This window comes from Monodon monoceros, unplaced genomic scaffold, assembly GCF_005190385.1.
Source record: "Monodon monoceros isolate NGI ecotype Baffin Bay Population unplaced genomic scaffold, NGI_Narwhal_1 Super_Scaffold_18, whole genome shotgun sequence".
NCBI lineage: Eukaryota > Metazoa > Chordata > Mammalia > Artiodactyla > Monodontidae > Monodon > Monodon monoceros.
The window spans coordinates 152,837,677-153,080,794 of record NW_021703774.1 but is presented as its reverse complement, the minus strand read 5'-3'; the positions used below and the strand labels follow the sequence as shown (position 1 = coordinate 153,080,794).

The following is a 243,118-nucleotide window of genomic DNA, read 5'->3' as shown; positions in this document are numbered from 1 at the left end:
AATTTTCCCGTGAAAGCAAATAGCCAGGGCCCTATCAGCAGCTCCTAGGGAGAGATGTTAGAAGGCTCCTTTCTTTCTTGATTGCTCTTAGGAGCAGCCTGCTGGTATCCTTCCCCAGAAAGAACAGCAGTCTCTGGTTCAAAAGCATAAATGAAGTGCCTGCTATCTCTTCCGCCTCGTGCTGGGCCAATAAAATTAGAGAAATAAAATCTTAACCGATTTCACACACACCATCTTACTGATTTCATTTTGGAACCTCATTGGAGTACTGGTTTGGTCTAGCAGTACAAATGTCTCAAGCTTCAGTGCCCTCTTTGTTAAAAGAGAAAGGCCTTGATTTTGTGTGTGTGTATATAGACTAGTAATTTACAAACACGAATCACAGAAAGAATTTAACATTTTTCTAAATTCTGCTACCTCAAAACACTTTATGAACAGATTAAGATACTTTAAAACTACAATATTAAAATATCTAGAATTGGGAGATTGGGATTGACATATATACACTAATATGTATAAAATGGATAACTAATAAGAACCTGCTGAATAAAAAAATAATAAAATTCAAAAAAATATATATATGGGGCTTCCCTGGTGGCATAGTGGTTAAGAATCCGCCTGCCAATGCAGGGGACACAGGTTCGAGCCCTGGTCCAGGAAGATCCCACATGCCGCGGGGCAGCTAAGCCTCTGTGCCACAACTACTGAGCCCGCGTGCGACTACTGAAGCCTGCCCGCCTAGCGCCTGTGCTCCACAACAAGAGAAGCCATCGCAGTGAGAAGCCCGCACACCACAACAAAGAGTAGACCCCACTCACCACAACTAGAGAAAGCCTGCACGCAGCACCGAAGACCCAACGCAGCCAAAAATAAATAAAATTAATAAATTTATTTTAAATATATATACATATATGGAATCAACAAATGGACAGCATCCTTCTTACTTCAAAATCTCCAACTACTTTGAAGTGCATGAGCCATTTCCCTTAATACCTCTCCTAGTTAGTGTCATCTATGGACCTTTGGGTGGATCATTCCTCCCTCAGTTAATACTAGCTCATGGCTCATTGTCTTTCTTTCTACTTCTGTACATCATTTAACATCTGTGTGGATGACCAGCCAATACTCTGTTAATCCTTTACCTACTCACCTCCAACAATCTTTCCCTCCATCCTATGTCAGCCACCCCACCCACATCATATATAGTTATTCCTGTTTGTTATTGCCAGGAATAACATCCCTAAAAAAATCTCTATTTCAGGCATCCCAACTAACATAGTAACTTTGATTCTTTGGCTTCGTCAAAACCTCCAAACTGGGACTCACCTAGCGGTCCAGTGGTTAAGACTCCATGCTCCCACTTTAGGGGGCATGGGTTAGATCCCTGGTCGAGGAATTAAGATCCCACAGGCTGCGTGGCCAAAAGCAAAAAACAACAAACAAAACGCCAAACCATTAAATGTATGACTTTTTCACTCTCTCTCACATTTTTATATTCGTAACTTGTGTTAACCCAGTTTAGATGTTACGATTGCCACAACTCTTGTTTTTCTCTTTCCCCATATACTCACCTGGTAAAACCCCAATTCTGGTTGGACCAAAGAATTCATCTTCTTTAACAAGGGCTCAGGCTTTCACTTTAAATTTTGACCACGGACCAGAAAAGGGCATTAGACTTTCCCTGGCAATCTTACTGAATTTCTCTAGTAAGTTCACTTTCCCACTTCCAGAGATAGTGTATTTCATGCTTTCTCTGTTCAAACTCCTACACCCTCTTCTCTCACTCTACCATAAATAATGATTTCTCATAGTTCTTTGAGAAAACAAAAATCAGGAACATTCTCATCCAACTAGGAGCTACGAGCCTACTTGCATCTGCACCCATTATCTCTGACTTCCTGGTACCATGAAAGATGTGTCTCTGCCCCTACCAAAGGGCAAACCACCACCCCCATACCTTCTCAAGGATTTTTCCTTGCTGTAGCATGAGTTACTTCTACTGAATCACTTCCATCTTAAAAATAAACAAACCCTCCCTTTTACCCAGTCGTCTCATTTCTTCACTCCTCTTTGCAACAATACTAAACAATACTAACAATACTAAAACAAATTGCCCACACTAGAGGTCTCCATATCCTCACCTCTGTTTCCTCTTCAATCCAACTTCAATCCAACTCAAGGATACCAATAAGCCACATGTTGCCAAATCCAATAAACAGTTCTCTATACTGTCTCTTTTTACCTGTTAGCAGCATTCGAAATAGGTGGTACTCTGTCTTTCATGAAACACTTTTCTTACTGGCCTCTGTGACACCACACCCTTGTGATTTTCCTCTTGCCTAAGTGTCCTGTCTCCTTTGCTGACTTCTCCATCTTAGAACCCCTAAATGATGAGATATTTCAGAGCTCAGTTCTGGGCCCGCTTTAACAACTAGGTTCTCTTATCTAGTCTCTTCAACACTTCAAACACCATCTAAATGTTAATAATCTTTTTTTTTAAATATTTATTTATTTATATATGTGGCTGCACCAGGTCTTAGTTGCAGCATGTGGGGGTCTAGTTCCCCGACCAGGGATCGAACCCCTGCATTGGGAGCACGAAGTCTTAGCCACTGGACCACCAGGGAAAGCCCTAAATGTTAACAATTTTTACATTTTATTACCATGGTAGGATAGAGCTCTCCTCTGAGCTCCCAACTTATCCAACTACTTATTAGACACCTACATTTGGAGGTCTAGCTGGCATATCAGCTCATGCTCATGATTTTATCAACCTATCCTGTTCCTTCCAGTGTTCCCCAGCATGATAAATAGCATCATATAGTTAACAACAACAAGGATTTATCCTCTGCACGAAATCAAAAAATCAGTTCTACCTCCAAAGTGTATCTTTTTTTTTTTTGGCTTTGTTGGGTCTTCATTGTACTGCACGGGATTCTCATTGCAGGGGCTTCTCTTGTTGCAGACCACAGGCTCTAGGTGCATGGGCTTCCGTAGTTGCAGCACGCGGGCTCAGTAGTTGTGACACACAGGCCCTAGAGCGTGTGGGCTTCAGTAGTTGCGGTGCGTGGGCTCAGTAGTTGTGGCACACGGGCTTAGTTGCTCTGTGGCATGTGGAATCTTCCTAGACCACGGATCGAACCTGTGTCCCCTGCATTGGCAGATGGATTCTTAACCACTGCGCCACCAGGGAAGTCCCTGCTTTCCCAGTCTTATCTCTCTAGTTCTCAGACCCCATCCACAGGGAGCCCTAATCTTTTCTTAGGATTTATCAAGTTACTTTGTCTGCATGCTTTTTGTCTCAAGCTATTTGGTCTTGCTGTTTGCTCAGCCCAAAGTGCTCTTCCCCCAACTTTCTGCAGAGTTGTGGCTTCTTCATTCTTCTATTTCAGCTTGAATGTCACACAGAAAAGCCCTCCCTGCCTCTGTTACACCATCCTATATGTGATGTATATGAGAGCTCTCTTCACAATTTGTAGTATTTATCTTGTTTATTTCTTCACTTGTTTATTGTCTGTCTTCTCTGTTAGGCTGGGATTCTGTCAACTTTTTTTTTTTAATTTATGTATTTGGTTGCACTGGGTCTTCGTTGCGGCAGGAGGCCTGCTTAGTTGTGGCATGCAAACTCTTAATTGCGGCATGCATGTGGGATCTAGTTCCCTGACCAGGGATCGAATCCTGGCCCTTTACATTGGGAGCTCGGAATCTTAACCACTGCGACACCAGGGAAGTCCCTCTGTCAAGAGTTCTTTAAGGCTGTACCTTTGGTACCTAACAGACATGAGGACAGTGATGCTTAATAAATATGCTGAACGAATGAAAGAAAACGTAACAGTTTTCAGGCTCTGGTTTCATCTCTAGGGCCTTGTCCCAAGGTCCTTCACTTTTCTCCCACACTCCTTAGAGAAGTTGTGAGGATTATGTGAAGTGTTTTAGAGAAGTTGTGAGGATTATGTGAAGTGTTTAGTATACTTGCTAAGTGCTCAATAAATACTAGCTATTGTTAAGAAAAAAATCAGAGGCTCTTGAATGTTATAGCCCAAAAGACAAATTGAGTTCAGTAATGAAAGTCTGGATAGGGCTTCCCCTCGTGGCGCAGTGCTTGAGAGTCCGCCTGCCGATGCAGGGGACACGAGTTCGTGCCCCAGTCCGGGAAGATCCCACGTGCTACGGAGCGGCTGGGCCCGTGAGCCATGGCCGCTGAGCCTGCGCATCCGGAGCCTGTGCTCCGCAACGGGAGAAGCCACAACAGTGAGAGGCCCGCGTACTGCAAGAAAAAAAAAAAGTCTGGATAGTGTATTCTTCTCGAAGAGGCAAGGTTTGTAATGACTTTTATTTTTTTTTATATAAAGCTTATTGAAGTATAGTTGATTTACAATGTTGTATTAATTTCTGGTGTACAACAAAGTGACTCAGTTATATACATATATATATTATTTTTCATAGTCTTTTGTGGTTTGTCACAGAATATTGAATATAGTTCCCTGTGCTATACAGCAGGACCTTGTTGTTTATCCATCCTATATATAATACTTTGCCTCTGCTAATCCCAAACTCCCATTCCTTCCCTCCCCTACCCACCCCGCCTTGGCAACCACAAGTCTGTTCTCTATATCTGTGAGTCTGTTTTTGTTTCATAGATACATTGATTTGTACTGTATTTTATTCTTTTTTAAAAATTTTACTTATTTATTTTTGGCTGTGTTGGGTCTTCATTGCTGTGTATGGGCTTTCTCTAGTTGCAGGGAGCAGGGGCTACTCTTCGTTGTGTTGCACGGGTTTCTTGTTGCGGTGGCTTCTGTTCTTGCAGAGCACGGTCTCTAGGCACTTGGGCTCAGTAGTTGTGGCACGCAGGCTCTAGAGCGCAGGCTCAGTAGCTGTGGTGCACGGGCTTAGTTTCTCCGTGGCACGTGGGATCTTCCTGGACCAGGGCTTGAACCCACATCCCCTGCATTGGCAGGCAGATTCTTAACCACTGCACCACCAGGGAAGTCCTGGAATGTCTTAATATTAGGAAAGTGGTTAAGATATTAGAGGAAAAGTATTAAACTAATACATCCCATCAATAAATCAAATAAGAAAAAGCATTTGGATGAGAAAAAGGCATTTGATAAAATTCAACACTCACTGACTTTTGAATTTTTTTAAAATTTGGAACAGGAGGATAATTCTTATAAAAAAATCTTTATTATTTTATTGGGTGAAGAAGTGTTCAGATTATACGAGTCACCTCTGGAAGTGGAAATGTGCTTATTTCCTCCATTTCACATAATGGAATAGCTGCCACTTAGTGACCATTTACTTTGTACCAGGCACTCCATTATCTCAATCTTCAAAACAATGCTATGATCTAGATACTATAATTATTCCCATTTTACAGATGAGGAAACTGGGGTTTACAGAAGCTAAGTAACTTTCCCAGAGTTACACAGCTAATGATAGAGCTGGGATTTGAATCTAGATCTCTCTGACTAAATTTCAGGCTTTTAGCCATTCTGCTATAGCTTTTCCTCTTTCATTCTGGATATTGACTCTTAGGTTCAATTACATGCTTAGTTATTAATTTTAAAAAATTACATGAGTAGTACATTACACACATTAACTATAAAGGATTCAAGTAATGAATGTTTCTAGTGTAAAATCCAATCCTCATTCACTCGCTCACACCCTATTGTTAAAAGTTTAGTGTGTGTACCAGAAGGAAAATTCTTTAGTATGATAAGAAATATCTGCCTCAAATAATAGCGAACATTATAACAATAGCCAAAATTTTTAAAAATATTTATTTATTTATTTTGGCTGCACCGGGTCTTAGTTGTGGCATGTGGGCTTCTTAGTGGTGGCATGCAAACTCTTAGTTGCAGCATGCATGCAGGATCTAGTTCGCCGACCAGGGATTGAACCTGGACCCCTTGCATTGGAAGCGCGGAGTCTTACCCATTGGACCACCAGGGAAATCCCACAATAACCAAAATTAATTGATCATTTACTATATGCTAGATACTGTAGCAAGTACCTTATATTGAATCCTCATTACAATGCTGAGATTGATAGTATTGCTTTACCCATTTTACAGATTGAAAAACCACCACCACTGTAATCCAAGCTATCATGGTAACATGATTTCACACCTAGACCTTTGCAAAAGCTTCCTAAAAATGGTGTCACAGGGCTTCCCTGGTGGCGCAGTGGTTGAGAGTCCGCCTGCCGATGCAGGGGACACGGGTTCGTGCCCTGGTCTGGGAAGATCCCACGTGCCGCGGAGCGGCTGGACCCGTGAGCCATGGCCGCTGAGCCTGCGCGTCCGGAGCCTGTGCTCCGCAACGGGTGGGGCCACAGCAGTGAGAGGCCCGCGTACCACAAAAAAAAAAAAAAAAAAAATGGTGTCACAATTGCCCTCTTTCTTTCTATTTTCCAGGCAGCAATCAAAATTATCTTTTAAAAAAGCAAATCTGATGCTTCTTACTCTTCTCTTTAAAACTCCTTGTTGTCTTTGTATTGCCCATAGGAGAAAAATACAAACTCTTAAGTTCCTAAGGTGAACCTCCATTTCCTGGCCATCACATTTCTCTCCAGTCATCTCTCCCTCTTGCATTCTTTGTCGCAGTCACACAGGCTGCCTTTTAGTTCTTTTAACTTGCTCTCACCTGAAATAATCTTTCCCTAGCTACCTTCTTACCACTTTTTGGTTAGCTCCTATCCATCTTTTAGGACTTGACTTATACCTACCCTTCTCTGAAGGCCATCTGTGACCCCAAAGAAAGACAAAGTTGCTTCATTTGATTGGCACCCTGTACTTGTACTCTCATAACACTCATCCCACTGTATTGTACAGAGTTTCTAAATTGTACCCTCTAGTCTGTAAGCTCATGAGGGCAATGACTGAGATTCTCTTAACCACCAAATCCCTGCAACCTGGTGGTGGATACTCAATATATTTTTGAATGAATGAATGAATGAGTGAATTAACAAATCCATTAATCTCCCTTTTCTGAACCACTGAAGAATGCCCCTAGTCATAAATGACTAATTTCAGATATTAAACATAACTCCCTAGTTCAAATGTGTGGAAAATTATGCTGAATCGCATGTAGAACAATCTTCAGCCTGCAATATTCTGAATATGGGTGAACTTACAATTCAAACTATAATTTCAATAAATAGAAAGTATAATTATCCTCTGGTTTGACTTTTCATGAGGCGTAGAAGGTAGGGGATGGAGATAATACGCTTGATGAAACACATTGCTGCTCCCTAATGAATATTAATTGAATTGGCTAAATTTATGTCTTCAACTCTATCCCAGGACCTGAGTTACCATGTTGGTCAGCTTAATTTGTGTTAATTTAGCTTCACAGATCCAACTTTGCAGAGGCTATTCAGTTTCTGGATCTATCAGCACTTATCTCTGTAGCTTCACGTAAACAATAGAGGTCTCAAGTTATTTTGGAGCAGAAAAGAGGGCACCTAAGCTCCCCAAACCCACCCTCCCTGGTAATAAGGGGTTCCTAGATGGGCCCAGCTGGCAAACTCTAACGATGCAGTAAAGATCCTCACCACTAGGTGTCTCAGTGGCCATGCCCCTTCCTCCATCTCCTTGGAAAGCAGCTAGCTGCGCACACTCCGTCACTCTATTGTTATTGAGCCCCCAAGCAAATAACCTATCCGGAGGCTTGGTCTCAATACCTGGGTAAATCTTCCAGCAGATCTAATCAGAATCTAGATCACCTCTCTCAATAACAAATACTGGATTAACTGAAGTGTCTCACTCTGTTATGGCTTTCCTTTGTTAAGGGAAAACATGCTGTGTTTTGTAGAACATTTATTTATTTATTTCTCTATCTGTTTATGGGGGGAGGGTGGGGAGTCTTGGCTTCAAGTGATTATGATGTTCTACCTGATCTTGATCACCTCTCACCCCCACAGTCAACTAAGTGTCCTTCCAGGCTTTCTCCACACAGGTACTATAGTTTTGAAGGCAGTTATCACTCTGACTGAAGCTAAATTGACCACTTGGATTGATTTCTTTTTTAATTGAAGTATAGTCGATTTACAATGTTGTGTTACTTTATGGTGTACAGCAAAGTGATTCAGTTATATATATACATATATTCTTTTTCATATTCTTTTCCTGGATTGATTTTAAACATCAAAAAAAAGTTAGAATTTAAAGAATTACCAAATGGAGGAAGATAGCACAGAGACAGATCCCATATATATGAATTTTTACCATAAGGGGACATCAGAAATCAATGAGAAACGAATAGTCAACAAATGATATTAAAATAACTAGCTTACAAAAAGAAAGTTACCAAACTAATTCCAGGTAGATGCATTAAAGAGGTAAATATATTTTAAAATCAAATCCTGAAAGAAATAATGAGAAAAAAATAGAAGTGAATATCAGATCTTTGTCAGGAAGAGAAATTTCTAAGATTTAATATGATAAAAATAAATTACAAAACAAAATATCAATAAATTTTCCTGCATGAAGGTTGCAAATCACCATGTGAAAGAAAAAGACAAAAATTAAAAGTTAAACTGAAAAAATAATTGCAAAGAAAAATTATAAGTGGTTAATATCTTTATAAAGAATTTATATAATTTCATAAAATCACAATAAAAAACAGCCAAAATAAATGAATAAGCATATGGAAAATATTCATCTTCACTGATAATTACAGAAATGCAAATAATAATGAGATGCCATCTTTCATCTAAGTTAACACAAATTGGGGACTTCCCTGGTGGTCCAGTGGTTAGGACTCTGTGCTTTCACTGCCAGGGGCCTGGGTTCAATCCTAGTCAGGGAACTAAGATCCCACAAGCTGCGCAGTGCGGCCAAAATTAAATAAATAAATAAAATTTAAAAATTAAAAAAAATATGTTAACACAAATTGAAACAGCCACTACTGATATAACCCTTTTGGAAAATAATGTAGCATACTATTTAGCAAATTCATCCTCTCCTTTCTGTTCCTTCCATCTCAGTCTGCCTATCCCTCCAGTCCTTTCCCCCCTTTCATTCATTCATTTTTATTCAACAAATACCCTTTGTGTGCCTGCTAGGTGCTGGAATCTAGCCTAAATTCTAAATACAGAAAAAACTTTATGTACAAATTTGTTCATCTCAACACAACCAGTAATAGCCTCAAATTGAAAGCATCCTACATTTTCATCCACAGACACGGTAACCAAATGTCCTGTTTTGCTCAGGACACTTGGTTTATGCCTGACGTCCCAGTGTAATTATTAAACAGTGCCCCCATTTAGACAACTGCCTGGCTAATGGCAGTCAAGTATCTTGAGGAAGGGCCAACTTTTCTAATTTGTACAGAAGCACCACTAGGATTAGCCACTGCCCATCAAGTTACTGAGATTGGGTGATTTCTGGTTTTGTCTCTATTTTTCTATAATTTCTGGATTTTCTAAAATGGACTTTATATGCATATGGGCTTTACATGCATTAACTCATTTCATTTTCACAACCTTATAAGGCATACCTCGTTTTATTGTGCTTCTCTTTATTATGCTTTTTACAAATTGAAGGTTTGTGGCAACCCTGCCTTGTCAGATGATGGTTAGCGTTTTTAGAATTTTTAAATTAAGGTATGTACATTTTTTTAGACATAATGCTATTGCACACTTAATAGACTACAGACTAGTGTGAATATAACTTTTATATGCACTGGGAACCAAAAAGTCATGTGACTCGCTTTATTGCAGTATTGGGTTTATTGCAGTGGTCTGAAACCAAGCCCACAATATCTCCCAGGTATGCCTGTAATTTTTTTTCTTATTTCACTGCTTTTTTAAAGATGAGGAAATTGAAGTACTGAGAGATTACTTATTTAGAGTCACACATTTATTAAGTGGTGGAACCAAGATTTATACCTAGGCAGTCTATCTCCATACCCTTAAACACTATGGTATCCTGCCCATAGGGACAACTATATCCAATTGGGCTTGTTATTCATTTATGGGGGAATAAAGACTACCTGTATTGGGCTTCCCTGGTGGCGCAGTGGTTGAGAGTCCGCCTGCCGATGCAGGGGACACGGGTTCGTGCCCTGGTCCGGGAAGACCCCACATGCCGTGGAGCGGCTGGGCCCATGAGCCATGGCCGCTGAGCCTGTGCGTCCAGAGCCTGTGCTTTGCAACGGGAGAGGCCACAACAGTGAGAGGCCCGCGTACAGCAACAACAACAAAAAATAAAAAAAGACTACCTATATTCATAAATGTTATTTGAAAGGTGCTTACAAATAATAGCCCAAAAAGGTCACTCTTTATCTCTTAGAAACGTAATATTTTCTCTTAAGATGACTAATTAGAAACACAATATAAATGGTTGATTTTTTTTAGAAATATAAGATGCAAAAATTCATAAACAAGTAAACCGTAAGAATCCCAAGCATCAAGTTACAGGTGTCCTTTTTGACATACGATTATATTTCCATTTAAATTTCAACACACCTTAAATACACACGGTTAAAATACATTTAACCGTGTGTATTTACCGTTAATAACATTTTAAATGTTGTAAATGTGTTGGTGGAGGGACTTCCCTGGCAGTCCATTGGTTAGGACTCTGTGCTTCCACTGCAGGGGACATGGGCTCGATCCATAGTCAGGGAACTAAGATCCCGCATGCCTCTCAGCCAAAAAAAAAAAAAAAAAAGTGTTGGTGGACAAATAATATTTTTCTTACATGATTAATTTAATTTTTTAATTTTTATTTTATTTTTGGCTATGTGCTGCATGAAGGTTTTCCCTAGTTGCAGCAAGTGGGGGCTACTCCTCGTTGTGGTGTGCGGGCTTCTCACTGTGCTGTCTTCTCTTGTTTGTTTTGGAGCACAGGCTCTAGGCATTCAGGCTTCAGTAGTTGCGGCACGCAGGCTCAGTAGTTGTGGCTCACGGGCTCTAGAGGGCAGGCTCAGTAGTTGCAGCACACAGGCTTAGTTGCTCCCCAGCATGTGGGATCTTCCCGGACCAGGGCCTGAACCTAACCTGTGTCCCCTGCATTGGCAGGCGGATTCTTAACCACTGCACCCCCAGGGAAGCCCCCAAATTTTAAAGTATCTCCTTAAAAGGGACCCCGGTATACTGAAGTATCACCTTACCTGTCTGAATAATACTATGTTGGTATTAATCAATTAAATTTCTTTCATGGGCTTGAGTGTTCCTAAGTCTCCTCGACTATAGATTTACAGACCATGTTGAAGGCTGGCTGAAGATGCCTCATGCATTATGTGTTGACATTTCCTAGTTTCATCTCAGACACTGAAAACAGCATAGGTCAGCTATGGAATGAAACAGATTCCAGGTTCCCATTCCATCTCCATCTCAGGTCGTTTGTCCTTGGGCAAGTTTCTGAACCTCTCTGAGCTTCAATTTCTTCATTTGTAAAATGCTAAGGGTAATAATGCCACCTGGTGTTGGCTTAAGGATTAAGTGAAGTGGGTCATACTCCTAACATAGAGTCTGGCTTCTGGTAAGTTCTCAATTGAATTTAGTTATTATTATCAATGTGACATCCAAGTTCTGGGAACCCAACTAGGGCTCTTATGTGGTGACTCTGGTTGGACGGGGACAGTTTTGAAAATAACCTCTCTGCTTTGAGCACTTCATTGAGTAAAGGACACAATGGAAGCACAGCTTGAGGTGACATTTCCCGAGAGAACACAAGGGAACAATCTAGAAGGGTAGGGCAAAGCAGGCAAGATCATCAAGGCTGGTTGGTTTTTGGCAGGCAGTCTAGGCACGGCAGGGGTGTATCTGGGGCAAGCTGGAGTGAATTTTAATATCCTTCAGACCACAAAGGGGATAGGCTTCCTGGACTTTTGACACTATAGTGAAAGCCACTTTGGACACTGGCCCTCCCTTGCTAGTCACTAGGACTGCAGCATGAGTAGCAAAAGAGCCTTTGTCTCATCTGCCTGCCCTCAGGCCCAGAATGAGGCCTTTGCTCCAGGTTAAGTCTCACTATTCAAGGCTCTCATTATCTTCTCCTAACAGCCTAGAGGTAGTACCATGGGCAGAGGAGGGCTGGAAGAGACTGTGTGCCTCCATTTCCTTTTGCCATCTTTCAAAGTTCAACTCAGGATCAAGGCTGTAAGGATTAAATTAAATAGATGATGCATATTTAGTGCAGTGCCCACCACAAAATTTTGGCTGTTATTCCTGTGCACCCCCATGCTCCACATGACCTGGAATGCAATGGACATTGGTTAATTAAAGGTCATCTTCCCTGGACTTCCTCAGGCAGGACCTGTCACTTGCTCCTTTTTTGTTCCTAAACACTTTGTTCTTAGTCTGTCATTGTACTTAATCAGGCTAGATTGCAGTTCTATTGTCTGCTGACTTGCAGATTTCCTCCACAAGGCTGTGAGTTCTTTGAAGTCAGGGACTGCATCTTTCATCTGTGAATTCAACCTGTGAAATCATATTTTAGATGCTTAATGAATGTTTCATGACTGTTAAATAAAGCAAAGTATGTTGAGAAAAGTATGCATTGTGGAATTTTTATAGATCTGGATTTGAATCTCAACCTCGGCATTAAAGCTGTGTGTCCCTAGCAAGTTACTTCACTCAGTGTTTCCGTTTGCTCACCCAAAAACATGGGAGACCTATATAACTCCCTCCTAACATTGTTGTAAGGGTTAAATAGATTAAATAGAATAGTGTAAGAAAGAATATAGCCCCCAGATCTAGCCAATTTTAGGTGCTCAGTAAATGAGTTTCCTTCCCCCTGTAGGAACTTACACCAATAAATGAAAGAAATGAAAATGCAAATCTCCTGGACTCTGAGTCTCCTTCATTTGCAAAATTCTCTTGGAGTAAGAAGATATGAGATAAAGGTTAAGTACATGATGTCTTTGGCTAAACAATGGCTGTGTTAGCTGAAGGTGTTATTTACTGAGCTTAATTAAGTCTTCTCTGATATTCTACCATAATGGATGAAAAGACGTTCTCCTTGGGGTTAATTCAAGGAACACTACTCACAAGAGGGAAAGCCTGGGGCAGAAGCTCCACCCCGCGCTTCAGGCTGCAGCGTTTCTTCTCAGCCCTCTTCACAGACAGTAATAGACCCTGCAAAGTGCATCCTCCTCCTCCCCTGGGGCTTCTTTGTGAATCACCCCAACCAGACCAAGGCTGGAAATACGACTCAGGATTCATCTGGCCTGGTGGATGGCTGACAACAGGGGCTGAGTCTGACAGCGGGAGTTGACTTTAGATAAACACAAATCCGATTGGACAGCGGATAAAAGCTGAGGGGAAAAGAGGTAAACCAAAGGGGCAAATGGAGAGATTTTCCTAGGAATGCCGATGGAAGCCAGATCCCGGGGTTGCTCAGTAGCTCCTCCCCAAGTCCTGCATTACCCACCTGCCACCCCTCCCCCACTGCCTTTTCACTGATGCTGAATTTAGACCATGAACCACGTGCCGTGCCGGCTGCCTCTAAAGAGCCCTCCCGGGGGGTGAGAATCTGATGCTTCCGAAGCAGCCAGGTGATCCACCGCACAAACAGCCTGCTTCTTCTCTTTTCTACAGTTGGCTCCAATTATTTGGGAGGAAACGAGGCAGTCACGCAAGAGATGACACCAGGAGGCAATGGGCTAAAATTTTGAACAGCGTATTCACAAAACTGGATTAAAACTATCACCCGCCCCCAACCCCTGTGAATTATTTTGGCACTCATCCACCACTGTCCACTGCCTCCTTTCTCTTTCCCACTGTGGCCCACTCAGGGGAGAATGGCCTCTTCAACCCCATTGCCTTTCCCGGGTTAAAAAATTTTTCAGAAAATTACCTCAGCCTCACAAGTCTGAAACCATGATTTTGAAAAAGATCAAAACTCTTAATTCTGAAACATTAGCACCTTTTCTTGGGATGCTTTATCCAACTCCATAAGAAAATCGATCTATCCCTTGTTTCTCATCCTCTCAAAATTCTCAAGGAATGGTGTACCCTAGATGTCTTTTTTATATGTCATTTAAAGGAAAACAGTTCCTTTTTAATAAAAGAAAAACAACGACAAAACCAAAAATGTTTCAGGACAGAAAAAACTCACTCCTGGGAGGTAAGCATAGCTTTTAAGCAGTATATAGAATTCTAGAACCAGACTGTCTGTTTGAATACTGGGTCTGCCAGTTTTCTAGTTATATGGCTTTGTCAAGTCTCTTAACCTCTCTGGGCCTTAAGGAATGTTTCCTTACTTGTAATATGGGGATGATAATAATAGTACTTACTTTTAGAATTAGGAGAATTAAGTGAGTATTTAAAACACACAGAACAGCACAAGAGACCTGCTGTAAAGACGTATTCTATGATTTTACTAGAATGTAGATTTGAACTCCATTATATAGATGACAACTGAACTTATAGCCTAGATCTTTTTTTTTTAAATTAATTTATTTATTTTTGGCTGCGTTGGGTCTTCATTGTTGCACGCGGGCTTTCTCTAATGGTGGCAAGCCGGGCTACTCTTCATTGCAGTGTGCAGGCTTCTCATTGCAGTGGCTTCTCTTGTTGCGGAGCACGGGCTCTAGGCGCGCAGGCTTCAGTAGTTGTGGCACGCAGGCTCAGTAGTTGTGGCTCACGGGCTCCAGAGCGCAAGCTCAGTAGTTGTGGTGCACGGGCTTAGTTGCCCCGCAGCATGTGGGATTTTCCCGGACCAGGGCTTGAACCCATGTTCCCTGCATTGGCAGGCGTATTCTTAACCACTGCGCCACCAGGGAAGCCCAGCCTAAATCTTTAATAGCTCAGCCACCCTGATACATTGTGACAAACCACCATTCCCATTCATTCAAACCTTATACCATTCTCCTACTTGGCCACCTGAATGCTTGCTCTTAAAAGAATAAAGTACCTCCCATCCTTGAAAGAAGAGGAATGAACCCATCTGGTCAGAATTTCTGCTTTGATGGAACTGTAGTGGCTCAATTTCTAGGTATGAAGAGATTTCAATTCATGGAAATGAGATTGTTTGCAAAGTTGAATGGAGGGAGAGCAGCCCTCAAACCAGAGACCAAGGACTGATCTGTGAGTTAGAAGGGTGAGCAGAATCCATAATCATAGAAACAAATGATGGATTTCAATGCCTTGAAATTCAGCTTCTTGTGCTTTGAAAGGTCACTGATGTCCTTTTTGAGCCAGTCCACGCCTTTCTTTAGCCCTTATCCTTCAATATTTGTAATTTCTTCTTGGCTCTGCACCAAAGCCTTCAAGCTCCTAAGAGCTTGTTCAGGGGACAGTGGCAAAGGCACTGTTGAAAGGTTACAAGGTAGGGGGAGTTCGTTCCCGGGCAGTCCAGTGATTAGGACTCAGCACTTTCACCGCGGTGGCTAGCCGCACTGTGTGGCCAAAAGAAAAAAAGAAGAAAGTTTACAAAGTAAAAGTTGTCACCAGAAAAAAAATTCTAACTAAGTGTGGTGATGCATATTAACTAGACTTATTGTGGTGATCATTTTACAATATATACAAAAATCAAATCATTATGTACACATGAAATTAATATAATGTTATATGTCAATTACATCTTGATGAAAAAAAAATTTTTAAAGGTTACAAGGAAACTCCACTACAACGTAGAACGGTGGAGATGATACATAGGACAGAAAAGATGGAGGAAAAGGGATGAACTCTACCAAAAGCTGCTGGTTTAGACTTATTTCCTTCTCCCCCCTTTTCTTTCTACTTGCTTTTTTTTTTTAATTTTATTGAAGTATACAATGTTGTGTTAATTTCTGCTGTAAAGCAAAGTGAATTGGTTTTTTATATATATATATTTTTTTCATAGTCTTTTCTATTATGGTTTATCACCGGATACTGAATAGAGTTCCCTGTGTTATACAGTAGGTCCTTGTTGTTTATCTATTTGCTTTATTCATGCTAAGTATAAACTACATTACAAGGAGAAGAGACCTTTCTGGGGAGGAGGTAAGAGATTATAAGTATGTAGAAAAGTTAATAATGTTTTTGTTTCATGATGCTTATCTAATTTATCATTTTATTAATTGGTTTCTTGGTTTTTGTCCATTACTCCACTACATTGTAAGATCCAGGAGGGCAAGGAACAGACCTTCAGTCTTGCTTATCCTTGTATCCCTAGCAACCAACACAATGCCTGGCATATTGTTATATATTTTGACATAGAAAACAAGCTATTAAAATACTACGAGGAAATATTGGAAGACATTTATTTTTAAATTCTTGGGGTACATAAAACCTTCCTGCACAAGAGGGAAAATCGAGAAGCCATGACTGACTACACACACACGCACACAAAAATCTTTCCACCTGAAGTATAATAACCAGCAATTATTTGTCACTTTATATGTGACAGTTTCTGTTCTAAGCACTTTACATCTCTTAACTCATTTAAGCATCCTCATAATCTTATCATACAGGCACTATTATCATTTCCCTTTTACTATAAGGAAACGGAGGCACAACAAGATTAAATACTTTGCCCAAGACCAGCTAATACTGTGGAGCCCTGGACTAGAACTCACGCAGCCTAGATCCAGGGTCCATGCTCTCAACTATTATGTTACAGTTACCCTTGAAAAATACTATGGCAAAATTTTAAAATTAGGCAAAAGACTGGGAGAAAAATTTTGCAACGTATGTAGCAGACAAAGGCTTAATATTCATAACATATAAGAGTTTCTAAAACTCAAAAAGAAAAACACAGATAATCCAGTTGAAATATTGGCAAAGAATATGAATCAAAAATTCCCTGAAGAAATAAACACATATGGTCAGTAAATATTCCTCATTAGTAAGCAGTGATTTCAAAACCTATAATAATAGTGAGCTACTACTTTTTATCCTTTGATTGGCAAAACGTAAAATAGTGCTAATATCCAGTATTGTCAAGGGTATGGGGAAACAGAGTAAACTGTTAAAACTGCTTTCTTACTTTATTCACTGGGTTATTTGTTGTTACTGTCACTAATGACTGACTAATCAATGAGGGTTGACTTTCAAATTGTTCTAGATTTGACCAGTGGTAGCCTCTTCAAGCTGGCTCATGTGTACTTTTGACATGTCCCATCATTCTTTGAGCACTACTTACTTTCTGGCACAACAGAATATTTGCAGGCTCATTCTGTCCCAGTCCTGTAATCAGTCATTTATCTAAGTGTTCCTTGTTCCAAGGGTATTCGATGTTATTGTAGGGTCATCGCTTCTAGTCCTCTTGAAGGGCTAGAAAATGAATGTGCATAAAAATGCTTAATGATGGGACTTCCCTGGTGGTTCAGTGGCTAAGACTGCGCTCTCAATGCAGGGGACCTGGGTTCGATCCCTGGTCAGGGAATTAGATCCCACATGCCGCAACTAAAAGATCCCATGTACTGCAACTAAGACCTGGTGCAGCCCAAATAAATACTTAAAAAAAAAATGCTTAATGGGGCCTTCCCTGGGGCTCAGTGGTTAAAAATCCTCCTGCCAATGCAGGCGACACGGATTCAAGCCCTGGTCCAGGAAGATCCCACATGCCGCGGAGCAACCAAGCCTATGCATCACAACTACTGAGCCTGTGCTCTAGAGCCCATGAGCCACAACTACTGAAGCCCGGGTGCCTAGAGTCCGTGCTCCGCAACAAGAGAAGCCACCACAGTGAGAAGCCCGAGCACAACGAAGAGTAGCCCCCACCCACTGCAACTAGAGAAAGCCCACGCCCAGCAACGAAGACCCAACGCAGCCATAAATAAATAAATAAATAACTTAAAAAAAAAATAAATGTACCACAGTTGGCTAAACCATTCAAAAAAAAATGCTCAATGATAAATATTAAGTAAAATAAGACAGAAAATTGTGTACACGGTATGGTAGTTTTCATTCAAAACACACAGACAGATACAGCAAAATTTGGGGGGTAAGTTTTTGTTTAATTAAAGTATAGTTGATTTACAATTTTGTGTTAATTTCTGCAGTACAGCAAAGTGATTCAGTTATACATATATATACATTCTTTTTTATATTCTTTTCCATTTTGGTTCCTCAGAGGATACTGAATAGAGTTCCCTGTACTATACAGTAGGACCTTGTTGTTGTTTGGAATGATGTTTTCGCTTTTTTTTTGGCCGCGCCATGCGTGCGTGCTTGTGGGATTTTAGTTCCCCAACCAAGGATTGAACCCAGGCCCTCCGCAGTGACAGCACGGAGTCCTAACCACTGGGCCACCAAGGGATTTGGGAAGATTTTTAAAATTTCAATTTGTACTCCAAATTTTCTGAAACGCTGCATGTTATTATTTTTTTTAACTGCATTTTTTTTTTTTTTGCGGTACGCGGGCCTCTCACTGCTGTGGCCTCTCCCGTCGTAAAACTGCATTTTGATGCATGTTATTTTTTAATTACTTTTTCAATAAACTTTTTAGTTTAGAGTAGACTTAGATTACAGAGAAGTTGCAAACATAGAAGAGAGAGTTCTCTTATACGCCACACTCAATTTGCCCCATTATTAACATATTTTGTCACAATTAACGAACCAATATTGATCATTATTATGAATTAAAGTCCATACATTCTTTAAGTGAAGTGTTATTCATGCTTTACTTAAAGGATCATTTATACTTTAACTCCGTACTAAAAGGACATTAGTTTTTACCTAATGTCGTTTTCCTGTTCCAGGATCCTATCCAGGATACCACATACAGTTGTCCCTTGTTTCCAGGACTCCCGCAGATACCAAAATCCGAAAATGCTGAAGTCCTTTATATAAAATAGCATAGTATTTGTGTGTAACCTACACGCATCCTCCTGTATACTTTAAATCATCTCTAGATTACTCATAATACCTAATACAATGTAAATGTTATGTAAACAGTTGCCAGTGCACAGCAAATTCAAGTTTTGCTTTTCGGAACTTTCTGGAATTTTTCAAAAATATATTTGATCCACAGTTGGTTGAATCTGTGGATGTGGAACCCATGGATGTGGAGGGCTGACAACAGTTTTAGTCATTATGTCTCCTCAGGCTCCTCTTGGTTGTGACAGTTTCTCAGCCTTTCCTTGTTTTTGATGACCTTGATAGTTCAGGGGATAGTCAGTTGTTTTGTAAGATTTGTATGATGTTTTTCTGCCAATTGGACTGGAGTTATAGGTTTAGGGGAAGAAGACCACGGAAACAGAGTACCATTCTCATCATATCAAGCGTAATTATTTCACTTGTTGGTATGTAATTTTTTTTTTTTTTTTTGCGGTACGTGGGCGTCTCACTGTTGTGGCTTCTCCCGTTGCGGAGCACAGGCTCCGGACGCGCAGGCTCAGCGGCCACGGCTCACGGGCCTAGCCGCTCCGCGGGACGTTGGATCCTCCCGGACCGGGTCATGAACCCGTGTCCCCTGCATCGGCAGGCGGACTCTCAACCACTACGCCACCAGGGATGCCCAGTATGTTATTTTTATAATGAAAAAATAAATGCGCTTTTAAAAGTTCTGCCTAAGAACAAACATAATGCATTTTTGTATATTAGTTAAGGAGGTAAGTTTGGTTGCTATAACAAAAAGAAAATATTAAAACATGATAGAAATTAATTTCTTTCTATCAAAAAGGTATAGACAGCACAGGCCAGAGCTGATAAGGCAGTTTGCTTCACAAGGTTGATAAAAGACCCAGGTTCCTTGTATCTAATAGCTCTGTTTAACAAGTAGCTGCTGTGGCTACAATGGAAGTTTTGGTTGTTGCATGGCTAAGGTGGGTGCTGTAGAGCCTGCCATTGCATCCACATTCAGTAGAAAAGGGACAATATACTCTTTGTTTTTAAAGACACACCTGGAAGTTGCACATTTCATTCATTCTGCTCATATTCCATTGGCCAGGAACCTAGTCACATGGCCATACCTAGCTGCAATGGAAGCTGGGAACTATAGTCTCATAGCAGCTCTATGCTCAGCTAAAGCTTCTATAAAGATTAAAGAAGGGGAGGCTGGATTTTGGGGAGACCATCAGCAGTCTCTGCCAAAGTTGGAGTGCAAGCATCCTAAGGGTGAGGATGGGAGGGCTTCCCTGGTGGTGCAGTGGTTAAGAATCCACCTGCCAATACAGGGGACACAGGTTCAAGCCCTGCTCCAGGAAGATCCCACGTGCCACGGAGCAACTAAGTCCACACACCACAACTCCTGAGCCTGCGCTCTAGAGCCCATGAGCCACAACTACTGAGCCCATGTGCTGCAACTACTGAAACCCGGGCACCTAGAGCTCAGGCTCTGCAACAAGAGAAGCCACCGCAATGATAAGCCCACACAGCACAATGAAGAGTAGCCCCTGCTTGCTGCAACTAGAGAAAGCCCACGCGCAGCAACGAAGACCCAACGCAGCCAAAGATAAATAAGTAAATTTATAAAAAAAAAAAAATTAGTTGCCGGGCTTCCCTGGTGGCGCAGTGGTTAAGAATCCGCCTGCCAGTGCAGGGGACACGGGTTCGAGCCCTGGTCCGGGGAGATCCCACATGCCGCGGAGCAACTAAGCCCGTGCACCACAACTACTGAGCCTGCGCTCTAGAGCCCGCGAGCTACAACTACTGAGCCTGCGCTCTAGAGCCTGCGAGCCACAGCTACTGAGCCCACGTGCCACAACTACTGAAGCCTGTGCGCCTAGAGCCCGTGCTCTTCAACAAGAGAAGCCACCACAATGAGAACCCCGCGCACCGCAACGAAGAGTAGCTGCCACTCACTGCAGCTAGAGAGAACCTGCGTGCAGCAACGAAGACCCAACACAGCCAAAAATAAATAAATAAATTTATATTTTTTTAAAAAGATGGATATGGGAAAATCCAACACTTTAGTAGCTATTCATCATTGCCTTCATTACTTTACCACCAAAAACTGCAGTGTGAACACCAGGCATTCCTTTTTCTAATGTTATTTGGCTACCCCACTGTTAAGGAATTCATACCAGCCATTTTCACTCTACATAGTCTCCACCCTCATGCCCTTTCCACATTTCTCTGTCCCATCCCATTCTTCTTTCCTCTCCCTCTCAGGGGCAAACCCAAAGTCCCCAATTTGCTTGAAGTGGTTTATCCAGCCACAGTCATTCCCCTAGGGTTTCACCTTCTACTTTAAGAGGATTATCAAGATATTTTCTCAAAGAAAAACTTTCCCTTAGCAAAGCTGTTAAAAATTTTGCACCTTTACACTAAGAACATCCTTTTCATCAACAGATGAGGTAAAATTCCCTAGTGTCTAGCACTCCTTGAACATTTCTTCACATGACAACCAGGAGTATTAGCTGAAAACTATTGTCCTTTGCAGGCTCCCTGGCCCCATGTACCTTCAGTTTTTTCCTATACTCGTCCCCTGTCCCTCATCCTCTCCCCTCCTTCTTTTCCCTTTATGGCACTCCCAAGCAGTTCTCCTGCCTCTGCTTTCTCAAAACAATTCATGAACCGCTTTTGACTAAGTCATAAATAACAGTGGGGCATCTAGTTACTAATTTCAGGGTCATTTACATTTCAACAGGGACTAAAGGCTGAAGAGGTAAATATCTAAATGGGAGAATTTCAGGTATCTCAGCTCTCAGGAGAAACTTGATCCTTGATGGTATTCAGGTAAAAAAAATGAGGTAAAAACAAACTTTTACTGAAAAACTAGTCCATACTAGGCATTGCGTACAACACTTTCACATAAGTCAGTGTATTTAATCCTCACATTAATTATGAGTAGCAATAGTATCCCTATTTTATGGATAAATTGAGGCTCAGAGAGATGTTACAACTGGAAGCCAGATCTGTCTGAGTTTCCAAATCTGCATTGTTATCACTTAGAAGCTGTGAATATTTGCCTGAAGAAAAGAAATTAAGGATTACCACAATCCCAAGGGACCAAATCTTCCCTGGAACTACCTCCAGATAGATCTTGGAGCAGAATTGGCAACATAGGGAGTGGTTGCAAGAGATAACTAAATTCTATACCCAGCCAGACCCAGTCCCTTTCGTGGTGTTTCTCAAGAAGTGGCCCAGGGACTTCCCTGGTGGTCCAGTGGTTAAGAATCTACCTTCCAATGCAGGGGACACAGGTTCTTTCCCTGGTGGGGGAACTAAGATCCCACATGCCAGCGGGGCAACTAAGCCCCCGTGCTGCAAACTATGGAGCCCATGCACACGCCACAGCTAAGACCCGACGCAGCCAAATAAATAAATAAATGAATAAATAAAACTGCAGGCACTGTCTTAAACATTAAAAAAGAAAGAGAAGTGGCCTACATCAGAATCACCAGGGGCCATTAATCAAAATGTGCCCTCTGAATCCCTTCCCAAACTACTGATTCCAACCTCCAGGGACACAGCCCTGGAATCTGCATTTCAAATAAGACTCTCAAAAGCAAACTCAGTTTGCAAATCACTGGTTCAGTGAACAAACACTCCTCTTTCCTACGCCTGCTCATATTTTTGTAATTTTATAGTTTGTTTGCACTCTTGTCAGAGACTGAGAACCAGAAAGGCTAGGATTTGTTCTTCTAAATTATTCATTTAACAATTATTTATTGCATGCCTTCAAATGTGCCACGCATAGGAAAGCCAACACATTGCTTTTGAAATGTATTAGAAGGGAAGGAAAAACAACAGGGGGGAGGGAGATTTGAAAGCAAAGGTCAAGAAGAAATTGAGAAGTTATTTGAATGGTCAGTCACTCACACAGACTCTCAGTGTCCCCAGTGAGGTAGCTGGAATAATCTGGGACTATATAGGAGTCTCTGTTTACCCGTGTGCTCCATGTTATGGTATTGGACCTTACCTGCCTGGATTTGCTGGTCAAAGATAAGGAAACAAGAGAACCATTTCTCTTCTGCTTCCTGTGAAGAAGCCAGATCACTAGCTAATATCTAGCTTGGGAGGGATGTGTTTTTATATATGCAGTGGATCCAGGTTTTGTAGGACCTGAGCTTCTACAGTTCTGAAGGCCCTCTCCAAGAAAAAGAATACAAAATTATGAGTACAATATTAAGTATGAACGTGAATATTTCTTTAGAATAAGAAAAGAGATCAAATTACTGAAGACTAAGCTTCAGATACTCTTTTCTGAGATCTTTAGGCAATTTTCCAGAAATGCTTCTTGATTGCAAACTAATTCCTCTCCTCAACTCCCAGACTACAACTCCCAGTGACTCCCACCTCTCATGGGGTCCCCTGCAAGTGAGGGGTCCTGAAACTTAAGCTTCATTAACTTTACAATAAATCTTATTTCCTTCCTTCTTTCCTTATAGGGCAAAGTGCTAATTTTTGCTCCAGTGGCCATTGCTTGTGGGCTAGCTCCAGCAAATATGCACAAGGCCAGTTGTTAAACTGATTTAGCTGGGGGAGCAATCTTCACAGAGTAACGTCTGATGATGGTGGGGGTATAGGGAGGGAAAAATGAATTATTGGATGTCAGAGAGTTAGCCCACCCTGAGGAATCTGAAAATGGCAAAGGGGGTCTATGAGGATTCCAACATAGTTTATATATTTGCTTCAGCTAGGCTGTGCAAGCTGGGTAATAAAATTCTTTTGGCTTGAATTTACTAATTAACTTAGGCTGCAAGAGGTATCTCTACCCTGCTATGCAGAAATTCTCATTGACTGTCACCCCTTCTCTGAGTAATACACACCAGGAATGAGAATAAATAATTTCTTAGTAAATGCAATTTGTTCTATAGATAAAAACATGATATTCAAAGTAAGGGCCTTAGTGGAAAAATTTTGAGGAGTACTGGTCCAAGCACCTCATTTTACAGATGCTAAAACTGAGGTCAGAGAAAGGAAGAAATGTGTTCAAAACCATGTAGTCAGGCAGTAGCAGAGCCAGAACAGAATTGCTGGTCCAGGCTTCTCTTTCACCAAATAAACTTCCCAGCTCAAAATCTTGGCTTCTAATAGAAGGCACAGGAATGACCCCGGAGGCAAATAAGAATAACCTGTTAAATTGGATTTGGAGCTGCTGACAACCTGGTGTGGAGGTGATGGGCCAGGCTAGCCCTCTGTTTATGGGAAGGCAAATCAGCCTAGCCCTGCTAGAGAGTTATTTGGCAGCTAGCATCAAAAACCTTGAACAGGAACTTCCTGGGTGGCGCAGTGGTTAAGAATCTGCCTGACAGTAGTTAAGAATCCACCTGTCAATGCAGAGGACACGGGTTCTATCCCTGGTCTGGGAAGATCCCACATGCCGCAGAGCAACAAACCCTCGTGCGCCACTTCTGAAGCCTGCACGCCTAGAGCCCCCGCTCTGCAACAAGAGAAGCCAACGCAATGAGAAGTCCACACGCTGCAAGGAAGACTAACCCTTGCTCACCGCAACTAGAGAAAGCCTGCGTGCAGCAATGAAGACCCAACACAGCCAAAAATAAATACATTAATTAACAATTTTTTTTTTTTGCGGTATGCGGGCCTCTCACTGTTGTGGCCTCTCCCGTTGTGGAGCACAGGCTCCGGACGCGCAGGCTCCGGACGCGCAGGCTCAGCGGCCATGGCTCACGAGCCCAGCCACTCCCGGCATGTGGGATCTTCCCGGACCGGGGCACGAACCCATGTCCCCTGCATCGGCAGGCGGACTCTCAACCACTGCGCCACCAGGGAAGCCCCAATTAACTAATTTTTAAAAATTGATTACAAAGAAAAAGAATCTGCCTGCTAATGCAGGGGACGTGGGTTTGATCCCTGGTCCAGGGAGATCCCACATGCCGTGGAGCAACTAAGTCCAAGCGCCACAACTACTGAAGCCCGAGTGGCTAGAGCCCGTGCTCCGCAACAAAAGAAGCCACCACAGTGAGAAGCCCGCACACTGCAACGAAGAATAGCCCCTGCTCGCCGCAACTAGAGAAAGGCCACGCACAGCAAGGAAGACCCAATGCAGCCAAAAAATAAAAAAAAAACCAAAACCCAGAAAACAAAAAACCTTGAACATATGCATGCCCCCAACTTTGAAATTTTATTTCTTAGAATTGATGGTAAGGGCATAATCAGAAGTGAGTATAAAGATATATATATATATATTGCAGCATCATTTATAATTTAAAAAAATTAATATAAAGGTTTTAATGTACATGTAATTAAAATATCAGTATAAGCTGGCTTATGAAACCTAGTCATCTTTTGCATACCAGTCCCCGCTCACTAATTCCACTTCCCATACTCTCAACCGTGTTACCTATATTTTTTTCTGGTATCTACTTTCATGTCTCTTAATCATATGCTCATACAACTATTTTTTTTTTTCTTTTTTTTAAGGCTGCTCCATGCGTCATGTGGGATCTTAGTTCCCCAACCAGGGATCGAACCCATGCCCCCTGCATTGGGAGCATGGAGTCTTAACCACTGGATCGTCAGGGAAGTCCCTGTAACCTGAGATTTCAAGAATGTGTGCCTTAAAGTGAGCCTCTTTTCGTTCATTTGGTAGGCTCTTTCAATCTAGAGGCAATTTCTCTTAACATAAAGGTATATAAAATATCAATTGTGCATATATTCTTTCTTAACACACACATAGTTTGATTCTCTTACACTTTTCTGTATTAAATTCTAACACTTCCCAGTCTTAGAAGATGCAGGGGACTTCCCTGGTGATCCAATGGTTAAGACTCCGTGCTTCTACTTCAGGGGACGCGGTTTCAGTCCCTGGTCAGGGTAATAGGATCCCTCATGCTGCACGGCCAAAAAAAAAAAAAAAATGGAAACAATGCAGACCAGAAAGGGAGACATTTACTGAAGTTATGAATGACCACAGAAATACTGAACCCTCCTTAAAATTGTTAAATCAATACTCATTAACTTCAAGTGGAGTATGATAACAAGCCCGTGTTAAATATACACATTTCCTAATTTTTCCTTCTTCTCACCTTCTACTCATATTAATTAATTGATTGAATTTTGCATTTCTTTGGTTCTTGAATATGTATACGTCATTTCTTCCTAATTCTTAAAACTACTGAATTTGAGGGGATCCAAGGATATGTTGTCTTCCACTTAAATTTTTGAGTTTTAAATACTTTGGAACTTGAAGGAATCTTAGAATCTTGCATTCTCACATATTCCTAGAATGAGACAATTATTCATTTTGAATATTTAAAATATCTCATTTAATTTTGAATATCTCATAGATTTTGTGAGACTTGCAGCAACAGCTGAAAACATCATTCTACCAAATTTTGAGTGCCCAGGGTTCTCCAGGGAAGCCTAAAAAGAATCATGAGACCAAATCTGCATGAGGAAAGTCAGAGGACCATGGAGAGAAGACTAGATTTCCCTTGAAACAAAGAATTTTCTCCAAGTGTTCTAACAGCAGATGTTAGGCCTTCATAATCCTAGTATTATTTATTAATAACCAATACCAAGATCACGAACATTTCTCTAAATCCCCTTGTTGTGAATTTTACAATGCTTCCTATCAAATCTGTTGATTCATCTGTTCATTCAACACATACTGAGGGAAGTAAAGGCCTTCTCATTTATTGAGGGCCTACAATGTACCTGGCACTAGGCTAGGTATCCATAGACATGACCTTATTGAATTTTCCCAGGAACTTGCAAGATGGGTGTCATTATTCCCTCTTTACAAATGAGGAAACCGAAGTTAGGATGGCAGCTAATTTGCCCAAGTTCACCCAAGAAGGCGCTTTGCTGAATATGCTGTGAGGGAAACAGGCTCTTACTCTGGAAGTTCTACAATCTACAGGCAAGACAGATATACAAAAGACTATAATATAAAACAAAGGAAATAAATGAGAAGGTAAAGATACAAGAAAAATATCCAGAGAGCACACAGGAAGGGCAATTTTTCCTGACTTGGTGGGGACAGGTATTCGGGCTGGACTCTAAAGCATGAGTAGGATTTTAAATAAAATAACAAGGTAGGGGGCTTCCCTGGTGGCTCAGTGGTTAAGAATCCGCCTGCCAATGCAGGGGACACGGGTTCAAGCCCTGGTCCGGGAAGACCCCACATGCCGTGGAGCAACTAAGCCTGTGCACCACAACTACTGAGCCCGCGTGCCACAACTACTGAAGCTAGAGCCCGCACTCTGAAACAAGAGAAGCCACCGCAATGAGAAGCCCACGCACCGCAGCAAAGAGTAGCCCCCACTCGTTGTGACTAGAGAAAGCCCGCGCACAGCAACGAAGATCCAACGCAGCCTCCCCACAAAATTAATTAATTAATTAAATAAAATTAAAAAAAAAAGAAGGTAGTCCCTAGAACGTTGCTTGCGCAAAGCCAGAGAAGTGTGAAAGTGCATTTTGTGTTTGGGGAATAGCAACTGTCTGTGTGGCTGAAGCACAGAGAAGTAGATGCAGAGAAAGGAAATGAGGCCAGATCACGAATTGTCCTGAAGGCCATGTTGTGGAGTGTGGACTTCATTCTGAAGGTAATCGGGAGCCCACAGATGATTTATAGCAACAGTTCTCAAGATGTGGTCCATGAGAGTCCCTGAGACCTTTTCAGAGTATCCATGAGGTTAAAACTATTTTAATAATAATAAATATTTTGCCTTTAAAAATGGTGGTAGTGGTTAAGACCCTGTGCTTCCACTGCAGGGGACACAGGTTCGATCCCTAGTTGGGAAGTAAGATCCTGCATGCCACATGGCGCAGCCAAAAAAAAAAAAAAATGGTGGTAAAAAGCACACTAGGGCTTCCCTGGTGGCGCAGTGGTGGAGAGTCCGCCTGCCCATGCGGGGGACGCGGGTTCGTGCCCTGGTCCGGGAGGATCCCATGTGCCGCGGGGCGGCTGGGCCCATGAGCCACGGCCGCTGAGCCTGCGTGTCCAGAGCCCGTGCTCCACAACCGGAGAGGCCACAACAGTGAGAGGCCCGCATACCGCCAAAAAAAAAAAAAAAAGACAACTCTCAGAATGGGAGAAAATATTTGCAAATGAAGCAACTGACAAAGGATTAATCTCCAAAATTTACAAGCAGCTCATGCAGCTCAATAACAAAAAAAGCAAACAACCCAATCCAAAAATGGGCAGAAGACCTAAATAGACATTTCTCCAAAGAAGATATACAGCGTGCCAACAAACACATGAAAGAATGCTCAACATAATTAATCATTAGAGAAATGCAAATCAAAACTACAATGAGATATCATCTCACACCAGTCAGAATGGCCATCATCAAAAAATCTAGAAACAATAAATGCTGGAGAGGGTGTGGAGAAAAGGGAACACTCTTGCACTCCTGGTGGGAATGTGAATTGGTACAGCCACTATGGAGAACAGTATGGAGGTTCCTTAAAAAACTACAAATAGAACTACCATACGACCCAGCGATCCCACTACTGGGCATATACCCTGAGAAAACCATAATTCAAAAAGAGTCATGTACCAAAATGTTCATTGCAGCTCTATTTACAATAGCCAGGAGGTGGAAACAACCTAAGTGCCCATCATTGGATGAATGGATAAAGAAGATGTGACACATATATACAATGGAATGTTACTCAGCCATAAAAAGAAATGAAATTGAGCTATTTGTAATGAGATGGATTGTCCTAGAGTCTGTCATACAGAGTGAAGTAAGTCAGAAAGAGAAAGACAAATACCGTATGCTAACACATATATATGGAATTTAAGAAAAAAAAATGTCATGAAGAACCTAGGGGTAAGACAGGAATAAAGACACAGACCTACTAGAGAATGGACTTGAGGATATGGGGAGGGGGAAGGGTAAGCTGGGACAAAGTGAGAGAGTGGCATGGACATATACACACTACCAAACGTAAAATAGATAGCTAGTGGGAAGCAGCCGCATAGCACAGGGAGAACAGCTCGGTGCTTTGTGACCACCTAGAGGGGTGGGACAGGGAGGGTGGGAGGGAGGGAGACGCAAGAGGGAAGAGATATGGGAACATATGTATATGTATAACTGATTCACTTTGTTATAAAGCAGAAACTAACACACCATTGTAAAGCAATTATACTCCAATAAAGATGCAAAACAAACAAACGAAAACCACTTATCTCACACACACACAAAAAAGAACCAACTCTTTTATGTATTCATCAAAACAACAACAACAACAAAAAAAGTGGGTCAGCATAACACAGTGGCCCCAAACTGAATCTGTATTATTTATTTATTTATTTTTTGAATCTGTATTCTTTTTTTAATTGTTTATTTGGCTGGCCAGGTCTTAGTTGCTGCGTGCGGGATCTTCATTGCAGCATGTGGGATCTTTTAGTTGCGACGTGCGGGATCTTTTAGTTGCGACGTGCGGGATCTTTTAGTTGCGGCATGTGGGATCTAGTTCCCTCACCAGGGATCCAACCTGGGCCCCCTGCATTGGGAGCACGAAGTCTTAGCCACTGGACCACCAGGGAAGTCCCTGAATCTATATTCTCTCCTGTCACATAATCCCAGTAAAAGAAGTGTTCTTGATGAAGCAGTAAAAATGATTAATTTTAATTTTATTAAATTTCAACTCTCGAGGACATATCTTTCTAATATTCTTTGTGGCAAAATGTGATGAAGGCATAAAGCAATTGAGCTGCGTATCAAAGTATGAGGTTTATTTCAAGGAAAAGCTCTTGTGAGATTGTTTGAGTTGGGAGCAGATCTGGCTTTTTTCACGTAACACCATTTTTACTTGAAAGAGTGATTGACAAATGATGGTTATACAGACTTGCATAAATGGCAGACATGTCCTCAAAATGGAACGAAATGAGACTACTACCTCAAGGAAAACAACTGACAGTATTTGTTTCAAGTTTTCATGTGAAATTATAATTTTGGAAAACTTGTATCTACTATCATGACCTTGACAGGTTTGCAATACTTGAAGACTTTTATGATAAGATTTATGGTGACATTAATGAATGAGATTTTTGATATTTCATAATGAAATGTGTCAGCATTTGGAAATTAGCATAACATAATGAATCAATATTTTCCATATGACCAATGCATGGTGTTATAAAATTATTCTTGGGTGGAGCATCTATTCAAGGTATAAGATAGACCAATAAATTTTAATGTAACAGAATACAGAATTCATTGATATGGCTTCAGATTCCACACTGAAACTAACCTTTCATAAACTACTATGTGTATGTAATACCAAAGAAGAATACCCACATCCCCAAAGGCTTTTAAAATACTTTCCCTTTTCCAATAATATATCTGTGTGAGGCCAGACTTTCTTCATAGACTTCAACCAAAATAGCATATTGCAATAGATTGAATGCAGAAGATATGAATATCCAACTGTTTCTATTAAGCCAGACATGAACGAGGTTTGCAAAAATGTAAAGCATTTCACTTTTCTCTCTAGTTTTTTTATTTTGGAAAATATAGTTATTTTTCATAAAAGATGTCATTTATATTAACACACAGTTGGTTTATTGCTATCATTTTAAGGAAACTAAAATATATTTTAAAACGTTCTCAGTTTTAATTTCAAATATGGTAAATATACATAAACAAAAGCTCAGTAATTTTTAAGAGTGTAAAGGGGTCCTGAAACAAAGAACTTCAGAACTGGTGATTTAGGGGCTGAGTGCAACATGATTAGGACTGTTTTTAAGAGTGTAATTCTCAAGATATTATCTGGAAAGTCTGAAAAGGTTAAAAATTGAAGATAGGGAGGTCAGTGAGGAAGCTATTAAAATAGTTGTGATGAACATCCTACAATCCGAATGCAAAGTAACAAAAAGTACAGGGAAAAGGTTTCAACCCAGCAGAAACTTTAAGAATAGTCAAAACTACAGGAAGATGCCATTTTTTCATCTAACTGATTGGCAGTGCTCAAGAAGTCTGGTGATAGATTGAGTAGGTGAAGGTACAGAGAAACAGTCACTTTTATACACAGCCGGTGGATGGACAGATCTTCACAAAACATTAATATCTATCAATATTTAAAATATCCCTGTATGTTGACCCAGAAATTGATAAGAATTTATGGGGCTTCCCTGGTGGCACAGTGGTTAAGAATCCGCCTGCCAGGACCTCCCTGGTGGCGTAGTGGTTGAGAGTCCTCCTGTCGATACAGGGGACACGGGTTCCTGCCCCGGTCCGGCAAGATCCCACATGCCGTGGAGCGGCTGGGCCCGTGAGCCATGGCCGCTGAGCCTGCGCGTCCGGAGCCTGTGCTCCGCAACGGGAGAGGCCACAACAGTGAGAGGCCCGCGTACCGCAAAAAAAAAAAAAAAAAAAAAAAAAAAAAAAGAATCCGCCTGCCAATGCAGGGGACACGGGTTTGAGCCCTGGTCCGGGAAGATCCCACATGCCGCAGAGCAAATAAGCCTGTGAGCCACAACTACTGAGCCCTCGTGCCACAACTACTGAAGCCCTAGCACCTAGAGCCCACGCTCTGCAACAAGAGAAGCCACCGCAATGAGAAGCCCGCGCACCACAACTAAGAGTAGCCCCTGCTTGCAGCAACTCTTTTCTTTAAAAAAAGAATTTATACTACAAATATATGCACACTTATTCAAAATTACACACACACGCATTGCATACTTATGTATGGAAAGACTCTAAACGTCTGTAGAGAATGGTTAAATAAGTTAAGCTATCCATACAATGGCAAAGTATGAAGCCATTGAAAAGAATGAATCAGTTTTATGGGTACAAATATAGAACTATCTCCAAAATATATTGTTAGTAAAAAAAAAAAAAAGGTTGAGAGCAATGGGCATGGTGTGCTATCACGTGTGAAAAATATGTGTGTGTGTGGCAGATTTGTAGCTTCTGGAAAGATATACAAGAAACTTGTAAGAGTGGCTGCCTGTGACGTGGAGATAGATGGCTGGGAGACAATAGTGGAAGGGAGATTTACTTTTCACTATATCACCTTTTATATCTTAAAACATTTCCCATCAGATATATCTGTGTTATTATTCAAAATTTTACTTAAATAATTAAGAAAGAGAAGATAGTTTCAGTGACAGTTGGCGAGGGTCTTATCTATGATTGATGCAATGAAATGGAGAGGTGGAGACAGGACAGACATTGTAAAAGTGGAATTGATTGGTTCTGATAACTGGTTTGATTTTGAAGGTATGGGTGGTGATGGGGCTGAAAGCAAAGACAAAGAGGCATTAAAGATGATTTAGTTTTCCAGACAGAGTGACTGATGGTTGCCATAACCTTGAAAGAAACAAAAAGTAAGGAGCAGGTTTATGGGGGTGGTAGAGAGGGGATGAGAAATCATGAGTTTCAGGCTCAGATGCTTCTATCATTTATGGAGGATGCACCTATAATTTACTAAATATGTTTTTCACAAACATCGTCTCTTGAATTCAAACCAACAAATAAAATAACTGTACAAGGTAGGAATTACTCTCCCTGTTTGATAGGGACAAAATAGCCTCTTCAATGTTAAGAAACTTGTCTAAGGCTGAACATCTATTAACTGGGAGAGGTGGCCTTGAATGTAAGCTGTTCTTATATTCCAGAAATGTTTTTCTTCCCATATACCAAATGCCAAGCTTTAGACTGGCAGAAGAGGCTAAGAGAAAAGGCTGTGGACTTGAACAGACTTGGATTCAAAACCCAACTCTGCTAATTCCAACCTGTATGACCTTGAACAAGTTACTTCAACTTTCTAAACCTCACTTTCATCCTCAGTATCTAGTAATGAGATTTAAATTAGTATATGGCAGCTCAACTGTCGTATTGATTAGATATGGGAGCTATCAGTTCAGTAAATTGACAGTAAGAACTTTACATCTGGAGTTAAGGAGGGAGGAATATAGATTTACTTCACATAAAGATCGTTCAGATAACGAGTTTTTGCCACAATGGCTCTTAAAAAATTATTCCATTTTTCAGTCAATGACTCATTTTCCCCGGTGCTACAATTTTTTTCACTTAAAAAGCAGTATCCTCTCTTTTTATCATATAATATTTCAATGCTATGGTTTTAGGTAAAGATATACTCACCACTTTATTTGGCACAACAGATTTAGAGAATATCATATGAACAAATTTGAATTGTGCTCTAGATTTAGATGAACACAAATGTTTTGTTTTGTTTTGCATATGTACGCCAAGTGAGAAAAATGAAGCATCTCCTGTGATCAGTCAGATGTGTTTATGTCATTTCCATTTTTCAAAGCGCTTTTGGATTTAGCCTTTATTTTGTTCTAGAGGTAGTTTTTCTTGTTATAAATTTATTTTTAAATGCAGTTTAAGTGCAAGAAAACCATGAGCTCCTAGGGACTTCCCTGGTGGCACAGTGGTTAAGAATCTGCCTGCCAGTGCAGGGGACACGGGTTTGAGCCCTGGTCTGGGAAGATCCCACATGCCATGCACCACAACTACTGAGTCTGTGCTCTAGAGCCCACAAGCCACAACTACTGAGCCCATGTGCTGCAACTACTGAAGCCCGCGCGCCTAGAGCCCATGCTGCACAACAAGAAAAGCCGCCGCAATGAGAAGCCCACGCACGGCAACGAAGAGTAGCCCCCGCTGGCTGCAACTAGAGAAAGCCCGCGTGCAGCAAGAAAGACCCAACACAGCCAAATAAAACAAAAAACAAAAAAACCATGAGCTCCTAAAAGATTGAAAAATTGGTGAAAATGGGCAACAAAAGAGTACATCTTCTAAAGAATAACTTCCTTGTACCACTCCTCCACCAACCACCTCTCACAGTCAAGTCTTCTCTTCTTCCTTTGATAAGTTTAAAAATTAATTGAATTATATTTTATGTACAAAAGATACTAACTTGCAAATAGCTGTTTATTTGAAGATTAATATGGTATATTACATGGTACAGTTCATGTTATATTAGGCAATGGTATATATTATATTGTAATTATATGTTATATATTATAGTATGTAATGTATATCATGTAATATACCATATAATGGTATATATTTACAATTATATAATATATTACAATTGTGTACCATTATATATACAATATGGTATAACATATAACTATGATTTTTAAGTGAAAATAATTATATATGCTATAAATCATATTATAATTATAATATATATACCATTATATAATTGTATGTATATTGTATAATCTATTGCATAATAGATTATACAATATAATATATATAATTTATATGTGATATAATTAATATACGTTATTATATATTATAATATACACCATTATAGCATATATTTATTTATTTATTTATTGGCTGAGTTGGGTCCTCGTTGCTGCACGTGGGCTTTCTCTCTAGTTGCGGTGAGCAGGAGCTACTCTTCATTGCAGTGCACGGGCTTCTCATTGCAGTGACTTCTCTTGTGGAACACTGGCTCTAGGCAAGGGGGCTTCAGTAGTTGTGGCGCTCAGGCTTAGTGGTTGTGGCCCACAGGCTTAGTTGCTTTGCGGCATGTGGGATCTTCCCGGACCAGGGCTTGAACGTGTATCCCCTGCATTGGCAGGTGGATTCTTAACCACTGTGCCACCAGGGAAGTCCTACAGTATATAATATTATATAAACCTATTTTCATTGCTTAACTGATATATTTCTTTATCTTTAAAAATTGTTTGCATATCTTGGGTTCCAAATTGGCTCCCCAAATTTCCATCCCTTTGTGTACACATTCTATAAAATCCCTACCCTTAAGGATGGGTGGGACCTGTAAATATGATGGGATATAATTTTGTCATTAGGTTATTTTATATAGCAAAAGTGAAGGGATTTTGGAGATGTAATAAGGTTTCTAATCAGTTGACTTTAAGGTAATCAAAAGGGAGATTATCCTGGGTGGGCCTGACCTAATCAGCTGGGCTCTTTGAAAAGGGGCCTAGAGCTCAGAAAGAGAAGTCAGAAAGATTTGAAGCACCAGAGATGCTCATCTGTTGGCTTTAAAGAGGCAAGTTGCTATGTTATAGAGAGGTCTGTGTAGCAGGACATGGTGGTTGGCCTCTAAGAGCTGAGGGCCTCAATCCTATGACTAGAAGAAATTGAATTCAGCCAACAAGCAGCAAGCTTGGAAGAGGACCCTTAGCCTCAGATGACATCAAAGTCCTGGCTGACATATTGATTTCAGCTTGATAAGAACAGAGCAGAGGACCTAGCTTACCCATGCCCAGATTTCTGACCCATAGAAACTGAGATAATGAATGTATTATTTTAATCCACTAAGTTTCTGATAATTTGTTATGCAGTGGTAGAAAACTGGTACAGATGTGTATAAATTATCTATCGCCACAATAATTCTGTATAACAAACCATCCCCAAACTCAGCAGCTTAAAGGAACTACCATCTATTATTTGTCATGACTCTAGGGGTCACCCGGGCAGCTCTTCTGACCAGGGCTGGGCTAGGCCAATCTCAGTTGGAGTTGTTCATGAATCCATAACACCTGTCAAATTGCCTGGGGGTTGGCTAGTCTAGAGAGGCCTCAGGTGGGATGACTTGGCTTCACTCCACATGGTCTCTCATCTTTCAGCAGGCTAGCCTGTGTTTGTTCCCATGGTAGTAACAAGGTTAGAGAAGAATTAAAATTACAAAAGCAAATTTTCAGTTGTTTGTATCAAGTTTGCTATTGCCCCTGTAATGAAAGCAAGTCACATGAGAAAAGAAATGAAAATATATCCATACAAAGAGTTGTGAAAAAATGTTTAGAGTAGATTTGTTCATAAGAGCCAACAACAGGAAACAATCCAAATGTCCATCAGTAAGAGATAGAATAACAAACAACCCAATTAAAAAATGGGTGGAAGACCTAAATAGAAATTTCACCAAAGAAGACATACAGATGGCCAAGAGGCACATGAAAAGATGCTCAACATCACTAATTATTAGAGAAATGCAAATCAAAACTACAATGAGGGGCTTCCCTGGTGGCATAGTGGTTGGGAGGCCGCCTGCTGATGCAGGGGACACGGGTTTGTGCCCCGATCCGGGAAGATCCCACATGCCGCGGAGCGGCTGGGCCCATGGGCCATGGCCGCTGAGCCTGCGCTTCCGGAGCCTGTGCTCCGCAACGGAAGAGGCCACAACAGTGAGAGGCCCGCGTAACGCAAAAACAAAACAAAACAAAAAAAACTGCAATGAGTTATCACCAAACACCAGTCAGAATGGCCATCATCAAAAAAATCTAGGAACAATAAATGCTGGAGAAATAAAAGGATTGTCTCGCTTTAAGATTAAAAAAAATACTGGAGAGGGGGTAGTGAAAAGGGAACCCTCCTGCTCTGTTGGTGGGAAAGTAAATCGATACAGCTGCTATGGAGAATAGTATGGAGGTTCCTTATAAAACTAAATATAGACCTACCATATGACCCAGCAATCCCACTACTGGGCATATACCCTGAGAAAACCATAATTCAAAACGAGACATGTACCACAATGTTCATTGCAACTCTATTTCCAATAGCCAGGACATGGAAGCAACCTAAGTGTCCATCAACAGATGAATGGATAAAGAAGATGTGGCACATATATACAATGGAATATTACTCAGCCATAAAAAGAAACAAAATTGAGTTATTTGTACTGAGGTGGATAGACCTATGGACCTAGAGTCTGTCATACAGAGTGAAGTAAGTCAGAAAGAGAAACACAAATACCATATGCTAACACATATATATGGAATCTAAAAAAAAATGGTACTGATGAACCTAGCTGCAGGACAGGAATGAAGATGCAGACATAGGGAATGGAGGTTGAGTGGAAGGGGGCATAAGGGCATTCTCTGGGTTCATGGAAATGTGCTTTATCTTGATTGGGGCGCTGGTTAGGAGGGTATATTAATTTATCAAAATTCATTAAATTGTACACTTTAGATCTATGCATTTCACTGTGTCAAAATTTTACCTTAAACAAACACTGATGTAGTAATAGTAAGAACATAAGCTTTGGTGTTAAAAAGCCTTGTATTTGAATACCATTTCCAATTCCTAGCTGTGTAAAGTCACTTAATCTTGATAGACTTTATTTTTTTAATCTATAAAATAGGAAATTTGTTTACTTCGTTTTTTTTATTGTGGTCAAGTGTATATAATATAAATTTACCATTTTAACCACTTTTTTAATAACCATATCCCAGTCCCAATTTCTTCTTCTTCGTTTTTAAAATATTTATTTATTTATTTTGGCTGCTCCGGGTCTTAGTCGTGGCACACAGGATCTTTGTTGTGGCATGCATGTGGGATCTGGTTCCCTGACCAGGGATCCAACCCAGGCCCCCTGCATTGGGAGCGTGGAGTCTTACCCACTGGACCACCAGGGAAATCCCCATTTTAACCATTTTAAAGTGTACAGTTTTATAGCATTTAGTACACTTATATCACTGTGCAACCATTACCATCATCCATCTCCAGAACATTCTCATCTTCCCCAGCTGAAACTTTGTACCCATTAAACACTAAATCTGCATTCTCCTCTTCCCCCAACCCCTGTCAATCCCCTTTCTACTTTCTGTTTCTATGATTTGGGCTACGCTAGATACTTCATACAAGTGGAATTGTACAATATTTGTCCTTTTGTGAATGGTTTTTTTCATATATCATAATTCTTCAAGGTTCATCCATGTACTGTATGTCAAAATTTCTGTCCATTTTTTAAAAAATAATTCATTTATTTTATTTATTTATTTTTGGCTGTGTTGGGTCTTCGTTGCTACATGTGGGCTTTCTCTAGTTGTGGTGAGCAGGGGCTTCTCTTGTTGCAGAACATGGGCTCTAGGCACACAGGCTTCAGAAGTTGTGGTGTGCAGGCTCAGTAATTGTGGCTTGCGGGCTCTAGAGCACCGGCTCAGTAGTTGTGGTGCACAGGCTTAGTTGCTCCATGGCATGTGGGATCTTCCCGGACCAGGGCTCAAACCCATGTCCCCTGCATTGGCAGGCGGATTCTTAACCACTGTGCCACCAGGGAAGCCCTTCTGTCCTTTTAAAGGCTGAATAATATTCTATTATATGGATATACCACATTTTGTTTACCCATTCATCTGTTGATAGACACTTGGGTTGCTTCTACCTTTTGGTTACTATGAATAATGCAGCAATGGACATGGGTATACAAATATCTGTTCAAATCCCTGCTTTCATTTCTTTGGGGTATTTATCCAGAAGTAGATATGTTGGATCATTTAATAATTCTATGTTTAATTTTTTGAGGAACTGCAATACCCTTTTCCACAGTGGCTGCACCATTTACATTCCTACCAGCAATGTACATGGGTTCCGATTTCTCTACATCCTCATCAGCACATGTTATTTTCTGTTTTATTTTTTTATAATAGTCATCCTAATGTGTATGCAGCGGTATCTTATTGTGGTTTTGATTTGCATTTTCCAATCCTTTTCTTTTTAATTAATTTTTATTGGAGTATAGTTGCTTTACAAGGTTGTGTTAGTTTCTGCAGTACAGCAAAGTGAATCAGTTATACATATACATATATCCCCTCGTTTTTAGATTTCCTTCCCGTTTAGGTCACCACAGAGCACTGAGTAGAGTTCCCTGTGCTATACAGTAGGTTCTCATTAGTTATCTATTTTATACATAGTAGTGTATATATGGTTGAGCACCTTTCCTTATGCTTATTGGCCATTTGTATATCTTCTCTGGAGAAATTCAAATCCTTTACCTTTTTTTTTTTTTTTTTTTTTTTTGCCACACCACACGGCTTGCTGGATCTCAGTTCCCTGACCAGGGATTGAACCTGGGCCTCAGCAGTGAAAGCCTGGAATCCTAATCCCTAGGCCACCTGGGAACTCCCACCTTTACTAATTATTTAAAATTGTTTTGTGTTGTTGTTGTTGAACTGTAGGAGTTTTTTTTTTTTAATTTTTATTTATTTATTTTTGGCTGCGTTGGGTCTTTGTTTTTGCGCACAGGCTTTCTCTAGTTGCGGCGAGTGGGGGATACTCTTCGTTGCGGTGCGAGGGCTTCTCACTGCGGTGACTTCTCTTGCTGCATGAGCAAGAGAGCATGGGCTCTAGGCACGTGGGCTTCAATAGTTGTGGCTCCCGGGCTCTAGAGTGCAGGCTCAGTAGTTGTGGCCCTCGGGCTTAGTTGCTCCGCGGCATATGGGATCTTCCCGGGCCAGGGCTCAAACCCGTGTCCCCTGCATTGGCAGGCGGATTCTTAACCACTGTACCATCAGGGAAGCCCAGGAGTTCTTTATGTATTCTGGATATCAAATGATATGCAAATATTTTATCTCATTGTGTGGGTTGCCTTTTCACTCTGTTGATAGTATCCTTTGATGCATAAAAGTTTTGAACTTTGGGGGCTTCCCTGGTGGCGCGGTGGTTGAGAGTCCGCCTGCCGATGCAGGGGACACGGGTTCGTGCCCCGGTCCGGGAAGATCCCACATGCTGCGGAGCAGCTGGGCCCGTGGGCCGTGGCCACTGAGCCTGCGTGTCCGAAGCCTGTGCTCCGCAACGGGAGAGGCCACAACAGTGAGAGGCCTGCGTACCGCAAAAAAAAAAAAATGTTTTGAACTTTGATGAAGCCCAACTTATCTAATATTTTTTCTTTTGTTGCCTGTGCTTTTGGTGTCATGTCCAAAAAATGGTTGCCAAGTGCAATGTCATGAAGTTTTTCCCTTATGTTTTCTTCTAAGGGTTTTATAGTTTTAGCTCTTATGTTTAGGTCTGTGATCCACTTTGAGTTAATTTTTAATACAGTGTAAGGTAGGGGTTTAAACTTCTTTCTTTTGCATGTGGATATCAAGTTTTCCCAATACCATGTCTTGAAAAGACTATCCTTTTCCTGTTGAATGGTCTTGGCCCACTCTTGTCAAAATCATTTGACCATTTATAGGAGAGTTTTTTTCTGAGCTCCCTATTCTACTGCAATGGTCTATATGTGTGTCTTTATGTCAGTACCACAGTATTTTAATTACTGTAGCTTTGTAATTTTATTTATTTATTTTTAATTAATTTTTATTGGAGTATAGTTGCTCTACAACGTTGTGTTAGTTTCTACTGTTCAGCAAAATGAATCAGCTATACATATACATATATCCCCTCTTTTTTGGATTTCCTTCCCATTTAGGTCACCACTGTAGCTTTGTAATTTTAAAATCAGGAAGTATGGGACTTCCCTGGTGGCGCAGTGGTTAAGAATCCACCTGCCAATGCAGGGGACACGGGTTTGAGCCTGGTCCAGGAAGATCCCATGTGCCGCGGAGCAACTAAGCCCATGTGCCACAACTACTGAAGCCTGCGCACCTAGAGCCCATGCTCCACAACAACCAGAAGCCACTGCAATAAGAAGGCCACGCGCTGCAATGAAGATTAGCCCCGTCACCCCAGCTAGAGAAAGCCCGCGTGCAGCAATGAAGCCAAAAATAAATAAATAAATTAATTAATTAAAAACATGAAATTTATAAAAAAATAATAAAATCAGGAAGTCTGAGTCCTTCAGCTTTGTTCTTCTCTTTCAGGACTGTTTTTGCTATTCCAGTTTCCCTGAGATTTGAGACGAATTTTAGGGTGAGTTATTTTAGTTCTGCATAAAGGTCATTGGGATTTTGATAGGGATCGCATTGAATCTGTAGACCTCTTTGGATAGTAGTGACATTTTGACATTAATAAGTCTTGTAATCCATGAACGTGGGATATGATTTCATTTATTCATGTTTTCTTTAATTTCTTTTGGAAATGTTTTGTAGTTTTCATTGTACGAGTCTTTTACCTCTTTGGTTAAATTAATTTCTAGGTGTTGTATTCTTTTTAATGCTATTGTGAATGGAATTGTTTTTGTAATTTCCTTTTCAGATTATTCATTGTTAGTGTACAGAAATGTAACTGATTTTTGTGTTAACTTTGTATCCTGTTACTTTGCTGAATTAATTTATTAGGTCTAACAGTTTGTGTGTATGTATGTGTGTTTGTAATCTATAGAGTTTTCCACATTTAAGATTATGTGTCTGTAAAATCATCTATGAAAATTTTACTTACTCCTTTCCAATTTGGATGCCTTTCATTTCTTTTTCTTATCTAATTGCTCCAACTAGGATTTCCACTACTCTATTGTATATAAGTGGTAAAGGGGCATCCTTGTCTTGTTTCTGATCTTAGAGAAAAAGCTTTTAGTATTTCACCATTGAGTATGCTGTTTGTTGTGGGTTTTCATATGTGGTCTTTATTATATTGAGATACTGTCCTTCTATTCCTTGTTTGTTGAATGTTTTTTATCATAAAAGTTTGTTATATTTAGTCAAATGCTTTTTCTGCATCGCTTGAGATGATCATGTGGTTTATTTTCTTTATTCTGTTAATGTGGTGCTGATTGATTGATGTTCATTGATTGATGTTCATACATTGAACCATGTTCATACATTGAACCATCCTTGCATTCTAGGACTAAATCCTATATGGTCATGTGTATAATCCTTTTAGTATGCCATTGAATTTAGTTTGCTAGTATTTTGTTGAAGATTTTTGCTTTAGTTTTCATAAGGGATATTGGTCTATAGTTTTGTTTTCTCGTAGTCTCTTTGTCTGGCTTAGTCATTACGGTAATGCTGACCTAATAGAATGCATTAGGAAGTATTCTCTCCTCTTCAACTTTTTGGAAGAGATTGAGCAGGATTGTTGTTAATTCTGTAAATGTTTGGTGGAATTCACCAGTGGTGACATATGGTCCTGGGCTTTTCTTTGTTGCGGGTTTTCTTATTATTACTGATTCAATCTCCTAACTGGTTCAGATTTTTTTCTTCATTATTTTGTCCTGGTAGGTTATGTGTGTTTGGGAATTTATCCGTTTCATCTGGTTATCCAATTTGTTGGCATATAATTGTTCATAGTACTCCATTATGATACTTTTTATTTCTGTGGTGTCAGTAGTAATGTCCCCACTATCATTTCTCATTTTAGTTATTTGAATCGTCTCTCTTTTTTCTTAGTCAATCTAGCTAACGTTTTGTCACTTTTGTTGATCTTTTCAAAGAAACAAGTCTTGGCTTCATTTATTTTTCTCTCACTATGTTTTGTGAGGATTAAATAAGATAATGTAATACCAATTTCTAAAGAAGAAATGCAAATGGTCAAAGTCATATTTTAAAGAGTTCAGCCTCCTTAACTAATTCAAAGGAATTAAGTTAACAGTAAGATACCATTATTTTATCTAATTGTCATAGTTAGAAGCAACCCAGCTAAAAATCACCCCCTTGTTTGTGAGTTTAGTTACTAAAAGGAGAGAGTTAGAAGGGCTTTAAGGAGGCTGGTAGTATTTTATTTATTGACCTGAGAGCTGGTTTGATGTTTTAAAAATTCATCAAGCAATTGGGCATTATTATTTACTAGGTACAGAATTTCAGTTTTGCAAGATGAAAAGAATTCCTGAATTGGACAGTTGTGATGGTTGCAGAACAATGCGAATGTACTTAATACCATTTGTACACTTAAAATGGTAAATTTTATATTATGTGTGTTTTATCACAATTTGTAAAACCCATTGAGTGCTCGCTTCGGCGGCACATATACTAAAATTGGAACGATACAGAGAAGATTAGCATGGCCCCTGTGCAAGGATGACATGCAAATTTGTGAAGCGTTCCATATTTTAAAAAAACAAAACAAAACAAAACAAAATCCCATTGAGTTGGACTTCCCTAGTGGTCCAGTGGGTAAAACTCCACACTCCTAATGCAGGGGGCCAGGGTTTGATCCCTGGTTGGGGAACCAGATCCTGCATGCAAGCCACAGATAAGAGTCTGCATGCTGCAATTAAGAGTCTGCATGCCGCAACTAAGAAGTCTGCGTGCCGCAACAAAGAGTCCACATGCCACGACTATAAGCCCACATGCCTCAACTAAAAGATCCCACGTGCTGCAATTCAAGATCCTGCATGCCGCAATGAAGATTCCACGTGCCACAACTAAGACCCGGTGCAACCAAATAAATAAAAAAATATATTTTTAAAATATAAGCCTTTGGGCTTCCCTGGTGGCGCAGTGGTTGAGAGTTCTCTTGCCAATGCAGGGGACACGGGTTCGTGCCCCGGTCCGGGAGGATCCCACATGCCTCGGAGCGGCTGGGCCCGTGAGCCATGCCCGCTGGGCCTGTGTGTCCGGAGCCTGTGCTCCACGACGGTAGAGGCCACAGCAGTGAGAAGCCCGCGTACCGCAAATAAATAAATAAAATAAAATATAAGCCTTTGGAACTTTCCTTTTGAAAAATAATTTTCATATTATTGAAAGCAATGTTATTATCGTTATTGTTATGGTAGAAAATAAAAATATCTCATAATTATTCAGCTAGCCTACGACAATTATTGCCACTTGCCAGGCTATGCCATTGATCTTTTCTTTCTGAAACTTCAAAATACCTAACTCATCAGCGTTAAATATGCTCACCTTTAATATATCCTTGTTAGTCTTGAATTTTACCCCCTCTGCTATGACCTGAAGAACAAGGTTTATACCAGCAGCAGTACAGTGATATTTACCTTCTTTCACTGAAAGAAGCCAGTAACTATGACAACTCTACAGAATGCATTTCCCAAAGATTAAATGTTGGATGGAGCATTGGCTTCTAAAGATGGCTTGACCCCATGATGCATGATTTCCTCTTTTTGACCCACCTCATTATCCACTTCCTGGCCTTTATTCGCTCTTTCAGCCTTGTCTCCATAGCTTGTGCCATCTTGGAGGCAGAGGTCTTTGATGTTGTGTGGTCCATTTGACCTTTCTAATATGTTTGGTGATGCTTTACTATTTTTAATATGCTTTAATGAATCCCATCTTAAAAAGAACTCTCTTGACCCACAATTCCCCATATAGTATAGTGTTGCCTTGAAGGGATTTTTTGGTTCTCACAAGTCATGTCAGGTCCCCATAGTTTGCATTTCATCAGCTTTTAGTTTCTTGAAGTATAAGTTTGGGTGGGAACAAAGTTAATGAGCTCAAGTTGAAACATACTTGTAATAACTGGAGCCTACAAAGCTTGGGTACCATTCCTCTGTGCTCCCTACCATACTGGACTCACTTCTCTCTTACCACCCAGTTTAATTGTCTAATTATATGTCTGTATCAGTCATTATCTTATTTATAAGATAATGTGCCTAATAACGTGCCTAATTTCTGGCATGTGCCAGGCTTACAAATAAGTAAATTATGTTAAATCATCATGCAGTGGATATGAGGTTCTAGAGCTCAGAGAAAGGTCTGGACTGAAGATATCAATAGAGGCAGCCAATGAATTATGTGGTGGATGAAATTCCACCAGGGAAATTTCCCATCTTCCAGGCCCTGTAAAGCTGACTCTCCTCTGAGCCTCTCTCACACACCTGGAGTACATTCATGCCTTACTGGGTCACTTTTTGTGAAGGGAAATGGGGAAAATATCTTGTTCACATGAAGACAATACAATGTGCTCTCATTGTTTAGGCGTTATACCCTTCTAAATATCTGTGATAGGAGATTCGTATAAAGGACACTTCTGAAAAAATTGAATTGAAAATGGGGACATTCTGTTAATAAAAGGTACAGTAAACTTGTCATAAGGAATCCAAATAACTTCAAATCAGTAACAATTTTTCCTCTATTTCCTGAATACTACTTTTTTGAAAAATGACAAACAAAATGTCCCTTATTTCTCCAATGTATGTCAAGATGTAAGTCAGGAATGAGTCAGCCCAGCCCCCCATACCTTCTGTTAGAGAGCTAGTATGTTTGACTTGATGACCCAGCAGCACTGCAAAATCTTGGAATGTCCTCAAACCACCAAAGCAAGATTAAATTGTAGTCTGAATAGTTTTTTATGTGAATTATACTCTCATATTCTAAATTTTTGAAAATTAATTCATGCACAACATACATATTAACTACCAGTTAAACTGAATAGTCACCCCTTTTCCTAATATTTTTGGTAGATAGATGTTAATTATATTTATATTTATGTATTCTGAACCACACTCCTCAGGCACATAAGTCCTTGAAGCTGAAAAGTTTCCATGGTCCTTTTTACTATTATTTTTTATTCTTTCAAAAAGGAACAGAAATATATTTTATTACTTGCTTAATTTTAGTTTTTCCATTGTCCTCATTTCAGAATGAGAATCTTTAAATTGTTTTTTAATTTAATTTTTTAAAAAATAATATTTGAAGGTCATTCTTTAAGTCAGAATTTTCTGCACAATGGCCTGGTATGTGAAAAGGAGATAAGCAGTATTTTCTCCATTTTAGGACAAGAAAAACAGGAGTTATCCTTTAACAAAAGAATCCTTCTCCAGGTTTTGTTTTTCTTCTTCAGCTAATTAAAAGGCTTTGTTTCAAAGAAAAGCTATAGACCAGATTTCTAAGTCTTCATTACGCAAAGGGCAGTGTCAAATTGGAGGATCAACTTTTTTTCCATTCCTTCTCTCCATTCCCACTGACACAACCACAAATACTTAAAACAGTGAGATTTAATTGCTTTATCTCAACAGCAGTCACATGAGTTTATAGAATCAAAGAAATCTAGAATTAGGAATAATTAGTACAGCATTTAACTTAGGGATGGGATATGTGATGGGCAATGTAGCTCCCCTCCACCCCGTCTCATCTGTGGCAGACATCACTAATCAATTACTGAACCTAAATGTGACCCAACAGATGTTTTCTGCATAATGCCCCCAGCTGTCATTACCAAGTAATTGGAGCTGCCAGTGAGACCCTACCTGAACTAATCTAATCACCTTACATTATAACATTGAGGCCCATAAAGGTAAAGTGACTGGCCCAAGGTCACTCAGTGGCTGACAGAGAACCCCTATTTTGTATAATGTAAGAATCTGTTCTCTTATGAGCCTTGAATCAATTGACTATGTCCCAGTTCCCAGCAAGGGCACATAAGAGTCTATACAGGGTAGATCATTTCTATCTGGGAAGACAGGTTCCTATGGCATCAAGAAACCCAAGGGAGCAGCCAGAGACAGACAGCAAGACATTACTGTTCCTCCTTATATTCCAGTGAGGGCAGGGGATAGAGAGGAGGAAAATTAAGATCTTCTACAAGCCTTATGACTATGGAATTCTTGAAACTGTCCCACCAGGTAGTAGGGAAAGAAGGAAGGTGTCCCTCTACAAGTGGCAGTCCACAAGAAGGGTGCCCAACTCCCCTCCTGTTGTACTTGTTCATGTTCCCACAACCAAGGTTTAGAAGTTGTTCAGAAACTAAATAACTAAAGTAGTCCTACTCTAGTCACTTTTTATCCCAGCATCCTGTTTTACTTTCTTCTTAACATTCTCAGAATTTATCTAATATATCTAAGCGTGTAATTTTGTTTAAGACATATTTGAATCTGACGGATGAAATTCCTTTAGGTAATAACCTCTTTGGGGAAGAAACACCAAGTATTTCCTACAACTTCTCTCTGCTTCTGCACATGTCCCTAAAATAGCGTTGTTGGTGTGTAGGAAGCGTTATATTGCTGAGGAAGCCTGAGACCTTGGAATCATTTTGTGTCCTTGTACTATTCTCTGACTTCTCTGGATGCTCAACAACCTGTTCATCGCGAGCAGTATATCTTGTAGCTTGGCCTCACTAAGCTTGCTGAGAACATGGGGGCAAACCAGTTCTTCCTGAGATCTGGCTATTACTACTTTTTGTTCCCAGCCCGATCTTCAAAGCTGCCTCCCCCTATTCTTGCCAGCCAGTTCTCTTGGCTACCTTCCCTATTCCTCCACAGGGTGTTTGGGAACTTCTGGATACATTCCATATCACACTGGAGCTAAGGGCCCCTCAGTTGCAGAGCTCCTTCCAAAACCCTGTATCTAATTTTGTATATGGAATTCTGTGGGAAGACAGAGGCATGTGTCTCTCAATCGTTGCCTCTCTTATCGCTCTCTTCCTTCTTCCCTCTACCTTTTAATTAAGAGTCAGGCTTTTCTTTTACTTCCCTATGTCACAGGTTCATGGCAGAGCTGTCCTAGACGGAAGGAGTATCTCCTCTGGAATGTGGGAGAATATGAGATTCTTATGATGTGAACTTCATAGGTTAAACAGAATTAAGGAAATTTAGCAAATTCTTTTTCTCTCCACTAAGCCTATTCTAGTCTCTCCTGATTAGGGAAATAAGTCTCAGAGCTACACTTCAGACAATAGTCTATAATGGAACATAATTTAAAGAAGAAAATTAAAATCAATCAGTTTGATATTCACAAAATATTACACCATTATATTCTACATTTTTTAAAGAGAAGTCAGAAAATTGGATTAGTATGTGAAATATCCCTTTTTAAATGTTGGCATATAATCAATATCTTAATTTAAAAATTATAAAAATATATAAAATAATATGCTCTTTTGCTGTTAGGAACCAAAAGTGTTCTAAGAGACCTAGAGGTATTAACTAATTATCCCAAAAACCTATTTTACAGATGAGGAAACTGAGACACAGAGCAAGTAACCTGACTAAACTGTACATGGTGCAAACCAAATACATGACTGTGAGAAAAATTTGTCTGCAAAACCACCAATCTGCAACCTCCTGTTTATGATATATTTGCATAAGCTAGAAAGAAAAAGGCTTTGAATTCTGACTTGGCTTCTCTGCTGAATGATATTGGACTGTCACTTAAAAAAACCATTTAACCTTGCAGTGCTCACTAAGTGGTGGTTTTCTATTCTCTCCTTCCCCCCACATGGATGATTGCTCTGAACGTTCATGGTATGCTTGTATATTATCTGGAATGCATAAATCCTGCCTACTGTTCAAGACCCAACACACTCCCAATACCTCTAGAAACAGTCTGATATAGGAGACAGCCCTAGGCTCTGTTCCAGTCCTGATATTGTTCCTAATCCTTTGTGTGATCTCAAGCAAGTCACATCTTATCTCTGCGCCTCAGTGGCTCCGTCTTTAAAATGTGGAGGAAATCAATGGCTTTAAACTGTATTCTGAGAAACAGAACATTTCTCTAACAGTGGGGACATCAAAGAAGGAGAACAATGAGTGCAAGGGGGAAGCTGGGTGAACAGGCGTATGGCTTCTCCATTTCCACTTCAAATTTAGCAACTCCATTTTAAGCCGCCAGATTTTATTAGAAGGAAATGACTAGACCTTTTATGTACCCAGATTCCCTGGAACTATCTTTTCTTGGCTTCTCTTTTTTTTTTTTTTGCGGTACGCGGGCCTCTCACTGTTGTGGCCTCTCCCGTTGTGGAGCACAGGCTCCGGACGCGCAGGCTCCGGACGCGCAGGCTCAGCGGCCATGGCTCACGAGCCCAGCCACTCCCGGCATGTGGGATCTTCCCGGACCGGAGCACGAACCCGTGTCCCCTGCATCGGCAGGCGGACTTTAAACCACTGCCCCACCAGGGAGGCCCTCTTGGCTTCTCTTTTGAATTCCTTCTTGTTCTTAACATGGAACTGAAGGGTCTGACGCGTCTTTTAAATTCTGGCTAAGATAACACTTATTTATTTATTTATTTATGGCTTTCTCTCCTCTTTCCTACCCAAAAGTGAAATTAAAGGTGAACAAGAGTAAGCAAAGACCAGCATGGAAACTTCTAGCAATCTCACAGAGTTTTCAGCAAAATGTGATGGATTAGGAAACTTCTTAGTTTCAAAACAGCTACCAAGTAACATAAAAGTTAAAGTGACACACATAAGTTATTATCTCATTATCCTCATATATCTCATTATAATTTTATGAGTTGCTCCTTTGCATTTGAATATTTCTCATCATGGGGAATGCCTTTCAGGAAGCAAATTCTTTGTATTTCTTTCTTATATGATTGCCCCGAAGCTATCATTATAACTCCATTAGGGCAATTTTTCTCCATCTGAGGGTGGGGCACCGGAATAGATGAAGAGGAATGGATCAAGCCCTCATTTTCTTCAGCCATCTTCAGCTCTGGTTTCAGGGCAAGATAGACCCAAATCTCCTTCCCAATTTTCTGCTTAGAGAATAAGATGCTCATGCTTTGAGTCAGATTCTCAAAGTTCCTTCGGTGGAGGTGAATGAGGACACACAATATTTGCAAACCATCACACAACTTCAGAGGATAATTACAGTATTCTTGAAATATCATGAACTTTCATTTTTAATCTTCTAGATTAAAATGAATTTATTTCTTGTTTCGAAGACAGCTTGGTGCATTGAAAACCCTGGAGGGTTGTTACTCAAGTCTTGATTCTAATTTCACACCAACCTCTACATGCTTTGGGGCAAATTACTTCCCCTGACCAGGCTGCAATTTTACCATTGGGAACTTCACAGTAGATGGTTCCTGAGATCCTTCTCGATTTAGATATTCAAAGGACAAATTACTACCGGGGAAATTATCTCCAGTTGTTTGTTCAGTCTTCAAAATCACCAAAGGATTTGGCTTTGACATTAGGCTATCAAAGTTGTCCCTTAATATTCTATGTCCTGTGCTTCAGATTGGGCTGTCTAAAGGCAGGCAAGCTGGATCTTCTTGAGATGACTGGCTTGTTCCCTCATTGCTTGGGATTCTTCACATTCAGAGGTCCACTGAGAACTTCAGCTCACCACCATCTTCCCCTTACAATGGTATCTCTGCAGTCAGGTGTAAGATGGTGATCTGGACCCCTCACTGACATTTCACCCAATACTCCAGACAGCCCTTTTACTAATTTCTTTCATTCCTCCTTCATCACTGCGTCATGGTCCCTTTAAGGGAGCGGCCATAGTTGAGTAGTGGGAGCAGCTGCTGGCTGCAAAAAGACTTGCAGGATTTGGCCTACCCTGGGCCACTCAACGCGCACGCTCGGGACCGGGGGCTTGGTGGGAAAGGAAGGAGGGGCTTAGGGTGCGCCTGCGCATCAAGGGCGCGCGCAAGGGGCTGGTTTGGTGATCCCTTTAAGAAACCGCAGGCGGAGGAATTTCTCTGAGAGAAAATAATCCTACTCACGGGGCCCCTTGGAGGCCATTAACCCCCCGAGTCCCGGCCCCCCCCCCTTTCCCGGGCAGGCCCTACCGCCTACGCGCGCACCCGTGGGATCTCAAGATCTCCGACCCGGCGCGCGGCATCCGCCCCCTCCCCACTGTAATCGCCAGGCTCGGCCAGGTCCGGGGAAGCTGCCGCGAGGCGGCCGTGCCTGCAGTGTGGGCGGGGGCCGGGGGCCCGAGAGGTTCCGCCGCCACAGCGCTGGGAGCCGCAGTGGTTCCGAGCGGGGCTCAACATGGCGGAGAGAGAGGTGGAGTCCAGCCCCCGAAAGAGGGTAGGTGAGGTGAGGCAGAACTCGGGCGGCGGGCGGCGGGGGGCGGGGCGGGGGCCGCGTCCCGGGGCCGGGGCCGGGAATGGGCCATGCGTAGGCTCGTGGAGGGGTCGCCGAGGCCCGGTTGGGGAAAGGTTGCGGGCAGGACTGAGGCAACCTTGGGTCTGGAGCGCGCTTAGAGTGGTCCTTCGGCAGGTGGGACAAAGATTTGCTGCTGGTTGGGAGGGGGAGGGGCGGGGGCTGTTGTTTGGGTTTTTTTATTTTTCCAACACTGAGGGTGGGTTATTTGGGTCAGGGGAGGGAAGGTGTCAGATACTTAAGTGCATCTTTGGTGAACCAGAGTCTGGAAGTTTAACAGGAGAGAGGTCAGGTGGGGGTGGTGGTGGCGGGAATGAGTGGTGGAGGGGTCTTCGGTGATACCGTCGCGAATTCATTTTCCTGCCTCCTTTCCACTCCCTCCCCCCCCCAACCGTTATCAAGACCAAGGTGGAGGTGGTGCTCTTACCTGAGAAGAAGTGGGGTCGTTGGCATGCCTTGATGTATGAGAAAGATTTTGGCAACTATGAATGTCATTTTCTAGTCTAGCCCCTTTACCAACATTTGAGAAGGTGGAAGAGTGTGACAAGTTTTGTCATATCAAGGATGTACCCAAACAACCTGCAGAGGCGAAGCCAATTCCACATAGTTGTTGAGTGCCTTTTAAAGTTTGTCTTGAAACTTTTCTTATTTAATTCTGAGTGATTTTTTTTTTCAGATGGAGAATAATACAGTACTGTCGATTGAGCAGTATTTTTAGATTTTTTCTTTTACCCCCCGCCGCCCTCCCGCTTAGCGTGTTAAGCAGTAAGTTTACTACCAGGAATCTTCCTTTTTGTGAATGGTATCAAAATGAAGTTAGTGTTAAGCTAACTGCCTAAAAAATTACTGCGTAATCTTTATTGAGAATGCCCTTTCGATTTATCATAAAGTTAGCAATCTCATATAGATAATACAACTAACATTTTGAGTGCTTACCATGTGCCTGGCACTGTGCTTTATAGGAAGAATTAAACCTCACATTTACTATGTAAAACACATTTTGCAGATGAGGAAATGTAGGCGTAGAGGGGTTAAATAGTTAAGATCAGATAGTTAAGAGGTTGAGCTGGGATTTGAATCCATGTTTGTCCCAACTACGGTGCTTGTTTTGCATGCCACATAGTTTTTAAAATCTGTGTTTCTCTCCTTAAAAGCTTAAATGGTAAATAACGAGGGAAGTGTCAAGCAGTATTTTTTCTACAATTGGTTAGGAAAATATTTTCAACTACATAGCTGAAAAAATTTACAGGGAGTGTCCATAGTATGCACCATCTAGATTCTACCATTAACATTTTACTATACTTGTTTTATCACATATTTATCCACATTTATCTCTTTATTCATCAGTTCTTATTTTAATGCATTTCACTGTAGTATTGAGCAATTAAAATTTATTGTTGATAGTCTTAGGTTTATAAAATTTTACATCTCCCTCATGCAATAATTAGATCTTCCTCATACATAGGACAAATTAAGCTGTGTGATAGTATGTCCAAATAGTTCACTTAGTATACATATTGGTTATGGAATGCACGTGTTTTGAAATTTTAAATTGTTCTTCATGCTGTGAGCCAGTTTTAAACTGGATCCTCATTATGCTTGAGTGAAGGCGTATGGCATGTGGTCCACCAATTAAAATATAAAGAATAAATTATTTTAGATGTGTAATGTTTATTCAAGGAGGTCTCTGAATCCAGTTAATACTAGTGCTGTTGTCATTCACAGTATAAAATAGAATGTTTTAGAAAACATCTGTGTGCTTTGGTAACAAATTCAACTAGATATTAAATATTTCTTTCTCTTCTAATATACTTAAAAGGTGCCACACTGCTAGCAGTCTAAACTTTTATTATTATTATTATTTTATTTTATTTTATTTTATTTTTGCGGTACGCGGGCCTTTCACTGCCGTGGCCTCTCCCGTTGCAGAGCACAGGCTCCGGACGCGCAGGCTCAGCGGCCATGGCTCACGGGCCCAGCCGCTCCACAGCATGTGGGATCTTCCCGGACCGGGGCACGAACCCGTGTCCCCTGCATCGGCAGGCGGACTCCCAACCACTGCGCCATCAGGGAAGCCCTAAACTTTTATTATTTTTTAACAGTATGTAATATACAGAGCACTCGTACAGGTTTTCCCCATTATTTTACCAGTTTCATTGTGGAGGAAGGTTACAGTCAGTGTCTTTTAGGCTCCATAATCCATTTTGGTTTTGATAGTTTGGTTAGAATGTTCAGTAGAGTTGTCTTAAATGGTACACATGGTGCATGTGCTTTTTTTCCTTCATTTTTCGTCGGTGCCTGTGCTTAAACTCCACGTGGATTCCATATGTGTACTCCAAGCAGATTAGTGGGGACTGTGTACAAAAGTACAGTATCTTATAAAATAGTTTGCCTTAAGGTAGTTAGGCCTAGATAATAAGTTTAGATTATTTAATCTGAAATTTCATTGATGACATGGTATTGTATTTATGATGCTTACTGCCTTTGACTTTTATAATCATAAGTCACAAAAAATTGTTGAGTACCTGTGCTAGTTCATGAACTATATGCTAGGCATTGTGCTGTGGTATATGGTATTTATGATAATTTAGAATTATATATTCTGACTCTTCTGCTATATTGTGAACTCCATAAGGGTAGGGCCATTATATGCTTTTTGCATCTCCAACACCTATGACCTTCACATAATAGGAACTCAAAAATGGATTTTTGGTAAGAAAAGTTTACCTGTTGCATTAGAGGCTCTATGGCTTGGGTACCAAGTTATCTGGTTTGTAATTCTGGGACCTTCAGTTATCTTTCATATCACCCTTTACACCCTAAATTCTCTTCTGTGAATCCAGATTTAAGGATCTTGTGATAGTTCTGGATGACGGTTAGATGGGAGAGTGTGTTTTAAAACCATTGAGTTAACAACCTTAAACTCTTTGTAGGTCTGCCTGGTGTCTTATGTTTGTGGGCACTTAGGACAATAGGTATTAATTAGGTAAGATTGATTTGATTGTATTCAGACTATATCTGAATGCCAGTCTCTCAGTTTGTGAACACGGGGAAGCTGAATATGTGGGTGGGTGAGCACTACATCCATCTATCATCTCTGCCTTAGAAAGAACCAAGTTCAAATGAAGGCCAGTATTTTCTTTTTTTTTTAAGACACTGAGGTTTTTTTGTTGTTGTTGTGGACCATTTTTAAAGTCTTTATTGAATTTTGTTACAATATTGTTTCTGTTTTATGTTGTTTTGGTTTTTTGGCTATGAGGTATGTGGGATCTTAGCTCCCTGACCAGGGATCAAACCCGCACCCCCTGCATTGGAAGGCGAAGTCTTAACCACTGGACTGCCAGGGAAGTCCCTGAAAGCCAGTATTATACACACACACTCACACTCTCTTACTTTAAAGTCAGGATACTTTTGAGATATTATTTATGAGTTTTTTAAAGACTGTAAAATTTTTATTTTCTGAAATAAGTTTTAAAATTCATTGCGTAGGCTTGTAAGTAGAGGGGTTATTTTATGCATGGTTATTATAATAAACTATTAGAAGCATGAGATCTAACTAAATCTGGTGGCCATATTTTTTGGTGAAATCCCTTTATCTTTTCAAAGGTTACATACAAAATAATAATAACTTTTGTAAATGTATGTGTTATTACCTGGTCTAGTAAGTTGTGTCCATTTTCATACTTAAACTTTTCTGTATGTTAAATTTGAGGTATATGTGTTTGGCATGCTTAATAGAAAGAAAGCATATGTATAAGTAGTATGCTTCCATTTTTGTAAAAACAAAGTGTTCTTTCTTCCTCACATATGTGTCTATACTTGTATATGTATGAGCTTGGAGAAACTTGTGGAGGACACATGTCAGGCTGTTACCATTGATTACCTTCAGCACGTGGGGATGAGAAAGGAAAGTGAGACTAAGGGGGAGAATTTTGCAAAACGGAAAAATACTCGGGGTATAATATTAAGTGAAAATGTAATCTACTTTGTTATTGTAAGTATGTAAAAATTGAACGTGCCTGTAGACAGGGATAGAAAATAACATGAACAAATGAAAACATTGACTTTACTACTGATGGAATTATGGAGAAGTTTTGTTTTGGATTTCTGTTATTTTAATATTTTATAATAAAATAATTGCAAAAGGTTTATCCCTCTTAATTCCTTAATGAACTTTTTATCTTTTGGCTAAATGTGTTGCTTAAAAACATGGTGGTACATATCATTAAAAATATTTGCAGATCATGTGTACATAGTGTAAGTTATCTACTTTAAGAATGCATTGGCTCTTCGTATAGAGAGCATTTCGAAGAGACCATTTTAGTGTTGACAGTGATCCTGTATTGTTTTCACAGTGCCCCTCTTGTAACTAGCAGAGGCTTCTGTAAATAATGATAATACCTGGTATTTATAAACATTTTAATTTCCAGTCATTCTAAATATTTTATATGTAGTATGTTTTTTAATCCTCATTAATTCCATAAATAGTAGTTACTGTTATTGTCCCATTTTATAAATGAGGAAACCGCAGCACAGAGAGAGCTCAAGGTCATGATATAATAGGCTAAACCAGGATCAAGTACCGTTTGAAAAACTGCACTGTTTGATAAACAGTATAGGTTAGAATTCATTATAATAACATGCAGTAATTAAAAAACATACATTAGTTATTAATATATATGATATATAGTAATATGTGTAAATAATAGTATAGGTTCAGAATTCATTATTTGGAATTTTTGGTTGTTAAAATAATACTGAATTAGGGACTTCCCTGGTGGTCCAGTGGTTAAGACGCCGCACTTCCTCTGCAGAGGGCGCAGGCTTCGATCCCTGGTTGGGGAACTAAGATCCCGCGTGCTGCGTGGTGCGGCCTCCCCCGAAAAAAAACAGGAAGAAACAAAACAAAAAACATTGAATTATATTTAAATCCAATCGATGTAAATTACTTCTCAGGAAGCATCAAATTAACTTTCTGCCTATGAAATATATGAGATAACCTTAAAACATATGCAGCTCACATGTTTATTTTTAAGAAATATATACCAAATATTTTAAAACTATGATTCATTTTAAAGATAAAGCTTATGCTTCCTTTGAAAATGGAATGATTTTATTATATACTAAAGAGAATATAAATAGATAAATGTACAATTGCAATTTCTCTGGATATTTAGAAGATATTTTTGAGTTCTGTATCAGGAGACCAACTTTTAAAGGAGACTAACTACTACTACTTTTTAAAAAAGACTGACATTTCCCTTAAATATTCTGATTATTTTACTATGAGTTAACAGTATGTAGTTATTTTAGCAAAAGAAAGAAAAAGAAAGTATTTTAACATAGTATTGGGCTCTACCATACAAAATTGCTAATATTTGACGTACAGAAATGCCTTTTCATATGGCTCAACCCAATAGTAAGAGCATGGGCTTTTCAAAGTCCGGTTATGTTCATCCTCTGGTATTTAGCAATAATATACCCACACTCACTTTCTTATGCTTAGGGAATACTTATAATGTTATTTTAATTTCATTCTTATCGTTCTGGCCTCCCAGAATCTTGAGTTAGCTGCCTTCCTGCCTTTGACCAAAGACAGTACCTGAACAAACCTTTTTTGTCCAACATATAGGCTACCCACTAATCTTTGAGGTCAAAGATCACATGTGTTCATCTTTCTTTACATTTCCCAAAATGTCTTACAAATTTATATATATACACTCACATGCATACTACACATTTATAGGCAAAATTAAAAAACTTTGTTTCATAATTCCATATCAATATAGAATATAAAATATAGATTGGTACGATAAATCCCATGTTCTTAATACCCAGTTTTGACAACTAAACAGTTATCAACATTTTGCCATTCCTGTCTCATCCAACTTCTTCCTTCATTTCTCTTTTCCTTTCTTTCTTTGATGAAATAGTTTCAAAGAAATCTCAGGTATCACATCATTTAATCTGTAAATACTTCTGTATGTATTTCTAACAGATAATTAAAAAATACAACCACAATACTATCATACCTAACAAAATTAAGAGTTTCTTAATCCAGTTCAGATTTCTCTGATTCTTTAAATGTCTTTGTACAATCGGTTTGTTTAAGTCGCTATCCAAATGAGATTTACCATTTCATTTGGTTTATATGTCTCTTAAGTTTCTGTTAACTTTAACCATCCCCCCCATCCCCTGTCCCCTATAGCCCCTGCACTTTTTCTCATGCTATTTATTTGTTTAAAAAACTAGCTTATTTGTCCAGGAGAATTTACCACATTCTGGTTTTGGCTGATCGAATTCTCGTGGTGTTTAACGTGTTCAATTACCCTTCATATTTTCCACAAAATAGTTAGATATAGAGCAGTGGTTCTCTATTTTGGCTGAAACATTAGAATTACGTGGCGAGCTCTTAAATATCCTGATTCCTAGGTCAATTAAATCAGAATTCATAGGGTGGATTCTAGGCATCAGTATTTTAAAAATTTTCCCAAGTGATTTCAGTCTGCAGCTAAGGTTGAGAACTTGAATTGGTAGAGCTTTATGAGATTTAGGTTCAGTTTCTTTGGAAAGAAAAATTCATAAATAGAGTGATTGTATAATTTATTTCCCATCAGACAATTTTAAGAATGAAAGGGTGTGCTATTTAATAATTACAGTGGGACAATAGCCATGAACTGGGACTGTCCTGTACTAATTAGGACGTATAGTCACTCTATTAGGTGATGCTGCAAATTCTTAATTGCATCATTCTAGGAGGCAACTAAACAGTTATCGATATTTTGCCATTCCTGTCTCATCTAACTTCTTCCTTTCTTTTTCTTTCTTTCTTTCCTTTCTTTTCTTGCTCCCTCCCTCCCTTCTTTCCTTCCTTTCTATGAAATAACTTCAAAGAAGTCTCAGGTATCACATCATGTAATCTATAAGTACTTCTGTATGTATTTCTAACATAAGAATTAAAGAAAAATACAACCACAATACTGTTATACCTAACAAAATTAAGAGTTCCTTAATCCAGTTCAGATTTCTCTGATTCTTTAAATGTCTTTTTACAATTGGTTTGTTTAAATCACTATCCAAATGAGATTTACCATTTCATTTGTTTTATATGTGTCACACTTAGTGATACTAAAATTGATCAGTTTAGGTTCTGTCAGCAGAATCCAACATAGTTCTTAACTTTTCACCTAATGGATTTATCAGCCATTGATGATTGTTGCCTAGATCCACTATTTCATTAGAAGAGTGATTTTCTATCATTTCTCCTATATTTATTCACTGGAATTCTTTCATAAAGAGTTCCTTTATCAATTATTTGGTTACCCTGTAAAATCATTTATACAGGAGAAGCAGAATAAATCCTTATTTTTTCCCCTTTATATACCAGTTTTCAGAAGAATAAATTGATACCTTAGCAAATCCCAAAGTTGAGGTTTGGGAGGGGATACCACTGTGAACTCATGAATTTTAATATAGTTTATATATTTAAATTTATTGTGGTTAGTATTCTTTTTTTTTTTTTTTTTTTTTTTGCGGTATGCGGGCCTCTCACTGTTGTGGTCTCTCCCGTTGCGGAGCACAGGCTCCGGATGCTCAGGCTCAGCGGCCATGGCTCACGGGCCCAGCCGCTCTGCGGCATGTGGGATCTTCCCAGACCAGGGCACGAACCCGTGTCCCCTGTATCGGCAGGTGGACTCTCAACCACTGCGCCACCAGGGAAGCCCTAGTATTCTTTTTGATGTTTAAATTTGTCATATTTTTGATCAGTGGGTGTCTGTATTAGTTTCCGAAGGCTGCCATAACAAATTACTACCAACTTGGCTTAAAATAACAGAAATTTGTTATCTCACAGTTCTGGAGGCTGACTGTCTGAAAATAAGGTGTTGGCAAGGCAGTGTTCTCTCTGAAGGCTCTAGGAAAGAATCCTTCCTTGCCTCTTCCAGCTTCTTGTGGATTGATTTGTGTTCCTTGATTTGTGGCAGTATAACTCCAGTTTCTGCCTCCATCTTCACACTGCCGCCTTCTCTCTATATCTTTCAGTGTCTTCTAAGGATACTCTTCATTGGATTTAGGGTCCATCCTAATTCAGGATGCTCTCATCTCAAGATCCTTACCTTAATTACATCTGCAAAACCCATTCTGCACACATTCTGAGGTTCTGTGTGGACATGTCTTTTAGGGGCCACAATTCAACCTACTACAGTCCTCCCTTTTGTCCCCAAACTTCATGTCCATTCTGTATGCAAAGTACATTCACCTCATCTCAACACCCCGAAAGTCTCAACTCATTACAACATGAATTTTTAAGCCCAACTCATCTAATATCATCAGCTCAAAAAGTCCCAAATCTCAGTATCTCAACCATCTAAATTAGGTATAGGTGTGACTCTGGGTATGATCCATCTGGAATAAAATTTCTCTTCATTTGTGGACCTGTGAAACCAGAAAACAAATTTTCTACTTCCAAAATACAATTGTGGGACAAGCATAACATGGACATTGCTTTTCTAAAAGGAAGAAAATGGAAGGAATAAAGGGATCACTAGTCCTAATCAAGTTCAGAACCCACAAGGTCAAGAGAATAATTCTCAAGACCTGAGAATAATTCTCTGTGACTTGATCTTCTGCCCTCTGGGTCCATGAAGGCACTGTAGACCCCTGTTTTGGGCCTGCTTCTCTAGCCTCTGCCTTTGTGTCTGTGGCTCTGTCTTTGGAGTCATTTTTCTTTTTCTTGAAGAGTAGCACTTGTTTGCAGCTGAGTAATTTTATTAGCTCTTTCCTGCCCATAGAATTCCAGAAGTCAGTTTTTTTTTTCCCCACTTTTTCTAGTCTCTGTTCCTTTAAGAACAGTCTGGCCGTGTTTTTTCTGGTTTAATAATGCTCAAAAACCTGTGAGTCTCCTCTATATATTAAGGGTATCCACACAGAAAAGATAGTTCTGCACAGATCTTTCCTGGATAACCCCATCTCTGTTCCTTACTTAAGTTGAGATGATTAATTGGATCCATGAGTCACACACAATATCTTCAGTAAGTGGTTGCCCAGCTACACCCTTCACCTCTCCCTAGAGCACACTTTTTCTTATAATGGATTTCCTAATTTTAGCATCCTTTGCAATCTGGATAGGCTCAAATCATTAAGAGTTGTTTCCTTTTTGCTTAATGGTTCCTTCTTCAGTTTACCTCTTTCCTTTCCCTTTTTCCTATAAGCAGCAAGGAGTATCCAGGCTCACCTCAACACTTTGCTTAGAAATCTCCAAGTTCATTGCATCCAAGTTCTGCCTTCTACCTAACAGTAGAACACAATTCAGCTGAGTTTTCTGCTCCTTTCTAACAAGGATCACCATCTAGTTCTCAGTAACATATTCTTCATTTCCCTCTGAGATCTCACCAGAAGCACCCTTAACATTTTTTTCCAACATCCTGTTCATAGTATATGTATTCTCTAAAGTAATAGTAGCTTTCTCTTTTTTGCTCCTCACTTCTTTCTGAACCTTCATTAGAATTGGTGAATACAGATATATCTATATTTGTACCAACCATCTCTTCAAGGCAATCTAGACTTTTTCTATCATGCTTCTCAAAATTCATCCACCTTCTACCCATTTCCCAATTCTAAAGTTACTTCCACATTTTTAGGTATTTATTACAGCAGCACGCCACCTCTATATACCAAAATCTGTATTATTTTTCTAGATTTGGCATACCAAATCACCAGAAACTTGGTGGCTTAAAACAGCAGAAATTTATTTTGCACGGTTCTGGAGGCCAGAAGTCCAAAATCAAGGTGTCAGCAGGACCATGCTGTCTCTGAAGACTCGGGAAGAATCCTTTGTCTCTTCCAACCTCTGGTGGACCCAGGTGTTCTTTGATTTTTGTGGCAGCATTACTCCAGTTTCTGCCTCCACCTTCACATGGCCTCCTCTCTCTGTTTCTTCTTTTCTGTCTAAGGATGATCTTCATTGGATTTAGGGCCCACCCTAATCCAGGGTGATTTCATCTCAAGATCTTTATATTAATTACATCTGCAAAGAAGTTTATTTCAAAAAGATCACATTCTTAGATTCTGGGTGGACATATCTTTTAGGTGCCACAATTCAGCCTACAACAGGGTCTTTAAGGTTAGTGCCTGCATCCTTTTTAAAAATTGTTATTATTTTATATTTAAACAATTACCTTAAAATTTTCTTACGTCTTAAAATATACATAACATAAAATTTATCATTTTAATCATTTAAAGTTTATAATTCAGTGGCATTAAGTACATTAACAGTGTTGTGCAACTATCACCACTATTTCATCCCAAACAGAAACTTTCTATGTACATTAAGGCATAACTCTCCATTGCCTTTCCCTCCAGACCTTGGTGTGTTTTCTGCCTATTTTAATCAAATTTGCCTATACTAGGTATTTCATATAAGTGAAATCATAAATATTTGACCTTTGGTGTCTTAGTTCACTTAGCATAATGTTTTCAAGATTTATCCATGTTGAAGCATGTATCAGAACTTCATTTTTTTAATGGTCTAATAATAGTCCATTGTATGTATGTAACACGTTTTGTTTATCCGTTCCTCTGTTGATTGACGCTTGGGTTGTTTCTACCTTTACGTTGCTGTAACCATTGCCATACAAGTATCTGAGTTCCTGCTTTCATTTGTTTTGAGTATGTACCAAGAAATGGATTTGCTGGGTCATATAGAAATTCTATGTCTATCTTTTTGAGGAATCACCAGACTGCTTTCCGCAGAGGCTGCACCGATTTCCATTCTTACTAGCAATGAATGGGGGTTCTGATTTCTCTGCATCCTCTCCAAAGCTTGTTCTTTTCTTTTGGTAATAGCTATCCTAGTGGGTGTGAAGTGGCATCTCATTGCGGGTTTTTTCCCCCTGTTTTATTGAGATGTAATTGACGTACAGGATTGTATAAGTTTAAGGTGTACAGCATAATGATCTGACTTACATACATCATGAAATGATCATTACAATAAATTTAGTGAGCATCCATTATCTCGTATAGATACAAACTTAAAGAAATAGAAAACAATTTTTTTCTTGTGATGAGAACTCTTAGGACTTACTCTGTTAACAACTTTCATGTGTAACATACAGCAGTATTATATTTATCATGTTGTATGTTACATTCATTGTGGTTTTGATTTTTTTTCAAGTATAGTTGATTTACAGTATTCAGGTGTACAGTAGAGTGATTCAGTTATACATGTATATAATCTTTTTCAGATTCTTTTCCATTATAGGTTATTACAAGATATTGAATATAGTTCCCTGTGCTCTACAGCAGGCCCTTGTTGTTTATCTATTTTATATATGGTAGTATGTATCTGTTAATCCCAAATTCCTAATTTATCCCTCATTGTGGTTTGTTTGTTTGTTTTGCCCTAGCGGCTTGGGGGTTTTAGTTTTCCGACCAGGGATTGAAGCTGGGCCCTTGGCAGTGAGAGCAGAATCTTTTTTTAAAAATAAATTTTATTTATTTATTTATTTTTGGCTCTGTTGGGTCTTGGTTGCTGCGCGCGGGTTTTCTCTAGTTGCGACGAGCGGGGGCTGTTTTTTGTTGCGGTCCACGTGCTACTCATTGTGGTGGCTTCTCTTGTTGCAGAGCATGGACTCTAGGTACGTGGGGTTTAGTAGCTGTGGCTTGTGGGCTCTAGAGTTCAGGCTCAGTAGTTGTGGCGCACGGGCTTAGTTGCTCCACAGCATGTGGGATCCTCCCAGACCAGGGATTGACCCCATATCCCCTGCATTGGCAGGCGGATTCTTAACCACTGCGCCACCAGGGAAGTCTCGAGAGCACAGAGTCTTAACCACTGGACTGCCAGGGAAGTCCCTTGTTTACACTCTTTTGATTACTGTAGCGTTGTAGGAAGTTTGAAATTGGAAAGTGTAAGTCCTCCAACTTTGTTTTTTTTTCAAGATTGTTTTGGCTACTTGGGGTCTTTTAAAATTCCGTATGAAATTTAGGATTTTTTTCTGTTTCTGTGAAAAGTGCCATTTGGATTTTGATAGCGATTGCATTGAATCTGTCAGTCTCTTGGGAAGTATTTTTCATCCCAACACTATTAAATGTCCCAATAAATGGGATGTCTTCCAATTTATTTAGGTCTTCTTTAATTTCTTTCAGCAATGTTTTATACAAGTCTCGCAGTGTGTAAGTCTTGGTTAAATTTTTTGAAGTATCAGTGAGTGTAATACACCACATTGATAGAATGAAGGAAAGAAACACATGATCATATTTGTTGATATAGGAAAAAAAAACATTTGAAAAAAAAACCAACACCTTTTATAAAAGCGCTGAAGAAACTAGGAATAGAAGGGAACTTTCTCAACATGATAAAGGCCATATATGAAAAATCGTAGCTAACATCATATTTGATGATGAAAGGCTGAAAATTTTTCCCCTCAGAATAGGAATAAGACAAGGATACCCTATTTTGGCATTTCTACTCAATGTATATGAAGTTTTAGCCTGAGCAGTTAGGCAAGAAGGAAATGAAAGACATCCAAATTGGAAAGAAAGAAGTAAAACTGTATTTACAGAGGACATGATCATGTATGTAGAAACCTCTAAAAATCTACCCCCCACCAAAATCAAACCCTGTGGGAAATTCAAAAAAGTTCAGGGTAAAAAAATCAACACAAAAAAATCAGTTGTATTTCTATACACTAGTAATGAACAATCCTGAAAGGAAATCAAGAAAATGATTTCATTTATATTAGCATCAAGAAGAATAAAATACTTAGGCGCCTGTATCCTTTTGACTTAACTCCAGTAGTCCTTGAAAGAGCCTTCCCTTTTTGGCCAAAAAGATGTTTCTAGGCTCATCCTATACATTACCATTTCAGATTTGGAATTAACTCCAAGAACTTCCTTTCAGTGGGAAATGGTAGTTATAGACTACAGTTTGAACTCAGGCAAGTCCTTTGACTTTGGAGTTTTTTTGAGATGGTATCAGCTGTATATTTCCCATTCACTGCTCAACCACATCTGCTTTTCCTTCTGTTTCACCACTGAAATTCTCTTATTTTAAAAAAAATTTTTATTGGAGTATACAGTTGCTTTACAATGTTGTGTTAGTTTCTGCTGTACAGCAGAGTGAATCAGCTATATGTATACATATATCCCCTCTTTTTTGGATTTCCTTCCCATTTAGGTCACCACAGAGCATTTAGTAGAGTTCCCTGTGCTATACAGTAGATTCTCATTAGTTATCCATTTTCTACATAGTATCAGTAGTATATATATGCCAATCCCAATCTCCCAATTCATCCCACCCCCTGGAAATTCTCTTTAAGATCACTGAAATGATCTAATAATCACCAAATCTAATTGATGCTTTTTCAGAACTTTCCTTTTTTTAAAAAAAATTTATTTATTTTTTTATCTTATTTTTGGTTGCGCTGGGTCTTCGTTGCTGCGCGTGGGCTTTCTCTAGTTGTGAGCGGGGGCTACTCTTCCTTGTGGTGTGTGGGATTCTTATCTCAGTGGCTTCTCTCCTTCTGGAGCATGGGCTCTAGGCAGGCAAGCTTCAGTAGTTGTGGTGGGTGGGCTCAGTAGTTGTGGTGCATGGGCTTAGTTGCTCCGCGGCATGTGGGATCTTCCCAGACTAGGGCTTGAACCCTTGTCTCCTGCATTGGCAGGCGGATTCTTAACCACTGAGCCACCAGGCAAGCCCCTCCTTTTTTTGATCTTTGTTAGACATCTGACCCTATTGCCCACTCGTTCCTTGAAACTTCTCCCTTATTTATAAGAAGGCATTCGCATGGTTCTTCTCTTGAATTACTTCTTTTCAGTCATTTTGACTCTTTGTTTGCCCAGTAGGACTTGTTCCCTCAGCCTGCATTTTTCTTGGGTAATCCCTTCTACAGTGATTTTAACCACTACCCATTAAATACATTATGTGATTTCTTTTCTTCTTTGCTTCCCTGTTGTCTCTAAAACTCAAAATCATTGTTTCCAAATGTGAGCTTTGACTTGTATTTTGATGTCTTACAAATATTGCTAAGTCATTATGCCTAAAATGGAAGAACTCTCTATATCCTTGACAAGTACTTACTCTCCCAAATAGTGCTTTGTTCCTTCTTAACTTGTTTTTCTTCCTGTGTTATCTCACCCAAGTTAGAAACTCTGAGTTATCTTGCTTCTTCCCTTTGTCTTATTAATCCAGTTTTTGTTTTTGATTTTGTTTATTTATTTATGGCTGTGTCGCATCTTCATTGCTGCGCTTGAGCTTTCTCTATTTGCAGTGAGCGGGGCTACTCTTGGTTGTGGTGCGCGGGCATCTCATTGTGGTGGCTTCTCTAGCTGCGGAGCACGGGCTCTAGGCGTGTGGGCTTCAGTAGTTGTGGCTTGCGGGTTTTAGAGCGCAGGCTCAGTAGCTGTGGCACTCAGGCTTAGTTGCTCCACGGCATGTGGGATCTTCCTGGACCAGGGCTCAAACCCGTCTCCCTTGCATGGGCAGGCGGATTCTTAATCACTGCACCACCGGGGAAGTCCATTAATCCAGTTTTAATTGGTAAGTCTTGTTGAGATTATCTGATATGATTTTAATTAAATTAATTAAATAATAAAAATTAAATTTATTTATTATTTTTTTTTATTTTTTTAAATTTATTTTTTAAAATTTATTTTGGTTGCTTCGGGTCTTAGTTGCAGCACGTGGGATCTTTTGTTGTGGTGTGCGGGCTTAGTTGCCCTGCGGCATGTGGGATCTTAGTTCCCCGAGCAGGGATCAAACCCGCGTTCCCTGCATTGGAAGGCGAATTCTTAACCACTGGACCACCAGAGAAGTCCCATGATTTTTTTTTTTTTTAATAAATTTATTTATTTTTTGGCTGTGTTGGGTCTTTGTTGCTGCGCAGGGGCTTTCTCTAGTTGCGGCGAGCGGGGTCTACTCTTTGTTGTGGTGCGCAGGCTTCTCACTGTGGTGGCTTCTCTTGTTGCAGAGCACGGGCTCTAGGCACACAGGCTTCAGTAGTTGTGGCACACAGCTTCAGTAGTTGTGGCGCACGGGCTTAGTTGCTCCGTGGCATGTGGGATCTTCCTGGACCAGTCATCGAACCCATGTCCCCTGCACTGGCAGGTGGATTCTAAACCACTGTGCCACCAGGGAAGTCCCAAGTCTCATTTTTTTATAAGGTGAATGATCCAGAAATACTAAGTTTTCAATCTTGGTTGAAAGTCTTGGAAGTCCCAAGTCCCATGATTTTTAAAACTTTATTTCTCCTGCCACCACCCTAGTTCTGGTACTTGTTTTACGTGCTTTGTCTTTTTACTTTCCTTGCCTTCACGACTCGTTTTCCCTTTCTGTTCTCTACTGTTCCCTCTACCCCATTCATTTTATACGTTGGAGACTGATTTATCTTCAGAAATGAAAATCTGTTCATCTGTAAGGTAACACAGTGGCTCCCTCACTACTATTCTAATCCTCCAAGATAGGTACTCTTTGGATTCTCTCCCTGTGGCAAGCGGCAGGTTGCCTCACAGCTCTTACTCTCATCCTAGTTTACTTTTCCTTCATGGGAGAGTTTCTTTTTGGTTATCTCTGCTACTGTCATGTTAGCTTTGGTAGGGGTTCTGCTTGGGCTCTGCAGCCCAAATGTGGAGACAGAATCTTTGCTTAATTCCACCCAACACAGCTGAGATCAGGCTGTGACTTTTACACAAGGCTATTAAAAGTTTAGCATAGTAGGAGGGAATTAGAAAACAAATACAACTGGCTCTTATATGGCTGATTTAGGAGAAATGGGCAACATTTATCTACTAAGCCTTCAGCTTGTCTAGTGAGCAGAGGATATCTTTTCTTTGGAACTTGGAAGCAGTTTGACATCTGGGGGAAAGAACTCATTCCCCCCTCCTTCTAAGGAGCTAACATTCTGAACTATAATTTCTTGTTTTTTGGCTGTCTAACATTAAGAATAGCAGTGCACTTCAGGAGATTCAGTCTCCTTTCTTCGGAGATGTAGTGTCATATTAGACTTTGGCTCCAGTGGAGCAAATAGATCAACATTAGTTAAGAGAGATTGGTTCATTCAACAAATATTTAAGACACATTTCACACATGGTTTTAGGTGCTAGAGAAATAATAATGAACAAAAGAAAAAGAAAGTCAAGGTTTGTGCTACTGGGGGGGCAAGATAGAAAATAAACAAGAAATTGATAAAGTAATTTCAGGTAGTGAAGAACATAAGAGAGCACAGGATACTATGATAGTTAGTGATTGGGGTGGGAAGAAACAATGTTAGATATTTCTCTGAGAAGCAGTTTGTGGTATTCAAATATGAGCTCTTAAAGAGATTCCTTTAACTCCTGTGTGCAGGATGAACTTCAGGGAGCAAGGTGGGCAACAGGGTCAGTTAGGAGGCTCTTTGCGTGTAATGCTTGTGTGAAGGTAACCATTGTTTGGGGTAGGTGGAGATGGTAAGAATTGGTTGTGATACGTTTTGGAGATGGAGTCAATAGGACTTGTTGATGGATGAATGTAGAAAAATAAAGAAGACTGCTGACCCCTAGGTTTTCACCTTGTTAAACTAGATAGTTGGTGGCACCATAAACTGAGGTGGGAAAACTGGAAAAGAATATACATAGTAATGGGGATGAAGGAGGAAACTATTATTTCTTTATATAACAACTTCATTATAAAGTGTAGGTTAGAGTTTCTCAGTCTCAATACTATTGATGTTTTGGACCATGTAATTGTTTGTTTGGAGCAGGGCGAATTGTTCTGTGCATTGTGGATGTTTAGCAGCATACCTGCTCTCTATCAACTACATGCCAGTAGCCCTCATCCCCCATTTGTGAGAACTAAAAATATCTCCAGGCACGGCGAGCTGTCTCCTGAGGGGCAAAATTGCCCCTGGTTGAGTACCAGTTCTCTAGATATTTTTACCATATATCCTAAAGACCTGTCCAAATTGTTCCAACTACTTCTCATTCCATTCTCTAACAGAAATTCTGATAATACAGCCACACTGATTGACAGGCCATTTTTCTTAACCTTCGTGCCTTTTTAAAAATCATTAATATTTCATTCAGGCATAACTACTACTTATATAATTTTGTTTCCTGAATTTTTTTAACCTAAATTTTTGTCCTAAGCACTGCTTCTGTTATTAAAAATATACTTAACATAATTTTAATGACATTGTAATATTCTTTCCTACAGATAAACCATAATATAGGAATATTCTCCAGTTCTTAGGTTGTTTAAAATTATTTCCTATTAAAAATGAGGCTAAACTAGGGAAAAATGCTGGGACAAGGGAGTGATAGACAAAGGGTTTGAGATTTCTTTCTGGGGTAATGAAAATATTCTAAAATTGATTGTGGTCGTGGTTGTATAACTCTGAAGATACTAATACTGATTGAATTGTGCACTTTAGTGTTTTTTTTTTTTTTTTTGCGGTACGCGGGCCTCTCACTGCTCTGGCCTCTCCCGTTGCGGAGCACAGGCTCCGGACGCGCAGGCTCAGCGGCCATGGCTCACGGGCCCAGCCGCTCCGCGGCATGTGGGATCTTCCCGGACCGGGGCACGAACTCGTGCCCCCTTCATCGGCAGGCGGACTCTCAAGCACTGCGCCACCAGGGAAGCTCTGAATTGTGCACTTTAAATGGGTGAATTATATGGCATGTGAATTATATCTCATTGAAGTTGTTACTGAAAAAGGCTAAAGCAAACAGTATTATGTGTAATTTTTGTCTGTAACTGTAGAAGTGAAACTACTGATTCAAGGCATGTGAAAAATATATTTAAGGTTTATTGAGGTAAAATTTATATAGAGTAAAATTTACCCTTCTTATTGTACAATCCAGTAAGTTTTCACAAATACATATATTTCAGTAACTACCAACATAGTCAAGATGTAGAACAGTTCCATCAACCCCCAAATTCCTTCATGTCCCTTTACAGCCAGCCTGTCCCCTACCTCTAGCCCCGATCTGTTTTCTTTTCTGTAATTTTGTGTTTTCAGAAAGTTGTATAAATGACATAATACAGTATGCAGCCGTATGAGTTTTGCTCCTTTCACTTAGCATAATGTATTTGAGATTCATCCATATTGTTGCATGCATCAGCAGTTGCTTTTTATTGGTGACTAACATTCTGTTTTATGGATGTAGCACAATTTGTTTATCCACTTGCCAGTTAAAAGACAATTGTATTATTTATAGTTTTTGGTATTTATGAATAAAGTCATAATATTTGCCTATAGGTTTTAAAAAAATACTATATTAAGAATGTACTTAATACAGTAAGAACATACCTTTAACAACTTGCTGTTTCAAAATTTTTAAAGCAAAGTATACAAACGGGAAAAAAAACCTCTTCATAAGTTTATTATGTTGGGTATAATTTGTTTTTTTTTTTGGCCGCTCTGCGCGCAGCATGTGGAATCTTAGTTCCCCAACCAGACACTGAACCTGTGCCCTCTACAGTGGAAGCCCGGATTCTTAACCACTGGACCGCCAGGGAAGTCCCTGGGTATAATTTCTTTATATTTGTTCAAACTTAACCCTTTCCACAGTGAATTTGGGGCAGTTCATAAAAATATATATGAAAAAAAATTAAAAGAAATAAGGACAGGGGAGGTGGGAGGAATTGGGAGGTTAGGATTGACACATATACACTAATGATACTATGTATAAAATAGACAACTAATGAGAACATACTGTATAGCACAGGAAACTCTGTGTAATACACTGTGGTGACCTACATGAGGAGGAAATCCAAAAACGAGGGGATCTGTGTATATGTATAGCTGATTTATTTTTCTTTACAGTAGAAACTAACACAACATTGTAAAGCAACTATACTCCAATAAGAATTAATTAAAAAAAAGTAGAAACAGACTTAAAAAAGGACTGCAGTAGGAAAATACAGATAATTCTAATGTTGTGATTGATCAGAGAATATGATTATGTAAGTGTGTGCCATTATTAAACGGAGCAAACATTACTGGATCCACTTAAAAAAAACAGTATTTTCTAGCAGTGATTCTAAAAGTAATTTCAGATGTGAATCTTCAGTAGGAGACACTGAGATATAAGGAACAATAACATTTCCTTTTTAACAGAAAACAACTGAATTTCTTGCTTATAGGTTTTTGTATACACATACGTTTTCATTTTAGGTAAATAATTAGGTGTGGGACTGCTAGGTCATATAATATTTCCTTACATTGCATTTTGAGAGTTATTTATGTATTTTGGATACAAATCTTTTATTAGATATGTGTTTTGCAAATATTTTTTCCTAGTCTATGGCTCAATTTCATTTTTTTTAAAGCGTTTTTCAAAGAGCAGAAATTGAGATTGATAAATATACTCACAGACACAAATTTAATTTTGTGGGAATCAGCACATAGATCACATCAAAGGACCCAGGAGAAAACATATCATGGTGTGTTTGTTTTTCCTATTTTTTTCCAAAACAAGTAAATTTTTATTGAAGTATAGTTGCTTTACAGTGTTGTGTTAGTTTCAGGTGTACAGCAAAGGGATTCAGTTATACATATATTTACCTATTTTTTTCAGATTCTTTTCCATTGTAGGTTATTACAAGATATTGAATGTAGTTCCCCTGTGCCATACAGTAAGTCCTTGTTGTTTATTTTATACAGAGCAGTGTGTATCTATTATTCCCAAATTCCTAATTTATCCCTCCTCCCTCTTGCCTTTTGGTAACTGTAAGCTTGTTTTCTATGTCTGTGAGTCTGTTTCTGTTTTGTAAATAAGTTCATTTGTATCATTTTTTTAGATTCCACCTATAAGTGATATATTTGTTTTCTTTTCCAATTTGCTTCACTTAGTATGATAAATTCCATCCCTGTTGCTGCAAATGGCATTATTTCATTCTTTTTTATGGCTGAGTAATATTCCTTTGTGTGTGTATGTGTGTGTATATATATATATATATATATATATATATATATATACATATATATATAAAATCTTCTTATGCATTCATCTGTTGATGGACATTTAGGTTGTTTCCATGTCTTCGCTATTGTATATAGTGCCACTGTGAACATTGCGGTGCATGAATCTTTTTGAGTTAGAGTTCATCTTTTCCGGATATATGCCCAGGAGTGGGATTGCTGGATCATATGGTGACACTATTTTTAGTTTTTTAAGGAATCTCCAGACTGTTCTCTATAGTGGCTACACCAGTTTATATTCCCACGAGCAGTGTAGCAGGGTTCCCTTTTCTTCACACCGTCTCTAGCAATTATCATTTGTATGCTTATTGATGATGGCTGTTCTGACTGGTGTGAGGTGATATCTTATTGTAGTTTAGATTTGCATTTTTCTTAGCAATGTGGAGCATCTTTTCATGTGCCTGTTGGCCATCTGTATGTCTTCTTTGAAGAAAAGTCTATTTAGGTTTTTTGCCCATTATTTTTTTGTTGTTGTTTTTTATTTATTTGGCTGCATTGGATCTTAGTTGCAGCATGAAGGATCTTAGTTGCAGCATGCGGGATCTTTCGTTGTGGTGCGCGGGCTTCTCTCTAGTTGTAGGGCATGGGCTTCAGAGTGTGCAGGCTCGGTAGTTGTGGCATGTAGGCTTAGTTACCCCATGGTATGTGGGATCTTAATTCCCTGAGCAGGGATTCAATCCATGTCCCCTGCATTGGAAGGTGGGTTCTTAACCACTGGACCACCTGGGAAGTCCCTGCCCATTTTTCAATTTTTTTTTTGTTTTTTGTTTTTTTGGTATTGAGCAGTCTGAGCTGTTTGTAAATTTTGGAAATTAATCCCTTGTCAGTTGCACCATTTGCAAATATTTTCTCCCATTCCATAGGTTTTCTTTTCATTTTGTTTATGGTTTCCTTTGCTCTGCAAAAGCTTTTAAGTTTAATTAGGTTCCATTTATTTATTTTTGTTTTTGTTTCCATTACTCTAGGAGATGGTTCCAAAAAAATTATTGCTGCAATTTATGTCAGAAGAGTGTTCTGCCTATTCTTTTCTCTAGGAGTTTAGTATCTGGTCTTCAATCCATTTTGAGTTTATTTTTGTGTATGGTGCCAGAGAATGTTCTAATTTCATTGTTTTACGTGTAGCTGTCCAGTTTTCCCAGTGCCACTTACTGAAGAGACAGTCTTTTTCCACTGTACTTTCTTATTTCCTTTGTCTTAGATTAATTGACCATAAGTACATAGGTATATTTCTGGGCTCTTTATCCTGTTCCATTAATCTGTGTGTCTTTTTTTAAAATCTGTTTGATTGCTATAGCTTTGTAGTATAGTCTAAAGTCAGGGAGCATGACTCTTTCAGCTCCCTTTATCCTTCTCAAGGTTGTTTTGGCTATTTGGGGTCTTTTGTGTTTCCATACGCATTTTAAAATTATTTGTTGTAGTTCTGTGAAAAATACCATTGGTAGTTTGATAGGGATTGCACTGAATCTGTAGATTGCCTTGGGTAGTATGGTCATTTTAACAATATTGATTATTTCTAATGAAGAACACAATATATCTTTTTTCTTTTTTAAAATAACAACTATTTATTTATCTATGTTGACTGCACTGGGTCTTTGTTGCCGCGTGCGGGCTTTCTGTAGTTGCGGCGAATGGGGGCTCTTCTTCGTTGTCGTGTGCGCCCTTCTCATTGCGGTGGCTTTTCTTGTTGCGGAGCATGGGCTCTAGGCGCTTGGGCTTCAGTAGTTGTGGCATGCGGGCTCAGTAGTTGTGGCTCATGGGCTCTAGAGCACAGGCTCAGTAGTTGTGGCGCATGGGCTTAGTTCCTCCGAGGCATGTGGGATCTTCCCAGACCAGGGATCAAACCCATGTGCCCTGCATTGGCAGGCGGATTCTTAACCACTGTGCCACCAGGGAAGTCCCCATTCAGTTTCTATCTATCCTAGACCTTTTGAAATAGAATTGAGGGAGAAAGTGGAAGATTGCAGAGTAGGAACCACTGGCAGTAGAATTTGGCTCTGGTCCTTACCAGTAACATGGTTTGTGTTTCCTTATGGGTAAAATGGAAATAAAGACACTCTAAGTCTTAGTAGTTTTCAGTAGGTTAGTGCACATGAAATACACTAGGTGGTGATTTCTAAAAGCAAAGGGGAAAGAGTAAGAACCAAGGGTAATGTCATGGAAGCCTTAAAAGTCATCATTGCCAGGAAGTGGGAGTGAACATTACTCTTTTCTTTTCTTACATTCCATTCTATGTGACACTTGAATTATTTTAGAAGGAAATGTTTGCTCCAGTTATTCTTTTTATTCATCCCCTTTTTTCTCCTAAAATTGAATGATGTTTTTGGAAGTTCTCAAATTCCAATATATCATAGTAACTTCTTTGCTTTTTTTATGTGATCTTCATATGAGTTTTCATGAATTTATGTCAAAGTTGAAATGCTTCTCTAAAGATAGTTATAGAAAATACGCGTGTTTACTGACCTTCAGGTTTCCTTCATGTTTGATGCCTTAATATATGTATTAGAGAAGTAAGTACTTTTTTTACTGTAATTTTTATATATGGAAAATAATTTCATTTTAATTGGAAGAGTATTTGACCATAATGAAAAGGAAAAAAGGGTCCTGTGTCTATTAACAAAAGAAGATTTGCTGTATTCATTTCGTTGCCATTTGTTGGAAGGAAAGAATACAGAAAGACCCCCAAATAATTATTTTTAGGGTTGTTGTAAGAAGTTTTATTTGGAAAAAAGCTGCTTTGTTTAGTGTGAGGAATACAACTGTGTTTAAGAGGTTTCTACTTGATTACTACTTTTTTTTCACCTTTGTTATGAAAATTTTCAAATATAAACGGATCGTTCAGCTAATGCTCATGTATTCATTATTCATCTTTTTTAAGAGTCATCAATTTTCTGCCTCGTTTCATCGATTCCTCCCACATTTCTTTGCCTATAAAATTTTAAAGCAAATCCTGGATATATTTCTTTTCACCTATGAATACGTAATGTATGTATCTCTAAGAGATGAATCTTTTTTTTTTACAAATCATAATTCTAAATAACATTATCACACTTAATAAAATCAGCAGTAATTCCTTAATATCACCTAATACTCTGTTCAATTGTTGAAATTGTTTATTTCAAAAAGTTAGGAGCTTAAATGAGATTCGTGTGTTTCTAAAACAAGGTCTTTGGGTTGCTGTGTCTCTTCAGCCTCTTTTCATCAATAAATCTCCCCCATTTAAGGAAAAGTGCCATTTATTTTTAGAAGACACTTTGATTCGTTTTGTAGCGTTTCCTACATTCTGGGTTTTGCTGGTTATATCCTGGTGTCACTGAACATGTTCCTCCATCCTTTATGTTCCCTGTAAGCTGTTAGAAGCATGATTAGATTCAGGTTCAAAATTTTTTTTTTTTTTCCATAGAGTTCTTCTTAGGTGGTGCTGTATTCTTCCTACGACACACCTACTGGAAACACGTCACTTTTAGTGATGTTTATCCTAGTTCAGGTGATGTCAGCCTAATCCATATATTAAGAAATTCCCCTTCAGTTTTGACCTAATGGTTTTTAATTTAAAAATTTTATTTTTGACTGCCTTGGGTCTTAGTTGCGGTACGCAGGGTCTTCATTGCAGAATGGGGGATCTTTTGTGGCACGCAGGCTCTTGTTGCGGTGTGCAGGCTTCTCTCTAGTTGTGGTGCACGGCTCCAGAGTGCGTGGGCTCAGTAGTTGTGGCATGAGGGCTTAGTTGCCTCACGGCATGTAGGTTCTTAGTTCCCCGAGCAGGGATCAAACCCCCGTCTCCTGCATTGGAAGGTGGATTGTTTTTGGGTCTTCGTTGCTGCGCGCGGGCTTTCTCTAGGTGAGGCAAGCAGGAGCTACTCTTTGTTGTGGTGTGCGGGTTTCTCATTACAGTGGCTTCTCTTGTTGCGGAGCATAGGCTCTAGGCATGCAGGTTTCAGTAGCTGTGGTACATGGGCTCAGTAGTTGTGGCTCACGAGCTCTAGAGCGCAGGCTCAGTAGTTATGGTGCACGGGCTTAGTTGTTCTGCAGCATGTGGGATGTTCCTGGACCAGGGATTGAACCCGTGTCCCCTGCATTGGCAGGTGGATTCTTAACCACTGCTGCACCAGGGAAGTCCCTGGAAGGCGATTCTTTATCATTGGCCCACCAGGGAAGTCCTTGACCTAATAGTTTTATTGTTCATTGATTAGTTCTTGATTCACTATTTCATTAGGGGTTATAAAATGATGGTTTCCTAATTCTTTTATTTTTCCGGTATCTGTTAGCTGTGATTATTTTATAGAGAAAAACTTGTCAATTAGCTCCCTGGTTTCCTTATTACCTTGAAATATTGTTAATACAGAAAAGACAAGATAAATACTTTATTCTTGTATTTATCATTTTTAAGAATGAATTGATGCCTCCACAGCCTCCACAAATGACTGCTGAAGGTTGTTTTTTCAGGGTGGGGGGATGAGGGAGCTATCCTGTTCAGTCATTAAAAATGGATTTTTGTATTATTTATTGCATTGTATGTCAGTCTGTTGAACGTCTTTGGTCAGTAAAAGCCTACTCAGTTAGCTCTTTAGTCGTTTAGTCATGACTTCAGTAGTCTTTGGTATTATACTTGCTTTCTGGTGCAAGATGAAGCAGCGTCATCTGTATATTCTCTGCTGTAGATCTGAAATCAACCATTACTCCCAGGAGTCCTGGTTCCTTTTGTTCAGAAATGGTATTTAGAGACTGTAACACTTGATAACACTTTTTTTTTTTTTTTTGGCTGCGCCACACAGCTTGCGAATTCTTAGTTCCCTGACCAGGGATTCTAGAGCCTGGGCTCTAGAGTATAGGCTCAGTAGTTGTGGTGCATGGGCTTAGTTGCTCCACGGCATCTGGGATCTTCCCGGACCAGGGCTCAAACCCGTGTTCCCTGCATTGGCAGGCGGATTCCTAACCACTGCACCACCGGGGAAGTCCCCTCATTGTAGTTTTCATTTGCGTTTCCCAAATAATAGAGACATTGATCATCTTTTTTATGCTTATTGGCCATTTATATATCTTCTTGGGAGAAATGTGTGTTCAAGTCCCTTGCCCCCCCCCCTTTTTAATCAAATTTTATTTTTTGGCGGTGCCACACATTATGCGGGATCTTAGTTCCCCAATCAGGGATTGAACCCATGGCTCCTGCAGTGGAAGCGCGGAGTCTTAACCACTCGACTTCCAGGGAAGTCCCCTTTGCCCCTTATTGAATTGGGGTGGTTGTTTTTTTGTTGGGTTTTAGGAGTTTTCTATATATTCTCGATGTTAATCCCTTACCAGAAGATTTGTAAATACAGTTGACCCTTGAACAACATGGGGATTGGGCATCAATCCTCCATGCAGTTGAACATCCATATGTAATTCATAGTTGTTTCTCTGTATCTGTGGTTTCTCCATATACATGTAGTACTATAGTATGTACTGTTGAAAAAATTCATGTGTAAGTGGACCCATACAGATCAAATCTGTGTTGTTCAAGGGTCAGCTGTATTTTAACCCATTCTGTGAGTTGTCTTTTTTTTTTTTCTAAGATGTTGGGAGTAGGAGTTCATTGATTTATTTTATTTATTTTTGCTGTGTTGGGTCTTTGTTTCTGTGTGAGGGCTTTCTCTAGTTGTGGCAAGCGGGGGCCAGTCTTCATCGCAGTGTGCGGGCCTCTCACCATCGCGGCCTCTCTTGTTGCAGAGCACAGGCTCCAGACGCGCAGGCTCAGTAGTTGTGGCTCACGGGCCTAGTTGCTCCGTGGCATGTGGGACCCTCCCAGACCAGGGCTCGAACCCATGTCCCCTGCATTAGCAGGCAGATTCTCAACCACTGCACCACCAGGGAAGCCCTGTGAGTTGTCTTTTTACTCTGTAGATACTGTCTTTTGATGCACAAAATTTTAAAACTCTCATGAAGTCTAATTTGTTTATTCTTCTGTTGCCCATGCATTTGGTGTCATATCCAAGAAGTCATTGTCAAACACAGTGTCATGAAGCTTTTGCCATATGTTTTCTTCTAATAATTTTATGTTTTAGGTCTTACTTTTAGGTTTTTGATCTCTTTGAGGTAACTTCTACATGTGGTGTGAGATAAGGGTCCAACTTAAGGGCCCAACTTCATTCCTTTGCATGTGGAGATCCAATTTTCCAATCATTTGTTGAAAAGATTGTCCTTTCCCCATTGAATGATATTGGCACAACCTTGTCGAAATTATTTGACCACATACGTGAGGGTTTTTTCTGAGCTCCCTGTTTGATCGGTCTGTATGTCTTTCTTTATGCCAGTACCACACTGTTTTGATTACTGTAGCTTTGTAGTACGTTTTAAAATCAGGAAGTGTGAGTCCTCCAGCCTTGTCCTTTCTTTCAGGACTGTTCTGGTTATTTGGGGTCCCTTGAGATTCCATATGAATTTTGGGATGGCTTATTCTAGTTCTGCAAAAAAAAGTCACTGGGATTTTGATAGGGATTGCATTGAATCTGATTGCTTTGCGTAGTATTGATATTTTAACAATTTTAACTTTTCTAGCCCATGAACACACCGTGTATTTCCATTTATTTGTCTTATTTACTTTCTTTCAGAAATGTTTTATTGTTTTCATTGTATAATTTTTTCACTTCCTTGGTTAAATGAATTTCTGGGTATGGTTTTCTTTCTGATGCTATTGTTAATAGAATCATTTTTGTAATTTCCTTTTCAAGTTATTCATTATTAGTGTATAGAAATGCAACTGAGTACTGATATTTGTGTATTGGCTTTGTATCTTGTGCTACTTTGCTGAATTCATTTATTAGTTCTAAAAATAATTTGTGTGTGTATAATCTGTAAGATTTCCCACATTTAACATAGCATCTGAATAATCATCTGAAAAATTTTTATTTCTTCCTTTCCAATTTGGATGCCTTTGATTTCTTTTTCTTGCTGTCTAGGACTTCCATTCCTATGTTGTAAGTAAGTGGTAAGTGTGGGTATCCTTGCCTTATTTCTGTTAGTAGAGGAAAAGCTTTCAATATTTCACCATTTGGTGTGATGTTTGCTGTGGGTTTTTATGTGTGGCTTTTATTATGTTGAGATAGTGTACTTTTTAAAAATAAATTTTTAGAAACATTTATTTGGCTGTGCCGGCTCTTAGTTGCGGCACGTGGGATCTTCGTTGCTGTGTACGGGACCTTTGTCGTGGCCTGAGGGATCTTTTAGTTGCAGCATGCGAACTCTTAGTTGTAGCATGTGGGATCTAGATCCTTGACCAGGGATTGAACCCGGGTCCCCTGCATTGGGAGCGTGGAGTCTTAGCCACTGGACCACCAGGGAAGTCCCAAGATAGTGTCCTTTTATTCTTAGTTTATTGAGTGTTTTTATCATGAAATGGTATTACATTTTTTCAAAAAAAATTTTTTTCTGCATCAATTGAGATGATTAGGTAATTTTTTTTTTCATTCTGTTGTTGTGTTATATTATGTTGGTCCATTTTCATATATTGAACCATCCTTGTAATCTAGGAATAAATTCTACTTGGTCATGGTATATAATTCTTTTAATATGCTGCTGAATTTGTTTGCTAGTATTTTGTTAAGGGTTTTTTCTTCAGTGTTCTAAGGGATGTTGGTCTTTAGTTTTCTTGTAGTATTTTTGGCTTTGGTATTAGGGTAATCTCAGCCTCACAGAAGTGTTCCTTCCGCTTCATTTGTTTGGGAAAAACTTTGAGAAGGATTGATATTAGTTTTTCTTTAATTATTTGGTGCAATTTAACAGTGAATCCATCAGGTCCAAGAGTTTTCTTTTTCAGGAGATATTTTATTACTGATTCAATCTCCTTACTAGTTATAGGTTCATTCAGATTTTCTATTTCTTCATAATTTAGTCTTGGTAGGTTGTTTTAGGAAATTATCCATTTAATCTAAGTTACCCAGTTTGTTCGCTTAAAATTGTTCATAGTACTGTGTAAGAGTCCTTTTTATTTCTGTAGAATCTACAGTAGTTATATCTCCACTTTCATGTTTGATTTTAATAATTCACATCTTCTCTCTTTTCCTCCTACTCCATGTAGCTAAAGGTTTTCAATTTTGTTGATCTTTTCATACTATCAGCTTTTGGTTTCATTTTTTTCTCTGGTGCTTTTCCAGTCTCTGTTTTAAAAACTTCTCCTCTAATCTTTATTATTTCCATCTTCCTGCTTGCTTGTTTAGTTAGTTCTTCGTTTTTAGTTCCTTAAGCTGGAAAGTTATGTTGTTGATATATCTTACTTATTTTATAAGGTAAGCGTTTATCACTATGTTTACCCCTTAGCACTGCTTTTGTTACGTCCCATAAGTTTTGATATGTTGTGTTTTGTTTTAATTTGTCTCTTAAGTATTTTCTAATTTTTCTTGATTTCTTCTTGGTCCTTTGGTTGCTTAAGAGTGTGTTGATTTTCACAAATTTGTGAATTTTCTAATTCTACTTTTGATACTGATTTTTGACTTCATCCTGTTGTGGTTGGAGAAGATAGTTTGTATATCTATATTTTTAAATATTTTGAGACTTAACTGTAGCCTAACATATGGTCTGTTGTAGAAAATATCCCACATGCACTTGAAAAGAATGTATGTGCTGTTGTTGTTGGGTAGAGGGTGTTGTATATGTCTGTTGAGTCTATTTCGTTTATTGTTTAAATTCTCTATTCCCTTATTTATCTCTTGTCTGGTTGTTATATCCATTATTGACAGTGAGATATTGAAGTCTCTGTTATTGTAGAATTGTCTGTTTCTCCCTTCAGTTCTGTCAGTTTTTGCTTCATGTATTTTAGTGGTCTATCATTAGGTGTATAAATGTTCATAATTGTTATATCTTCTTGCTGTATTAGACCTTTTTATTAATATTTAATAGTTTTCGTTGTCTCTTGCACTTTTCTGATTTAAAGTATATTTTGTCCAATGTTAGTATAGCCACCCTTTGTTCTGTTTTAATTACTGTTTTCATAGAATATCTGTTGCCATTTATCTACTTTCAACCTATTTGTTTCTTTGGATCTAAAATGAGTCTCTTGGGAGGGGGAAGGGTAAGCTGGGACAAAGTGAGAAAGTAGCGCTGACATATATACACTACCAAATGTAAAATAGCTAGTGGGAAGCAGCTGCATAGCACAGGGAGATCAACTCGGTGCTTTGTGACCACCTGGAAGGGTGGGATAGGGAGGGTGGGAGGGAGACACAGGAGGGAGGGGATATAGGGATACATGTATACATACAGCTGATTCACTTTGGTATACAGCAGAAAGTAACACAACATTGTAAAGCAATTATACTCCAATAAAGATGTTAAAAAAATAAAAGAAGGTATTCAAAAAAGAAAAAAAATAGTCTCTTGAGGACAACATATAGTTAGGTCATGTGTTTTTACCAATTCTGCCAATCTCTGTTTTTATTGGAGAATTTAATATGTTACATTGAGTAATTGACGATAAGGAGGGACTTCTGTTGTTTTGCTAATTTTTTTCTACATGCCTTGTAGCTTTTTTATTTCTTATTCTCTGAATTAGTTTTCTTTTGTGTTTAGTTGATTTTATTTTGTAGTGACATGTTTAAATTTCTTTCTCAGTGCAGTTTGTTTATATTTTAGAGCTATTTTTTTTGTGGTTACCATGGGGATTACATTTAACATGCTAAAGTTATAACACACTAATTTGAATTTATACCAGCTTAACTTCAATAATATAGAAAGACTATGTTTCTTTATAGCTTCAGCTTCACTCTTTTTGGTTACTGATGTCACAGAATAACATCTTTATACATCATGTGCCTAAAAACATAAAGTAAGAATTTTAAAAATTGCATCAGTCTCTTAAATTATGTAGAAAATTAACTTTGGAGTTATAAACCAAAATTATAATAATACTAGCTTTTATAATTGCCCATGTGTTTACCTTTATGAAGATTGTTTTTTTTCATATGGCTCTGAATTACTTTCCGTTGTCTTTTCATTTCATTCTGCCTGACTTCCTTCAGCAGTATAAACTTCCTCAGGTTTTATGTATCTGGTAATGTCTTAATTTCTCCTTGAAGGAGAGTTTTACCAAACATAATATTCTTGGTTGTCTGCTTTTTCTTTTCTTTTTTTCTTTAAAAACATTTATTTATTTGGCTGCTCCGGGTCTTAGTTGCAGCATGCGGGCTCTTTGTTGTGGCGTGTGGGATCTTTTAGTTGCAGTATGTGAACTCTTAGTTGTGACATGTGTGATCTAGTTCCCTGACCAGGGATTGAACCTGGGCCCCCTGCATTGGGAGTGTGGAGTCTTGGCCACTGGACCACGAGGGAAGTCCCTGCTTTTTCTTTTAACATTTTGAATACATTACCTTGCTGGCTTCTGGCTTCCAATGTTTCTGATGAGAAATCTGCTTATATACTTATTGAGGATACTTCATATGTGGTGAGTCACTTGTGTCTTGCTGCTTTCAAGATTTTCTCTTTGTCTTTGACTGTCCAAAGTGTCTTTATGTGGATCTCTTTGAGTTTATCTTTATGGTGTTTGTAGAGCTTCTTGGAAGTTTATGTTCATGTCTTTCATCACATTTGGAGAAGTTTTCAATTATTAATTTTTCAAATACTCTGTCTGCCCCTTTTCTCTCTCTTCTCCTTCTGGGACTCCCACAAGGTATATGTTGGTCCACTGGTTTATGTCCCACAGATACCTTGCTCTCTGTTCATTTTTTTTCTGTCATTTTTCTTTCTCTTCCTCAGACTTGATAATTTCCATCGTTTTGTCTTCAAGCTTGATTAATCTTTCTTCTGCCTGCTTAAAGCTGTATTTGAATGCCTCTAGTGAATTTTTCATTTTAGATATTGAACTTTTTGTCTCCATAATTTATTTTCAGTTTCTTTATGGGTTTTGCATCTCTTTATTGATGTTATTTTGTTTATATATCGTTTTGTTGACTTTTTCCATATCGTCCTTTAGTTTTTTGAGCATCTTTTTTGTTTTTTTGGCTGTGCTGTGCTACATATGGGATGTTAGCTCCCCGACCAGGGATCAAACCCATGCCCCTGGCATTGGGAGTGTGGAGTCTTAACCACTGGACCTCCAGAGAAGTCCCTTGAGCATCTTTAAGACAGTTGTTTTACTGTCTTTCCTTAGTAGATCCACCATCAGGTCTTTTCCAGGCACAGGTGCTGTTAGTTTACAGTTTTCCTTTGTATGGGTCATACTTTCCTGTTAATTTGTTTTTGTTTTGTTTTGTTTTAGTGGAAAACTGGACTTGTGAATCTAATAGTATAGTAACTCTGGAAATCGCATTCTCCTCTTTCCCCAGAATTATCTGATTTTTGTTTTTGGTGTTGGTTTTGTTTTCTGATGTTGTAGTCTGCCTTTGGGCTTAGGATCAGCCTGAGGTGTAAACTTAAGTTTTTCTCAGGTCTTTTCTCAGTCCGTGCCTTACCCTGGACATGCATTGTGGCTTTCTTTTTTTTTTTTTAATGTTAATTTATTTATTTGTGTTGGGTCTTTGTTGCTGTGCGTGGGTTTCTCTAGTTGCAGTGAGTGGGGGCTACTCTTCGTTGTGGTGCGTGGGCTTCTCACTGTGGTGGCTTCTCTTGTTGCGGAGCACGGGCTCTAGAGCGCAGGCTTCAGTAGTTGTGGCCCGCGGCCTCTAGAGCGCAGGCTAAGTAGTTGTGGTGCACGGGCTTAGTTGCTCTGCGGCATGTGGGATCTTCCTGGACCAGGGTTCAAATCCATGTCGCCTGTATTGGCAGGCGGATTCTTAACCACTGTGCCACCAGGGAAGCCCATGCATTGTACCTTTTTAATTTCTTTTGTATATGCAGTTGGTTTTGAACGTCATAGTCTTTTTTAAAATCAATTAACTAATTATTTATTTTTGGCTGCGTTGGGTCTTCGTTGCTGTGCGCAGGCTTTCTCTAGTTGCAGCGAGCGGGGGCCACTCTTCGTTGTGGTGCATGGGCTTCTCATTGCAGAGCATGGGCTCTAGGCTCGTGGGCTTCAGTAGCTGTGGCTCAAAGGCTCTATAGTGCAGGCTCAGTAGTTGTGGCGCATGGGCCTAGCTGCTCCGCAGCTTGTGGGATCTTCCCGGACCAGGGCTCGAACCTGTGTCTCCTGCATTGGCAGGCAGATTTTTAACCACTTTGCCACCAGGGAAGCCCCAATGTCATAGTCTTTAATGTCATAGGCTCTCAAAGGGGAAAAAGAAAAAAGAAGAGGAGGGGAAGGGCACTGGCTGTTAAGTGGAGAGAGTTGTAGCAGTGGGGTAGGTGCAACAAAAATGGCCACCTGCCTCTTTGTCTTTATATCTGTGACGAGAAGCTGCAATGTGGAATCAGACCACAGATTCTTAATATTTTAGTATACAGTCATTTTTGCCCACCTTGGCTCTCACAAGCTGCTCCCACAAGAAGGTGTGTACAGCTGCCTGTCATGTAGTTGGAGGTGGAGGATGGGTAGCTGTTAATCTGCTAAGAAAAGAAATTGATGAAAAATTTCCTTCCAAGTCCTCCCCCTGGAAGTTGCAAGCTTTCTGTAGCCTCTAGAGTTCCAAAATAATTTATCAGACAGACTCTACCTGTGTAGTTTTTGTCTAGCTGGGGAGATAGAATATTGGTGCTTTCTTAGTCTTCCATCTTCTCAATGTTTACATTAAAAAAATTGAGATATAAATGACACATTAAATTGTTTTCAGATGTACAACACAATAATTTGTTATTTATATATATTGAAAAATGACACCACAATAAGTCTAGTTAACATCAATTCATACAAGTTTTTAACATTTCATTTTTCAGGCATTTGTTGCTGGTATACAAAAATAAGATTAGATCTTTGTATTTTTATCTTTTTAACTTGGGATCTTGCTAAATTCATTAATTGTAGAAGGATTTTGGTGGTTTCTTAGGATTGACCATGGACATGATTATAATGTCTGAATAAAGATGGTTTTGGGGAATGCTGTGGAGGTCCACTGGTTAGGACTTGGTGCTTTTGCTGCCAGCCCCCACCCCCTACCAAAAAAGATGGCTTTAATTTTTCTGTACTGTTTACTTTGCCTTTTCTTTGTTTTCCTTGCAATATCATGCTGGCTAGATCTTTCAGTACAATCTGAATGGAGGTGGTGAGAATAGACATTTAGATATTCCCACACATATTATGTTAGTTGTAGGATTTTCATAGATTTCATCTCTCAGGTTTACAAGTCCCTTTTCTTTTTTTTAACATCTTTATAGGAGTATAATTGCTTTACAATGGTGTGTTAGTTTCTCCTGTATAACAAAGTGAATCAGCTATACATATACATATATGCCCATATTTCCTCCCTTTTGCATCTCCTTCCCACCCTCCCTATCCCGCCCCTCCAGGTGGACACAAAGCACCGAGATGATCTCCCTGTGCTGCTTCCCACTATCTGTTTTACATCTGGTAGTGTATATATGTATGCCACTCTCTCACTTTGTCCCAGCTTACCCTTCCCCCTCCCCATGTCCTCAAGCCCATTCTCTATGTCTGCGTCTTTATTCCTGTCCTGCCCCTAGGTTCTTCAGAACCTTTTTTTTTTCTTTTTGTAGATTCCATATATATGTGATCGTATACAGTATTTGCTTTTCTCTTTCTGACTTACTTCACTCTGTGGGACAGTCTCTAGGTCCATGCACTTCACTACAAATAACTCAATTTCGTTTCTTTTTACGGCTGAGTAATATTCCATTGTATATATGTGCCACATCTTCTTTACCCATTCGTCTGTCGATGGACATTTAGGTTGCTTCCATCCTGGCTATTGTAAATAGAGCTGCAGTGAACATTGTGGTACATGACTCTTTTTGAATTATGGTTTTCTCAGGATATATGCCCAGTAGTGGGGTTGCTGGGTCTTATGGTAGTTCTATGTTTAGTTTTATAAGGAACCTCCATACCGTTGTCCATAGTGGCTGTATCAATTTACACTCCCACCAACAGTGCAAGAGGGTTCTCTTTTCTCCATACCCTCTGCAGCATTTATTGTTTGTAGATTTTTTGATGATGGCCATTCTGACTGGTGTGAGGTGATACCTCATTATAGTTTTGATTTGCATTTCGTTAACGATTAGCTATGTTGAGCATCCTTTCATGTATTTGTTGACAATCTATATCTTCTTTGGAGAAATGTCTGTTTAGCTCTTCTGCCCATTTTTGGATTGGGTTGTTTGTTTTTCTGATATTGAGCTGCTGTGAGCTGCTTCTAAATTTTGGAGATTAATCCTTTGTCAGTTGCTTCATTTGCAAATATTTTCTCCCATTCTGAGGGTTTTATTTTCGTCTTGTTTATGGTTTCCTTTGTTGTGCAAAAGCTTTTCGGTTTCATTAGGTCCCATTTGTTTGTTTTTGTTTTTATTTCCACTTCTCTAGGAGGTGGGTCAGAAAGGATCTTGCTGTGATTTATGTCATAGAGTGTTCTGCCTATGTTTTCCTCTAAGAGTTTGATAGTGTCTGGCCTTACATTTAGGTCTTTAATCCATGTTGAGTTTATTTTTGTGTATGGTGTTAGGGAGTGTTCTAATTTCATTCTTTTACATGTTAACTGTCCAGTTTTCCCAGCACCACTTATTGAAGAGGCTATCTTTTCTCCATTGTATATTCTTGTCTTCTTTGTCAAAGATAAGGTGACCATATATGTGTGGGTTTATCTCTGGGCTTTTTATCCTGTTCCATTGATCTGTGTATCTGTTTTTGTGCCAGTACCATACTGTCTTGTAGTATAGTTTGAAGTCAGGGAGCCTGAATCCTCCAGCTCCATTTTTCTTTCTCAAGATTGCTTTGGCTGTTTGGGGTCTTTTATGTTTCTGTACAAATTGTGAAATTTTTTGTTCTAGTTCTGTGAAAAATGCCATTGGTAGTTTGACAGGGATTGTATTGAATCTGTAAATTGCTTTGGGTAGTATAGTCATTTTCACATTATTGATTCTTCCAGTCCAAGAACATGGTATGTCTCTCCATCTGTTTGTTATCATCTTTAATTTGTTTCATCAGTGTCTTATAGTTTTCTGCATACAGGTCTTCCGTCTCCTTAGGCAGGTTTATTCCTAGATATTTTATTCTTTTTGTTGCAGTAGTAAATGGGACTGTTTCCTTAATTTGTCTTTCAGATTTTTCATCATTAGTGTATAGGAGTACAAGAGATTTCTGTGCATTAATTTTGTATCCTGTTACTTTACCAAAATCATTGATTAGTTCTAGTAGTTTTCTTGTAGCATCTTTAGGATTCTCTATGTATAGTATCATGTCATCTGCAAACACTGACAGTTTTACTTCTTCTTTTCCCATTTGGATTCCTTTTATTTCTTTTTTTTCTCTGATTGCTGTGGCCAAAACTTGCAAAATTATGTTGAATAATAGTGGTGAGAGTGGGCAACCTTGTCTTGTTCCTGATCTTAGAGGAAATGGTTTCAGTTTTTCACCACTGAGAACGATGTTGGCTGTGGGTTTATCATATATGTGCTTTATTATGTTGAGGTAAGTTCCCTCTATGCCTACTTTCTGGAGGGTTCTTATCATTAATGGGTGTTGAATTTTGTCAAAAGCTTTTTCTGCATCTGTTGAGATGATCATATGGTTTTTCTTCTTCAGTGTGCTAATATGGTTTATCACATTGATTGCTTTGCGTATATTGAAAAATCCTTGCATTCCTGGGATAAACCCCACTTGTTCACGGTGTATGACCCTTTTAATGTGGTGTTGGATTCTGTTTGCTAGTATTTTGTTGAGGAGTTTTGCATTTATGTTCATCAGTGATGTTGGCCTGTAGTTTCCTTTCTTTGTGACATCTTTGTCTGGTTTTGGTGTCAGGGCAATGGTGGCCTCGTAGGATGAGTTTGGGAGTGTTCCTTCTTCTGCTATATTTTCGAAGAGTTTGAGAAGGATAGGTGTTAGATCTTCTCTAAATGTTTGATAGAATTCGCCTGTGAAGCCAACTGGTCCTGGGCTTTTGTTTGCTTGAAGATTTTTAATCACAGTCTCAATTTCAGTGCTTGTGATTGGTCTGTTCATATTTTCTATTTCTTCCTGGTTCAGTCTCAGAAGGTTGTGCTTTTCTAAGAATTTTTCCATTTCTTCCAGGTTGTTCATTTTATTGGCATAGAGTTGCTTGTAGCAATCTCTCATGATGCTTTATATTTCTGCAGTGTCAGTTGTTACTTATCCTTTTTCATGTCTAATTCTATTGATTTGAGTCTTCTCCCTTTTTTTTTCTTGATGAGTCTGGCTAATGGTTTATCAATTTTTTTTAACTTCTCAAAAAACCATCTTTTAGTTTTACTGATCTTTGCTATTATTTCCTACATTTCTTTTTCATTTATTTCTGATCTGATCTTTATGATTTATTTCCTTCTGCTAACTTCGGCGTTTTTTTGTTCTTCTTTCTCTAATTGCTTTAGGTGTAAGGTTAGGTTTATTTGAGATGTTTCTTGTTTCTTGAGGTAGGATTGTATTGCTGTAAACTTCCCTCTTAAAACTGCTTTTGCTGCATCCCATAGGTTTTGGGTCATCATGTTTTAATTGTCATTTGTTTCTAGGTTTTTTTTGATTTCCTCTTTGATTTCTTCAGTGATCTCTTGGTTATTTAGTAGTGTATTGTTTAGCCTCCACGTGTTTTTCTTTTTTCGGTACGCGGGCCTCCCGCTGCCATGGCCTCTCCCGTTGGGGAGCACAGACTCCGGACATGCAAGCTCAGCGGCCACGGCTCACGGGCCCAGCCACTCCACGGCATGTGGGATCTTCCCGGACCGGGGCACGAACCCGTGTCCCCTGCATTAGCAGGCAGACTCTCAACCACTGCGCCACCAGGGAAGCCCATGTGTTTGTATTTTTTACAGATTTTTTCCTGTAATTGATATCTAGTCTTATTGTGTTGTATTTGGAAAAGATATTTGATATGATTTCAGTTTTCTTAAATTTACCAAGGCTTGATTTGTGGCCCAAGATATGATCTGTCTTGGAGAATGTTCCATGAGCACTTGAGAAGAAAGTGTATTCTGTTGTATTTGGGTGGAGTGTCCTGTAAATATCAGTTAAGTCCATTTTGTTTAGTGTATCATTTAAAGCTTCTGTTTCCTTATTTATTTTCAGTTTGGATGATTTGTCCATTGGTGAAAGTGGGGTGTTAAAGTCCCCTACTATGATTGTGTTACTGTCTACTTCCCCTTTTATGGCTGTTAGCATTTGCCTTATGTATTGAGGTGCTCCTGTGTTGGGTGTATAAGTATTTACAATTGTTATATCTTTTTCTTCTTGGATTGATCCCTTTATCATTATTTAGTGTCCTTCTTTGTCTCTTGTAATAGTCTTTATTTTAAAGTCTGTTTTGTCTGATAAGAGAATTGCTACTCCAGCTTTCTTTTGATTTCCATTTGCATGGAATATCCTTCCCCATCCCCTCACTTTCAGTCTGTATGTGTCCCTAGGTCAGAAGTGGGCTTCTTGTAGGCAGCATACATACAGGTCTTGTTTTTGTATCCATTCAGCCAATCTGTGTCTTTTGGTTGGAGCGTTTAATCCATTTACATTTAAGGTAATTATCGATATGTATGTTCCTATTAACATTTTCTTCGTTGTTCTGGGTTTTTTGTTACAAGTCTTTCATTTCTCTTGTGTTTACTGCATAGAGAAGTTCCTTAACATTTGTTGTAAAGCTGGTTTGGTGGTGTTGAATTCTCTTAGCTTTTGCTTGTCTGTAAAGGTTTTAATTTCTCCGTCCAATCTGAATGACATCCTTGCTGGGTAGAGTAATCTTGGTTGTAGGGTTTTCCCTTTCATCACTTTAAATACGTCCTGACACTCTTGGCTTGCAGAGTTTCTGCTAAAGATCAGCTGTTAACCATATGGGGATTCCCTTGTATGTTAATTCTTGCTTTTCCTTTGCTGCTTTTAATATTTTTTCTTTGTATTTAATTTTTGATAGTTTGATTAATATGTGTCTTGGTGTGTTTCTCCTTGGATTTATCTTGTATGGAACTCTGTATGCTTCCTGGACTTGACTGTTTTCTTTCACATATTAGGGAAGTTTTCAACTATAATCTCTTCATATATTTTCTCAGTCCCTTTTTCTTTTCTCTTTTTCTTCTTGGACTCCTATAATTGGAATGTTGGTGCATGTAATGTTTTCACAGAAGTCTCTGAGATTGTCCTCAATTCTTTTCATTCGTTTTTCTTAATTCTGATCTGCGGTAGTTATTTCCACTGTTTTATTTTCCAAGTCATTTATCTGTTTTTCTACCTCAGTTATTCTGCTATTGATTCCTTCTGTAGGATTTTTAATTTCATGTATTGTGTTGTTCATCATTGTTTGTTTGCTCCTTAGTACTTGTAAGTCCTTGTTAAACATTTCTTGCATTTTTTCCATTCTACTTGGAAGATTTTGGATGCTCTTTACTATCATACTCTGAATTCTCTTTCAGGTAAACTGATTATTTCCTCATTTGTTTGGTCAGGTGGGTTTTTATCTTGCTCCTTCATCTGCTGCGTGTTTCTCTGTCTTCTCATTTTGCTTAACTTAGTGTGTTTGGGGTCTCCTTTTCGTAGGCTGCAGGTTCGTCATTCTCATTGTTTTTGGAGTCTGCTCCCCGTGGGTAAGGTTGGTTCAGTGGCATGTGTAGGCTTCCTGGTGGAGGGAACTGGTGCTTGTGTTCTGGTGGATGAGCCTGAACCTTGTCTTTCTGGTGGGCAGGACCATGTACGGTGATGTGTTTTGGGTGTCTGTGAACTTATTATTATTTTAGGCAGCCTCTTTGCTAATGGGTGGGGTTGTGTTCCTGTCTTGCTAGTTGTTTGGCATAGGGTATCCAACACTGTAGCTTGCTGGTCGTTGAGTAGAGCTGGGTTTTAGTGTTGAGATGGAGATCTCTGGGAGAGCTTTTGCCGTTTGGTATTACATGGGGCTGGAGGTCTCTGGTGGACCAATGTCCTGAACTCGGCCCTTCCATCTCAGAGGGTCAGGCCTGACACCCGGCCAGAGCACAAAGAGCCTGTTAGCTACATGGCTCAGAAGAAAAGAGAGAAAAAAAGGAAAGAAAAAAGATATAAAGTTAAAAAATAAAGTTATTAAAATAAAAAAATTATTAAAAGTAAAAAAAAAAGTAATAAAAAAGAAAGGAAGAAGAGAACAACAAAGCCAGAAAACAAATCCATCAATGATAGCAAGCGCTAAAAACTATGCCAAAAAAAAAAAAGAAAATAGAACTCTAGGGCAGATGGTAATAGTAAAGCTATACAGACAAAATCACACAAGCATACACGTACATACAAAAAGAGAAAAAGGAAAAGATACATTAAAAAAAAACAAGAGAGCAAGCAAATAAATAAACTACCAATGATAATAAGCTCTAAATATTAAACTAAACTAAACATAAAACCAGAAACAAATTAGATGTAGAAAGCAGACCCCAAGTATACAGTTGCTCCCAAAGTCCAGCACCTCAATTTTGGGATGATTTGTTGTCTGTTCAGGTATTCCACAGATGCAGGGTACATCAAGTTGATTGTGGAGATTTAATCCGCTGCTCCTGAGGCTGCTGGGAGAAATTCCCCTTTCTTCTTTGTTCGCACAGCTCCTGGGGTTCAGGTTTGTATTTCACCCTGCCTCTGCACGTAGGTTGCTCTCTGGTGTCGGTTCTTCACCCAGACAGGAGGGGGTTAGAGGAGCGGCTGATTAGGGGGCTCTGGCTCACTCAGGCCGGGGCGAGGGAGGGGTACGGAATGCAGGGCGAACCTGAGGTGGCAAGATGCCAGCGTGACGTTGCAGCCTGCGTCGTGCCGTGTGTTCTCCCGGGGAAGTTGTCCCTGGTTCACGGGACCCTGGCAGTGGCGGGCTGCACAGGCTCCCGGGAGGGGAGGTGTGGATAGTGACCTGTGCTTGCACACAGGCTTCTTGGTGGCTGCAGGAGCAGATTTAGCGTTTCATGCCCGTCTCTGGGGTCCGCGCTGATAGCCGCGGCTCGCACCTGTCTCTGGAGCTCGTTTAAGCAGTGCTCTGAATCCCTTCTCCTCGTGCACCCCAAAACAATGGTCTTATGCCTCTTAGGCAGGTCCAGACTTTTTCCTGGACTCCCTCCTGGCTAGCTTTGGCACACTAGCCCCCTTCAGGCTGTGTTCACGCAGCCATCCCCAGTCCTCTCCCTGGAATCTGACCTCCGAAGCCTGAGCCTCAGCTCCCAGCTCCTACCTGTCTTGGCGGGTGAGCAGAGAAGCCTCTCCAGCTGGTGAGTGCTGGTTGGTACCGATCCTCTGTGTGGGAATCTCTCCTCTTTGTCCACTGCACCCGTGTTGTTGCGCTCTCCTCCGTGGCTCCGAAGCTTCCCCTCCATCTCTGCCCGGGAAGGGGCTTCCTAGTCTGTGGAAACTTTTCCTCCCTCACAGCTCCCTCCCAGAGGGGCAGGTCCCATCCCTATACTTTTGTCTCCTTTTTTCTTTTGCCTTACCCAGCTACTTGGGAGTTTCTTGCCTTTTGGGAAGTCTGAAGTCTTCTGCCAGTGTTCAGTAGGTGTTCCGTAGGAGTTGTTCCACATGTAGATGTAGTTTTCATGTATTTGTGGGGAGGAAGGTGATCTCCACTTCTTATTCCTCCGCCTTTTTTTTTTTTTTTTTTTTTGCTTGGTACGAGAGCCTCTCACTGTTGTGGCCTCTCCCGTTGCAGAGCACAGGCTCCGGATGCGCAGGCTCAGTGGCCACGGCTCATGGGCCTAGCCACTCCGCGGCATGTGGGATCTTCCCGGACCGGCACGAACCTGTGTCTCCTGCATCGGCAGGCGGACTCTCAACCACTGCGCCACCAGGGAAGCCCTTCTTCTGCCATTTTGAAGGCGACTCCTAGGAAGTCCCTTCTATTATTTGTTTGCTGAGGGTGGTTTTTTTTTACATAATGGAGTTAAACTTTGTGCAATGCTTTTTCTGAACGTGTTGCAGAGATTATATAGTTTCTTCTATTTAAGTCTGTTCATTTGGTTTTTAAATGTTAAACTAACCTTGCATTCCTGTTGTAATCTCTGTATGATAATGAGGGATAATACTTTTTATATGTTGTTGATTAGGTTTGTATTATTTTGATGAGAATTTTGGTATATATGTTCATGTGGAATATTGATTAGCAGTTTTATTTTCTTGTACTGTCTTTGTCTGGTTTGGGTATCAGAGTAATGTAGGCCTTATAAATTGCGTTTGGGACTATGCCTTCCTCCTAATTTTTGAATGAGCTTGGGTGAGATTACTGTTATATCTTTCTGAAATCTTTGATTAAAAAAAAAATTATTTAGGCTGCTCTGGGTCTTAGTTGCACCATGCAGGAGCTTTAGTTGTGGCATGTGAACTCATAGCTGCGGCATGTGGGACCTAGTTCCCTGACCAGGGATTGAACCTGCATTGGGAGTGCAGAGTCTTAACCACTGGACCACCAGGGAAGTCCCCAAATGTTTGATATTTTTGTCAGTAAATTCATTTGGGCTTGGAATTTTCTTTATGAGAAGTTCACTTATTCATTTGAGCTTTAAAGCAGGTACAGGAATTTCTACTTTTTCTTGTTTTATTTTTGGTGACTTGCGTGTCTTGAGAAGTTTTTCCATTTCATCTTAAGTAATTCAGTTTATTGGCATAAAATTATTCATAAAATTCCCTTATTCTTTTAATGACTGTTTTACAGACTATGTGTAGTTGTGTCTCTTCTTTGATATTTATTGTCAATTTGTGTCTTTATTTTTTCTTTGATCAGCCTAGCTAGGTGTTTTTCAATTATATTAATATTTTGAAAGAAAGAACTTTTGATTTCACTGATTTTTTTTTTTTAGTTTTTCATTTTCTGTTTAATTGATTTTTGTTCATATCTTTATTATTTCCTTTTCACTGCCTTTGGGTTTATTTTGCTTTCTATTCCTAGCTGCTTGATTTGACACCCTTTTGAAAAATACAAAGGAATTTAAAACTAAACATCTCTAAATACTGCTTTAAATATGTTCCAAGACTTAGTTTTGTTTTCATTATCATTTAGCTCTAAATATTATATTATTTCCTCTGTGATTTTAAAACATCTGATACGTGCATTATTATAAACATATTTAGTGTATAAATGTTGGTGTTATTATTTGTTAGCTATATCTAATATGCTGGAAGTCAGTAAATGTACTGTCTTTTATTTTTATTGATGCTTTTTTTTATGGTACAGCATGTATATCTTGGTGCTTGTTCTAGGTACACTTAAAAAAGGAGTATATAGTACAGTTGCTTAGTGTTTCATAAATATCAATTAGGTCTAGTTTTTTGATGGAGTCATTAACACTTTTTGTGTCTTTTTTTTTTTTTTTTGTCTCCTTGTTCTAAAACTACTGATACCTAAAATCTACAATCACAGTTGGAGATTTTGTTTATCACTTAAGTTCTAGTTTTTGTTTCATGTATTTTTAAAAAATTATTTTTGGCTGTGTTGGGTCTTCATTACTGTGCATGGGCTTTCTTGTGGTGAGCAGGTGCTACCCTTTGTTGTTGTGCAGTGGCTTCTCTTGTTGCAGAACACGGGCTCTAGGCATGTGGGCTTCAGTAGTTGTGGCCCACAGGCACTAGAGCGCAGGCTCAGTAGTTGTGGCTCGTGGACTCTAGGGCGCAGGCTCAGTAGTTGTGGTGCACGGGCTTAGTTGCTCCACGGTGTGTGGGATCTTCTCTGACCACGGTTCGAACCCATATCCCCTGCACTGGCAAGCGGATTCTTAACCACTGCACCCCCAGGGAAGTCCCTGCTTCATGTATTTTTAAGTTGTGTTAATTAGTTGCCAACACTTTTAGAATTATACCTTGTTGATTATCTTATATTAAATGACTGTTTTTGTAATACTCTTTCTATTCAAGTCTACTTTATCTGACATTAATATAGTTAAATCAGGTTTTTTGTGCTTACTATCTGAATGGCATGTGTTTCCCTCTCTCCTTTTACTTTCAGCGTATCTGTGTCTTCATGTTTAAAATGTGTTTTTTGTAATACCATATAGTTGCGTCTTACCCATCTCTTGTGTGACACTTAATTGTTGCATTTATTCCTTTTACAGGTAGTGTAATTACTTTTATAGTTAGGTTTAAGTTTTCTATCTTGAAATCTATTTTTTATTTATTCATTTATTCTTCATTCCTCCCTTGTAGTTGTGTTGCGTCTCTTTCATTGTTCCACTTTGAGTGTTTAGGTGTTCGTCTTTGTGTCATTTTTCCTTTTAGAGGTTGCCCTTGCAACATATATCTTTTCATTTAACATCTTTAAAAATTATTTTATTTGGTAATTCCCTGGCCGTCCAATGGTTAGGACTCAGTGCTTTCACTGCTGTGCCTGGGTTCAATCCCTGGTTGGGGAACTAAGATCACACAAGCTGTGGGGCACAGCCAAAAAAAAAAAAAATATATATATATATTTTTTTTTTTTTCTTTTTTTATTGGTTATTTCAGTAAGCTTTATTCTTTGGGTGTACTTTTGGAAATTTAGCTTATTTCTTTGATGCAGATTGAAAATGTATATTTTCCATAGGTTATAAGAGTAGCTTTATCTTTTCATTATTCAGTCAATAAACATATTCATTATCTAAATTGTACCAGGTACTGTGTTAGGCTTATCTTATACAGAAAGGGTAAGTTTGTTTTGTTTTGTTTGTTTGAATTTTATTTTATTTTTATATATAGCAGATCCTTGTTAGTTACCTATTTTATAGAGATTAGTGTATATATGTCAATCCCAATCTCCCATTTCACCCTCCCCAACCCCCCCCACCCCCGCTTTCCCCCCTCGGTGTCCATATGTTTGCTCTCTACATCTGTGTCTCTATTTGTGCCTTGCAGACTGGTTCATCTGTACCATTTTTTTTTTTTTTTTGCGCTATGCGGGCCTCTTACTCTTGTGGCCTCTCCTGTTGTGGAGCACAGGCTCCGGACGTGCAGGCTTAGTGGCCATGGCTCACGGGCCCAGCCACTCTGTGGCACGTGGGATCTTCCCAGACTGGGACACGAACCCATGTCCCCTGCATCGGCAGGTGGACTCTCAACCACTGCGCCACCAGGGAAGCCCCATCTGTACCATTTTTGTAGATTCCACATATATGCGTTAATGTACGATATTTATTTTTCTTTTTCTGACTTACTTCACTCTGTATGACAGTCTCTAGGTCCATCCATGGCTCTACAAAAACCCAATTTCGTTCCTTTTAATGGCTGAGTAATATTCCATCGTATTATATGTACCACTGCTTCTTTATCCATTTGTCTGTCGATGGGCATTTAGGTTGCTTCCATTACTTGGCTATTGTAAATAGTGCTGCAGTAAACATTGGGGTGCATGTCTCATTTGAATTATGGTTTTCTCTGGGTATATGCCCAGTGGTGGGATTGTTGGGTATAGGGTAATTCTGTTTTTAGTTTTTTAAGGAACCTCCATACTGTTCTTCATAGTGGCTGTATCAATTTACATTCCCACCAGCTGTGCAAGAGGGTTCCCTTTTCTCCACACACTCTCCAGCATTTGTTGTTTGTAGATTTTCTGATGATGCCCATTCTAACTGGTGTGTGATGATACCTCACTGTAGTTTTGATTTGCATAATTAGTGATGTTTAGCAGCTTTTCATGTGCCTCTAGGCCATCTGTATGTCTTCTTTGGAGAAATGTCTATTTAGGTCTTCTGCCCATTTTTTAATTGGGTTTTTTTTTAATATTGAGCTGCATGAGCTGTTTATATATTTTGGAGATTAATCCTTTGCCTGTTGATGCATTTGCAAATATTTTCTCCCATTCTGAGGGTTGTTTTTTCATCTTGTTTATGGTTTCCTTTGCTGTGCAAAATCTTTTAAGTTTCATTAGGTCCCATTTGTTTATTTTTGTTTTTATTTCCATTACTCTAGGAGGTGGCTCAAAAAACATCTTATGTGATTCATGTCAAAGCGTTTTCTTTCTCTGTTTTCCTCTAAGAGCTTTATGATGTCTGGCCTTACATTTAGGTCCTTAATCCATATTGAGTTTATTTTTGTGTATGGTGTTAGGGAGTGGTCTAACTTCATTCTTTTACATGTAGCTGTCCAGTTTTCCCAGCACCATTTATTGAAGAGGCTGTCTTTTCTCCATTGTATATTCTTGCTTCTTTTATCAAAAATAAGGTGACCGTGTGTGTGGGTTTATCTCTGGGCTTTCTATCCTGTTCCATTGATCTATATTTCTGTTTTTTTGCCAGTACCATACTGTCTTGATTACTGTAGCTTTCTAGTATAGTCTGAAGTCCGGGAGCCTGATTCCTCTAGCTCCGTTTTTCTTTCTCAAGATTGCTTTGGCTATTCAGGGTCCTTTGTGTTTCCATACAAATTGGGAAATATTTTGTTCTAGTTCTGTGAAAAACGCCATTGGTAGTTTGATAGGGATTGCATTGAATCTGTAGATTGCTTTGAGTAGTATAGTCATTTTCACAATATTGATTCTTTCAAGAGCATGATTTATCTCACTCTCTGTGTCATCTTGATTTCTTTCATCAGTGTCTTATAGTTTTCTGAGTACAGGTCTTTCACCTCTTTAGGTAGGTTTATTTGTAGGTATTTTATTCTTTTTGTTGCAGTGGTGAATGGGATTGTTCCCTTAATTTCTCTTTCTGTTCTTTCGTTGTTAGTGTATATGAATGCAAGAGATTTCTGTGCATTAATTTTGTATCCTGCTACTTTACCACATTCATTGATTAGCTGTAGTAGTTTTCTGGTGGCATCTTTAGGATTCTCTATGTATAGTATTATGTCATCAGCAAACAGTTTTATTTCTTCTTTTCCAATTTGGATTCCTTTCATTTCTTTTTCTTCTCTGATTGTAGTGGCTAGGACTTGCAAAAATGAATAATAGTGGCAAGAGTAGACATCCTTGTCTTGTTCCTGATCTTAGAGGAGTTGCTTTCAGTTTTTCACCATTGATAATGATGTTTGCTGTGGGTTTGTCATATATGGCCTTTATTATGTTGAGGTAGTTTCTTTGGCCACTTTCTGGATAGAGTTTATCATAAATTTGTGTTGAATTTGGTCAAAAGCTTTTTCTGCATCTGTTGAGATGATCATATGGTTTTTATTCTTCAATTTGTTAATATGGTGTCTCACATTGATTGATTTGCGTATATTGAAGAATCTTCGCATCCCTGGGATAAATCCCACTTGAACATGATGTATGATCCTTTTAATGTGTTGTTGGATTATGTTTGCTAGTATTTTGTTGAGGATTTTTGCATCTATATTCATCAGTGTTGTTGTCTGTAATTTTCTGTTTTTGTACTATGTCTGGTTTTGGTATCAGGGTGATGGAAGCCTTGTAGAGTGAGTTTGGGATGTTCCTTCATCTGCAATTTTTTGGAAGAGTTTGAGAAGGATGGGTGTTAGCTCTTCTCTAAATGTTTGATGGAATTCACCTGTGAAGCCATCTGGTCCTGGACTGTTGTTTGTTGGAAGATTTTTACTCACAGTTTAAACTTCGTACTTGTGATTGGTCTGTTCATATTTTCTATTTCTTCCTGGTTCAGTCTTGGAAGGTTATACCTTTCTAAGAATTTGTCCATTTCTTCCAGGTTGTCCACTTGATTGGCATAGAGTTGCTTGTAGTAGTCTCTTATGATGGTTTTTATTTCTGCGGTGTCTGTTGTAACTTCTCCTTTTTCATTTCTAATTTTATTGATTTGAGTTCTCTCTCTCTTTCTCTTGGTGAGTCTGGCTAAAGGTTTAGCAGTTTTGTTTTTCTTCTCAAAGAACCAGGTTTTAGTTTTATTGGTCTTTGCTATTTTCTTTGTTTCTATTTCATTTACGTGTGCTCTGATCTCAATGATTTCTTTCCTTCTCCTAACTTCGGGTTTTCTATGTTTTTCTTTACCTCCTTTAGGTGTAAGGTTAGAATGTTTGAGATTTTTCTTGTTTCTTGAGCTAGGATTGTGTTGCTATAAACTTGCCTCTTAGAACTGCTTTTGCTGCATCCCATAGGTTTTGGATCATCATATTTTCGTTTTCACTTGTCTCTAGGTATTGTATGATTTTCTCTTTGATTTCTTCAGTGATCTCTTGGTTATTTAGTAACATATTGTTTAGCCTCCACGTGTTTGTGTTTCTTATGTTATTTTTCCTCTAGTTTATTTCTAATGTCATAGCATTGTGCTCGCAAAAGATGCTTGATATGATTTCAGTTTTCTAAAATTTACCAAGGCTTGATTTGTGACCCAAGATGTGATATATCCTGGAGATTGTTGTATGTGCATTTGAGAAGAAAGTGTAATCTGCTGTTATCGGTTGAAAAGTTCTCTGAATATCAGTTAAATCTATCTGGTATTGTGTCATTTAAGGCTTGTGTTTTGGGCTTCCCTGGTGGCGCCGTGGTTAAGAATCCACCTGCCAACGCAGGGGACATGTGTTTGAGCCCTCGCCTGGGAAGATCCCACCTGCTGTGGAGCAACTAAGCCCGTGAGCCACAACTACTGAGCCTGCGCTCTAGAGCCCATGCCACAACTACTGAGCCCTCGTGCCTAGAGCTCATGCTGCACAACAAGAGGAGCCACCGTAATGAGAAGCCTGCACACCACAACGAAGTGTAGCCCCCACCCACCACGAATAAAGCCCATGTGCAGCAACGAACACCCAATGCAGTCAAAAATAAATAATTTTTTTTAAAAAAAGCTTGTTTTTCTTTCTTAATTTTCTACTTGGATGAAATGTCCATTGGTGTGATTGAGGTGTTAAAGTCTCCCAGTATTGTTGTGTTGCTGTCGATTTCCTGTTTTATAGTTGTTTGCTTTTGCCTTATGTATTGAAGTGCTTCTATGTTGGGTGCATATATATTTATAATAGTTATGTCTTGTTCTTGGATTGATCCCTTGATCATTATGTAGTGTCCTTCCTTGTCTCTTGTAACATTCTTTATTTTAAAGTCTATTTTATTGGGTATGAGTTTTGTTACTCCAGCTTTCTTTCTATTTACATTTGCATGGGTTATCTTTTTCCATTCCCTCATTTTCAGTCTGTATGTGTCCCTAGGTCTAAAGTGGATCTCTTGCAGACAGCATATATATGGCTCTTGTATTTGTATCCATTCAGTGAGCCTGTGTCTTTTGGTTGTAGCACTTAATCTATTCACATTTAAGGTAATATTGATATGTATGTTTCTATTACTGTTTTCTTAATTGCTTTGGGTTTGTTTTTGTAGGTCCTTTTGTTCTGTTGTGTTTCCCACTTAGGGAAGTTCCTTTAGCATTTGTTGTAGAGCTAGTTGGTGGTGCCTAATTCTCTTAGCTTTTACTTCTCTGTAAAGCTTTTGATTTCTCCATAGAATCTGAATGAGAACCTTGTCGGGTAGAATAATCTTGGTTGTAGGTTTTTCCCTTTCATCACTTTAAATATATCATGCCACTCCCTTCTGGCCTGTAGAGTTTCTGCTGAGAAATCAGCTGTTAACCTTATGGGAGTTCACTTGTATGTTATTTGTCATTTTTCCTTTGAATAATTTGTCTTTAATTTTTTAAAAATTTATTTATTTATGGCTGCATTGGGTCTGCATTGCTGCACGTGGGCTTTTTCTAGTTGTGGTGAGCAGGGGCTACTCTTTGTTGTGGTATGTGGGCTTCTCATTGTGGTGGTTTCTCTCACTGCGGAGCTTGAGCTTCAGGTGTGCAGGCTTCAGTAGTTGTCGCATGTGGGCTCAGTGGTTGTAGCTTGCAGACTCTAGAGTGCAGGCTGAGTAGTTGTGGTGCACGGTCTTAGTCGCTCTGTGGCATGTGGGATATTCCTGGACCACGGCTCGAACCTGTGTCCCCTGCGTCGGCGGCTGGATTCTTAACCACTGCGCCACCAGGGAAGCCCTGTCGTTAATTTTGTCAGTTTGATTGCTGTGTGTCTCGGCATGTTTCTCCTTGGGTTTATCCTGCTTGGGACGCTCTGTGCTTCCTGGAATTGGGTGGCTATTTCCTTTCCCGTGTTCGGGAAGTTTTCGACTATAATCTCTTCACAATTTTTCTTGGAATTTTCGCTGTCTCTTCTTCTGGGGCTCCTACAGTGTGAACGTTGGTGTGCTTAATATTGTTCCAGAAGTTTCTTAGGTTGTCTTTCATTTGTTTTGATTCTTTTTTCTTTATTCTGTTCCATGGCAGTGAATTCCATTATTCTGTCTTCCAGGTCACTTATCCGTTCTTCTGAGTCAGTTATTCTGCTATTGATTCCTTTTAGTGTATTTTTCATTTCAGTTGTTGTATTGTGCATCTCTTTTTCTCCTTTAATTTTTCTACATCTTTGTTAAACATTTCTTGCATCTTCTTGATCTTTGCCTCCATTCTTTTTCCAAGGTCCTGGATTGTCTACTATCATTATTCTGAGTTCTCTCTCAGGAAGGTTGTGTATTTCCACTTCATTTAGCTTTTTTTCTGGGGTTTTATCTTGTTCCTTCATCTGGTTCGTAGTCCTCTGCCTTTTCAATTTGTCTATCTTTCTGTGAATGTGGTTTTCGTTCCACAGTCTACAGGATTGTAGTTCTTCTTGCTTATGCTGTCTGCCCTCTGGTGGATGAGGCTATCTAAGAGGCTTGTGCAAGCTTCCTGATGGGAGGGACTGGTGGTGTGTAGAGCTGGGTATTGCTCTGTTGGGCAGAGCTCAGTAAAAGTTTAATCCGCTTGTCTGCTGATGGGTGATTATCATTTATGTAGGTTATTCCAGCTCCTCGTCTGAAATGATTCTTATATTTGTATATATTATGAAATGATCACCACAGCAGGTCTAGTTAACACACATCACCATAGTGTTAGAAGTTTTTTTCTTTGATGAGAACTTTGAAGATCTGCTCGTTAGTAACTTTTAAATATGTAGTACAGCATTATTAACTGTAGTCATCATGCTGTACGTTATATCCTTACGACTTATTTGTTTTATTAGTGGAGGTTTGTACCTTTTGACCCCTTTCCCCGATTTTGCCTACCCCTTTCCCCCACAACCTCTGGCAACCATCAATGTGTTCTCTGTATCTATAAGCTTGTTTTTTTTTTTTTTTTTTTATTCTACGTGTGAGATCATGCAATAGTTGTCTGTCTGTCTTATTTTACTTAGTATAATGCCCTGAGGGTGTATTCATGTTGCTGCCGATGGCAAAACTTCCCCCTTTTCTATGGCTGAATAATATCCATTGTGTATCTATGCCACATTTTTTTAATCTGTTCATGTATTGATGTACACTTAGGTTGCTTCCATGTGTTGGCTATTGTAAATAATGCTGCAGTGAACATGGGGGTGCATATATCTTTTCCCGTTAGAGTTTTCATTTTCTTTGGTAAATTCTCAGAAGTGGAATTGCTCAATCATATGGTAATTCTGTTTTTAATTTCTTTGTTTTAATAAATTTATTTATTTTATGTATTTATTTTTGGCTTCATTGGGTCTTCATCGCTGCGCATGGGCTTTCTCTAGTTGCAGTGAGTGGGGACTACTCTTCGTTGCGGTGCGCGGGCTTCTCATTGCGGTGGCTTCTTGTTGAGGAGCATGGGCTCTAGGCTTGCAGGCTTCTGTGGTTTTGGCGTGCAGGCTCTAGAGTGCAGGCTCGGTAGTTGTGGCGCACGGGCTTGGTTGCTCCGTGGCATGTGGGGTCTTCCTGGACCAGGGCTCAAACCTATGTCCCCTGCGTTGGCAGGCGGATTCTTAATCACTGTGCCATGAGGGAAGACCTTTTTTTAATTTCTTGAGCAATCTGCATCCTGTTTTACATAGTACCAGCACCAGTTTACGTTGTCACCAACAGTACATAAGGGTTCCCTTTTCTCAACATCCTCACAAGAAGTTGTTATTTCTTGTCTTTTTTTAATAGCCATCTTAACAGGTTTGTGGTTTTGATTTCCCTGATGATTAATGATATTTAGCCCATTTTTCTGTACCTGTTCATCATCTGTATGTCTTAGGAAAAATATTTGTTTAGATCCTCTGCCCATTTTTTAATTGGAGTGTTTTCTTTTTTCCTATTGGGTTGTAATGAGTTTTTGGTATACTTTGGATATTAATCTCATCAGATATATGATCTGCAAGTATTTTCTCCTGTATGTTGTCCTTTCATTTGGTCGATGGTTTCCTTTGGTGTGCAGAAGGTTTTTAGTTTGATGTAAACCCACCTTTTTTTTTCTTTCTTTGCCTTTTATTTTTGCTGTTAAATCCAAAAAATCATGTGCAAATTTGATGTCAGTGAGCTTACTGTCTATGTTTTTCTCGGAACTTTATGGTTTCAATTCTTACGTTCATGTCTTTAACGATTTTGAGTTACTTTTTGTGTATGGTGTAAGATAGTGATCCAGTTTCATTCTTTTGCATGTGGCTGTACAGTTTAATGTGACTCTTTAGAGTCCTTGGGATTATTTGTTGTAAATTTTGAGAGAGGGCAATTCGTTGTGAGAGAATGGGGTGGGGGCTTTGAGATCTCAGAATACGTTGTTTTTTTGTGTGTGTGTGGGATAGGTATTTATTTATTTGGCTGCATTGGGTCTTCGTTGTTTCACGCAGGCTTTCTCTAGTTGTGGCAAGCGGGGGCTACTCTTCATCACGGTGTGCGGGCTTCTCATTGCAGTGGCTTCTCTTATTGCAGAGCACAGGCTCTAGGCTTGCAGGCTTCAGTTGTTGCAGCACATGGGCTCAGTAGTTGTGGCATGTGGTCCCTAGACTGCGCTGGCTTCAGTAGTTGCGGCACATGGGCTTAGTTGCTCCGCAGCATGTGGGATCTTCCTGGACCAGGGATTGAACCTGTGTCCCCTGCATTGGCAGGCAGATTTTTAACCACTGTGCCACCAGTGAAGTCCCACGTTACGTTCTAATTTATTCATTTTTCAAGTAATGCTATTTGTGAACTGTACTTAAGTGGCATATTCATAGTTTAAGTATATTTTGGTTACTTTTGAATCATTTTATTTTATTACAAAAGCATTTAGTCATTTTTGACAGTTTGAAAGATTTTTAAAAGATATAAAAATAAAAATCTTTTGTAATTTCACTACTCAGTATATTTATTTATGATTATGTATAAGCTTATCTTGCATGTGTATGTGTATTTTATTTTAGAAATGAACAGATGCTAAAATTTCTTTTTTTGGATTTGGTGTATAGTTGTATGAATTTTGAACACAGACATAGATTCCTGTAACCAGCACTACAAACAAGATTCCTAACAATCCTGTCACTCCAAGAAACTGTAGTGTGATATTTTTTTTATAGTCCTATTATCTGTTCCTGCTTAACCACTGGCAACCACTGTTTTGTTTTCTGTCAGTATAATTTTGTGTTTTGGAGACTTGTGAAAGGTGAACTGAAACAGAATGTTAACATTTTGAGACTGGCTTCTCAGAATCAATGTTTCATCACTTTAAGTGAAATTTAGATACCACCATGTAGGTTGTTTTATCCTTCCCTTTTATATTGTTGTTGTCATATTTCATATACATACCAAATTTCTATTGTATAATGTTATAATTTTTATATTCAGGTGTCAAATATATGTTAAAAGAACTCAAGGGTAGAAGATTGGTCTGTGTTTATAGTTATTCAGGTAGTTACTAGTTTCTGTTGCTCTTTCTTCATTCCTGATATTCTGAATTTTTTGATATCATTTCACTTGGGTCAAGAAACTTTCTTAACAATTATTTTAGAGCAGGTCCACTGATAGTCAATGCTTTTAGTTTTCCTCATCAAAGAATATCCTTATGTCACCTTTATTCCAAAAGGTATATTCATTGTATATAGATTTATGAGTTTAACAGTTCTTTTTTCCCAGCACTTTAAAAAGTTTCCTTTTTTTTTTTAGCATTCAAGATTTCTGATGAGAAATATGCAGTGATAAGTAAAATGTTGTTTTTCTCTGCCTGTGTTCGAGATGTTTTTCTTTGTTTTTAGTTTTCAGCAGTTTAATTATGAATGTCTTAATGTGACTATCTTTAAATTTATCCTGTTTGGGGTTTGCGTATCTTAAATCTGCAGATATATATGTGTTTTTCAAACTTGTGAAGTTTTCAGCCATTATTTCTTCAAGTAGTTTTTCTGCACTCTAGGTTTTCTTTCCTTCTGGGATTCTGATTACATGAATGTTGTATTTTGATATGGCTCACAGATTTCTGAGGCACCATTCTTTTTTATCCCCTCAATCTTTTTTTCTCTTTTTTTTTAAGATAAGGTGATTCTTTTGATCTATTTTCATGACTCTTTCCTCTCCATCTCTGTTTTGCTAATGAGCCCATGAATGATAGTTTGTTTTAGTTTTATTCATTATGCATTTTTTATTGTGGTAAAGTATACATAACAAAATTTACTATTTCACCCATTTTTAAGTGTTGAATTAATTGGCGTTAATAACTTTCACATTGATGTGTAAACCCTATCCATCTTCAGAACTATTCCATTATCCCAAACTGAAACTCTTTACCCATTAAATAATGACTATCCCGTTACCCCCGAGCCCCTCCCCCCAGCCCCTGGTAACCACTCAGTGAGTTCTTACTTTGGTTTTTTGATTTTTCAGTTTTAAAACTTTAATTTGTTTTTTCATTATATCTTCTGTTTCCTTGTTGAGACATTGGTCTTTCTGTTAGTTTTTCTGTCCTTAAGTTGTTTCAGAGTTTTAAATCTTTCTGTTTTCACTCAGTGTATGTGTCGCATCATAGTAGTATATTCAGATCTACCTTATTTGTGTGTGTGTGTCTATGGTGTTAAAATATACATAACATTTGCCATTTTAATCATTTTTAAGTTCAGTGGCAATAAGTATATTCAGAATATTAGGCAAATATCACCTCCATCCATCTCCAGAACTTTCTACCTCATTCTTTGTAAAGTCTGCATAGAATTCCATAGTGTAATGTGTATTAATAAATAACTTAATTGTTTCCCTGCATAGGGACTTTTTAATAAATTTTCGTAGTTGGAAATTATGTGGCAAAAATGTCTATCCTGCATGTTGTTAAAAATAAGCTTTTATCTGTTATTTTGTTCCCAGGGACAGTTCTGGAAGTTAGGGTATTTGTAAAGGGTGTGTGTGTGTGTGTGTGTGTGTGTGTGTGTTGGCTAAGATAAAGACCTTTATTGTATTATCAGTTGTTGCCATTTTGTTTTTAAAAAATTATATTAGGCCACTTCAGTGGGGTCTGTGCTGTGGCTGCAGGCAGACTGGCCTGCATAGATCTGGTCCCTCGTGTCTGCACTCCCTGGCTCTAAGCGGTCGATGGGATGGAGCATTGCAGAGCAGGAGGTGGTGCCTGTCATGGGGCTGGGGCAGCACGAGAGCCTGCCGAGAGGCTTGGGTATGGCGGGCGCCAGACCTGAGGCCTACCCTGCAGGGAACAACCTGGTGTGGGCTATGGGGACGGAGTGGGGCAGCTGCCACGCTGAGCTGTGAGACCCACGCTTCCACTGCTGCTGCCTCAGCCCCTCGTGAAGCGCCGGGCAGCTCGGGAACATGGCCCTGGAGCAGCTCTGCTTGGTCCTCAAAGTGTTGTTAATGACAGTACTTGTAGTGGAAGGGACTGCTGTGGCCAAAAGACCCAAGATGGACAAAATATTGGAATCAAGCACATTCCTGCAACCCAGTGTGGGATTTGGGTTTGAACCAGCAATGGAGGTCATTTTGCTTCACCAAATTATCCTGACTCATATCCACCAAACAAAGAATGTATCTACATTTTGGAAGCTGCTCCATGTCAAAAAACAGAGTTGACCTTTGATGAACATTATTATATAGAACCATCATTTGAAAGTCGGTTTGATCACTTGGAAGTTCAAGATGGGCCGTTTGGTTTCTCTCCACTTGTAGATCGTTACTGTGGTGTGAAAAGCCCTCCATTAATTAGATCACCAGGGACATTCATGTGGATTAAGTTAAGTTCTGATGAAGAACTTGAAGGACTGGGATTTCCAGCAAAATATTTGTCTATTCCAGATCCAGGCTTTACCTACCTAGGAAATTGCCAGTTTGAGCTGTCAGAAGCTGACGGAATAGTACGTTCTAGTGAGGTAGAACAAGAGGAAAACAACAAAACCTGGCCAAGCAGTTGATTGCATATGGACGATTAAAGCTACTCCAAAAGCTAAGTTGACATGGAAAGTGGATCAAGGGACTTAACTTCTATGGTGGCGCACTGGTTAAGAATCCGCCTACCAATGCAGGGGACATGTGTTGGAGCCCTGGTCTGGGGAGATCCCACATGCCGCAGAGCAACTAAGCCCGTGCACCACAACTACCGAGCCTGCGTTCTAGAGCCCGCAAGCCACAGCTACTGAGCCCGTGCGCTCTATGGCCCATGAGCCACAACTGCTGAGCCCGTGCGCCACAACTACTGAAGCCCGTATACCTAGAGTCCTTGCTCCACAAGAGAAGCCAGAGAAGCCACTGCAGTGAGAAGCCCACGCACTGCAACAAAGAGTAGCCCCCACTTGCTGCAACTAGAGAAAGTCCACGCACAGCAACGAAGACCCAACACAGCCAAAAATAAATAAATAAATAAGTTTATTTAAAAAAAGAGTTATATTCAAAGTGTATATATTTTTTTTATTTTTATTTTTTTGCGATACGCGGGCCTCTCACCGTTGTGGCCTCTCCCGTTGCAGAGCACAGGCTCTGGACGCGCAGGCTCAGCGGCCATGTGGGATCCTCCCAGACCGGGGCACGAACCCGTGTCCCCTGCATCGGCAGGTGGACTCTCAACCACTGTGCCACCAGGGAAGCCCGAAAGTGTATATAGTTTAATTGTGTACATAGTATAACTTATCTGGGCTTACAATTTTATTTTTTATCAGAGTGATATATGATTATTTAAAATTTTGAATATTACATAAGTGCTTATAATTGAGATTATATATATATATCAACTCTTACGTAATTTATGCATACATATAGTTATTATATATTCCTGGTTTAAAGAGGTACGTTTCAGGTGTATGTATGTCCTTTCAAAAAGGGAGCAGCTAATCTTTAAATAATTCTAAAACAGCATTTATAGAATTTCATTAGCTAAGAGTTTTACAGACAAATGATTGAGTTCATCCAGTTTCTCTAGCTAGGAAATTTTATATAGATTATCTTTTCCTCACTTTTGGAAAGAGCACATATGGACATATTTCAGAGATATTGTGTGTTCAGTTCCAGATCACTGTAATAAATCGAATATATCAATAAAGCAACTCACATGAATTTTCGGTTTCCTAGTGCGTATGAAAGTTATATTTATACTGTATTATAATCTGCTGTGTGCTATAGCAATGTATCTGAAAAAACGATATGCATACCTTAATTTTAAAATACTTTGTTGCTTAAAAATGCTAACCATTATCTGAGCATTCAGCAAATCATATTCTTTCTGGTGGAAGGGGCTCCTGCCTTGATGTTGATGGCTGCTGACTGAACAGGGTGGTGATTGCTAAAGATTGTGGCAACTGTGGCCATTTCTTTAAAATAAAACAACAATTAAGTTTGCTGCATGAATTGACCCTTCCTTTCACAAACGATTTCTCTCTAGCATGTAATGCTGTTTGATAGCATTTTACCCACAGTAAAATTTCAATATTGGAGTCATTCCTCTCAAACCCCATCACTACTTTATCAACTAAGTTTATATGATGTTCTAAGTCCTTTGTTGTTATTTCAAGTCTTCACAGCATCTTCACCAGGAGTAGATTTCTTCTCAAGAAACCACTTTTTTGCTCATCCCTAAGGAGTTATAACCAACTCCTTGTTGATTATAATTTCATCATGAGATTGCAGAAATTCAATCACATTGTCAGGGTCCAATTCTAATTCTGTTTCTGTTTCTACCACATCTGCAATTACTTCTTCCACCAAAGTCTTAAACCCTTCAAAGTCATCCATGAAGGTTGAAATCAACTTCCTCCAAACTCCTGTTAATGTTGATATTTTGACCTCTTTCCATGAATCATGAATGTTCTTAATGGCATCTGGAATGGTGAATCCTTTCCAGAAGGCTTCCAGTTGGCTTTGCCCAGATCCAGCAGAGAAAATCACTGTCTATTGCAGCTATAGCCTTATGAAATGTATTTCTTAAGTAATAAGACTTGAAAGCCACAGTGACCTCTTGATCCATGGGCTGCAGAATGAATGTTGTGTTAGCAGACACGAAACAACATTAATCTCCATTGGAGATCTTGAGTGACCAGGTGCATTGTCAGTGAGCAGTAATATTTTGAAAGGAATTTTTTTTTCTGAGCAGTGGGTCTCGACAGTGTGCTTAAAATACTCAGTAAACCATCTTTTCAACAGATGTGCTGTCATCTAGGCTTTGTTGTTGTATTTGTAGAGCACAAGCAGAGTAGATTTAGCATAACTCTTAAGGGCCCTTGGATTTTCAGAATGGTAAGTGAGCTTTGGCTTCAACTTCAAGTTACCAGCTACATTAGCCCCTATACGAGAGTCAGCCTGTCCTTTGAAACTTTGAAGCCAGGCATTGACTTCTCTAATTATGAAAGTCCTAGATAGCATCTTATTCCAGTAGAAGGCTGTTTCATCTACCTTGAAAATCTGTTTAATGTAACCACCTTCATTAATTATCTTAGATCTTCTGGATAACTTTCTGCAGCTTCTACATCAATACTTGCTGCTTCACCTTGTACTTTGATGTTATGGAGATGGCTTCTTTCCTTAAAGCCCATGAACCAACCTCTGCCAGCTTCAGTCTTTTTTCTGTGGCTTTCTCACCTCTCTCAGCCTTCATAGAACTGAAGATAGAGTTAGAGCCTTGCTCTGGATTAGGCTTTGGCTTAAGGGAGTGTTGTGGCTGCTTTGATCTTCTCTCCAGACCACTAAAACTTTCTCGGTATCAATAATAAGGCTCTTCTGCATTCCTATCATTCGTGTGTTCACTGGAGTAGCACTTTTTATTTCCTACAATTATTTCTCCTTTGCATTCACATCTTGGCCAACTGTTTGGTGCAAGAAGCCTAGCTTTTGCCCTGTCGGCGTTTGACATGTCTTCCTCACTAAGCTGAATCATTTCTAGTTTTTTATTTAAAACGAGAGGTGTGCAGCTCTTCCTTTTACTTGAACACTTAGAAGCGATTGTTGGGTTATTAACTGGTCTAATTTCAATATTGTTGTGTCTCGGAACAGGGAGGCCTGAGGAGAGGGAGAAAGAGGGGGAGATGGCTGGTTAGTGGAGCAGTCAGAACACACACACTTTATGAGTTAAATTCACTGTCTTATATAGCTGTAGTTCATGACACCCTGAAAAGATTACAATGTTAATATCAAAGGTCACTGATCACAGATCACCGTAAAAATATAATAATAATGAAAAAATTGAAATATTATGAGAATTACCAAAATGTGACACAGAGACAGAAGGTGAGAAGCTTTTGGAAGAAGGATGCTGATAGGCTTACTTGATGCAGGATTGCCAAAAATCTTCAATTTGTAAAAAACTCAATGTGTAAAGTGCAATAAAATGAAGTGTAATAAAACAAGGTATGCCTGTATGCATTTAACAAAAAGTTCATTTAAAATGACAACTCTCGTGTTTTTCTTTTTTTAAGAAATATTTATTTATTTATTTATTTTTGGCTGTGTTGGTTCTTCGTTGCTGCGCGTGGGCTTTCTCTAGTTGCAGCGAGCGGGGACTACTCTTCGTTGCAGTGCACGGGCTTCTCATTGCGGTGGCTTCTTTTGTTGTGGAGCACAGGTTCTAGGCGCGGGCTTCAGTAGTTGTGGCGCACGGCCTCAGTAGTTGTGGCTCATGAGCTCTAGAGTTCAGGCTGATTATTTGTGGCGCACGGGCTTAGTTGCTCTGTGGCATGTGGGATCTTCCCGGACCAGGGATTGAACCCGTGTCCCCTGCATTGGCAGGTGGATTCTAAACCACTGCACCACCAGGGAAGTCCCAACTCTCGTTTTTTTATAAGGTGAATGATCCAGAAATACTAAGTTTTCAATCTTGTTAGACATATTTTTATTGGTTTCTGTTTTACTGGTCTGTCAGATTATCTGGAATTTACATAACATGACACAGTAAATTAGGTGTGAGAACTAAAAACTGGGAAAATTTAGTTAAAAATTATTTTTCAACTAAAAATAATTTTTTTTAGTGACAACTTAAGTTTGATCCTTCTGGCCTCTACCTATATTATCTTGTTTAATATATTAAATGTTACACTAAAGTATAATTACATACAATCTTATTACCATACATTAATTGTGGCTTTGGAAAAAACACAGAAAACTTAGATTTTGTAAATGTCTTTCGTGATAGAAAAAGTTAGTGGGTTATCACTAAAGGAATTAATATTTTAATTTCAATTAAACTTGAACTGACTGGGCTTGCTTTTAAGTTATTCTTTAAATAGAAGTGCTTGATCATGTCTGGTTAGTTCTACGAGATACTCTCAAGAAATTTTAAATATTTAAATCATATTTTCTTTCTAATATATATGCATGACAGCCGTTATTGGGCAGTGCTGAATACACTCAACGATCCATACAGTTTGGTGCTACTGCCTAAGGGGCCAGTAGTTGTACCCAGAATTGATTTTGTACCATTAGTGCTAATGTCAACACAGTAAAAATGCATGGAATGTCTTAGTATTACTGTGAAAATAGTTTTGACTTTGGGGGACTCCTGAAAGGATTCTGGGACCCTTATGGTCTAAGAACCACATGTAGAGAACCACTGCTTCTGGGGTTTTATTTTTCAAAGGTTTCTTAGATGGCGGCAGATATTTGTAGGCTGAGTAATCTTTGTTTGCCTTTGTTTTTTCATTCCACAGATACTTTGAAGCTAGACATCAGTTAACTTTTCAATGTTTTGTCAATATATGAGTTAGGAGATTTCTTCGGATTGATTTTTACTTTTTTGGGTTGTGGCAGTTTGCACCTTGATTGATGTCAGGGATCCGAGGTTTTTATTTTTACCTTAAATAATTGAAGATAACTTTTATTTGTTGTAAGTTTTATAATTTACAAGTTTGTATTTGTTGTAGATATTAGGAAGCAGTGAAGGTATTTCCCTTGAGGGATATCACGAATTTTATTATTATTTTTTTGTTTTTTGCTTTCTTTTTTTTCTGGCCACACTGTGTGGCCTGTGGGATCTTAATAACAGTGAATATTATTTGTTTTGTTTTGTTTTGTTTTGTTTTGTTTTGTTTTGGCCATCTGACATGTGGGATCTTAGTTCCCCAACCAGGGATTGGACCCTCGCCCCCTGCATTGGAAACTTGGAGTCTTAACCACTGGACTGCCAGGGAAGTCTCATGAATTTTATAATAAATGTTCCTGAGCTTCCAAATGAGGAACCAAATTTATACATCATTTTGGAGTAGAAAATTTGATGACAAAAGTATAGCTAAATAGTTTCAAACATATTATAAAGAATCATGGGAGCACATATTTTCCTTCTTCCTTAGTTTATGTTTCAGGGTAAATGTAGGATTCTATCAACACATATTCAGATTGAAATGGAGACATTGTCCACCTATTCAAAAATGACTTTTCTTTTTCCTTTTTAAATCTGGATAGCTTAATTTTCTCCGTAGCTGTTGTGAAAAAAGTCATAAAAGAAGTTATTTTAGGACGATAGCTTTTCACAGTTGAGTCTGATTTTTATTTGAAATTTTTTTCTCAGCGATGACTGAGAATCTATACTCTGTCTATATTTGGTGATAAATATTGTCCATTTTGTTTATTAGGTTTTTGTAGCTATTTGAACAAATGTCTTTTCCATTAAAATATGCATGTTAATTAAGCAGTGAAATGATACATTCTGTGAATCTTTAGTAATATATTTCTATTGTCTGAGTTCAGTATAATTCTGAATTTGGAATTAATTCAGTTGCTTCATTTCATAGAATTATGAATTTGTAAAATCCAGCTTACTTCAGTTGTTTCTTTTGTTTTTAAAATTAATTAATTTTTGGCTGTGTTGGGTCTTCGTTGCTGCGTGTGGACTTTCTCTAGTTGCGGCGATTTGAGGCTACTCTTCATTGCGGTGCGCGGGCTTCTCATTGCAGTGGCTTCTCTTGTTGCGGAACACAGGCTCTAGGCACACAGGCTTCAGTAGTTGTGTCATGCGGGCTTAGTAGTTGTGGGTCGTGGGCTCTAGAGCACAGGCTCAGTAGTTGTGGTGCATGGGCTTAGTTGCTCCATGGCATGTGGGTTCTTCCCGGACCAGGGCTCGAACCTGTGTCCCCTGCATTGGCAGGCGGGTTCTTAACCACTGCGCCCCAGGAAAGTCCACTTAAGTTGCTTCTAATTGTAACTTTGATGACAGCACATGAGATACTAATTACAAACACTAAGTATACTTATAGTAAGTTGATAGTCAGTTTTGTTTTGTTGGAGAAATCGAGCCTATTTAAGTTTTAGTTCATGTCAAAGTAATTTTAGTGGAAATAATTATTATATTTTACTTTACATAAATTTTAGAATGAATAAAAATGTGAAAGGAGTGCGGATTTGATTCCATTTTAAGGGAAGACTTGTCAATATCTTAAGTCATTTAATTGGGAAAAAAGCACCTAAGGAAAGAGAGTGAGGTCTACTTTTTTAGTGTCTTCATCAAGTTTTCAGTCTCCGTTACACCAATTTGAGTTTTTAGTTTATGCCTAGCTTGAAGGGAATTGTGAGCATCAAGTTTGAGAGTCTGGAGAGAACTTTTAGGATATTGTAGACCAACTTCATTCATTTATATGGATTGAAGAATTTGAGCCACGGAAGAGTTAAGTTTCTAGCTTAAGGTCTGTTAGTGAATTAGAAGCAGAGTAGCATCTAGAAAGAAACTCTACTGATGCTAACAGTATTTCTTGAGACCTGTTACATATTTGACAGCAAATATTTTCCACATCTAACTACATACTTACATTTTGTTTACTCTGTACAGTCAGTCTTCACTTTGCAGGCTTCTGATATGCTCGAATTTCTGTTGGTATAGTTTAGTTAAAAAACACCGGTCACCTAACGACACAATTCAGCTGTCATTTACTGTGGGTATGTTAACTGTGAATAATTATGTAGTGTATAAACTTTGATGCTCGCTCTTCAGTTCACAAATCACTACATATATCAATAGATAGATGCCCATCATAATTGGTGACCAATCACATTACTTCTCTCAAAGTCTGTTGGAGGTTGGCCACTGTGCGTCTGTTATTCATTTTTTGTACAGATAGCAAAGTTTACAGATGTGTTACCTCTTTGTTTTCCAATGATAAATTCATGTGACATTTTACAAAACTGGACAATCAAAGGAGAGAGTTGACCAGCAAAGATGGAAGTTCATCAAAGAAATGAAAGGTGATAATACTAGATCTGAAAAATTGGATGTTATAGAATATTTGAAAATAGTGGCAGGTAGTGAAGATAGGACAAGTACTTTTCCTGTATGAAGGTTTGGTATGAACGGTATTGAAAACATGAGATGAATATAAAAAATAAGGTAAAATTGCTTCAACATCATATAGTTTAAATTGTAATAGAAACAGATGTCAATCAGTTTGGCTAGCATTCATGCCAAGCTGCATTGAAAGAAAACTAATTACAAAGAGACTGAAGAAATTTTCATTACCAGTAAAGGCTGGTTTCATTTCAGAATCAGCATGGATTAAAGCTGCTAGAGCAGATAGGGATACTGCTGTGAATTTTACTCCCAGATTCCAAAGATTAGTTGAGCAAATAATTGATCATCAACTATTTAATGTGGGATAGGTCTGTTTTGGAAGGCAGTCTCATCAGTAATTTATGTGATGGAAGACATAGGATCATGAAGTGGTCATAAGGTGGAGAATATAGATATAAAGTCTGAGGAACTTAGTAAAGGCAAATTTATGAACATAAATGAAGAAAAGTGATTGTGACAGAAAGGATGAAAATGTCTCAAAGGAAGTGACTGGCAAAAATATCACGTTAAAGGAACTCTTGGAAGTATATGACAAGATTGAAAGGGCAAAGGATAAAATGTTGCATGTCCAACCAAACTTGGAAAGATTAATGACATTTTGCCAAGGCTTGGAAGAGATACTTATTCTGTATCATAAGTTACATGAGGAAAAGAAGGAGGTAAGCACTGTCTTACTTTCTTGGTAAGGTTTTTACAAAGAAACAAAATACTGATTCTCAATGTTTCTTATGTTTTGAATTATAAAATAGTAAATATTACACAGTATTCTTCATTTCTCTATACATTTTAACTGACAGTAAAAGAGTCTTAAACAGAACAATGTAATTTTTTCCCTTTAATTATTCAGATTGCTTTGCTTGATTTCAGATTGCAAAGTCATTTTTGTGGTCCTGTACTACAGTGCAAAGTGAGCACTTCCTGTATAAAAAGTATGTTTTTCCCATAAGAAATTTGTTATATTTTCCAAGTTGATAAAATGATTATAAAGATTATCAGCATGAATAAATTTGAAGCTTTAAGTAAAGGATGTTTGAATTGGAGTAGCAGTAGGGAAAAAAGACTAGCATTACAGTTGTGGGGTTGAGGGAAGAGGATTGGACATTTAATTTGGAGTGGTCTGTTGCAAGCATAAAAACTATTTGATGCTCCTGCTTAATTTTTGTGATTCTTGCAAATTTTAAAGTAAACTGAAGATGTTTAAGTTTTTAATATAAAATGAGTTTTAAATACTTATTAACTAGTAAAAGTAACTCTTTTGTTCAGCAAACATTTATTGATCTTCTGTATGTTAGGCATTGTTGTTGTAGGTGCTAGGCTTACAGCAGTATGGAACAGACACAAATCTCTCTAGACTAGAATATACTTTAACTTTCTTCCTGCTTTGAACTGGTAAGAACAGATACTACAACACTTGATCTTAGCCGAAAGACCGAGAAGTGATTCCCTGCTTTGAAAAATGTGGAATCTCTAATTCTTTATGAGTCTTGATTTCATTTAGGTTCTGTTGAAAGAAACTAACTAGATTATTTTTACTTTTTGTATAACTTTAAAGGCTTTTGTGTAGACAGTGTTTATTGTTCCTTTTTTAGATAGTCTCCAAAATGGGGTTACAACTCCAGGTTTACATAACCCCTGTCGATGGGATATTTCATGATACAGCTTCAGAGATGTGGATGGGTACTTGATTTCTTATAGAATCCCCAACTTGGGAGTAAAGTTTTTATAGTTGCTGTCGTAGACGCATCTGTAGGTGTAGAGCTGGGAAAGAGTTGTGAATTCTAACTTGTTCAGGAGGTTGGATGTTTGTGGATTATGTGAGATTATGGCATCGTTAAAGAGTTGTAACTTTAGGCATTAGCTATTGATTTTAAGACTGGAGAAGCTTAAACACTGCACAGTGGTCTAGAGAGATGAAACTACGTGATGCATTGGGTGAGCTGTAGGTCATTAGCTAGAGCATTCGCTTTGGGGATGGGGATGTAATCGGTATATGAAGGCAGGAAAAGATGAAGCAGTAGAGGAAGTAGGGCCAGACTGTGGAGGGTCAGAAGTTTGGGCTTTTTTCTGGGGAGCCTTTTTCACAGCTCTATGTGTGTGTACTTTTAAACTCTCAGTACCTCCATTTCTTCACCTACAAAATAGAGGTGTTAACTGTACTTACTTGATGAGATTTTTGAGGAGGTTAAATTGAATTATGTAAAGTGCTTGGAGAAGACCAGGCACAGGGTAAGGTTCTTGCTAAGTACTGACCACTAATCATTATGGTTTGTGAACCATTGCATCAGGTAATCTAAAAAATTCTGTAATCAGGCAGTTGATAGAAATGATAATCACAAATGGTTAATAACTATATGGAAAGATGCTTCAAAATTTCAAAAATGAAAATGAAAGCAATTAAATGTAAATAAAACAGCAAAATGCAAATTTAAATGAGATAACATCTTTTTCCTACCAAATTGAGGATGGTGAATAAAACTTCATGCCAAATGGTGGAAAAGTTCTATAATATTATATTTGGAAAAAATATCTGATCACAGAACTCTTTTTTCTTAGGGCCCCTTGAAGGTTTTGCATAACAAATACTGAGAAATGCAAAGTTATGATATTCACTTTATATAAAAGATACTGAGAGATTATACAACACAATGTGCTATGGCCTATAGGTATCCCACGATAAAAAAGATTTATCTAGAAAGTGATACTGACACATACATAAGTTAACTGTGCCATAAGTGACTGTAAATGAAATATGAATCAGGTGCTACAGAGAAGGAGTCAAGAATTCTAAATGGGTTATCAGAAAAGGCCTTATTGAAGAGCTGTATTTTAAAGAAGCATTGGAGAGAATTCCCTGGTGGTCCAGTGGTTAGAACTCCACACTTCCACTGCTAGTGGCTCCGATTAAATCCCTGGTTGGGTAACTAAGGTCCTGCAAGCTGCGTGGCACGGCAGAAAAAAAAACAACAACAAAAAAACCCAGCAGTAGCATTGGAATTTTATGAGATAGAAGTCATTCCCAGTAGAAAGAAAACAATATGAGAGTGGTATGATGAGAACTTTGGGTAGGAGTAAGAAATAACCTTACTCCATAGAGTAATTTTCAGAGCACGAATCTTCCTTCTTGCCATCTCCTTCATTTTTTTTTTCTTGGGGTACAGTCCAGTGTCTAAACATGACTAATACTTAGGGTGACCAAACTGAGACTTTTTTTCTTTCCTTTTTTTTTTTTGGCTGCTCCCTGTGGCATGCCGGATCCTTGTTTCCCGACCAGGCATCAAAACCTGCGCCCCCTGCATTGGAAGTGGGGAGTCTTAACCACTGGACTGCCAAGGAAGTCCCAAAATGAGACACTTTTGAGAGTGAAAGGGAGCACATTAACAATAACATGGGGATGATAGGCCTAAGCTGAGATGCTTTTGGCTAACTGGAATATGTGGTCACCCTGTCTGTGAAGAATGTCCAGTGTTTGGCCCATGATTTGTCATCAGCTTTATTTTACAGTGCTGACCTGCTTTACTCCCAGAATTCTTATCCACCGAGTCTTTCTGAATTTTGAATTCTCTATTTTATCTCCTGCTAAGAACCTTTACATTTGCTGTTCTTTCCTTGAACCTTTTCTCCCATCTTTTCTCCTGTTTTAATTCTTAGTCATCCTTCAGATCTTAAATTACAGAACAGTGTCTCTTTGTCTCTCCTGACCTCCTGTATAGGTTAGCTCATCATGGAGAGTAGTGGTTTATCTAAAACCCGAAGATGTGTTGGAAATATAAATGATAGTCTTACTACTGATCAGTTGAAGAGAATGGAGGAAAAGTTTTGAGAGTTCTTGTTTGACTTCCAGGGTGTTGGGGCTACTACTAAAATGAAAAAAGGTGAAAAGAGTAGGTTTTAGAGAAGAAGATGCTGAAGCACATTTGATAGTTTTCAGTATCTGCTTAATCATTGAAAAATCCACCTTCAACTCCCTCAACTATTTTATAGCTATTGGTCTATTGTTTAGTTTTCATTGAATAAATTTATCATATAAACTCTCAAATTGTTACAGATATTAAAACCAGATTGAGAAAAGTGTTTATGGTATTAGGCATTCTAGCAATTATGTCCAGGGAATTTGTGAAGTTGTATGGAGGATCAAAGAGAAAAGTAACTTTTTTTTTTTTTTTTTTTGCGTTACGTGGGCCTCTCACTGTTGTGGCCTCTCCCGTTGCGGAGCACAGGCTCCAGACGCGCAGGCTCAGCGGCCATGGCTTACGGGCCTAGCCGCTCCGCAGCATGTGGGATCTTCCCGGACCGGGGCACAAACCCATGTCCCCTGCATCGGCAGGCAGACTCTCAACCACTGCGCCACCAGGGAAGCCCAAATTAACTTTTTTAAAATAAAAATTATTGGTTTAGGATCCAATAAGTTTCTTTTTTAAAAAAAATTATTCTTGGCTGCATTGGGTCTTAGTTGTGGCATGTGGGATCTTCATTGCGGTGCGTGGGCTTCTGTCTAGGTGTGGTGTGTGAGTTTTCTCTGTCTAGTTGTGGCACGTGGGCTCCGTAGTTTGCAGCATGCAGGCTCTCTAGTTGAGGCATGTGGGCTTAGTTGCCCCATGGCATATGGGATCTTAGTTCCCCAACCAGGGATTGAACCTCCGTCCCCTGCATTGGAAAGTGAACTCTTTACCACTGGACCACCATGGAAGTCCCAATAAATTTCTAACTGTGATTTTTAAAATTTTTTTGGCCACACCACGTGGCACGTGGGATTAGTTCCCTGACCAGAGATTGAACCCGGGCCCCCTGCAGTGGAAGCGCAGAGTCCTAACCACTGGACAGCCAGGGGATTCCCTCTAACTGTGATTTTTTAAATGTTTAATTTTTTTTCTGCAGGTGGCTGTGGGTGGTGTTTATCAATTCACAGTATATTGGGATTTTTAATTCCTCCAGGGTTAGGGAACTTCAGTGTTCTGTTTTTTAAGTAAAAATATAGTTTATCCCCAATGCTTAATTTTTGAAATACAGAGGGCTGGAACATTTGCCCAGTGCTTTCCTTTTATTTTAAGCAGTGGACACATTTTTACAAGTGAAATGTTGTAATGAACCCTAATTTTTAAAACAAGGGAAGATATCTTTTATTAGTGCAATCATATTGCTCACATCTACTGTATATTTACAGTTTGCTAAGTACCATGCTAAATGCTTTTCATTTGATCATCCTAACAATCCTGGGCAGTGTGAGTATCACTATATATATATTTTGTGGATAAGGAAATTTGAAAGTAAAAACCTTAAAGTTATTTATTTTATAAGTTTAAATACGAACAGTTATATGTTTTGAATGGGTAGAACCTATGAGACTATTTTGATAACTAAAAATGAACCAGTAATTTTTTGTCCTAAATTAATATCTGTATTCATTTATGTTTTTAATTTCAATTTTAGGTTTTGTAGTACTGAGAAAATCCTTGCCCATACAAAATATTTATTATGGGTTTTTAAAAAAATATTTGGTTGCACCAAGTCTTAATTGTGGCAAATGGGCTCCTCAGTTGTGGCTCCAGGGCTACTTAGTTGCGGCATGTGGGGTCCTTAGTTGTGGCATGTGAACTCAGTTGCGGCATGCATGTGGGATTCAGTTCCCTGCGTTGGGAGCTCGGAGTCTCATCCACTGTGCCACCAGGGAAGTCCCGAAGTCAGCTTTGCTTTTAAGTCCAATTAAATCTTTCATGAAACTTGAGTGATGAGTAGTACATTAATTTCAAAGCTAAATTACTATTTGTATCTAATTTCTTATTTATAAATATACAGGCTGGACAAGAAGCACCCAAACATATTTAGCGAAATCATTATATTGTAACAAAGCTAAGTCTTATTACTTGTACATTTGTTGACACCCCATTGGTTAGATTATAGGCCAAGCCAGTGTTCTGGAGTCCTGATGGAGTCCATAATTGAGAGTGATGTTAGTGTGACCTGCTTGGGCAATGTTAAGTGAGTACTCACCAGCAGGTTTGAATTAAAACAAATAAAAACTCAAAAAAACACACAACCCAATCAAAAAATGGGCAGAAGATCTCAATAGACATTTCTCCAAAGAAGACATATACATGGCCAACAGGCACATGAAAAGATGCTCAACGACACTAATTATTAGAGAAATGTGAATCAAAGCTACAATGAGGTATCACCTAACACCAGTCAGAATGGCCGTCCTCAAAGAGTCTACAAATAATAAATTCTGGAGAGGGTGTGGAGAAAAGGGAACCCTGCTACACTGTTGGTGGGAATGTAAATTGGTACAGCCACTATGGAGAACAGTATGGAGGTTCCTTAAAAAACCTAAAAATAGAGCTATCATATGATCCAGCAGTCCCACTCCTGGGCATGTATCTGGAAAAAACCCATAATTTGAAAAGATACATGCACCCCAATGTTCACTGCAGTACTATCTACAATAGCCAAGACATGGAAGCAACCTAAATGACCATCAACAGATGAATGGATAAAGAAGATGTACATATATACAGTGGAATATAACTCAGCCATTTTAAAAAAGAATGAAATAATGCCATTTGCAGCAACATGGATGGACCTAGAGATTATCTTACTAAGTGAAGTAAGTCAAAGATAAATATCATATGATATCACTTATATGTGGAAACAAAAAGAATGAAACAAATGAACTTATTTGCAAAACAGAAAGAGACTCACAGACTTCAAAAACAAATTTAAGGTTACCAAAGGGGAAAGGTGGGTGGGAGGCATAAATTAGGAGGTTGGGATTAACATACAAACTACTATATATAAAATAATCAACAAGGACCTATTATATAGCACAGGGAACTCTACTCAATACTCTGTAGTAACCTGTATGGGAAAAGAATTTGAAAAAGAATAGATATGTGTATATGTATAACTGAGTCACTTTGCTGTACATCTGAAACTAACACAACACTGTAAATCAACTATACTCCAATATAAAATAAAAAGGATTTTTAAAGAAGAAAAAAAAACAACAACAAAATCAAAATGAGTCAAAGACAGACTCTCCCCTAATTGATGCTCTGCCTTATCAAGAAGTTCAAATACATAAAGAGATTAGCACTAAAATGAGGTAACCTCATCACACAGGAAATTGTACTTGAGGGACTTCACTGTATTAAACATTATTTATTTAACACATTTGAATGTATATTTTAAAAATTATTCTTTAAAAAATACTGGTATATGCCCACATAACATCTCTCTGTTAATCTTGTTTCAGTAGTGCCTTTTGGTTTTTAATACCTAAACTTCATAGAAGTATTTTTCTCAATGTGGTTTTTTTTTTTTGCGGTACGCGGGCCTCTCACTGCTGTGGCCTCTCCCGTTGCAGGGCACAGGCTCCGGACGCGCAGGCTCAGCGGCCACAGCTCACGGGCCCAGCCGCTCCGCGGCATGTGGGATCCTCCCGGACCGGGGCACGAACCCGCGTCCTCTGCATCGGGAGGCAGACTCCCAACCACTGCGCCACCAGGGAAGCCCTCTCAATGTGTTTTTAAAACAGCTTAATAGAGATGTAATTCATATGTCATGCAGTTCACCCATTTAAAGTGCATAATTCAGTAGCTGTATTTTCACAGTTGTGCAGCCACATCAACGTTAGAACATTTTCATCACCAGAAAAAAGAAAGGCAGTATTGTACAAAAAGTGCATTATCTTCAAACACTTGGATCCCCTTCTTTCTTTTTTTTTCTTACATATTTTACTTTATTTTTAAAAATTTTATTGGAGTATAATTGCTTTACAATGTTGTGTTTCTACTGTACAGCAAAATGAATCAGCTGTACATATACATATATCCCCTCTTTTTTGGATTTCCTTCCCATTTAGGTCACCACAGAGGACTAAGTAGAATTCCCTGAGCTGTACAGTAGGTTCTTATTAGTTATCTATTTTATATGTAGTATCAATAGTGTATATATGTCAATCCCAATCTTCCAATTCATCCTACCACCCTCGGATCCCTTTCAGTGCAGACAAGTGCTTTCATTCTTTGGCTTGCAGTCACATCTCCCATTTCCCTTTTATTCTAGAACATAGCTCATTGAGTGGAATGGTAGGTAGAATAACCTTTACAATTTCTTTTCTTTGCTTTCCTTTTCAGTGTTCATATCATTGAATTCAGTTATGTTAACTGTGTTTAATGAATCACCTGCACTATAATTTTTTTTCTCTTTTTGTTTGCTTTTGGAAACTCTGAAATATCACCAGGATGTATCTTTTTTTTCGCTTTCTCTTTGTTATTTGGTGGACCCATTCAATCTCAAATATTCATTTATTTAGTTCAGGGAAATTTTCTTCTATTATTTCACCTGTCTATTGTTCTCTTCTTTGGATTTGCCTTTGAGATTTCTGTTACACCTAATCGTTTAATCTTCCATGTTTTCATATAAAGTATCTTCCAACTCTTTGACTTTTTGTTTTTTGGAAACTGAGAACTCTGTCGTTAGCTTGGCCAGTAAGATTTTTATTTTTGCTGCCATTCTCTTGTTTCCAAATTTTTTCTCATGTCTCCTTTTCATGGCCCATCTAAATATTTTCTGATGTTTAGTTTTTTGTATCAGTAGCCTCTCAGATATCTCAGATACCACTTAAAATATTTTTTAGAAGTTTGTTTTCTGTAAATTGTTTCCTTCTGGAGTGGTTATTCTGTTAATTCACCTTGAGCCTTCTCTTTCCCATAGTTAATTTCTTTCAGAAACCTGGGATCCTCGGTTGTCTGTTCACATTTATGAGTGTTAGCTAGCTGTCGTTTTGTGTTTCATCTGTAGTTACGTAGGTAGTTCTTTTTCCCTGAAGTTTTTCCCTTGAATGGGGAGATTTCACTCTAGCTTAGTAGGCAAGGTTTATCACAAAGCTGACTTGTTTCTGTTTTTGCCTCATTGATGAGTAGTAGGTAGAGAAGCAGGAGATTGGAATGCTCAAACTTGCCAAAGTGAGGAGACCTTTGAAGACTAGGAGTGAAACATACTAGTAGTGTCTTTATTAACTTCTGGGTGGAGTTGCCGCTGTTTTACTTTTTTCCCCCCTATGTCTGTTTTAAAGGCCTGAAATTACGTCAGACTTGGCTCTGCTTCTGTCTTGGGCCCTAACATACTCAAAAAGGAACCATTCCTGTAATATGGCTTACTTTCATTTAAAGAGAAGCAGAGGGACTTCCCTGGTGGTCCAGTGGTTAAGAATCTATCTTGCAATGCAGGGGACGCTGGTTTGATCCCTGGTCAGGAAACTAAGATCCCACATTCCACAGGGCAACTAAGCCCGTGCACCGCAATGAAGAGCCCGAGTGCCACAACGAAAGATCCCGCGTGCTGCAACTAAGACCCGACGCAGCCAAAAAATAAATAAATATTAAAGAGCAGCAGACTTCTGGCTTTAGCCTAAGAGCAAAACCTATTGATGCTGGTTGTTCTGTTTAGTTATTATTTTTTTAATTAATTACTTTTGGTTGCGTTGGGTCTTCATTGCTGCACACGGGCTTTCTTTAGTTGCCTCAAGCAGGGGCTACTCTTCGTTGGGTGCGTGGGCTTCTCATTGCAGTGGCTTCTCTTGTTGCAGAGCACGGGCTCTAGAGTGTAGGCTCAGTAGTTGTGGCGCATGGGCTCAGTAGTTGTGGCTTGCAGGCTCTAGTGCACAGGCTCAGTAGTTGTGGCACACGGGCTTAGTTGCTCCGCAGCATGTGGTATCTTCACGGACCAGGGCTTGAACCCGTGTCCCCTGCATTGGCAGGCAGATTCTTAACCAATGCACCACCAGGGAAGCCCTGTTCTGTTCAGTTTTGATTAGAAGTTTTACATAGTTCTTAATAATAAGTGTTGTTAGTAAGTTCTCAGTAAGTGTTGGCTGTGTTTTTTATTATTATTATTACAAAAGTATATGATCTTCTGTATTTTGTGATAGGAAAGTGATTTTTGAAAAATAAGTAGCCTTTTTGAATCACTTTTTTGTACACCTGAAACCTTGTAAACCAACTATACTTCAGTTTTTTTTTTTTTTTTTTTTTTTTTTTGCGGTACGCGGGCCTCTCACTGTTGTGGTCTCTCCCGTTGCGGAGCACAGGCTCTGAACACGCAGGCTCAGCGGCCATGGCTCACGGGCCCAGCCGCTCTGCGGCATGTGGGATCTTCCCGGACCAGGGCACGAACCCGTGTCCCCTGCATCGGCAGGTGGACTCTCAACCACTGCGCCACCAGGGAAGCCCTATACTTCAGTTTTTAAAAAAAACCTTAAAAAAATAAAATAAGTAGCTTTTTTATAGTGAGGGCATGTATTTATGTCTTCATTTTTGGGTTGCGGGCTTTGGCCTGAGAACCTGTTTTATTCATTCTGAATTTTACTTTACTCTGTTTGGTGGTGTTTTTGTTTATGTTGTTGTGAATTCATATACTTTGGGTTGAAGATTACAGCTCTAAGGAGAGCAAGGAGGGACACTAAAGGGTATGAATGAAGGATATGATAATAATGTTACTTTTTCTTTTTTTGCTTTTTCAGTTTGAGCAGAAAACTGGTGCAGTTTTTGATGAAATTGTAGAGAACTGTAAGTACCGTTCTAGAAAGAAACCAATCATGTCTTTAGATAGATAATAAATGTGTCTAGAGAAAACATTAATCTATAACAGTGATTAGTTAGGGCTAATTAATGTGATGGTCCAATTTGATTTAAGTTTAGATCTTATCACACTGTTAGTATTTTAATAAAGTTAATCTGAATTGTAAGAATCTTACTCTTTTCTTTAAATATTTTATTCTCATAGTTATTAATGTTGAAATATAGCCATGCTTTGTGTGTGTGTGTATCATATTGAACTTATCACTCAGTAAAGGTTTCTACTTTGTTTACAGGGTCTCTTAATTTTCTCTTCATATTTTTTCCATTGTTATATGGTTTTCTTAAAAGAAACTTTGTTTCTTAGATTATAAAAGTAATACATTCTATTTTATAATACAAAAATGAATAAAGCAGAAAATAAAAGCCGTTAACATTCTCCAAGGAGAATCAGTTTTAAACATGTAATATATATCTTTCCAGACTTTTTTCTATGAATGTAAATGTATATCTCTATGTGATGGGTGGGGATTTATGTATCCTATGAATGTTGTTCTTGCTTTTTTCATACAACTGCCTAGATATACTCTGTGTCAGTGGATATGGACCTATTGCATCCTTTCTAGTGGGTACTCAGTATTTTATTGTATGGCTGTACTATAAGTTAATCAGATTCCTCTTTTACATGTGTGTATATTATTTTCAACTTTTTACTATTATAAACAATATTAAGTATGCATTTCTATACGCATCTTTGTCTACTTGCTGAAGTGTTTTTGTAGGATAAATTCTAAGGATAGACTTTTTCTTCCAGTTTTATTGACATATAATTGACATACTGTTTTGACTTACATACATCGTGAAATGATTACCTCAATAAGTTTAGTGAATCTAACAATAGAATTGATGAATCATCAAAGGATGTTCATGCAGTTGTTTATGAAGGATAAATTTTATCATCTAGAATTCCTGAGTCAAGGAGAATGTTCATTTCTTTTGTTTTTTGTTTACTTTCACCAGAAGGATCTGTGAGTACCTTCTTTCTCTTTGGAATTAGTTTGTTTATATTTTTTGAGTGATAACAGTTTTCAGACTACATGTTGAGAAGTAACTAGCTCTCCTGATCCTCATTGGGTTTAGTTATTGAATATCCTTTCTGTTGCATGTAAGCAAGAAAAATAGACTCTTGCTCACTTATCCAGAAAAACACTTTAGAAGTATATTGGGGGATTTCACAGAATTTAGGGAGGAGGTTAAGAACAAATTTCCCCCAGGGAACTCAGTAAAATGTGATTGTGGGCCTGCTCTCTCTAGTACTGCCAGAAAACAGTTATGCCCCAATGACTTTTAGTCTTTATTTTTATCCATTTTAGATTTTAAGTTCCTAGGAAGAAGATTATGATTGGGCCAGCTTGCATCTGATGTTTATCTTTGAACCAGTCATCTGTGGTCAGGGGTAACAGGATCAGAAAGTAAAACATGGGGCTGTTAGAAGGTATCCCTCAGCCATTATGCCTCACTTTTAGCAAATAATTTTTGATTTCCTGCTTCTGGATATGCCTTTGCTCAAGCCTGTATACTAGTAATAGAAATTAATCAAATAGCTTTCTAATGATGGTTTTAATCTGATGCTTTATTTGTTAAAGATGTTGCAGTAACAACAATCTTAAAGTGGTAGCAGAAATCTTAAGGCAGTAACCAAGCTGCTATACAATGGGTCTGTACACACAACATTTGGGGTTTATGTTTCTGGTGCCTGGTGCTTTTTTTGCTTCATCCCTGCAAACATTTTTAGGCTGGAGGTTTACAAGCAGGGGATTTTATACCAAATGTTAAGTGCAAATGGTGTGGTAAAGATTACCTTTATCTCCCCCTTTCTGGTAGTTTATAATTAAGGGGCTGTTGAAGGCAGGGAAGTGACTAGCTTGGAAGAGGAGACTGGCCTCCCTCTGTGAAGAGAACTCAGGAACACAGACACCTATTCAGGAGAGATAAGGGCAGACTGCTACATAGATGGTATTCAGGAAGTGCTTGATTCCAAAGATGGTCATTTGAGGCCTACCATTTTGTCTTGATGTTGATGTCCAGAAAAAAGGAAATTCACTGTTTCTCAGGCAAGTGCATCAAAATGTTTTGTGTAATACCAGACTTACCATATGTTCATTGCCCAAGACCACCAGGATGTGTGGCTTCACATATTTGGTTTTATAGATCAAGTTCAGCCCTTCTAGGGCACAATCCTTCTGAAACTTTCAGCAGACTATAGTGTCTGCTAATTGTTGGGACGCATAAACTGATAGAATGTAACTCCATCAGTGAGGACTTTGGGAAATTTGGTTTAAACATGAAAAAGCTGAATTGATTTTCCAAATATGTAGTGTTTTCAGTGAAAGGGATTTAAAAGAAAAAAGCCTTCAATATTTTATGCAAATCAAAAGAGAGAGTAGGGCTGTCTAACTTCTAGTTCATCATTTGGAGGATTTGTGCTGTGGATTATTCAAGATAACATGGTGATAGTGGAAGTGACTGATATACGGTGCATTACCCTAATTCATGTTCCCTTAACCGTTGCCAGTTTATGTGAAGTTTGAAAGAAGTTCAGATAGAATAGAGAGGGACTTCCCTGGTGGTCCAGTGATTAAGACTTTGTGCTCCCAATGCAGGGGTCCGGGTTCCATCCCTGGTCAGGGAACTAGATCCCGCATGCCGAAACTAAGAGTTCACATGCACAGCTCAAGATCCACATGCCGCAACTAAAAAAGATCCTGCACGTGGCCACGAAGATTTCGCATGCTGCAACTAAGACCTGGTGCAGCCAAATAAATAAATAAATATATAAAAAAATAGAATAGAGAGATTAAAAAAAATTTTTATTGAAGTATAGTTGATTTACAATGTTGTGTTAATTTCTGAATTGCCCCCTAGTTCACTGGAATCACAGGTTTTGAATTATAATTGTTATTTGGTAGAAATAAAGGAATAATCGGTAAAAGAGATTTCTGTGCATTAATTTTGTATCCTGCTACTTTATGAAATTCATCGATTAGCTCTAGTAGTCTTTTGGTAGCATTTTTAAGATTCTCTATGTATAGTATCATGTCACCTGATGTGATTTTAAATGGGATTTTTTTTTTAAACTTTCTTTTTGAGATTTCATTGTTAGCGTAAAGAAATGCAACAGATATCTTTACATTAAGCTTGTATCCTTTTACCTTGCTGAATGCATTCATTAGTTCTAATAGTTTTTGTGTGGAGTCTTTAGGGTTTTCTATATAGAGTATTGTGTCATCTGTGTACAATGACAATTTTACCTCTTGCCTTCCAATTTCGATACATTTTCTTTTTCTTGTCTGATTTCTGTGGCTAGGACTTCCAATATTATGTTTGAACAGAAGCGGTGAGATTGGGCATCCTTGTGTTGTTCCAGAATTTAGCAGGAAGGCTTTCAGGTTTTCACCACTGAGTGCTGTATTGACTGTGGGTTTGTCATAAATGGCTTTTATTATGTTGAGATATGTTCCCTCTATACCCATTTTGGTGAGAGTTTTTATCATGAATGGATGTTGAATTTTATCAAATGCTTTTTCTGCATCTGTTGGTTTTTGTCTTTTGTTGATGTGATGTATCACATTGGTTGCTTTGCATATGTTGAACTATCCCTGTGACCTTGGAATAAATCCAAGTGGATCATGTTGTATAATCCTTCTTATGTGTTGTTGGATTCTGTTTGCTAATATTTTGTTGAGGATTTTTGCACCTGTTTTCATGAAAGATATTGGCCTGTAATTTTCTCTTGTATTTTCTTTGTCTGGTTTTGGTATTAGGGTGTAGGTGGCTTCATAGAATGAATGCAGGAGTCATTGACCCTCCTATTCAATCATGACCCTCCTCTTCAATCCTTTGGAAGAGTTGTAGAAGTATAGGTATGAGTTCTTCTATGTATGTTTGGTAGAATTACCCAGTGAAGCCTTATGGTCCTGGATTTTGTTTGCAGGGAGGGTTTTGTTTGTTTGTTTGTTTTTTATTACAAATTCTGTTTTACTTCTAGTGATTGGTCTGTTCAAATTATCTGTTTCTTCTTGATTCAGTTTTGGCAGGCTGTATGTTTCTAGGAACTTGTCTATTTCTTCTAGGTTGTATATTTTATTGGCATATAACTGTTCATAGTAATTCCTTAGGATTTTTTGAGTTTCTGCTGTATTGGTTGTTATGTCTCCTCTTTCATTTCTTATTTTGTTTATTTGGCTTTTCTCTCTTTTCTTCCTAGTGATCCTGGCCAGTGATTTGTCAATTTTGTTTATCCTTTCAGAAAATCAGCTCTTGGTTTTATTGATTTTTAAAAAAATCTCTATCTCCTCTCTGATTTTTATTATTTCCTTCCTTCTTCTGACATTAAGTTTTGTTTGTTCTTCTTTTTCTAATTATTGTAGGTGGTAGGTTAGGTTGCTTATTTGAGATTTTTCTTCTTTTTTGAGGAAGGCCTGTACCTCTGTGAACTTCCCTCTTAGATCTGCTTTTGTTGCATCCCATACATTTTATATGGTTTTGTTTTCATTGTCATTTATCTCAAGGTATTTTTAAATTTCCTCTTTGATTTCATTGTTGACCCATTAGTGTTATAGTAGCATGTTGTTTAGTCTCCATGTAATCGTTTTTTTTTGTTTGTTTGTTTTTTTTGCGGTACGCGGGACTCTCACCGTTGTGGCCTCTCCTGTTGTGGAGCGCAGGCTCAGCAGCCGTGGCACACGGGCCCAGCTGCTCCGCGGCATGTGGGATCTTCCCGGACTGGGGCACGAACCCATGTCCCCTGCATCGGCAGGTGGACTCTCAACCACTGTGCCACCAGGGAAGCCCTGTAATCGTTTTTTTTTCTTGTTTTTCTCTCTGTGGTTGATTTCTAGTTTCATGCCTTTGTGGTCAGAGAAGATGCTTGAAATAATTTCTGTCCTTTAAATTTGTTGAGGCTTGTTTTGGGCCACAGACTGTGGTCTATCCTTGAGAGTGTTTCACGCGCTCTCGAAAAGAACGTGTGTTCTGGTTGTTTTGGCTATAGTGTCCTATAGATATCAATTCAGTCTGACTGTTCTATTGTGTCATTTAGAGTCTGTGTTGCCTTATTAGTTTTCTGTCTGGAAAGTCTGTCCGTTGATGTGAGTGGGGTTGTAAAATCTATTATTGTGTTCCCGTCAGTTTCTCCTCTTATGTCTGTTAGTATTTTATGTGTTTGGGTGCTCCTATATTAGGTGCATTTATCTCGATGAGTGTAATATCCTCTTTTTGTATTGATCCTTTTATCATTATATAGTGTCCTTCTTTGCCTTTTTTTATACCCTTTGTTTTAAAGCCTGTTTTATCTGATACGAGTGTTGCTGTCCCCACTTTCTTGTCATTTCTATTTGTGTGAAATATCTTTTTCCATCCCCTCACTTTCAGTCCATTCATGTCTTTTGCCCTAAAGTGGCTCTCTTGTAGGCAGCATATTTTACGTTCTTGTTTTATTATCCAATCAGTCACTCTATGCTTTTGATCAGAGCTTTTAGTCCAGTGACATTTATAGTAATTATTGATAAGTATGTATTTATTGCCATTTTTCCTTGCTTTTCTTATACTTTTTAACCACATTTTCATTGTTGATCAATATATTGTTTAGTTTTGTTTATTTATGAACTCTGTATTTTTTAATCATACTGTATATGTTACCACTTTGTTTTATCATTGTATATTCTTTTTCTTAAAATTAAATAATTTTGTTTTTGGCTGCATTGGGTCTTCATTGCTGTGCGTGGTTTTTCTCTAGTTGTGGCGAGTGGGGGCTGCTCTTCGTTATGGTGCATGGGCTTCTCATTACAGTGACTTGTCTTGTTGCAGAGCATGGGCTCTAGGCATCTAGGCTTCAGTAGTTGTGGCACACGGGCTCAGTAGTTGTGGCGCACGGGCTTAGCTGCTCTGAGCCATGTGGGATCTTCCCGGACCAGGGCTCGAACCCATGTCCCCTGCATTGGCAGGCGGATTCTTAACCACTGCGCCACCAGGGAAGTCCCTATTGTATATTCTTGAGATTTGTCTGTACTGATCATTTAGCTCTCATTCATTCATCACTGATGTATAGTAATGCATTATATAAACATTATAATTTTTTTTTTTTAAAGAAGATGTTGGGGGTAGGAGTTTATTAATTATTTATTTTTGCTGTGTTGGGTCTTCGTTTCTGTATGAGGGCTTTCTCTAGTTGTGGCAAGTGGGGGCCACTGTTCATTGCGGTGCGCAGGCCTCTCATTATCGCAGCCTCTCTTGTTGCGGAGCACAGGCTCCAGACGCACAGGCTCAGTAGTTGTGGCTCACGGGCCTAGTTGCTCCGCGGCATGTGGGATCCTCCCAGACCAGGGCTCGAACCCATGTCCCCTGCATTAGCAGGCAGATTCTCAACCACTGCACCACCAGGGAAGCCCATAATTTTCATTTATTCATTTTAAATTGTGGTAAAAAAACCCACATAATGTAAAAATTTACCATCTTAATCATTTTTAAGTGTATAGTTCCATAATATTAAGTACATTCACGTTTTTATGCAACAAATCTGTAGAACTATTTTATCTTGCAAAACTGAAATTTCTATATCCATTGAACAAAATTTCCCTCCCCTCTTAAGGTTTATACATGTTGTAACATGTATTGGGGTGTCCTTCCCTTTTTTTTTTTTTTTTTTTTGCGGTACGCGGGCCTCTCACTGTTGTAGCCTCTCCTGCTGCAGAGCACAGGCTCTGGACATGCAGGCTCAGCGGCTATGGCTTACGGGCCCAGCCGCTCTGCGGCATGTGGGATCTTCCTGGATCAGGGCACGAACCCGTGTCCCCTGCATCGGCAGGCGGACTCTCACCCACTGCGCCACCAGGGAAGCCCTCCTTCCTTTTTAAGGCTGAATAATATTCCGCTGTATGGGTAGTACCACATTTTGTTTATCCATTCACCTGCTGATGGGCATTTGGATTGCTTCTGCCTCTTGGTTTTTGTGAATGATGCTGCACTGAACATGGCGAGCAAATATCTCTTCATGATTCTGTTTTCATTTGTCTTGGATATATACCCAGAAATGGGATTGCTTGTTCATATGGTAATTCTGTTTTCATTTTTTTTGAGGACTTGCCATACTGTTTTCAGGAGCGGTGGCACCGTTTTACATTCGCACTAACACAGGGATTCCAGTTTCTCCACATCTTTGTCAACACTTGTCACTTTCTGTGTTTTTGATCGTAACCATCCTAATGGGTGTGAGGTGGTATCTCATTGTAGTTTTGATTAGCATTTCTCTAATGATTAGTAATGTTGAGCATCTTTTGATATGCTTGTTGGCCATTTGTCTTCTTGGAGAAATGTCTTTTTCCAAGTCCTTTCGCCAGTTTTGAGTTGGGTTATTTGTTTTTTTTCTTATTGTTGATTTGTAAGAGTTCTTTATATATTCTGGATATTACCCCCGTCAGATGTATGATTTGCAAATACTTGCTTCCATTCCATGTGTTACCTTTCCACTCTGTTGGTGGTTTCTTTTGACATCCAGAAGTTTTAAAAATTTGATGTATGTAGTCCCATTTGTTTATTTTTGCTTTTGTTGCCTGTGTTTTTGGTGTCATATCCAAGAAATCATTGCCTAATCCAGTGTCATGAAGGTTTTCCCCTATGTTTTCTTTTAGGAGTTTTATACTTTTAGGCCTTATGTTTAAAATATATCAAAATTTCAAAATCTATTTTAGTGTATATATATTGGGTTGGCCAAAATTTCCTTGGTTTTTTTTTTTTCCGGTATGCGGGCCTCTCACTGTTGTGGCCTCTCCCGTTGCGGAGCACAGGCTCCAGATGCGCAGGCTCAATGGCCATGGCTCATGGGCCCAGCCACTCTGCAGCATGTGGGATCTTCCCGGACTGGGGCACGAACCTGTGTCCCCTGCATTAGCAGGTGGACTCTCAACCACTGCGCCACCAGGGAAGCCCGTTCCTTTGGTTTTTAAGTAAAAATAAAAGGCACATTTTTCATTTTCACCAAGAACTTTATTGAGCAACGTATTCACCCTTTTGTTCCACTTCTACCATTTTTCAGGCAACTGCATAATTCCATCTTCCCAAGACTTTTTATCTTTTTGAGCAAAGAGCCGTTTCAGGTGCCTTTTAACAGTCTTCCAGGGGATTGAAAATTTTTCCATTAAGAGAATTTTGAAAAGACTGAAATAAATGGAAATTTGAAGGTGCAGTGTCTGCTGAATACGGCAGATGAATCAGAACTTCCCGGCCAAGCTTTAACAGTTTTTGCCTGGTCATCAAAGAAACATGCAGTCTTGTAGTATCCTGATGGAAGATTATGCATTTTCTTTTGACTAATTCTGGATGCTTTTAGTCGAATGCTGCTTTCAGTTGGTCTAATTGGGAACAGTACTTGTTGGAATTAATGGTTTGGTTTTCCAGAAGGAGCTCATAATAGAGGACTCCCTTCCAGTCCCACCATATACACAACATCACCTTCTTTGGATGAAGACCGGCATTTGGTGTGGTTGGTGGCGGTTCATTTCGTTTGCCCCACAGTCTCTTCCATTCCACATTATTGTACAGTATCCATTTTTCATCACCTGTCACAATTTGTTTTAAAAACGAATGTTTTCCTTACGTTTAAGTAGAGAATCGCATGCGGAAATACAGTCAAGAAGGTTTTTTTTGCTTAATATACTTGGAACCCAAACATCAAAGCGATTAACATAACCAAGCTGGTGTAAATGATTTTCAACACTTGATTTGTATATTTTGAGTATGTTGGCTATCTCCCATGTGGTACAGCGTTGACTATTCTCACTTAATGTCTCGATTTGATCACTGTCAACTTCAACTGGTCTACTTGACTGTGGAGCATTGCCCAGCAACAAATCTTCAGCACGAAACTTTGCAAACCACTTTTGACATGTTCAGTCAGTCACAGCATCTTCTCCGTATACTGCACAAACCTTTTTTGTGTGTTTCAGTTGTATTTTTACCTTTCTTGAAATAATAAAGCATAATATGCCGAAAATGTTGCTTTCTTGCTTCCATCTTCAATATTAAAATGGCTACACAAAAGTTTACCAATTTAGATGTGTTTTTTTTTTAAGTACTCGCTGATAAGACAGCTGTCACAATACAACCTAACAAAATTGTTTTGAATGAAGTTTAAAGACAGTTAAATCCTACTAGAGCCATCCTACAGAAAATGACGAACCTTTTGGCCAATCCAATACTTCTTGATGTTTCTAGTTTTTCCATTACAAATCTTTCCTCTATGAACATCCTTGCATGTTTTCTGATTCATACAAGAAAGTACCATGTATGGAGTTCAATGTGAAATCTGTTTCTTCTGGTGAGTCTGTCAAAAACAAGTTTAGAATATATTTCTTTAGGACAGGAATTGTCAAACTTTTTCTCTAAAAGACCAGATAGTAAATAGTTTAGGCTTTATAGGTATGCTTTCTCTGTTGCAGCATTCAGCTCTGACTTTTTAGCATGAAAGCAGTCATAGACAGTATAAGAAGGGATTAGTGTGTTTGTTTCCAATTGAACTTTATTGGCACTGAATATTGAATTTAGTGTAATTTTCAGGTGTCAAGAAATATCTTTTAATTTTTTTTTTTAACCACTTAAAAAGGTGAAAACCATTCTTAGCTCATGGGTTATACAAATACAACCCAGGTGGCTTCTGGATTTAGCATGCAGACACAATTTACCTACCCTTGCTCTAGGGTGTATATGGAAAGTGATTGCTCAGGCATTGGATGTGTATATTCTCAACTTACTAGAAATGCAAAACTCATTTTTTTCAGTAGTTTCATCCATTTATAATTATACCATTGTTTAGAGTTTTGATCACTATGCATTTGGCCAACACTTGATATTATCAGACTTTTAAACTTTGTAATTATAGCAGGTATAACATGGAATTCATTTTTTAAAATTTACATTTTCCTGATTAGTAATTTAGTTGAACATTTTTTCATGTGTTTTGGCCATTTCTGATTCCTCTTTTGCAAAATCTGTTGCCCACTTGCAAAATCTGTTGACCACTTGCTATTGGGTTGTTGGTCTTTTTTTTTACATCTTTATTGGAGTATAATTGCTTTACAATGGTGTGTTAGTTTCTGCTTTATAACAAAGTGAATCAGTTATACATATGTTCCCATATCTCTTCCCTCTTGCATCTCCCTCCCTCCCACCCTCCCTATCCCACCCCTTCAGGCGGTCACAAAGCACCGAGCTGATCTCCCTGTGCTCTGCGGCTGCTTCCCACTAGCTATCTACCTTATGTTTGGTAGTGTATATATGTCCATGCCTCTCTCGCTTTGTCACAGCTTACCCTTCCCCCTCCCCATATCCTCAGGTCCATTCTCTAGTAGGTCTGTGTCTTTATTCCTGTCTTACCCCTAGCTTCTTCATGACATTTTTTTTCTTAAATTCCATATATATGTGTTAGCATATGGTATTTGTCTTTCTCTTTCTGACTTACTTCACTCTGTATGACAGACTCTAGGTCTATCCACCTCATTACAAATAGCTCAATTTTGTTTCTTTTTATGGCTGAGTAATATTCCATTGTATATATGTGCCACATCTTCTTTATCCATTCATCTGATGATGGACACTTAGGTTGTTTCCATCTCCGGGCTATTGTAAATAGAGCTGCAATGAACATTTTGGTACATGACTCTTTTTGAATTTTGGTTTTCTCAGGGTATATGCCCAGTAGTGGGATTGCTGGGTCATATGTAATTCTATTTGCAGTTTTTTAAGAAACCTCCATACTATTCTCCATAGTGGCCGTACCAATTGACATTCCCACCAGCAGTGCAAGAGGGTTCCCTTTTCTCCACACCCTCTCCAGCATTTATTGTTTCTAGATTTTTTGATGATGGCCACTCTGACTGGTGTGAGATATCTCATTGTAGTTTTTTTGTTTTGTTTTTTTTTTGTATTTTTTGCGGTACGCGGGCTTCTCACTGTTGCGCCCTCTCCCGTTGTGGAGTACAGGCTCCGGACGCACAGGCTCAGCGGCCATGGCTCACGGGCCCAGCAGCTCCGCGGCATGTGGGATCTTCCCGGACCGGGGCACGAACCCGTGTCCCCTGCATCGGCAGGTGGACTCTCAACCACTGCGCCACCAGGGAAGCCCCTCATTGTAGTTTTGATTTGCATTAATCATTAGAGAAATGCAAATAAAAACTACAATGAGGTCTTTTCTTAACTGCATTATTGTTCTCTAAATATCCTGAAGAATAAACTTGTCAGTTATAGATATTGAAAATAAATTTTCCTAACTCATGATTTATCTTTATAATACTTTGCATAAGCAGAAATTAATTTTAATTTATTTGAATGATAATAAATGTATCAGTCTTTTCCTTTATGGTTTGATTTTCTTTTTTTTTTTTTTTTTAATTTTATTTAGGTAAACCTTTTCTAGGTTGAGGTCAGAAAGATCTTACATATTATTTCCTAAAATGTTCATTGGTTTTACTTTATCATAGAATCAACTGTTTTATGGTTTGGCTTAGGGAACTAATTTTATTTCTTTCCATAATACTAACAAATTGTCTCACCACCATTTATGAAATACTATTTCCTTTACATAGTTACCTGAAAAGCTACTCTGTAGTGTATACCTATGGGCTTTTTCTCCACATTCTCCAATGGATGTTTTGTTTATTTCTGTGCCATGTTCTTTTAATTAATTTACTTTATAATAAGTCTTGATAACCTGATGGTTGACATTCTTGAAAATTTTTCTTCAGGAATGTTTCACCTGTTCTTCCTACTGTTCATTTTAGAAATATCTTGCCAAGTCACTAACAAAACAAAATCAAATAAGCGCAATATGTTGATGGGATTGTCTTTGAGTCTGTAGATCAACTGAGAGAGAATTGGCATGTTTATGATAGTGAGTCGTTCTATCTGTGAACCTCGTGTGTCTTTTCATTTATTTAAATCTTTAATGCTTTTCAATAAAATTTTATAATCTATAATGGATTATCTTGGAAGATTTTATATTATATTTTAGCATTTAAGTCTTAGTTTGATACTTATTTTTGGATTTAGGGTAAGATTGGGGTCTACTTTCTTCAGATGAGTAGCTGATTGTGCTGACATGTTAAAAATTTATCTTTTCCTCTTAATAGTTAATATTTTTATCAGTGAACTGAATGGCACTATGAGGTATATTTAGGTTCTATATATAAGGGAATCTTTTTCTATATTTCTGTTAAAGTCTATATATATTTACATGTTAATGTTTACAGTAAATATTAATATTTAATTCTATACTATGGTCATTGATTTTATTATTAGTATATATTATTATAAGAAATATTTTTTGGCTTTGAGGTATAGACATTTATCTGCTATGTGAAGCCAATGTCTTAGTTTTAATTTCTGTTATTTTAAAGCTTTTCTTTAGACTGTTCATCCACTGAATTTTAATGTGATTGTATTGAAGATCCAAAAATAGTCTGTTGGAATTCTAATTGAAAATGCATACCTTTATATGTTACTTTTTAGGGAGAATCAGTAGTTTACTATATTTTTCTATTCAGGAGCAGACTATATCATACAGATTTTGGTTTATGCCATTTACTTAAATTTTATAGTTACTTACAAGTAATATGTATTGTGCTTTTCTCGTATCATTTGAACTCTGCAAATGGAGTTTTTTTTTCATTTCTACGTTCTTATTACAAGAACAGTCTATTATTTTACTTAATTTCCTTACTAAATCTAATAGTCTTTTAAAATTTGAGTCTAGTTTTCCAGTCATAAAACTGTATCAACTAAAAATATTTTATTTCTTTATCCCAGTGACTACTCAAATTATGTATTTAATGTTTTTGCCAAACCTCATAGGATTTTATTGTAAGTGATAGTCAAGGTAGTTGTCACTTTTGACTAATTTTTGAGTCCAGTTAAGTAGTTCTCATATTTTATCATTTAGGGATAATTATTGTAGGTTACTGTCACATTTGCTAAGGCTTTATTACATTTAAAAAAATTATGATTCCCATTTTACATTGAGGAATGGGTGAAGAATATTAGTATTTAAAAATTACTGGGATCAATTTGCTAATATTTCATTAAGGATTTTTCTAACAGACTTTGTGTACGATTGGAGTTACAGCTTTATGAAATGTTTTATAGGATTCACCAATAAAACCATCTTGGCTTGGAGATTTCTTGGTGTGAGTTTGTAAATTATGAATTCAAATTTTCAAACAGATACAGGATTATTTATATTTTATATTTAATCTTGTGTCAGATTTGGTAAATTGTGTTCTTCAAGTAATTTGTTCATTTCATTTAAGTGGTCTTTGTCTTTTGAATTATAGTTTTTTTTAAAAATGGGAATGATAGTGGCAACTCATTGTGGTTTTATTTTGCATTTCCCTGCTGACTAATGATTTTGAATATCTTTTCAGTGTGTGTATTGGCCATTCTTTTTTTTTTTTATATAAATTTATTTATTTTGGGCTGTGTCGGGTCTTCGTTGCTGTGTGCGGGCTTTCTCTAGTTGCGGTGAGCAGGGACTACTCTTTGTTGCGGTGTGCGGTCTTCTCATTGTCGTGACTTCTCTTGTTGCAGAACATGGGCTCTAGGCAGGCAGGCTTCAGTAGTTGTGGCTTGTGGGCTCTAGAGCTCAGGCTCAGTAGTTGTGGTACACGGGCTTAGTTGCTACGCGGCAGGGGGGATCTTCCCGGGCTGGGGCTTGAACCTGTGTCCCCTCCATTAGCAGGCAGATTCTTAACGACTGCGCCACCAGGGAAGCCCATATTGGCCATTCTTAAAATGTTCTTTTGTAAAGTGTCTGTTCAGATCTTTGCCCCTTTTAAAAATTTGTAGGTTTTTCTTTTCTATTATTAAGTTGTAAGGGTTTTTTACATATTCTGGATACAAATCTTCTGTTTTATAGATCATTAGAAATAGATGTAGATATCTCTATCTCCATCCATCTGTATCTGTGTAACTCTTTCCATATCTCTCCATCCACCCACCCATTCATTCATCCATCCATCCTTGTATTCTGTGGCTGACCTTTTCATTATCTCAGTGGTGTCCTTTGAAAAGCACAAGTTTTAATTTTGATGAAGTTCCATTTTTTAATTATTATATTTTTGTGGGCTGTATTCATTGTATTCTGACTAGAAGACCTATTGCAAGATCAAGAATATGTTCATGTGTTTATTCCTAGAAACTTTAATAGTTTTAACCTTACCTTTTAGTTTTTATTTTATTTCTTTTTTGTTATTTTTAAGTTTATTTTCTTTCTTTCTTTCTTTTTTGGCTGTGTCAGGTCTTAGTTGCAGCACGCGGGGTCTTCATTGAGGCGTGCGAGATCTTTTGTTGCAGCGGGGGCTCTTTGTTTTGGTGCGCAGGTTTTCTCTCTCTAGTTGTGGTGCTCAGGCTCCAGGGCGCATGGGCTCTGTAGTTTGCAGTACGTGGACTCTCTCATTGAGGTGCAGGAGCTAAGTAGTTGCGGCACATGGGCTTAGTTGCCCTGTGGCGTGTGGGATCTTGGTTCCCTCACCAAGGATCAAATCCGCATCCCCTGCATTGGAAAGCGGATTCTTTACCACTGGACCACCAGGGAAGTCCCTAGCCTTAGCTTTTATGACTAGGTTTATTATCCATTTCAAGTTAGTTTTTGTGTATAGTGTTATTTAAGAGTCAAAATAAATAATTTTTGCATATGAATATCTAGTTGTATCAGCAACATTTATTGAAAAGATTGTTCTTTCTGATTGATTTATCTTGGTATTTTTGTTGAAAATCAGTTGATCTGTATATTTGAATTTATTTCGAGACTCAGTGTGTTCCAAGGATCTGTATGCCTTTCCTTAAGTCAGTACCTCACTGTCTTAATTACTTTAGTTTTATATTAAATGAGATATTCTAAGTAATTTTTTTTCAAAGTTGTTTTTGCTATTCCAGATCTTTTGCATTTTCATGGAATTTCTTAGAAGCACCTTGTCATTTTCTATAAAAAATCTTCCTGGGTTTGTGATTGGTATTGTGTTGGATCTATAAATGAGTTTGGGGAGAATGCCTATCTAAATACTAGTGTTTTCCAATTCATATATATGATGTGTCTTTCAATTTATTTAGCTCTTCTTTCCTTTAAGCAATGTTTTGTAGTTTTCAAGTACAGGTCTTATACATATTTTGTTATGCCTGTATATTTAAAACTTCTTGTGCTATTGTAAATGAAATTTTAAAAAACTAAATTTGCTGAAGTATAATTTACAGATAAAAATATACTGTATCTTGAAATCATTTTTATTTATTTATTTTTAAATTAAAAAAAATTGGGGTATATTTGTTTTACAATGTTGTATTAGTTTCTGCTGTACAGTGAAGTGGAGTTCCCTATGCTATACAGCAGGTTCTCATTATTTATCTATTTTATACATATTAGTATATGTATGTCAATCCCAGTCTTGCAATTCATTCCACCCTCCTTTCCCCGCTTCGTGTCCATACGTTTGTTCTCTCCATCTGTGTCTCTATTTCTGCCTTGCAAACAGGTTCATCTGTACCATTGCTCTAGATTCCACATATATGCGTTAATATACAATACCGTTATCTTTCTGACTTACTTCACTCTGTATGACAGTCTCCAGGTCCATTCATGTGTCTACAAATGATCCCATTTCGTTCCTTTTTACAGCTGAGATCATTATTTTAACTTTAACTTTGAAATAATTACAGACTTAAAAACAAGTTACTATAAGTCATCCAACTCTGTTCTTAAAAAAAATTGCTTTGTCTATTCAAGTCCTTTGCATTTATACATAGAATCAACATGTAAGTGTATCAATATACAGATAAGCCATTGGGAGTTCTATTGGAATTGCATTAAATCTGTAGATTAATTTGGAGGAGAATTGACATCTTAAATATATCCATGAGCATGACGTAATTCTGAATTTATTTAGTTCTTTAAATCTGTAAATAATTTCTAAATTATTAAATTTCTAAATAACCTTTGTAGTTTTCAGTCTATAGATTTTACAAGTATTTAAGAAATTTAGGGCCTAGAGAGTCTTTGGTGGGACTAATGGCAGATTCCGGGAGGGCTCATGCCAAGGAGTACTTCCCAGAACTTCTGCTGCCAGTGTCCTTGTCCCCGCAGTGGGCCACAGCCACCCCCCGCCTCTGCAGGAGACCCTCCAACACTAGCAGCTGTGTGGCTCACAGGGTCTTGGTGCTCCGGCCAGGTGTCAGGCCTGTGCGTATGAGGTGGGAGAGCTGAGTTCAGGACATTGGTCTACCAGAGACCTCCTGGCTCCATGTAATATCAAACGGCGAAAGCTCTCCCAGAGATCTCCATCTCAGTGCTAAGACCCAGCTCCACTCAGTGACCAGCAAACTAGAGTGCTAGAAACCCTATGCCAAACAACTAGCAAGACAGGAACACAACCCCACCCATTAGCAGAGAGGCTGCCTAAAATCATAATAAGGTCACAGACACCCCAAAACACACTGCCGGACGTGGCCCTGCCCACCAGAAAGACAAGATTCAGCCATCCACCACAACACAGGCACTAGTCCCCTCCACCAGGAAGCCTACACAACCCACTGAACCAACCTTAGCCACTGGGGGCAGACACCAAAAACAATGGGAACTACAGACCTGCAGCCTGTGAAAGGGGGACCCCAAACACAGTAAGTTAAGCAAAATAAGAAGACAGAGATACAGCAGATGAAGGAGCAAGGTAAAAACCCACCAGACCAAACAAATGAAGAGGAAATAGGCAGTCTACCTGAAAAAGAATTCAGGGTAATGATAGTAAAGATGATCCAAAATCTTGGAAATAGAATTGAGAAAATACAAGAAACGTTTAACAAGGACCTAGAAGAACTAAAGAGCAAACAAACAATGATGAACAACACAATAAATGAAATTAAAAATTCTCTAGAAGGAATCAATAGCAGAATAACTGAGACAGAACAATGGATACGTGACCTGGAAGATAAAATAGTGGAGATAACTACTGCAGAGCAGAATAAAGGAAAAAGAATGAAAAGAATTGAAGACAGTCTCAGAGACCTCTGGGACAACATTAAATGCACCAACATTCGAATTATAGGGGTCCCAGAAGAAGAGAAAACGAAAGAGACTGAGAAAATATTTGAAGAGATTATAGTTGAAAACTTCCCTAATACGAGAAAGGAAATAGTCAATCAAGTCCAGGAAGCGCACAGAGTCCCATACAGGATAAATCCAAGGAGAAACATGCCAAGACACACATTAATCAAACTATCCAAAATTAAATACAAAGAAAAAATATTAAAAGCAGCAAGGGAAAAACAACAAATAACATACAAGGGAATCCCCATAAGGGTAACAGCTGATCTTTCAGCAGAAACGCTGCAAGCCAGAAGGGAGTGGCAGGAATATTTAAAGTGATGAAAGGGAAAAACCTAGAACCAAGATTTCTCTACCCAGCAAGGATCTCATTCAGATTCGATGGAGAAATTAAAACCTTTACAGACAAGCAAAAGCTGAGAGAATTCAGCACCACCAAACCAGCTTTACAACAAATGCTAAAGGAACTTCTCTAGGCAGGAAACACAAGAGAAGGAAAAGACTTACAATAACAAACCCAAAACAATTAAGAAAATGATAGTAGGAACATACATATCGATAATTACCTTAAATGTAAATGGATTAAATGCTCCAACCAAAAGACAATGACTGGCTGAATGGATACAAAACCAAGACCCATATATATGCTGTCTACAAGAGGCCCACTTCAGGCCTAGGGGCACATACAGAGTGAAAGTTAGGGGATGGAAAAAGATATTCCATGCAAATGGAAATCAGAAGAAAGCTGGAGTAGCAATTCTCATATCATACAAAATAGACTTTAAAGATTATTACAAGAGACAAAGAAGGACACTGCATAATGATAAAGGGATCAATCCAAGAAGAAGAAATAACAATTGTAAATATTTATGCAGCCAACATAGGAGCACCTCAGAACATAAGGCAAATGCTAACAGCTTTGAAGGGGGAAATCGACAGTAACACAATCATAGTAGGGGACTTTAACACCCCACTTTCACCAGTGGATAGATCATACAAGCTGAAAATAAATAAGGAAACACAAGCTTTAAATGATACATTAAACAAGATTGACTTAATTGATATTTACAGGACATTCCATCCCAAAACAACAGAATACACTTTCTTCTCAAGTGCTCATGGAACATTCTCCAGGATAGATCATATCTTGGGTCACAAATGAAGCCTTGGTAAATTTAAGAAAACTGAAATCATGTCAAATATCTTTTCCAAATACAACACTAAGACTAGATATCAATTACAGGAAAAAATCTGTAAAAAATAGAAACAAACGGAGGCTAAAGAATATACTACTTAATAACCAAGAGATCACTGAAGAAATCAAAGAGGAAATCAAAAAATACCTAGGAACAAATGACAGTGAAAACACAATGACCCAAAACCTAGGGGATGCAGCAAAAGCAGTTCTAAGAGGGAAGTTTATAGCAATACAATACTACCTCAAGAAACAAGAAACATCTCAAATAAACAACCTAACCTTACACCTGAAGGAATTAGAGAAAGAAAAACAAAAAAACCCCAAAGTTAGTGGAAGGAAAGAAATTATAAAGATCAGATCAGAAATAAATGAAAAAGAAATGAAGGAAATAATAGGAAAGATCAATAAAACTAAAAGCTTGTTCTTTGAGATGATAAACAAAATTGATAAACCATTAACCAGACTCATCAAGAAAAAAAGGGAGAAGACTCAAATCAATAAAATTAGAAATGAAAAAGGAGAAGTAACAGCTGACACTACAGAAATCCAAATGATCATGAGAGATTACTACCGGCAACTATGTGCCAGTAAAATGGACAACCTGGAAGAAATGGACAAATTCTTAGAAAAGCACAACCTTCCAAGACTGAACCAGGAAGAAATAGAAAATATAAACAGACCAATCACAGGCACTGAAATTGAGACTGATTAAAAATCTTCCAACAAACAGAAGCCCAGGATGAGATGGCTTCACAGGCAAATTCTGTCAAACATTTAGAGAATAGTTAACACCTATCCTTCTCAAACTCTTCCAAAATATAGCAGAGGGAGGAACACTCCCAAACTCATTCTACGAGGCCACCATCACTCTGATACCAAAACGAGACAAAGATGTCACAAAGAAAGAAAACTACATTCCAATATCACTGATGAACGTAGATGCAAAAATCCTCAACAAAATACTAGCAAACAGAATCCAACAGCACATTAAAAGGATCATACACCATGATAAAGTGGCGTTTATCCCAGGAATGCAAGGATTCTTCAGTATACGCAAATCAATCAATATGATACAGCATATTAACAAACTGAAGGAGAAAAACCATATGATAATATCAATAGATGAAGAAAAATCTTTGGAAAAAAATTCAACACCTATTTATGGTAAAAACTCTGCAGAAAGTAGGCATAGAGGGAACTTACCTCAACATAATAAAGGCCATATATGACAAACCCACAGCCAACATCATTCTCAATGGTGAAAAATGGAAACCATTTCCGCTAAGATCAGGAAAAAGACAAGGTTGCTCACTGTCACCACTGTTATTAGATATAGTTTTGGAAGTTTTAGCCACAGCAATCAGAGAAGAAAAAGAAACAAAAGGAATCCAAATCGGAAAAGAAGAAGTAAAGCTGTCACTGTTTGCAGGTGACATGATACTATACATAGGGAATCCTAAAGATGCTACCAGAAAACTACTAGAGCTAATCAATTAATTTGGTAAACTAGCAGGATACAAAATTAATGCACAGAAATCTATGGCATTCCTATACACTAATGATGAAAAAGCTGAAAGAAAAATTAAGATAACACTCCCATTTACCATTGCAACAAAAAGAATAAAATACCTAGGAATAAACCTACCTAAGGAGACAAAAGACCTGTATGCAGAAAACTATAAGACACTGATGAAAGAAATCAAAGATGACACAAACAGAAGGAGTGACATACCATGTTCTTGTATTGGAAGAATCAACATTGTGAAAATGACGATACTAACCAGAGCAAACTACAGATTCAGTGTAATCCCTATCAAACTAACAATGGTATTTTTCACAGAACTAGAAAAAAATTTCATAATTTTTATTTCCATATGGTCCTTCCATTTCCACAAAGGACTCCGAATAGCCAAAGCAATCTTGAGAAAGAAATACAGAGGTGGAGGAATCAGGTTCCCTGACTTCAGGCTATACTACAAAGCTACAGTAATCAAGACAGTTTGGTACTGGCACAAAAACAGAAATATACATCAATGGAACAGGATAGAAAGCCCAGAGATAAACCCACGCACATGTGGTCACCTTATTTTTGATAAAGGAGGCAAAGAATATACAATGGAGAAAAGACAGCTTCTTCCATAAGTGTTGCTGGGAAAACTGGACAGCTACATGTAAAAGAATGAAATTACAACACTCCCTAACACCATACACAAAAATAAACTTAACATGGATTAAAGACCTGAATTTAAGGCCAGACACTATAAAACGCTTAGGCAGAACACTCTATAACATAAATCACAGCAAGATCCTTTTTGACCCACCTCCTAGAGAAATGGAAATAAAAACCAAAATAAACAAATGGGACCTAATGAAACTTAAAAGCTTTTCCACAGCAAAGGAAACAATAAACAAGACAAAAAGACAACCCTCAGAATGGGAGAAAATATTTGCAAATGAAGCAACTGACTAAGGATTAATCTCCAAAATTTACAAGCAGCTTATGAACCTCAATAACAAAAAACCAACCCAATCCAAAAATGGGCAGAAGACCTAAAGAGACATTTCTCCAAAGAAGATATACAAATTGCCAACAAACACATGAAAGGATGCTCAACATCACTAATGATTAGAGAAATGCAAATCAAAACTACAATGAGGGATCACCTCACACCGGTCAGAATGGCCATCAACAAAAACTCTACAAACAGTAAATGCTGGAGAGGGTGTGGAGAAAAGGGATACCTCTTGCACTGTTGGTGGGAGTGTAAATTGATACAGCCACTAAGGAAAACAGTATGGAGGTTCCTTAAAAAACTAAAAATAGACCTACCATATGACCCAGGAATCCCACTACTGGGCATATACCCTGAGAAAACCATAATTCAAAAAGAGTCAAGTACCACAATGTTCATTGCAGCTCTATTTACAATAGCCAGGACATGGAAGCAACCTAAGTGTCCATCAACAGATGATTGGATAAAGAAGTTGTGGCATATATATGCAATGGAATATTAGCCATAAAAAGAAATGAAATTGAGTTATTTGTAGTGAGGTGGATGGACCTAGAGTCTGTCATGTAGAGTGAAGTAAGTCGGAAAGAGAAAAACAAATACTGTATGCTAATACATATATATGGAATGTAAAAAAAAAAATGACATGGGGAGGGGGAGGGACAAGCTGGGACGAAGTGAGAGAGTGGCATGGACATATATACACTACCAAATGTAAAATAGATAGCTAGTGCGAAGCAGCCGCATAGCACAGGGAGATTAGCTCGGTGCTCCATGACCACCTAGAGGGGTGGCATGGGTGGGAGGGAGGGAGACGCATGAGGCAGGAGATATGGGGATATATGTATATGTATAGCTGATTCACTTTCTTCCAAAGCAGAAAGTAACACACCATTGTCAAGCAGTTATACTCCAATAAACATGTTAAACTAAATAAATAAAAATAAAGGGAAATTTAGGGCTTGCCTTGTGGCACAGTGGTTAAGAATCTGCCTGTCAATTCAGAGGCCACGGGTTTGAGCCCTGGTCCAGGAAGATCCCACATGCCGTGGAGCAACTAGGCCTGTGCGCTACAACTACTGAGCGTGCACTCTAGAGCCCACGAGCCTCTTCTGCTGAAGACCACACTCCTGGAGCCCGTGCTCTGCAACAAGAGAAACCACCTCAATGAGAAACTTGCGCACTGCAATGAAGGGTAGCCCCCGTTCTCCACAACCAGAGAAAAGCCCTCACATAGCAATGAAGACCAAATGCAGCCAAAAATAAATAAATAAAATAAATACATTTATTAAAAAAAAAAAAAAAGAAATTTGGCCTTCCTATTTTTTGTGTTTTCAATATTTTTTCTGGGTTTTGTGTGTGTGTGGATGAATTGAGGGACAGTTTTCCCCCATAGGACTAGCCAATTTTTCTTTTCCAAGTTAGTGAATAATAATCCATTCTTCCCTTACTAACTTGAAATGTAATATTCCTATTTTTTATTCTGTTATAATGATTAAAAATTTTTTTTAAGTTTCCAGTTGATCATTATCTTTGTAGATGCCTTTTCTCAGGCCGAGGACCTTCTCTATATTTACTGAACGATTTTTTTCAATGAATGAATATTTTGTCAAATGGTTCCTCTTTATCTGCTGAAATGATCATGTTTTTCTTTATTGTGTTAATGTGGTGAATTGATTTTTGAATCTTAAACCCACCTTGCATTCATGGGATAAATCCTACTTTGTCATGATCTATTATTTGTTTTATATCTTTTAAATCTCAAGTTGCTAATATTTTAAGTATGCTTATTTTTATGTACCTATGTTTATGAAGGATATTGGTATATAGTTTTCTTTCCTTGTCACGTCTTTCTCTGCCATTGATTCCAGGGTGATAGTGGCTTCATACAATTAGTTAGGAAGTGTTCCTTTCCCTTATATTTGCTGAAAGAGTTCATTCAAGATGGGTATTATTCTTCCTTAAATATTTTACTTCGTTTACGTCATCTGGGCTTGATGTTGTTCATATTTTCTGTTTCTTCTGTGTAATTTGCACCTTTCAAGACATTTTCTCATAAGACAGCACAGTCTGGTAGAACTTTCTGTGTCAATTGAAATGTTCTATATGTACACTCTTAAAGTACAGTAGCCACTGACTACCTGTGGCAGTTGAGTACTTGAAATGTGATGAGTGCAGAGCTGCAGTTTTAATTTTATTTAAATTGTCACAGGTGGCTGTTGGCTTACTGCACTGGCTATTGTAGCTCTAAGTTGTAAATTCATTTCTATAAAATTGTTAATAAATTTTAAATATACTGTCATAAAGTTGTTCATAGTTTTAAAATTTGTTTCTATAAAGTTGTTTGTAGGGAATTCCCTGGGGTCCAGTGGTTAGGACTCTGTACTTCCAGTGCAGGGGGCCCAGGTTCAATCCCTAGTTGGTGAACTAAGATCCTGGAAGCTTCACAGTGTGGCAAATATATATATATATGTATGTATGTATGTATATATATATATATAGAGAGAGACACACACGCACGTATATATGGAGATACAAAGTTGTTTATAATTTTTTCTTAATTTATTTTTACTCTCTGATGAAATCTTTAGTGCTCTTTTATTCCTGAGATTGGTAATTTATGTCATCTTCTCTTTGTCTCCTTTCCTCCCCCCTCAACTCTCTTTGTATTTTTTCATTAAAATATTTTAAGGGTAAAATACACAGAAACTAAAATTTACCATTTTATCATTTTTAAGTGTCCAGTTCAATAGTGTTAATTACACTCATATTGTTGTGCAGCCAACCTCCATAACTTTTCATCTTGCACAACTGAAATTCCTTTTTTTTTAATATTTATTTTTTTGTTTCGCTGTGCCCGGTCTTAGTTACGGCATGCGGGATCTTCGTTTCATTGTGTGGGATCCAGTTCCCTCACCAGGGGTTGAACCCGTGCCCCCTGTATTGGGAGCGTGTATTCTTAGCCACTGGATCACCAGGGAAGTCCCCAAAACTGAACTAGACAGCTCCCTGTTTCTCCTTGCAGCTGTGTCAACCACCTTTTTACTGTCTGTCTGTATGAATTTGACTACTCTGGGTACCTCATATAAGTGGAGTCATAGTGTTTGTCTTTATGGGAGTGGTTTATTTCATTTTGCATAATGTCCTTGAGGTATATCTATGTTGAAGCATGTGTCAGAATTTCTTTCCTTTTTTTTTTTTTTTGCTGTATGCGGGCCTCTCACTGCTGTGGCCTCTCCCGTTGCGGAGGACAGGCTCCAGATGCGCAGGCTCAGCGGCCATGGCTCATGGGCCCACCCGCTCCGCGGCATGTGGGATCTTCCCAGACCAGGGCACAAACCCGTGTCCCCTGCATCGGCAGGCGGACTCTCAACCACTGCACCACCAGGGAAGCCCTTCTTTCCTTTTTTAAGGCCGAGTAATATTCCATTGTATGGATATATCACATTTTATCGGTTTTTTCATCAGTGGACAGACACTTGGATTATTTCCATCTTTAAGCTATTGTGAATAATGCTGCAATGAACATGGTGTACCAATATAAATATCTCTTACAGACCCTGCTTTTAATTCTTTTCAGATCGTATGGTAATTCTATTTTCAACTTTTTTAGGAACTGCCGTACTGTTTTCCGTAACAGCTGTACCATTTTGCCTCCACGCTACTAGTGCACGAGGGTTCTTCCAGTTTGTCCACATCCTCACCAGTGTGGTTATTTTTGTCCTTTTGATGGTAATCAGCCTACTGGGTGTGAGGTGTTATCTCATTGTAATTTTCATTTATATTTCCCAAATGATTAGTGATGTTGAACATCTTTTTCATGTACTTGTTTGCCTTTTGTACTTCTCTCTGTTTATGGTCAGTTTGTCTAGGAGTTTATCATTTTTGTTCTTTTCAAAGATCTTGCTCTTGGTTTCCTTAGTTTTTCTTCACTGTTTATTTTCTATTACATAGATTTTTCTTTTATCTTTACTTTTCCTTCTACTTTGTGCTTAATTTGATCTTTTTCTTGCTTCTGAAGCCAGAGGCTTAGGTCATAGATTTTAGAATTTTTCTTGATAGAAGTGTATAAATCCGTAAGTTTCCCTCTGAGGACTTCTTTTACTGCACTTCTCAAATTTTGGTAAGTTGTGTTTTCATTGCCATTCAGTTCATATTTTCTAATTTTCCTTGTGATTTATTCTTTGACTTATGGCTTTTTTTCAAAGTATTTCTAAATATTTGGGGGTTTTCCACATGTGCTCTTGTTACTGAGTACATTTTGATCAAAGTAGATATTCTGTATGAGTTCCATTATTTGATAATTTTACCATGCAATATTTCCATCATTTATCATGTGATCAGTGTTGGTGATTGTTCCATGTGTATTGGAAAAGAATATGTGTTCTGACATTTTGGGGTTAACATTTTATAAATGTCATTTAGGTTTAATTGATTGACAGCATCTTTTCAGGTCTTCTCTATTTTTCTTGATTTTCTGACTGTTCAATTACTGGCAGAGAAACGTTGAACCATTCATATATTACTGTGGGGTTACCTGTTTTTGCTTCTAATTCTGTCAGTTTCCAGTGTTCATTCTCTTGTTGAGATTCAGGTTTCCATCAGGTGTCTTTTTCCTTCTAGCTAAAGAACTTTAACATTTCTTGTCATGCAGGTCTGTTGGTAACATATTCTTTCAGCTTTCATCTAAAAATATTTTTATTTCACCTTCCTTTTTGAAGATTATTTTCTCTTACAGAATTCTAGGTGGACAAGATTTTTTTCCTGGCACTTTTAGGTTCAACTGCTTTAGAAAGTATTTATTTCTTCAAATACCCATCTCTCCAACTCCAATTAAATATGTTAGCCTGGTTAATATTGTATCACATGTCTGACACTGTTATTTTTCAACCTTAAACTCTCTATGCTTCTTTCTATGTAATTTTTTACTGCCCTCTCTTCCTGTTTCACTGTTATTTTCTTCTACATGGTCTAATGTGCAGTTAACTCATTCAGTTGATTTTTCATTTCAGCTATATTTTTCAGTTTAGAAGTTTCTTTTTAAAAAATACGGTTTCTAATTTTATTCTCATCAAGTTCATGTTTTCCATTAAATCTTTATACTTTCTTATAACTTTTCAAGTCCTTTGTGGTAATTCTAATTCCATCATCTGTATTATTTCCGGCCCCAATTCTGTTGGCTGAATTGTCTTCTGGTTATGGCTCTCATGTCTTGCTTTTTCAAATGTGTGATAATGTTTGATTGGATGCTGGGTTACACTGTTACATTGTTGAGTGTCAGATTATATTTTATATTCTATATTCTGTTTCCTTTAGGAGTGTTGATTTTCATTTTGACATGCAGTTAGTTTGCCTTGGATCAGCTTGATCTTTTTGAGACTTTTTTTTAACATGTTTATTGGAGTGTAATTGCTTTACAATGTTGTGTTAGTTTCTGCTGTATAACAAAGTGAATCAGCTATATGTATACATACATCCCCATATACCCTGCCTCTTGTGCCTCCATCCCACCCTCCCTATCCCATCCTTCTAGGTGGTCACAAAGCAGTGAGCTGACCTCCCTCTGCTATGCAGCTGCTTCCCACTAGCTATCTATTTTACATTTGGTAGTTTATATATGTCAGTGCTACTCTCTCACTTCGTCCCAGCTTCCCCTCCCTCCCATGTCCTCAAGTCCATTCTCTACGTGTGCATCTTTATTCCTTTCCTGTCCCTATGTTCATCAGAACCTTTTTTTTTTTTTAGATTCCATATATATGTGTTAGCATACAGTATTTATTTTTCTCTTTCTAACTTCACTCTGTATGAGAGACTCTAGGACCATCCACCTCACTACAAATAACTCAATTTCTTTTCTTCTTATGGCTGAGTATTATTCCATTGTATATATGTGCCACATCTTCTTTATCCATTCATCAGTCGATGGACACCTAGGTTGCTTCCATGTCCTGGCTATTGTAAATAGAGCTGCAATGAACATTGTGGTACTTGACTCTTTTTGAATTATGGTTTTCTCAGGGTATATGCCCAGTAGTGGGATTGCTGGGTCGGATGGTAGTTCTATTTTTAGTTTTTTAAGGAACCTCCATACTGTTTTCCTTAATGGCTATATCAATTTACATTCCCACCAACAGTGCAAGAGGTATCCCTTTTCTCCACACCCTCTCCAGCATTTATTGTTTGTAGAGTTTGTTGATGGCCATTCTGACCGGTGTGAGGTGATCCCTCATTGTAGTTTTGAGTTGCATTTCTGTAATGATTAGTGATGTTGAGCATCCTTTCATGTGTTTGTTGGCAATCTGTATATCTTCTTTGGAGACATGTCTCTTTAGGTCTTCTGCTCATTTTTGGATTGAGTTGTTTGATTTTTTGATATTGTGCTGCTTGTAAATTTTGGAGATTAATCTTTTGTCATTTGCTTCATTTTCAAATATTTTCTTCCATTCTTAGGGTTGTCTTTTTGTCTTGTTTATAGTTTTCTTTGCTGTGCAAAAGCTTTTAAGTTTCGTTAGGTCCCATTTATTTCTTTTTGTTTTTATTTCCATTTCTCTAGGAGGTGGGTCAAAAAGGATCTTGCTGTGATTTATGTCATAGAGTGTTCTGCCTATATTTTCCTCTAAGCATTTTATAGTGTCTGTCCTTACATTTAGGTCTTTAATCCATGTTGAGTTTACTTTAGTGTGTGGTGTTAGGGAGTGTTCTAATTTCATTCTTTTATATGTAGCTGTCCAGTTTTCCCAGCACCACTTATTGAAGAGGCTCTCTTTTCTCCATTGTATATTCTTGCCGCCTCTGTCAAAAATAAGGTGACCACATGTGCGTGGGTTTATCTCTGGGCTTTCTATCCTGTTCCATTGATCTATATTTCTGTTTTTTTGCCAGTACCATACTGTCTTGATTACTGTAGCTTTGTAGTATAGTCTGAAGTCCAGGAGCCTGATTCCTCCAACTCTGTTCTTCTTTCTCAAGATTGCTTTGGCTATTTGGGGTCTTTTGTGTTTCCATACAAATTGTGAAATTTTTTGTTCTAGTTCTGTGAAAAATGCCTTTGGTAGCTTGATAGGGATTGCATTGAATCTGTAGATTGCTTTGGGTAGTAGAGTCATTTTCACCATGTTGATTCTTCTAATCCAAGAACATGGTATATCTCTCTCCATGTGTTTGTATCATCTTTGATTTCTTTCATCAGTGTCTTATAGTTTTCTGCATACAGGTCTTTTGTCCCCTTAGGTAGGTTTATTCCTAGGTATTTTATTCTTTTTGTTGCAGTGGTAAATGGGAGTGTTTCCTTAATTTTTCTTTCAGCTTTTTCATCATTAGTGTGTAGGAATGCCAGAGATTTCTGTGCATTAATTTTGTATCCTGCTAGTTTACCAAATTCATTTATTAGCTCTAGTAGTTTTCTGGTAGCATCTTTAGGATTTGAGACTTGTTTTTAAAACTTTTTAGGGCAGCTCTAGGATTGGCTTTACTTTAGAATTAGTTTAGCCCTACTTTTATTTCATTTTTTAAAATATTTACTTATTTATATTTTGGCTGCACCGGGTCTTAGTTGTAGCACACGGGATCTTTGTTGACGCCTGCGGGGTGTTTATTTGCAGCATGCAGGATCTTTTCGTTGCAGCATGCAGGATCTAGTTCCCTGACCAGGGATCGAGCCCGGGCCCCCTGCATTGGGAGTTTGGAGTCTTAACCACTGGACCATCAGGGAAGTCCCCCTAGCCCTACTTTTAATGTGCCACTTTTCAGAGGTCTCCATTGATGCTGCCAGTTGTTTGACCAGGTCTCTCTTTCTTTTGTAAAAATAGACTTTCATTTTTAGAACATTTTTTAAGTTCAGAGCAAAATTGATCAGAATGTACAGAGTTCCCATATGTTCCCTTACAACACACAAGCATAACCTTCCCCACTGTCTCATGTGTGGTTTACTGTTCTGGCAAAGAATTTCTAGTCCTCTTTCAGTGGGTCTTTGTCTTTTCTTTGGTAATCTGTCCTGCAAATACCAGCTCCTTTAGCTTTCTCAGTCTGTTGTCTCCCCAGTTTATTGAGACTGGTGTTCTCTACTTGAGTTTTTCCTCTCTATTACTGGAACTTGCTATATGTTCCCAGGCAGAAAGCCTAGGACAGTCACCTCGTTAGTTCGTTTTCTCAGAGATCATAGTCTTTTGTTGATTGTTGTCCATACTTTGAACACATTTTATATATTTTGTCAAGCTTTTTATTCACAACAGGAGGATTATTCTTCTATCGGTACTGTGCCACAGCTGGAAGTAGGGTTTTATGACAGTGGATTGTAGCTAGTGCCTAATTTACAATTTCTTTGTTCTAAATCATTAAAAAAATTTTTTTAATTTTATTTTTTGTTTTATTTTTGTCTGCGTTGGGTCTTCGTTTGCTGCATGCGGGCTTTTCTGTAGTTGTGGCGAGCGGGGGCTACTCTTTGTTGCGGTGCATGAGCTTCTCATGCAGTGGCTTCTCCTTTTGGAGCATGGGCTCTAGGCATGTGGGCTTCGGTAGTTGTGGCACTCAGGTTCAGTAGTTGTGGCTCGCGGTCTCTAGAGCACTGGCTTAGTAGTTGTGGTGCACGGGCTTAGTTGCTCCACGGCATGTAGGATCTTCCCGGACCAGGGCTCGAACCCGTGTCCCCTGTCTTGGCAGGCGGATTCTTAACCACTGAGCCACCAGGGAAGCCCTGTTCTAAATCATTTTGGATATAGCTCACAAATAGTTCTGGAGATAATTGCCCTAAGGACTTTCCTAGGCCTATTTAGCTTCGTATGATTTTCTGGCATGATGCAGTTATACTGTGTGAACTACACTCAGCAATTCCTGTAGGTAGGGCTCAGGAAATCTTTTCTGAAAAAGGCCAAATAGTAAACATTTAAGCTCTGTTGGGTGTAGTCAGAAAACATGGTGTCCTGTGTATTCTTCTCTTCCTCCTCTTCCTCCCTTCCCCTCCCTTCTCTTTTGTCTTCTTTCTTCTACTCTCTCAAAAATGTAGTAACTATTTTTAGCTCAGAGGCCATCCCTTGGTCAAGGGTTGTAGTTTACCAACCCCTACTATAAAATTGTTCAAGTAGGACTTTTTCTTTCTTTGTTTAAATCTCTGTTGACCATTGTCGCAGGTAATATGTGCCAGTAGAATTGGTGTATCTTGTGTTTAATGAGTTCATGAGAGTAACAGTGTGGAATTGTTAGAAGTTTACTAATGCCATTGAAGGGGGAAAAGTGCAAGTTACTATGTTTCTACAGTTTTAAAGCCCTTAAAAAATGATTATTTGAACGTTGCATTTTTTCCCGGTTAAAAGGGATAAAAATTTAGGTTCAGGACTGGAACAGATCCTTGTTTATCTGTAAATATATTAGAGAAGTTTTAGAATTTGCAGGAATGTTGTAGAACTGTGGTTTGGGACGCAGTTGGAACTGTCTCTCCATACCCCTGTGGCGTAGTGCTTCTGCAACTATTAGCATAAATTACTTTTGCTTTTGTTTTGTTAAAATTTCATTGTTTTCTACTTATAGAAGAAATATGTTTTCTGAAATGTTATAAAAACATATAAACATTTTATTCCATTAAAATGTACAACATTCTGTTGTAGTGATATGCTTCAGTTTTAATAGACCCTGGACAATTTTTAGGTACATGCCGAATATATCCATTTATAGATGTCTCTGATCTTCTTGATCATTGCTTTCAGAGCACTGTAAATGTCAATGAGTAAAGTCTGTTGTATTTATTTCAGTTGTCCTCATAGTGAAGAAGAAATAGTTAATGTGTTTTACTTTATAATGTGTGTTAAATTATATTTTAGCTTTAATAGTGTACAAGTGGACTACTGAAATTAGTAAAACGTAACTGATTTCTGTTAGAGGTGTTTCAAGCGTTCATATTTGTTAATCACCTTTTAGTAAGTTATAAAATCAAGTTCTAAGTATTCCACCAGTTTCAAACTGTTTTTTCCCCACTGTGGGAACAAATAAAAGCAAAAATTAGTGAAAGTAAGTTCTGTGAATCTCACTTATGAGTCTCATCTCTCCTCATTGAATGTATAGAATGAACAGTGGCATACCTTAATAGTATGCCACAGTAACAACACGTATTTAAATGAAAACAAGAAAAGAGAGCTGTAATCTTTAGTCATGACTCCCTGATGAAACTAATTCATCTTCATTAGTACTTAACGTGGGTTGTTTGTGAACTGTCATAAATGGTTCATCTCTGGTGTGGTAGAGCATTTAGTGGGTCATCTTTGTTGGTATAACATTCAAAGGGATGGTTGACCACTTGGGGTTTTGTGGAAGAAATTCAACCATCTAATAAGAGATTGGACTTGATGAATCTGAAGATCGCTGTTAAGCCTCTAAGCACAGTGATTTATTACCTGCAGTTTATTTATGGCTGGTTCATAAAAAACTAGAGCCTGTCACTCAAAGTGTGGTAGGGCATCAGCAGTATTAGCATCACCTGAGAGTATGTTAGAAGTCAGATCCTTGGCTGCCACCCTTGACCTACTGAACCAGAATCTTTAGAAGTGGAGCTCAGGAATCCATTTCCAAGCTCACCAAGAGGTTCTGTTATCCAGTAATTGTTGAGAAGCATTGTTCAGTTCAGTGATCCTCAAGCATTATTGTGCATCAGAAGCAAAATTATCTTAGGGGTGCTTGTTTTTGTTTTGTTTAAGACATTTAAAAAAATTGAGATAAAATTGACATATAACATTGTATTAGTTTTAGGTATACAACACAATGATTTGCTTTATATATATATTGCAAAATGATTATCATAATACATTTAGTTAACATCCATTACCACTGTTTTTTTAAAATTTTGAAACACTGTTAGAAATATATTTTACATTGAGACCTACTTGTGTGTGTGTGTGTGTGTGTGTGTGTACAGGTGTTTTGTAGCATTACTTGTTGTCACTCTGAATTATGTTCTTTGTTTTCTATTCTAGCCTATTTAAAAAAAACAAATCATGGCCCTGGCTCACTAATGGGTTGATGCTTGGAGTTTGAAAGAACACTGGATTGTTGTGTTTCACTTATTGTCCTATTTTCATGAAAAGTTTTCTGTTGGTTATTGGCCTATTAGTAGCTAAGATTCTTTTTCAGCTTAGGATCATAATTAGGAATTACCATTCTTCTTGTTACTGTAAATTGTGCCTCACTGAGAATGAGGATCTGTCATTAAGGGAAGAAGCTAGAGTGGCTATTGAGGAGCATCTAGTAGTTTCAGACAAAGACAACTTGATTCAGCTCTTGATGAATTGCATGCTTACCAAGAGTCAGTTGTTCCCAAACCTGTTTATTCGAGTAGTACTTGTCATTGTAATTAAATAATTTTTATTGTACCATTTTGACACTAATAAAATTTCCTCTGAAAAGTAAATTGTTGTTTCTGTGAATAATTTTAATGCTTTAGAAAGACTCAGTAAAAAGGTGGAGGGGCAAGTGTCTTTATTTTCTCATTCCATTTTAAAAAACATGTTTATTATTTATTTATTTAATTTATCTTTGGCTACATGGGGCCTTAGTTGCGGCACATTGCAGCACGAGGGCTTCTCTCTAGTTGTGGCATGAGGGTTTTCTCTTCTCTAGTTGTGGCATGTGGGATCCAGGGCGTGTGGGCTCTGTAGTTGTGGCGTGTGGGTTCCAGACCTGTGGGCTCTGTAGTTTGTGGCATGCAGGCTATCTCTAGTTGAGGCCCGTGAGCACAGTAGTTGTGGCGTGAGGGCTTAGTTGCCCCATGGGCACGTGGGATCTTTGTTCCCTGACCAGGGATCAAACCTATGTCCCCTGCATTGTAAGGTGGATTCTTTACCACTGGACCACCAGGGAAGTCCCTCATGCCATTTTAAAGAACCCAAAGTTGCAATCATGAAGATTGCATTATGGCTGTGATTTGTTCAAGAAAGAACTTAAATTAGCATACCCATTTCCAAAGTCTTGATTGATCATCATTGATTGGCCAAGGTGCTTTTTTATATATTCCAAATAAAAATAAATGTTTAAGGCATGTACGTTTCATTTTTAAGATTCCTGACTTTATTGGACTTTTAACTGGTGACCGCATTCCTGATCTTATAGTTTAAAGAGGCTTTTATTATTTAGGAGATTGTATTTTATTGAAAATAAATCATCTCTTAGAAACAAAATGCAGATTTAAGTTTTTATTTAAGATGAACCAAGATTACCTCATTTTTATGCTTATTGTTTGTTTTGCATTCTTTGGAGTTTGTATTTTTTTTTTCTTTTGATCCTTTGTTTCTTTATATAAGAGAGGAAAACAGTGTCAGAGAATTGTTAAAGAACCATAACTTCTGAACTTAAAATTATAATTGATATTAGTTTAGTTCTGAAAATTATCCTTTGATTAAAACAAAAATGTATGGAAGTAATAGAGTAATATATTGGCAATGAAAGTAACTAACAGCCCTTTCATAATGTTCATCTATGTGGGTTCCTTTTTGGTGGTTGTACCTTAAAATGAAATGATTCTTCTGTATAGTATATAAATATCAGTATGCCACTAAAGCAAGGACTGAGCGAAAGGAGGACAAGGAGTAAAAGTTGATTTGGCATCATGAAATTTATTTTCATTATCAGACACAAATATTGTACTTAAATTGCTTAAAATAACTTTCATTCTCCTTTTACAAAATCTAACAATTTACCTGCATTTAACCCATGTGCTCCTTTCATTCTTTCACAAAGGAAAATTATGTACTGATCACGTGCCCCGATTTTCCCTCTGAACTTACTAATTATTCCCTCTTTTTTTAAATTAATTTTTTTATTGGAGAATAGCTGATTTACAGTGTTGTGTTAGTTTCTGCTGTAGAGCAAAGTGAGTCAGTTATACATACACATATATCCACTCTTTTTTAGATTCTATAGTTATTCCATAGTTATTCCTTCTTTATTGGATCATTTCCATGAGTATACTGTAAGCTGTAATAGTCTCCATCTTTAGAAAAACAATCTCACCAAAAAAAAGAAAAAAAACAAAACAAAAATACAAAGTCAGAAAAACTTTTCACTCCAGATTTTAGTCCAGTTTCTGCTCATTTTCTTTAATTTAGAGCAAAACTCCTCTAAAGAGTTGTTTGTACTTAAGTTTCCCCAGTTCTCTCCTCTCAGTCTCTTTATGGGATCACCCCACTCCAGCTTTTGTGTACCCATTTTTTCACTGATATAGCTCTTGTCAAGGAAGAAGTTTGTTTCATCTTTCCCAATATTAATAATCAATCTTCAGTCTTCATTTTATGTGTTATCTCAACAACATTCATTATGGTTGGCCACTTCTTTCTTATTGAAATATTTTCTTCACTTTGCTTCTATAACATCACCCACCTGATTTTCCTCCTACCTCATTGGCTGTTCCATTTTAGCCTCTTTCTCTGATTCCTTCCTTTCTACAGATTTCTAAAAGTTGAAGTATCTAAAGACTCTCAGCTCTCTTCCATCAGTAATAAGTACAGTCACTAGGTGATCTTAACTAGTCCCATGAACTTCATTGATGACTCCCAAATTTATGTCATTTCTTGGCAAGAGTCTCCTCTTTAACCCTTGAATATGTCCAGTTGCCTTCTTGATATCTCCATTTGAAGGTTTAATAAGGTTCTCAAAATTAATGGGTCCAAACCAAACTATTCATTCTACCCCTCTCAGTCTGTTACTCCCTTAGTGTTTACATCTCAAGAAACGGCACCCTGTTGTGCTCTTTTTGACTTTTTATATTCAGCTTCTCATATACCAAGAAATGCCTCTACTTTGAAATTATACCCAAATCTGACTACTCTTTCTCACATCCACCATTACTATCCTGGTCTTAGCCACCAGTTTTCCCTTGGATTATTGCATTAGCCTCCTATGTGGTGTTCTTCCTTCCCTTCTTCACTCCCTGTAACATTTAACAGCCTTAAAGTACTCCTGCAGAAGCTGGGGTGTTCCTTGTAAAACGTAAATCATGGAATTACTCTTTGGGATCTTTTTTGTGGTTTGCAGATTCCTAATATATGTATCCTCTGGCTTTTTCTCTTTTGTCATTTTTAAGCACTCTTCCTCATGCCTGTTCAATTCCAGCCCTATATTCCTTGCTTTCCCTCAAACATACCAAGCCTGTTCACAGTGTCTAAAAACTAGCTAGGAATCTTCTGTGAGAAATTTGCTTTCAAGTGTTTCATTATCTACTGTGATCCCCAAATATAATTTTAGTGTTGCATTTTTTCTGTAGATGTAGGCTCTGAGAAACAGAAGCTATTTCTTTTATTTGGGCCACAAGAATGAGTACAATTCTGTTCCATTTAATTATATATATTAAAATATAACTAACATAATTTAATCTCATAAGATTTTATGCAGCCTACAGATTTATTGTGTGATAACTAGCAAAATTGCAAATTCAAATTAGATCCTTCATTAGAAATTGCCATCTCTGAAAAAGCTTGAGTGCACTCAAATAAGGATAAAAAAATTTTTTTCAATAGACAATAGATGCATGTGTTTCAAAACTCAAGATACAGAAGGATATGCTTTGAAGAGTTAGTTTTTCTGTCTTATAGCCACCTGATTCTGGTGTCACAGAAAATCAGTGGAAGGTATTTTAATGTATAAATAGTTGTACATACACATAAATTATAAAACATACAGCAGTGGTAGGATAACATATATATGTATATTCTTCCTCACTCAGATATTTTTACTAGTTGACCCTGAGAACTCCTATAAAGTTGCCTCATTCTTTTTAACAGCTATATGATATTCCATTATAGGTATGTACTGTAATTAATTGAGCCTCACTGTTGAACAGATAGGCTGTTTCCAGTCTTTGCTGCTTATACATGTTCTTTTTCATAGATCTTTTGAGAAATATCTGTAGGATAAATTCTTAGAAGTTGAATTGCTGGATCAAGAGGTATGTGTATTTAAAGTATCATAAGTATTGCCTGGTTGCTCTTTTTTACGACTGTACCATTTTATACTTCCTCTAATAGTATTCTACTACAGGGATTGGCAGACTTTTTTTCTGTTAAGGGCCACATAGTAAATATTAATATTTTAGGCTTTTCAGCTCACATACGGTCTATGCCACACTCTTCTTTGTATACTTTTCTGGCCTCAGGTCATAGTCTGGCAGCTTTGGCCAATAGCATAGCTGCCAGGCTGTAATCAAAACCTTTTGTCTTTATCAGCCTGCTGTGTGAACCTGTTATCTAATTGCATTATTAATTTGCATTTCACTTATGAGCAAAATTCAACCTTAGTGTTTCCTTTCCTGTGAAATGTTTGTTCAGATCCTTTGCTTTTACAAATGTATTTGGTTTTTGGTATCTTTATTGAACTATGAGTCTTAATCTTTGTCCATTAGGGAAATGACCTTTCGTGATATAAAGTGCAGTAAAATGTTTTGAACAACTTTGTCTTTAATCTTTTGGTTTGGGTTATGTTTTCTTTAGGAATTTTTTTATAGTCACATTTGGTCTTTTATTCAGTAAATCAGTCTTTTATTCTAGGTTTTGTCATTCTTAGAGAGATTTTTCTCCTAAAAATAATTCTTCCATGGTTTTTTTAATACTAGTGTTTTATTTTCTATGTCTAAACCTTAAATACATCTGGAAGTTATTTTGGTATGAGTTAGGGATCCAGTTTTTTCAGGTGGTTACCTTTTTTCCCAGTACCATATCCTGAATTAAAACATAGAGATTTTGGAAGTTGCTTGCAATGTTACTTTTTAGTTGACTTCTTATATACTATAGAACTTAGATTAAACTGTTGATCACACAAAGTGCATATTTCATGCATGAAACAGTTACTGAGCATATGCTGTGTGGTCAGGTAGTAAGGATAAACTGTTGTAAAGAGGAGGTTCTAACCCTGACCTTTAGCTGCTTACAGTCTGGCAAATTTATCACACTATATGTATGTGTGTGTTTTAACACCCTGCTCCTTTATTTTTATTTTATTTTTTTGCGGTACATGGGCCTCTCACTGTTGTGGCCTCTCCCATTGCGGAGCACAGGCTCCGGACGCGCAGGCTCAGCGGCCATGGCTCACAGGCCTAGCCGCTCTGCGGCATGTGGGATACTCCCGGACCGGGGTACGAACCCGTGTCCCCTGCATTGGCAGGCAGACTCTCAACCACTGCGCCACCAGGGAAGCCCTTTCTCTCTGTAATATATATACTATGTGAAAGTAAGTTGTAGAAATTTCTAAGATTTTATTAGCATCTTTGTTTGAATTAATTACTTAGTTAAGTGAAAATGGTGATTTTCTAATTTTATTATTTCCTCTGTTTTTCTGGTTCGCTGAGGAGAGGGAATCATAGCTATCTTTTTCATCTAGCATAGTACTTATCAAGGAGTGATTTCCTAATAAATGAATGAGTGAGTGCTTTAGGCTGTGGGATGTTATTGAAGGATTTCAAGTGAAGGTATAATGTAGAATGATTAATGGTGTAGAAAGATAATTCTGATGTCTTTATGGAGGAGAGCAACTTGAAGAAAGCTTTCGTTTGGACCCTGTATCAGTTAGAACTTGATTATAAGTAATCCAACTCAAATCAAATCAGCTTGAACAAAAAAAGGAATTTATCCTGGATCATGGAACCCAGGGAATGATTTGAAGATCCAGCCACACAAAGGGTTCATCTGGGCTTCAGGAACAAATAAAAGCAAGGCTGTCGGTGCCACTAATATTTTTAGTCTTTGCTTCACTCTGTGTTTTTACCAGTTCTAGTTTGTCTGCTCATGGACCAATTAAATATGGTTTCAGGGCAGGATTTGTAAGAATATGGCTGCCTCCTAGATATCATGTGGATTGAGTTAGTGCACTGTTAACAGGAAGAGATGTGGAGTGTTGGAATGGTACCAAGTGGAGGAGATGGATTTGAGAGAGATATTAATTAATACAGTTTGCAGAATTTGTCCAAGGGGAAGGAGAATTGGAGTGATTCTCTTTTTTATCTTGAGCAAATTGCTGACTTGGTGATGCTGTTAATTAAATGACGGGAAAACAAGAAAGTATGCTTGGAATGGGAACATGATGAATTTGGTTTTAGAAGTGCTAAGTTAAAGGTCCCTAGGGGACCTATAGAAGCTAATTGAATATAGATATCTGAAGTTTGGAAGAAAGGTCTAAGCTAAAACGCTTAGGAAGTCAACAGCAAAAGTCAAGGCTATAGTGGTGAATCAAATAGTCTGAGTGTATAAAATGAGACGAGAATTGGAATACTGAGCACATAAAGCAGAGGAAGAGACATATGAAATAAATTAATAGGACAATTATAAAATTAGGGAACAATACAAAAAAACCAAAGGTATTTTATCTAGGAGGGATATGCCACGTAAGGATTGAAAAAATAATTGGACTTGACCACGAGGAAATCATTGATGATCTTAATGAGAGAAGTTCCGATGCGAAGTTGGGAACCAGATTGCATTAAGTTCAAAGGATTAATGACTGGGAGATGAAGTAGAAACAAACCAATGTAAACTTTTTCCCTAGGTGTTTGTGAAAGAAAGGTGAATTAGGTCAGGAAAAAGAAAAACAGGGCTGGGTTTTTTTGGTTTGTTTTGTTTTGGAATGGAAGAGACTTTAGCATGTAGTTTTGAACAGTAGACAGTTTTTAATATATATTCTGGCTTGGATAAATTTTATTTTTATGTTTAAATATTTACCATTATAAACATTAACTGCTGTAAGTGTTTATTAGCGTTAGTGCAGAGAAATTAGGACTCTGAGGTCAGAGATCTGGGTTCTAATCTCAGCTCCCCAGAGTAGTCTCTATGATAACTATAATTATCACTTTTATATTCCCTTCTATGTGTCAGTCACTGTGTTATTAGGCCCTTTTTACATACTGTCATTAAACCTCACCACAAATTAATCTCCAAGGTGAGTATTACACTGTTTTACAGATAAAGAAGCCTGAGAATTTACTTCTCAGGATCACATAGATTTTCAGTTAATCATGCTATGATTCCAACACAGATATGTCTAATTCTGAAGTTGGTGCTCTTTTTTTCTATATTGCATTGACTTTCTTTCTAACCTGAAATAGTTTCTCAAGTTTTACGTCCCTATTTCCTTATCTGTCAGATAGGGATATTTTATCTGTCACACCTATATCAAAGTGCTAATTGAATACCACAGTATTATTATCTATATTTTGTTTGAAAAGAAAAAATATATATTTGGTTAAATGCCAGACAGACCTTATAAATATGGTCATCTTTAGCACTATCATTTGTCTAAACAGTATTTTACTTTTTAAGGTGGTGGTATCATGGATACAGAAATGTCTGAAGATATAGACCACAACTTAACTCCTACCCTTGACAGCATGTCTTATGGAATGCCGAATCAAACAGGATCTGAAAATTCATTGCTGGATGAAGATGATTATTTTTTGAACTCTGGGGATCTTGCAGGAATTCCAGTCGTTGGTAGTGACAATGAGGATGAACAGGATTTTAGTTCAAAGGACAATCTTGTTTCTTCAATTCATACTGATGATAGCTTGGAAGTAGAGAGAAGAGTCACACAGCATGAATCAGACAATGAAAATGAAATACAGATTCAAAATAAATTAAAAAAAGACTTTCCTAAACAATTTGATCAGGTTTCTGTCTTTAAATCAATACGGAAAGATTTTAGTCTAGTAAGAGAAAACAGCAAAGAGACTTTTTCTGGAAAGGAGAAAAATAGAGACCTAACTTATCTTGAACGTGAAAAACGGTTGGATAAACCCCATAAAGAGTTGGATTCAAGGTTGAAAAGCAGTTTTTTTGATAAAGCAGGTAATAATTGTTGGAATAGAGCCATAAAACACAATAAATAACGTACTGATAATAATACAGCTTTTATTACTTCTGATGCTAAGCAAAGTATGAACAGTTAAATTCATTGTAAGCTTGTCATTTTTCTTTTATCCTTGTTCTTTGCAGAGTGACTGAATTTCTCCCAGTAACTATTGGTAATGGTATAAATGGTTGAAAAATAGCTCTAAACCTCATTTCTCCCTCCCCTGGTTGCAATATTTTGATGAGAAGGCAAGATACTCGAATCACCTGTTCATTTTCTTTGGTTGAACATTGGAACCTGAAGTTGGATTTAACTTCTTTGTGCTGTAAGCACTAATTCAAACTGCTGTCCCACCAATTAGTCCAAATTAGGGAGGGTTTTTCTTTTTGATAACATTTCTATTTTATGTTTTAGAAGTTTCTTGAGACTCCTCTTGAGCCTCTTTGCCCATCGTACCCTATACTTAGCTTCAGTTCCATTCTTGAATATATACATTTTCTTATTTCTGTGCCTCTCTTTCCTCCTGCTGTTCCATTTGCCTGAATGTCGTTTTCTCTCTTTGTATATATGCCTGTAAAAGTGCTTCTTATTCAACAACACCTAACTCATAAACCTCTTCTGCCCTATGGTCATCCCTAACCTCTCTACATCAAGAATGTTTGTTTCCTTATCTATATTTCCATAGCATTTTGTTTATGCCTCATTATTTATAGTACTTACCACACGGTATTATAGCTCTATTTGTTTTGCCTTACGTGCTAGTGTAGGAGTTTATTGAGGGCCAGATTGTATCTTATTCATCTTTGAGTTCTTGGGGCCTAATGTGGTGTAGTGAAAATAGTAATATTTCAATAAATGTTCAATAGGTGCGAAAGAAAGCTTGGTAGAATATACCAATCCTTATATTTCTTTTGACAGTGCTAGGAAAACTATGATTGAAAGAACAAATCAGTATTGTTAAAAATAACAATTAATTTAAGTATCCATTATGTACAAGACTGTACAAGGGTATACTGTATTTTTCAGTATATATTATTCAGTATGTATTTTCAGTATCCCTATGAGGGATGAATTATAAGGGTACTTATCTTCAAGGAACATAGGGTCTAATAGCAGAAGGGACAAGACAAGGCAAGTAGAAGTGTCAACGACCAGTTGAATAGCATAAAACTTAATTTATAATTAAAGACAGTAGTAGAAGAGTTTGTTATAAGGCAGCATAATAAAATTTCTATCAAATAACTGAAACTGTTTTAGGTATTCTTAGGAGAGAGATGATTTTTAACTCAGTGGACAAGGGCAGGTTTTATAGAGGAGAGGTGAATTTTGAACTGAGCTGAGTCTGGAAGACTGTATAAATATTAGGATAGAGGGGAGTTGGAATGATACAAGCAGAAATGGGGAAGAACAAACATAAGTAATTTTCAGAACATAGTGGATAATGTAACCACTTTATTTAGGTTTGAACAAGGAAAGAGCATGAGGCAAGGCTAAAAGTTAGATGGGGCCAGATTGTTTGTTTCGAGTGAAACTACCTTTTGGGTATTTTTGGTACCCATTTCACTCTAATGAGCAGCTTCATTGGAAAAGAGAGGTGATTATCAAATGATAGCTTTTTAGGTCACTCTTTGTAAGATTTGTTATTCATATACATGTGTTTGTTTTGTTTTGTTTTGTTTTTCTTTCAATAGCTAATCAAGTTGAAGAAACATTACATACCCATTTACCACAAACCCCAGAAACAAACTTTAGGGTAAGTTTTCAGTGTGTATGTAGATTGCTATAACTGTGGCAAGTTTTCTTTATGTGATTTTCTAAACTGTAACTGTATGTGTTAGGTAGAGCGCTGATTTTATTTTTTTTAATTTCCTTTATTATTTTCGTAAGGACATCTTTGGAGATGTTCTCAGAAGCCTCTGCTCTTAGATTCTTTATTTGTATTTGATATTTAGACATATATCACATTTACTTGTAAGCGTAGGGACTCTAATGAATGTCCATAGAGTTCTTCATTTCCAGTGAGCTTTTCTTTGGGTGTTAAACCTGAAGAGGAATAATTTTAAAATCTGAATATTTATTAATCCTTTATATTGTGTTTTAGGATTCCAGCTATCCATTTGCCAATAAAGAATCCATTGGTTCGGAACTGGGGAATTCCTTTGCATCAAATGTTAGAATTAAAGAAGAACCTTTGGATGATGAGTATGACAAAGCAATGGCACCACAGCAGGGACTACTAGACAAAATTAAAGATGAACCTGACAATGCTCAAGTAAACATTTCACCTTTTCTTCCCCCTTCTTTTTGTTCCACACATGAATTATTCATTCAAGAAAGGAAGTTCTTGATTAAGAAGTGAAGTGTTTTGTTGATGGGGTGAGAGGAGACTCTTAATGAAGGTTGAGGCAATTGAATTATCTTATAAGAATAATACTAAGGAATCAACCAGAGTTATAGGAAACTTTGTCCAAGTAGTAGTTAAGGCTTTTAATCCACATCGTTCCTTAATACCACTGTTCTGTGAATTTTACATTTTCAGTGCAGGATTAGGGAAAGTGAGTCTTCAAGGATTTGAGATTGATACAGCAGACATGGCTGAAGGTTTATGATGGTTTATGAGTTTATGGTGTGACTGAGTTTACATAAGGTAGTAATAAGCCTTTTGCAGTTGCTGCTAATGAAGTATAGGCTATGTATGGATTTAAGTGTTTTTCAGGAGGGATTAATGGGATTAATTAATCTTTGGAAAAGTTAGCTGATTGAAGATCCAGTTCATTAGATCAGTGGGTAGAAGATAAAGGAGGTTTTGATGCTTTGATGGGTGATATAGGATTCCAGTTTTGAGATCTGTGAGTAATAAGGGTAAGGATAGAGCTCTGTTATTTCAAGGTTGCTCTGGAGGTAAAAGTCATAAAGATTCTGTAAGTGTGAATGCTGAAGTCAGTGAAGTTATCCATGCAATTAACGACATTGCAGTGGTTGGAACGGAATAAAGATGCTGTAATCATTTTGGAACGTAGGAAAAGGACCAAGGGATGAATATGCAATAGAGCAGTTGTTTGAGGGTGTTCTGTGTTTTATACAGCTGATATGAGTGCAGAGGCTGAGAAGTAAAGATAGCATGAATTAGCTGTTTTTTTGAAATGACATTTGATGTGGAGAAAGCTTACCTTTCCATATCTTTCTTTTATGTTAGGGGGGTTGAGAATGTGAGACTTCTGTGGAAGAAGTTTTTTTCACTCAGATGTCTCTTAGCAGGGTTTCTCGGCACTATTGACATTTGGGGCCAGATAATTCTTTGTTGTGAGGGGCTGTCCTGTGCATTGTAGGATGTTTAGAAGCATCCTTGACCTCTACCTACTAGATGCCAGTAGTACCATGTCTCCAGACATTGCCAAATGTCCCCTGGGGGACAAAATCCTCTGCTATTGAGAACCACTCTTTTAGAGTAAGGAAATGGAAGAATAGGTGATTTATGGATGTAGGTGATTTATGTGAGTCAGATTGATGCTTCAATTAAGTGAGAATGCCATGGTGCCCAGTGGAGGGTAGCTGTATAGGGTAGTGATGATAAAGCTGTAGAGTTGGATGGCTGTGAGTGTGGTAGCTACAAAGATGGTAGAGAAGGAATATGAAAATATCTGAATAATGAAAACATGTTAATAAAAGCAGGCAAAGTGGAGGTCGTGGATATCTGAATTAGAGATAAGGAAGTGTCCTGACACCTAGGGGAGGTTCATATGGCAGTGTATGCTTTAGAAGACTACTACCATGCCTATACAGGGCAGATCTCCTGTCTTTTAAGTGCCCCAATCTGGACATGGGAAATCCATAAGAAATCATAATGCTGGCAGGGTACCAAAGACGTCACTTTCTGCCTGTACATGACCCAGTGACACTTTCCTTGAGCTGAAAAGGCAGTTACAGCAAAGGCCAAAAGAGGGCATCAGGAAAGGTTATTTGTATTGGGTTGGCCAGAAGGTTCGTTCAGGTTTTTCTGTAATGTCTTATGGAAAAATCTGAATGAACCTTTTGGCCAACCCAATATTACTGTTTTGAAAACAATCAGATTCCAGTGACTGGAGGATACCAACAGGGTGGAACAGTCAGGACACAGAAACACCTACATTTTTATCACTATTCAAAGTGTAATAATGTGTTATAAAATGCCGTATGTGAAGTTTCGTCATGATTTTGGGGAAGAACTTCCCTAAGGGCTCACCACTTGATTGACTGGACTCTTAAAAACCAAGCAGGAATCTGTGTAAGTTCTAGGCATAAGGTCCAGAAGCATTCTTTGCCCTGACCCCACAATAAGGCAGTTCCAGCATGTGAGTGGTAAAACTAGGTGTTCTCTGAGAAGTCCTTTCTGTTATCAGCTACACCAATCCTGTGGGATCATACCTTTGATGACTCTTCTAGAAATCCCTGACCTCATGTTAAATTATGGATACCTGGTTCTTTCTTTTTTTTCCATCCCTTCCTTACCTTCTCTCTTCCCCTCCTCTCCCTTTCCCTCCTACTTCCTCTCCCCCCCTCCTATTTCCTCTCCCCTTCTCCCACCTCCTTCTTCATTGTCCTGTTCTTTTAGGTATTTCTCCTCAGTGACCATAGGAAATCTATATTCCTTGTTCAACACTGCCTAATGCTTTATTATTCTTATTCATTTCCCATAGACTGGAAAAAGGAGTTCCAACAAATTATTCTCTTAGACTCTGAAACAGTACTATTAACCTAATGCTCATAAAATACTGATAGATTTAACAGCTGTGGTCAGTCTTTACTTTTGACCATCAGTTACTTGTAATAACTTTTCTCTTGGTGTAATAAGATCATAGCTTTAGCTTCTGGCACCTTGTCAAAACCTCCCTTGGCTTTTCTCTTTGCTTAACTTGTAGCTCTGCTTTCAACTCACTTCCTTATTCTCCTTTTTACACAGTTCACTTTGGTCTTAATTTTTTTACTTTCCCATGTAAATCACTAAGATACTGAAATGTATGTTTATATATATATATTTACTTCTTCCCAGTTGTTCTTATTTCTTCAGTTATAATTTTCTGGGTTTGCCAGTTGTCATCCTCCTGCCTCTGTTACTGGCGTAGCATCATTTGTCCTCCCAGTTACATTTCTTCATTCAAATCCTATTGCATGTTACTATAATATATTCTGTATATAATACTTACAGATACTTTTATGTGTACTATATTGTTTCATCCTCCAATATAAGAAGGCCAGAGTAGATGATATTAACTCTATGTTTAGGTGAGGGAACTGAGATTCATAGAGGTTAATAAGTTAGTTACTCAAGGCCATATGGCCAGGAAGGAGCCAATCAGCGGCCTTCATCAAGGCCTTATTATTATAGTCTACCAAACTTTCTATAAATAAAAGTTGTTTAAAAAAATGACTAGAGAAGTTTTTAAAATAAAAACTTCAAAGAGCCAGAGACGTCATTTTTTCTTCTCCCCTTTTCTCTAGTTTCTGAAAGCTGGAAATTCAGTAAATATTACATTAAAATCATGATTTTTTTTCTTTTCTTTTTGCTCATAATAAAAGGAGAGCTAATCTGTAATCTCTCATTGAAGTAAATGGATTAGAATGGGAAAGCAAATTAATTAATTGTCACAATAGTGAGTCATATAGTCTTGGCAAATGGAATGCAGTAATTCAATGTTGGGGCTTGTTTTTTTAGCCATGTCAAGTTAACTTGGTTATAGAAACTGGGTTCTTCATTTCTAAAATACTGTCTTGGGATACTGATACATACTTTATGGTAAATAAAGGGAAGGTAAAGATATTGTGGTAGAGGATTTTTTGGTTTTTTGACACCTGTTTTTCTGTTTCTGAAAGCTTTTGGGTCATCAGATTTTCACTTCTCAAGTTATTAGTCATTGATTTTTTATTAAATATTTGTAAAATTAATCATTGTTGGGAGGATACTAACATAAACATGATTATGCCTTGAAGGCATTGTGGGGTGTACAAGCACAGTACTTAAGATATATTCTTACTTTACTATATTATATAAGTAATATGTACTTGAGGCTTAAGGAATGTATCAGAAGTTTGAAATAACTGTCACAGACAGTGAGAAAGAGAGCTGACTGGAGACCATGAAAGTATGCCCATGAATACTGATTTTTTTTCTGGAGTTTTCTGAGATTTAAAAAAATTTCTTACTTGTAATATGCTTTCATATACTATATAATGTAGGAATGTTATGATGAATCAATATTAGAAAATCTCTTAATATACGTAACTTCATCAACAGGTCAAATAAGACTAGATATATAGATAGATAGACAGATGCCGAAAGACATTTCATGTAATTCACTATGCATTTCTTATAATAGATACTCTCTTGATCAGGTAAGGAAATACCTACTTCTGATCAATAACAGTCATTGAATTTAAAAGTAAAATGATGGAAACCTTCTGTTAATAATAACTAAATGAACACAAATTACTGATGTCAGCATTATTATTTAACTCTTGTTGGATTTTCGACCCAATACATGTTAAAGAAATTAGAAGAAATAATGGAAAAGGGGAGACAAAATTATCATCATTTACTGGTAAGGATCTTTATTAGAAAATTAATAGAATTCTTGAAAGTTTAGTGGAGTAGCTAGTTGAATTTTAGTTATATAAAACAGAGAAATATTTCTATAAATCAGTTGTTTCCCAGTTAGACAATATTATGAAAAGATATACTGTTTCCTACAGCAGAGCAACTAAAAAGTGCTTGTATCAGATAAAACAACTTGAATGAATGCAGAGACTTTTTTTAATATAAGATATTAGTTATTCCTAAATTAAGATACAGTATGGATACAATTATGAAAATATCAGTGGTTTCTTATGTTTTGAAGAAAAATAAATAGGCATGCACACACACATTATGTTACATGTATGCTCTAAACATTAGAGATGTGGTGAACTATTAAATGATTAAACATCTCACAATTATTTTCATTAGGATAGTGTGATATCATAAGAGTAGTCAGCCTGATAGTGATGCAGAATAGATTGCCATAAAAGAGATATTTTTAGAGGAAGTTGATATGTTAATGGTGAGTGGAAGGAATTCATCAGCTATTCAAAGAAAGAAAAAGAAAAATGCTCATTATATATCAAAATAAATATCAATAAATCACAGATGGATTAAAGCAGGAGTTGGCAAATTATCTTTCAGCAGTGGGCCAAATCCAGCCTGCCCTCTTTGTTTCTGTTTTGTTTTTCTGCATACTGTTTTTATAGTTTTATTGGATCATTGCCACATTCATTCATTTACATATTATCTATGGGTACTTTTGCTCTACCAGGGCAGACTTGAGTAGTCGTGATAGCATGGCCTGAAAAGTCAAAAATATTTAGTATCTGGCCCTTTGCAGATAAAGTTTGCTGACCTCTGGATTAAAGGACTGTATGATAAACAATGAAAACTTTCTTAGTATTTTATTGTGGAAGTAGAACTTTGTAAGAAATAGAAGGAATCGCAAAGGTAAAAACTGTCAATTTTTTGGCATAAAAATGGAAACTTCAGTATGTAAAATTTATCTCATAGTACATATTGAGGAAATGTTGATAACAGATGTTATCAGAGGTTAATCTTGTTACCTTATAATGCTTTTTTTGTAAATGGATATTAAAAAAATTAGAAATTAAAACAAGAATGGGAAGAGACTTTTAAGTGGCTTTTATCACAAATTGCTAGAATAAATAAAATTAAGGTTTTAAAAAACAATCTGTCATTGTGCATCAAGAACCTTTACTATGTACTTATTTACCTAGTAATTCCACTTTAAGATTCTTTCCTTAGGAGATAATCCTAAATATGAGTGTATGAGTATTCACAGAGATGTTCATCATGGCATTATGCAAATGTGTGGGAACAAGTGAACCAACACTGGGTTGTGGTTATGTGATTTCAGTGCCATTCAGGGCTATCAAATTGGAGACTGAGGCCAAGGGAAAAATTAGTAATACTGATCCTGTCTTTACTTATTTAAAGTTTTGGTATTTTGTTTATGATGGATTATGGCATTTTAAAAAATAATTACTGAGATTTTTGGTGCCTTAATTTGTGCCTGAGGCAAGTGCCTCACCTCACCCCAGTCTCATCCTTATGTAATCTGATATGTCTATTAAATAATATATATCAGTATTTTCTTGAATTCCAGTAATGTACAGACACGTCTTATCACAAAAAAAGGCGGTATGTTGGAGTTGCCTGAGAATTCCAAGAATAAGACGTCTTTCAGGGTTTTGCAAGTTTCAGTGTGATAAACAGTGAATTAAAATACAAAGTTAAATCTACCACTTAGGGGCTTCACAATGCAATAATAGAATTGTAAAAGCTAACAACAGCACTAAAAACTTGTTGTACAACTCAGTTATATGTGGTTATTCATTACTAAAAATATACTTACATTCACTAAAAAAATTATTGAAATAAAAACCCAGACTTTTAAAATATTTTTTTTAGAATTCTCAGACTGCCTGGTCTGCCTTTACAGACCTCAGGGATTCTTGGACTCCAACCTTAGAAACACTGATATTTAGCCACTAGAATTTATTTTAGAGTAATATGTGATAATATGCAAATGTTCAGTTGATTCAAGTGACCAAAAAATCATTTTATAAGAATGCTATATTCAGTATAATTACAGCTGTGTGAAGAAACACATACGGCAGGGGAAAAGACTGGAAAGAAATATAACAAAAGAGTAACAGTGGTTGTTTTGGGGTAATGGAAATATGATTAGAATTTTTTTCTCATTTCTACTTGTCTAAATTTTGTATAGTAAGTGTGTATTACTTTTATAATAGATAAACAGCAACTTAAAATACTGTAATAATTTTAAGAATTTAAAAAATAATTTGTGAATATCTGGTAGTGCTATAGGCTAGATAGCTACTGTCATTTTTTACCTCAACTCTCAGCGTGTATAAACATGTTATACCCTTATTGTAATTATAGTTTGCTTGCTATTACTTATTAATGTTAATGTAGTAAACATTTTCCACCCCTATATAGCCATAGTAAAATGTCTTGAATATCTGGATTTCTTTAGATACATTGTATTTATTTTTTCTTTACATATTTATTTATTTTTCTTTTTAAAAGGAGTATAGTCATGGCCAACAGCAAAAAACTCAAGAAGGGGAACTGAAAATTAGTGCTGTGTTTTCAGTCAGTGGCAGTCCTCTTGGTAAGAAGCAGAACTGAATGAATGAATCATGTTTATTTATTCTGACCAGTATGAGTGAGAGGAAGTATCTACTTACATTAGTAAACTAGGCAGTTTAGAATGGCTTTAATTGTGTATTGCATAATTAGTGTTGGGTTTCAAGACTAGCTCTAGAAGAGAAAGAAAGGATGCCTACTTAAAATTCATGGTAAAAAGTAAAACTTTTTTTTTTTAATTTTTTTTTTTTTAAAGCTCCACAGTTGACTACTGGCTTTCAGCCTTCACTGGCATCATCTGGCATGAATAAAATGCTTCCTTCAGTTCCAGCCACAGCTGTTCGAGTTTCCTGTTCTGGTTGTAAAAAAATCCTCCAGAAGGGGCAAACTGCTTATCAGAGGAAAGGGTCTACTCAGCTATTCTGCTCTACACTGTGCCTCACTGGATATACAGTTCCACCTGCCCGCCCACCGCCTCCTCCCACTAAGAAAACTTGTTCAAGTTGCTCAAAGTATAGCAGAATTCTAAATTATCGTCTTTGCTTTCTTTCTTTCAAGATACTTTGTTCTTATTTATGTATTGTTTAATTTTCTACCTTTCTATGTTTTTTGAGAAATATCACATTGTTTACTACGAACATGTTGTTGCTGCTTTTAATCTTTCTGGACGCTAGGTTCTCAGCTTTCTTTTAACTTTAAGTAATGTGCCTTTTATATAATAAGAGGTGCTTTTGAAATGTACTTTACTATCCTTGTTAGTTGAGATGCTTGAGAAAACAAAAACTATGCCATTTAAGGGTATTACATGACCACAATATTTTATCTTGTAACTGTAGGCAATAGATGCTTAGATGCAACAAATATTTAATGTTTATGTAATGTTTTCTATTAGGTAGTTGGAATTCATTTAATACTTTTCATCTTAACTTTAATTGGATTCCAGTGTATGTATTTTTATTTTCTCAGTATCTCAAGTATCTCAGAGGTTGTATTTCAGTGTTTAACAACAAAAAATTATGACCTTAGATCCTAATAAAATCATCCTGATATATTTGAGGAATATGAACTAACTTAGGCTAATTTTGCAATGTGGTCATTAGACACTGTTTAAATAAGTCAGAAAAAGATGAATAATGCTCTTGTTCTGAAATATTTTGGCTTCTATTATTAAGCTACTCAAACCATGATTTATTAGTTTCGATATTTGTACTTAGAGTACCTCACATGGGTGCTGCCCTTTCTCTGTCTAGAAAGGGAAAAGATGCTCCCTCTTCTGATTCAATAGGAAAAAGTATAGAAAGAAACTTCTAAAAGAAATTTGAGTATGGTTAGAAGATGTTCTAGAAGTTATATTTGCATCCCTTTATGTTTCAAGTTTAATTTAGTAAAAATAGACTTGTTTGAATTATGAAACATGTTTAAAAAAGAGTACTTATAGATGATATCTAATTTCTATATTCCAGTATATTCATCCTTTCTAAGATCAAATCAACTAGAAAATTATAATTTTTATAAGGTTCTTTGTTCTTTTCCTATTTTGCTATGAAATAATTTCATGTAAAAGCTTGTTTTTATGTTTCTTTATTTAATTCTTACTTTAGCGATCAGCGCTTTCTAAAATTTCAGCAGTATTTCTCCTTTCATAATAATAGTCATAGATACTTAGTGCAAAGATTTAACAGTGAATTTCAAAATGACCATAGGAAACTCATGGAAGTTTTAAAATGTGTGCCTTCTTTCTGTGTTTTTTAATTCTTGTCCATACATGTTGTTCTTCTCATCTAAATTTACTATATCTCTTTGGTCTCTGGTGTTTGCCTTGCTTTATCTGGAGATGGTCATTTTTACCTGCATGTCATATCTTAGCTCTGTCTGATCTTATGTAATTTAATTATTTTAAAGATTAAATGTTCTTCTTTTGTAATGTTTGGTCTTATCCATGAATTTTAACCTGTCGTTCTTTGACTTTTAACTGTTCTACCTTTTCATTCACTTACTATGTTATCTTTTTTTTTATCCCTTGTTCTTTTCCATTCACCCCTTTCTGTTCTTCTTTCAGGTACTCCTTGCCTGCCTATCACCTCAACTTTTCTTTTTCATTTTCTGTCTTTCTTAATTTTCCCCCCTTCTCTTCTTACAGAATACCTTTTTCTCTTGTTGCTCAGTTCTCAACCATTTATCAGTCTTGTTTTTCTTTGTATTCCATTTCATTTTCTGTACTACGCTTTCATCTCCTTTTCACCACTTTTCCTTTTCTTCCCTTTTTCCTCTCTTATTTACACAGTCATTACAGCAGTTTGGGATAGTCTGGTTTATCTGATTATAAAATTATTGATTTGGATTGTGCCTGAAATATAAGGAAGTTAGATTCAAAGAAGTTAAATGATTTGCTCAGTGTCACATAGCTGGGTAGTTCTGGCACATGCATTTTCCCCTCTAGATAGTCCATGCATTGAACAGGTTTAATTTGTAAGTCAGTCCCTATAAGAAGGATTTTTACTTTAATTTGAATAGGTGGAGATAGAAAAGATTTCCTTCCTGATAACTACTGCTGTTTTTGTAGACCACTAGAAATATAGCAGCAGCACTTAGGTTGAAAGAAACTCCTTAGCTGTTTGGAGTAACAATTTTATTTTTGTTAGTCTTTTATTAACCAAATCTCTTAGCATCTTGAATTTAACCTAAACTCTGAATATGTTTTGGCTAATCATCATTTAATTTTTAGATTTCATTAGAAATAGGGACCTAACAATTTGTTTTAAAAAAATCAGTTTCAAATCCTACACTTTAAAAGAGGTAACTTGGAGGGTACTTTTGTTAATACTGTTAGAAAGATCAGTTTTCTTGATAATAATGGCAGTAAGAGAGGTAACTGTTTCAGGATTGTCTGTACCATCTGAATTTTTACTATCTGAAATGAGATTGCTCCTTCTCATTCTGATAAGATGTAATCTGTTACAATAAAATGTAATGCAGTTGGATGTTAAGCATACTGAGAGTAGTGAGAAGTAGCTACTTTTATGATTCTATTGCCTTGATCCACGCTGTTCTCCAACTTTTATCTCCTTAGCCTTCTAGAAAACATCTATTTAAGGTCCAGCTAAAATACCACCTTTTGGGTAGCTTTTCATGTCACATCTTGTCTGAAATAATTGTTTCTTCATTTCTATTTCTGTAGTACATTTTATGTATATAAATACATTTTTCAAAATTATTTTACTTTTTTATATTAAGAATGCTTCTTTTATGGTATTTTATATATCATTTGTCTATTTGTCCCAGTATACTGTGAGCTCCTTGAGGGCTTGTACCATATCTTGACATAGGGCTGGGCTAGTCCCTGGCTCAAGGTAACTGCTCATTAAATACCCTTATAAATGAAATAGATTAAAACCCAATAAAAAGTAGCTGGAAAGGCCAAAAAAAAAAAAATGCAGGTAATAGAGCACTCTCAAGCTACTAAGTATTGAAGATGAGGTGTGATGTTGTGTATTACAGCATAGTACAATATCAGGTGCTCCTTGTGATGAGTCCCATTATATTTACTATTATCTTTTTTTTGAAGCAGAGATATTTGTAATCTTTTCTAAAAAGTACTATATTAGTATAATCTGTTTAAAATGTAAGAGTGAATATAACAGTTTATTTACTAAATATTATGTGAGTGTATACTCATGGGAGAGAGACATTGTTTACAGAATTTCATCAAGGTATTTTTTTTTTTTTTTCATCAAGGTATTTTTAAAATTGGTTTTTAAAATGGTTTGTACTTAAGCGATAAATTACTGTGTAGGAAGAGTAATTTGGGAGTGGGATAAGGGGTGGAGTGGTAGGCAGTCTTAATCCTTAGGGTTTTAATCTTCATTGTCTTTTACTGCTAATGCTTACAAATTGAATTATTTAGATCTGGAAATGTTCAATTTTATATAATCATGCTAGAATATGCACTCTGTAGTTTGAAATGTATTCCTACTTTTAAAAGATAGTGGCTTTAAAATTTTTCAAGTGTAATGTTAAAGAGTATTTTTGAACATATAGGAGAGCCTAAGGAAGAAAATGAACATCTTCTATAATCCTACCTACTAGAGAGAGTGAATGATAAATGTTTGATGTATATCTTTTTAATCTTGAAACATAGTGTACTAATCCTCACAATAGTTCTATGAACTAAGCCGTGTATTAGTTTCATTTTATACAACAGAGGTTGAGGATCAAAGTGATTTACCACTTTATTCAAGAAAACCCAGGTTTTCAGATTTAAATACCAATGCCCTTTCCCTACACTTTTAATTGCCTTTGTTTTATTTGATATTTTTAGTTGACAAAAAGGAAAAAAATGAATTATACTATGGCTTATTTTATCTTTGTTGTCATTTTTAGAGACATTTTAAATCCAAAGGATGTGATCAGTGCCCAGTTTGAAAATACCACCACTAGTAAAGATTTTTGTAGTCAGTCATGTTTGTCAACATATGAACTGAAAAGAAAACCTGTTGTTACCATAAATACGAATAGCATTTCAACCAAATGCAGCATGTGTCAGAAGAATGCTGTTGTAAGTTATCTTTTTACTTTAGTGGGGGAAGGAGTCTGATACTTGTGCTTAAAGGACAGCTTTTGATGGTCTTTGCTTGTTGTTTCTAAGTTATTACTTTATAATTCCTAGATTCGACATGAAGTTAATTACCAGAATGTGGTACATAAACTTTGCAGTGATGCCTGCTTTTCTAAGTTTCGCTCTGCTAACAACCTCACCATGAACTGTTGTGAAAACTGTGGGGGTTACTGCTACAGTGGCTCTGGACAATGCCACATGCTCCAGATAGAGGGACAGGCTAAGAAGTTTTGTAGTTCCACGTGTGTCACAGCATATAAGCAGGTACATGACCATATTTAATCCTGATGTCTTTGTTCCTTTCAGAAGGATTGAATTTTGTTGATAGAAATTTATGAAAATGTCAGGAAAATATTAATTTCTTGTTATTAGCTTAATATTTTTGCATGTAAATAGTATTTTTCAAATGCATGTGTGTTAAAAAACTCTTGTTATAGAGTTTTATAAGTACCATATACAGTTGTACCTCAGTATCCATGGGGAATTGGTTCCAGGAACCCTGAGGATATCAAAATCTGAGAGTGCTCAAGTCCCTTATATAAAATGGTGTAGTAATTGTATATAACCTACACACATTCTCCTGCATACTTTAAATCATCTCTAGATTATTTATAATACCTAATACAGTGTAAATGCTGTGTAAATAGTTGCCAGTGTGCAGCAAATTCTTTTCCTTTTTGGAATTTTCTGGAATATTTTTCCTGGAATATTTTCGATCTGCATTTGGTTAAATCTGCAGATGTGGGACCCAGGGATATGGAGGGCAGACTGTATTTCTCTTAATGCATTTGAAATATCAATACATGTTTTTAGGGTATGGATTATTTTATTTAAAATATGATTAATGTTTTTGAACAAGATTTTGAAAATGCAGAAAAGCACAAAGAAGAAAAAATTAGGCATCTCTCAGAGTTACCCAGTCCCATCATTTTGGTGTATACCTTCTAATCTTTGCTTCTGCCAATCCCAAACTCTCAATCCATCCCTCTCCCATTCCCATTCCCCTTGGCAATCACCAGTCTATTCTCTATGTCCCTCATTCTGTTTCTGTTTCATAGATAGATTCATTTGTGTCAGATTTTAGATTCCACATATAAGTGGTATCATATGGTATTTGTCTTTCTCTTTTTGACTTACTTCACTTAGTGTGATAATCTCTAGCTGCATCCATGTTGCTGCAAATGGCATTATTTCGTTCTTTTTTATGGCTGAGTAGTATTCCATTGTATATATGTACCACATCTTCTTTATCCATTCATCTGTTGATGGACATTTAGGTTGTTTCCGTGTCTTGGCTATTGTTAATAGTGCTGCTGTGAACATAGGGGTGCATGTATCTTTTTGAATTACAGTTTTGTTTGGATATATGCCCAGGAGTGGGATTGCTGTATCATGTGGTAATTCTACTTTTAGTTTTCTGAGGAACCTCCATACTGTTTTCCACAGTGGTTGCACCAATTTACGTTCCTACCAACAGTGTAGGAGGGTTCCCTTTTCTCCACACCCTCTCTGGCATTTGTTATTTGTAGACTTTTTAATGATGGCCATTCTGACTGGTGTGAGGTGGTACCTCACTGTGGTTTGTTTTGATTTGCATTTCTCCAATAATTAGCAATGTTGGCAGTTTTATTTATACTAGATTTATATTTTGTTAGTAAATTTTGATCAAAAGTTCAATTTTAAAATTGGTAAACCCAAAGGAATAGTAAGAACTTTTTACATTTTCAGTTTTACAATGTCTTCCTGTTTCACTGCATTTGCTGATCATTCTTTTTCTTAGAATAGTAAATTTTTATACAGGTTACCAAAATTGGTGAATTTAATAGTGTTAATTTGGAAATTTCTCTTAAATGTTCTTAAAACTTTGCAATGATTTTGTAATTTTAAACATTCTAGTGTTTCAATTTATTTCTTGTTAATATACAAGCACATTAAAAGGGATTAGTGTTAGTTACTATTTATTTCTTCCTTAGAAACACCTTGTTTTTGTTCTCAAAGGGGGGGAAAAACCCAATATCTTCATTAGCTTTATTCTTGTACAAAGGACAGTTTTCCTGATATTGTATTCACATTCTAAAAGTTACTTTGATTCAGTCCATTGAAAGGTGGTATACATTCCATAAGAGAAGTATTTTGAAATATCTTAATTTTAAATTTATTACTTTTAATTTAGCCAATACCTATTAAAATTTTCACATATTAGTGTGTACTGTGGTTTAGAGAAAGAACGTGGATTTAGAAGTAAAGCAGATCTTGGTTTGATTCCCAGACTTTCTGTTCAAATAGAATTTAACCTTGGGGAAAGCAGTTAAACTCCCCGAGTCCATTTTCTTATCTGTAAATGGGTATATACTAGCAATGTCACTGGGATGTTTTTAGGATTATATGAAGTAAGAATCAGAAAGCACCTAGTATAGAACCTGGAACATTGAAGATGGTCATTTCTGCTACTTTTCTTTTCTTCCTTATATAAAATTTATTCAACAAACATTAGATGTGATTCCTGTTTTGAGGTGTTACATGTCCCCTGGGGGAGATGCAAGTGCGTAGAGATGTTACGATAGAAGTGTTACGGGATGTAGAGGGGCACAGTGGAAGCAAGGTCAGTTCTACTTGATAGTTTCAGAGATAACTCTTGACCTAATTCTTATAAATGAAGTTTGTGTTTGCAGTCCTGATGGAGGAGGAAAGGAGAAATAGGGTTGGAGATACAGAAGAGATTCCAGAATGTAGGAATATGCTCACTTGAATATGTATTTATTTTAATAGTAAGTATAACAGACTTATCGTTGAAGAGGACATAGAGATCTTGAAATTCTCTTAATGGGTGCTGGATATACCTTATAAGTTATCCTGAATGTATGACATGTTAATAGTATTTAGCATTATTTGCTACTAAATCACTGAGTGGAAATTTAAGATAACAGACTCTTTCGTTGCTTATATTTGGACACTTGGGATATGCAAAGTTTCCTCCCACTTTATTGCTTAGAGTGTGCTTTGTTGTTGTTATTATTTGTTTTGGCTGCACCACGCGGCATGCGGGATCTTAGTTCCCTGACCAGGGATCGAACCCACGCCCCCTGAAGTGGAAACGCGGAGTCTTAACCACTGGACCATCAGGGAAGTCCCTGTGCTTTGTTATTATTAGTGGTAGAATATTTGAGTGTGAATTTTCTAGTAAGTTTATTAATTTCCTTGGATTCACATTTCATTGCTATATATAGCACCTTTTGTGGGAAGTTCTTCCAATTCTTTGAATAGTGTAAGAGCATGAATTCCCTGTTGTGTAATTTTTTAAATAGTGGGTTTTTTTGTTTGTTTGGAGGTTTTGTACAATATATTCTTGCAGCTTATTTATTTTATACATAGTATTTTGTACTTAACCCCGTAATCTTATCTTGGGGGAAGGCTAAAATAGTGTGTTTAAAACTATAGCTATAACAACTTAATAGATCCCAAAATTAATTGCTAGGTTGTGCCCAACATATTTTTTAATGAAGTAGAGTAGAGTGGAAAAATATCAAAGTGCATCACATGTTATCATGAAATATATTGTTTTATAAAACCTTTCAGTTTTATATACATACATGTTTAATACACAAACACAAAACCTCAGAAGTATGTGTTACTGGGTCACTTTGTAAAATTTATTTCTTACTGAGGATTGTAATCATAAAAGTTTGGAAGCCACTAATTTAAAATATTTCAACAGTGTTAAGTATAAATATTTCAAAGAATTATGCTTTTACTTGTAACTTGGTAAAAATGAATGTTATTTTATTCTCTTAATAGAAATCAGCCAAAATTACACCATGTGCGCTTTGCAAATCATTGAGATCCTCAGCAGAAATGATTGAAAATACCAATAGCTTGGGAAAGACAGAGCTTTTCTGTTCTGTTAATTGCTTATCTGCTTACAGAGTTAAAATGGTTACTTCTGCAGGTAATACTGGTTTCATAAACTTTATAAATATAATAGTTGAATAACTTATGGTTATTGCTTTGTTGTTATAGCGCAGATTTTTGTCCAAATTTAGTTGATTTTTAATGCAAATTTAAAATACTTCAGATCTGTGTTGTAAAATATCACCTATTATCTTGATTGCTTATTTTATGTTTATTTAGTTGCTTGCCTATTTGTGCATTCTTTCTTACCAAAAGAATTTATGGCTTTTAAAATGTATTTTCTTTACCTACACCTGATTTATTTCAAGATTCATTTATTTTTTAGTTTCAGGGTGTAGACTGTGACAACTTTAAATAAACAGAAATATTTTTAACGTTGTTAGTTTTTGTCTATATGTGAGGTAACTAAGTTTAATTTCAGTTCCTGCAACTTGACTTGGCCCTTGAATTTTCATGTATCGTATAATACTTATTTTCTCATACATTTGTTTACATTTGTATTACTCATTAGCTTTTATTTTGATTTGCTAAGGTGTACAAGTTCAGTGTAACAGTTGCAAAACCTCAGCAATCCCTCAGTATCACCTAGCCATGTCAGATGGAAGTATTCGCAACTTCTGCAGCTACAGTTGTGTGGTAGCTTTCCAGGTATGGCTTCAGGACTCTTCCTTTTCTCCAGTTAGTTGCCTGTGATAGTAAAGTAAACTTATTGGGTGGTTGCTAAGTGCCTGGATTGCCTAAATTTCTACCTCAGTCTTTTTAAACTTGGGTTCTTTGGTCCATCCTATTTTTGGAGGCATGTTATTGAATTGCCTTCTGTGAAATTAAATGGTACTATTATTACCTAGATTATCTATTGGGAGGATATTATTTTTAAAGAGTATTATTAAATTATTTCATTTTTTAATATAAATATCACTCCCCCCATTCAGCTATAAGCTGCTCAAAGGCAGGGATGTTTGCCTTTTCACAAATGTATGTTAAGTGCCTAGAACTGTGCTTGACATAGGTAGGTATTCAGTACCTTCTTGTTTGAACAAATGAGTAGATTGATCTTTTTGTTTGTTTCTTCTTTCAGAATTTGTTCAACAAACCAGCAGGAATGAACTCTTCAGTGGTGCCCTTGTCTCAGGGCCAAGTAATTGTAAGCATCCCTACAGGTTCAACAGTGTCAGCAGGAGGCGGTAACACCTCTGCTGTTTCTCCCACCTCCATCAGTAGCTCTGCTGCAGCTGGTCTCCAGCGTCTTGCTGCCCAATCCCAACATGTTGGGTTTGCACGAAGTGTTGTAAAACTCAAGTGTCAGCACTGTAACCGTCTCTTTGCCACAAAACCAGAACTTCTTGATTATAAGGTAGAGTAAAGGAGCATGATAGAGGGTTCGAGTATAAACTGGTCTATCTGTAAACTTATTTCTGGCTTTTCATCTTTCAGAAATACACTATTTGTTTTGAAAATAAGAGGGATAAAGATTTCCACAAGATAAACCAAATGTTTAATTAGTACTTAATGATTATTTCTTTGCAGGGTAAAATGTTTCAGTTCTGTGGCAAAAATTGTTCTGATGAATATAAGAAAATAAATAATGTAATGGCAATGTGTGAATATTGTAAAATTGAGAAAATTGTAAAGGAGACTGTGCGATTCTCAGGTGCTGACAAGTCATTCTGTAGTGAAGGTAAAGATAGAAGATTATCTTACCTACTGAGCATGTTTGTTGTTTCAAAAGTAGTTGATGATTTAAGCTGTCACTGTGTAAGTTTATTTTATCTTTTGTGTATAACACCAAAACCTTTTTGTTTTGTTTATACTTGGTTCTCTCTTTTCGGATCTAATTCTTCATATTATATAGATGTTAAAATGAAGAAAAATCTCCTCAATGTGTATAGCAAAAAATGGTGGTGATGTGAAAAACATTTAATGTTAGTTATTAGGTTGATAGGGATCCTTTAGTTCTTGTATTTATTTCTAAAGGGAACTGCTTAAATTTTGGTAGCATCCTAAGATAATACTTTTATTGTTTTAAACATCCATTATGTTTCTGAATATAAATGATCTGAATATGTGAATCAGTGTCTTCCTTATTTAGATGACTATAAGGTTAGAATGTTTTGTTTTACTCTAAAACCATGCAGGATTAGCCTCCTAGGCTAGTGGCTTTCAAACCTTTTGACCACGACACAAACAAGACATACATTTTACATTGTGACCCAGTGTATGTTCACATACCCAAATAAAACAAAAGTTTCATGAAACAAAACTGACTTTTACCGTATATGATGCACTGTAATATTTGCTCTGCTGTCTTACTTCGTTTAAAAACAGAAAATGATAGTATTAATCCTCTAAATTGATCTCTTGATCTACTAATTGGTGAGAACCCAAATGTGCAAACTTTGTTGTAGGACATTTAAATTAAAGATGTAGATACTTATTATTTCTCCCTAATGTTAATTTTATCTTCTCTGATTTTTTTAGGTTGCAAATTGCTTTATAAACATGACTTGGCAAAACGCTGGGGAAATCACTGTAAAATGTGCAGTTATTGTTTACAGACATCTCCCAAATTGGTACAGAATAATTTAGGGGGGAAAGTAGAAGAGTTTTGTTGTGAAGAGTGCATGTCCAAATATACAGTTCTGTTCTATCAGGTAAATATAATTCACATTCCTGGGTTTTTCAAGTCAGGGCATATTTTTCCCTTCTTTTTTTCTTTCAAATAGTGTGAAGGGCAATTAATGATTTAAAACTTTTAAGTATTAAATGTATTCTGTTCTCCTCTAGTATTAATATAAGATTTTAAAAAGACTTTAATGTCACTGAAGTTACATTTGTTTTTAATTTCCTTATAGAAGACATATCAGTCTTAAAACATTAAAATATTTAAAATTATATTCATTTATTAACTAAAATGAATTGTGTTCTGATGTCTTTAAGGAAGATCGGTTTATATCCATTTCACTTATTTTAAAATTACTATTTATTGGCATCTCTATAATGTGACCTTTTTTAATGTTGTACAAAATAGTTGATAGGTAAGTAATTATTTCCAAATTTAGGATCGTTAACCTTCATTTTTTAAAAAACTGAATTATAGTTGAGGTATGATATTATATAAGTTAACAGGTGTACAATATAGTGATTCACATTTTTTAAAGGTTATACTTCATTTATAGTTATTATAAAATATTGACTGTATTCCCTGTGTTGTACAATATATCCTTATAACTTATTTTATACATAATTGTTTGTACCTCTTAGTCCCCTACCTCTCTCTATATTGCCCCTCCCCCCAGGATAGTTAACCTTCATTTTTGTGATCTAAATTCTAAGTAAATTTCTTCACTTGTTACCTGTGGCCTGCTTTTATTCCATCAGACCATAGACAGTTTGTTTTTTACTTCTTTACTATCTTCTGTTTCTTTTTCAGATGGCCAAATGTGATGGTTGTAAGCGACAGGGTAAGCTCAGTGAGTCCTTGAAATGGCGGGGAGAAATGAAACATTTCTGTAACCTGCTTTGTATCTTGATGTTCTGTAATCAGCAAAGTATGTGTGACCCACCTTCACAAAATAATGCAGGTAAAATTAAACTTTAGTCTTTGGTCAATGCCAGGGACTAACTACTGTTCTACAAGTTGAGAACATTAAGTAGTTGTCAATAATTTCATGAAACGTAAATTTCATTCTATTCAAATGACATTAACATTTAGATCTCTTTTTGTTTAACACCTTAGATTAATGCCCTGTAAAAACGAGTTCTTTTAGTTTTCCCTGAGCATGTTGAGTCAAATAAACTCTGTAAGAACTTTATGGGGAAGAATAGCAGTTAATGTTTTATAATTGAAGACATACATCTTGACTTCCTTAGAAAAGGATTTGAGAGCAAGAACATAGAGTCTAAATCACATAGCCTTTTAAATATACCACATGCATAGTTACGCAAGAGAAAGTACATGGAATACTTTCAAGGTTCACTAATTAAAAAACAGAAAAAAATCCAGTTAATCCTGAAGTGACACTTGGCTCCAACAGAATTTACTCTAACCTAAAAGCATTGGTTAACCTCCTTGAAATGTTGGTTCTGTGTATGTGCATATAAATTACATGAGATTTTCTTATTTTTGTTTATTTTAATCAGGAAGTGTTTCCATGGTGCCAGCTGCTTCATCAGGGCCCCCATCTCACAGAAAAGATTCAACTCCAGTTATAGCTAATGTAGTATCATTAGCAAGTGCTCCTGCTGCTCAGCCCACAGTGAATTCTAACAGTGTCTTACAAGGTATGACTTGATTTGAAAGCATTTATCTAGCCTTTTTGAGGTTGAATATAAGGCTTCTCTACTTTTTTTGGTCAGTGTTCATTTTCATGTGTTTGTCACATTCATATTAGGAATGGTGGCTCACAATGTGCTGCTATGGCATTAAACAGTGTTTTTGTAGTTTCCAGATCTCTTTTTCTCATATTAGGCTTTAGGTGTTACTCTTCCCCTGAATCAAAGTAAGATAATACATGTTTTTATTATGAAACTTTGTGTGTTTTTTCCAGATATCAGCTTTTAATACTAATGTTTAAATAATAAGATCTTACATTATATGTTTTTATTTATATCAGGTGCAGTTCCAACAGTAACAGCGAAAATCATTGGGGATGTAAGTTTTATTATTTTTATTGGTATTGCCTCTGTCTTTTCCCTTTTTATGCAGTATGAATATGTCTAAGTTGATTTGCCCTCCTTTATTTTTTGTTTGTTATATAAAACAAATTGCATGAGTTCAGGAACAGGATTTTCTGGTTATTTAGTTAGGTCTTTTATGTACTTTAATTTCTTTGAATGCTTGGTATCTCTATAATAGTAACTATATAATAGTTACTGAAGGTTTTTGTTTTTGTTATTTTTTAATTGTACAGAATTAAAGTAAATTGTACAGAATTCAGGCATAAAAGGTTTGGGGGGCATTTTGTAACGTAGTCAGACTGTAAATAAAGTACTTATAAAATATAGTTTATTTCCCACTCAGTGTAGATTATGCTGTAAATAAGCATTCTTTTTTTAAAAAAAAATTTCAATATTTTTGTGCTTTGTCTCTTAAAAAAAAAATAAATAATGAGAAAAACTTATGACTAGAACAGTGGCATTTTTAAAGTGTTTCCTGGTCTCTGGGATAATTTTCATGTCATCTTTTTTCAGGTTACTTAAATGATAAGTGATCCTATTACTTCTAGTTACCTTGAAACTGATTTTTTTTTTTTTTTGCGGTACGCGGGCCTCTCACTGTTGTGGCCTCGCCCGTTGCGGAGCACAGGCTCCGGACGCGCAGGCTCAGCGGCCATGGCTCACGGGCCCAGCCGCTCCGCGGCATGTGGGATTTTCCCGGATTGGGGCACGAACCCGTGTCCCCTGCATCGGCAGGCGGACTCCCAACCACTGCGCCACCAGGGAAGGCTGAAACTAATTCTTTTAAGACTTAACTCAGTCAAGAAACAACAGTTCTCATTTTAAGCTCAACCACCATTGTTACTATTATTTTTTTTTTTTTGCGGTTCGCGGGCCTCCCTCTGCCGCGGCCCCTCCCGCTGCGGAGCACAGGCTCCGGACGCGCAGGCTCAGCGGCCATGGCTCACGGGCCCAGCCGCTCCGCGGCATGTGGGATTTTCCCGGATTGGGGCACGAACCCGTGTCCCCTGCATCGGCAGGCGGACCCCCAACCACTGCGCCACCAGGGAAGCCCCACCATTGTTATTGATCAACAGTATGTCACAATACAAACAGCATTTTTCTTGGTAAACAGAACGGGTAATTAGATACATTCAGGGTCAATATATAGTTATCAAAATATTCCTTTATTGCTATTGATATTTCAGGAATATTATATTCCTTACATATTTAGTTGAATATTTATATTCTGTGCCTTCCAAGTAATTCCAACACAGTATTTCTTTTGAAATTATATTTTGAAATATAATGTTTATAATGTTTCTTGTAATTAATGATAAGCTTTTGGTTTCTGACTTATTTTTTTTTACTAGGCAAGTACACAAACAGATGCCCTCAAACTGCCACCTTCCCAGCCTCCAAGACTTTTGAAGAATAAAGCTTTATTGTGCAAACCCATCACACAGACCAAGGCCACTTCTTGCAAACCACATACCCAAAACAAAGAATGCCAGACAGGTGTGTTCCTTGTGCTTTCTTCATTTAATTTTTCCTAGGGGAAAGTAATGTGGGATCTGGTTACATTAATTAAGTGCCTTCTATTTTATAGGTGTTGTGTTTGGTTGCTTATATTCGCTGCCCAGTTGAGTTCTCACGATATCCCTGTGGGTTAGGTATTTTCATCAACTTAACAAGTTATGGCAAAGAGAAGGTAGTTGATAATACCATACTCTGAATGCTTCATTTAATTTCCTTATTCATGATAGTGTAGTATTATGGGTAAGCATAGACTTTGGAATTATATAAACAGGGTCTTAGTTAAGAGGAACTATTGTTTTCCAGAGCACCCTTAGGTTTGAACTTTTCCACACTCTATTTCAAATAATGTCAGCTCCTTTGGGGAGAGCTTTAGGGCTTTCTTTTCTTATGAACTGCCTCTACCCTCTTTGAGCTACTACTTTTCTGAATGATGGGCATGGTGTGAGCTTCTGATCTTCTCAACTTGCCTCTCCTAGCATGGAATCTCTGCCCTACAAGTGATCTGGGGTGAAGGTAGTTCGTACCCTAGTTTTCTTGGCCTGCTATTCCTATAGTAGGTTTTCTCTTCGTGGGTGGTAGCTGTACTCACTAGGAAATTAACCTCTTTAACCTGGAGTTTGAGGGGATAAGAAATGATGGTGGCCTGTCCCTCCTGGTGAGATACAGTAACCCTTGATGGGAGCTGAAGGAAGAGGAGCCCATTCTTTCTGGTCTCACCCATTCCAAAGTGGAGTTTCTATCATTTTTAGCTGGCTGAGGCAGGGGTGTGGAGCAGGTGGTAGATCAGAAGTCATAGATGCCTACTGTTCTTACTGTATTTAGTAGATTTTCTTGAATAAATATTTCTCCATTTGCTGTATGCCTTTAGGACAATTTCCAAAGAATTTAAATGGTTATTTTTTAGGTTTTCACCAACTTTGCTTGTTTCCCTAGAGAATTGGGTCTCTGGCATCTGAAAATCCCAGAATTTTTAAAGTGGAAAGGAATCCTAGATTCTTAGATCTGGAAGGTTATCCTCTAAGCCAGTACTTCTCAAACATTAATATGCATATGAATTATTTGGGAATGTTACTAAGTGGATTCTGATTTAGTGGTGCTGAGGTTTTGCATCTTTTAAGTTCCCGGGTAATGTCAGTGCTGCTGATCCACGGATCACGTTGAACAGCAGAGCTGTAGATGACTTAGTCCTGTATTTTTATTGTATCAATAGTGACTTTATAAAAAAATCATTTTATTAATATTTTTTTTATTTATCTTTTTTTTTTACAGTAGGTCCTCGTTATCTGTTTTAAATATAGCAATGTGTACATGTCAATCCCCAAATAGTGACAGTTTAGCATTGTGTAGCTTGGTTATCAGACATCTCTAATCGGATAACTTTTTTTTTATGTCCACTGCACCATGGTAAAATTGATCCCATATTATTTCCCACTTCTAACCCTAGTCAAATTGTCAGCTTTTCACTTCTTTTTACTAGCATTACCTTTCTCTTACATTAATGATTTTACAGTTATCTAACATGTTTTTCTGGCCTACAGAAAAGACTCTGTAGATAGTTGTTAAGTAATTGAATGATTTCTACCTCCATCCTTCCCACTTTTTCCCTACTCATGTTTAAGTTAGTTCCCAAAGTTCTGTTTCCTTTTTTTAAAAAATATCTTAGAACCTCTGCTGGGTATACTTATTTATTTTCCTGCAGGTATCATAACCACCCTAGTTCAGGCCCTCATCTTCTTAGCTCTGTATATTGTAGTTGCCTCCCACATTGTATACTTCCTATTCCATGTGAAGATGGCAGCCAAATTAATCTTTTTAAAGCCATTTTCCTCACATTACTTTGTGCTAACCAATCTGTAGTAGTTCCCCACTGTCTAATGATTTTAAATGTGTATTATAGCCTCACAAAAATGGCCCTTCTACCTATTCAGTCTCCTCTTTAACATACACTACTTATTCATGTTAAGTTTTCTATACCTTTCTTCTAAGATAACTATTCCATTCATCCATCCAAATTATATCCTTCATTCATCTTATCCTCGTATCATTGATAATTATTGTGTTGCCCACTTTTTTTAGTGCTGTTATACTCAAGCCTTGCTATTTCTCCTTTCTGTGAATTCCTAGTATCATAGATACTTCTTTTTTTTTAATTTAATTTTATTTATTTGGTTGCATCAGGTCTTAGTTGCAGCATGCTTGTGGGATCTAGTTTCCTGACCAGGTATCAAACCTGGGCCCCCTGCATTGGGAGCACACAGTCTTATCCACTGTGCCACCAGAGAAGTCCCTCATAGATACTTCTTTTGAACTGTAAATGTCCACATGCTTTAAAAAATTTTTTTAAATTAAAATTACACTTCTTTTGAATTATAAGTCTTCATATACCTAAAAAATTTTTTAAAATTAAAATGGCGTTTCTAACCCTCTTTGTTTTTTTGTGGGGTTTTTTTTTTTTTCTTCCATTAGAAGACACTCCAACTCAGCCCCAAGTTATTGTGGTGCCAGTTCCAGTACCAGTGTTCGTACCTATACCTCTTCATCTTTATACTCAGTATGCCCCAGTCCCATTTGGAATTCCAGTTCCAGTGAGTAATCATTTAGAGATTAAGGCTAATTTAGTATGCATTTTTCTCAATTAAGATTTGACAGCTCCATAAAAATACTTTTTACTTGTTGGTAAGATATACCTGACTCTGGTTGGCTGTTAATCATACTGTTGTATTACTTAAATATGGAATATATAAAGGACTGCTTCTATTTGTACCCTGCCTTGTCAGAGGAGGTTATGATTTAGCTTTTTAAAAACATTTTAAACACAAAAGACCACTAACATAGAAAAAGATCAGAAACAGTGTGTGAATGTTAGAATCCTAGATTGTAGCAAGAATGAAAAGAGGAATACTGTGATTTACAGGATTCTGACTTTTCGTTAAAGAAAAATGTATTCATTTTTTATTGGAAATATATATTTTCTCGGTACTGAATTCTTAAGAGAAACACTTGTGTGAAAATATTAAGCAAGAAATATAGTCAAAAACAAAACAAAAATTCATTACTTAATTATTCTTTTAGATGAATCAGAGACACGTTAAGTATCCAGAAAAGCACTTACTGAATTTCTATTTAAATGGCTGCAGTCTTATAAAAACAAACTAGCAAGACTATTTTAACCATTAGCAATAGAAATATCTTGAATTTGTTTATTAATAATTTTTATATTTAAATGATCTCACAAATAATAGTTTTGATGGTCGACCAAGAAACTCTTCAGTCTATCCTTGGTCTTTCAGATGCCTGTCCCTATGCTTATTCCATCCTCAATGGATAATGAAGATAAAGTCACTGAGAGTATTGAAGACATTAAGGAAAAACTTCCCTCACATCCTTTTGAAGCTGATCTCCTTGAGATGGCAGAAATGATTGCAGAAGATGAAGAGAAGGAGAAGACTCTATCTCAGGGAGGTTGGTATAATTTTAAAGTAAAAAAAGAAAAACACACCTATAAATTTTTAGGTAGCTCATGTAATTTTAAGTATTAGGCAGTCAAGGAGTTTCTAAAAGCTTTATTTGTTTTTAAATATGAAGTCTATGGGCTTGTTAAACTTGTTGATAACCCTGGAGCTCTATCCTGTTTATGAAAGAAATCGATACGGTTTCTAGTTCTTAATGATTCCAGAAAAATAACTTACAAATCCATGTTTCATGATCATGTTCTAGTTTTATCCCCTGCAGTCAAAGCCATGGTCCCCAGATAAAAATTACTGTTGTAAAATAATCAGCATGTTGGTAGAAGGTACAAAGAATTTTAGGGTGGAAAACCATTTGGTTCAAAATAACCTATAGATAAATACCATTTTATGAGTGTAGAATAATGAACAGTAATTAACATTTATGTGCTTGCCGTACTCTAGGCATTGTCCTAAATGCACTGTGTGCGTCACCTCATTTAATTTTCACAACAACCCTATGAATGAGGTACTGTTTACTTTAGATTCCTCTTTTGGAAAATAGGCTTGCCATGGTTATGAAATCAGGAAATAATGGAATCAGAAGTTGAATCCAGGTTTGTCTGACTCCAAAGAAAGGATTTTAACCAGAACTCATTAGTATAAATTCCAGAAAGGTTTCCAGCCTTATTTAGCACTGCCTTGATTTTTGGATATAAGAAGAGATAAAGGAAATGGTGTTAAAGGGAGTTGAAATGTATAGGTGAATTTTTGCAATGGCGTATTTTTTTTTTAAATTTATTTATTTTTGGCTGCATTGGGTCTTCATTGCTGCACCGTGGGCTTTCTCTAGTTGCGGTGAGCAAGAGCTACTCTTCACTGTGGTGTGCGGGCTTCTCACTGCAGTGGCTTCTCTTGTTGCAGAGCACAGGCTCTAGGTGCACAGGCTTCAGTAGTTGTGGCTCATGGGTTATAGAGCACAAGCTCAGTAGTTGTGGTGCATGGGCTTAGTTGCTTTGCAGCATGTGGGATCTTCCCAGACCAGGGCTCGAACTCGTGTCCCCTCCATTGGCAGGCGGATTCTTAACCACCGTGCCACCAGGGAAGCCCACAGTGGCCTTTTCATACATCATTGATGAACCAAGAAATTACTCTTTCCTGACAATTTTTTTTTTCTGTGATGGTTTTTATAAAGCTAGCCACTGGGTTCTGATTTTGCGTAATACATTCTAGCTGGTTTTCTGAACACTACAGCATTTGAAAAAACTACTGTCAACTTTTCTGTTGTGTTGCCAGTACGTTTTTAAATCAGATATACTCTGAGAGATGGGTACAAAGCTTTTTGTTATTATCCCAAAGTTTCTGGTCTCATTTTGCTCTTTAGTGTATAATCTCAATTCTGACCCATTTATATGTGGATTTTAAAGTCTTAGAATATTGCCCTTGAGCTTCCCTGGTGGCACAGCGGTTAAGAATCCGCCTGCCAATGCAGGGGACACGGGTTCGAGCCCTGGTCCATGAAAATCCCACATGCCGCAGAGCAACTAAACCCATGCACCACAACTACTGAGTCTGCGCTCTAGAACCTGCAAGCCACAACTATTGAAGCCTGCACTCTGCAACAAGAGAAGCCACTGCAACAAGAATCCCGTGCACCGCAACAAAGAGTAGCTCCTGCTGGCCGCAACTAGAGAAAGCCCACGCACAGCAATGAAGACCCAACGCAGCCAAAAATAAATAAGTAAGTAAGTAAGTAAATAAATAAATAAATAAAAAGAGTACTGCGCCTATGCTTGATCTTCTAATTTCTGATACTTGTTTTGCAAGTTCCAGCAATTCCTGATGAGAAACCTCATTCTAAGTTGGCTTCTCCATTCACATTAATAGTCAGCATTTATCAAATGTTTCCTCTATACAAATATTGTGACTTTGCCTTTGCCTACAGTTCAGTCAAACAGAAAAACTTTAGACTGAGCTTCAAGACAGATAGTTTTAATCATCATAGTGTAAGTGAAATCAAATGGTTTAGAAATATAAAGGGGGGAGAAATTAATTCCAACTGAAAGGATCTGGCTCATTTATCTTTGATTTCAGGGAAAAGAGACAATTTTCCTTGGTTTTTTAAAAAATCTTTTTTTTTTAATACTTTGAATCTTTAAACACTTTACTTTTTTTCTTCTTCCTTTTTTTTTTTTTCTTTTGTTTTTTCTTGGCCACATTGTGCAGCTTGTGGGATCTTAGTTCTCTGACCAGGTATTGAACCTGGACCCCAGCAGTGAAAGCTCTGGGTCCTAACCACTGGACAGGCAGAGAATTCCCTAAACTCTTTACTTTTAAAGTAGTTTATAGGGACTTCCCTGGCGGTCCAGTGGTTAAGACTCTGCGCTTCCACTGCAGAAGGCACTTGTTCGATTCCTGGTCGGGGAACCGAGATCCCACATGCTGCATGGTGTGGCCCAAAAACATAAAAAAAAAAAATTACAGTAGTTTATAATTGATAGAACTTTGTTCTGTTTAGTTCCATGTGCTGATTGCTCATGTATTTATATTCTAAGTTTGTCGGCTTTCCACTGCATGGTAAAACATATTTTATTTAGGGAAGGAAAAAGCAATTTAAAACAGATTTGTCAACCTGTGAGTAAATTAGTATTGTGTGTGTGTGTGTGTGTGTGTGTGTTGTGGTTAAAAAAAAAAAAAGAATTTCAGATAGCACAGAATCCAAAATAAAGGTCTCTCTTGCCATGACTTCTTTCATACCGCTTGCTATCTAGAAGTGTAACCACTGTTATCAGTTGTAATTTAACTGTATTTATCACTAATGCCTGACTTTTATTAATGAATCATTCTTTTCTGCATATAAAGACTATTTACTTAGAACCTCCCTAGTGCAGTCATTTCATTTGAGATGCAGTTTGTTTTTTGTATACATATAAATTGACTTATTATGTGCTTTTCTTTTTCTTTAGGATCCCAAACTTCTGAACAGGAGCTCTTTCTAGACACCAAGATATTTGAAAAAGGTTTGTAATTGTAAATGTATTTTGAATCTTAGAAATATTATCCTCTGTTAGTGATACAAACCCATAAAGTATTAGCATCCTTGGATTTAATATTTGCAATTTTAGCTGTTTGTAGGGGGCATCAGACATCTATGATTTTGTGCTAATTTGTAAAGAGACTAATAAAAGCTACCTCAGTTATTGGTTTTAAGGATTAATTGAAATAATGCTCTGAAGTGTGTACCAAGAATATAAATCTAGTTCTGTGATATTGGTGAACAAGTTACTTCATTCTTGAGTGTACCTGTGGAATTGTCCAGCAACCATACCTGACTTTTTGGTATTTAGGGTTTCAGAGAGGTTTCTGAGTATGTCAAGTGTATTATCTCATTTTGAGGGCTTGTTTGTTTTTCTGTATATTTCAGACCAAGGAAGTACTTACAGTGGTGACCTTGAATCAGAGGCAGTGTCTACTCCACATAGCTGGGAGGAAGAATTAAATCATTATGCCTTAAAGTCAAATACTGTGCAAGAGGCTGATTTAGAAGTGAAGCAGTTCTCAAAAGGGGAAACTGAACAGGATCTGGAAGCAGATTTTCCATCAGGTTTGTGCAGTGTAACCTGTCTGTTCAAAGTCCTTTATTAGAAGATTCGTACAACTCTGAATTGGCATAATGAAGCAGTTATAATGTATGATAACTACCTAGGGCACAAATGGTCCCTGCCTTTGAAGGTATTAATTCATACCGTATTGTTCTTTATAAGGGGTTAATTTGTTTTTGTTGTTGTTGTTTTTAAGTTTCCCACAGTAATCATATAGGGGGTTTTCTTGATTGTTAATAAAGTTTTGGGGGTTTTTTTGCGGTACACGGGCCTCTCACTGTTGTGGCCTCTCCTGTTGCGGAGCACAGGCTCCGGCCGCGCAGGCTCAGCGGCCATGGCTCACGGGCCCAGCCGCTCCGCGGCATGTGAGATCTTCCCGGCCCGGGGCACGAACCCGTGTCCCCTGCATTGGCAGGCAGACTCTCAACCACTGCGCCAACAGGGAAGCCCCCCACCTTTTTTTTTTTTTTTTTTTGGCGAGATAATAAAGTTTTTATACATGCTGTATCTCCTTGTTTTCTTATGTATATAAGTAAAGTCCATGTTTTATCATAAACAAAATAATGAATATAGTGATGATTACCTGATATTTCCTCCTTCACCCTAAGTGTTTATTTAAGTCTGTGAGTGATTTATCTCACATTATGCTTTTTCTTGGATATCATAGAATCCTTTGACCCACTGAATAAAGGACAGGGAATCCAGGCACGTTCCCGAACAAGAAGACGACACAGAGATGGCTTCCCCCAGCCCAGACGAAGAGTAAGCAGTAACTTAATTTTTCTAGCATTTTCTTTTCTTTGTTGTTTTCCAACCTTGTATTTTTGTCCTTTTGTTTTTGTTTTTTTGAAGTCAAAAACCATATCTTTTATTTTATATTTCCTCAGGAGGGACTTTTTATTTTGTTTATATAATCAAAGGATTTTTCTGTTAGTTTTTTATAATCGTTGTTACACACTTTCCTCTTTTTTTTTTTTTGCGGTACACGGACCTCTCACTGTTTTGGCCTCTCCCGTTGCGGAGCACAGGCTCCAGACGCGCAGGCTCAGTGGCCATGGCTCACGGGCCCAGCCGCTCTGCGGAATGTGGGATTTTCCCGGACCGGGGCACGAACCCGCGTCTCCTGCATCGGCAGGCGGACTCTCAACCACAGCGCCACCAGGGAAGCCCTGCACACTTTTTTTTTTTTTTTACTTGGGTTAGTTGTCATCTTATTGAGTTGTGTTTTTTATTATGGATATAATTCTTTTATCAAATATGACTTTTCCTCCTATTTTGTGACTTCATTTTTATTTCCTTAATAGTGAAAAACAACTTTTTCCCTATTTCCATGGTTCATTTATTTATTTTCTTCCAGTTTTATTGAGATATAATTGACATAACAGGACTAAGTTTAAGGTGTAGAGCATAATGATTTTTTTTTTTTTTTTTTTTGCTGTACACGGGCCTCTCACTGTTGTGGCCTCTCCCGTTGCGGAGCACAGGCTCCGGACGCGCAGGCTCGGTGGCCATAGCTCACGGGCCCAGCCGCTCCGCGGCATGTGGGATCCTCCCGGACAGGGGCACGAACCCGTGTCCCCTGCATCGGCAGGCGGACTCTCAACCACTGCGCCACCAGGGAAGCCCCGAGCATAATGATTTGACTTATATACATCATGAAATGAATACCACAATAAGATCGTAAACATTCATCGTCTCATATAGATAAAAAATTAAACAAAAAAAATTTTTTTTTTTACTATGAGAACTCTTAGGATTTACTCTCTTCACAACTTGTATATATAGCACAGAGCAGTGTTCTTTATATATATCATGTCACACATTATACCCCTAGTACTTACTTAAACTGGAAATTTACGCCTTTTGACTACCTTCATCCAGTCTCCCTCCCCCTACTCCCTGCTTCTGGTAGCCACAAATCTGATCTCTTTTTCTAAGAATTTGTTTGTTTGTTTTTGAAATATAATTGACCTACAATACTTTGTTAGCTCTTGGAGCACAACATACTGATTCAGCATTTCTACATATTTCAAAATGTTCACTAGGATAAGTCTAGTTACAATATGTCAACATACAAAGATATTACATAATTATAAATGTGTGATTGTATTCCCCACATTGTACATTTCATAACATAACCATGACTCATCTACTTTGTGACTGGAAGTTTGTACCTCTTAATCTCCCTCACCTATGTCTCTCATCACCCCAACCCCCTCCCCTGTGAGAACCACTTGTTTATTCTCTGTATCTATAATTCTGTTTCTGTTTAATTATGTTTGTTCATTTGATTTTTAGATTCCAGATATAAGTGAAATCATATAGTATTTGTTTATCTCTGTCTGATTTGTTTCACTTACTGTAATACCCTCTAGGTCCATCCCTGCTGTCACAAATGGCAAGATTTCATTCTTGTTTGTGGTTGAGTAAGAATTCCATTGTATGTAACTCTGTGTGTGTGTGTGTGTGTGTGTGTGTGTGTGTGTGTGTGTACCACATCTTATTCATTCATCTAGGACACTTAGGTTGTTTCCATATCTTGGCTGTTGTCAGTAATGCTGCAGTGGACTTAAGGGTGCATATATATCTTTTTGAATTAGTGTTTTTGTTTTCTTTGGGTAAAAAATACCCAGAAGTGGAATTGCTGGATCAAATGGTAGTTCTATGTTTAATTTTTGAGGAAGCGCCATACTGTTTTCCACAATGGCTGCACCAATTTACATTCTCACCAACAGTGCATGAGTGTTCCCCCTTTTACACATCGTTGCCGACACTTGATATCTCTTGTCCCTTTCGTTGTAGTCATTCTGACAGGTGTGAGGTGATATTTCATTGTGATTTTGACTCGCATTTCCCTGATGATTAGTGATGTGGAGCATCTTTCCGTGTGTCTGTTGGCAATCTGTATGTCCCTTTTGGGAAAATGGCTCTTCAGATCCTCTGCCCATTTTTTAATTCCATTTTTTTTTTGTTTGTTTGTTTGTTGGATATTGAGTTATTTATACATTTTGGATATTAACCTCTTTCCAGATATATAATTTGGAAATACCCTTTCCCATTCAGTAGGTTGCCTTTACATTTTGTTGAGGGTTTCCTTTGCTATGCAAAATCTTTTTAGTTTGATGTGGTCCCATTTGTTTATTTTTGCTTTGGTTGTCTTTACCTGAGGGAACAGACCCCAAAAATATTACTAAAACCGATGTCAAAGTTTCCTGCCTGTGTTTTCCTCTAGGACTTTCATGGTCTCAGGTCTTACATTTAAGTCTTTAATACATTTTCAGTTTAATTTTGTATATGGTATGAAAAAGTGGTCCAGTTTCATTCTTTTCCATGTAGCTGTCCACTTTTCCCAACGCCATTTACTGAAGAGTCAGTCTTTTCTTCATTGTACAATATAGTCTTGCCTCTTTTGGCATAGATTAATTGACCATAAAAGCATAGGTTTATCTGGGCTGTCTATTCTGTTCCATTGATCTGTGTGTATGTTTTTGTGCCACTACCATACTGTGTTGATTACTGTAGTTTTTAGCATAGTTTGAAATCAGGGAGTATGATACCTAGCTTTGTTCTCCTTTCTCAAGATTGTTTTGGCTCTTCTGGGTGTTTTATGTTTCCTAATGAATTTTAGAATTATTTGTTCTAGTTCTGTGAAAAATGCCATTGGTAGTTTGATTTTATTGCATTGAATCTGTAGTTTGCCTTGGGTAGTGTGGTTATTTTGACAGTATTCTTCTAATTCACAAGAATGGTATATTTTTCCATTTGTTTGTTTAATCTTCAGTTTCCTTCATCAGTGTCTTATAGTTTTCTGAGTCGAGTCTTTTACCTCCTTTGTTAGATTTATTCCTAGGTATTTTATTCTTTTTGATGCGATTATAAACAGGATTGTTTTTAAAATTTCTCTGACAGTTTGTTGTTTATAGAAATGCAACAGATTTTGTATATTTTGTATCGTGCAACTTTACTGAATTCATTGGTGAGTTCTCATAACTTTTTGGTGGTGTCTTTAGGATTTTCTATGTATAGTATGGTGTTATCTGCAAACAGTGACAGCTTTCTTCATTTCCAATTTGGATTCCTTTTATTTCTTTTTCTTCTCTGATTGCTGTGGCTGGGACTTCCAATACCATGTTGAATAAAAGTGGCAGAATGGGCATCCTTGTCTTATTCCTGATCTTAGAGGAAATTGTTTCAGTTTTTCATCATTCAATATGATGTTAGCTGTGGGTCTGTTATATATGACCTTTATTACATTGGGGTATGTTCCCGCTGTAGCCATTTTGTGGAGAATTTTTATCATAAATGAATGTTGAATTTTGTCAAAGACTTTTTTTGCTTCTGTTGAGATGATCATATGACTTTTATTCTTCAGTTTGTTAATGTGGTGTATCCCATTGGTTTGCAAATACCAAATTGTTCTTTGCATCCCTGGAATAAATCCCACTTGCTCATGGTGTGTGATCCTTGTAATGTATTGTTGAATTTGGTATGTTGATATTTTGTTGAGGATTTTTGTGTGTATGTTCATCAGTGATATTGGCCTGTAATTGTCTTCTTTTATGGTCGTCTGCTTTTGGTATCAGGGTGATACTGGCCTCATAGAATGAATTCGTAAGTGTTGCTTCCTCTGCTATTTTTTGTAATAGTTTGAGAAGGATAGGTATTAACTCTTCTCTAAATGTTTGGTCAACTTCATCTGTGAAGCTGTCTGGTCCTAGACTTTTGTTTGTTGGGAGTTTTATGATTACTGATTCAATTTCATTACTAGTAATTGGTCTGTTCATATTTTCTATGTATTTCTGGGTCAGTCTTAGGAGAGTGTACATTTCTAAAATTTTTCCATTTCTTCCAGGTGGTTCTTTTGGTGTATAATTGTTCATAGTAGTCTCTTAAGATCCTTTATATTTCTGTGTTGTTTGTTGTAACTTCTCTCTCCCATTTTTTAAAAAAAATTTATTTGTACCTTTCTTTTTTCCTTGATGAGTCCGGCTGAAGGTTTATCCACTTTGCTTATCTTTTAAAAAGATCAGCTCTTGGTTTCATTGATCTTTTCTATTGCTTTTTAGTCTCTAGTTTATTTTTGCTCTGATCTTTATGATTTCTTTCCTTTACCAACTTTCGGTTTTCTTTTTCTAGTTCCCTTAGGGTATAAGGTTAGGTTGTTTATTTGAGATTTTTCTTGTTTCCTTAAGTAGGCTTGTCACTATAAACTTACCTCTTAGAACTGCTTTTGCTGTATCCCATAGATTTTGGATTCATTTTCATTGGTCTCCAGGTATATCTTGATTTCCTCTTTAATTTCTTTGGTGACCCATTGGTTGTTTAATAACATATTGTTTAGTCTTCTGTGCTGTGTGTTTTTTACAGTTTTTTTGTGTATTTGGTTTCTAGTCTCATAGCATTGTGGTTGGAAAAGATGCTTGATATGATTTTACTTTTCTTAAATTTACTGAGACTTGTTTTGTGGCCTAGCAAGTGATCTAGAGAATGTTCCATGTGAACTTGAAAAGAATGTGTGTTCTGCTGCTTTTGGGTGAAATATTACATATATATATATATATATATATATATATATACACACACACACACAAACATATGTGTGTGTGTGTTTATTCTGTATATAGCTATTAAATCCATCTCTTGTAATGTGTCATTTATGGCCAGTGTTTCCTTACTTATTTTCCTTATTTATCTCTGTCCATTGATGTAAGCAAGGTTTTAAAGTCTCCTACTCTTGTTGTGTTACTGTCCATTTCTCCCTTTATATCTGTCAATGTTTGCTTTATGTATTTAGGTGCACCTTTCCTATCCTCTCATATTCAGTCTTTGTGTGCCTTTAGATTTGATGTGAGTCTCTTTTAGGCAGCACTGTGGGTCTTGTTTTTGTATCCATTTAGCTACCCTATGTCTTTTTATTGGAGCATTTAGTCCATTTACATGTAAAGTAATTATTGATAGGTATGTACTTATTGCCATTTTGTTAATTGCTTTGTGGTTGTTTTTGTAGCTCTTTTTTGTTCCTCATTGTTTTGCTCTCATCCCCTGTGATTTGATGACTATCTTTAGTGTTATTTTGGGGTTCCTTTCTCTTTTTTGTGTGTGTATCTATTACTGATTTTTGGTTTGTTGTTACCATGAGGTTTATGTATACCAGTCTATTTATGTTTATACATGATTATTTTAAGTGCTGATCTCTTAATTTTGAATACATTTTACCAACCCTGAATTTTTACCCTCCCCACATTTAATGTTTCTGACATCATATTTTACGTTTTTTGGTTTGTGTATTCATTACTACATATTATGGATATAGATAATTTTACTACTTTTGTCTTAATCTTTCTAGTAGATAGTACTGATCTACTATCTTTACTGTATGTTTGTCTTTACCAGTGAAATTTTTCCTTTTTTAATTTTCATTTTTCTAGTTGTTACTTTTTCTTTTCTGCTTAGAGAATTCCCCTTAACATTTTTTATAAAGCTGGTTTTGTTGTACTGAATTATTTTAGCTTTGCTTGTCTGTAAAAAACTCTTAATCTCTCTATCAAATCTGAATGAAAGGCTTGCTGGGTATAGTATTCTTCATTGTAGGTTTTTTCCCTTTCATCACTTTACATACATGGTGCCAGTCCCTTCTGGCCTGCAGAATTTCTGCTGAAAAGTCAGCTGATAGCCTTGTGGGATTTTCCTTTAACGTAACTAGTTGCTTTTCCTTTGATGCTTTTAAATTCTCTCTTTATCCTTAATGTTTGCTATTTTAATTATAATGTGTCTTTGAGCGGAAATCTTTGAATTGAGCCTGTTTGGGACTTTCTGTACTTCTTGGACTTGGATGTCTGGTTCCTTTCCCAGATTAGGGTCGTTTTCAGCTATTATGTCTTCAAATACGTCCTCTGCTCCTTCCGTGCTCTCTTCTTCCAGGACCTCTACAATGTAAATGTTAGTACACTTAAAGTTGTCTCAGAGTTCTCTTGAACTGTCCTCATTTTTTAAAATTCTTTTTCTTTTTTCTCTTCAGTTTGAGTGATTTTGACTACACTGTCTTCCAGTTTGCTGATCTGTTCCTCTGTATCAGCTAACCTACTGTTAATTCCTTTTATTTCACTTATTGTATTTTTTGGCTCTGCTTGCTTGTTCATTATATTTTCTAACTCTTTGTTAGAAACTTCTAACCTCTCACTGTGTTCATTCTTCTCCTGAGTTCTTTGAGCATCTTTACAGTCATTACCTTGCAGTCTTATTGGGTAGAATGCTTCCTTTGGAACATATTCCTCTGTTGCCTTATTTTGCCTAGTTCTTTGTTTTTATTTCTATGTATTTCATAGGTTGGTTCCGTTTACCAATCTTAGATAAGTGACCTTATGTAAGAGACATTCTACGGGGCTGAGCAGCAGACTCCCCTCTAGTCACCAGAGCTGTATGCTCTAGGGGTGCCCTGTATATGCACTGCATGGGCCCTTATGACAAGCTGACTACTGTGGGCGTTCTGGTAAGCATGGTCAGCATGACTGACTACTGTGGGCGTGCTGGGACCAGAAAGTCCAAGACTGGTTGATTGCCAGACCCTGCCTAATGCAGAGGCCTCCGACTCTGGTGTGGTTGGCTGCAGCCTGGGGAGTTCTGGTCCTGGTGGGCAGGGCCAGGTCATGGGGCAGCTGGCTGCAGAGCCCTGAGGAGTTCCCAGGCTAATGCTGTCTTGCTGGTGGGTGGGACTGGGTGGAGGGTGGGTGTTCTCGGCCTGGTTTTGACCCACTGGCTTACAGGCTGGGTCCTGACACAGGTGACTACAGGGTTGCGGTATACCCAGGGGCTAGTGTCTGCTCTCTAGTGGGCAGGGCCAGGGCTCATGGGATCCCAGGGCTGGTGCCAACCAGTGGTGGGTGAGGCTGTATCCTGGGACTAGTTCTGTTCCATTGGTGCACAGAGCTGGGTCCCAGGGTCTCTGGCTGGGGGGCCTGGTTCCTGAAGCTGGTATTGGCTTGTGGATGTATTGGTCTAGGTCCCATGGTATCCTGGGGCTAGTGTTGGTCCACTGGTGGGAAGAGCCTGCTCCTGAGGATCTCTGGCTGTGGGGCCCTGGTGATCGTAGAGTTGGTGTCAGCCTGCTGGTGGGCAAGGCCAGGGCCCAGGAGGTCTTGGGACTAGTGCCTACCCACTGGTGGGCAGAGCCTTGTTCAGGGTGGCTGGGGGCTCATGGGAGCCTAAGGCAGCAAACTTGCTGGTGTTTGGGGCTGTGTCCCCACCTGGCTAGCTTCTTGGCCTCAAGCGTCCCAGGATTGTTGGCAACTGGCTGGTGGGCAGGCTGGCTCCAGTTCTCATTTAACTTAGTGGGAGGAGTCCAAAATGGTGCTTGCTAGCAGCAGTGTTCTCATTGTAGAGTGAGCTCCCCAAAATGGCTACCGCCAGCATCTGTGTCCCCAGGGTGAGTCCCAGTTTCCTCTTGACTCTCTGGGAGGCTCTCTGAAATCAAGTGGGTCTGACCCAGTCTCCTTTCAAATTACTGCTTTTGCCCTGGGTCTCAGATCATGTGAGATTTTGTGTGTACCCTTTGAGAGTGGGAGTCTCTTGTTTCCTGCAGCCCTCTGGCTCTCCTGAAAACAAGCCCCGCTGGCCTTCAAAACCAAGTGTTCTGGAGGTTTATCTTCCCAGTGCAGGAGGTGTGGACTGGGGAGCCCTATATGGGGCTCAGACCTCTCACTTCTTGGGGAGAACATCTCCAATTGTGATTATCTTCCCATTTGTGTGTCACCTAACCTGGTGGTGTGGGTCTTGATTATACCGTGTCTCTGCCCCTTTCTACCCATCCTGTAGTTCCTTCTTTATATCTTCAGCTGTAAAAGATCTTTTCTGCTAGTCTTCAGGTCATTTTTATGGCAAGTTGCTCTGTACATAGTAATAATTTGGTGTGCCCATGGGAGGTGGGGAGCTCAGGGTCTTCCTATTCTGCCGTCTTGGTCACCCACACTAGGACAGAACTTTTTACTTTTGAGAAGTCCACTTTATCAGTTTTTATTCTTTTATAATTTGTGCTTTTTATTATCCCATCTAAAAATCTTTGCTTAACTGTGGTAATTAAGATTTTCTCTTACATTTTCTCCTAGTTTTATAGTTTTCTTTTATGTTTTCTGTGATCCATTTTGAGATAATTTTTATGTATAAGTTAAGGCATCACATTTCATTTTTTTGTGTGTATGGATATACAGTTGTTCCAGTACCACTTTTGTAAACGCTGTCTTTTCCTCTTCAGTTACATTGGCACTTTTGTTAAAGTCAACTGACCATATATGTCTTGGTCTGTTTCTGAAACTATTCTGTTCCATTGATATACATGTCTATTTTTATACCAGTACCAACTGACTTGATTAATGTAGCTTTACAGTGAGTCTTGAAATAGGAGTGTAGGTCTTCCATCTTTGTTCATCTTTTTCAAAGGTTTTATTTGAATTTCCATATACATTTTAGAATCAGCTTGTCAATTTCTACAAAAAAGCCTGCTGAAATTGTGATTGGGGCTGTTCTTAATCCATGGATCAATTTGCAGAGAATTGACATCCTAGCAACTTTGAGCCATCCAGTCCATAAAGATGGTATCTTTCACCTTTATTCAGATTATCTCCCAACAGTGTTTTGTATTTTTCATTTTACAAGTCTTATACTTTGTCAAATTTATCTAATAAGTATTTTAATATATTTTTGATCCTGTTGTGAATAGCGTTATTTTTAAATTTCCTTTTCTAGTGTTCTTCATTGACATAGAAATAGAGATGGTTTTGTATATTGATTTTATATACGGTGATTTTGCTCAACTGAAATCCTTAGGATTTTCTACCTACACAATCATATTATCTGTAAATAAAGGCAGTTTCACTTTTTCCTTTACAATCTTAGTGCATTTTCTTTCTTTTTTTGATTTACTGCATTAACAAGGATCTTTAGTACAGTGTTTAGTAAGTAATGAGTGCAGACCTTCATGCCTCTTCCCAATTTTAGGGAAGTGTTCAGCCTTACAATATTGAGTATGATGTTACCTATATGTTTCTCATAGATGATCTCTATCAATTTCAGGAAGTTCCCTTCTATTTCTAATTGCTCAGAGTGTTTTTGATTGTGTTTTGAACTTTGTCAGGTGATCTCTTGAGATGATCATCTGGTTTTTCTTTTCTGAGTCTTTTAAAGTGGTGAAATACATTAATTTTTTAAATTATAAACTAACCTTGCATTTATGGGATGAGCACTACTTTCTTTTGATGCTTTTATTCTTCTGTACGTTGCTGGATTCAGTTTGCTAATATTTGTTAAGGTTTTAAGTGTCTCAGTTTAAAAGAGCTATTGATCTGTTTTCTTGTGATGACTTTATCTGGCCTTGCTGTCAGGATAATAGTAACGTAAGTGAGTTAGTGTTCCTCCTCTTCTATTTTCTGAAATACAGTTTATATAATTACTTAATTCTTGGGTAGACTTCAACAGTGAAGCCATCTGGGTCTGGATTTTTTTTTTATGGGAAGGTTTTAAAATATGAATTGAATTTCTCTAGCTACTTAGGTTATCTGTTTCTTCTAGAGCAAGCTTTGTTAGTTTGTGTCTTTCAAGAAATTTGTTCAATTTATCTAAGCTGTCTAGTTTATTGTCATAATGACATTCACAGTTTTATTATTCTTTTTATATGTGTGGGGTCAGGTGTTGATAATTTGTGTCTTTTTTCTTTTATCCCTGATCATTGTAGCTAGAGATTTGTCATGTTTTTTTAACCTTCTAAAAGTGCCAGCTCTTCATTTTATTGATTTTTCCTTTATCTTTTCTTTTTATTGATTTTTGCTCTTCTTTTTATTATTTCCTTACTTTGGGTTTTAATGAAGTCTTTTTTCTAGTTTCTTAACACAGAGGCTAGATTATTGATTTTAGACTTCTTTCACTTCTCATAGAAGCATTTTAATACTGTAAATGCCCTTATAAGCACTGCTTTAGCACTATTACATAAAGTTTGATACGTTTTGTTTTCATTTTTACTTAAGTTCAAAATATTCTCTAATCGCATTTGTGGTTTCTTAACATGTGTTGTTTAATTTCTGAGTTTTCAGGATTTTTCTAACACTGTTTCATTACTGATTTCTAGCTGAATTCCATTGTAGTTAGAGAATTTATTGAGGCTTCTTTTAGAGCCATCTATTCGTATGTTCCATTAAATAGACCTGAGTGGTAATAACTGTTATTCATACCTCATTGGGTGGATCCAGCATCCGGAACATAGTAAATACCCAAATGTTAGTGATTATTAAAATATTACCTTCTACACTTCAATTTTCTCTTTTTTTCTTTTCTCATATGGATTGGATTAGATGACTAAGCTCTTTCTAGCTCTAAGAACTCTGAATCTTTGGGATCTAATACTAAATTGCATTTTCTGTAAATTTATGCCCATTCTGTCTTTGAGAATCCCGATTCTTAAAGCTCTGAAACTAAATTTTATATTCTGTAAATTTTTGGAATTCTTACAGGGACGGAAGAAGTCTGTAGTGTCTGTGGAGCCCAGGAGTCTTATTCAAGGAGCCTTTCAAGGGTGCTCAGTGTCTGGGATGACACTGAAATACATGTATGGGGTAAATGCCTGGAAGAACTGGGTTCAGTGGAAAAATGCCAAGGAAGAGCAGGGGGATCTGAAATGTGGTAAATACACGGCATGAATTTGTGTCTCGATTTAGGGGGTGGGAGGAATACAGATAAAGTCATAAGTCTACTCAAAAGGGATAAATAGTAGGTCAGAAATCCCATAAAACTTTGATTTTGGCTTTACTTAATTTTTTTCCCCATCTTTATTTATTCTCATTAATTTTTCTTTCTTTGTCAGGAGTTGAACATGCCTCATCTAGCCCGTGTTCTGACCCTTTAGGAAGTGCTCAAGACCATGCACTCTCTCAAGAATCTTCAGAGCCAGGCTGTAGAGGTAAAATTTCTCTCCTTGTGATCTGAATTGCTTGTAATATCATTGTTGATTTTAAATTTGTAAATGGAATATTTAAAATTATTTAAAATTTGAAGTTTATGTTTAAAAAGAGAAATTAATATCCTCTCCCAATTTTAAAGAGCTTGTTATAAAGGTAAGGTTGTATCTTCTGATCATGAGTTTCTTGTGCAAATATAAGGAATTCTGTTTCTTTTTCCAACACTATGCAAGTAACTCAAATCTGTTTTCTTGAGCCCTATATTTGTAGAATAATCAGTGTGGAACCCAGTGTAACACTTTTTGTTGTTGTTGTTAAGAAGAATACCTGGAAAAGCCTTGCTGTTACTGTAGGAATTTTTCCTATCAAGGAGCTGTATATGATTGACCATGATTGCAGGTTTCATTTTTGGTGCCAAGATCTTTGGAACCCAATAAACAGTTCAAATAGAGCAACACTGTATAATTTTAGAACCCTGATCATTAGCTTTCTTTTTTCCCTGGTTGTTCTATTCTAAACTTTGTTTTCAGTTTGTATTTTGCTTTTTTATTATCTGTGTTTTATATAAGATACTTATACAATCTTTGTGGGATGAGATGGGGCAGGAATGAATATGTCCTTGTAACTAGATTTTTTTGTCCCTTTCCAACTATACCTTCTCTCTAATACCTGGGTGATTGCATGCACTCTTGGCTTTGCCTCAGTCTACCCTCATTATTGGAGCAGTTAGTTGCTGCTGTGGTCTGTGACTGACTCATGGAGTTCCCACAGATCAAGTATAATCTCTCTGCTCCAGAGTGATATAAATATACTCCTGTTATGGGGGTTTACTAGGCCTTTCACCTTCCAGTTTGAGTTTTTAAGAAAGAAGGAAGGGTAGGGACTTCCCTGGTGGTCCAGTAGTTAAGACTCTGTTCTCCCAAAGCAGGGGGCACAGGTTCAGTCCCCTATTGGGGAACTAAGATCCTGCATGCCGCACAGCGTGGCCAAAAAATAAACAAACGAAACAGTGGATATGTAAGTCAACTGTACTTCAATTTAAAAAAATAAAAATTTAAAAAGAAAGAAAAAAGGAGGGGTAGTGAAAATGGAGAAGTAATATTGTATTAGACCACCAAGCCTAAATGCAGTAGCCACAGGGGATGCCTACTCATTTCCGCTACTCATTCATCCAAAAAAAATACTTACTGAATACACCTGTCATGTATAAGGCATGGTTGTAGGCACTCAGGTGAAAAGATCAGACATGGTCCTTGCCCTCATGAATCACCTATTTCAATTTGCAAAACCAACTCAGGGGAGCTCAAATGTATCTTTGGAAACATGCAGTGTTTTCTAAATGCAGAAAAGCAGTAACTAGAAAGAGTGTTTCAACTCATCCCACAGTGTGGACCAGTCTGTTGCAGTAAGATCTCTACAAGTCAAATTAGATAACTCTCCTGCCTAAAACTAATTCAGTTCTTAGTTGTCTTCAAACTCTTAATGTAATACATGAGGCTTACCATGATCTGCCCGCATCTGCCCTCTTTTCTTTTCTGCTGTTCACCTGAGTCCCCTGAACCTTTTCACTTTTGTGGTTGAGCACATACTATATTTTCTGGCATTTTCAAAGGCATGAAGTTATATGTTACTTAAAGTGTTCCTTATTCAAATAAATATGACTTTAAAGAAAGTTAAACAGCATTCTTTTTTGCAGATATCTCCAGAGCCTTTAATATGTTAAAAAACATTGTGAAAAAAAAAAAAAAAAAATTGTGAATTCTTTAGAGGCAGGTATAACATACTGCTGTTTTCCAAATTTATCAGATCTTAGAAACCCAGTTTTCTTGAGTTCTCACATGATTAGTATTTTGTGGAGTATACTTCGGGAAATCTTTTTATATCCTCAAATTGGAATTCTTTCTCCACTTGTTTAATTCTTCTCCACCTTTCACATCTCCCAGAATCTAACATGACCCTTCCCTGTCTATTAGATGGCCCTTATTTTTTTTCATAGAATTTTATTTAGATAAAACCCCTGTCATAGCACCCTATTACATCATATGTGCTTCACTGTCTTTATTTCTTTACCTAAAAAAGCCTTGAGATCAGGATCTGTCTTTAATCCATGTATTCACCAGTGTACACCACAATACCTGGGGCAGTGTAGTCAGTGTTTATTCAGTGAATTGAGTAATGTTATTATTTTTCTATAAGTTAGTATTTCAGATGTTTTCTACCTTTCCACAGTCCGCTCTGTCAAGCTAAAGGAAGATATTCTGTCCTGCACTTTTGCTGAGTTGAGTTTAGGCTTATGCCAGTTTATTCAAGAAGTGCGGAGACCAAATGGTGAAAAGTATGATCCAGACAGTATCTTATACTTGTGCCTTGGAATTCAGCAGGTATGAAATTCAATAATTGTTACAAAATCTATTGCATTTTTAATAATTCTGATAGAACTTGTGAATTAAGCTGAAAACTTATAGTGTATATTGTTTGTTTGGTATTGCTCGTATACTCTCTTCTTAATGAACTACTGACCCTGATTTAAAAGTCTTGGTCATATAAGCCTTTTATAAGTTAAACTGAGACTGTTAGAATAAGAGAAATTGAGGTCGGTGCATTTTATTGGTAAATGCACAAAAAAGGCATAAATAGTTCACAAAAGAAGTGACATAGGTGATTTGACATAGGTGACAGGAGACATCCTTGTCAAAAATCGTTTGACTAAATATGCATGTGTTTATTTTGGACTCTCAGTTTTTAATACATTGGTTTATGGCTATTCTTATGGTAGTACTCACTATTTTGATTACTGTAGGTTTGTAGTAAGTTTTGAAATTGGGAAGTGTGATTCCTCAAGATTCTTTTGGCTATTCGAGGTTCCTTGCAATTTCATATCAATTTTAGGATCAACTTTTCCATTTCTTCAAAAACTAAACTGTTGGGATTTTGATAGGATTGTATTGAATCTGTAGATTGCTTTGGGGAATATTGCTGTTTTAACAATTTTGTCTTTAGATTCATGAGTACAAGATGTTTTTCCTAGGTGTTCTTTAATTTCAGCAGTTTTATGTAGTTTTAAGTGTGTAAATCACATACCTCTTTTGTTAAATTTATTCTTAAGTATTCTATCTGATGCTGTCGTAAATGGAATTTTCTTAATTTTCTCTTTGGATTGTTTATTACAACTGATTTTGTGTTGCTTATACTATGCAGCTTTACTAAGTTCATTTACTAGCTCTAATAACTAGTTTTTTTGTAGACACTTTAGAATTTTCTATATATAGGTTCATGTCACTGCATATAGAGATGGTTTTACTTCTTCCTTTCCTATTTCAACACTTTTTATTTCTCTTTCTCACCTGATTACTCTGGCTAGAATTTCCTGTACAATGTTCAGTAGAAGTGGCATTTTTATCTTGTTTCTGATCTAAGGGGGAAGTGATTTTTTTTTTAAACCCATGTATTTTATAGGTACTCATATTTGAGTAAATGTACAAAACTCAATTCTGTGTATTCATAAAGGAAATGTTTTTTAAGATTGAAATAACTCCTGACTGTTACCAGTAGTTGCCTTTGTGTAGTGAGTTTGAGTATATCTTTCTTCCACCTTTTCTGTATTTTAAACTCTTTCCATAATGAGGATATAATATTTTTAAGTTGTGAAAATAACTTTATTAAAATAAAGAAGAAAATGAAGAATACTTTTCAACAACAAAACTGTAATCTGGCAATACAATCATAAATTGCCTTTGAAGAGGCCTATAAAAATGCACGTTGAAATGGTGTGTAATTTTTATTAGCCGGAATAAATTTAAGTGGAAATAAAAATTTACTGCAAGTCATACATAGATCAAAAAGCAGGAAACCAAGATAGCCATAGATAAATAAGTTTAAAATACCAGATCTTAAAAACACTAGGGGCTTCCCTGGTGGCGCAGTGGTTGAGAGTCCGCCTGCCGATGTAGGGGACACAGGTTCGTGCCCTGGTCCGGGAAGATCCCACATGCCGTGGAGCAGCTGGGCCCGTGAGCCATGGCCGCTGAGCCTGCGTGTCCGGAGCCTGTTCTCCGCAACGGGAGAGACCACAACAGTGAGAGGCCGCGTATCACGAAAAAAAAAAAAAAAAAACACTGAAAGATTTTTAGCATATAATTATGCTACTTTGTGTTATTCTCTTGTTCTATTCATTGTATTTCTCTGAAGTGCTTGACTCTGACCTGACCTGCACCGTCAAAATATTTAACAGTAATTTACTCAAGCTGTTGCGTGTTTCCCATTCTGTGATGTGATTCTTTTTTTTGGGGGGGGCTGCATTGGGTCTTTTTTTTTGTTGCTGCGCACGGGCTTTCTCTAGTTGTGGCGAGTGGGGGCTAGTCTTCATTGCGGTGCGCGGGTTTCTCATTGTAGTGGCTTCTCGTTGCAGAGCACAGGCTTTAGGCACATGGACTCAGTAGTTGTGACTCACAGGCTCAGTACTTGCGGCACACGGGTTTAGTTGCTTCGCGGCATGTGGGATCTTCCTGGACCAGGGCTTGAATCCATGTCCCCTGTATTGGCAGGTGGATTCTTAACCACTGTGCCACCAGGGAAGGCCCTGTGATATGATTCTTGATGGTTATAATTAGCATACTTTTAAGTCGTATAATTAGACTTGAACTTTTTGAAGGCTGGCTTGTGAGGCAGAGAGTTGAGAGCTGTGGTTAGAAGCCTCCAAATAAATAGTTTTAAATTTTGGATAGCCTCAGGTTATCTGACACTAGATAACTATATTATTTGCAGGAAGTCATCTTATAACTAGGCTAAAAAACAAACAAACTGCTAAGAGCGCACCTCAGACATTGAGAATTAGAAAAATGATTTGAGAAATTTGAATTAGGACCAATTTTTAGTATATCAGTTTTATTAACTAACTAAAAGGTACTTATAATTATTTTATACCATTCATGTTTTTAAAAGGAAATAGAAAACTTTACCTTACAAGCTCAGTGCTCAAGATAATGCTAATTCATGTGAAAAGCATCTTTAGCTTAAATTGTGGTGTTTTAACTGTATCCTTAAAATGGTTCACAGTATTGTAAGGATAAAAACTAAGGGTAAACTATATTCCTAAAAATATTCTTTTTAAAAACTTGTGGGTTTTTTTGTATCAACATATATGTTTCCATTTTTTTCTCTTGTAGTACCTGTTTGAAAATGGTAGAATAGATAACATTTTTACTGAGCCCTATTCCAGATTTATGATTGAACTTACCAAACTCTTGAAAATATGGGAACCTACAATACTTCCTAATGGTAGGATGATTATATTTTGATTCTTTTCATGATATACCTTCTTAAATTGCTTGTTTTGTGATTCTCTTTTTATAAATTGTTCATTTTATATTTGTCTTGATTTATAACATATTTGGACTTTTGAGGAGAAAGTCTTTGGTTTATTATCAATTATTTTAGTAAAAGTATACCTTCCATACAGTACATGAATAGATACTAACTATTGAATATAAAAAACAACTGAAGGTTACATTTACTTTTTAGAAACCATTTTTGATCTGGTAGTTTTGGTAAAGTTGTACATGGTATCAGTAGCTGGTACATATGCTACTTTTAGACTCTGTTAGCAATGGACCTTTTTCAGTAGTTTATAAAAAGTACCCTGAACTGGTTGTTAAAGAGAGTTAAGTCTTCATCCTTGAATTGTCTGTGCCATATGTCTTTGGATAAGTCCCTAATTCACTCCTGGTCTCATGCTCCTTGGCTATGAATGGAGAGGTTAAATGTGATGCCCAGAAATGTGTGCCCTTTCTGTTGGGCTACAGGGCACCTTTGACGCATTATGAGCAGTGTGGTGGCATGATGCATTTAGCATTCAAATAGGGGGCTAGAGACATAGATTTTTGCAAGTAATAAATCTGTGTTCATGGATAGTCTTCCAGGAATAGAATGCAGAAGCAGCAACAAAGGGGATTGGGGAGAGAACGTTAGGAAAGACCTGTGTTTAAGGGGTATCATGAGGAAGGTCCATTTAAAAGTATACTCATTTTATTTTTTCTGACCTCTGCTTTTCAAGAAAAATCCAGATAAGTTATCGTGAAGCAATCGCTCTTAATATAAATTTAAAATAAGAAGAGATAGGAGGGAGAGAGAGCTCTATCTGTCCTCTAAAGATATTAGACAAATAAAACTGAACCAGTTAACAGTAAACAGAATGATCTCAAACAGGAGTCTGCAAACTGCAGCTCATGGGCCAGATCAGGCCTGCTGCCTGTTTCTGTATAGTACATGAGCTAAAAATATTCTTTACATTTCTAAATAGTTGGGGAAAAAATTAAAGAAAAATATTTTGTGGCCTGTGAAAATTGAATGAAATTCAAATTTGTTTCTATAAATAAATTTTACAAATAGCCACACCTATTTGTTTATGTATTGTCTACACTTCCTTATCTTTTACAGCAACAAAGTTGTTTTCAAAGCCCTCATGGCCCACAGTGCTTAATATGTTTACCATCTGGCTCTTCACAGAAAAATTTTACCAGCCCCTGGTCTAAAGTAACAATAGATTAAAACTGTCTCAGGGGAGTGCTCACAACGTCTGCCTCAGGGGCATCATCTGCCCTTTTCTTTGCAGTGCTTGTTGTTCCGTATGAGGGAGAGGGAGAAAGAGGGCAACAGCCTTTTCCTTAGTATCTTCCTGTCTGAGGATTAGAGAAATTACTTAGTCCCATTTAGCAGGAGCTTAGTACTGTTTCTTTTTCCCCTTTCTTCTGTTCAGGTTACATGTTCTCTCGCATTGAAGAAGAGCATTTGTGGGAGTGCAAACAGCTGGGCGCTTACTCACCAATCGTCCTCTTGAACACCCTCCTTTTCTTCAATACCAAATACTTTCAACTAAAGAATGTTACTGAGCACTTGAAGCTTTCCTTTGCCCATGTGATGAGACGGACCAGGACTCTGAAGTACAGTACCAAGATGACGTATCTGAGGTTCTTCCCACCTTCACAAAAGCAGGAGACAGAACCAGGTGTGTGGTGGAGTTTTTAAGTTTTCTTTCTTTCATTCTTTTTTTTAAATTGAAGCATAGTTGATGTACAATATTATGTTAGTTTCAGGTGTGCAACATAGAGACTTGACATTTAAATACATTATGAAATGATCACCATGATAAGTCTAGTAACTGCCTGTCTCCGTACAGAGTTACTCCAATATTATTGGCCATATTCCTTATGCTGTATGTTACCTCCTGTGCCTTATCTTATAACTGGAAGTTCGTTCCTCTTAATCCCCTTCACCTGTTTTGCCCATCCCCCACCCCTCTTCCCTCTGGCAACCACCAATTTGTTCTCTGTAGCTGTGAGTCTATTTCTGTTTTGTATGTTCATTTGTTTTATTTTTTATATTCTACATATAGGTGAAATCAGATGGTATTTTTCTTTTTCTCACTGACTTATTTCACTTAGCATAACACCCTTTATGTTGTCACAAATGGCAAGATTTCATTCTTTTTTATAGCTGAGTGAATTAAACCATTCTGTTGATGGACACTTCCATATTTTGGCTATTATCAATAATGCTGCAGTGGACATAGGGGTGTATAAATATCTTTTTGAATTAGTGTTTTTGTTTTCTTCGGGTAAAAAATACCAGTAAGTGGAATTGCTGGATCATATGGTAGTTCTATGTTTAATTTTTGAGGAACCTCCATACTGTTTTTTCAAAATGGCTGCACCAGTTTACATTCCCACCAACAGTGCATGAGTGTTCCCCTTTTTACACATCGTTGCCAACACTTGATATCTCTTGTCCCTTTCATGATAGTCATTCTGACAAGTGTGAGGCGTTATCTCGTTGTGGTTTTGACTTGCATTTCCCTGATGATTAGTGATGTGGAGCACCTTTCCGTGTTTCTGTTGGCAATCTGTATGTCCCTTTGGGAATGGCTATTCAGATCCTCTGCCCATTTTTTAATTGCATTTTTTGTTTGTTTTTTGGATATTGAGTTCTCTTGAGTTCTTTATACATTTTGGATATTAACCCCTTTCCAGATATATAATTTGCAAATATCCTCTCCCATTCAGTAGGTTGCCTTTTCATTTTGTTAAGGGTTTCCTTTGCTATGCAAAATCTTCTTAGTTTGATGTGGTCCCATTTGTTTATTTTTGCTTTGGTTGTCTTTACCTGAGGAGACAGATCCAAAAAAATATTATTAAAACCGATGTCAAAGTTTCCTGCCTGTGTTTTCTTCTAGGACTTTTATGGTTTCAGTTCTTAACGTTTAAGTCTTTAATCCATTTTGAGTTTAATTTTGTATATGATGTGAAAAAAGTGGTCCAGTTTCATTCTTTTCCATGTAGCTGTCCACTTTTCCCAACGCCATTTACTGAAGAGTCTGTCCTTTCCCCATTGTATATTCTTGCTTCCTTTGTCATACGTTAATTGGCCATATAAGCATGGGTTTATGTCTGGGCAAGCTATTCTGTTCCATTGATCTGTGTGTTTGTGCCACTGTCATACTGTTTTGATTACTATGGCTTTGTGGTATGCAGTTGACCCTTAAACAATACGTAGGTTGGGCCACCAACCCTACTCACAGTCCAAAATCCACATATAATTTTACAGTCAGCCCTCCTTATCCACAGTTTCACATCTGCAGATTCAAACAGCCGTGATTGTATAGTACCATAGTATCTAATTATTGAAAAAAAATCCATGTATAAGTGGATCCACGTTGTTCAAACTTGTGTTGTTTAAGGGTCAACTGTTGTTTGAAGTCAGGGAGTGTGAACCTCCAGCTTTGTTCTTCTTACTCAAGATAGCTTTGGCTATTTGGGGTCTTTTGTGGTTCCCTATAAATTTTAGGAGTATCTGCTCTATTTTTGTGAAAAATGCCACTGGTATTTTGATAGCATTGCATTGAATCTGTAAGTTATTTTGGGATGGACATTTTAACACTATTAATTCTTTCAGTCCATGAGCATGGTGTATCTTTCCATTTATTTGTGTTGTCTTTGATTTCTTTCATCAGTGTCTTACAGTTTTTAGAGTACAGGTCTTTCACCTCTTTGGTTAAATTTATTCCTAGGTATTTTATTGTTTTTGATGCAATTGTAAATGGAATTGTTTTCTTAATTTCTCTTTCTGATAGATGGTCATGAGTGTATAGAAATGCAAAAGATTTCTGCATGTTTTGTATCCTGTAAAATGTACTTACTGAATTTATTTATTCTGATCGTTCTTTGGTAGTGTCTTTAGAATATTCTGTATACAGTATCATGTCATCTGAAGATGGTGGTGGTTTTACTTCATCCTTTCCAGTTTGGATTTTTAAAATTTCCTCTTCTTATCTGGTTGCCATGGCTAGGACTTCTAATACCATGTTAAATGAAAGTGGCAAGAGTGGGCATCCTTGTCTTATTCCCAATCTTAGAGGAAATAGTTTCAGCTTTTCACCATTGAGTATGATGTTAGCTGTGAGTTTGTCATACATGACATTTATTATGTTGTGGTATATTCCCTCTGTAGCCACTTTGTTGAGAGTTTTTATCAGAAATGGATGTTGAATTTTTTCAAAAGCTTTTTCTGCATCTATTGAGATGATCTTGTGCTTTGTATCCTTCATTTTCTTAATGTGGTATATCATGTTGATTTGTGAATATTGATCCATCCTTGCATCCCTGGGATAAATCCCACTTGCTCATGGTATACGATCCTTTTAATGTATTGTTGAATTCAGTTTGCTGATATCTTGTTGAGGATTTTTGCATTTGTGTTTATCAGCGATATTGGCCTGTAATTTTATTTCTTTGGTGTCTTTGTCTGGTTTTGGTATCATGCTGGCCTTGTAGAATGAGTTTGGAAGAGTTCCTTTCTCTTCTATGTTTTGGAATAGCTTGAGACAGATAGATATTAACTCTTCTTTAAATGTTTGGTAGAATTCATCTGTAAAGCCATCTGGTTCCAGACTTTTGTTTGTTGGGAGTTTTATGATTACTGATTCAGTTTCATTATTGGTAATTGGTCTGTTCATGTTTTCTGTTTCTTGCCTGATTTAGTCTTGAAAGATAGTATGTTTCTAGGAATTTATCCATTTCCTCTCGGTTGTCCAGTCTGTTGGCGTATAGTTGTTCATAGTAATCTCTTACGATCTGTTGTATTTCTGTGGTGTCAATTGTAACTTCTGTTTCATTTTTCATTTTATTTATTTGGGCCCTCTCTTTTTTTTTCTTGATGAATCTGGCTAAAGGTTTGTCAATTTTGTTCATCTTTTCAAAGGACAGGCTCTTTTCTATTGTTTTTTAGTCTCTGTTTCATTTATTTTCATTTTGATCTTTATCATTTCCTTCCTTCTGCTAATTTCGGGTTTTGGTTGTTCTTTTTCTAGTTCCTTTAGGTGTAAGGTTAGATTATTTGAGATTTTTCTTGTTTCCTAAGGTAGACCAATATTGCTATAAATTTCTCTCTTAGAACTGTTTTTGCTGCATCCCATAGATTTTGTCTCAAAGTATGTTTTGATTTCCTCTTTGATTTCTTCAGTGATCCATTGGTTGTTTAGTAGCATGTTATTTAGACTCCACATATTTGTTTTTGCCAGTGGTTTTCTTTTAATTGATTTCTAGCCTGGTACCCTTGTGGTTAGGAAAGGTGCTTAATATGATTTCAGTTTTCTTAAACTTATTGAGATTTGTTTTGTAGCCTAACATGTGATCTATCCTGGAGAATGTTCCATGTGTACTTGAAAAGAATGTTATACTATTTTGGGGTGGAATGTACTATTTATTAAGTCCATCTGGTCAAATGTGTCATTTAAGGCCAATGTTTCCTTATTTATTTTGTGTTTGGATGATCTGTTCATTGATGTAAGTGGAGTGTTAAAGTCCCCTACTGTTAGTGTGTTACTGTCACTTTCTCCTTTTATGTCTCTTAATATTTGCTTTATATATTTAGGTGCTCCTGTGTAGGATGCATACATATATACAAGTGTTTCTTCTTATTGTTGGACTGATCCCTTTATCATTATGCAGTGTCCTTCTTTGTCTCTTTGTTTTAAAGTCTGTTTCGTCTGATATGAGTATTGCCACCCCAGCTGTCTTTTCATTTCCATTTGCATGGAATATCTTTTTCTATCCCCCTTGCTTTCAGTCTGTGTGTTTTCTTTAGATCTGAAGTGAGTCTCTGGTAGGCAGCATATATATGGATCTTATTTTGGTATCCAGTCAGCCACCCTGTGTCTTTAGATTGCAGCATTTAGTCTATTTACATGTAAAGTAATTACTGATAGGTACATACTTATTACCATTTTGTTCATTGTTTTCTGGTTGGTTGTATTGTTCTTGTCTGTTTCTTTTTCTCTTGCTCTATTCCCTTGCGATTTAATGGCTTTTTAGTGTTATGTTTGTATTCTTATTTATTTTTCATGTGTATATCTATTTTTTTTTTTTTGCGGTACACGGGCCTCTCACTGTTGTGGCCTCTCCCGTTGCGGAGCACAGGCTCCGGACGCGTAGGCTCAGTGGCCATGGCCCATGGGCCCAGCCGCTCTGTGGCATGTGGGATCTTCCCGGACCGGGGCACGAACCCGCGTTCCCTGCATCGGCAGGCGGACTCTCAGCCACTGTGCCACCAGGGAAGCCCTCGTATGTATATCTATTATTGGGTTTTGGTTTGTGGTTATCATAAGGCTGTTACATAACAACTTATGTATATAGCAGTCTATTTTAAGTTGATGGTTGCCTAAGTTTGAGTGCATTCTAAAAGTACTACATTTTTACTCCCCCCCCTCACCTTTTATGTTTATTTGACATACTTTACTTTTTAAAAATTTTGTATATTCTTTAATAATTATAGATTATATGATCTTACTACTTTTTTAATCTTCATACTAGGTACATAGGTGGTTGATTCACTACCTTTACTATATGTTTGCCTTTACATTGAGATTTTTTTTCTTCCATAATTTTCATATTTCTAGTTATGGCCTTTTCTTATGTTTAAAGAAGTCCCTTGAATGTTTATTGTAAGGTCAGTTTAGTAATGATAAACTCTTTTAGTTTCTGCTTCTCTGGGAAACTTTATTTCTCCTTTAATTCTGAATGATAATCTTGACAGATAGAGTAGTCTTGGTTGTAAATTTTTTCCTTTCAGTATTTTGAACATCTCATGCCATTCCCTTCTGGCCTGTCAAGTTTCTGCTGAAAAGCCAGCTGATTGTCTTATGCAGGCTCCCCTATATGTAACTAGTTGTTTTTCTCTTGCTGCTTTAAATATTCTCTCTCTATCTTTAACTTTTGACATTTTAATTATAATGTGTCTTGGTGTGGGTTTCTTTGGGTTCATCTTGTTTGGGACTCTCTGTTTCCTGAAATTGGATGACTTCTCCAGGTTAGTCAAGTTTTCAGTCATTTTTTCTTCAAATAAGTTTTCTGTTTCTTTTTCTCTCCTCCTTCTGGAGTCCTCATAATGCAAATGTTAGTATGCTTGATGTTGTCCCCAGAGGTAAGCTATCCTCAGTTTTTTTTCCTTTTGCTGTTACAGTGGGGTGATTTCTACCACTCTTTCTTCCAGGTCACTGATCCATTCTTCTGCTTCATCTAATCTGCTACTGATTCCCTCTAGTGGATTTTTCATTTCAGTCATTGTATTCTTTATCTCTGATTGGTTCTTTTTTATTTTCTTTATCTCTTCATTGAAGGTCTCACAGTGGTCCTCCATTCTTCTCCTGAATTCGGTTAGTATCTTTATGACCATTATTTTGAACTCTTTATCTGGTAGATTGTCTATCTTTGTTTTGTTTAGTTCTTTTTTTTTTTTTTTTGAGTATTTTGTCTTGTTCTTTCCTTTGGAACAATTCCTTTGTCTCCTCAGTTTTCCTAGCTCTCTGTGTTTGTTTCTATATACTGGATAGATCAGCTACATCTCCCATTCTTAAAAGCATGGTTTTATGTAAAAGGTATCCTATGAGGCCCAGCAGCACAAGGCTGCATGTACCCTCCTGTTGTGGCTGGGCCATGATGGCTGTGGGTGTGCTAGTGTGCAGGGCTGGCCCCTGGCACAGCTGGCTATAATGCCCAGCTGTGACTTGCAGGTACTCTGGTGTGCGGGGCCATCTCCTAGGGTGGGAGCTGCTTTTGGAGGGGCTCCAGTACCAGCTGAGGGAGCCTGCTGGGAGTGGCAGGATGGTGGGATGCTTTGGGCTCTAGTGCTCGCTGAAGCCACCTGCTGAGTATGATAGTGTATGGAGTTGCTTTGGAGGAGTGTCAACTGGGGTGGATCTACAGGTGAACCTGGGGTGAGATGTGGAGAGTCATAAATGGTGCCTACCAGCACTGTACCAGCTAGGTGTAGAAGGTGAACAAAAAATCCTGGTGTTGCCCAGTGGCTACATAACCAGAGAAAATTACAAAAGATCCCTGACTCTCCTGCACACACCATAAAATCAGTCAATGAATCTCCTTTACGTATGACCCAGGTATTTTTCAAACCACTTCCTCTGCAACGGGACTTGGAGCAAGATAGTTTTTGCATGTGCCCTTTAGAGTGGAGTTTCATTTTCTTACAGCTCTCTGGACCTAAGTCCCACTGGTTTTCAAAGCCAGTTGTTATGGGGGTTTGTCTTTCTGGTGATGGTTCCCCCGAGGCTGGGGAGCTCAGTGGGGTTTGCACCCTTTGCTCCTCAGGAGGACCTCTACAGTTTTGATCTCCTCCCTGCTTGTGGATCCCTGTGCCAGAGGTATGGGTCCTGGCCAGATACCATCTCCACCCCTCCTACCCATCTTAGTGAGGATTTTTTTTTCATCCTTAGTTGTGGAAAATCTTTTCTGCCAGTCTTCAGGTCTTTCTCAGGGATAGTTCCTCTATGTGTAGTTGTAATTTTGGTGTGTTCATGGAAGGAGATGAGCCCAGGATCTTCCTACTCTGCCATCTTGTCCCCCTCTTGTAAGATTGCTATTTGAAGTCAATTTATTAATATTCAAATAGACACATTACAGAAGAGTAATTGCAAATTCTAGACATGGAAGAGTATAGCTTTAACATTTAAATGCTTTTCTTTATTGTCAGGGCCAGGTTAAAGGCTCAACTCAAAATTAGAGGAATCACTTCTATTGGTTTTTTTTTTTTTTCCTTGCTGTGCTGCATGGCTTGTAGGATCTTAGTTCCCAGACCAGGTATTGAACCTGTGCCCCCTGCAGTGGAAGCACAGAGTCTTAACCATTGGACCACCAGGGAAGTCCTGTTTTATTGGCTTTTAAATTAGAAATTCTGATTTAATTGGTCTATAGCCCAGATAATCTGCATTTTAAAACTTCGCAGGGAATTTAAATATAAAGCCAAGGTTGGGAATCACTGATTTAGAGGCAACTGATAGGTCAATTCCTAGTTAAAAGGAACTTGCTTAACTTTTACATCTACTGTTTCTAAAACTTTTTTTTTTTTTTTTACCAGAGTGCTCCGTCTTAGTTAACGTTGTCAAAATATGAAGGAACTTAAACCTGACCTAGAGTATACTGCCTTCATACACAGTAGAATAATATCAGCAGTGACTGTTTTATTAGAAGGTTTATGGTCTTGCATTCCAAAAACAGCCTATTAAGTAATAGTTTGTTTTTAATGTTTAAAAAATTAATGTTGTTATTATGGAACTAGAAATTACATTTATTAATTTTGAAGAAAATTGTAAGTTCTAAAATTCCCCAAATGAAGCTGTTACTTCCTTGGGAAAAGAGTGGAGTATATGTTTTCAATGTGAGAATTTTAAATTACTGAAACTAAAATCTGTAAAGAATAATTGTGATGTTCATCATTGTGTTAACTTTTTTCTCAGTTGCTCCTTTACTTTATAAAATACTAAGATTATCTTGCTTTTTCACCATGTATCCATGTCCTCTTTCCTTTATTGTGTTTATATATAGCCCACTTTATGCTCTTAATTGATATTAATTCAGGGAGGCAGAGGCAAGGAGGCAACATTTCTCTGTTTTCTGATTAGGTGCTTTACCAGATTGGTAATAAATTTAGCTTCTTTTTCTGGATGAGCAGCTAGCAAATTATTTAGGTAGTCTCTAAATGGAAAACTGGATGACTTTTGTTTAAGTCATAACTAATACAGGAGGCTGGGGAAAGTTCTGGATCAGTTGTTAAAAGTATCTATAAGAAAAAAACAAGAAAACCTTTTTCCTCAGGTTTTCAGATCCACCTAATACTCTCTTGAAAATTCAATGGAGAAAGTGGGAAAGAAACAGCCTACCTTCCATGTCTTCACTGTTGTGGCCTCTCCCGTTGTGGAGCACAGGCTCTGGACGCACAGGCTCAGTGGCCACGGCTCATGGGCCCAGCCGCTCTGCGGCATGTGGGATCTTCCCGGACCAGGGCACAAACCCGTGTTCCCTGCATCAGTAGGCGGACTCTCAACCACTGTGCCACCAGGGAAGCTCCCCCCCACCCCCACTTTTTTTTTTTTTAAGATTTTTTTTTTGATGTGGACCTTTTTTTTTTTTTGATGTGGACCATTTTTAAAGTCTTTATTGAATTTGATACAATATTGCTTCTGTTTTATGTTTTGGTGGGGTTTTTGGCCACAAGGCACGTGGGATCTTAGCTCCTCAACCAGGGATCGAACGCGCACCACCTGCATTGGAACGCGCGGAGTCTTAACTACTGGACCGCCAGGGAAGTCTCACCCCGGCTTCTTTCTGATAATCCTTGGCCTCTGCAAAATTCTGTTGGTGAAAAAGGGTTTGCTCTTTCCTTATCAAATGGTCAACTTACTGAGAATTTCTTTTCCCAGCAAAGATTTCATTTCTCATAATACTATGCAAATGAAAGAAACTTAAACAAATGCCCAGTGGACACGGGTGCCCCACAGGAGAAATATTTTCAGAGAAAGAGATCAACTTCTGTCTTGATCTCTACTATAGAAGAACATATGGAACCCTTTTTTCTCTTTATTTTGCTGTGGCTTAACAACCCTATGCCTAATAAAATCTCTTAAATTCAGGCTCAGAATTGAGACGTACTCTCAAGCATCAATGCTTTTTGTCATGCTGCCTCCACTTTGGTGAGAAGGGAAACATAAATTTTACAGGACAGGGACTTTGTTTGATTAACCCAGCACTAATCTGGTGCCTCCATAGGTCTTCAATAAATGTTGAACGAGTGAGTAAGTGAAAGGAAGGGAGAGGGAGTGACTAGAAGCAAAGCTCATTGGGTGTCTTAAGACTCGAAGAAAGACTTTTCTAATACTTTGATTATAATTTCCTGTCTCAAGATAAACTAACTGTTGGCAAGAGGAAACGAAGCGAAGATGATGAGGTTCCAATGGGTGTGGAGATGGCAGAAAATACTGACAACCCACTAAGATGCCCAGTCCGACTTTATGAGTTTTACCTGTCCAAATGGTAAGTGATTTTCCTCTGAACTAGATAAAACACACTGCAAAAAATAGTTAAAATACTATAGATTTCAGAAATGTAGCTGGTCTGTAACTCTAAACAAGGATTTACTTACAATTTTATGTTTTCCCCATTCTCATATCTGCCTGGATTTTGAACCAAGAAACAAATTGCTTCACCTTTGTAAATTTTTTTCCCAAAAATCTCTTGAAAAGCAAGAATCACTGCCATTGTTTGATCTTTACAAGTGTTACTCAACTTTATGTGATATCTAAACTGCTGTGAATTTATTACTTATATAGAAAAGAAGGGGAAAAGTTGTAGTACTAACTCTATAAATAGGAAAGCAATTTATTTTTAAAGAATTGAAATTTTTTGAGTGGTGTTTTTTTTACAGAAACTTTATGACTTTAAAGAGTTGTAAGATCCACACTAAAGCATTTTTTTCTCAAAGAAATATAATCACTGGGTTTGTTCTTTGATAATGTGTATTGAGTGCTCTTGGGATTCATTCCAGGATATTGGGCACTGAGGATATGTGGTTCTCAGCCATAGTGTCACATGTGAATTGAATTTTTTGTTACTCCTGGTAATGTTTTAAGTACTAAAGTCTGAAAGATTGACACTTTGTCATCTGTTAACATTATACTCACTTTCAATCCAGTGTGATTCTTGAGTCTGGGAGAAAAAATACAGAGTCACAGGTTGCTCCTGGAGCATAAATGCCTATAAACTTATTTATATCTGTGGGTGCATTGTTTATTAGTCACAGTATGGAAAAGTTGAGAGCCGTTATATTTAAAGAGTAGTTACATATTTCCTATACTCTCTGATCCCAATTTTCTTTCTTTTTCTTTTTTTTTTCCTGTGGATAGTTCTGAAAGTGTGAAGCAGAGGAATGATGTGTTTTACCTTCAACCTGAGCGCTCCTGTGTTCCAAATAGCCCCATGTGGTACTCCACGTTTCCAATAGACCCTGGGACCCTGGACACCATGTTAACACGTATTCTCATGGTGAGGGAGGTACATGAAGAACTTGCCAAAGCCAAATCAGAAGACTCTGATGTTGAATTATCAGATTAAAGTGGAAGTGGGGTTCCTATTTTCATACACGTTGGTATGCACCAAACTGTGAATGCATCCAGCTTTGGAAAACGATCTATAAGTCCAAGTCCTCTTGACTTGATTATAAGATAATGGAAAACAGACGACTCGTGAACCACAGTGTGGATGTACAAATGAAAATTGAAGGAAAGAATATGAACTGAGAAATGTTGTTCTTTGGCAGTGATATAGTTCTTAGACATCTTCAGAATGACTAACCAATTTCTCTGAGTGGTGCATAATCTTATTTTGTTTGGGAATAACAAATTGTGGAATATTTTTAAGGAAAACTGTTGTATAAAACTCTACCATAGTAACCTTAGACCTTAGAGAGGTAGCTTTGGAGTGAAACCTTGGCTGCAGTAGGCTACTTGGGCAAGCCCTATGTAAAAGTCAGGGGAGAAATCAGTACGGAGCTAAGAGTGGCATCAGATGAGGACTGTGGGACCCAGACTTGAAGACCCAATAAAAATATTCAACTTTTTTTAAAAGGTAGAGAGTGAAGTGGTCTTGATTTTGATTTTCACTGCCAAGCCAATTCTGTGAAGGATAGAAGCCTCTGGTGCTTTTGCCATGGGGTCCCTCAAATCAGAGGAAAAGGCCTCACTGCTGTTCATGCAGTAATGTGTCCCTTTCACTTTCTGGGTCTAGCCTTCTCAGCTGTGGGTCTGGATGTGGGTAAATTAAGTTCAAGGGGCTGAAACTCTGCAAAATGATTATGCACACAGAAAATCTGTGGAGCCCATTAGACCCCAAGTGTCTTGAAATGTTTGCAGAAAACCCACTAAAATGCCCACTTCTCTGGGTGTCAGCCTTTATTGCTGCTGTCTCACAGCATGAGCTGTGGTACACAGAAATGGGGGTTCTCCTTTTGTTTCCATTTTATCCCCAAATGGCAGCTTTTATCCCACTGTTTTATCTTCCTGTTTCCCAGATAGTTCCTATCATTTTGTCTTTTGCACCAGTTTCTGGAGGCCCTTGTCATTTCACAAAGAGTCTCTCTCCTTACTGTGGCAAGCCTGTGGGTGATTCCACAAAGACACAGTGTTACTTAGCTATCAGAATTATGGTAGAAGAGGTCCTAGTATATTCCTATATAAAGCATTTGGAAGATGAGCTTGTTGCCCAAAGAAACTTGAAAATAGGATTTTGGGGTTAGGATACAAAGACACTGACTGTCTTTCATATCCACGAGCAGGTCTTCTTATGGCATTATTCCAGACTCTAGCTGTTTTAGTAGTTCTATGAGGATTGCAAGTCCTGGGTGTGTTTGGCATATGGATCCTTCTTCTTCATCTCCATTCTGTTTCTTCCCCACAAAATTTTGAATCAAAGCATTTATGATATTGGCCAATCACGGAATTTCGTTAGCTGAGGTTAATTTGACCCTTTAATAGAAATGAGAGAAGTCTAAAAAGCCTCCTAGAAACTTTAACCTTGAAAGACTTTACAGTATGTCCCATTTTTCAGATGGGGGTGACAGGTTGTTTTTTTTGGTTTTTTTCAATAAATAAACTCTTTAACTACAATAAAAATTTAAAAGTAGGCCTTTTGACATTGTGTACTTACGGTTCTGTCCCTCTGCCTGTAACAAATTTTGTTTTTGTTACCAAGAACTATGTGAAAGAAGTAAATCTGCCCCAGTCTGTATGATTAATTCCATCTGTGTTTGTCATTTCTGACTGGAAAACTTCTTACTTCCAGACCTTGTTTGATATGGAGGAAAAACAGTTGGATTGTCTGATAAGTCTGCCAATAAACTATCCAGAAACATCAGGTGTAATAGTCCCCACTATACAAATTTTATGGTTTATATAAACACTAATATTTCCCCTTCTGTAGAAAAACAAATATATGGCATAGTAGATAAACTATTGTAAAACACTAGAGAGAAAAAAAAATCTGTATCTTTTAATTGAGAACAGCCAATATCCAGGTAAATGGCTGTACCAGGATGTCAATTGCATGTTAGTCCACACAGTTGTCCAGATCCTGAATTAATTCGTAAAAGAAAATATTAATTATTGGTCATTCCTCATAAGCATAGCCATTGATATGTATGTCTGGTTATTTGCTTTTTAAAATTTTATTAAAATTATGTTAAATTACATTTTTCCCCCCCAGGGGAGAAAAAATATCAAATAAGAGAAAACATTAAATTATCCATTCTGTTCTTTTTTGTTTTTTAAACACTTGGGTTTTCACCTTGCAGAAACCACAGAAATATTCCCTTAGAATAAAACAGTATATTTGTATTTGATGGGTGAATTATTCCTTTTTGTTATGTCTTGAAAGAATTTTAAATATTTTTTCCTGTTTGACCCTATTGGTATGACCCAACAGATGGCATATTACAAAGAAAGAGAGCATTTTTCAGAAAATTGTTTGATTTTTACTCAGTCCAGAAAACATACTGTTTCACTGCAAAATCTTTTCAAAATTTTTTTTCCCATCAAAGACTTGTTCTGATTTTTAATCTATTAACTATATTCAAAGCCCTGAAAGCTAGAAGTATCAAGTATCATGTATATATTTCATTTCAGGCAGACTTTTTTTTTTTTGAGATTCACAAAGCTTGCCTCGTTCAACTTGAATCATTTTGAAATCATGAAATTAGAATAAAGAATATATCCACTCTTAAGTATAAATACATATTTAATTTGGGAATGTGAGACTAAGTGGCATTTTCCTTAGAGTCTAGAGCTATATTGGTATTGTGCAAATATACCTTCAAATTCCACAGATTGTTTCTATCTACCTGCCCTGTGGCATTCCTAATTTTGTATAGTAGGACTTTCCCAAAAAGTTTTAAGTAAAATGAAATTCTGTAAATGAATCCCAGTTTTTCTAGTAAATTCACATTTTAATTTTCCATGCAAATAGAAAAGTTCCCTATGGTTCTGAGTTGAAATTTTAGGAAAGAATTAAGCAATAATACCCCCAACTCCTCTTGTCTGTCATCCTCATAATTTATTATCATCATTGAAAAACTAATAATTGAGAGGCATTGTTACAGAGTGGGAAGATCGGAAGCTTCAGAGCCTAGTCTTTCTACTTACTGTTTGTATTATCTTTAGGTAAGTTACCTAACCTCTCTGTGATTCAGTTTTCTCATGAAGTGAGAATAATAATAACTATTTATAACTTGTCCCTGGCACATGGTAGGTTTTCAAATGTCAACTATTTTTTACTTATATGAAAATTCTAGGCATATAGTAAAATTTTAAATAAGTGCTAATTCCCGCATTGCAGCCTGAATTTTCACTAGGTTCAGTGCTTCAGATTGTGCAAAGCATAATACCCAACATCATCAGTTCTATATATTTGAATCAAATACTTAGAAAAACTAAATACTATATACACTAAATCATAAGTTCTTCACTCATGTGCTTATATGCATATGAACTGTAATCAACATTACAAAAATCCATTGATACACTTCACTGCATTGAAGAAGGTAAGAAGTAATACATGGTATATCAATGGATACAAGAAGAGCATGTGATACAGTTTTTTGGTTTTTTTGCGGTACACGGGCCTCTCACTGTTGTGGCCTCTCCCGTTGTGGAGCACAGGCTCCGGATGCACAGGCTCAGTGGCCATGGCTCACGGGCCCAGCCGCTCCGCAGCATGTGGGATCTTCCCGGACCGGGGCACGAACCCGTGTCCCCTGCATCGTCAGGTGGACCCTCAACCACTGCGCCACCAGGGAAGCCCTTTTTTTTTAATTGGAGAAACTCTTAATCTGTGAAATTTCTTTTACTTGGTAATGGTTATATACCACCACATAGGAAGAAGACAGCTGTACAATATACATCTTCATTCTTCTTCCTCATTACAGAACCCCTGTCCCCCGCACATTCTGAACCCCTGTAGCTTCCTGGTAAGAGACTGTATTTTCCAGGCTATCTTGCAACTAGGTGTAAACAAGTGGCTAGGTTTTGACCAGTGGGATGGAAGCAGAAATAAATAACAACCAGGCCACATCCTTAAAAGGAAAGAGCCCACCCTCCTCTTCTAATTTCCTCTTTCCCATGCACCAGAATGTAAACATAGCCAGTGGTCATGGCAAACCAGTTTTGTCTATGTGGGAAAGGGCAACGTACCTTAAGCACATTAATCTCATGGAGCAGCCACTTATCTCCTGAACTGCCTGCTACCTCAGACCTTCACATAAAAAAGAAAGAAACCTTCCATCTTACTGAAGCCATTGTTATTTGGCCTCTACTAAAGTAGCCAAACCAGTATCCTAACTAATAGACCTGCTATGCCCAGTATCATGCTACTACTTAATATAGAACTGGAAGTTCTGATCCAGACTATAAGGAAAGAAAAAGAAACAGCTTATCAATGTTGGCAAGTGAGAAGTAAAACTCATATTTAAGTCATTATTTTCAGATGTTCAGGAACATCTATAAAAAACCAAGAGAGAGAATTCCCTGGCAGTCCAGTGATTAGGACTCCATGCTTTCACTGCTGTGGGCCCGGGTTCGATCCCTGGTCAGAGAACTTAAGATCCCACAAGCCATGCCACGAGGCCAAAAATAAAAATTAAGCCAAAAGAAACAACATACCATTAAAAATAAGTTTAAGGCTGTTTACTATAAAATAATTTTATAAAAACTTCAGGCATTTTCCCACAAGAGCAATAGCCAATTAGATAATGTAATTAAAAGGAAAAGATACTATTCACAGTAGCTATGCAAGCTATAAAGTATTTAGTGATTAATCATATCTGTCAATAAAGGATGACAAACAGATGACAAGCTCAGAGAAGATGCTTGTGTAAAACTACCAAAGGATCTATGCCTCGAATATACAAAAACTGAATTGTAAAGAAAACAAAGAATGATAGTTCATAGATGAGGAGCCCAAAAGGGTAACAAATATATGATCATGGGATTTTATAAAAGAGCTGTCACTTTACATCCTTAAGACTGGCCAAAATTAGAAAAATTGATAATGCCAAGTGGTGGTGGTGATGTAGGGACATAAAAACCCTTACATATTGCAAGAATAAGTGTAGAACTGTGTACATCCATTCTGTAGAGCGATTTTAAACATCGAGTTAAAGAAGGCTGATAGTTTTTACTAAGAAATTTCCCCTTTCCTCTCATTAAATAAATGATTGTTATTAAGTGGTCTTTTCTGTGTGTGTGTCCATGTAATTTTTATCCTTATTCATTTGCCAGAATACCTTGATGGATTTTTCTAATATTGAACCATCCCTGCATTCCTTGACGAAATACTAATTAATTGTGATTTTTAAATATATATATATATATACACACTATTGGATTAGATATATAATTTTTATCAAGTTAAGGATATTACCTTCCTAGTTTGCCATCAGTTTTTCTTTAAGTTATGTGTTAAACTTACCAAATGCTTTTTTTTTTTGGATTTCTCTATATAGTCATCTTACTAATCTGTCTTTGTTAATGTTGTGAAGTACATTGAATGGTTCTTGCATCCCTTGGATACACCTTTGTTAATATATATATATATATATATATATATATATATATATATATATACTGTTAGATTTGGCTTGCTAATATCTTAGTTTTTGTTGTGTTTTTACATCTATAATCAAAAGTGAAAATTTTTCTTCCCTTGAATTCTCATCTGATTTTGGAATCATTGTTAGAAAAAGAAGTAGGCAAATTTTATTCTTTTTCCATTTTGTGGAACAATTTATATAAAACTTATATTCTGAAAGTGTAGTCAAACTATAAAACTTTTAATTCAGTTTAAATTCAAAATTCCTCTAAGGGCATGTCTTTGCCATTTTGGTTTATGTAATGCTCATTGGTCTATTCAAGTTCTTGTTGTCAATTTGGATTTTTTATATTTCTCTATAATTTTCTCAGTTTCATCTGTATGTTCAGGTTTATTAGCATATGGTTCATAATTCCTTATTCCATTCTATATTTTTTGCTCTTCTGTTTTGTTTGCATTTTCTTTTTCCTGATCAGTCTTTTTTCTTTTTCTTTCTTTTTTTGTTCCTTCTTTTTAAATTTTTATTGGAGTGTAGTTGATTTACAATGTTCTGTTAGTTTCTGCTATAGAGCAAAGTGAATCAGTTAAACATATACATATATCCACTCTTTTAGATTCTTTCCCATATAGTTCATCACAGAGTATTGAGTAGAGTTCCCTGTACTATACGGTAGGTCCTTATTATCTATTTTATATATAATAGTGTGTATATGTCAATCCCAATCTCCCAATTTATCCATCTCCCCTTCCCCCCCCCCCCCGCCCCGGTAACTATGATTGTTTTCTACATGTGTGGCTCTCTTTCTGTTTTGTAAATAAGTTCATTTGTACCATTTTTTAAGATTTCGTAGATAAGCGATATCATATGGTATTTGTCTGATTTATTTCACTCAGTATAACAATCTCCAGGTCCATCCATGTTGCTGCAGATGGCATTATTTCATTCTTTTTTATGGCTGAGTAACATTCCATCGTATATATGTATCACATCTTCTTTATCCATTCATCTGTCGGTGGACATCTAGGTTACTTTCATGTCCTGGCTATTGTAAATAGTGCTGCAATGAACATTAGGGTGCATGTATCTTTTAGAACTATAGTTTTCTCTAGGTATATGCCCAGGAGTGGGATTGCTGGATCATATGTTAGCTCTATTTTTAGTTTTTTAAGGAACCTCCATACTTTTCTCCATAGTGGCTGTACCAGTTTACATTCCCACCAATAGTGTAAAAGGGTTCCCTTTTCTTCACACCCTCTCCAGCATTTATCGTTTGTAGATTATTTTATGATGCCCATTCTGACCAGTGTGAGGTGATACCTCACTGTAGTTTTGATTTGCATTTCTCTAATAATTAGTGATGTTGAGCATCTTTTCATTTGCTTTTTAACCATCTGTATGTCTTCTTTGGAGAAATGTCTGTTTAGATCTTTTGCCCATTTTTTGATTGGGTTGTTTGTCTCTTTGTTATTGAGCTGCATGAGCTCTTTGTATACTTTGGAGATTAATCTCTTGTCAGTAGCTTTATGGCAAATGTTTTCTCCCATTCTGTGGGTTGTCTTTTTGTCTTGTTTATGGTTTCCTTTCCTGTGCAAAAGCTTTTACGTTTCATTAGGCCCCATTTGTTTATTTTTGTTTTTATTTTCATTAGTCTAGGAGGTGGATCAAAAAAGATCTTGCTTTGATTTATGTCAGAGAGTGTTCTGCCTATGTTTTCCTCTAAGAGTTTTTTTTTTTTTTTTTGCAGTACGTGGGCCTCTCACTGTTGTGGCCTCTCCCGTTGCGGAGCACAGGCTCCAGATGCGCAGGCTCAGCGGCCATGGCTCACGGGCCCAGCCGCTCCGCGGCATGTGGGATCCTCCCAGACTGGGGCACGAACCCACGTCCCCTGCATCAGCAGGCGGACTCTCAACCACTGCGCCACCAGGGAAGCCCCCTCTAAGAGTTTTATAGTGTCTGGGCTTACATTTAGGTCTTTGACCTATTTTGTGTTTATTTCAGTGTATGGTGTTAGTGAGAATTCTAATTTCATTCTTTTACATGTAGTTGTCCAGTTTTCCCAGCACCACTTACTAAACAGGCTGTTTTTTCTCCATTATATATCCTTGCATCCTTTGTCATGGATTAGTTGACCATAGGTATATGGGTTTATCTCTGGACTTTCTATCCTGTTCCACTGATCTGTATTTCTGATTTTGTGCCAGTATCATACTATTTTGATTACTGTAGCTTTGTAGTATAGTCTGAAGTCAGGGAGCCTGATTCCTCCAGCTCTGTTTCTCAGAATTGCTTTGGCTATTCGGGGTCTTCTATGTTTCCATAAAAATTGTAAAAGTTTTTGTTCTAATTCTATGAAAAATGCTATTGGTAATTTGATAGCGATTGCATTGAATCTGTAGATTGCTTTGTGTATTATAGTCATTTTGATAATATTGATTCTTCCAATCCAAGAACATGGTATATCGCTCCATCTGTTTGTGTCATTTTGATTTCTTTCATCAGTGTTTTATAGTTTTCTGAGTATAGGTGTTTTGCCTCCTGAGGTAGGTTTATTCCTAGGTATTTTAATCTTTTTATTGTGATGGTAAATAGGATTGTTTCCTTAATTTCTCTTTCTGATCTTTTGTCGTTAGTATATAGGAATGCAAGAGATTTCTGTGCATTAATTTTGTATCCTGCAACTTTACCAAATTCATTGATGAGCTCCAGTAGTTTTTGGGTGGCATCTTTAGGATTTTCATGTACAGTATCATGTCATCTGCAAACACTGACAGTTTTACTTCTTCTTTTTCAATTTGGATTCCTTTTATTTCTTTATCTTCTCTGATTGCCATGGCTAGGACTTCCTAAACTGTTGAATAAGAATGCTGAGAGGGGACATCCTTGTCTTGTTCCTGATCTTAGAGGAAATGCTTTCAGTTTTTCACCATGGATAATGGTTTGTCATATATGGCCTTTACTATGTTGAGGAGGGTTCCCTGTATGCCCACTTTCTGGAGAATTTTTTCATAAATCAGTGTTGAATTTTGTCAAAAGCTTTTTCTGCATCTATTGAGATGATCATATGGTTTTTATTTTTTAATTTGTTAACATGGTGTATCAAATTGATTGATTTGCGTATATTGAAAAGTCCTTGCATTCCTGGGATAAATCCCACTTGATCAGGGTGTATGATCTTTTGATGTGTTGTTGGATTTGTCTTGCCTGTATTTTGTTGAGTATTTTTGCGTTTATGTTCATCAGTTATATTGGCCTGTAACTTTCTTTTTTGTGGTATCTGTCTGGTTTTGGTATCCGGGTGATGGTGACCTCATAGAATGAGCTTGGGAGTGTTTCTTCCTCTCCAGTTTTTTGAAGAGTTTGAGAAGGATGGGTGTTAACTCTTCTCTAAATGATAGAATTCGCCTGTGAAGCCATCTGTTCCTGGACTTTGGTTTGTTGGAAGTTGTTTTTTTTTTTTTGCGGTACGCAGGCCTCTTATTGTTGTGGCCTCTCCCGTTGCGGAGCACAGGCTCCGGATGCGCAGGCTCAGTGGCCATGGCTCACAGGCCTAGCTGCTCTGCGGCATGTGGGATCTTCCCGGACCGGGGCACGAACCCGTGTCTCCTGCATTGGCAGGCAGACTCTCAACCACTGCGCCACCAGGGAAGCCCTGTTGGAAGTTTTTTAAATTACAGTTTCAATTTCAGTACTCGTTATGGGTCTGTTCATATTTTCTATTTTTTCCTGGTTCAGTCTTGGAAGATTGTACCTTTCTAAGAATTTGTCCATTTCTTCTAGGTTTTCCATTATATTGGTATATAGTTGCTTATAGTAGTCTCTTATCATCCTTTATATTTCTGTGGTGTCAGTTATAAATTCTCCTTTTTCAGTTCTGATTTTATTGATTTGAGCCCTCTCCTTTTTTTCTTGATGAGTCTGGCTAAAAGTTTATCAATTTTGTTTATCTTTTTAAAGAACTAGCTTTTAGTTTCATTGATCTTTTCTATTGTTATCTTCATCTCTAGTTCATTTATTTCTGCTCTGATCTTTATGATTTCTTTCCTTCTACTAACTTTGAGCGTTTTTTTTTTTCTTCTTCTTTCTCTAGTTGCTTTAGGTGTAAGGTTAGGTTGCTTATTTGAGACTTTTCTTGTTTTTTGAAGATTGTATTGCTATAAACTTCCCTCTTAGAACTGCTTTTGCTGCATCCCATAGGTTTTTTTTGTTTTGTTTTGTTTTTAATATTTATTTGGCTGTGCTGGATCTTAGTTGCAGCACTCAGGGTCTTCGTCTCTGTTTGCAGGATGTTTGTTGCTGCACGCAGGATCTTTTTTTCTTTTTTTTTTTTTTAAGTTGTGGCATGTGGGATGTTTCAGTTGTGGCATGTGAGATCTTTAGTTGCAGCATTCAGGATCTAGTTCCCTGAGCAGGGATTGAAAGCAGGCCCCCTAAGTTGGGAGCGCAGAGTGTTAAGCCATTGGACCCCCCGGGGAAGTCCCCCCACAGGTTTTTTATCGTGTTTTCATTGTCATTTATCTCTTGGTATTTTTTTTATTTTCTCTTTGATTTCTTCGATGATCCATTGGTTGTTTAATAACATATTGTTTAGTCTCCATGTGTTTGTGTTTTTTACAGTTCTTTTTTCCCCTGTAATTTATTTCTAATCTCATAGCATTGTGGTTGGAAAAGATGCTTGATATGATTTCAATTTTCTTAAATTTACCAAGGCTTGATTTGTGGCCCCAATATGTGATGTATCCTGGAGAATGTTCCAATGTGCATTTGAGAAGAAAGTGTATTCTGCTGCTTTCAGATGGAATGTCCTGTAAATATTAATTAAGTCCATCAAGTCTAATGTGTCATTTAAAGCCTGTGTTTCCTTATTGATTTTCTGTCCAGATGATCTGTCCATTGGTATAAGCGGGGTGTTAAAGTCCCCCACTATTATTGTGTCACTGTCAGTCTCCCGTCTTATGGCTGTTAGCGTTTGGCTTATATATTGAGGTGCTCCTATGTTGGGTGCATATATATTTACAATTGTTATATCTTCTTGGTTGATCCCTTGATCATTATGTAGTGTCCTTCCTTGTCTCTTGTAACAGTCTTTTTTTAAAAAAATTTATTTATTTATTTATTTAATCTTTGGCTGCGTTGGGTGTTCGTTGCTGCGCATGGGCTTTCTCTGGTTGCGGCAAGTGGGGGCTACTCTTTGTTGTGGTGCGCAGGCTTCTCATTGTGGTGGCTTCTCTTTGTGGAGCATGGGCTCTAGGTTCACGGGCTTCAGTAGTTGTGGCACGTGGGCTCAGTAGTTGTGGCTCATGGGCTCTAGAGTGCAGGCTCAGTAGTTGTGGCACATGGGCTTAGTTGTTCCACGGCATGTGGGATCTTCCCGGACCAGGGCTCAAACCTGTGTCCCCTGCATTGGCAGGCGGATTCTTAACCACTGCGCCACCAGGGAAGCCCTAACAGTGTTTATTTTAATCTATTTTGTCTGAGTACTGCTACTCCAGCTTTCTTTTGGTTTCCATTTGCATGGAATACCTTTTTCCATTACCTCACTTTCAGTCTGTATGTGGGTCTCTTGTAGACAGCATATATATGGGTCTTGTTTTTGTATCTGTTCAGCCAGTCTGTGTCTTTTGGTTGGAGCATTTCATCCATTTACATTTAAGGTAATTATCAATATGTATGTTCCCGTTGACATTTCCTTAATTGTTTTCAATTTGTTTTTGTAGGTCTTTTTTCTTCCCTTCCTCTTTCGTTTCCTTTGTGATTTGAATGACTATCATTGGTGTTGTGTTTGGGTTGCTTTTTCTTTTGTGTGTGTGTATCTCTTGTAGTTTTTTGGTTTGCTCTTCCCATGAGGTTTTGATATAGCCGTCTATATATATAGAAGGTTGTTTTAAGTTGCTGGTCTCTTTCCTGCCTAGAGAAGTTCCTTTAGCATTTGTTGTAAAGCTGGTTTGGTTGTGCTGAATTCTCTTAGCTTTTGCCTGTCTGTAAAGCTTTTGATTTCTCCATCGAATAGGAATGAGAGCCTTGCTGAGTAGAGTATTCTTGGTTGTAGGTTTTTCCATTTCATCACTTTAAATATCGTGCCACTCCCTTCTAGCCTGCAGAGTTTCTGCTGAAAAATCAGCTGATAACCTTACCGGGATTCCCTTGTGTGTTATTTGTTGCTTTTTGATCAGTCTTATCTATCTTAAAAATCTTTTGAAAGAACCATCATTTGGTTTTGTCAGTCTTCTCTTTTCCATCTCTGATTTTATGACTGTTTTTCCTCTCTTTTCTTGTTTTTTTCCCCTGTTGTTTATTCTTTTTTTCCATCATTGTTGCTCTAAATTGCTGTTTTTTTTAAAAAGAATTCATATTGGGTCTTTTAAATTTTTTATACATTTATGTATAGCAGTATAGAGTCATAGATTCCTATTTCATTTATTAGGTTATAATTCAATACTCATTTATTTTGATACTCAAATTGCCCTAGATTTAATCAATGGAAGCCACTTCTGGCTGGCTTCTTCGTCCTTCTGACATGTCCCCATTATTTTTTCAGCATTTAGTTACTGAAAACCAAATATTCCAGCATTATTTTGTACTTTCCCTTCCCCAGTCTTAGACTCAGCCATGAAGCCCTAATGCCTGAGCAATTGGTACGCTTGTTGCTACTAAGATAAAATTGTTCCTATGCCCTGTCAGTGGATAGACTCAATCCATAAGCAAATATATACACGTTTATATGACTATATACAACTCTACCATCTATCAATCTATCTATCTGTCTATCATCTATCTATCTGTCTATCTGTCTATCTATCTGTCTGTCATCTATCTGAACCTGTGAGTTCATACCAGTTCTTCCAATTTGAGTTCAATACTTCGGGAGAAAGCCTCCTCCCTTTCCATGTTCATAAATCCTTTCTTAAACACTGAGAAATCTGTCTCCCATTATCCTCAATATATATAGTTATTTTCTCAATCAGTTAATGTATTTGCACAACGTAATCAGTCTGCTATTCCAGTCACCCACTGTCTCACTTGCCCTGTTGCTGGGCTGCTTCACTGTGGCCCCCTTCACCAGTGGGCTTTCGTGGGCTCCAGGCCCAGCAGTTACTCCCTTTACATGCATTTACTTCCTCAAACACTAATGTCCATTCAGGGAGGGCAAGTGAAGATGGAAAAGAAGGGGTGAGTCTGTCTTCAGTTAAGTTTAAGATGTTTACATTCATTTTAACCACTGCTATTAAACCATATTTCTGCTGTTATTTCACAATTTCTACTTAGTGTACTTTTTTCCCCCTTGCTTTCCACTGAGTAGCAATGGAAAATTTTCTTCTACCTGTTTAAAAGTAATACATTCTACTTTTTTAATTGATGTTACTAAACATGCGTGTTTACCCCTATTGGTTTCTTTAACTGTCATCTAAATCTTCTTCCTGGTAAGATTTTGGTCTTCCCAACCCTACCGTGTGGATATTGTTCAGAATTTTGGCTCTGGGTTGTTAATATACTTCATTGTTTTCCTTTCCTTCCCCTTCCTCTCTTCTCTTCCCCCTTCCTCTTCTCTCTTCCCCACTTCCTCTTCTTTCCTTCTAGCTGTTTCAGACTACAGATATTCCTCAACTTATGATGGTGTTATGTCCCAATAAACCCATCATAAGTTGAAAATATTGTAAGTTAAAAATGCGTTTAATGGGACTTCCCTGGTGGCACAGTGGTTAGGAATCCGCCTGCCAATGCAGGGGACATGGGTTCGAGCCCTGGTCTGGGAAGATCCCACATGCCACGGAGCAACTAAGCCCGTGCACCACAACTACTGAGCCTGCACTCTAGAGCCTGCAAGCCACAACTACTGAGCCTGTGTGCTACAACTACTGAAGCCTATGCACCTAGAGCCCGTGCTCCGGAACAAGAGAAGCCACCACAATGAGAAGCCCGTGCACCGCAACGCAGAGTAGCCCCCGCTCACCTCAGCTAGAGAAAGCCCGCTTGCAGCAATGAAGACCCAATGCAGCCAATAAATAAATTAATTAATTTTTAAAAATGCATTTAACACACCTAACCTGAACATCATAGCTTAGCCTAGCCTACCTTAAAGGTGCCCAGAACACTTAAATTAGCCTGCATTAACATTAATTGGGCAATACCATCTTACACAAAGCCTGTTCTATAATAAAGTGTTGAATATCTCATGTAATTTATTGAATATGGTACTGAAAGTGAAAAACAGATGGGTTATATGGATGCAAAATAGTTGTGTCGGTGTTTTACCCTTGTGATCGTGTGGCTGACTGGGAGCTGTGGCAGCTGCCACTGCCCAGCATCACGAGAAGGTGTCCTTCCACATATTGCTAGCTTAGGAAACGATTAAAATTAAAAATTCAGGGCTTCCCTGGTGGCGCAGTGGTTGAGAGTCCGCCTGCCGATGCAGGGAGCGCGGGTTCGTGCCCTGGTCCGGGAGGATCCCACGTGCCGCGGAGTGGCAGGGCCCGTGAGCTATGGCCGCTGGGCCTGTGCGTCTGGAGCCTGTGCTCCGCAACGGGAGAGGCCACAACAGTGAGAGGCCCACGTAACCGCAAAAAAAAAAAAAAAAAAAAAATTCAAAATTCAAAAGATGGTTTCTACTGAATCTGTATGACTTTCACACCATCATGAAGTTGAAAAATCTTAAACCATCGTAAGTTGGGGACCATCTGTACAAACTTTGCCAAAGTATTTATTTGCTCACCCTTACTTCCTATATGTCTTCCCATGTCTAAATTTATTTTTCATATTTAACCACTTCTAAGTATATTTTAGGTGGATCTATTGTGAAAAAATTCTGAAGCTTTGTATCCCTGAGAATATTTTTTATTCTACTTTCATGTTTAAATGGGTTTGTTTTGATATAAATTTTGAGTTCAAAATTCTTTTCCTTCAGCATTTTGAAAACGTGATTCATTTGTCTTCTTTCATCTGAGGATACTGTTAGGAAACCTGATGTCAATCTGATTCTTGCTCCTTTGTAATTGATCTGCTATTTCTCTCTGGGAGCTTTCAGAATTTTTCATTTTCTTAGGTGGTCTTAAATCTCTTACTACAGTGTTTCTGGTTGTACGTTTTCCTTAATCATCCATGAGTTCCTTCATCTTTCTTTAATTCTGATCAACCTATTCTCATTATTTCTTCAAATATTTCCTCCTTTTTTCTCTTGTCTTTTTAGATGTTGGCACTTCTACTCTACTGCTGGACTGCTCTGTGTGTGTGTGTGTGTGTGTGTGTCTTCTGACCATTTCCTGCTTCCTTTTGGTAAAGGACCTTGAGATGATGCTCCAACTAATTGGTTTTGACCTGTATCTGTCCCTGTATCCCATTCATTATATTTTTCATAATATTTTCACTTGGTTCTTGTTCCTGCTTCATATTGCTAATATTTTCCTGTATTTTTATTTTGCTTTATTTTCAGTTCTTGGTTAGAGAGTATATGTTTAGTTTGCTGTCTTCGGGGGCCAGGGGTTGTATTCTGGTTATTTTGGCCTGTGAGCTCATGTCCCTCCAGAGCATTAGCTCTTCTGTCTGGTAGTATTTATCGGTGAAAGATCAAGGCCATGCTCTATGCTGTCCCTTTCAATTCAGAAGGGGAAGGTAATGACCTCTGGGTACCTCACAGTCACTGTCAACCACTCTACCAGTAACTGCTCAAAGATTTACTTTCAGAGCCTTAGGAAGAAGCAGTAATTCCTAATTGTCATCTACCAGCCCCGGGGCTTTGGAGTGGGGAAAGGTTTTAATCCGAAGAGCAGCTGCCTAGCCCACCCCCTCTTTTTACCCCAGCAGAGATTTTGGGCTGACTCGGTAGTGTCCCTCTGACGCCAGTGACTTGGCTGTGTGTCTCATGTTCAAGAGTAAACAACTCACTGATGTCCTACCTGCCCTTACAGTTTCTGATGACCTTCAGTGTCCTAGGGGTTCTTAGGATTGGGGGAGATTTCTTGTCGGTTTGGATTTTGGTGGTGGTTCCTCCGATGTATGCTATTTCCTAAGGTGTATTGTTTTCCTAGGGTTAATTTTTGAGGAAGGGAGCCAGTAGCCTATGCTACTTCATTGTCTTAATAGGAACTAAAACCCCCAGTATATCTTTGCTGTCCTTTTATTTTCAATCTCTGTATGCTATATTTTAGGTGTCTCTTGTGAATATAGTTTTACAGGTATATCCCATCTGTTAACTTCTGTTTGGAGGTGGTAGTGGTAGTTGTTTTAGTATTCAATCTGACAACTTCTGCCTATTAAGTGATCAAATTTTTTTTTTTTTTGCAGTACGCAGGCCTCTCACTGTTGTGGCCTCTCCCGTTGCGGAGCACAGGCTCCGGAAGCGCAGGCTCAGCGGCCATGGCTCACAGGCCTAGCCGCTACGCGGCATGTGTGATCTTCCCGGACCCGGGCACGAACCCGTGTCCCCTGATCGGCAGGTGGACTCTCAACCACTGCGCCACCAGGGAAGCCCAGTGATCAAATTTTTAATGCTGCAGTTTTACCTCTATTCCTGCTTTCTGTTTGGTTGATTGAAGTATTTTTTTTTCCTCTTCTGGTTTAGATATTCTAGTTCTGAATTTTTAGTGGCTTACTCAGTATTTATAACAAGAACACCTGACTTCAACTCTAAAGTTAATCAGCATTTTTACTGTCCTTCTATGAAAGGACCTTATATTACTTTCATTTCAGTTACCACCCTACCTCTATCTTAAATGGCATTCATTGTTTAGTGTTTTAATTCCATCTTTTTATTCTCCCCCTCAAGTAGCACTACCTGGGAGCTTATTCGGCCAGGTTACCTTGGAGTGTCAGCTCAGCGGTGACCAGATCCTCTTCCCTCTTCAGCTGGCGTGTTTTGAGAAGCCACCTCTTCCGCATCCCTGGCTTGGTCAGTCTGTGCTAGGCTCTGTGTTCATCCTAGGCATGCTTTCAAGTGCATGCCAGCCACCGTAAGATGACAATGGGCACTTTTGGAATGCTGAAGTTGACACTGCTTTTCCAAACAAGAATATGGCATTTTGGGGCTTCCCTGGTGGCTCAGTGGTTAAGAATCCACCTGCCAATGCAGGGGACACGGGTTCGAGCCCTGGTCCAGGAAGATCCCACATGCCGCGGACCAACTAAGCCCGTGTGCCACAACTACTGAGCCCACATGTCACAACTACTGAAGCCCACGTGCCTAGAGCCCGTGCTCCACAACAAGAGAAGCCACCGCAGTGAGAAGCCCATGCACCGCAATGAAGAATAGTCCCTGCTCACCGCAACTAAAGAAAGCCCGCAGGCAGCAACAAAGACCCAACACAGCCAAAAATAAATAAATAATTAAAAAAAAAAAAGAATATGGCATTTAATAGATCCAAAGAGTACCATGTTTAAAAGCGCTTCATGCTTTTGATAGAGAGAGCTTGGGATTTTTGAGCGAAGGCAGGGATAGAGTGGTGTCTGTGCTTTCTCCAGAGCTGCCTGTTGTTGGCATTAGTCACTGATGAGCACGTGCAGATTATAGGCAGCATGACAGGAACCCTCTTTGTCTGAAGCACGGGTGTTTGAGACTTGTGTTTTGTCTCCATGTAACCCACCAGAATCAGAAGAGTGTTATAAAACACGAGATGGCTCCACAGCCTCATGAACTTGTAAGCAAGTAGGAGGCAGGAGGTTGAGTGCTGTCCAGAGTGTAGAGGCACATGAGTCACTGTAGCCCCAGATGCAGCCCCGGGTTTTAGAGGAGAGAGATTCTAGGCTGCTAGGAGGCAGCCTACTTGAATCTAGTCTACTTGAAGGCTGGAGGGCATTGCCTGGGGGAAAGCTTAAACGGCTCTAAGGGCATGGCACTTTATCTGCTTCAATTTATTTAGCCAACTAATAAATGCCAAGAAAAAGCATGTGACTCAGATATTCCCATGATTCAATTCCCCGTTTTGGGCTCTACAGTTCAAACTGGGAGCCCAGGTCTGACTCCAAGTGTATATTGACATTGTTTTTCTTAAGGGCACTGGACTCCTTCAGAGATTCAGGGTGTGTGTGGTTACCTGCAGATTACAAAGATAATGACTTTCCTCCATGTAGCCATATTTCCAGTTGAATACTAAAATGCTGTAGTCATTTACAGCACAAAGTTTGAATTAAACACTTTTTGCACTGGATTTGTCCTGGCTCTTCCTTTAAGCTTTTTTTATTTTATTATTATTATTTTTTAATCATAGAAATGGGTGTTTGAAAATCTTCAGTCTTCTGGGCTACAAGATATAGTAACAATTGAGATACCGCCTGTCAACAGATTGGAGGTTCCCCCCCCACAGATCTAGTTTAAGTTTCAGATTGCTGCTGCTTATTCCTCTCCAAGCCCTCAAATTCCCAAACCACACACTACAGGCAATCATACCCCCGAGGATCCCTAAGCATGTTGCCCTTATCCTAAGGGAGGATCTGAGTTATTACTGTCTGCTCTTCAGAAAACAAACAAAGGGCATGTGAACTAGAACTGTATGGCCGCCCCTCCTGCAGCCCACGTGGCTGTCACAGAGCCCTGGGCTGAGGCATCTTTGTCAACCCTGCTAGCTTACTTGGGCCCAGGGAGGTCTGTCAAAGGAGAGCCTGGGCCCACAATCTTAACACCAGCCATTAGTTTTTTTGTTTTTTGGCCGCGCCGCACGTCATGTGGGATCTTAGTTCCCTGACCAGGGATTGAACCCATGCCCCTTGCATTGGGAGTGCAGAGTCTTAACCACTGGACAGCCAGGGAAGCCCCCTACTTTTTAAAAAAAATGCATTGGCTAGTACAATGAAGTTCATTTCTCTCATCGGCCATTCTGGTAGAGCAGCTCTCTTCTAGATGGTGGATTAGGAACCGGGCTCCCTCCACCATGCATGTCTCTCCCATGGCCTCAGAGTCCCCCGAGGGCTCCTCTGCATCTGGCCAGCAAATGGAGGAGGGGGGCATCACACAGAAGTTTCTAATGGGTCAGGGCTGAAGATGGAACACCTCTCTTCTGCCCATATTGTGCAGAAGGCTGGAGATGAAGTGATTTGTGTCCCGGAAAAGCACTCTGGTTTGGCAAGCAGCTGATCTCTGCCACACACAACTTCAAGGGCTTCTCCCTGAGGTGGTTAAGAGGAACTGGGTGTCTGGGTACTTTCCCTCTTTGTCTCCAAATCCAGCTGGTTTGCAAGTCTTTTGGAGCTGAGCTGCTAAGGGCCGTTTTCCCCCTTGTCAAGGGTATGGTATGGGTGCACAAATATTCTGAGGAATTAATAAAAGATCAGTTAAATCACAATAACCTATGGGGTGTGGGTTCCAGGCATCAGTATGTTTTAAAAGTTGCACAGGTGATTCTAATGTGCAGCCAGTGTGAGAACCACTGATGTCGATACACAAGAACGTGCTTAGTTAGAAGTGGGGACCGGGACCTACAGCGTAGCTCAGAATGTGAGACTAGGGCACGGCAATAACCTGCCAGCCAGTGTTTTGTATCTGCACTCAGAACTGGACAGAAGGCTGGCCTTCCCATGAAAGGTAACTTTAGTTTTCTTCCTTGTGACCAAAAAAGCCTGATCAACACCCTCCAATGTCAAACCCCAGCAACTCAGAGAGGCCCCCGGGGTGGGGGAGTTTACCTGTTCGGCAGCACTTGGACACAGAGGCACACACCCCACCTGGGCCTTTGTGGGGAGGCACGAGAGTGGACAGCCCCAGCCCTGGCACTGGAAATCCTGGATATTAAGTAGGCACCACCAGCACCAACCACAAACTGGAGGGTTATGTAGGTGAAAGGGGTCATAATGGTGGCCTGGGTTTTTTTGGCTTTTAAACATTTTTACTTTATTTATTTATTTTGGCTGCGTTGGGTCTTTGTTGCTGCGTGCGGGCTTTCTCTAGTTGTGGCAAGCAGGGGCTACTCTTCGTTGCGGCGTGCGGGCTTCTCATTGCAGTGGCTTCTCGTTGTTGCGGACCACGGGCTCTAGGTGCGCAGGCTCAGTAGTTGTGGCTCACGGGCTTAGTTGCTCCGCGGCACGTGGGATCTTCCCGGACCAGGGCTTGAACCCGTGTCCCCTGCACTGGCAGGCGGATTCTCAACGACTGCGCCACCAGGGAAGCCCGGTGGCCTGGGTTTGACCAGAGACTAAATAGGGGCCTTTAAACCTCAACACAAATTCCACAAAGGAATCAAGGGCCTGATCCATGCTCCTCAAACCCTCCTTCCCAGGGGCTCATGGCTCCTGACTGCGCGCACCTCCTTTCCATACCTGTTTGTTCTCAGAGAACAACTCTCAGTGTGTGTGGCCACCTGTGCCGGCTCCCTTCATTGATCAGATAGGCCAATGGGAAGCTGGAAGAACAAGATTCAGAGTCTCCCCCACCTTTGCTCCCTCAGAAGGAAGGCCATGCTGCAGCCTTCCAGCCCGAAGGGTTTTCTTTGAGTGTTGCTTCCTGGTGACTAACTCTCCTCTCCACACATAGTACCTGTGGGCTTCAAGAAATGCGAGGATGCCCTCTATTGGCCTTCCCTCTGGCCATTCTAGAAAATGAAAGATGGAGGCCTTTGAGGGTGGAGGAGTGTTTAGCTAGGTTTCGTCAAGGCAGGGGCTCCCAGGCTCCTGAAATTCAGGATTATTTCAGAAGGGTTCCTTTGGGGTGACAGG

At 37.9% G+C, this 243,118-nt stretch overlaps 1 protein-coding gene, 1 long non-coding RNA gene and 1 other non-coding gene across 9 annotated transcripts; 2 read left to right on the top strand and 1 right to left on the bottom strand.

Annotated features, from left to right (window-relative positions):
- Positions 1 to 42,295: 42,295 nt before the first annotated feature.
- Positions 42,296 to 42,402, top strand: LOC114900204. The gene has a single exon (XR_003794807.1). It is a non-coding gene; the product is annotated as a U6 spliceosomal RNA (small nuclear RNA).
- Positions 42,403 to 49,761: 7,359 nt separating this feature from the next.
- On the top strand, positions 49,762 to 224,903 carry ZMYM4 (zinc finger MYM-type containing 4). Of its 7 annotated transcripts, XM_029228134.1 has the most exons (32): positions 49,974 to 50,007; positions 122,914 to 122,959; positions 158,676 to 158,733; positions 162,092 to 162,616; positions 164,312 to 164,373; positions 164,722 to 164,892; positions 169,145 to 169,195; positions 171,751 to 171,835; positions 172,067 to 172,322; positions 176,191 to 176,365; positions 176,477 to 176,689; positions 180,221 to 180,371; positions 180,867 to 180,982; positions 181,413 to 181,688; positions 181,862 to 182,012; positions 182,813 to 182,985; positions 183,765 to 183,915; positions 184,475 to 184,615; positions 184,948 to 184,985; positions 186,364 to 186,508; positions 188,996 to 189,114; positions 189,820 to 189,991; positions 192,942 to 192,995; positions 193,400 to 193,579; positions 194,245 to 194,339; positions 205,073 to 205,241; positions 205,423 to 205,518; positions 207,746 to 207,897; positions 210,682 to 210,793; positions 212,271 to 212,519; positions 221,757 to 221,886; positions 222,756 to 224,903. In XM_029228134.1, the coding sequence occupies exons 4-32, from the start codon at positions 162,103 to 162,105 to the stop codon at positions 222,961 to 222,963; spliced, it is 4,605 nt and encodes a 1,534-aa protein (XP_029083967.1). In that variant the 5' UTR covers positions 49,974 to 50,007; positions 122,914 to 122,959; positions 158,676 to 158,733; positions 162,092 to 162,102; the 3' UTR covers positions 222,964 to 224,903. The 7 variants fall into 7 exon arrangements, with proteins under 7 accessions (XP_029083964.1, XP_029083966.1, XP_029083967.1 ...); XM_029228131.1 differs by lacking the exon at positions 158,676 to 158,733 and having other exon boundaries at positions 49,762 to 50,007; XM_029228133.1 differs by lacking the exons at positions 158,676 to 158,733; positions 169,145 to 169,195 and having other exon boundaries at positions 49,762 to 50,007.
- Positions 161,997 to 170,666, bottom strand: LOC114898520. The gene is made up of 2 exons (XR_003794393.1): positions 168,660 to 170,666; positions 161,997 to 162,335 (listed from the first exon to the last, which is right to left on the bottom strand). It is a non-coding gene; the product is annotated as an uncharacterized LOC114898520 (long non-coding RNA).
- Positions 224,904 to 243,118: the final 18,215 nt, after the last annotated feature.

What these genes read in the sequence shown, in the direction of transcription:
- ZMYM4 (XM_029228130.1), top strand. Translation starts at nt 122,866, where the DNA reads ATGAAGGATATGATAATAATGTTACTTTTTCTTTTTTTGCTTTTTCAG. An exon ending in TGTGCCTTGGAATTCAGCAG is followed by an intron (nt 207,898 to 210,681) that starts GTATGAAATTCA and finishes TTTCTCTTGTAG; the next exon opens with TACCTGTTTGAAAATGGTAG. An exon ending in AAAGCAGGAGACAGAACCAG is followed by an intron (nt 212,520 to 221,756) that starts GTGTGTGGTGGA and finishes TCCTGTCTCAAG; the next exon opens with ATAAACTAACTGTTGGCAAG.